This window comes from Lontra canadensis, unplaced genomic scaffold (assembly GCF_010015895.1).
Source record: "Lontra canadensis isolate GAN:19392208 unplaced genomic scaffold, GSC_riverotter_1.0 scaffold105, whole genome shotgun sequence".
Lineage (NCBI taxonomy): Eukaryota > Metazoa > Chordata > Mammalia > Carnivora > Mustelidae > Lontra > Lontra canadensis.
Genome location: NW_022631099.1, coordinates 3,297,921 through 3,541,522, shown reverse-complemented (window position 1 = coordinate 3,541,522; position 243,602 = coordinate 3,297,921). Strand labels below are relative to the sequence as shown.

Genomic DNA, 243,602 nt, shown 5'->3' with positions numbered 1-243,602 from the left:
GCCAACAGGCAGGAGGGGCCGGTCCGAGCCTCTCTCCCTTGGTTCACTTGGGTGGTGGCAGAACTCTCTAGCAACTTGGCCTGGTCGGCTCCTCTATGAAACTGAGGAGAAACTGGCTTTGTGGTGTAAGGAGAAGGCAGCAAGGATGCATGGCTGTGCTGTGGGAGCTCCCCACTCCCGAGGAGCAGGACTGGGACAGCTCTGCCACGCGAATCTGCCGGCCACACTCCCAGTGCTTGCCGACGGGAGAGGCAGCCTGGACTACCAACGGGCCTTGAGGATAGGGGCCCCAGGCCTCCGAACTTGGAGACCTCAGCAACTTTCTGCACCAACGTCAAACTCTTCAGAAAGAAACCGTTAAGAAAGGGGGAAAGCAGTCGGCCCTCCGGCCCCATTCACTCACATCTTGTCCCTAGAGGAGATCCGCCCACGTTGACGGGGATGCAGGTGAAGGGAGGGCGTCAGCGCCAGCGCCCTGCTCTGGGCAGCAGACACGGCTCACACTTTGGCCCCCAACAGCTGCACCCAGCCCCCGGCCCAGCCCTGGTTTAGGTCAGTGAGGACCTTTCTGTTTAATTTCTGAAGCAGAGAGAACGAACCCAGAGTTTGAAAACGAAGCCTGTTTGCACTTTCATTCACATGCACTTTGGTGGGATTGTTTTTGTACTTTCCGTATGTGTGTGTGTGTGCTCGCGTGTGCGTGTGTGTGTGTGTGTGTTCTTTAAGAGCATCTTCTGATTTAATATAAAGTGACTCTTGGCTCTTGAGGGAGAAAAATTTACAAACTGTGGTGTGTTGTCAGTGTATTGAAACAACATAAATAAACTTTGAACATCTGGGTGATATACAGTCAGAGTCTGTTTCTACTTTCGTGGTAAAACATCCAGAAAACACAAAATGAATATCAATAGTGCCATTATTGAAGAGAATAAAGCATTCCCTTTATTGTTAGGGGGCCCTTATTCTATTTTAAAGATAAGAAACAAAGGATAAAGATAAACCCGTTTACTTGTCTACACAAAGAAATGTAAACAATGGGAACCCCCAGAAACAGTGGACAGGAGTGGAAAATTCAGCAAAGCCCTACAGTTTTTAAAATAACATCAAACTGGGACGCCTGGGTGGCTCAGTCATTAAGCGTCTGCCTTCGGCTCAGGTCAAGATCCCAGGGTCCTGGGACAGAGTCCCACTTAGCTTCAGGCTCCCTGCTGAGCGGGGGTCTGCTTCTCCCTCTGCTTGCCGCTCCTCTGGCTTGTGTGTGCGCGTGTTCTCTCTCTCCTTCTCTGATAGATAAATAAATAAATGAAATCTTTAAAAAAAAAAAGGTAACATCAAACTTTCAGGTGGAAAATGTCAAGCTAAACCGTCAAACTTCATTAAGTTTCCCAGAGACTGTGAGCAAACAAAAGTGACAGAAATGCCCTGTCCAATCCCATCAACCCCTTTGTTGTCAATATCCTTAATTTCTTGGCCCCGCTGCTCTTGCAGACTGCTCAGCGAGAACACCAACCACGGAGCTGTCCGCGCCCATCTTCTCCACACCTTTACTGGGAGCTAATCTGACTAAGCCCACTGGTGCCATGGTTGACTGATGGTCTCCAGCTTCAGTGTGGACCCTCAGGGCTGCCCAGGAAGCAGCTGGGTTTTTGAAGGGTTTGCCTTTGATTTCCCTTTTCACTGTCTTTAAACCTCCTGCCCTGTTAACGTCCCTGTTGTCTCAATATATGTGCTCATCGTCTATATCACAGAGAAAATGGAAGTCATCAGAGGGAATACCCCCACCTTCCTGCCACATCATCTGCCAGTCTCCTCCCACCCATATCCATCCTTCCTTCTTCCCTACTCATCACAGTAGAAGAACTGATCCTTCCACTTGTGGAAGTTATCCCTCTACCAGCCACGGCTGCTATCATAGAAAAAGAAACGTAGAGAGGCGAGAAAGGACTTTGGGAAATTTAAAACTGATTGCAGGGATGATTCAACACACGGGTTGAAAGATAAAGTTGATAGTGCCCAGAAAGTAGAAGAAAAAGACAAGGGGGCACCTGGGTGGCTCAGTTGGTTAAGCGACTGCCTTTGGCTCAGGTCATGATCCTGGAGTCCCAGGATCGAGTTCCACATCGGGCTGCCTACTCGGTGGGGAGTCTGCTTCTCCCTCTGGTCCTCCCCCTTCTCATGCTCTCTCTCTCTCAAATAAATAAAATCTTGAAAAAAAAAAAAAGACAAGGAAAGAAAAAGGGGAAAGAATTTTAAGAATTAGAGGACTAGCTGGAGGTCCAATATACAACTAACAGAAATGCCAATAAGAGGAACAGAGAGGTGGGACGCCTGGGTGGCTCAGTGGGTTAAGCCGCTGCCTTCGGCTCGGGTCATGATCTCAGGATCCTGGGATCGAGTCCCGCGTCGGGCTCTCTGCTCAGTGGGGAGCCTGCTTCCCTCTCTCTCTCTCTCTCTCTCTGCCTGCCTCTGTCTACTGTGATCTCTCTCTGTCAAATAAATAAAAATAAAATCTTTAAAAAAAAAAAAAAAAAAAAGAGGAACAGAGAGGGGCACCTGAGTGGCTCAGTGGGTTGAGCTTCTGCCTTCGGCTCAGGTCGTGATCTCAGGGTCCTGAGATCAAGTCCCGTGTCGGGCTTTCTGCTCGGCAGGGAGCCTGTTTCCCCCTTTCTCTCTGCCCCCTTGTGATCTCTCTCTCTGTGTGTCATATGAATAAATAAAACCTTTAAAAAAAAAAAAAGAGGAACAGAGAAATTACATATTTTTTAAAACTTTTTTTTTTTTTAAGTAACTTTCACAGAGTTGAAAGATAGTAGTGGCCAAACTAAAAGGTTACACTGAATGCCCAACACAATGGATGTAAAAGGAATGACACTAAGCTACATTAGTGCAAAATATCAGAATAATGAGAACAAAGAGAAGATTTAAGAGCTTTTAGGGGCGCCTGGGTGGCTCAGTGGGTTAAAGCCTCTGCCTTCGGCTCAGGTCATGATCCCAGCGTTTTGGGATCGAGCCCCGCGTCGGGCTCTCTGCTCAGCAGGGAGCCTGCTTCTCCCCTTCTCTCTCTCTGCCTGCCTCTCTGCCTACTTGTGATCTCTGTCTGTCAAATAAATAAATAAAATCTTTAAAAAAAAAAAAAAGCTTTTGAGGGAATAAGACAGGTCTCATTCAAAGGAACATGAATCAATAACATCGAACCCAGTGGCAATGCTGGAAGCAAGGAAGTGGAGCAACGTCTGCACAATTCCAAAGGAAAGTTATTTCCTCCCTAAAGTTCTGTACCCAGCCAAGTTGTCAGTCAAATGTGAAGGCATACAAAGTTTCAAACTTTTATCTCCTGTAAACCTTTCCTCAGAAACCCCCTGGAGGAATGCTCCATCAAAGTGAGAATATAAGGGTCCTGGGATAGAGTTCTTCCTGGACTCCCTGCTTAAAGGGGAGTCTCCTTATCCCTCTCTCCTCTACGCCGTTCATGCTAGCTTGCCTGCTCTCTCGCAAAATAAATACAGTCTTTTTTAAAAAGACTTTTTATTTATTTGACAGATAGAGAACACAAGCAGGCAGAGCAGCAGGCAGAGGGAGAGGAAGAAGCAAGCTCTGCGATCAGCAGACAGCCTGATGCTGGGCTCGATCCCAGGACCGTAGGATCATGACCTGAGCCGAAGGTAGACGCTTAACTGACTGAGCCACCCAGGTATCCCAAATGAAATCTTTTTTTTTAAATGAGAGAGTAGGGCGCCTGGGTGGCTCAGTGGGTTGAGCCTCTGCCTTTGGCTCAGGTCATGATCTCAGGGTCCTGGGATCCAGTCCCGCATCAGGCTCTCTGCTCGGCGGGGAGCCTGCTTCTCCCCCTCTCTCTCTGTCTGCCTCTCTGCCTACTTGTGATCTCTCTCTCTGTCAAATAAATAAATAAAATCTTTAAAAAATAAAAATTTAAAAAATAAAAATGAAAGAATAAGTCAAAAAAGAGATAGATTCCAAAAATGCAAGGGTAGTTCAAGTCTCTGTAATCACCAGTCTATGTAAAACACCACATAACTAGAATGAAAGGGGAAAAAAACATGGTCATCTCAATTGATGCAGGAAAGGCACTAATGAAAACCCAACACCATTTCACAGTTAAAACAGAAAACTGGGGGATAGAAGGGAACTTTCTCAACATGATCAAAGGCATCTACAAAAAACACCACAGCTAATATCATACTCAATGGTAAAAGCTTTTTTTCCTAAGATTAGAACAAGACATGGAAACCCACTTTCACCACTGCTTTTCCGTATTGTACTAGAAATTCTCACCAGAGCAATTAGAGAAGAGAAATGAGGGGTGCCTGGTGGCCCAGTCAGTTAAAGCGTCTGCCTTCTGCTGAGGTCATGATCTCAGGGTCCTGGGATCGAGTCCTGCATCAGGCTCTCTGCTCAGCAGGGAGCCTGCTCCCCCTGCCCTCTGCCTGCCTCTCTGCCTACTTGTGATCTCTGTCTGTCAAATAAATAAAGAAAAATCTTTAAAAAAAAAAAAAAGAGGGAAATAAATAAAGGGCACCTAAATTGGAATGGAATAAGTAAAACTATTTCTATTCATGGATGACATGATCTTATATACCAAAAAATCAACAAGCAATCCGCTAAAGCTAAAAATTTAAGCAAAGTTCCAGGGTATAAGATTAACACACAAAAATCAAGTCACTCGTGTTTCTATAACAAACAATCCAAAAAGGAAAGGAAGAAAGAAATTCCCCTTGCAACAGCATCTAAAGGAATAAAATACCTAGGAATAAATTTAAAGGAGATGAAAGGCTTATATACTAAAAGCTACAAACCATTGCTGAAAGAAATTGAAGAAGACCTAATTAAATGGAAAGACATTTGCGCTCATATTTAGGAAGACTTAAGATTGTTAACATGTCACCTCTACCTGAAGTGACCAACAAGTTCAAACCCTATCAAAATGCCAATGGCCTTTATTGTAGGAATGGAAAAGCCAAACCTCATATCCATGTGGAATAGCAAGAGGACCCTACAGGCCAAAACAATCTTGAAAAAGAACAAAGTAGGAGGACTCTGATTTTCTGATTTCAAAACTTGCTGCAAATATAAAGTAATCAAGACAGTGTGATACTGGCATAAGGACAGACATAGAGACCAACTGGAGAGAACTGAGAGTACAAAAATAACCCCAAACATCTACAGCCAATTGATTTTTTTAAGAAAGATTATTTATTTATTTATTTGACAGAGAGAGATCACAAGTAGCAGAGAGGCAGGCAGAGGGAGAAGAAGGGAAGCAGGCTCCCCGCTGAGCAGGGAGCCCAATGTGTGGTTGGATCCCAAGACCCTGGGATCATGACCCGAGCCAAAGGCAGAGGTTTTAACCCACTGAGCCACCCAGGCGCCCCTATGGCCAACTGATTTTTGAAAAGAGTGTTCATTCATTCAATGGGGAAAGAAGAGTCTCTCCATCAGAGGGTGTTGGGACAACTGGATTTCCATACGTGAAAAACACACAGTTAGAGCCTACCTTATACCATATAAAAAATGGAACTCAAATGGGTCAACGACCTAAATATAGGAGCTAAGACCACAAAATCCTTAGAATAAAACCCAGAGGTAAATCTTTATGATTTCAGAATTTACATTAAGGTCTAGATGTGACACCAAAAGCACAAGCAACAAAAGAAGAAACAGTTGAAGTTCATCAAAATGAAAAATTTCTGTGCGTCAAAGGACTTTGTCAAGAAAGTGAAAAGACAACCTATAGAACAGGAGGAAATACTCACAAATTGTCCATCTGTCAAGGGTTCAATATCCAGAATATATAGAGAACCCCTTAAACTAAACAACAAAAAGACAAACGACCCAAATAAAAAATGAGCAGAGGTCTTGCCTAGACTTTTCTCCAAAGATGTGCAAATGCCAACAAACACATGAAGAGATGCTCAACCGCTTTGTCATTAGAGAAATGCCCATCAAAACCACCATGAGCTACCACTTCACACCCACCAGGATGGCTGTCATCACAAAACTGGAAAATAATAACTATTGGCAAGGGTGTGGGGAAACCATTTGTTGGAATGTACTAGGTTGGAAAACAGGTTGGCTGCTTGAGGACGGGGTTGCTTTCTCAAAAAGCTAAACCTAGAATTATCACATTACTCATAAATTCCACTCCTAAGTAGATACCTGAAAGATCTGAAAACAGATACTTGTTGCCAGTATTCACTGCAGCCTTACTCACAACAGCCTAGAGGTGGAAAGAACCTGGGTGTCTGTTCATAGATGAGTGGGTAGACAAAACGTAGTCTACCCATACAACAGAATATTATTCAACCGTAAAGAAGGATTAAACAACATGGAAGAACCTTGAAGACATGATGCTAAGTGGAATAAGCCAGGCACAAAAGGACAAATATTCCGTGAGTCCCTTATAAGAAATATCTAGAATAGGCAGGTCCATAGAGACAGAAAGTAGATTGGAGGTTACCAGTGGCTGGGAGGAGGGGAAAGAGAGGATTATTGCTTAATGGTTGCAGAGTCTCTCTTTGAAGCGATGAAGTCTTGTAAATAGGTGATGGTGGTTGTACAACGTTTTGAACGTACCTAATGCTGCTGAATTGTTCATGTAAAGATGGTTGAAATGGGGGCGCCTGGGTGGCTCAGTTGGTTAAGTATCTGCCTTTGGCTCGGGTCATGATCTCAGGGTTCTGAGATCGAGCCTCGTGGGTCTTCCTGCTCAGCTGGAAGCCTGCTTCTGCCCCTGCCTCTGCCCTTCTTCCCCCCTCCCCGCCCCACCACGCTCATGCTCCTGTGCTCTCTCACACTCTCTCGCTCTCTCAAATAAAATCTTTTTTAAAAAGATGGTTGAAATGGCAAACTTTGTTAAATAGATTTACCCACAATTTGAAATTAAGAAAAAAGAAAGAAGGAAGGAAGGAAGGGAAGGAAGAAAGAGACATAGGATCCAAGAAACAGGACCTCCAACGAGGAGAGAGACAAAGGGAACTTGCAGAGGGATGGGAAGGGAGGGGCCAGGTTGACAACTGAGCAACTGTCCAAGTGAGAAGAAAAGAATGTGGAAGGCTCCAGGAAGGATGAAAAACAAAACAAACAAATGAACCAAAACTATCATATCATTGTATGAAGAGAATATGTCCCGCTCTGACAGAGTTTAAGAGAGAATTGTCGTGTGTGTGTGTGTGTGTGTGTGTGTGTGTGTGTTCAATGTTTCAAACTATCAAAGGAGGAAGTATTAACTTTAGGAGAAGCGGAGAGTGTATTTGGATGGGTGAGATCTGGAGTCCAACAGTAGAAAGGAACCCACCTGATAACGCTCAAAACCAAAAGAGGAAGGAATAACAGGATGGTCATGTGATTTAGACAAATGGAAATAAATACCGAAGGAAGCAGCTTTTAAAAAATCGAGAAATGGGAAAAGAAAAACCACGATCTTTTTCATTATCTATCTCATAGTCCTATTTGATTTTTTTTTAATTTATAAGATTTCATTTATTTGTTTGACAGACAGAGATCACAAGTAGGCAGATAGGCAGGCAGAGGGCGTTGGGGGGTGGGGGAAGCAGGCTTGCCGCTGAGCAGAGAGCCTAATGTGGGACTCGATCCCAGGACCCTGGGATCACGACCCGAGCTGAAGGCAGAGGCTTTAACCCACTGAGCCACCCAGGTGCCCCCCTCTATTTGATTTTTTTAAATTCTTGTACATTCACACATTTGTAAAAAAAAAAAAAAAATTATTTTTTTTCTGAAAGAAACCTGAGGGCCCATCAATGGCCTATGTGTGGACTCCATTGGCTCAAAGGTCCTGCTTCCAGCTTGTGTGGGTGTAGGGTCCTTACAGATCCTATGCCCTTTATTCCCTCTGACTGTGGCTGAACCTGCTGATGTGAGAGGAGGAGGGTGTGTGCAGGTGGGGGAAGCCCTGGGAGTGTGGGCGGGACATCCGACAAAGCATGGAAAAGTGAGCTGAATGTCAAGGTGGAGGGAATATTCATGGAGATGGGTGCACGTTGGTCGAGGCTCTGGCTCCCCTTCTCTTCCCTGAGAACATATCTTTGGTCTTCGCACCCAGACCACAGAGTCCAGCCAGACAGCGGGGAGAGAAGGGGGAGGAAGGGACAGGAAGGGTGGCAGGGGAGTGGGGAGGCAGAGGAGGACGGGGAGGAGGTGCACCTCTGCCGGAGGGGCCTCACTGTTTTCTGGTCCTCACTGTTTTTTGCGGCTTCGTGGAGGGGAAGGGCCAGTTTAAGCACCGCTGATAGCCATGTCATTTGGTCTCACTGTCTACAGTAATTTGGTAGATAGGTCAGAATTAACCCAGCCCTCCCCCCATAGGAGTTTATCAGACAGAAACAGGAGTGGCAGGCCACAAGCTATATTAGGACCACGGGTTTCTCCAAAGCCTCGTTAGAATTCTTGGGAAATTGGTAGCAGCCTAAACGTCCAACAAAGAAACAGTGACAAGGGAACAGGGACAGGGAAATTAATCCCATATTATACAATGTGATGCAGAGGTTAAAAAAAAAAAAGTTGACTCTGTGTTGACAGGGAAAGAAAGAGTGTGAGAGAAAGTGAGTTCCTGAACCATACGTGTGGTGTGGCCCATTTTTTTCTGGAAAAATCATTTGAGGTACGGAGATTAGGTTGCAGACAAAGGTCTGGAAGGGTGGTCCCCGTTTAGTTCACAGCGGTTACTTCTGGAAATGAAATGAGAATGAAGATGCATTCGAGGAGAGGCTTTCACTTTTTATTCCACATTCTTCTGTACACTGGACTTTTTCAATACAGTTTATGCAACCCCATCGTGGCGGGGGTGTTTGAAAACTGGTTCTGGGAAGGCAGGGGAGGAGGAGCCCAGTGGAGCTTACGCGGGAAGGCTCTGGAAAGGGCCAGGACCCAGGGCTTGGCCCCAATCTGCTCCGTGCAGTTGGGCCAGCCGCGGCCCCTCTCCGGGCAGAGGCCAAGTATTTGCCCCTGTGTGTGTTGGTGGAGGTGGGGGGTAGGGCATGCCCGGCTTCTCCAGGGGCACACTAGAAAGATTAAGAAGTTGCTGAGATCCTGGGGAGCCTGGGTGGCTCACTGGGTTAAAGCCTCTGCCTTCGGCTCAGGTCATGATCTCGGAGTCCTGGGATCGAGCCCCGCATCAGGCTCTCTGCTCAACGGGGATCCTGCTTCCCTTCCTCTCTCTCTGTCTACTTGTGTGATCTCTGTCAAATAAATAAATAAAATCTTAAAAAAAAAAAAGTTGCTGAGATCCTAATGAAAAGGCAGTGAGGAGTCAGCATGATAGCCAGACCCTGTGCAGCAGGCCAGTCCCGGCCCCTGCCCTGAGTTGGAACCCTCAGTCTGGGCAGCTTCAGATGGACCAGGAGCTAGCCTTCCTTCAGTGCAAGCTAGGGAGTGCTGAGCCCTGGTTCCCGAGCCCCAGGTCACTGAAGGGCAGAGCAGAGCATGTGACTCAGCTCAGCCGTGGTTCTCTCCCCAGGATGGTTCCCCAAGCGGTGCCCCAGCAGGTGAGCTCTGGGCGGCAGCCTCGGGCTCGGCAGTGTCCGGCAACAAGGCTGGCTCAGGACAGAATGAGCTTTCCATTCCCAGAGGTGTCAGGGAAGGGGTCATGTCAGAGGCTGTGGTCCCGCTCAGGGGAGAGCCGTGTAAGACCAGCCCTTTCAACGGTCAGTCCTCCAGGCACTAAGGGAAAGGAGATGTGATTCAGCTGTTGGAATCAGGGAAGGCCATGCAAGGTCAGCATTTGGGCTGGACCTGGGAGGTGGGGCGGGAGGCATTTCAGAGAATGGAAACGTGACAGAGTTGAAAGGCACCTCAGAGACCTTTCCCGTGAGGGTCAGGACACACGCCCATCCTCGGCAGTCCTCACCAGGCTCGGGGAGCTGGCGTCGCCAGTCCAAGGTCACATAACTTGAATTGTGCAGTAGCTCTTTAAAGTTCAGAGGGTCCCCAGGGCCAGGCCTGTCTAGAAGCTGTCTTCGATTCAGCTCCAAGGTTAATTAGTAACCAGAAGGCCCTGCAGCCAGCTCCTAGCTGGCTCGGGAGCCAAGTGAGTGGTGACAGGTCGCTCCTGACCGAGAAGGTTGTCCAGCACGTCAGGGCTGGGTTTCAGGTCAGCGGGACCATGCAGAGAGACAGGAGGGCAGAGCTGTGCCCCGGGCTGCTCCCCAGGACCTGACCAAGACCCAGCATTTTCAGGTGAGAGGCTCAGGCGTAAGCAGGACCCCTGCCTGCCAGCCTGTCGGGCTGCCAAACTGACCAACGGGTCACCTGCTGTCTTCCTTTCTGGCTGCCAATGTCCTCCCTTTCCTTCCTAGCACCCTCTTTCCTAATTCCCTTCTTACCATTTTCCTTCCTAACTATTCCTGCCCTCCTCCCTTCCTTCCTAATCCCCCTCCTAACTCCTTTCCTTTCCCTCCTTCCTTCCTCATCCTCTTCCTAACTCCTTTCCCTCCCCTCCTTTCCGTCCTTCCCTCTCAACTATCTCTCTGCCTCCCAGTCACCTATTCTCCTCTCCTCCTAACGCAGCCACACCGTCCCTCCCGCCCTGCTCAATTCATTCCTTCCTTTTGTATATGCCTAACTTCTTCCTGCAATTCTAGGCCACGGGCTTCGGCTTCGAGTCAGACTGCCTGGGTTCAAATCCCAGTTAGAGCGTTAACTAGCTTGGTGTCTTGGTCAAGCTACTTCACCTCTCTGTGCCTCAGTTTCCTCCTCCTTCAAACAGGGATCCCGGTGGTTTCTAACCCCTGGTGCTGTGGGAACAAAATAAGACCAAGCTGGCCCTTGGTGGCACTGTCATTGGTATGTCATTGGTATGCACTGGCCAGGCAGGCAAGTAAATGAATAAATCACAGTAGTGTGAAGACAGGTGTTATAGCAGCAGTGGACACAGAGGAGGGGATAAGAGTTTAGGGGATCGGGGAACAGGAGATGGTCTGGCAAGTCTTCTGGGGATGGCAAATGAGGACAGAGGCAACGGGCTAGCTGAGCAGACCAGAATGATCAGGGCAGTGCTCCAAAGAGAGGGAACAGAGTGACCCCCACGCCCGCTGCAGCCAGCAGCCCTCGGGAGGTGTGAGCAGGTTGGTGCCACGATGGACCAGAGGCGTATGCGTCTAAGCTCCAGCAGTTAGAAGGGATCACACCCTGCAAGTTCACAGGCATCCTTGTAGGTCTGAATAGTCACGACAAGGTATTGATGCCCAGCCTTTGGCCAGAAAATCAGAAGACAGTGGTGCAGGTAAGAAAGAAGCTACAGGAGCTGTGAGCTGCTTAGGTGTGGGAGTTCCAGTCAAGGTGATGGGAGTGTGGTGGTGGGCAATGCACGTGTCAAAGTTCTCCCCAGGCCTTAGTACCGAAGTATTAAGTGAACAGCAACCCCTCGAGACATTTTACACCAAGGTACGAAGATAAAAATTAGCTTAACCTTGGGTTGTAAGCGTCCAGCCTTTCTTGGTGCCTATGCACAAATGTATACATGCATATGTGTCTCTGTTTTCTTATAAAGCTGGGCTCCCTGGCACACCTACCATTTTGAAATGTCCTTTTTCTGCTTGACGTTGTATCACGCATATATTCCCACTCTGATTTACAAATCTATCGTTTTTCAGTTGGGCAATTTTCCATTTTATATATGTACTCTCCTTGATCTTATCAACTCATTCCTGTTTCATTACTCAAATAAGTACTGAGCACCAATCATATACCAGATCCTTATCTAGGTGCTGGGGACTCAACAGTGAACAAGAAAAGTCTTTGCCCTCGTGGAGCCGATGTTCTAGTGCCAGACGGAAAGAGTTGATGATGAGATGTCAGAGTGGATCGTGCTAAGCAGAGAAAGTGGACAGGGAGCGGGCGGGAGCGTGCTGTACAGAGACCAACCATCCTGCTGTGCCGCAGGACTGCTCAAGCTTTAGCCCCGAGAGTCTCACATCCCTGGAAACCCTCGGTCTCAGACAAACGAAGAAAATCAGTCACGCATAACAAGAAGAGGCATCTCTCAGTGCTGACAGTTGAGCAGAGACCTCTGTGATATTCCTTATTCCTGGAAGCCAGCCATGCAGGAGTCTGGGGGAAGAGCATTCTACGCAGAGGGGAAAGGAAGGGCCAGGGCCAGGAGGCCAGAGGGCACTCAGTGTGTTTGAGTAACAGAAAGAAAGCCAGAGAAGCTGGAGGGTAGAGAGCATGGGAACCAAAGTGGGGACAGTGACAGGAGCCAGGTCACACGGAATCTCGCAGACCATGGCAGACTTTGGATTTTAATCCAAGGTGTGATGGGAAGCGACGAGTTTCTGAGCAGCCAGGTCACGTGGTGGTCTGACTTCCGGTTTAAAAGTGATGCTCAGGCTTTGGGTGGAGAAACATGCAGAGGGTCAAGCTAAAAATCAGGAGACATCAGGGAAGCGGTTGCGACGATCCATGCAAGCGATGACAGTGGCTCAGGCAGGGACGGGGCAGATGCTCTGGTGGGTAGCAGTGCTCCCTGGGTTCTATGTGAAGGTAGAGTCTCCTGGGATTTCATGGTGGACTGGAGTTGGGGGAAGGTTCTGTGTCTCTAGAACGAATTCCAAGTTGCTGGCTTGATTCTTTGAGCAGGTGGGGGATGGAAGACGGAGAGGAGTAGGCCAGAGCAGAGGGGAAGGAATGGGAGTCAGGACTCTTGGACGTGTTACAAGTGAGGTGCTTCCAGGCACCCAACTAGTGAACGGCCAAGATTGCAGTTAGATATATAAACCCAGACTTAGGGGGCACCTCGGTGGCTCAGTGGGTTAAAGCCTCTGCCTTCGGCTCAGGTCGTGATCTCAGGGTCCTGGGATCGAGCCCCGCATCGGGCTCTCTGCTCAGCAGGGAACCTGCTTCCCCCTCTCTCTCTGCCTGCCTCTCTGCCTACTTGTGATCTCTGTCTGTCAAATAAATAAATAAAGATCTTAAAAAACAAACAAACAAACCAGACTTAGTGCAGGAGAGAGTTTGGGAATAAGGGTAGCTAGAGGTCTGAGGATGGAACCCCGAGGACAGGCCACCGTTTAGTGGCAAAGGAGGAGGCAGATCCAGCAGAAGGGTTGGAGGAATGAGCAGGAGGTTGAGATGGAAAGAAAACCAGGAGCTCCGGAAGCCAAGTGGGAAGACTGGGTGTGCCCAGTCCTCCAGAGAAGCTGGGCGAGCTGGGGCCGAGGAGCCCATCACTGGCTCTGGAACGTGGGAGTCACCGGCCCAGGGTCTTGGTGGAGGGCTGGGGTTAAAGCCTCTTTGGAATGGGTTCAAGAGAGAAAAGGAGAAAGAGTGGAAACTGAGTCCAGACAACTCTTTCGAGGAGTTTAACTGAAAGGGAGGACACCAAAGTGGAACTGAACTTGAAGAGGGATGTCAGGTCAAGAGAGGGAGCGTCACAGCCAGCAGGGGCTCTGAGCAGGCCATTTCAGTTAGGATTACTTTCATGATTATTCTCCTGTTCTACACTGGGTTGCTGAATAAAGTCCCATCAGGGTCTTGTTATTCAAAAGAAATGTCCTTGTGGTGGGTATGTGTTTTGTCAACATGACATCCCGCCCATCAGTGTATTGGTTCAACATTTCTAGTTTGTTGAAAGATGGAAGGCTCTGATATTGTTCACTTGGGTTTGCTTTGCTGGGACAACCCCCCACTGGTCCCCTGCTTTTCAGAGCCCAGTGAGAACCCCCAAGGCTGCTGGGCTCAGGTCCCTCCCCGGCCAACCTTCTTAGCCCTGGCCCCGTGGATCCCTCCACTGTGGTGAATTGCAGAGGTCCAACTAAGTATGGCATATGGTAGCCACACAGAAAGTTCCAAAAAGGCAGGGGCTGTGTCAGGCCCCTTGAACTCTTTCATTCCCCAGAACACCCCTCATGAGTGCCTGGGGAGAGGAGGGGATCCCGTGAGTACCTAATTATTGCACCACATACCACTTAATACAGCTGGAGAGCTATAGGCCAACCTGTCCTTTCCTGGAGACAGTGGGCCAGGGCCCTGGAGCAGCCAGAAAGGAAGGGCCCAAAGGGCCAAGTGCTCAGCAGGCAAAGACCAAGGCTGGCTGGACTGGGCCAAACATCTGTGCCTGAAACACCTACAGATTCTTGGAAGGCAAAGTGCTCTCAGCTGCCACGGATGAGGTCTCTAGAACCTTATGGAGTCTGTCTGCCCAGCCTGGGTAGGCCCCAGGGAGCGCATCTTCTTACAGACAAGCCCCCTACACACATAGACACACACACAGACACACACACACAGCCTGAGCCATACACTCTCACGCATTCGAACAAGCCTCAGGCGTCAGCAGGGCGTTCCCGCAGCTGTTGCCCACCCCCTTCCACCCGCCCCCCAAGGGGAGGTGATGTCCCTGAGGGAACCGAGGTCCCTGGTCCCATCCTAAGCGCCGCTGGATCCCACGTGACATTAACAGCCCCCTTGCTGCTGCTGCTGCTGCTGCTGCGGGGAGTTCTGAGCTGGGTGCCGGGGCCGGGCCGGCGCCAGGCACAGACACTTCGGTCCTTGTTGGGAGAACAGAGAGAGGCTCTCTTGTCCACGGCCTGTCCTCCGGCTCCAACTGCTGGTTCTTCCAGTGGCCTCTCCTCAGGCTGCACAGGTACGTGGGGCTAGAGAGGCCTGGGCCCCGCAAAGGGGCCTATGGGGTCAACCCAAGAGTGGGTGTGGCAGCATTATGGGCCCTTGGGGAGCACGGACCCCAGGGCGCTGGCTGAAGCCAGGCTACACTCCCTATCAGGCAGATCTAAAGCTCGTTCTCTCAGGATCCCACCGGCCTGGGCCTTTTGGAGCAGCCTGGGCTAGGGGATTCCCTCCTTTCCCCTGGGGTGACTTTGTCAGCGCCCAAGGCCACAAGAGTGGTTGCTCTAGGATCCTCCCTTGTAAAGATGGGTGGTTTTTTACCCAGAGAGGCTAGGCTGTTGTCCAGGCCCCCCGGTGGGTCAAGGCTGTGGTCCTGGGATGTGCAGTACCTACATCCTCCATGAGCACCTGGGTTCTTAGGTGGGATCTCAGTTCCTACCCTTGGTCTTCCAAGCAGGCACGTGCCATGAGCATCCTGAGCCAGAGCCCGGACATACCAGCCTCCTTCAGACTGCAGCGTGGGAGCAGGAAAGACACTGTGCTCCTAGCTGCAGAGACCAGCTGGTCACACTCTTCAAACAAACACTAGCCAGGCTTGGGTCATCTCTTCGTGGCTCTAGCCCAGGCCCCCAGGCCACTTGCCATTCCAGGGGCATTAAGTAGAAGTCCATGTGGCAGGGAGATAATAGTCAACGCAACACAGATCCCAGCTCAGGGCTGTCCCCAGGAATTCAGGGTTGCAGTGTGCCTGTCTGGGAGCCTGGGGAGCCCAGCCTTCCAGCCCTGGCCATCCTAGCCTTCCGGGGCCGCCCTGGCTCACAGGGATCTTGCCACACTGGTTGTCCCCAATCCTTGAAAACATTAAGCCTGGAAGGGATACCCCTGGGCATTCTCCCTGGCTCCTTCTTGAGATGTTTGGTTAGAAAGGCTGGGTTCAGGGTATATCAGTTCTTGTCCCTTGCAGGGGTCATTGGCCTTGGGTTGGAGGTGTTCAGACTGGCAGGTGCATGGAGTTGGGGAGAGATGGAGAGTGCAGTAGTGCCTAAAGCCTTAGACAGGTGACACTCCTTCCCCAACCACAGCTCTCTCATGTCCCTCTTGTGTCCCCAGAGCCCACCTGATCGCTGCCATAGAATGGACTCTGGCCAGGCTGGGACGCCCAGTCCTCCGGTGAGTGAGTCTTGGTTCCCCTACACACCACCAGGGGGCTCACTTCCTCCTCCAGGGGAAATCCCGGGGAAGCTCAGGCCAGCCTGGTGGGCCCACCTAGAGTAGGACTGGGGGCCTGACAGGGGTCACTGTGAGCTCACGGAAGTGGGCCATTTGCAGGGTAAACAGGGCACAGAGTTGGGCAAGAGCTTCAAGAAAATGGGGTGTTAGGACAAACAGATGAGATGGTGGATGGTTGGGTGGGTTGGTAGACCGGTGGAAAGAAGGAAGGAAGAAGCAGGCAGGCTAGTAGAGAAGGGAGCAGGGCCTAGGCCAGGGGAAAGCAGGAGGCTGAGGATCCTAACACTCAGTCACTGCTGATCTTACTAACTTTTCTGTCAATGTCTACCAGCCCTCAAGGGCCAATGGGAACATCAACCTGGGACCTTCAGCCAACCCAAAGTGAGTTCTGGTCTTTCAAGCAACTTTCCCCTGGGCTCCCTTCAAACCCGGCTCCCCTCTCTTTGGGAATCAGATCCAAGTTCTCTGGTCTACCGTCAGGACCCTCTGCCACCAGGGACCCAGCATTATCTCCCACTAATTCCCCAGCCTTTCCCATGCTGAGTTGCATGCCTGAAACGCACCCCAAACTCTGCATTGTTAGCAATTCCCCACCCTTCAGGCCCTTCTCAGGTTTGGTGGGGGGAGCAGAGTTCTTGTCTTCTTTGCAGTTTTGTCAGTTTTCTCCCCAGCTTGTCTGTTGGTTGCTCGACTGTGGATCCCCAGGGGTAGGAGCCTGTCCTCCAAGCCCTCTTGGCTGGGAGAACATGGCATGCTTCAGTGGCCAGGAGGCTTGACTCTTGGAAAGCTCCCTCTGTTCCCCAGCTTCCAAGTCAAAGAGAAGCCTGGATTTCATATCAGGAGCCAGGTTTCCCAAGTTCATAAATGCGGACTTGTGTTCTTCTCCCTCCCCCGCAGCGCCCGGCCCACTGACTTTGACTTCCTGAAAGTCATTGGCAAAGGGAGCTATGGGAAGGTGAGTGACACAGGGAGGTTGGGAGACCTGGGTCTTCCCTTCCCCGGCTTTCTCCACCCTCTGCCTGTCGCTTGCACGCACAAAGCGGGAGCTCACAACTGTAGAATGAAGGACTACGGGCCAGAGCAAGCGGCTGATGGAGAAATCGGAAGCTCAGAGGAGTCTTCCCTTGTGGGGCCTTACGTTTGTGCTTCTGCTCAGGTCCTGCTGGCCAAGCACAAGTCTGATGGGATGTTCTACGCAGTGAAGGTGCTGCAGAAAAAGTCCATCTTAAAGAAGAAAGAGGTACCAGAGCTCGTGCTCAGGCGTTTCCCCTCCTGCTTCTCGACCCCAACCTAAGATGTTTTCCTGAGATGGGTCCCATGCTGAAGGACCCACGGGGCTGGGTGCAGCCGTGATCATAGCAGACAGAGGGCGGGGTGGTGCTGAGGGTGGTGATCCTTCTCAGAGGACCCAGCCAACCAGCTCACCCATAGGGCTTTCGGGAGGACCCTGTCCCAGCCCTCTGCCGTCCCCTGGGAAACTCAGGGCTCCATGGCCGTTGAGCCCTCTGCCTTGTCTAGCTGCCAGCCTCCCTGTATGTGCAGTGTTGGAGCCCCTCAAGCCACAGCCAACCCACAGTTCTAGCTTCTTCAGCTGTCTTGAGTCTCTTTAATTCCAACCCCTTGAGGAGTACAGAGCAGACCAGGAGAGAGGACCATCAGTCAGAGGGCTGAGGCGAGGAAATTAATGTTAACAAGGACATCCTGAGGGCAGATAGCCGAGGTCTTTAGGGAGGCCTCAAATGTGCAGTGTCCAGGCAGGAAAAAGAGCATGAACAAAAACATGAGTGGGACTCCTTTTATGCGGTAATCATGTGTGCTTTCCTTATCACCCCTGGAGAGAGGGTCAGAGGTTTCTGACCCAGGGGCTGGAGCTGCACACACGAGGCTGGGGATAAAGCTGACCATTCAGAATCCTGGCTGCTATGCAGGGAGCCTGGCTCTGAGGGCACTAAGGAGCCACAGTGGGTATTTGAGCAGGGGCATGAGAAGGTCCTGGGCAGGGCAACCTCATGAATGAGTGAGGCCACGTGGGCTGTGCCAGGGCACAGGGGGCTAGCTGTGTGGGTGGTGACATGCGCCCCTAACTATGACCCCACAGCAGAGCCACATCATGGCGGAGCGTAGTGTGCTGCTGAAGAATGTACGGCACCCCTTCCTTGTGGGCCTGCGCTACTCCTTCCAGACGCCTGAGAAGCTCTACTTCGTGCTGGACTATGTCAATGGGGGAGAGGTGGGTGGACCCCTAGGGAGGATTCCCTGGGCTGGGCTCTTAAATGCCTGGTACGTGTACCAGATTCTGGAATGATATCACCTCATTCTCACAACAGACCCATTTTGTAGCTGAAAAATTGAGGCTCAAGTGGTAACTCCCTTGCTCACGGCTGCCCAGCCTGTCCCTGACAGAGCCAGGATTTGAATGCAAGTCTGTTTGGCTCCCACACCCCCATTTCTTTTTTTTTAGCCCCCATTTCTTCACTGCCCCCACACAAGGCTGCCCAGACTCACTTCAGCACACCTGGGCAAGGTCAGTGTTAGTGGAGTTATGTGGTCAAGATTTCCAATGCCCTCTTTTTTATACCACAGGCCACTGCAGGGACGGGGTGGGGGGTGATGGGTCCCTGTGGTGAACAGAGACCCAAGGCCACCTGGTGACCCAGAAGCACAGCAGGGGGCGGCTAGGCCCCATCCTGGACTGTCTGTCTGGGCAGGTGATCCCAGACTGAACCTGTATGACCTCATGACTTTTGGCCTGATACCAAGAGGTGGGTTTTGCTCTGGATCCCTAAGTCCCCTGGTAGAGGTAAGGCCTTTCCCAGGCCAGCAAAACAGACCAAAGCAGTTGGCCCCCGGATAGACCTAGGCTGGGCTCAGTTTGACAGCTTACTGCCTGGGGCAAGGAAAGATGCATCATTGAATGACCCGGGGTCCCATCTTAGCTCTGCCAGTTATGCACTACCTGGCCTTGGGCAAGTCACCTGACCCCTTCGAGTTTTCTCTTAGGTGAAACTGGCATCATATTTGATACCCTAAAGGTAGTCAAGAGAATTAAATGAGCTAAGAGATGTGAAAGGGTCTGGCTTTGACCCTGGAATCTGGTAGCTGCTCAATCCATATGAATTAATCTCTCCTGCTGACACTCTGGACACCCATGACTGCTCTGTAGTGTGGGGGCCAGCATGCCCCCCACTTTTTTTTTTAAATATTTTATTTATTTATTTGACAGAGAGCGAGATCACAAGTAGACAGAGAGGCAGGCAGTGAGAGAGAGAGAGAAGGAAGCAAGCTCTCTGCCGAGCAGAGAGCCCGATGCGGGGCTCGATCCCAGGGCCCCGAGATCATGACCCGAGCCGAAGGCAGCGGCCCAACCCACTGAGCCACCCAGGCACCCCCATGCCCCCCACTTTTTAAGTAGGCTCCACGCCAGCATAAAGCCCAATGTGGGGCTTGAACTCACAACTCTGAGATCAAAGCCTGAGCTGAGATCAAGAGTCAGATGCTTAACCGACGGAGCCCCCCAGGCACCCCAAGCATGCCTCTGTCCATCTAAGCACATTGCAGCTCAGAGAGCGGGTGACTCGCCCAGTTGCCCCCCACCCTGCTCTCTCGGAGCCGGAGCCCCCACCCAGAGACCCTCTCTCACACACGTCCTCCCCTTCCAGCTCTTCTTCCACCTGCAGCGGGAACGCCGGTTCCTGGAGCCCCGGGCCCGGTTCTACGCCGCCGAGGTGGCCAGTGCCATTGGCTACCTGCACTCCCTCAACGTCATTTACAGGTGAGTCCCACCTGTGGCTCCGAGCCAGCTCTGGCCCTTCTGCCACAAATGCCAGGGTTGTTGTGTGGACCCCTAGGTCCTGGTGAACTTGGCCCTTTGTCCAAGGAGGACGGCTCAGCAGTGGGAGTCGAGTAGGAGCTTCCTTTCTGGCATCAAGTGCCCTTCTCCTTGGGCTCTCCCTCCACATCTCCGTGAGTCTCCAGGAACAGTCTGCCTGCCAGGACCCTGGGTCCCCTACTGTCCTCACTAAGGGAGACATCACAGTGCTCTTTTCTCTTGTTTTCTGCAGGGATCTGAAACCAGAGAACATTCTCTTGGACTGCCAGGTCGGTGTGTGTGTGTGTGCGTCTGTATGTGTGTGCTTATGAGCATGGGTGCAAGCATCGTGCCTCGTGCATATGGGTAGGGATGCATTCAATTACGTGTGCACATGTATGTGCGTGTGTGTGTGTGTGTGTGTGTGTGTGTGTGTGTGTGTGTGGTTTGCGGGGGGCAAGTGGAGGCTCTTGGACTTTGTAGTTTCTCTGTGTCTTAGACTGGGTCCCCTGGAAACAGATGGAGTGTTGAGTACAGATGGTTATTGGGGAATGCTCTTAAGAGATCCAGTTTTAAGGGGGTGAGGAGGCAGGACTGGGCAGAGGAGGAAGCCCACCTGCATTGTGGTTGCAAATGAGGTTGCCTTGGCTGATCTTACAGGGGTGGGGAGGGTCCGGGCTGGGGCGACTCTTTAGAACCGTTCCAAACTGAGGCAAGGAATCTGGGCTTTTGTGCCCTTGCACTGACCAGTCACTGGGTGTGGATTGCCCCTTGGGAGGGACGTAACTTTGGGTCAGAGGAATGTCCCAGAAGTGGGGTATGGGCGTGACAGCTCCTAAAGGGGAGATCTGAGCAGAGTATCCGCTCACTCCGTGACCTCCATCAGCCATCCAACTGCCACACGATATGGTTGTTTTCTGAAACACCAGCTCTCTGTCAAGGGAGCTGCCACCGCCAGTCCCCTCCAGCGACGATATTCATGGAGCTGCCATGCTGTAGGGCATGGGTCTAAGTCTGTGATAAGCTGGGGGGAAGGGGGCGGGCAGACAGTGGAATAATACCCCCCCACCTTGCCCCTTGTACTGCTCCTGGCATCCAGTCTAGGAGCTATGGATCTCTAAGTGGAGCCTATAGCCTGTGCCAGAGGCATGAGACTCCCCACTTGCTGCCCTGGGGTAAAGTATCTGGGCTTTGGGGTTAGGCCTGACCATCCCTTTAGCTTAGACCACCTTCCAGCCCCTGCTCACCTTCCTCTGCAGGGACATGTGGTGCTGACGGATTTTGGCCTCTGCAAGGAAGGAGTAGAGCCTGAGGAGACCACGTCCACATTCTGTGGCACCCCCGAGGTAAGCCAAACCTTGTAGGAGAGGTCAGAGGTCAGGCCATGAGCGGTTGAGCTTCAACTCTGCTTAGAGCCAACAGGTTCCACCGGGTTGGGGGAGGCCCAGTCCTGTCACCCAAGCCCTTGTCCTGAGCTGGCTTGTCCTCTGCCTTGATTTCCTCATCTGTCTAATGGGGGCACCAGCTCTGGGGGCTGCTGGGGAAGTTCTGCAGCAATCCCGTCTTCGAAGAAGAGAAATAGCCATGCAGACTCTATACTCAAGGTAAAGTTTTCCAGCAGCCACATTTAAAAAGTAAAAAGAAACGGGCGGAATTCATTTTTATAATATATTTTAATTAACCCAGTATATACAAAACATTGTCATTTCAGCATACAATCAATATAAAATTGTTGAGATAGGTTATTCTTGTAGCCACGTGCAACGAGTGGCTGCCATGTTGGACAGCCTGCCCTACAGGTGTGGCAGGAGGGCTTGGCCTGACAAGCTAAGATCAGGGCTGGCAAATATAGAACGTTGGTCTACTCCCCTCTTCCAGCTGCCAAGAGCCTGGGGGGCTAAAATCTGTGGGTCTCAGCAGTAATCCATACATGTCTGTGTGTCCTGCCAAGGCTTCCTGGGAGCCTTGCAGGTGAAAACCTTTCCCTGGACTCCCAACAGGGTGTTGACCCTTGGACCTTGGAACCAACGGGGCTCCCAGCTGACTGATATCTGGGTGGGGGCTGGGAGGCAGAGGCTGTAGGACTGGGAAGTGCCTCCTGATCTGGCATGGGACAGGACTTTTATCTGCTCTGTTGTTCTTAGTACGCTAGAAAATCTGGATCTCAGATCTCGGCTGGGCCTCCTTCATTTGGTTTTGGAGCAGCTGATGGACAGGTGATCTCTCGGAGCAGGAGCCATTGTCTCTGTTTGCATATATGGCAGGGTGTCCGCTGGACAGAGCTGGTGTCCCAAAGCTTGACAGCCCAGCCATCTCTTCCTTGGACATTGCCAGGGGTGAGGAGCAGGGCAAAGGACATCCCGGATTGTGGAGGAGACATGGGGCTCCAACACATTACCTCTTCCATAAGTCAGCTACTGCTGTGATGCCAGGAAGCACAGACAAGAGTACCCATGGTTGCTCCCATTGTTCAAGGCCTGCACACATATCCTGTTATGCCCAGATGAGCACATAGCCTTAAAACAGCCCCCAGGGAGGGATCCTGCAACCCCATTTTAGAGAGGAGGAAATCAAGGTTCTGGGAGGTTAAATGAGCCCTACTTAGGGCTCAGGTCTGGGTAACTTCCTGTCCCTCCCACATTCACACAGTCTCTCCAAATGGCTCTTGTCGTTGCTGAGACTCAATGGCAGAGATGCCAGACTAAGGGGTCACCACGCCCTTGGGTTTGAGAAAGCATAGATCTGCCTCAGGTAGTCTTCTTGTCGGAAGGCACAGCTCTGTGGCATGCATTCATCTGTCACTAGGAACTGAGGTGTCCCCTCCTCTTTCCTGATTCCTCTGCATCTCTCTGTTACTGAGGTTTCCAGTACAAGTATGTGCTGCATTTACTTACACTTCAGCATGAATCTCCCCAGTGTACTGTGAGTACTCGCAGGGTTTTCTGGTTCCCAGGACACTGATAGGATGCTTTTGTGCAAATTAGATAAAGGCACCCCCTTGGGCACATTAATTAGAAAGAGTTACTCTATTAAACATTAATCAAGTTGCCAGATATAACCCTATACTAGGGTTATGGCTTGGTGAGTTAATCACTGCCAGGCTTACAACTCCGTATATCCTTTTGGCTGGTACTTTTGTATCGTGCACAACTTATACAACCGTGTAAGTCTACCTTTGCACATTGGCAAAGGGTCACCACAGAGTAGGCCTTTGGCAGATGGATGATGATTGAACATACGTGCATATCACAGCAGGATCAAACCCTAGTGATCTTTTCTTCTAAGTGCCCTGTTTACAAATGGGGATACAGGCCGAGTGTCTTTCAGATAAATGTATTTTCTCCTCAACAGTACTTGGCTCCAGAAGTGCTTCGTAAAGAGCCTTATGATCGGGCAGTGGACTGGTGGTGCTTGGGGGCCGTTCTCTACGAGATGCTGCAAGGCCTGGTGAGTGGGGTGTGAGCATTGCAAGGGACATGTGGCTCCAGGAAGAGATGGGGGTGGGTCTCTCCCTTGTGTGGCCTCCTCCAGCTCAAGGAACTGAATGAGCATCTCTCTACCCCAAGCTCAAAAGGATGATGTCAGGATTATGGATGTTTCTTCAATAAGGTTAGTTAGCACTTTACAACACACCATCTCATCTATGACCCCTTCGGCAGCGAGAAACAGCCTTGGGAGGCTGCCACTGGAGGAAATGGAGTTGTTCTTATTTACTGAGAGGGAAACTGAGGCCCAGAAAGGTCACAGTGCCGGTAGTCTGTGGAACCGGCCCCGGGCTGCCTGCTCAGAGGGAGACTTGTTTAGAATTACCCTGGCAGACGCTGCTCTGGGCCGGCTTCTCCAGCAGAACGTGGTGGATATGAGAGATGGGCTCCGTGGAGTCAGGAAGAAGAAGCAGAAGCAGGAGGCGGGATGAAGAGTCTCAGGAAAGAGTGGGCTCTGGGCATGGAGCGGGGCCTGGCTCTCTTCCTGGCCACGTGGCTCAATCTCTTGAGCCTTGTCTCGTCCAACAAATCACTACCCGTCTTCAAAGACGGCTGTGAGGCTAGGCTGGAATGATGAGGGCGAAAGTGTTCACTTTGCAAAGCGCAGATTTGGTGCCCAAGCTGGATTAAGAGAGCTGGGATGGGGATGCTCCTGGGCGGTCCCCTCTCAGCCCTCCCAGAGGCCCTCTCCCCTATGCCAGAAGTGAGGTTTCTGTTTCTCTCCAGTCTGTGGTATGAACCATTGCACAAGACGCAGTCTGGCTGAATCCTTCCATTACCTGGCTTTGAGCCAAGTCTCCCTGAGACCTTTCCCCACTTTAGCATGGATGAGCCTCCAGCTTCTCTCTCTCTCTCTTCAGCCACCATTCTACAGCCAAGACATGTCCCAGATGTATGAGAACATTCTGCACCAGCCGCTGCAGATCCGTGGGGGCCAGACTGTGGCTGCCTGTGACCTCCTGCAAGGCCTTCTCCACAAGGACCAGAGGCAGCGGCTGGGCTCCAAATCAGACTTTGTAGGTGAACTGCCAGCAGAGCACTAGTCCCTGATGGGGGTGTTCAGCTTCCTGCAGAAGCAGCTCAGAAGCACAGTGATGGGCATCCAGCTCCCCTCCAAAACCAGGCATTGCAAACTCCTTCGTTTGGAAATTCACAGCTGCTACTACTGCTTCATTACTTCCTTTAGTCCAGTTCTTGAATTCATCCAATGTTTACTGAGCATCTACTATGTGCCGGGCATTGAGCTAGGTTGTAGCAATTCAGTGGGCTGGGTCTATGCCCTTGTTACGTGGATTGGGGGAGGCAGACAACAAACAAACATTATGATATATAATGATTACAGAGTGTGACAAGCACCAGGAAATAAATGAACAGTGAGCCAAGATAGACAATAATGGGAGGGAGTGAATTTACAGTGGCATGGTGAAGTAGGTCTACTCGGAGGAGGTGACACCTTTTTTGCACACAGCATGTACAAAAGTCCTGTGGCATGAACAAGAAGAGTGGTCCACTTTGGTGGATTTTGAACAGGGCTCTGGCAAGACCCAATTTCAGTTTTAAGATATTCCTCTGGTTTCTATGCAGAGAGAGGACAGGACTTGGTTTTTGCCAGTGCCAGGCTGGGCATTCAGGATACAGAGATGAGTAATTCACTCTTGATTTCTATAATGAATTCAGGATTTTTTTTTATTAAAATAGAACTTGAAAAATAATCTTATATTCTCTAGTCAACAAAAGATAATTTGAATTTATAAAAGAAAGACCATAGTGCTTTTCTCCCTGGAAGTTTGCTTTCTCTTCTAGCACAGTGGTTGTGATACATGGACAGACTACCTGGGTTCAGATCCCTCCTCCACCTTCCTTGTCCTTCCTAGTTGCAGAACCTTGGGCAAATTGCATAACTTCTCTCTGTAAGCTTCAGTTTCCCCATCTGCAGTGATGACACCTAAGTCACAGCTGCTATAAAGATCATGTGAATTAATATATACAAAGCCCTTAGGCCAGTGCTAAGTGTTGGTACCTGGAGCCCCACATGCCGGATACCATGAAGTGTAACAAACATTTAGGGCATTTTTCCACCCATCCCTGGCCCCCTTAAAGAAGGAGACTCTCATGCAGACTAGTCCCCTTCTTTCAAGTGGAAATTTACATCTTAAAATATGTATGATTTTTCAAATAAGGGATACATTCCCATAGATCAAAACTCAAAGGATATTAAGAAAAAGACCCTTTAGTTACCCAGTTCCTTAATTTACAGGCAACCAGTGTTAATCCATTTCTTGGGTCCTCAAGATCTTTTGGATCCAGCTCTTTAACAACTACAGGGGCATGGGGTGGGGAACATTTATGATATAGGGAGCTGGAGAATCATTCCTTGCCAAACACGGATAGAGAGGGTCCTGCTGGGATAGGAGGAACTTGATGCTGACATTGGCTTAGATTAGAAAAGAAGTAGTGAATGAGGCCCAGGGCTGAGTCCTAAATTCTGGCCTCCAGGAAATTGCAGTTTTTCTTGGGGCTTTACTTCCGTTACCTTCCTTACCGAGCAGATGTGGTCTATTTCTCTGGTTTGCATTCTAGAAGAATCAAGATGCACTGAGGCAGGTGGATGGGGTGGGAAGATCCCTGAGAACCCCAAAGGCAGGTTTTGCAGTCTTGTTCACTGACATACCACCACCGTGTCCCAGGGTGCTGGCATAGAGTAGGTGCTCAGTAAATAGTTGAGGAATGAATGAATGCTATAGGGGAGAAGGGTTTGGGTTCTAGATGATGGTGAAGGGAAGAGGCCTGGCTGCAGAACAGCTCTTTGTCCCATGAAACCAGCTGGAATTACAAGTTACTTTCCCAGTAAAGGTTTTAGAGCTTAACAGCCAGCTGCCAGTAGAGTTGGAGCTCCCAGACACGAGGAATCAGGGAGTGGGGTGGGGAGGAGTGCTGTGGGGAGGGCTACTTGTGATCAGCACCTTCTTTCTACAGCTTGAGATAAAGAATCATGTATTCTTCAGCCCCATAAACTGGGATGACTTGTACCACAAGAGGCTGACTCCACCCTTCAACCCAAATGTGGTAAGAGGTCACTGTGTTCCATATTCTGGTTTTCTGGGGCTGGTGGGAGAGATCTGGGCCACTCTCTTTCTATAGGTGGGATAACCAGGGGCCCAGGTCCACATGGTAAGTTAGAGGCGAAACGGGGTCTAGGCCCCAGAAGTCCTGACTGCCAGTCCGGCTCTGTGTGATGAGCCACACTGTCCCCCACCCTTTCATTCTCAGCACCAATAACCTTCATTACAGAGCCCTTTACACTGTTTAAAGCACTCTCTGGGGGCTCCTGGCTGGCTCAGTTAGTGGAACACATGACTCTTGATCTCTGAGTTGTAGGTTCGAGTCTCACGCTGGGTATAGAGATTACTTAAAAATAAAGTCTTAAAATAATAAGTAAATAGGGGCACCTGGGTGGCTCAGTTGGTTGGGCATCTGTCTTCAACTCAGGTCATGATCGCAGGGTCCTGGGATCAAGCCCCACATCGTGCTTCTTGCTCAGCAGGAAGCCTGCTTTTCCCTCTCCCTCTGCGGGCCGCTCCCCTTGCTTGTGCTTTCTCTCACTCTCTCTGTCAAATAAATAAATAAAATCCTTTTAAAAAATTTTAAAATAAGTAAATAAACCCCTTTTTGTCACATAGCACACCCAGATGGAACCAAGCCCTGTAAAATTATTTTTTTCCCCTGATAATGAAAGTGACATACATTCATTATAGAAAGTGTGTAGGGGCGCCTGGGTGACTCAGTCAATTAAACATCTACCTTCAGCTCAGGTCATGATCGCAGGGTCCTGGGATGGAGTCCCACATCAGTTTCCTTGCTCAGTGGGGAGCCTGCTTTTCCCTCTCTCTCTGCCTGCTACTTTGCCTACTTGTACTCTCTCTCTCTCTCTGTCAAATAAATAAAATCTTAAAAAAAAAAAAAGAAAGAAAGTGTGTAAAACAGAGTTTAAAACAGCAAGGCAGAAAAGCTTATTATCTCACTGCCCAGGAGAAATTGCTGCTGGTATACTCCCTCCTGTTTTTTCTATGTGTTTTTACATAGATTATACTTAATACATATAGATATCTTCTCCCCTTACCTTGCTTGTCTTGCTAGAAACCAATGTCATTATTTCCCCCAAATCATATAAAACTTTATAAGTATCATTTTAAAAATTTATTTATTTTTAAAAAAAGATTTTATTTATTTATTTGGCACACAGAGAGAGAAATCACAAGTAGGCAGAGAGGCAGGCAGAGAGAGAGGGGGAAGCAGGCTCCCCGCAGAGCGGAGAGCCTGATGTGGGGGTCGATCCCAGGACCCTGAGATCGTGACCCAAGCCCAAGGCAGAGGCTTAACCCACTGAGCCACCCAGGTGCCCAAGAAGTATCATTTTAAATGGCTACATAATATTTCTATCCTCTGTTGGTGATATAATGTATTCAACCATTCTCCTAATGGTGAACTTTAGATTATTATCATTCTTTCTTTATCATAAAAGTACTGATGAACACTTTTAAGTGTGTATCTTTGCCCAGGGTTCCAGTTATTTCCTTAAGATGGATTCCAGGTAGGGAATTACCAGATCAGAGAATGTGAACCTGTTTAAGTTCTTTCTTTCTTCTTCTTTTTTTTAATTTTAAGTAATCTCCCCATTTTAAGCAATCACCCAATGTGGGGCTTGAACTCAAGACCCTGAGGTCAAGAGTCGCTTGCTCTCCTGACTAAGCCAGCCAGACACCCACTAGGCTCTTTTTTTAAATTTATTTATTTCTTTTCAGCGTAAGAGTATTCATTGTTTTTGCACCACACCCAGTGCTCCATGGAATCCGTGCCCTCTCTAATACCCACCACCCGGTTCCCCCAACCTCCCACCCCCCGCCCTTTCAAAACCCTCAGATTGTTTTTCAGAGTCCATAGTCTCTCATGGTTCACCTCCCCTTCCAATTTCCCCCAACTCCCTTCTCCTCTCCATCTCCCCTTGTCCTCCATGCTATTTGTTATGCTCCACACATAAGTGAAACCATATGATAATTGACCCTCTCTGCTTGACTTATTTCACTCAGCATAATCTCTTCCAGTCCCGTCCATGTTGCTACAAAAGTTGGGTATTCATCCTTTCTGATGGAGGCATCATACTCCATAGTGTATATGGACCACATCTTCCTTATCCATTCGTCCGTTGAAAGGCATCTTGGTTCTTTCCACAGTTTGGCGACCGTGGCCATTGCTGCTATGATTCCCTAACTCTGCGACAGGGAGTAAAATCCACTTCCTGCCAGCAGGGTCTGCTGGAGATTTCTCATCTTCCTTTCTACAATGTGCGCAATTGTTACTGTTTTTAGCTTTGCAAATTTGTTAAGTAAAACATGGCATCTCATCCTGTTTTACTTTCTTTTATAGTGAAGGTGGTTAGTGTTTAATTAGCAGTGTTAATTAGCACTGATATTAATTAGCAGTAGCAGTGTGCATGAAAGGAGCCCCATTTGAAGGAGACATTGGAGGTTCTCTCAACCGCTTGCAAAGCGTCCCGCAGTGTCACGCTGCTTGCATCCTTGTAGTTCGCACACCTCAGCACTGCCAATGTTTGCTATCTACACCTCACCTTTTGTGAATTACCTGTGCATGAACGTCTCTTTGAGCATCAGAGTCTTGACAACAGTTGTCAGATAGGATACTCTCAGTCCAGGTACCTGGAAAGTTTCTTTATCTGGGAGTGTGGAAAAGACCCTGATGATAATATTGAGTGTACACCTTGGAGAGAGAATAATGTAAAAAATGCTAGACAGGGCAGTAATAGAATGCAGCAAGTGGACTGTAAAGTGAGACATACTGGGGGTGGATTCCTGGTTCTGTTGTCTACAGACAACAGAACAGCTGGGAGACCTTGAATATGTATTTTTTTTTTTTAAAGATTTTATTTATTTATTTGACAGAGAGATCACAAGCAGGCAGAGAGGCAGGCAGAGAGAGAGGAGGAAGCAGGTTCCCTGCTGAGCAGACAGCCCGATGCGGGGCTCGATGCGGGGCTCGATCCCAGGACTCCGAGATCATGACCTGAGCGGAAGGCAGCGGCTCAACCCACTGAGCCACCCAGGCGCCCCTGAATATGTATCTTTAACACCAGTATCATTTGTAAAAAACAGAGAAAACATCTGTCTTATCTAGGACCACACAGCTATCAAGAGCCAGGGCCAGGATCCACACTCTGGTCTTGGAACCCTGGTCCCTGAGCTGGGAACCCTCTGCCCTGTGGCCTTTTTGAGAAGCTGGAAACCATGGTCCGTTTGGTTCTACAGCCTCAGGCTTGCATACTCAAGCAGATCTGTGGACCCTTCCCCTTGCTCACCTGTTCATTTCAGAAAACCCAGGTGGCCTAGTGTTCTCCAGAGGCTGTGCCTTCTTCACAAAGAGGATGGTTCATTTAGCTCATGCTATCTAACAAGCCACCCCGCAAACTAGGTGTCTTCAAACAGTTTTGTATTTCATCCCAGTTCAGTGGGTTGGTTGGGTGACATTTGTTTGGCTGGTGCCAGGCCAGCCGGTCTCTGTCAGGCTCTGTCATTCCAGTGGTCTAAAACTGCCTCACCCAAATGCCGGGCAGTTGGCCAGCATCTGGGGCGACTGCATTCTCCTTCTGAGGCCTCTCCTACTCCAGCAGACTTGGACTTGTTCACGTCACTTGTTCAGACTTGGACCAGACTTGTTCACATGGTGGCCTAGGGTTCCAAGGGCAGCAGGAGAGAACAACTCCCAGTGTGTGTTTTTCAAGTCTTGGCTTGCCTCCCATCTGGTAACATCCCATTGTCGCAAACAAGTCCATACCTGTATTAAAGGTATGGAGAACTGGACTCCAGCTCTGAATGGCGAATGGAGGATGTGTGACCATTTTTACGATCTCACACCCAGGTCTTCTTCCCCGACGGCAAAAACAGCCAGTCACTCTCTACCATATTTATTTTATCTTCCTCACAAGGCCTGTCAGCACCCCAGATTGTCTATTTGTCTATTTATGTACATGTTCATTATCAGTCTTCCTACCCTCTGCATAATACAGGCTCCATGAAAGCAGGGGCCCATTCTGTTTTGTTCTCTCCTATTTCCAGTGCCATGAACAGTGCCTGGTAGGCATTCAGTAGGTGCGTGTTGACAAGACTTGTCTGAGGGTTGGTGTGGAGCAGGCAGGATGCCAGGAGGTTGGAGGCATTGATACATGGCTAGTGGCCATGAAATGAAATTACTAACAAACATGGGGCACCTGGGTGGCTCATGGGTTAGGCCGCTGCCTTCGGCTCGGGTCATGATCTCAGGGTCCTGGGATTGAGTCCCGAGTCAGGCTCTCTGCTCAGCGGGGAGTCTGCTTCCCTCTCTCTCTCTCTGCCTGCTTCTCTGCCTACTTGTGATCTCTCTCTGTCAAATAAATAAATAATCTTAAAAAAAAAAAAGAAATTACTAACAAACACATGTGTCAATGTCAGCTAAAGGTGAGTATCCACGAGGCCTCAGAAGGAGACCTAACACCCTCTCAGGTCTGTGGGTTCCTTGAGCAGCTTGGACCCCCGTGTTCCCATCTCACTGTTGGTTTCTATTCACAGGCAGGACCTGCTGACTTGAAACACTTTGACCCCGAGTTCACCCAGGAAGCTGTTTCAAAGTCCATTGGCTGCACTCCTGACACTGTGGCCAGTAGTTCTGGGGCCTCCAGTGCCTTCCTGGGATTTTCCTATGCACCAGAGGATGAGGCCATCCTGGACTACTAGAAGAGAAGCGTTCCTAGCACTGGTGTAACCACTGAAGACAGCTGGTATCCTTCAGGAATTATCTTCCTTACCTAATGCTGCTAGTAACAGAGACTCAGAGTAACAAGGACTTACATAAGGTTACATATATCTTTCCAGCACATAAAGGAAGAATGTTGTTAGGTGGTCCAAGGCTGGTTGGACAGGTCTTCAGATACTGAGGCTTTCTGTGTTTCTGCTGTGCCATCTTCGGCAATTGGCTTCCAATATTAGGATTGCTGCATTGCCACAAAGTGGTTCCTGGAGCTCTATAGTCACTGCTTCTGTGTCCTGGGCAAGGAGAATGGAGGCAAGGAGGGGAGAGCAAAATAGCACTTTTACGGAGCTTCTCCAGAAGCACCCATCAATGGCTTCTGCTCATTAGCCATCCACTCCTACCTGCAATGGAGGCTAGGATATGTGGTTTATTAGCTGGGCACATTACTACCCCTAAAAACAGAGGCTCTGATGCTAAGGGAGAAGGGGGAAATGTGGGGTAGGCAACCAGCATCTCTCTACCAAAGGACCTCTAGGTGTTTGGATTTTTATCTCCATGTGTAAAATGACAGAGATGTCATTTTATATGTCACCTCTAGGCTATCCCCCCGACATGCTCTCATTTTTCTCTGTTGATGATGTCTTTTTCTTTGTTGTGCGTGGTATTGGACATTTGTTTTTAGGTTTGCCTGCCTGACATCTGAACCCTTTCCTATGTCCAGAGAATCTCCTAGCTTGTGAGCCCTGATGAAGGGCAGTAATTACCTCTACTTACAGTGGCTGAAATGCTAGATAACTGACTTTCCCAGCCTCCCCTGCTGTGAGGGCCAGGCATGTGGCCCAGGGATGCACCTGTGCCAGATTTTGACTCAAGGAAGGGACTAGAAGCTTTCATGTGGTAACTGTGGTAACAGTACCCGCAAAACCGAGTAGGATGGATCATATTGCCTTATTTCCGTGGCAAAGTGCTTCTTTTTTCTTTTCTTTTCTTTTTTTTTTTTTTTTTGTCCCCCCAGACCTGTGGTTTATCAGCTACTTCAGGGTGGGCTCATTGGCGTTTTGGCTTGTGGACAAGGAGAGAACTTTAACATCAGTGTGTTGGTGATTTTACTGCCTTTTCTTCCTAACCCCACTCTTTCTCTTCTTCTTCTTTTTTTTTTTCCTCAGCTTCTTGCCCCAGAAATAACAGGGGATGGTGTTGGAAAACACACCAATGACACTAACACTGACCTACTGAAATTCCAAGCTGTATCAGGAAGAGTTACTGTTACCCTATGACATGTGCTGAGAACTTTGAAAGAAACGCTCTGATTTGGTTTCCATCATAATAGCCACTGTTAATTGACAAATGTGGAACATGATGGAGAGGCCCATTCCCCCAACTTCCCAAAGCAAAAAACAAGAGTGTAATCGTCAGTAACGTGATAGTACTGTCAAAAGTACACAACATGCCATTATGGGTTGTGAAACACATAATGCTTCCAGTGGTCTAAGATTGTAAAGTCACAAAATTTTCACCAGGATAGAAAATAAAAATGGAGAACTATGATATTGAATGGATCATGCTTCATCTATGTTTATTGAGCACTTTCTGATCTTTACATGTGTTATCTACAATCCTCACAATAAACCAGCATTTAGAAATTATTAACCGCACTTTACAGATAAGAAACATTCATTCTGATTGATGAAGCAACTTGCCCAAGGTCACCCAGCAGGTACAAGGCACAGCTGGGAAATGAACTTGGTGGCTGCTGATTTTTAAACCCGCTGTTCTCCTGCAGGCTTCAGCAGTGGGAGAAGTGCTCTGAGCACGTCCTCCTTTAGTTTTCTAGCAAACACTGACCGTACATCAAGCAGAACTCCAAACCTGTCCAAAGCCTCAAGTGGCACAGCCTACGCCCTCTCTAATGGGAATACATCACTTCTATCTTACTAATTTTGCACCAAAATGCAGCATCCCCATGAAGAGAATCCTCATCCTCTTCTCCACTTTTTAACTTTGCAGTGACAGTAGTTTAAGGCAAAGAGAGTTTTGTGATTCAAGCTCCTAAAAGCGCTACTACTCTGTACCTATTGAAGATCGCAACAAACATCAGTGTAAACCCAAACTGCTGGTCGTCTCTCTGCTCTTGGTTTGAACCAGCGAGGAAGTGGCATTGCAGGCCACACTCTCCCAAAGGCCGGCAAGGGGCGCTCCGTTGGAGCGAAGGGCGGCCTGTTTGTGGCTACGGGCGCCTGGCTTTTCATTTTGAAGGCGATGGCAGAGCAACCCCTATGTGCCCTTGGCTTTTTGGCAGAGCAGTTCCTTCTCCAGCCCTTGCCTTAACGAACATTACTCTACTTAATATCAATCATATCTCTGTTCATACGGGCCGCCTTTCCGACCATCCCCGGGCCCTCACAGCTCCCTTAATAATACAGTTTATATTATCACTGTTTTGTAGCATCTGGCCAAGGTCTTAACTCCCTGTCTGGGGAGGCCCAGAGGGCGGGCTCACGACCATACCCCGGGGCCTGGCGCAGGGGCGCTCAGAGATGCTGGGCTCATCAACGAAGAACTATCTCAGTGACCATTCGCACCCCTAAACATAACCACCCTCTCCCAGGAAGTCTTTCCTGGGCCCCCAAAACCCTGAGCCCCTTCCACGAAGTGCACGGAGCCCCTAATGCGGGTTCGAGGCACCTTCACCCCGACGCAAGGTCCGAGCCGCCCCTCGGCTCCGCACCGGCGCTCTTGGGGTCTAGGCTGGGGCATTCCCCCGTCCCCACCCCATCGGAAGCCTTCACTCTTCTCCCTCAGGGTGGAGCGAAGTTTGGGCCCTAGGGTCCTACCATTTTTATCAGTCTCTAAGAATACTTAAGGACGAAGCGAGGTGGGCTTTTCTTTGGCTTAAAGTTAATTCACGTTCCGTTTGGGTTTACCCCTCAGCCAACATAATGGTACAGTCCCCTATTAGCCCCGCCCCCTGTCCTCCTGCCCCGTGACGCTCAAGGAGGAACGGCGTCTTCCTGTTACTGTCGTCATTACGTTGCTCCGGCGCAGGTCCCCGCCCCAGTGCGCCTGCCCGGCGCGCCGCCTCGCACCGCCGTTGCTAAGAGGCCTTGGATACCTGACCGCGGAATGCTGGGCGGTGTCAGGTGAAGATGGTGGTCACTGGGCCTCAGGTAAGCAGGCCTCCGACTGGGCTGAGCTTGCCGGGCCGTTCGGGCTACCTGGGAGCTGGCGAGGGTCTCGCCGGCCTGTTCCTGAGGCCTTTGGGCCAGTCTAATGGAAAACCGAGATTGGTTGGGGTAAAGTAAACTGGGGCCGCGGATGTAGGCCTGGATTCCGAAACTCACACTGGGTTCAAATCCCCATCGCTTGTGACTGGGCGGATTTTTAGTCGTCTTAATGAGTATAAAAGAGCATTGGCCTAGGAATGGTAACATCTAGTCTCAAACCTTTTTCCTAGGAATGGTGCTCCTAGGAACTTGTCCTACAGCAAAAAGAATGGCAAAAGCAGAAGTATGTAAATTCCAGTGTGTTTGTGATGGCAAAATCATTGAAAAGATGCCCATAAAGGCAGTGATTGAGTTCATTATGGCATAACCACGCAAGTGTGCATACAACCTACTAGCCTAACTAGTAGACTTTTTTTTTTTTTTTTTTTTCTTCAGGAAACTGGGAAAAGCTGGATACAATATTGTGTCTACATATTGGGAAGAAAAGAGTATACACAGATGGTTGGAACATGAAAAGATAGTGATGCTGTAATCATAAGCCTTTTATTTTTTTTTAAATTTAAGATTTTATTTATTTGACAGAGACACAAGTAGGCAGAGAGGCAGGCAGAGAGAGAAAGGGCGGGTAGCAGGCTCTCTGCTGAGCAGAGAGCCCGATGCAGGACTTGATCCCATGACCCTGGGATCATGACCTGAGCCGAAGGCAGAGGCTTTAACCCACTGAGCCACCTGGGCGCCCCAAGCCATTTTTTAAGATGACAAAATTTAAAGTTCAACTAGAAGATAAAAAAAATATGTGACGCTGGGCAGGAAAAATTCTAAAAAGTAAGGGCAATAAGGAGCATAAACTCTGCAGCACCACCAGATAGTATAAAAGTTGTAAATTAATAAAGTTGTAATTAAAATAGTATGGAACTGAGCAGGAACTTAAATGCAGATAGAATGTAATGGAATTCAGAATAGATCCAAATACAGATACTTACAGAAATTTATTATGTAGTCAAGGTGGTATTTCTTTCTTTCTTTCTTCTTTTTTTAAAGATTTTATTTATTTGATGCATAGAGAGAGATCACAGCAGGCAGGCACAGAGAGAGGGGGAAGCAGGCTCCCTGGCGAGCAGAGAGCCCGATGCGGGGCTCGATCCCAGAACCCTGAGATCATGACCTGGTGTCACCCTGGTGTCCCTCAAGGTGTTATTTCAAATCAGCCTGAAAAGGTAGTTTTGGGGTACCTGGGTGGTTCAGTTGGTTAAGTGTCCGCTCCTGCTCAGGTCATGATCCTGGGATCCTAGGGCTGAGCCCCCAACCCCAGCCCCATCCTGGAGCAGGGTCCCTGCTCCATGGGGAGCCTGCTTCTCCCTCTCTCCTATGCCTGCTGCCCCCTGCATGTGCTCTCTCTCTCTCTATCTCTCTGTCAAATAAGTAAATAAAGTCTTAAAAAAAAACAAAAAGAAGAAAAAGTGGTTTGGCGTCAGGCAGCTTTCTAGTAATAATAATAATAAAAAAATAATGAACCTCATTTTGATGACTAAAATAAGTTCCAAATAGGCCAAAATTTAAATCTTAAAAACCGACACAACAGAATACTGGAAGAAAGCATTGTGTGTATTTGTAATCTTGGCACAGTAAAAACTCTTGTAAATATGTCATATAATGCAGAATCCAGAAAGGAAAAGATTACTACTTTTGACTCTAAAATTTAAAAACCTTCTGTAGGTCCTGCAAAATTCCACTAAACCAAAACAAAAAAGCTGCCAGAGGCTAAATCTAAAGACAAGTACATTTATGAAACTATTTAATGATCAGGTGGAAAAATATTAAACCCAAGAGAAAAATGAACAGAGTACATAAGCAAGATAATCAGAAGAAATACAAGTGGCCAGTATGCACGGTGAAAGATGGCCATCTTCCTAATTTCAAAGTGCAAATTAAAACAGTGAGGGCTTTTTTTTTTTTTTTTTTTGCTCACTTTACTACCAAAGATGAAAAAGATTGGAAGTAAGATTATATATAAACAAATATGTTAGTATTAATGGAAGTAAAAAAACAATTTTTGGAGGGCAGTTTGGAAATAATTTACTTAGCCATTCAACAAGTAGGAATTTAGTCAAAAATAATGGAAAGCGCAGGGCACCTGGGTGGCTCAGTGGGTTGGGCTTCTGCCTTCGGCTCAGGTCATGGTCTCAGGATCCTGGGATTGAGCCCTGCATCAGACTCTCTGCTCAGTGGGGAGCAGGCTTCCCTCCTCTTTCTCTGCTTGCCTCTCTGCCTACTTGTGATCTTTCTCTGTCAAATAAATAAATAATCTTTTTAAAAAATTTGGAAAGTGCAGAAGAACATCGTATTTAAGGATAATATTTTTTTTTAAAGATTTTATTTATTTATTTGACAGACAAATCACAAGTAGGCAGAGAGGCAGGCAGAGAGAGAGGAGGAAGCAGGCTCCCCGCTGAGCAGAGAGCCCGATGCGGGGCTCGATCCCAAGACCCTGGGATCATGACCTGAGCCGAAAGCAGAGGCTTTAACCCACTGAGCCACCCAGGCACCCCAAAAGATAATGTTTGTAGCATTATTTTACTAGGAAAAATTTTGAAAAAATATGTTCATCTATACGATTGGTTAAATTATAGTACATCCATAAAGGCAATATTGTGTAGCAGTTTTAAAAAAGGTGGTAGATCCATGTGTACTGACATGGAAAGATACAAGTTTAGGTGAAAAAAGTGTGTTGCAGGGTGCGCCTGGGTGGCTCAGTGGGTTAAAGCCTCTGCCTTCGGCTCAGGTCATGATCCCGGGGTCCTGGGATCGAGCCCCGCATCGGGCTCTCTGCTCAGCGGGGAGCCTGCTTCCTCCTCTCTCTCTGCCTGCCTCTCTGCCTACTTGTGATCTCTGTCTGTCAAATAAATAAATAAAAATCTTTTAAAAAAAAAAGTGTGTTGCAGAATAGTGCATATTATAGGATCCTGTATCATAAAAAAATTATAAGTTAACACATGTATAAAAAGAATCTAGAAGACTATGTCCCACACTTAACAGTAGTTAGCAAAGAGAAATCAAGTGGGAAACATGCTCTAAGGGCATAAAGATAGGGTGATGGTAGGGTGGGGTTGTGAGAATAGGCTGGTGGAAAGGCCAGGGCAAAAAATTGGAGGCAACCTAGATGTCCATCAACAGATGAATGGATAAAGAAGATGTGAGATATATATATATATATATGTATATATATATATATATAATGGAATACTATGCAGCCATCAAAAGAAATGAAATCTTGCCATTTGCAACGAGGTGGATGGAACTAGAGGGTATTATGCTGAATGAAATAAGTCAATCAGAGGAAGACTGATTCCCTGATAAGAGGAATTTGAGAGGAAGGGTGGAGGGTTTGGGGGGTAGGGAAGGAAAAAATGTTGCTGGGGGGTGGAGGGCTAGGGAGAAGGTGGTTGGGTTCTGGACATTGGGGAGGGTATGTGATATGGTGAGTGCTGTGAAATGTGTAAGCCTGACGATTCACAGACCTGTACCCCTGGGGCAAATAATACATTATATGTTAATAAAAATAATTAATTTAAAAAAAGAGTATCTATCAGATCTTAGTACAAAAAAAGAAAAAGAAACAGGAGGCAAAAGCCAGAGTTGGGCTTTACATTTTTGTGGCTGTGATTATGCATTTCACTCTCAACCTTTGATAATCGTAGGGATTTCATAGCTAGGTTCCAGCTGTATGCCCTTTCTGGATAAGCAGGAAGACTATTTATTCCATTTAGGGTCTTTTGGAATATTGTTTATTGTTTCCCTTTTTCTGATCCCTTCTTTTTTTCCATAAGGTAGCCATGGAGAAAGAACTTCGGAGCACCATTCTTTTCAATGCATACAAAAAAGAAATATTTACCACCAACAATGGCTATAAATCCATGCAGAAAAAACTGCGGAGTAATTGGAAGATTCAGAGGTGACTGTGTATATTGTTTTCCCTTCTAAGTGATAATAATAGCCTGCTCGTAATAATTGGAAAGTCTTTATTTTCTTATGTAAACAGTTGTTTAGGTAGGAGGAGTTCAATTTAAGGATCGTTCAGAAGTAACTAAATGATTTCCTTTGAAAATTGGCAATTAGCATATTAGGTTGTCTCCCAAATCACAAACCAAAAAGTTATTCTAATTATGCATATACAACTTTTTGAGAGGTTAGAGTCTTTCTCCATATTTTAACTTGGGTCAATACTTCAGTTTAGGGAGAGGAAAAATGAGAATACCTTTCTTGTCTTTGTGCGTGTATAAATGGTTTTTCTTTTTTTTTTTTTTAAGATTTTATTTGTTTATTTGACAGATCACAAGCAGGCAGAGAAGCAGGCAGAGATAGAGGGGGAGGCAGGTTCCCCGCTGAGCAGGGAGCCTGATGTGGGGCTCAATCCCAGGATCCTGGGATCATGACCTGAGCCGAAGGCAGAGGCTTAGCCCACTTAGCCACCCAGGCGCCCCTAAATGGTTTCTCTTAATAGGGTGAGGATATCATACCAGCTAATGGCAGAGCTGATTGAATTAGTAGTTGGAGGACTCATTATACTCTTGTGTGGGTTAATTTAGACATCTTGGCCTATAGGAAGTATTTGAGCAGAGACTGATCCGGGACAAGCCTATGGAAGGGATTCTTACTTTGGGAAAGAGGCTCTACCAGGTACCTCTAAGTCCCTTCATCTCTGGGCCTCTGTGGCCTCTGGTTCCATATAGTCTAGAGGCTAAGATAATTCTTAAATTGGCTTAAATTATGGATCTAACACTTTAAAAATCGTATTTCTAGCTTAAAAGATGAAATCACATCTGAGAAGCTAATTGGGGTGAAACTGTGGATTACAGCTGGGCCAAGGGAAAAATTTACTGCAGCTGAGGTAAGAAATATCCAGAAAGAAGAACTATAATAAGATGGTTAGGTGCATGCGCTCTAAATTCTGGATTTAAATCCCTCTTCACCATACACTGTGTTGCCTTAAGGTAAGCACTTTCTTCCTCATCATGGAGTTATTATGGTCATTAACTGAGCTAATGCATGTCAAGTGCCAGACACATAGTTGAGACTAATGAAAAAATAACCATACCTGTTTGCCATATTTTTGTTTTGAAAATAAGAAAATTCCATTTATTTATTTATTTATTTTTAAAGATTTTATTTATTTGACGGAGAGAGAAAGCAGAAGTGGGAGAGCAGCAGGCAGAGGGAGAAACAAGCTCCCCGCTGAGCAGGGAACCCGATGCAGGGGGAAATTCCTTTGATTTATTTTATTTATTTTTTAAATCTTTAGAAATTATTTATTTATTTTTAAAAATTTATTTATTTGAGAGAGAGAGAGAATGAGAGGGGATGGGTCAGAGTGAGAAACAGGCTCCCTGCTGAGCAGGACTGATGCGGGACTCGATCCTGGGACTCCAGGATCATGACCTGAGCTGAAGGCAGTTGTTTAATCAACTGAGCCACCCAGGTGCCCAGGGGAAAACTCCTTTTAAAATAAAGCTGTTTTTAATTCTATTTCATAGAATAGACAAAGAATGTTAAATTTAGAGCCCAGAACACAAGTATTGGCAAAGATGCAGAGAAATTGGAACCCGTGTGCACTGTTGGTGGAAAGGTAAAATAAGTGTGTACAGCCATTATATAAAACAGAATGGCAGTTCCTCAAAAAATTTAAAATAAAATTATCATATGATCCAGCAGTCCCACTTCTAGATACATATCCAAAAGAATTGAAAGTAGAATCTCAAAGAGTTATTTGTACATTCTTACAGCAGCAGCATTCACAATAGCCAAAAGGCAGAGGCTTTAACCCACTGAGCCACCCAGGAGCCCTCCCCGCACCTTGTGTTTTATTCTTACATCAAGCAGATTCAAATGGTTAGCAGAAGTCTTCCTCCTGGCATAGATCACTGCCTTCCTGGGTGTTGTTGCTAGTCTCCTAGGACCAGTAAAGGGGTCAGTTCACCCCTCATAGATTTTATGATCTGTCTTTGATGTTGTCCTCTAGAAACTTCTTTGACAGAACATCATATGTCTGATATTAGATGTGAGAATCAAGCTAGAACCATCTACCAGCAGATGAATGGATAAACAAAGTGTGGTATATACATATAATAAATTATTATTCAGCCTTAAAAAGGTAGGGAATTCTAGGGGCGCCTGGGTGGCTCAGTCGTTAAACATCTGCCTTTGGCTCAGATCATCATCCCAAGGTTCTGGGATCGAGCCCTTCTCCCTCTCCCTCTTCCCCTGCTTGTATTCCCTCTCTCGTTGTCTCTCTCTCTGTCAAATTAAAAAAAAAAAAAAATATATATATATATATATATATTTAAAAAGGTAGATAATTCTGATACATGCATATCAGAATTCTGATAACATGAGTGAATATTGAGGATGTTATGCTAAATGAAAGAAGCCAATTACAAAAAGACCAATGCTGTATGATTCCATTTATATGACGTACCTAGAGTAGTCAAATTCATATAAAGTTAGAGTCGTGGTTGCCAGGAGCTAGAGTGAGGAAGGAAATGAGAAGTTGTTTAATAGGTATTGAGCTTCGGTTTTGCAAGATGAAAAGAGTTCTGGAGATGCACAATAACGTGAATGTTTTTCACTACTGAACTGTAAGCCTAAAAATGCTTAAGATGGTAAATGTTACTTGTACTTTACCACAACTAAACAGAAACCCCAGAACACAGCAAGAGCTTTTCTCATAGAAACTTGCAGGTACTTTGGTGCTTAGGTAGGGTTGTGGGGAGTAGGGAGGCTGAGGCAGGGTGGGACCAGCGTGGTCCTTAGACTGGGGCAGTCCAGGTCTTCTGCTCTGAGTTTGGGTGGGACCACAGGGAGGAGGTCTACAGGGAAGCATTTCTATTGTTCTTTTTTTTGTTGATATGACTGCAATGCGGCCATTGAGAGAGACTTAAGTGTTTGATCAGGTTAATTGAGAGGAGCCGGAATTCCTATTAGGAACATGGACTTGGCCAGATGCCTCCACCCTATGAGATCCTGAAGGTCTCACTCTAATAGTTTCTCCCCTGCTACGGCTCTTCTCTACCTAGCAAAGACAAAGAGAGAGGTAATCCGGTCTTTGCTGAGGAACAGCCAGCCTCAGAAAAGCCAGGGCATCCAGAAAGAGGGTCAGAGACCTGTGCCTGTCTGATCATTTTTCCAACAGGAAACAGGCACTCAGTCAAACGTTCAGGCTCTTAAGGATGGACAGCAGTGGCTTCCAAAAGATAGACTCCATTGAGAGGCATAGTTAGCCTAATAAAATGTTCTCCCACCGGACCATCTCCTGCACCGTGCCTTCTCTTTAGGGGTGGAGTGACATGGGAAGGAAAGGCAGAAAAACTTTTAACTTCTTTCTAAGAACCAGCATTCCTTTGGGGCGCCTGAGTGGCTCAGTCGTTAAGCATCTGCCTTCATGATCCCAGGGCCCTAGGGTCGGGCCCCCGCATCGGGCTCCCTGCTCAGGGTGAGCTTACTTTTCCCTCTCCCTCTGCCTGCTGCTCCCCTTGCTGTTCTCTCTCTCTTTCTCTCTCTGTCAAATAAATAAAGTCTTCAAAAAAAAAAAAAAAAGGTACCAACATTCCCTTGTGTTTTATTCTTTTTTTTTTTTTTTAAGATTTTATTTATTCATTTGACAGAAATCACAAGTGGGCAGAGAGGCAGGTGGAGAGAGAGAGGATGGGGATCAGGCTCCCTGCTGAGCAGAGAGCCCGATGCGGGACTCGATCCCAGGACCCTGAGACCATGACCTGAGCTGAAGGCAGAGGCTTTAGCCACCCAGGAGCACTCCCTTGTGTTTTATTCTTACATCAAGCGGATTCAAATGGTTAGCAGAGGTCTTCCTCCTGGCATAGATCACTGCCTTCCTGGGCGTTGTTGCTAGCCTCCTGGGACCAGTAAAGAGGCCAGTTCACCCGTCATAGACTATGATCTGTCTTTGATGTTGTCCTCCAGAAACTTCTTTGACAGGACATCATATGTCTGATACTAGATGTGAGAATCAAGCTAGAACCTAGACTGAATTTAGTTTTTCTTTGTTACCACCTCAGCCACATTGGCTTACGCATTTGCCCGGTGGTGATATTCACTTACCACCAATTGACCCAGACCATGTATCCCCACCTTGTCAGATCAACATCTATCTATATTACTTTTTAATTTTTATTTATTTATTTTTTAAGATTTTATTTATTTATTTGACAGACAGAGGTACAAGTAGGCAGAGAGGCAGGCAGAGAGAGAGGAGAAAGCAGGCTCTCTGCAGAGCAGAGAGCCCAATGCGGGGCTCGATCCCAGGACCCTGGGATCATGACCTGAGCCGAAGGCAGAGGCTTTAACCCACTGAGCCACCCAGGTGCCCCTATATTACTTTTTTAAAAGATTTTATTTATTTATCTTATTTGAGAGAGAGAGAGTGAGTGCAAGTGGGGGGAGGGACAGAGGGAGAGAGAGAGAGAACCTCAAGCAGACTCCATGCTGAGCAGAGCCTGATGTGGGGCTCTATCCCATGATGCTGAGATCATGACCTGAGCCAAAACCAAGAGTCAGATGCCTAATCGACTGAGCCACCCAGGCATCACTGTCTGTATTATAAATGTACCTTTATTCTGAATCGAGAAGCCTAGATATTAGTACCCACCACCATTTAAAAAAGAAATAAGTGTCTTAACTGTAATGTAAAGAAGTTAAAGGAAGATGACTTATGAAAGAATATGTATACTTCAAAAAAAAAAAGAATATATATACTTCAAGTTGTCAGTGTTTGGGCATATGGGCACTAGAAGAATATGTATATTTCAGTTTGTTTACACTGGAGTGTCAGTAGTACACATACACTAGAGCACTTCTTTATAGCTGACATTTTGAAACAAATGCTAAAAATACTATGTAGGATCCCCATGCCTGGGGCAGTCTTGTGGAGAGGCCAGAATCTGTGGAGTTAGTCTCATTTGGGAGCAAGCCACCTTAGCGATGTTAATCGTTGAACTATGTTTTCTATATTTAGGGGGCTGGAGGAGAGAAGGAAATCTAGGGAGTGTGCAAGCGCAAGGGCTTTGTTGTTGGACACCGAGACGGTGGTGTCCAAAGTGGGTTGTATGTGCTGAATCACTGAGGTGCCAGAAGGAAATTGCATTTGTCTTATCTTTATTATCCTTCAAAATTCCCCTTCTTAAGAAGATGTTTTATAATTATATATAAACATACATACTTAATATACATATCAGAGTGCGCGTTCACATTGTCTTACGAGATGCTTGAGGAGAGTTGAGAGACTATTGGTCTAGACCACTCACCCCACCAGGTTTTCTCAGGCTGGGTCAGCAAGACCAGTCCTAGATTTTTCTTTCCTCTCCAGCTTTGGGAAAGCAAGAGAGAGATTCCCAGGAGATAAGCAGATAACATGCATTTCTCACCCTGGGTTGATCAATCAATGAATGATTGGAACAGAATTCCTCCCTGGGGGTGGTATACAATGCCTTCATCCTGACGTAGGTAGCCGGCAGGGAGGGGCGGGTATGGTCCAGAGCAATTGTTTTCAGCCAGGGCTGATTTTGTCTCCACTAGGTTGAGACCAGGGCTGCTGCTCAGTGACCTGTGAGCTTCCTTTAGCAAATGGTTTCCACTTTTGGTTTGCTTTCCAGATAGTCAAGGTGGAAAATGTGAATTCCGTTTGAGTATTTTGGAACTTTATGCTTAAAGACAAGCTTGGAAAGTCTATGTAGAGAGTAACTTTTATGTTATCTTATATACATTTATATTTAAGTGGCTTATATTTATTTTTCAGGTAGTTAAGGTCTTAAAGTCCTTTGGACAAAAGTCTTTCAGGTATATTCATAGATTTTTTTTTCTTTTGTGTAGTTTGAAGTCCTGAAGAAATACCTTGATGGTGGTGGTGATATCCTTGTGATGCTGGGAGAGGGTGGAGAATCCAGATTCGACACCAATATTAACTTTCTTCTAGAAGAATATGGAATCATGGTTAATAGTGGTAATTATGATTATTGTTATTTTAGTAGAAGCAGTTGTTTCCTATTAATTATTCATATTGTAGCCCTCTGGACCTAGTAGTACAGTGGAAAGAGCCCTGGGCTGAGGGTGCGTGGTCCAGCATTCTGATCTCAGTGGCAGTCTGAGCCTTCTGGGGCTAAGCTTCTTCCATGGTATTAAAATGGGAGGAATGGGAACAGAGTTCCAGGATTTCTTACAGGTCAAATTTTATATGTGTTTATAATATCAAACCTATTTCTTTCTTTTTTTTTTTTTTTTAAGATTTTTTTTTTATTGATTTGACACAGATCACAAGTAGGCAGAGAGGCAGGCAGAGAGACAGAGGAGGAGGAGGCAGGCTCCCTGCTGAGCAGTGAGCCCGATGCGGGACTTGATCCCAGGACCCTGGGATCATGACCTGAGCCCAAGACAGAGGCTTTAACCACTGAGCCACCCAGGCGCCCCTCAAACCTATTTCTAATCTAAGATGCAACTTCCTCTCTTTTCCCCTAAAGATGCTGTGGTTAGAAATGTATATTACAAGTATTTCCATCCAAAAGAAGCTCTGGTTTCGAACGGAGTCCTGAATAGGTAAGTGTGTTGAAAGAATTTTTTTCTTTTAAGATTTTTTTAATTTATATGGCAGAGAGAGATCACAAGTAGGCAGAGAGGCAGGTGAGAGAGAGGGGGAAGCAGGTTCCCTGCTGAGCAGAGAGCCCGATGCGGGTCTCGATCCCAGGACCCTGAGATCATGACCCAAGCGTAAGGCAGAGGCTCAGCCTACTGAGCCCCCCTGGCTCCTCAAAAGCAGAAATATTTTAACAAATGATTCCTATCTTCTCTCTTCTCATCTCACTCATTCTTTTCACTAGCCTTTCTTCCTTTGTTGCTCTTTTATTTTACTATATTATAATTTACTTTATTATATTACTTCTCATTCCTCAAATTATATTCCTCCCATCTTTTGAAACCATATTCCACATTCACTCTTTGTCAGAATGCATTCAGCTGCAAGTATAGAAGACCCTGTTCTCTCAATGAGATGAAACAATAAAGAGATTTTATCAACTCATGTAATTGAAAAGCCCAGAAATACGGCAGGCTTTGGGTGTGGATTAACTGAAAATTCATGATGTTGTTAGGGCTCCAGTCCCATTGCTCTGTAGTTCTTTTGGCTCTGCTCTCCTGTGTCTGTGGGCTGAACAGTTTTAGCAGTTCCCAAATTTATATCGGCATGCCACACCATCTAGGGCAAGAGAGCCTGCTTTGGTCCCAGCATTCTCATCAAGAGTAGTCCTGAGATTTGCTGTGTTTGAGCTGGCTTGGGCCATATGCCCATCCTGAACTGGTCACTGTGGCAGAGGGCATAGAATGTCCTGATGGTATAACTAGGTCATATTCCCTATCCCGGGAGACTGGGGTGAAGTCAAGTTTTTCTGTTTCACTGGATCTTAAGGGTAAATTAGGGCCTTTGGAGAAGTGGGAAATGAATGCGTGAGAGTAGCAACGTCAGGTGCCCTCTCTGTGCGCTTTTCCCTTTATTCAAAATTATTCATTCCACACTTGAGTTTGTTAGATGCCAGGTGCTCTCCTGGTTCTGGTGATACAGAGTCTAGAATATAGGACTAGCATGTGGGTCTCGTCTAGAACGTAGTTTAGTATATTGATCTTTCCCTCGGGACTCAAGAAAGAGGAGCTGATCCTCATATTTAAATGTTAACTTTTTCAAGCTACACAAAGAGGTATAGGTGTGTAGGTGTATCTTTAAGTTCTGAGAATTGTATTTTGAACAAGTCTGCAAAATCGTTGCAGTTAGTTCATACTTACTATTAATGAATGGAGTATGAAATTCCTAAATTTTTTTTGTTTACTAGGTTTAATTTTTTTTTCTTCAAGGGAAATTAGCCGAGCTGCAGGGAAGGCCGTGCCTGGAATCATTGATGAGGAAAGCAATGGAAACAATGCCCAGTGAGTGTGTTTTCTGAGGCTCTCTAAAGAGGATGCATTTGTCATTTTGAAGAGTTTTCTTTTTTGAAGTGAAGAGTTTTCATTTCTGATTACAAATGTCATTCTCACCAAAAAAACAAAAACAAAAACAAAAAAACCGCACAATTTGAACAGTTCAAAAGGAAGAAAATAGAAGTCCTACACTATAAATGTATACCCTTTTCCCCAAAGATAATGACTCGTAACAATATGGTATTTAGATTTTTAGATTTTTTTTTTTATATATAAACAGAGAGAGATGCACCATATCCTTTTAAATTATTAGATTAAACTGGAATTAGCCTAATTTATCTAACAGTTTCCTATTATTGAACATTGAGGTTATTTATATTTTGTTTTAGTAGTTAAACCTAACATTTATTGAGCACTTACTTTGACAGACATAGTGAATGTCTTTTTATGTGCAGTTTTTGTGCATTTATGCCAGCAAGGCTAGATTCTTAGCATTAGAATCTCTTAGTCAGAAGTTTTCCAATTGTTGCATTGCCAAATGTAGTACATCGCTAAATTGCCCCCCAGGTAATTCGTAGCACTTACTGTCCCTGTGAACATGCTCCTTTTTCCTCTCTTCCCAGCATGGAGTATTCTAGTGAAAATGATATCTCTTTATTTTAATTTGCATTTCTTTGATTACGGCTGAGTGGGATGGACTTTAAAGCCTATTGGCTGATTGTATTTCTTCTGTGAATTTCCTGTTGACTACTTTTTGCCCATTTTTCTATTGATGGTTTATCTTTTCTTATTCATTAATAAGACCTCCATGTATTATATTTTTTCTGCTTTACCTTTCACCTTTGAGATATTTCACCTCATAAGAGTTGAACATTTTTTTAAAAGATTTTATTTATTTATTTGACAGAAAGAGAGGTCACAAGTAGGCAGAGAGAGAGTCGGTGGGGGGGAATCAGGCTCCCCACCGAGCAGAGAGCCCGACATGGGGCTCCATCCCAGGACCCTGAAATCATGATCTGAGCTGAAGGCAGAGGCTTAACCAACTGAGCCACCCAGGCGCCCCAGGAGTTGAACATTTATGTAGTCAAAGAATATTATAAAACTCTAGTAGTAAAAATAATGTGATACTAATGCAGAAATAATGAGAAATAAATAAATTAGAATTGGACTATATGTGAAAGATGAGAATTATTAGTGACATTTCTAAATTATTGGGGAATAGATGGCATAATTGTGGCTAACTATTTGAAAAAACATTTGTGGCTAACCATTTGAAAAAACATTTTTGTAGCACACTCCTAAAATATATTTCAGATGGATTAAAATTTTAAATATTAAAAGAAATGAAATCATAAAATTTCTAAAAGTAGGTGAATTTTTATAATCCTTAAAATAGGGAAGACCTTTCTTAAGATGAAACCAAGGTAAAGTTGTAAAAGGGAAAAATGTATGGCAACATACATCATAGAATTAACATTTTTGACATTTGAGAATCATAATCTTATTTATTTCTTTATTTATTTTAAAGGATTTTATCTATGTATTTGAGATACAGAGATCACAAGCAGGCAGAGAGGCAGGCAGACAGAGAGAGGAGAAAGCAGGCTCCCCGAGGAGTGGAGAGCCCGACTCGGGGCTTGATCCCAGGACCCCGGGACCATGACCCGAGCTGAAGGCAGAGGCTTCAACCCACTGAGCCACCCAGGTGCCCCAGTTACTTATTTTTAAGTAGGCTCCGTGCCCAGTCTCTTTTTTCAAGTAAGTTTTTAATTTTAATTCCAGTATAATTAACATACAGTGTTACATTAGTTTCAGGTGTATACAATATAGTGATTCAACGTTTCCAAACATTCTTCACTGTTCTTGATAAGTGTCCTCTTTAGTCCCCAGCATCTGTTTCACCCATTCCCACTCCCCGTCCCCCCCCCCAACCTAATTCTTAAGCTTCGTGTCAGCTTATCCAGTTGGTGTAGGTGAAAGAACCATGGACTTGGCAGTAGAAGTTTCTATTTTCATGTCTTACTTGCAGGGTGACCCAGGCAAGTTACTCTTAGCTTCTGTTTCTACGTCTGTGTAATGGACACAAAATGAATCTCATGAAGTTGCTGGGAGACTTCACTGAGGCCTTATTTTTCGAGGTGCTTTGTAAGCCATGTGGTGTAGTACTTACCTGCTGTTGTGTTACTAAGTCCTCTGTGATTGTGGTGACGGGCAGCTGTTTCCTGGGTCATCCTGGGAGTAGCGGTTTCTGGGCAGGCTCTGAGATGTTGAAGACCTAGTCCTGTTTGTGTTTTGAAAACTCTTGACCATTGAAAACTCTTGACCAAAACTCTTGACCTATTGAAGTCTGAGGTTCTCATTTAACCTATTTTTCTATCATTTCCGTTTTCCTATCTCTCACTCAGCTATAGCCACACTGACTTTGTTTCCTTAAATATGCTGAGCTCATTCTCACCTTAGGGCCAGTACATATCTGTTCCCTTTCCCAGGAATACACTTTCCCAGCTATTCCCGCAGCCAATCTTGCTCGTTCACGTGTAGTTTAGAAAAATCCCGGTTTTGGCGCTTGGGTGGATGTATAGCCTTATGCTTAAAATCCTATCAAAATGTCAGTCTGATTGCTTTCTTAGTAATAATAAAGGAGAGGAGTAAATAAAGCTGACAGTTTTCAGTTGTATGACTCAAGTGTCCGTTCTCCCTTCTTCCTTGAGACTCTTCTCCTTGGCGTGTATTCGGCGGAAGTGTGAGGCAAGGATGTGCACTCACATCCATGTAACTATTTCTCCCACATCCCTTTTCTTCCTCCATGACAGCTGCTCCTTTCTTTCTGTTTCTGGCGTGCGACTCACAGCTACAGTCCCCTTTCCTGGGCTACTGCTGGGCCAGGGTGCAAGGGGGAGAATAGAGAATGTGGGGCAGGTGCCACTTCTCACCCACGATATGACACGGAAGGCAGAGGGGTAGGTGAGATTGACTGAGTGAGGGGGAAACTAACTCTGGAAGGAAATCATTTTAAACTTAAGCTATAAGGAATTTTCTCATGGTCTAAGAGAAAGGGAAATTCACATTATCTTCATAGGGAGCTCTTCATGGTTTCTAACTTTACACTTTGTTATAAGATTCCTGTTTTTCTTCATTCAGAGAGCACTTCCTTCAAACAAGTACCTTTGCAGAGCTCCATCTTGCTTTCAGTTAAGCCTTAACCCCTCCTGCAGGGGTTGGCCACACCCCTGGGTCTGCACCCTTTCCTTACCCCTTTTTAGGAGTAATTTGCCCCAGGTCAGACTGATGCACTCCAGATACTCTTAAGTGTTCGTTAGGAGGGTGGAGGAAGGAGGCCAAGGCAGGTGTGTGTAGAAGTGTCTGATGTCACGACTCTATTCTTAAAACCGCCGGACTGGAAAAACGGCCTTCTAATGACAGCCATTCATTCCTGGAGATGACACCAGTCATATCTGTAAGGAAGAGGGAACTGCTTGCTTGGAAGGCATTGTCATACAGAGTAGGCTCATTTGTATCTCCAGTTCAGCTGTAAGATGAGGGCCCCTCTTGCTCCTCCACCATAGGGATTTCTTTAGTTCTTCCAGTTAAAACCATTTACACATGTGATTATGTTGTGAATTTGCATTCAGATTTGTAAAATGCTTTATTAAACTAGTAGCTAGAGTTATACCAATTTTTGAGTCGAGAAACCAAAGCTTAGAGCAAATTTTGTGGGTTTTTTTTTTTAAGTTTTGTGTTTGTGATGAGATACCACCTCACACCTAGCCAAATGGCTAAAAATAACAACACAGGAAACAACAGATGTTGGTGATGATGCAGAGAAAGGGGAACCCTTTTACAGTATTGGTGGGAGTGCAAATTGGTGCAGCCATTCTGGAAAACAGTATGGAGGTTCCTCAGAAAGTTAAATAAAGAACTACCCTATGACCTAGCAATTGAACTACTAGGTATTTACCCAAAGGATACAGAAATGACTGATTCAAGGGGGCACATACACTGTGATGTTTACAGCAGCATTATCAACATAGCCCAACTGTGGAGAGAGCCCAATGATGAATGGATAAAGATGTGGTGTATGTATTGCTCAGCCATCAAAAAGAATGACATCTGGCCATTTGCAATCAACGTGAATGGAGCTAGAGTATATCATGCTAAGTGAAATAAGTCTGTCAGAGAGTGCCACATACTGTATGATTTCACTCATATGTGGAATTTAGGAAACAAGACAGATGAGCATATGGGAAGGGGAAAAGGGAAGCAAACCATAAGAGACTCTTAATGATATAGAACAAACTGAGGGTTGATGGAGAGAAGTAGGTGGGGGTGGGCATTAAGGAGGGCACTCGTTATGGTAGGCACGGGCTGTTGTCTTTAAGTGATGAGTCACTAAATTCTACTCCTGAAACCGATACTACACTATATGTTAACTAACCAGAATTTAAATAAAAAATTGAAAAAGAAAAGAAAAGGAAGAAGTAAAAGATATCCTTATCACCAGATGTAGGGAACTTAAAGTCGAGGAAGCTATAGAAATAAACCTTGCTGCCTTTTTACTGGTCTAATACCTCGGCCCAGTTTCCACTTAGAATTCCTAACTAAAGTCCTCAAATACCTGTTTTCTTTATCCTGTCAATCCCTCACACATTTATTGTCTCTGTATAAAAAGTGTTAAGAAACTGCCTGCCTTGGTCATTTCTTTGGGTCTCAGTTTTGTTATGGGCCTCTGTGTGTATGTAATAAAACTTCGGTTTTTTACTCCTGACCATCCATCCCCCCCCCAAAAAAAACCTTTGTGTTTGATCTTAAATTGCTCAAGAGGCACTGAAATTATCTTCAAAATTTTTTAATTCTTTTTTTTTTTTTTTTAAATGTGAGTGTTTCTTTAATTTCTTTCAGGGCTCTCACCTTTGTCTATCCTTTTGGTGCCACACTGAGTGTCATGAAACCCGCAGTGGCTGTTCTGTCCACAGGCTCTGTCTGTTTCCCGCTTAACAGACCCATTCTGGCGTTCTATCACTCGAAGGTACAGCCTTTCTTAGATGTGGGTGGATATGTTATTTTTATTATTGAAATAATAAAAACTTCTACTTCCAGAGGAGTTTCATATGTTTTCTCACTGATCTTTACACCAGCCCTGTGGGTAGTATTTGAGTTAACTCACTTCATTTATGGGGAAACAGCAGATGGTCCAGTAATCAATGGAGTCGAGACCTAAACCTTGTTCTTACCATTCTAAATCCAAAGCTATTCCATGGTAGCATGAGGCTACCTCTATGATAACTGTCTATGACTGCAGGCTCTCACCCTCAGCGGAGAGTCCGTCCAAGGAAAGGGTGAGTTAACGCACAATGCCAAAATCCACACAGTTGTGCTGTTATTTTAGTTTGTCCCAGGGCAACGTATCAGAAGACTAGTTGCTCAGTTCTCATCCTAGAAACCCCACAGAATGTGGCAGCAGATGGTTCCAGAGGACATAGTGCCTCTCAGCGTGACCCCACTTATCCACTGCCCAGTGCAGGACTTGAGCTCATGACCCTGAGATTAAGACCTAAATCAAGAGTCGGGCACTCAACTGAGTGAGCCACCCAGGGGCCCCATCCATTCACTGCCTTTTAATTCATGTTTTGCTGAATTCACCTTTATTCATCTACCGAGACTTAGAATTCACCAGCTGACCTCCCAGTTTTTCTCTAATTCCTCACATCTTATTTTTCTTTGTGACATTTAGGTATTACTTTTCTCTCCCATATTTAAAAGGTCTGACTTCATTTTATTAGGAAGTAAATAAATACCTATGCTGTTTTTGAAAGAAGAGATTTGGGCAAAATTCCATAGTTATTATGGTAGTTAGTTTCTCCCAAACAACTGGAAATACAGTTTTAAAATTAGAGTGAAGTATTAAATGATTCAAGATGTGGAAATAATCGGTTTATAGAAACTGTCAATTTATAGTCACCAAAGTAATGAGACAACCAGGGGCATCTGGTTGTATAATATTTCGATTATTTATCTATTTATTTAGAAAGGGAGAGGGAGAATCTCAGGCAGGCTCCTTGCCCAGCATGGAGCCTGATATGGCCTGGGCTCCATCTCACAACGCTGAGATCATGACCTGAACCAAAATCAAGAGTTGGAGACTTAACTGACTGAGCCACCCAGGCACCCCTATGATTTTTTATTTTTTATCTGTGCACAGAGACTTCACCTAGCTTCCTCAGTGGATTTTTATGAAACATCTATTAGGTACAGAGTTCTGTGCTGTGATGATTCTTCTAGAACTCATGAGATTATCATTTGCTCATTGCCTAGCTATTTAAAGCTATTTAAAGGGTTTGCTTCCCTTTTCCCCTTCCCATATGTTCTTTTCCTAAGAAGCTTTTATTTTAGTTTTTTTTTTTTTAAGATTTTATTTATTTATTTGACAGACAGTGCAAGTAGGCAGAGAGGCAGTCAGAGAGAGAGAGGAGGAAGCAGGCTCCCCGCTGAGCAGAGAGCCCAATGCGGGGCTCGATCCCAGGACCCTGGAATCATGACCTGAGCCGAAGGCAGAGGCTTTAACCCACTGAGCCACCCAGGTGCCCCTATTTTAGTTTTTTAAAAAAGATTTTATGTATTTATTTAGAGAGAGAACATGTGCAGGCTGGGGTAGGGGCACAGGGAGGAAAGAGACTCCCAAGTAGACTCTTTGTTGGGTGGGGAAACCTGCTACAGGCCCATTCCAGGACCCTGAGATAGTGATCTGCACTGAAATTGGAGAGTCAGATGGTCATCCATTGAACTGACTAAGCCACCCAGGCATCCCTCCTAACAAGCTTTTAGTCCTGCCGTAAAAACACAATCTTTAAGAGGTTTTTACCTCTCACTTTTAAGCTTGTGAGATAAACCAGTAATGCCTGAGAGGGGCCACTCCCATACTCCTAGAAACCCCAAGCAGGGCGAGGCTAACATGGGATTGGGGGGTGTGTGTTCTGCCTCCTCTCCCAGGGCCATTGCCTTCTTGAGCTTGTCAGGATCCTTTCTAGGTCTTTCATTTACAGGATAAACTCATTAAAATTGAAGGAACAAATCAGTCCTTAAGTAGGTAGACTCTTATTTAATTGGAACAAATTATAGACAAAAGATGGAAAAGGAAACTGAAGACAGCGGTAGAATCTCTGTCCAGAATAAAAGGATTGAAGGAAGATCTATAGTCTGAAATAAATGAGGCAGGGAAAAAAAAGAATAGTAAAGAAAAAATATAGACCTAACTGGGTAGTAGTGAGAAGGAAAGTCCTTCTCTCTTCCTGTATTTGCTTACATATGTGGGTTCAAATCGCAGCGGAGTTCATTCAGCACTCCTCCATTCTTTCTTTGGAATTCCACCAGATTCACTTCCTGTTCTCAGTAACTGGTGTGCTTTCAATGGTTATTTTATAGTAATAGTGTTATTTTTCCTATGAACCATTTGCTTTTAATGTGGCATAAGTCACAGTTTGTTTTGCAAATCTTGTTTTATTTATGGAATTTGTGTATTTGTATCTCTTGACATCTCTGGCTTGAGAGTAGTTCTTTCCTAGTACCATCACACCTGTGCCTGTTTCTGTATGTGTTGTTGCAGGAAAAACTGAATTCATTTTGTAGTTTTACATTGTACTATTTTCTTCATTATAAAAGTAATTTATGCTCATTGTAGAAAAATTGAAAAATACAGAGATGGAAGGGGAAAAAAAAGAATTTCTCACTACAGAACTGACATTGTGATCATTTTCTCCCACTTTTTTTTGCAGCTCATGTTTGTATATTTGCCGCATGGACTTTAAACTAGGGTAGCTATACAATTTATGGTATACTTTCTTTTTTAACCTTATGTTAAAAAAAAAAAAAAAAGCACCTCATGTTATGACAGAAGCCTTCTTCCGGGTTACTGAAAACCCTTTGTAACATACAGCTTCACCACTGCAGGAGGTTCCCTTATTCTTACCTACTGTTTCTGTGGCTGAACATTTGAATTTATTTCTGACTTTCTGTGATTATGACTGCAAAATTGTCCATAGAGTTTTGTATGCTTTCTTGCATACATTGACAGTTTCAGCAACGTGTAAAAGAACTTATTTCATTGAAATCTGACACTGTTTGTAGTCATCTTTTTCATATTTATTAATCTGATAGGCAAAAATACTTTGTTTTGATTCTTTTAACTACAAATTAAATTTTTTCTTATTGACCAGTTATTTCTTTTGTGAATTTTTTTTTTCTTTTTTGAGAGAGAAAGTGAGAGAGAGAGAAACGAGGGAGGGGTGGGAGGGAGAGAATCTTAAACAGGCTGCATGTCCACCATGGAGCATGACATAGGACTCAGTCTCACAACCCTGAGATCATGACCTGAGCTGATATCAAGAGTTGGACACTTGACAGAATGGAAGAAGATATTTGCAAATGACATATAAGAGTTGGGACACTTAACTAACTGAGCCATCCAGGTGCCCTCTTCTGTGAATTTTTCATGCTCGTGGATTCCTTGTTTGGATCTTAAATACTGTCTTTTTTTTTTTTTAAGATTTTACTTATTTATTTGACAAAGAGAGATTACAAGTAGGCAGAGAGGCAGACAGAGAGAGAGGAGGAAGCAGGATCCCCGCTGAGCAGAAAGCCCGAAGTGGGGCTCGATTTCAGGACCCTGAGATCATGACCTGAGTCGAAAGCAGAGGCTTAACCCACCGAGCCAGCCAGGCACCCATTAAATACTGTCTTTTCATACTCATAAAATATCTTTAAATCTCTACAGATTGCTTTTTGATTTTTTCCTTTAGGATTATAATCTTCATTTATAAGTTAACAGGGAAAATGTTATAAATCTAATTCATATTGCTTTTTGTTGAAGTCAAGTAGAAGGATATAGAAGTGTCTAAAACAAGAAGCAGTTGGGAATATAGTTGCTGTCATAGTTGATATTTCTAGGTCATTAAAATCCTGATGTCAGTTGGCAGTGAGTATAGACAGTTGCTCCCATGATTCTGATGATAAGTTTTTGGGTACTAGGATGCATGTGGTGCATTTTGGGGTCTGAGTATCTAACACTACCTTGTCATTGACAGAACCAAGGTGGGAAGCTGGCAGTGCTTGGCTCATGTCACATGTTCAATGACCAATATTTGGATAAAGAAGAAAACAGCAAAATCATGGTAGGTTCTTCTCTTTCATCACATTCAGGTATAATGTGTATGATTTTCATGTCATTAAAAAATATACTGCTAAGGTCATCATTTATTTAATACCAGATCTTCAGGGACACCTGGCTGGTTCAGTCAGAAGAGCACGTGACTCTCTGGGGCGCCTGGGTGGCTCAGAAGGTTAAAGCCTCTGCCTTCGGCTCAGGTCATGATCCCAGGGTCCTGGGATCGAGCCCCGCATCGAGCTCTCTGCTCAGCAGGGAGCCTGCTTCCCTTCCTCTCTCCCTTCCTCTCTCTCTGCCTGCCTCTCTGCCTACTTGTGATCTTTGTCTTTCAAATAAATAAATAAATAAAATCTTAAAAAAAAAAAAAAAGAAGAGCATGTAACTCTTGATCTTGGGTCATGAGTTCAAGCCTCACAATGGGTATAGAGATTACTTAAACAAAAAACTTTAAATAAGTAAAAAAATAAAACCTGCTCTTCAGAACCCATTATTTACCTCCCCTAAGAATACCAGGTTGAGTCAGGCACAGTCCGTGCTTTGAAAACATTCATAGTACGTTGCGAGAGAGCGTGAGAGACAGAGGTGTAAATTTAGAAGGATGTGGTGGATGTTTTTAAGCATGCCATGTTGGGGTGGGAGCCAATCCTGGAGGAGAGGTGAGGAGTAGGCTTAACTAGGGCCTCATGTAGACAGCCCAGGAACTTGATTGGAAGGCCTCCAGGAAGCTATGGAGAGCCCTTGCAGAGTGTCCAGCAGCCTTGGGCATAGTCAGATCTGTGTTTCAGAAAGACTCCTCTGTCAGGCATGTGGAAGGTGAGAGGGAGGAGGCAACCTGGAGCCAGGTAGGAGGTTGGCGGAATCAGCCAGCCAAGAGGGGCGGACGATGACCTGAGTGAAGGTGGCGGAGGTGGGAATGAGGAGAGGGGCTGGCCGGCAGGTGGTGCTGGGAGGGGTTATAATGGGACTGGTCACGGGCTGATGTGGGGGAGGAGGTGAAAGCACTGCATAGTGTGAAGGAAACATGTCCTGTGAAGGATGACACCTGGTGCATGCCGGAGCTGGACATGGGTGTGATTCGATGACTCACTTGCTGGTCCCACTGAACTTTTTCATGAATGAAACAAATTCCTTCATCCTTTTGCACTGTTACTGTATTGAGAGATTGATTAAGATCTTGTTTCTGGGGATGCCTGGGTGGCTCAGTTGGTTAAGCAGCTGCCTTCAGCTCAGGTCATGATCCCAGCGTCCTGGGATCGAGTCCCACATCGGGCTCCTTGCTTGGCAAGGAGCCTGCTTCTCCCTCTGCCTCTGCCTGCCACTCTATCTGCCTGTGCTCACTCTTGCTCCTCTCTCTCCAACAAATAAATAAATAAAATCGTAAAAAAAAAAAAAAAACAAAAACACACAAAAAACTAAAAAAAAAAAAAAAAAAAGATCTTGTTTCTGCAGAATGCACATGAAATTCTGGTGTCTCTAGACACATTCCAGGGCATCTAGATGTAGTCTGCTGTTTAAGTTCACACTGTCACCGGCACACGTAAACAGGGATTGTTTTGGGATCATGAACAAGTTTTAATACATTTTGTCCTGTTGTTAAAAGTAAACGTGCTCTAAGATAAATGCTCAGTTTTCAATAGGAAAAGTGACATTAGGGTTAGGGAAACTTCGATGTTTTCGTATGATCTCACCAAGAGAAGGGGAGCTACTCTTTTTTTGAAACACGGCTGTATAGTTTCTTTTTATCATTTTTTCTTGATTGATTTAATTCTCTAGCCCTGTCTTGATTTTCTCAAATAACCAAGGTGTCTAATTCTGTGTTTATTTTTTAAATCCAGGATGTTGTTTTCCAGTGGCTCACGACGGGAGATGTCCACCTAAACCAGATTGATGCTGAGGACCCAGAGGTAGGGGCTGGGAATCATTAAAAAACTTTGGAGGCAAAAAGATGGATCCAGCCTCTCAGCACCCCTCCAACAGTTTCAAAGGAAAATATATCTCTTACTTTATCTGTAAGACAGATAGAAGTGATGGCTTTGGGGGGTAATGAAGGCCATGTTATAAAAATAATAAATTAAGAAAATATAGAATTATTTGGGATGGGAATCTCTCTCTGTGTGTATGCTCCCTGGCCAGACTCTCAAAATCATTATCTGTAGAGAAACACTTCTGTCAGAAATTATGAAGGGTATAAAAATAATTCTTTGTGAATAAACAAAGATCATCAGAATTTAAGTTTTAAACTATAATTTTAACATCTTTAGGAACAACAAAGGCATTAGGTTCCTATTTATCAGATGATGGAGAGTGAGACCAGTGTTGGAATAGGGTCAGTAACCTGCCTTCCAGGTCCTGCTCCACTCTGGCCCTTGGACCTTAAATGGCCTGTTTCTAGCCCTTTTTCATCCTGGTTTCCTCATCTGTGAAGCAGGAATACCAGTACCTGTGCTCTCTCTCTGTCTCATAGGATGATTGTGAGGCCTCAGTTAATAGATGTTTACTGACTTACTAAATAAAAAGGTGTAGGAAGTGATACAGGTGTCAGACTCTTTACAATTCTTGGATTTATTATATGCAGGCACCATGTATCCTATATCTTCACACAAATCATCTTATGAAATCTTTACAACAGCCTTGGGAAGATCATGGTCTTATTCTCATTTTAGAGATGAAGAAATGGAAATTCTCCAAAATTGCAGTAAGGCCAAACAGCAAATGGCTGCAGAGTTGCAACCCAAACCCAGCTCTCCTGATTCAAAGTCTACTAGTTCTGTAATTGCTTATCTCTCCCTTTCCTTCCTCCCTCCCTCTCTCCTTTCTTCCTTCCTCCCTTTTTCTTTCTTTCCTCCCTTTCTCTTTCTTTCCTTTCCTTTCTTTTTCTTTCCTTCTTTCTTTCTTTCTCCTTCCGTCCCTCCTTCCTTCCTTCCCTCCCTCCCTCCCTCCTTTCGTTCCTTTTAAAGATTTATTCATTCATTTTAGAGAGAGAGAGTCTACAGGCAGGAGGGGGCAGAGGGGGACAGAGAGTCCCAAGCAGACTCCCTGCTGAGGGCAGAGCCCCATGAGAGTCTCAAGACCACAACCCGAGCCGAAATCGAGAGACACTCAACTGACTGAGCCACCCAGGCACTCTGCTTCTCTGTTTCTTAAACTCTGAAGTGTCAGGAAAATGATTTCCTGGCTGTGGGTGGGTAGCAGGGAGTGAGCGAGATGTTCGAAACTGGTGGCCTACTGCCTGCTTCCTCCCTCAGCAGAGGACGTGGTCTCCCATGGACTGACTTGGGTTAGGAAACAGGAGAGCCTCGTGTCTAAAATATTCTCTCATATTGGAAACTTGAAATATATGGATATTTTGCTTAAATTTCTCCTGAAAAGTGATGTAAGCCTCCCAAATAAAAGAACTGGAAGCCAGTCAGGAATTCACTTTTCAGATCTCACAGGACCCGACTCTTGAGGGGATGGCGACTTGGTCAGCTGCTGATTTTAGTCAGTGTGGGGGGCCGGGGAAGCAGCACTAAGAGATGCCACATCTGCTCCTGGTCTGTGCAGCTGCCTTGCTCTTTCTTACTCAGTGTCTGTCATTCCTGTTTACTAGCTGAGGAAGTGGAAGTAAGTTTGTTCTTCAGGGTCCCCGCCAAGATTGATAGCTGCCTTGCCACTACTAATGTCCATGTCAGGCTGATTCTGGAGCCCGTGCCTTTTCTACCGCTCTCTTGTTCACTGTGCACTGCCTGTGACACCGGACTGGTTCGGAGGGGAGTGTCAGTAGGGTGCCAAAGGAAGATGGTGTCGCCGAGGCCTTTCTCTAAAGTCATGTGGTTTCATGTATCTCCTGCACAGGAGACTTGGTGCAAATGTCCTTTGTGTTGTAAGGCTTTGGAAAGGAAAATGCTGGACCCAGTAGCACTGTGAAGTAAGAAATTCTGAAACTCCAAACTTCCTAGGATTTCAGATCAAATCTTACGTTGGAATGGGTTTCAAACCCAAACAACATTTCAGATTCAAATGATACTTAATAAAATGGTAGCTCAATAAAGAGCTGAGAGGATTTCCATGACAAGTTTTGACCTCCAAATCTGCCAGGAAATCATGAAGACCAGTGATCTTGGGAGTCCTCTTACGTTTCTGTCTGGACATCGAAGGCCTTGATGGTTTCCTGAGGCAGGATTGTGTAGCAGGTCTCTGTGCTGAGATTCGAACCAGCCTCAGGACCTTTGGGACTGCTGGGCCCTTACCCATCTTCCTGCTCTGTGTGGGTGCATGTCCTGACATGGTCAGCACCTCTGTTAATTGTTCTCACCTTCAATCCCCATCCTGTTAGCGGGGTGAAGCCTCTAACACAGACAAATAATGCAGGGAAAAGCAGTTATGTATTTATATTCCTCTCCTGTTTTTTATCTAAAAAAAAAGTTTGAAGATTAGGGGAGTTTTTTGACTCGGGATATAGAAAAAAGTGAGCCTGTTTGTCAGGTTTATTTCTGTAATGCTCAGGTATGTCTCCTCCCATGCTGGCCTTGGAGAACACATTGTTGCAGGGGCCCTCAGAGGGCAGTTACAAATAAACTTTTTATTGCCAGCATGAATTTTTTTTAAAAGATTTTATTTATTTATTTGACAGAGAGAGAGAGATCACAAGTAGGCAGAGAGGCAGGCAGAGAGAGAGAGAGGGAAGCAGGCTCCCCACTGAGCAGAGAGCCCGATGTGGGGCTCGATCCCAGAACCCTGGGATCATGACCTGAGCCGAAGGCAGAGGCTTTAACCCACTGAGCCACCCAGGCACCCCGCCAGCATGCATTTTTTTTAAAGTTAAATACACTTTTTGAGTAAGTATTGGATTCACAGTTTGGAGTTCAAAAGCATACACAATGAACAGTTTCCCTCCTGTCTTTGCCCAACCGCTTTGTTCCTCTCCCCAGTGACAGTAGTCTTAGCGGTTTCTAATATGTTCTTCCAGAGATATTTTATGCATATATAAGTAAATAAGTGTATGCATGTATCTCCTTCTTCCTTGTTTTACACAAATGGTACTATATACACTGTATTCCCCACCACCTAGTTTTTAAAATTAACAATATGTCTTAAGAGATGTTTCCTTATTTATACATAAAGAGCTTTCTTTTGATTTTTGTTTTGTTTTTTTAAGGACTGTATTTTCCCTTGTTTGTACTGTAGTATATTAACCAGCCTCCTATTGGTGGATGTTTAGGTTTCCCTGGTCTTAGACTGTTAACAGCACACACCATGTGTCACATAAGGGCTTTCAGCAGTGCTGGAAGCATGTCCTTGGCTAGATAAGAAGGACTGGATCCAGCGTCCGAGTGCAAGGGTCATCTGTGCTGGGGTCACAGGCGGTTCACACGTATAACAGCAGAAGGAAGGCGAGTGTATGTCCTAGATGCTGGTGGGAAGACAGCAGCTCTAGTGGGAGCTCGTGGACTGTCCTTTATGATTGCTTCTGTTTTCTCACTGAAATAGAAAATAAGATCAACAACCAAAATTAAGAAAGGGAAAATTGTTTGAGATAGCTGAAGTGACCAAAGGAAGGTATTGCTTAGGACAATGGGAAGTGAATGAACTAAAGAAATACAACTAATTGCCACTCAAGATCAATGATCACGAAATTAAAAGGAGGCCAGTCAGCATGCTTGTTTCTCCAGCTGTGTTCTGTAACACATGAGGAATTACAGAGTGGAATTTAGTCAGTATTGGGGTTTAGCCAAGTGACTTTTGTTCCTCTTTCCACATGAAGTGGCTTACTTAAGGTTTAGGTGTTAGGGACCAGGAACAGTGAAATCTTTTGATAAGAGAGTAGAAATACTGCAGATTTAGGCAGATAAAATCCTAACTCCCACCGTGCTGTGTGAACCCTCTTGTGGCTTTCAGATTTCCGACTACATGATGCTGCCCGACACAGCGACCCTGTCAGAGCGGCTTCGAGTGTGTCTCCAGGAGGGCGATGAGAACCCAAGAGACTTTACTACCCTCTTCGACCTGTCCATTTACCAGCTGGATACCACCTCCCTCCCCAAGGTCATCAAGTCAGTACCTGTAGCTCTCGGAGCTGCCCTGCGCTCCATTCTTAGTGTTTGGTTTGAAAACATGAGCCTAGGGACAGGAGTTAGGGTCATGGCCTATGTGGTATGCACAGCATGTTCTCAGATCTTTGATGAGGCCAACAGAGACAGCTGGGAAAATTGGGGTGGGGGCCGATGGAGAGGAAACTGCCAGCAGTCTTCATTCACCTGTTGTGTTCCAGGCTCTCTATCAGGCATTTAGCGTGACCAACGTGTTCTGGTTTGTCTGGGACTTTCTTGGTTTCAGCATGGAGAGTCCCATGCCCCTCAGTAAACTGGATTGGGTAGGCGAGGCACCCTGCAGGCACCCCACACTGGTACCTCACGTCATCCTTCATTTTCCTCTGAATCAGCTGGTTTTCCAGCTGAAGAAACCAGTTTAGAGAGAGGTATTCTCCCAAGGTGGGAGCCTGAATGCATTGCAGACTTGGGCTTTCCCCTGTTTGATCGCCTGCTCATCATTGTCCATTCCTGATAACAGGGACAGGGACATGGACTGGGGCCACCATTTTTCAACTTCTTTGGCCTGACATGGGGTCTACACCTGAATAAACCAAAGGCTGAGTGTCTGACTTCCTACTGCTGCTTTTATGCTCAAGTTCCACAAATACTGACTGAGCTCCTCCTGTGCCCGGCCCTGTGTCCAAAGTTAATGGTTTTACGGAGGAGACGGACAGAGGCTGTGAGGCGAGGTTATTGTATTAATGCCAAATGTGGAATATTAACCTAGAGGCCATGGGCATAAAGAAGAGAGAGATTTTGACTCTGACTGGGGTGAGCAGGGAAGGCTTTACGAATGAGGGGCCTTTTTAGCTAGGCATTGATTATTTCGACAGACATTTTTGGGGGGCTTTGTGTCTGCTTGTCATGATGCTGGGCGCTCCACTGTCGGGGTGAAGAGGCTTCAGGAGCTGGCGGGGATGTTTAGAGGCAGTTGGGCAATGATGTAGCTTTTTTGGGCAAAGCCCACATGTTCACACATGTGCGTGTGTCCAGGTAAGGAAGTTTTTTCCTGACTGCCCCTTGAACTGCAGGTACCCTTGACTTTGAACAAGGCCAGCTGAATAGTTGAAAACTTGGTCCTCTGAAGTCCGCTGCAACAGTCTGTTCTGTGTTCTCCAGCCAGAACTCGAGGAGCCTGGCCTGAGCATTACCGAAATAAGAAGCCAAGGCAAACAGCCTGGGCTCAGGGCAGAGGCCAGATTTGTGAATGGGATGCTAGTAAAGACCTTTAGAAGAGGGTCATGATTGAATCTGTGTTTCCTGAAACCAGACAAAACGATGCCTTGCAGCAGTTTGTACAACTGATCGGAAAACAGGAAAAGCAGAAGTGAAGAAACCGACTAGGGAGACTGTTAACAGCAGATGGGAGGTTTGAGAGGCGGGACTGGTGGGAGCAGTCACTGTGGTTTCAAGAGGTGTTTGGTAAGAAGGAATCAGGAGCCAGGGGCCATGCATGGAAGGCTGTGATGGCGAGATCAGGAACAGGGGTTTCTCCCTTGGGGGTCTGGGCGCCTGGCGGTGCTGCTGACTGGCGCTCAGGATGTGGGGAGAGGAGAGAGAAATGGGTTCTGCTCTGCCTCCATCTGACATGGCTGAGAGGTTGCCCTGGGAAGAGTGTAGGCTGAACCACCAGTGTAGATGATGAACCACCAGCGTAGATGATAAAGTGATTAGAGGAGTGGGGGGAGGGGCTGGGACCTTCAGGGACAGCACTGGAGTGGGGGATTGGGCTAGAGACAGGGCTTCGCAGCTGCCCTGGCATTTGAGGCCGAAGAGGAGGGCCTTTAACAAGCTGGGGAAAAGCAGCTGGAGGGGCAGGGGAGAGGCAGCAGAGTCCCTGGAAGCCAAGTGAGGCAAAAGGACAGGGAAGCGGGGTGGTCTGGAGATGGGCCTGCGGCTCCTTCTCTGCAGTTTGCACTTTTCTCAGAATAACAAAAGGCACCTCTGCTGCCCCACCAGCTAGTTATAGTCCACCTAGCTTCTGCCTTTAGTGTCTGCTTCTCTTCTGATGTGGCTTAGATCAGGCCTTTGTGACCGCTTCAGTGCTGAATGCAGGATGTATTGGAGCGTCTGTTAATTTAGTGTTAGCAGAGTCAAGTAGAGTAGATATTTTGGAGCTCATGGAATTGTATTTATCGTTCATACCGTAGCAAAGGACAGTAGTTACAGGCTGGTTTCTATATGGTGCTCCTAAGTATTCGTAGTTGCTAGTAATGTCTTTTGAACACAGTGTCTTCTTCTTCTTCTTCTTCTTTTTTAAGATTTTATTTATTTGTCAAAGAGAGACACAGTGAGAGTGGGAACACAAGCAGGGGGAGTGGGCAAGGGGCAAGCTTCCTACCAGGACCCAGGGATCTTGACCTGAGCCGAGGGCAGATGCTTAAGGACTGAGCCACACAGGCGCCCCAATGCAGTAAAATTTTCTGAGTAAAAATTCGATTAGTCTTTAAATATTTATATTGTCTGTAGAATGTTGCTCTGAAGTGACTTCATTTGTCCATCCGGTATTTATTGATGCCTGTGGGGGTGAGGTAGAGACAGAGTGTGTGGAGAGTCCCTGCCTTCTGAGTTCCTGGGATGATGGGTTGGGGACTAAGAGCAGAGTGATAAAAACACAGTGCCAGAGGTCAGGCCAGAATGTTCTGGAAATAGCTTTCTGAATTAGGTTTTCTTGGTTTTAAGATGAGTTTCCCATCAGGTATGTGCTCGCTGTTGGCTAATAGGCAAAGGAAGATTTGGGGAGGTGGTGAGCTGAGCAAGAAAAGGTCGAGGCAATGGGATTTGTTCTATTATTCACACAGGGCTTCCATATAGCTGGCTCCATCAGGGGATGGAAAGCGGAAAATCATGGCTGGGATGACAGAGGCCAGGGCTTGGCAGCGGGATTCTTTGTGTGCCAGTGCTGGGACCTTTAGCTTAAATGCTGCCATTAACGACATTCTGCCTTCAGTTTAGACTGAGTCCTGGGGCCTCTGGTTGGCAGGGATTGGCCAGCTGTGAGTTCTAATCCTGCCCTTGTCCCTTCTTAACCATGTGACTTTGGAAAGCTATTTCATCTTGATACATCTGCTTCCTCTTCTATAGAGGATTATACCCACTGTCCAGGGTTGTTTTGAGCAGTAAGTGAAATGAGTTAAAGTGCCTGGCACGGGATCTGGCACAATGTGTGGCGTGCAACAGGTACTCAGTGGAAGTTGTTTCTGTTCGCTCCAGAGGGATCTGCTGCATTGCCAGGAAAGCTTCTCCCCAGGCACCTGGGAATAGTGGGGGAGGTCATGGTAATAAGCTCAGCTCAGTGCCTTTCTGCAGTCACAGACCTCTTTCCTTACTGAAGTCACCCATCTGTAGAAGCAGGCATAAACTTTGTCCACACCCTTTGGCATTTGCTTGTTCAGTTTAATTTTAAAAGGTCACAAATGGGGGCACCTGAGTGGCTCAGTGTGTTAAGCCTCTGCGTTCAGCTCAGGTCATGATCCTAGGGTCCTGGGATCGAGCCCCACATTGGGCTCTCTGCTCAGCGGGAAGTCTGCTTCCCCCACCCTCTCTCTGCCCCCTTGTGATCTTTCTCTGTCAAATAAATAAATAAATTTTTTTTTAAAAAGGTCACAAATGTGTGTATAGTTTAAATTAGGTGAGTATATTTTAATTTGCCTCATTCCCAGAGGAGTTCAGCCAGCTTACAAAATTAGGTACAGTATAAAAAGATAAAGGAATGTTTGAGAGAATGGAGGCAGAGCGGAAGCCACAATCAAAAAGAAAGGCCTTACGCAGGGGTAAGGTCAGTACTTGACTCTGAACTCCTCACTAGCACTCTGCCCCTGCTGTGGCCGTGCTGGCTGCCCTGCCGTCCTGTGAAAACCCCTCACACCCTTATTCCTGCTCTCCTTGCTCTTGCCTCTGCCTGGGATACTTGTGAAAGTGAGTGTATGACTTCCTCCTTCCCTTCACTCAGGGCTTCTCTGACAGGCTGTACCCCATGCCTCCTCCCTGCCTCTAACCCTTTCTCCTGGTTTTTCTTCTCAATACCTATTAATACCTGGCACCTTGGGTTGTGTTTATTGTGTGCTTCTCCTCATGTAGCACGTAAGTTCACAAGGGCTGCCTTGGTCTCTTGTTCTCACCGTTGCTGTTCTCCTGGGTACAAAACTGTCTGGTGCGTGGTCCATGTCCAGTAAATACTTGCTGAGTGAATGAGCACTCAGGGGCGCCAGGAGCACTATAGGGGCGCCTGGCTGGCTCAGTCAGAAGAGCATCAGACTCTTGATCTCAGGGTTGTGAGTTTCAGCCCCATGCTGGGTGTCAAGATGACGAAAAATAAATAAATTGATTAAAAAGAAAGATGTGTATGCTGTACAGATCTGTTCAGTTGCCAGAAGCAGACTTTAGATTTGACTCTCGTCTCTTGGTTGTAAAAACAAGGAAACAGAGTGAATTACAAGACTGACACTGTCCACTGGGTAAAGATAAAAAACCCCGTTTAGGTGAAGCCTGATATGAAACTTGAAAGAACTTTCCCTTTCAGTTCTCGACATAGTTAATACCATACGATACAGTAGAGAAGATTCACGAAAGGATCCTTACATTACCTATAAACAATGCATTCTGTGTGTTTTTCTACAAAAGCATTGAGCCCCCTGATTTGATGGCGAAGGGCACAGTGTGGTCGGTTAGATGCGTTTTGCACGATGTCTCATGTTGATCCCTACTTTTGTCTTCTTATTCCCACAGGGCCCATGAACAGCTAAATGTGAAACATGAACCTCTCCAGCTCATCCAGCCTCAGTTTGAGACACCACTGCCAGCCCTTCAACCAGCGGTGAGTAGGTGTGCTTGGGGGATCCTGCCACAGAGCCCCGCTCTAGAGCCCCGCTGTTTGCCCTTACCTTGCCAACTGGGCGATCGTGTGGGTCCTTCTGCCAAGCGTATACATACATATACCGTATGTGTGTGGCAGTTCTCACGAAGTCCCTTGGCTGTAGCTCCCAACTGAGAAATCAAGGGTGTGGACTTCTGTGGCTGTTAAGTGTTTCCCATCTTGTGTCGTTGGAGGGCATATACGAGAGGAGGAATCCTGGGTGAAAAGGAGAAAATGCTTTGCGCTGCAGCTTTCCAGGCAGCAAGTACTCAGGCTCATGGCAGAGATTCACGCCCCCTGGGGAGGTGCGGCGCGTGTGCACAGGTTACTTTCAACATTCCTGTCCAGCAGAAACTCACCCCACCTTTAAAATCGTCCTGTCCCACCACATTCTGGAACGTCGTGAGCCACTCGGCTGCATTTTGGTAGCTTCAAATTGGCCATGGTGAGAGAATTCACATCATAGAAAATGACAAAGCACAGAGCAGGCCTACGTTCTGTTGTCTTGAAAGCTGATAATGAAACATTTCTCAGCATACCTCTGGCTCATACCTGCGAATTCTGGCTCCAGGTTTAGCACTTTCTACATGAATCTACATCTGCTTCCCCAATTTCTGTCCCTAATGACCTCATGGTTAAATGAGAAACATGTTGTACAGTCAAATGTTCAACAGAAATAGCCCCAAGCTTTCATCCTTGCACTAGTTAATGAGCACTAGTATGTCAGTTCGATTGGTTTAGCTGCGTTTGGTTTAGTGCTGGCTCTGCTTCGTTGTGTACATTGGGCTAATCGCCTCACTTGATGTGGTCTGATGGGTTAGGGCAGGAGGGGATGATGGGCATTGGGGTGGTTCATCCCAGAGAAGAGCTGAGTTGGCCTCTCATTTCCCTTCCATCTTATCACTGCCAGGTATGGCTTTGCATATGTTCTTTCATGAAAGACCTTATTCCTTTTAGGTTTTCCCTCCCAGTTTCAGGGAACTACCACCTCCTCCGCTGGAGCTATTTGACTTAGATGAGACGTTCTCTTCTGAGAAGGCCCGCCTTGCTCAGATTACAAATAAGTGTAAGTTTGGCCAAATTTTGTTTGTTTTCTTTTATAAGTTTTACTTAATTGAGAACTTCTGAGATTTGCCATGAGATAAAGCTAGATTTTGTTCAGGGAGAACAAAATACGGAAGGCAGCATAAAATGAGTTTCCATTTGTTTCACGTAACTGATTGTTTCTCTTGGGCCAGTTAGTTCAGTGAGTTAGAGCATGGTGCAAAGCAGAAGCCAAGGTCTCAGCTTTAATCCCTGTAGGTCCTTAGTTCTTAGGACCTGTTGAGTAACCAGAGGATGGATTCTGACCCTGGCTGTCACTTAGCAAATCTAGGTCACTGGTCATAGGAGCAGTTAAATAAGAAACCTCAGTCAGGGCCAAAAGAAGTACAGAGACTTCAAACTGGAAGGGATCCTGGAGGGAGTTGTGTGTGCTCGCCTTGACACGGGGATGAGGACGTGAGGCCCCAGGCCACACGGCTGCATGGTGCATGGTTCTTCTGACTCTGGGCCCACTTCTCCTCCTGAGATGCCCTGTTTCCAGCAGAGCAAATGGGCCTGCACTCACGTGCTCAGAGGTATAAAATTGACCATCCATTTTGAGGCAGTTACCCCACTTCTAGGAATCTAATAGAAGGTGATAAGTGAAGGTACAGAGAAGACTGCTGTTATTTATTTATGAGATTGGGAAAAAAATTATTTAAACAATTGAACTTGGTGTTCAATAGCAGGGGAATGGTAGTGAATTGTGTCACATTCATTTGATGGGACAACATGTCCTTATAAAAAAGGTTTCCAAAGTTCAGGGAGTGACACTGATAGATCTTAAGTGAGAACCCTAAGTGAAGAAAGACAAGATAGAAACTTTCCTGTTCAATAGGATCCTAACTGTGTCAACAACATCTATGTGTGCCCGAAGACCAGGAAGGAGTTTGCAAAAATGAAAATACTTCAATGTAAAGCACCTTCACTGCATCTCTCTTCCGTGTCAGGCATTGTGGTAGGTGCTGAGCAATCAGAAATTAGTAAGACATAGTGATTGGTCCAGAAGGAATGAGAGACCTGTGAAGGGTCTCAGAGTCTCATGCTTTGATTCAGCATTTCTGTTCCTAGCAGTTTATCCTATAGAAATCTTTGTAGAAATGTGAAACAAAAAATATAGCTATAGAGATACTAATTTAGCATTCAAAAAATTGGCAATAGTCTAATGGCCCATCAGTGGTCTAATGGCCCATCAGTAGGCCCACTGAAATACAGTGGAATATTCTACATACATCTGTTAAAAGATATAGAGCATAAGCTTTGACATGAGAGGTCTGTGATACCTTGTCAAATGATGAAAGTAACTTACAAATTATTATTGTTTGATCCCAATTGTTTACACATATGTAAATATGTAGGTTCACGTGGGAGTAATTACCTTAGGTGGTATTGGTGGGGATAGAGTTAGAGCAAGAGGATTTTGCAGCTGTATTTTAATATTTTATTTTTATTTTTTTTTTTTTAAGATTTTATTTATTTATTTGACAGACAGAGATCACAAGTAGGCAGAGAGGCAGGCAGGGAGAGAAGCAGGCTCCCTGCCGAGCAGAGAACTCGATGCGGGGCTCCATCCCAGAACCCTGGGTTTATGACCTGAGCCGAAGGCAGAGGCTTTAACCCACTGAGCCATCCAGGCGCCTCTAGTTTGAATATTTTAATAAAAACTTACATTTATGTCATAACTTAAAAAAAATGCATATCAGAAAGGGAAACAAAGAAAGGAATTACACTGCAGTGTAAGAAGGGCTGTAATGGCTATCCATTCTTAGTATCAGGCTGCTGGGGATAGCTGCGCAGAGAGGTATGTTATGGGTGGAATTACGAGTGATTTTTTTCTTTTTAATTTCCTTTTCTATAATATTGCTATAATAAATGCTATTTAAAATACCTATATGCCTTTCTCATAATGGTCCTTGCTGCATTCAGAGAATGGTAATTTGATTTCCTACTAGTTCTTCCTGTTCTTTGTAATGTAGGAATGCTGCTTTGGGAGTAGGAAAGCCAGAACCAGTCCAGCTTTATTCTAATTACAAGTATCACACTTTTGTCCTAATTTATAAAATCAGGACATCAGAGATCTCTTCAGTTTGTTATTGTTTAAGTCCTGTGGTCACATTACCTTAGGAAGAGGTGAGTGGTCTTGAGAGGTATAGGAACTTGACAGGGGGATGCCTAAACCACAGTAAGTCTGTATTGGGGAAGGACAGGACATGAGGGTTCATCTAACTGCCCCAACTATGCCTAGGTACTGAAGAAGACCTGGAATTCTATGTCAGGAAGTGTGGTGACATTCTTGGAGTAACCAGTAAACTACCAAAGGACCAACAAGATGCCAAACACATCCTTGAGCACATCTTCTTCCAAGTGGTGGAGTTCAAGAAATTGAACCAGGTAGAGCCTAGAAAGCCCACTGAAGTGGGAGCCTTTCGAGTGCGGGTACCTTCCCTAAACTGGACTTCTCGTGTTTTATGCCATTCATTCATTCTGCAAGGATTTATTAAGTATCTACTAGGTAAACAAAACAGACAACGATCCCTGCACTTAGGGAACTTCTGTTCTAGTTGGAGGAGCTAGACAGTAGACTAAACATAGTATGCTACAAGATGAGCAGGGATCAAGTGTGCTGATGTGGCAGTATTAAATAGGGAGGGTGTTTAGGGTAGATCTCACTACAAAGGTGACATTGGAGCAAAGACCTGAAGGTGTTGCGGGATTTCACCATGCAGGTAGCTGGGAGACAAGTGTCCCAGACAGAGGGAAGACCTATGCAAAGTCCCTGAGCCTGGGCTTTGCTTGGCATGTTGGAGGAATAGCAGTGATGCCTGTGTGGTTAGAGAGACCGGAACAAAGGCTAGAGAAGCCAGCCATGAGGTTAGCACCTTATGTCAGAAATCATCTTTCTCTGGACTGAGGACAAAGAACTTTAAAATTATGCCTGATCTTCATTTTGTCTATCCCTTGATGAGATTTCTAAAATTAAATGTTCAACCACTGCTGGTAAATGGGCATTTATATACTACTGATGGGAGAATAAATTTTTCCCACTTTTCTTGAGATCTGTTTTATAATATTTTTCAGAAGCCCCCAAATATACTTTTGACACAATAATTCTAATCCTCAGAATTTATATTTTTTATTTTATATTTATATTTTATATTGCCATAGTATTATATATGCCATATATATGCCATATATTGCCATAGTAATATAATCCTGAATGTGTACAGATTTACCAAACAGGATGCTCAATATAGCATTGTTTTAATAGAAGAAGAATCTTCATCAGTAGGGAACTGGTTAAGTACCTAGGATACATTCATAAGATTAAAAATGTTTAGAAGAAAAAAAGTTTAGAATGTTTAAGTACTTGGAAGACATTCAGGATATAGTAAATGGAGTTGCAGGGGGGGAAGGGCTATAAAACAGTGTAAAGAAGAAAAGTCCTATATATATGTGTGTGTGTGTGTGTGTATATGTATATATATATATATATGCCATTCATTCTACATACATATGTAAATGGTTAGGATTTTAGATGCTGATTGGAAAGATTAGATCCTCTGCTGGCAGGAGCTGGCTCTGCTGATACTCATGGTAGATGTTGGGGCTGTTGTAGTGAACAAGAAGAATGTGGCCTTTGCTCTCTTTCCGAGCCATGAGCTGTGGGGGAGACAGGAATACTATATGGGCAGTTAGAGTGCTCTGAGAATAATGCCATGAAGGGAACCCAGAAGGGATTTGATATAACTGCTGGAGCACTGAAATGTGGGTTGGGGCTGAGGTCGGTTCTCGAAAGTACTCATGTTGCTGACAGGGCAGAGACAGGCCCGCAAGGCCAGGGTAAGAAGTCTGGTGTGGTCTTTGCATTGGTGCCTTCAACTCTCTTTGCTCCCCACTTATTGTGGATGGTGGGCAGTAGTCAGAAGCCCTGTCTTGATAGTGAAAACCTGATCCTTCAGCTGGATTCAGCTTTCAAGTCAGAGATTACCGATGTGGCCCAATTAATGATTCAGAATCTTAAAGTGGGAAACACCAGAGTTCTCATTTCATACTGAAATACTAAAATTCTATGTCTTACTCCCTCATCCAGGAACATGATATTGATACAAGTGAACCAGCATTCCAGAACAATTTCTGAGGATCATGCCTCTTGAAGCATCTTCTGCCTCCTGATTTTCTTTGTAAACTATTTTTGAATTCTTCTTCAACTCTTTATCAAAATTGTCTATACACTCTTTACCCAGTGAGTTGTAGGTCTGTATCTCCTGTGGTGCCCGGATGGGTATAACATTTCTAACAGGATCGTTATGTAAGATACATTCCATTTTTAAAATTAAATCTGACTGAATCTTTACTTTTATAATTTTGAAACAGTCTTTCATTGAAGTCTTTTCTTTGGCCTCTAGTTCTGAAATTTGAGTCTCCTTTATCAGAGGCATAAATGTCAAGCTTATGAATATTGTTCAGCTTTTGGACTATCTCAGAAGGATAAAAACAAACTTAACCCACAAGGCCTGTTTGCCCCATGTGCCTAATGAAAAAGATAAAATAGTAGATCGATACCTTCTTTACATGGATCACTCACCCCTTCATCTCCCAGCCGTCCACAGGACACAACCATTTGGAGGCTGTCATCTCTACCCACACTTTGTCACCCTCCTCTGAACTCCTGAAGCACTGAATTCTGTAATCATTTGGGTTATAATATGATCATCTGTCCCAAGGACAATGGGAGAGTGTACCTGCTTGAATGGCACAGCTGATGTGGTAATGCAGTGTACTGGTTATACTGGGAACCAGCTTTAGGGGACCCTGAAAGCCGGACAGAAGACTGCAGAACTACTGCCAGTTTGTAAGGGATGTGATGCAATGGGAACAGCTTAGCTAGTGAGTTCTATAAAGATGGGAACTGTGGAAGGAAGGCCATTTATGGAGAGTGTGATGTAGGCCCAAGAGGAGGTAATGGGGATGTGGACTGTTGCTGTTGTAGGAAAGGTGCCATTAAAAAAAAAATTTTTTTTTTTTTGAAGATTTTATTTATTTATTTGACAGACAGAGATCACAAGTAGGCAGAGGCAGGCTGCGGAGCAGGCTCCCTGCTGAGCAGAGAGCCCAATGCGGGGCTCTATCCCAGGATCCTGGGATCATGACCCGAGCTGAAGGCAGAGGCTTTAACCCACTGAGCCACCCAGGTGCCCCCCCCCCCAATTTTTTTTAAATTAGGTGTCCCACATTCTGGATTTTTCTCATGGTTTCCTCATGGTGTCTAGTATTCCATTATCTCCTTTTCTGCAAATTGGAAGTTAGGTTTAAAGGCTTGACTAGCTTTGAATTACACATTTTTGGCAAGAATATCTCATAGCTGATGCTGTGTATTTCAGGCTGGTCCTCTATTAGTGAAATTAAGTTAAACTGGTTGGTTAAGGTAGTGAGCAGGGGTGTTTTTAAATTCAAACGTGAAAAGTTAACTGACTTGAACAAGTGTTTCAAGTTCACACACACACACACACACCCACACACACAGAGTGTGATGATATCAGTCCTAGCAGGTAACAGCATAAAAATAACTTGGAGATTTTATTTGTTGAACTCAAATGTCTCTAATCAAAGAAACCTGAGTGTCAAAAGGAAGAGGAGGTATAATGCGAATGGGGAGATGAAAGTGTTCGGAACAAAAGTCTCTCTCCCCAAGACCAAGAAGGAAAATCTGTGGTTCTTATGATTCACAGATCTACGGTGTGGCTTTTGCTAGATTACTTCTTGTTTATAAAGCCAAATATGAGGGGTTTTATTCTAACTCCATTTCCTAAAAGGTTCTAGAGCGCTACGTATGCCCTAATGAAATTTTTAAAATTAGGTAATACCTATGCGCGGAACTGACGGATATTTAAAAGAATTTCACACTCTTCAGCCATTCATTTCCCCTTTCTGCAACCAATGTTATCAATTTCTTCCGCTGACTTCAAGAGACAAGAAGAAATATTTACTTTGAAAATACTGTATCTTGCTTGTATCACATTTTACCGCTAAACCCACCACCGTTTTATCCTAACTCAGGTCACAATCTAATGAGGGAGAGAAATTACTTCGTAGAGTCGCAAACGGTTACAAGTAGCACGAAGGAAACTTGCAGCGTCAGGAGCCTGTCCAACGCTGCCGAAAATCTCGGGGAGTCAGGGCCGGGTGGAAGGAAAGCAAGTCAACACGCCTCTGGGCCGTGGCGATTGCTGGACGCCTCCTTCCATGGTGGCCATGATGTCGGAGGGCGACCGCCTATCTGTCCCGCTCCCTCTCAGCCCCTGATCCTTTCTTTCACCCGTTCTCCGCACGACCCGAAAAGGTAGGCGTCTGGCGAAGCCTTCCAGCAACTACAACTCCGAAAGCGCGGCGCTAGCTGGACCGCGCGCTAGAAATCCGCTCGGGGAGAGGATGAGCACCACAGCCCAGCAGCCAGCCAGTCTACAAGCGGACCCCGAGCGCAGGCGCCCCCTGGTGACGTCAGGCCGTGCGACTCCCGCGATGCTCCGCGCCGCGCCCGAAACAAAGCGCGCGCCCCGACAGTCAGAGGTCCCGGACATTGGTGCGACCCCGTTTACGAGGGGGGGGCTCCTGGAAACCGGTCGCGTCTCTCGCTCCGGATCACAGCGGCGGCGACAGACTGCCAGGTGGACTCCAAAGCCTGATTTTCCTTCCATTTTCACAGAAGAGGGTGGTGGCCGCCGCGTGGGTCTGTAGCCGCAGGGCCTAGCCAGGCTCTGGAGGTGGTTTCTACGTCCGCTGGATAAGGCTTCGGCGTCCCTAGGCGGTTCCATCCCTAACTTTGTGCGGGAACTCCCTAACCTGCGAGTCCTCCTTACCTGCTTGGTTCCAGGACAAGTGGCCACATTGCAAAAGAAAGCTAAGTTTCCTGATGCCCAGGAAGCCCAGAGTAGAGGTCAGGGGTGTGGGCAGGGCATGGTGTGTGTATAAAGCAGCTCAGGGCCCTGGCACTCGTCTCAGAGTCTCCTCCCCCTTACGGGAACTAAAGAAATTTGGATTAGGTGGTTTCTAAGAGAGACCAAATTCTCATCCTATGCAGTTGCAGGGACTGGCGTGATCAGGATAAACCCAGGCAGAGTTGATTCCCCTGTTTTGTGATCAGTGACCCCATATGTCTCCTAGTGATAGAAGAGGGACCCCTAGAGTCTTATAAATAGAACATATCAGTTACTCCCCCCAAATTCTTGTGTACCTTGATAATCCCTTCTCTGCAACCATTTTCACTTTTGATTGGTTCTATTATGCAATTTCTACAGTTGTATGTAAATGATATCATATAGTATTCACTCTGGCTTCTTTCAGCAAAATTATTTTGAGATTCGTATTGTATCAATAATTCTTTTTTATTGTTTGGTAATATCCCACAGTGTGGATATATTTATTTTATATCTATTATTTGTTTATCCAATCATCTTGATGGACATTTAGGTTGTTTCCAGTTTGGGGCTATTACAAATAAAGCTATGCAAAAATCTGTGTGGACATATGCACTCATTTTTTTCTTGGCTCCATATGACTGGGTGGTTTTAATTTGCATTTCCCTGATGACACGGTATTGAGCATCTTTTTATGTGCTTTTGCCCCTGGATATATTTTAAGGTAAAGTTTGGGGATCGAGCCAATATGATTTGCGGATGGATCAGGTAAGTGATGTGAGAGAAGAGTCAAAAATGACTGCAACTCTGGCCAACGCCTGAGGACCTACTCATATTTCTTCTCCCTGGTATGCACTGGCTATTCCCTCTGCCAGAAGTGCTATTACACATTGGCTATCTTGCAAATTCCTAAATCACCAAGGCCTGAAGAGCCTTCAGTGACACTTTTGGGTGGGTGCCCACAGCCCCTGAAGTTTATCTTCACCCTAATATATCTAATTGTCTGCTTACTCATTTACCCTATTAGCTGATGAGCTTTTGGAAAGTTTTTGTCCATGCAACTCATCTACCTATCAGGTAGTTGTTCACGTGGAAAAGGGTTGAGGGCTTCTTCCAGGGTGGTGTTTCATAACCTCAGGGATCAAGAAGGCAGTAGCCTCCACTGACCTAAGACAAGTCATGCTGGTGCTGGCCACCACTGCATCAAGCTCTTTGTTTAAATATCCCGCTGGGGGCGCCTGGGTGGCTCAGTTGGTTGAGCAACTGCCTTCGGCTCAGGTCATGATCCTGGAGTCCCGGAATCGAGTCCCACATCGGGCTCCCTGCTCGGCAGGGAGTCTGCTTCTCCTGCTGACCTCTCTACTCTCATGCTCTCTCTCTCTCAAATAAATAAATAAAATCTTAAAAAAAAAAAAAATCCTGCTGGCTGTTGAGCTGGCCCCTGGGCCTGGGTTAGGACACCCAAGGCCATTCCCTTCCTTTCTGTCACATACAAGCTCTATGTCTTCCCGGTAGGACAACTTAAAGCTGGGGCACTGGGTAAAGTCTAGAATAACAGGATGGGGTCTTTTTCCTTTTTAGGGTAGTCTCCTCTTAGGACAGGGACCCCTTGTCTCTGTGTGTCTTTCTCCCGACTCTCCTTTATCATCATCATCATCTTCATCATAACAACGACAACTAAAAGTAAAATAGTACTTACTAAGGGCCAGGTATTATTCTCAGTGGTTTACACATACTGATTTATTTAATCCTACAACTACCCTACAAAGTACGTACCAGTGTAGTGATTAAAAGCATAAACTCTAAGGATGCCTGGGTGACTCAGTTAAGTGTTTGCCTTTGGCTCAGGTCATGATCCCAGGGTCCTGGAATCAAGTCCTGCTTTGGGCTCCTTGCTCTGTGGGGAGCCTGCTTCTCTCTCTGCCTGCTACTTTCCCTGTCTGTGCTCTCTCCCTCTCTTTCTCAGACAAATAAATGAAGAATAAAATCTTAAAAGAAAAAAAAAAGTGTCTGCCTTTGGCTCAGGTCTTGATTCCAGATCCTGGGATGGAGCCCCATAATAGGCACCCCGCTCAGTGGAAAGTCTGCCTTTCTCTCTCTGCCACTCTACCCCGCTCATGCTCACACTTTCTCTCTCTCAAATAAATAAAATCTTAAAAAAAAAAAAAAAAAAGTATAGATTCTAGAACTAGATAGCCCAGGCCCAGGTTTGAATCCCTGTTTTGCCATTTAGTATGGATGAGGGGGAGGGAGGGAGCCGTGTCTTAGTTTCTCCATCTGCCAACAGAGGATCATACTAACACCACCTCCTCATGGTGTTATAATGAGGATTAAATGAATTGAAATGTTTTTTTTTAAAAGGTTTTATTTATTTTTCAGAGAGAGAAAGAGTGAGCAGTAGCAGGGTGGGCAGAGGGAGAAGCGGCTCTGAGCTGAGCAAGGAGCCCAACTCTGGACTCAGTCCCAGGACCCTGGGATCATGACCTGAACCAAAGGCAGACGCCCACCCAGGCATCCATAAAATAATTTATAAAGCCTACAGAATAATGGCTGCACATAATAAAAGCCAATTTTTGATAAATCTAATTTTTACATATGAGAAAACAGGCATAGAGGAGTTACGTAATTTACCTAAGATCACACAACTAGTAATGTAAATGATGAGGCTGGGAATCTTAACTCCAGAAGTCAGGCTTCAGAGTCTGCACTCTTAAATATCATGCTCTAGTAATGAAGAGGGAATGTCTGCATGAATTACTTTATGAAGGAAGTGGGTGGGGGAAGACCTGAATTAATTGATGTGGAAGCTTCTGGCACTTGAGACCTCAGTGTTCCTTCTGCTGTGGTAAATGAAGTTTGCAGCAGCTGGCTAGGCTGTCCCCAGGTGGTCAGGAAGGTGGCCCCTCCTTTCAGGAAGAGGAATCTGAAACACAAACAGGGCCTAAGAGCCTGGGGTTCAACCAGATTTCCCCAGGCACTTGTCTTGCAGTTCATTTACCTTCCTCTCAGCACTCCTCCCAGGGAGGCCTGGGTGACATCATTCTTGGGAGGTACTTGGTAAATGGCAACTTAAATGGAAAACTAAGCCTCTAGGAGCCTAAACACATGGATAATTCAGGGTTTGGGGATACTGCGGTGAATTGAGGCCCCTTGGACCTCAGCGTGCCTATAGTTCAGAGTAAAACGACTAATGAAAGAGCAGATCGTGGACAGAGAAGCACAGGATAGACTGGAATTTGGTGGGAGGGGAGGGAAGCGTTCCGGGCCAGGTAATGGCCCACGCAAAGACAAGGAAACTAGGTAGTTTCTTTTGGCTAGGAGCGGGGTGGTGGATCTGGTAGAATCCTATCGACCTGATTATTTTACCGGGAGGGAGAGGAGAGAGGTTTTATGTTCTGGAGAGGAAAGATCCGGTTTGCATTTTAGAAAGCTCACTCGGGCTGCCGGGAGGTGAGCCCAAGTGCGAGAGCCGACGAATTCGAAGCTGGAGAGGAAGCAGGGAGACAGTTCGAAGGCCCAGCCCGGGTCCATAGGGTGAGGGGCCAGCTTAGGGTGGGGGCTGTAGGGACAGAGGAGCGACTCGGAGTAGCGTGGGGGTTTTTGCACGGTCGGTTTCCCGGGCCTGACTCCCCAATCCCTGTGTCTCACTCCCTTTCCTCAGTCTTTGCTGGGTGGGCAACTCCTGACCCGCCCCGGACCCACACTTGGCCTGGGTCCTGCCTCAGTCAAAGGACGGTGGATTCAATTCCTCAAGTCCCCAAAAGCGGCCCGCTCACCCACGGCCCTGGGACTCCAGCGCTCTGGGCCGGAGAGGAGCCCGCCGGTCCGCAGGCCCCGCCCCCGAACCAGGCCCCACCCCCGCAGGCCCCGCCCCCGCGCAGCCCGCAGGCCCCGCCCCGCGCACGCCAGCCCGCCCGCGCACCAGGCCCGGGCGGCGCCGTCGCGCTTGGCGGGAGATAGAAAAGTGCTTCTGTGCGCGCCCGCGGCGGCCGCAGTTCCTGCGAGCAGCGGCGGGACCCGCGGATTAACCTGACGCCTCCCGGCGCGGCCCCGAGGCCCGGAGCGGCCCGAGCTGCCTCACCCTGACCCCGGCCCGGCTCCCGCTCCGGGCTCAGCCGGCGGGCGGGCGAGCGCGGCGCGGCCCGGGCCGGGGGGATGTCTCGGCGGACGCGCGGGTGAGCGGAGCCGGGCGGCCGAGGGCTTTCCTCCTTTCCTCCTCCACCCTGACCCCTGTCCCCCACCACACCCCTACCCTCGCCATGGCCCCTCCGGGCGGGGCGGGACTTCCGCGGGAATTGCTGTGTCCCGGGTCGCCCGAGGCAGGGGGCGCGCGCGAAGCCGGGGGCTCTTGGGGGCCCCTCGCTCCGCTCCCCAGGCCTGCTGGGCCTCGGAGCCCGGGCGGGCGGGTCTCCTGGGACCCGGGCCAAGCCCTGCATGATGTCATTTTGTCTCCCGCCTAATTGCGGGGTGGGGGTAGGACGGCAGTGTCAGCTGCTAGGGCCTTTACCGGGAAGGGAGGCGACCCCTGGAGAGGGAAAGTGATTCTTCCTCCAAGTCGCAGCGAGGGGGAAGCCAAAGCCTAGAGGACTTTTAGTTCAAACCTATTTGGTTTCCTATTTGGCGGTGGGCATTTCTTCTCAAATATTCCGGGAAGTACAGAACTCCCCAAACCCCTTCCGGCCTGAGAAGGGTGCTGGGGGTGGGGGGACTCTTTTGTGTGTCTCCCCATCTCCCCAACCTGGGTGTCGGGGCCCCAGCTTGGTTTAGTTTCAGAGACCTGTCTTCCTGTTCCACATGAGGAGTTGGAGGTAGTTAGGTTTGAAGGTGAGGGGAAGACACTATCAAGACTGCTCTGGGGCCAAGGCAGGAACTGCAGGCTCCATTTTAGTTACTCCTCCAGGGAGGGAGGGGCAGAGTGGAGCCTGGAACCTGGTCTCTGGGTTCCCAGTACCCTGTGTTAACACCCGTGTGCCTGGTGGCCTGACCTCTGGGTTTTACATCAGCCTGGGAGTCAGAGGATAAAGGGGGCCTGCCTGCCCTGTTCCCTCCCTGGATTCGTGCAGCCCAGATAACCTTAACCCCCTTCCCTTGGTGTCCCCCTTCTCAGGAAAAGGGTATAGACTTGAGAAGCACTCACTGCTGGGCTTTCCCCAGAGCTCCTCTCCGCAAGGAAGCCTCTGATCCCTGGGCCATGGGCAGGGCGCCTGGCCCAGGTTCTCTCTTCCTCAGGCCACCATTTCCCAGGGCAGCTCCAATTCCCAGGAGGGGTTTTCTGGTCAGGCACTTACTGGACCCTGTCCTCATTTTTGGTGCAGGAAACATTATTCCAGGGAATGATAAGCCCCAGAAAATGACAAAGCCCCACGTCATCTGCTGCTTTGCTCCTGGAGCTCTGTGGAGGAATCCCTTCCCATGGGAGGGATGGTTTCTGTGCACGGGCACACCATAGCCCTCCACTCAATTCTTGGCCACTCTCTGTAACTCTTCTCTGCACCAGTGCCCCACTTCCCGCTCAGCTTCTGACTCACCCAGCCTGGAGCAGAGCCCAGAAAGAACATCGAAGGGCATAGAAAGGGTGTGTTGGACCTACATGTGATTGCCACTACCGACTTGGGCTCTGCTTTTTCAGCTGGGATTACAGGGTGAGGGCTTGAAGGTGCAGGTCTGGAGCCTGACTTTGTCGACTTGGTAAGTGGCATAACCCTTGTCAGCCTCAGTGTCCACATCTATTAAACGTGGATAATGGGAATGCATGTGAGATAGATGGTTAGCTCCATGTCGATGATAGAAGTGTATTTTGTATCCTGTGTACCTCCCAGCTGAGTTGCTTGTCCCCTTTAAAGCACTGGAGCACCAGAGAGTGTTCACAGAGACACTGTTTTATCCTTGAAGGAACATTTACTGAGCTTCTATCCGAGCTGGGTGCTAGGGAACCAAAGATGGTTTCCGGAAGGAAGAAGTCTGGGGACAGTTTATTTTATTTTGTTTTATTTTTAAGATTTTATTTATTTATTTGACAGAGATCACAAGTAGGCAGAGAGGCAGGCAGAGAGAGAGGAGGAAGCAGGCTCCCTGCTGAGCAGAGCGCCCAATGTGGGGCTCGATCCCAGGACCCCGGGATCATGACCTGAGCTGGAGGCAGAGGCTTTAACCCACTGAGCCACCCAGACGCCCTGGACAGTTGATTTTAAAACCAGCTTCATTCTGTATCTTGTAGAGCTTTTGTTTCCTGCTTTGTGATGGTGGAGAACTCCATGAATGAGGACAGAGATGATAGGACAAGGCTGAATTCCGGCTCCTTCTGTGACCCATGTATTGCTGGGTTTAGACTCTGTCCACCCCTTCCTTTTCTACTTTTAAAAGATTTACTTTATTAGCATTTCTTATCAGCTAATAGACAGCAGCACTGCGTGTTTATTCATTAATTCAAGTATCCTGTCATTCCCTGAACAAACATTCAAGGCCTTTTGCTGGCAGCCCCCACATGACCTGGGGATGTGAAGGTGGAGCTGACCTCTGTCCCTGTCAAGGAGACAGGCAGTTGCAGCCTCAGGGCCTTCATTCTGAGACAGGAGGATTTCCGAGGTGTGGGAGCTCAGGAGTGACTCTAGGAAGATGCTGAGCCCTGGAGAGGGGGAAGGAAACATGAAAGGAAGTCCTTGTCCTTTTGGAACAGGCTTGTGCTTGCCTTGCTTGTTTGGAGGTGGCTTTTCCCACTTACAGATGCCTGACTTAGGAATGTGCCTGACTGGTGACCAGAGGCATTCCCACTATGCGGAGTTGGGAGGGGCCCCACCACCTGACATTGCTGGAGGTGGAGAGTGCGATTTCCATTTTTGTAATTTTTTTTTTTTTAGATTTTATTTTTATTTATTTAATAGACAGAGATCACAAGTAGGCAGAGAGGCAGGCAGAGAGAGAGAAAGGGGGAAGCAGGCTCCCTGCTGAGCAGAGAGCCCCGATGTGGGGCTCGATCCCAGGATCCTGGGATCATGACCTGAGCCGAAGGCAGAGGCATTAACCTACTGAGCCACCCAGGCGCCCCCCCATTTTTGAAATTATTAGACCTGATAGATACGAAGATTTTGGAGGAAGTTCAAAAAGCGCCTGTTAGAAAATAATACCCAGAAGTCAAGGCTGCTTGTACTTTGATTTTTCTCTCCATAAACCATGCCTGTATGTAGGGAAGAACTGGAAAATGGACGTAGTTACTGAGGTTATGTATTTAAAGTGTTATTCTCAAATAACCAGTATTTCTTGAAATATGTGCTTGGTGACTGCGTATATCATCAGATTTAATCCTTAAAATAACCATAAAATTTTAAAAGTTCTGCCTATAGAAAAGAAAATACTAAACAGGTGTCTGAATATTACAAGAATATAATATCATAATATTCTTGGTGAAATCTTTTTTCTTGCAGCTTTTGAAATCATTGGGTTGTTTGTGAAAATAAAAGGGTAAGGAAAATAACAATAATCCATTACCCCAATTCATTAAAGAATTAAAAAAAGAGGAGGGTGGACATATCAAAAGTAGAGAGTAAAAGGCTGCCTCCCTCAAGCCTTTGCCTTAAGCTCACGGGCCACTGCCCAAACGCTGTCCCTCCATCATGCGGCAGCCTGTGCAGACATGTGTCCTTGACCCTTAGCTTGCTCTCCCTGCAGTGAGGAGCTGGATGAGCTGCACTACCAGGACACAGACTCAGACGTGCCAGAGCAGAGGGACAGCAAGTGCAAGGTCAAATGGACCCACGAGGAGGTGAGTGACACTGAGAGATGTTTGGGGGGAAGGCGGCTGATGGCAGTGTGGGGGCTGGTCGGAGAACTGAGCCTGGGGTGTGTGTGTGCCTGATGCCGTGATGGGTGTGATGAGGAGAAGGAGCTGGTGAAAGAGGTGGATGGGTCCTCTGGTTCCCCCCAGTGCCTCTTCTCATAGCATTTTGGGGATGCTCCACACTGAGGACTCCTGGGAGAATGTGTCTCCCGGAAGCTGGTGTGTTTTGCGTCATGGGCACTAACTGCTTTTTGCCTTTTAACTGCTCGGGTGATTAGGCTAATGGGCAACCTCCTCTTTATTATTATTCTTACTATAATTTAGAGAGGGAGAGAACACGCACAGCCACAAGTTGGGGGGTGGAGGGGCAGAGAGAGAGAGAGAATCTCAGGCAGGCTCCATGCCCAATGCGGGGCCCAACACGCGGCTCCATCTTCCAACCGTGAGATCATGACCTAAGCTGAAATCAAGAGTCAGTTGCTTAACCAACTGAGCCACCCACGTGCCCCTCCTCTTTATTATAATTTTTAAAAAATTGTGTCTCCAGACATCAAGCTCTGAGTTTTCTTTTTGTTTACAATCGAATGCACCTTTTTAAAGTGAACAGTTGGAAGCACCACCTTGATTATCCCAGAAGCTTTCCTTTGTGGTCCCATCTTCCCCGGCTCCAGGCAATCGCTGATGTAATGCCTCTTAGTGTGGTTTGTTTTGTCTGTTCTTGAATGTCCTGTAAATGAAATCATACAGCTGTATTCTCTTCTATCTCGCTGCTTTTGCTTAACAAAATAGTTGCTTGATTCAGCAATTTGTTTGTTCTTATTACTGAAAAGCATTCCATTATATGGACCACAATATGTTTTGCTTGTTGATGGGCATTTGGGCGGGTTTCAGTTTTTGGCTTCTGTGGATAGGGCTGCTGGGATTCTTGTACAAATCTTTTTTGAGTATTCTGTTTTCATTTCTCTAGGGGAGATAACTTATGTGTAGTCAGGGGTAGGTGTAAGCTTAGTTTTATAGAAATTACCAGACCTTTTTCTAAGTTGTTTGTTCCATCCTAGACTCAAGGAGAGGCAGAGGGAGAAGGAGCCCAATGTAGGGCTCCATCTCAGGACCCCAGGATCATGACCTGAGCCAAAGGCAGATGCTTAACCACCTGAGCCACCCAGGTGGCCCAAAACTTTTTTTTTTTTTTTAAGATTTTATTTTTTTGAGAGAGTGGGAGCATGTGCGTAAGTGGGGTGAGGGGCAGAGGGAGAAGCAGACTCCCTGCTGAGCAGGCAGCCCCGGGGCTTGATGGGGTTCCATTGAGGGACTTCATTGAGGGGTTCCATTCTGGGACTCAGGATCAGGACCTGAGCTGGAGGCGGACTCAACTGGCTAAGCCTTCAGGCACCCCCTGAGTTGTACAGTTTTTGAAATCACGAGTGCTAAGCCCAGTTTTCTGTTCATCCCACTGTGGACCAGGAACTGTATTTAGCTCTTGTGGGCCTAGAAGAACAAACAGGCTGGGGTCCCCACCCCAGAGCCACTCTCTGCTTGGGGTGGAGCGAGAATGCTGCACGGGTCTACGGACATGCTGTAGTGATCCTCGGTGTCCACGTGTGCTCACCGTTGCATCCCTCGTCCTTGTGCTGGGGCTCCCATCACACAGGAGGCCCTGGGTCCTTGCTGAAATACCTTTAGGTGTTTCCTTTACTGTTACTGTTGCCTGAAGAGGTTAGGGAAAATTTCCTGGATAAGGATTTGGAAATCACATCAGGGAAGAATTGTGGGTATATTAGATTAGGAAACAGGTGAATAGAATAGAATAGAATAGAATAGAATAGAATAGTTGTATGTGGAGAAAAGCAAGTACAGGGACCCTGGTTTGGCTGAAGGGAAGGGTTCTTGAAGAGGGAGAGTGGTTGATGCAGACAAAAAGATTGACTGGGCCAAATCTTGGAAGGCCTAGAATGTCGGGCTCAGTAGTATAGGCTTGTTCAGTTGGCAAGGTAGATCCATTGAAAGTTTTTATTTTATTGTTTTTAAAATTTTATTTATTCATGAGAGACAGAGGGGCAGAGGCAGAGGGAGAAGCAGGCTCCCGACGGAGCAGAGGGCCCAACGTTGGGCTTAATCCCAGGACCCCCGGATCATGACCTGAGCTGAAAGCAGACGCTTAACTGACTGAGCCACCCAGGCTCCCCACTGAAGTTTTTTAAAGCAGAGGAGTGACCTGCACATAGAGGGGCTTCCGTGCAGCTAATCCGCTGTGTGTGGAATGGATAAGAGATTTGGTGGCAGCCTGGGACTGAGAGACTGGTGGTGCCCAGGGCATGGGGTGGGGGTGCCGTACCAGGCCGCTGTAGAAAGATTATTGGGGCAGGGATGGAACTGAGGTGGAGGCCCCTGGTGCCTGGGAGGAGATGGAGACAATACAGCACAGTATCCTTGCCGGTTGTCAGGGAGGAAGGCGGTGCTAGATATGGACGTGGGCACATGGGAGGAGGACTGGTGTTGGCCTGGCCAGGCTGGGTGGCAGAGGAGGGCAGGGTGTCCGGGGCTGGCTCAGCTACAGGATTTACTGGGACTTTGCCCCAGCCAGTGCTGGACTACACTTGAGGGCCTGAATTTCTGTAATGGCCTTTTTCTTTTGTCCAGGGGTGTGTATGTGTGTTAAAAAAACATACAACATTAAATGTATCATCATAGCCATTTTTAAGTGTGCAGTTCAAGTTCAGCGCAATAAGTGCATTCCCGTTGTGCAGTAGATCGTTAGAACTTTCTCGTCTGGCAAAACTGAATATACCCACCGGGCTCAAATTCTACATCCCCTTCCCCCAGCCCTTCCCTCTGTCTGCTTTCTAGTTGTTTTTATTTTTTAAACTTTAAAAAAAAAATTTTTTTTTACGATTTTATTTATTTATTTGACAGATAGAGATCACAAATAGGTAGAAAAGCAGGCAAAGAGAGGAGGAAGCAGGCTACCCGCTGAGCAGAGAGCCAGATGCAGGCTCCATCCCAGGACCCCGGGATCATGACCTGAGCCAAGGCAGAGGCTTTAACCCATTGAGCCACCCAGGTGCCCCTGCTTTGTAGTTTTATGACTTTAACTCCTTTAGATATTTCTTTCTTTCTTTTTTTTTTTAATTTTATAATTTATAAATTTTATTTATTTATTTGACAGACAGAGATCACAAGTAGGCAGAGAGGCAGGCAGAGAGAGAGGGGGAAGCAGGCTCCCCGCCGAGCAGAGAGCCTGATGCGGGCTCGATCCCAGGACTCTGGGATCATGACCCGAGCCGAAGGTAGAGGCTCTAACCCACTCAGCCCCCCAGGCGCCCTTAGATGTTTCATATGAGTGGAATCCTATATTATTTGTCCTTTTGTGACGGGCTTGTCTTACCTCTGTCCTTGAGGCTCATCCCTGCTGTAGCTTCGAACAGAATTTCCTTCTGTTTTAAAGCTGAATAAACATTCCATTATATGGATATACCACATTTTCTTTATATAGATGTATATAAAATATAAAAAAATCAGTTTGATCGAGAAGTTCTTTCTATCCAGTGAACTGCAACCATTCGCAGTGCAGCTCAGCACTTTTCATCGCACTGGGATATAAGGATCACCTTATAGAGCATTTCCATTAACTTCTGAACAGTCCTTGCACCCCTTTGCTGTCCCTCCCTCCCTCCTTCACCTCTGATCTCAGACAACCACCGACTACCTTTTTGTCCTTATAGCTTCACTGACGTTTTCTAGAATGTCCTATGCACGGAATCATGCAATGTGCACCCATTTATGCCCAGCTTCCTCATGATGTTGAGATCTCGTGTTGTTGTGGGAGTCTGTAGTTTGTTTTCAGGAGGAGACTGTTGTAACACCTACTGTTTGCATGCCACAGGTCCCCGTCCGTCGCTGTCCTCTCTGGCCTGTGGGTCTCTCATGGCCTCCCTTCCTCTTATAGCCCCTTTCCCTGAAGCTGTCAAGGTGAAGTGCATAATATGCACATTGGACCGTGACCACCCACTGCTCAAATGCCTCAGTGGCTTCGTGTGATGTAGAGGCCCGAGCAGTCTTGTGTGTGGTCTGGCACCTGCTGTGGCCTCCCAAGTCACCTTGAGTCCCCCTCTCACTTGCTTCCTGCATTCTAGCCACACCAGCCTTCCTTTGAGCCTGTCCCTTGGTCTCCCTGAAGAGGCAGTCATCATGTTCCTGTCCTCTGGCCCTCAGTTTGTGGGGGCCTTTGATTAGCCCCCCCTGGGCCATGATTCCTATGATGGGGCAGCTCTGTCGCTGCCCGTTGCTGTGTCTGTAGTTCTTGGCACGTAGTAGGTGCTCCCCTCATGACTGCCTGCACGGAGGCGGTGTTCCTTTTGCCCTTTCCTCTATCGTGATCGGCTGCTTTCCGCATGTGTGCGAGCTGAGCCCTCTCTTTCTGGCATTGGCAGGATGAGCAACTGAGGACTCTGGTAAGGCAGTTCGGACAGCAAGACTGGAAGTTCCTGGCCAGCCACTTTCCTGTGAGTGCGGCCCCTTGGTGGCCCCCTACCCCAGAGATGAAGGTTCTGGTGACCAGACTGTGCCTAGGACAGACTTTATGCCAAGGAGAAGACAGTGTTCCTTACCAAGCTGCCCCCTCCCCGCCAAAAAACCAGCCTTCCTAGGCCCTTCCTTCCCAAGCCAGAATTTGAGTTCCCCTGTCATAAAGGTCTTCACACAGCAGCCATGGCCGGCCTGGCAGGTCTTCGGGCTCTGTGCCATCTGGAGCATGTGACCAGTGGCACATTTGCATTTCTTTCTGCTAGAAATGCAAGCAGTCTCAAGAGCGAGACTGAAATAGAGGGGAAGTGATAACTTTGGGCAGGCTTCCTGCTGAGGTCCCCCAGAGCAGCTGAAACCTCCTGGGGATGCAGGTCCCCCATATCCCCACCCCCAGGACTGCAGGTGTCTGGTAGGGAGGGGATGTGTCACGAGTTGCTATCGGCCTTATTTCCCAAGTCACTTGCAGCTCAGGGACCAAGTCAGCAGACCCTTTCTACCTTACCTTCCCTTGCTTCTGTGAGATATGAAACCTTCAGGGAAATAATGCTTTCCCAGAAGCAAGGACAGATGCCTTACATACACCACAAACTTTTATAGGAATTTATGGCTCCCTCCTTGTATTGGGGGGCAGGAGGAAGCTTCCTACAGGGCAACCATGTGTCTTCCAGCATGTGGGAGTGTAGTGTATGGTGGGTGAAGGGAACAAGGCCTGGCCCCTTGAACCCAGGGCTCAACCCGGGTCCTAGGCCGTTGTAGGAATCCTCACGGGTTCCTGTTCTCTTCCCAGAACCGCACTGACCAGCAGTGCCAGTACCGGTGGCTGAGGGTCTTGAACCCAGACCTCGTCAAGGGGCCATGGACCAAAGAGGAGGATCAAAAGGTATCTGTCGGGACAGCGCCTTGCACACAGTGGGCCTTCACGCACTCCAGCAGATCCAGGGATGGTGAGGCTGTCCTGGGGGTGGGCAGGAGTGTCCAGCTGTTCCTTTCAGGGCCGCGGTGAGATGAGGCTTATGTGGAAGGAACTGCACTGTTAGGGGGCGAGGGAGGGGCGAATGCCCTTGGCCTCACAGAGACCTTTTCCAAGGTCATCGAGCTGGTCAAGAAGTACGGCACAAAGCAGTGGACGCTGATCGCCAAGCACCTGAAGGGCCGGCTGGGGAAGCAGTGCCGTGAGCGCTGGCACAACCACCTCAACCCCGAGGTAAAGAAGTCCTGCTGGACGGAGGAGGAGGACCGCATCATCTGTGAGGCCCACAAGGTGCTCGGCAACCGCTGGGCCGAGATCGCCAAGATGTTGCCAGGGAGGTGAGCTGCCAGCTGGGCCGGGGGCCGGGGGCTGGGGCAGGCCGGGATGTTCCCAGGGGGTAAGGGCATCCACTGCGCTCTTGGGGGATAGTCCAATAGTCAGTCCCATTTCTTTGCAGTTGTTCACTTTTCCCAGAGAGGAAGGAGTCCTTCAGATTCTTGCCTAGGGCTGCCCGGACCTGGCTTTATAGGCAGTGCTGGACCAGGGCAGGGAGAAAGAGCCTGGGCCCTCCTACTCTGTGTACAGATTTTCCTCTGGTCCCTGTTGGAGCTCTGTGCACCACGCCTGCCCTCTGCCACGGTTGCCTTGTCCTTTTTCTTAGAGAATAAACTTCTCTTGTTCCTGCCTGTGTGGTCAGGGCCAGGATCTAGACATCCAAACCACTGCTCTGTTTTCTGTTCCTTGCTGTACCTGTCCCTCTAAGAGCCTCTTGGGGGCTAGGGGGAGCATCGGGAAGACTTGACTCCATTCTTTTTTTTTTTTTTTTTTTTTTTTTGACTTGATTCCATTCTTGCCGAAATCTTCCTCCAGGGTCAACTCCCCTCTCCTAAGTTGCTTATTGTTCCCTTAAGTGCTTTCCTCTTCTGGAAACTTAAATAAATCTCTTTATTTGTGGCTGTTTTCTACCCTGTTCTCTTTGTCCTTAGGCATTTCCCCCTTATTCAGTTTTATTTTTACTCCTTTGTCATGACACTGTGGTCCTGGGGAGGGAGAGGAGATAAAATGCTGGATGGTGTCTTTCCTCTGAAGTCTGGAATGGTCTAGTTTCAAAACTCAAACCTGAGTGTGTTATCCTAACTGCTTCTCCTAGTGTTTGGGTTGAAGACCTGGGTCTCTCTCCCCGTGTGACCTGCCTGGCCTGGCTGATGCCACCAGCCTGGCCTTGAGGCACTGTCACCCTTGCTTACCCATTAGGCTTTAGCTGTCTGCCCTCCTCTAAGCCCCCAAAACATGGAAAGCTCCCTCTGAGAATCCCCTGGTGCTCTCCTCTGTTGGCCTAGGATGCACACTGCTTGTGCCCCTTGTGTAGCCAACACACTCATCCATCAGTCCTTGGTGGGGGTGTCTCTCTGTCTTCCAGACTGCGGTTGGTCCCCAGCGACCTCCCCATAGTGCCCACACCCCTGCCCGGTCAGGACAGCCCATGGTGGGAGTTTCAAGATGCCGACCCACTTCTTTGACTGGCGGCTCAGTCCAGCCATTCATCATGCCCATTCACAATTCAGGGGAAGAGCACTGTGCTTGGACTCCTGCAGTAGGGAGCGCCTACCATGTGCCTGCGTCTCTGTTTTGTAGTCTGATGGGCCGTGCTGCTGTTCTGCCTTGCGCGTCTGGGCTGCTCTCCTATCCTCTTCTCTACGGCTCTGCTGCTGCACGCTTCCGTGGTGCTGCACTGGTCTGTGCTCAGTCTATCTGCTCCCCGCGGTCCTGCAGTGGGTGCTGCTGTGGGCGCTGCTGTGGGCTTCTGTAGGCTCCTCCTGCCCTGTTCTACAATACTCGGCCGCACGTGCTGCTTACTGCGTTTGCTGTGTGCTACTCTGATACTTCCGAACTGCCACCTGCTTCTCTACACGTTACATTTCGGTGCCGCTGTACTGGGCTGTATTTGCATACCACCGTACAGTTTTCTCCTGCTCTGCTAGTCTATCTGTACCAGTCTGCTTTCTATTCTTGTACTTCTCTCCACTTCCACACTCTAGTACTCTGCTTCTGTAATACTGTGCTGCTCTCTGCTTATAATACGTGTGTCTCCCCAGTTACTCATCAGTAAGTGATGGAGTATGAAGTCGTTTCCTGATTCTCCAGATAAAGTAACAGAGGCTCAGAGTGACCCATATCAGACCCTTTGTGCCATCCAACTCTGCCCTCTGTGGCCATTTGCCGTCTGAAAGGAGGACCAGGGCTTGCATTCAATGTCACCATGAGCCTCAGGATGGAGCTTAGCAGGCAGGGCTTTGCTTCTAGTTTTACAGATGCAAAGTGAGTGGAAAAGGGAATGCGAGCTTCAAAAACATTTCAGCTGTGTGATTTTTACCATAGGCTGAATAAAACCTCTGCTTATTTTGCTGAGGTTAGTGGAAATATGTATAAACCACTGAGGGCTAGAGGCACGTGTGACTTCATTTTAGAGCTAAGAGACCGTAGAGTCAGGGTGCCTGGGTGGCTCAGTCAGCTGAGTATCTGACTCTTGATCTCAGTTCAGGTTTTGATCTCAGGGTCGTGAGTTCAGGCCCCACACTGGGCTCCATGCTGGGCATGGAACCTATTTAAAAAAAGAGACCGTGGAGTCATCGGGTTGACCTCATTTACGGAAGCGGGAACTCCACTCAGGGAGGTCTGTGCCATGGCTCGTGCCACTTCTGAGTTGAAAGGTCCCCTCTTGGCCCCCGCAGGACAGACAATGCTGTGAAGAATCACTGGAACTCCACCATCAAAAGGAAGGTGGACACAGGTGGCTTCCTGAGTGAGTCCAAAGACTGCAAGCCCCCTGTGTACTTGCTGTTGGAGCTTGAGGACAAGGACGGCTGCCAGAGTGCCCGCCCCGTGGAAGAGCAGGTGAGACGGCTGGCTGCGGCCGCTCAGCCCCAGAGCCCAGCTCTGGGTTCCGTATTTATCCCCGCCCATCTCATTTAACACCTGTTGTTTCCTTTTCATCTTCGCCACAGCTGTTCATGACTTCCTGCCACCGGGTGTCCTGTGGGCTGCATCTCCCTCACCAGGGCCCTTCCTTGTCCCATAACTCTGCACAGACCTGACACTTGTCTGCCCGCAGGTGCAGGACGACAGAACAAGCTGACATATAAAGTGGAGGGTTGGGTTGAAGAGGTCCGTCCTAAGCCTCTGTCCTTAGCAACAGCTTCCTTTCTACCTGTCACCCTTTCTAGGCTTTTCATACTTAAAGCAGGTTGGCAATTGAAGAAAAAATTATTTATTTATTGAGGTCTAATTCACTTACAGTAAAATCCATGTCATTTAGTGTACAGTTCTGAGTCATGACAAAAAACATACTGTCCGATAACTACGAAACCACATCGAGATACAGACCTTTCCATCACCCGCCACGTTCCCTTGTTTTCCTTTTCATCAGTGCTTTTCCCTCATCCCAGGCATCCCTCGTCTGTTTTCTGTCTATAATTTCATACAGTTTTCTAGAAAATCATACAATGAAGTTATATGGTATTACGTTTACAATTGTAAAAACGAAACCAGTATGCAGGTGTTAACATTTCCCACCCCATACTCTGGAGCAAACTTTTTTTTTTTTTTTTAAGATTTTATTTATTTATTTGACAGAGAGAGATCACAAGTAAGCAGAGAGGCAGGCAGAGGACGTGGGGAAGTAGGCTCCCTGCTGAGCCACCCAGGTGCCCGCAGAACAAACTTTTTATTGAAATTTTAAAACTATTTTTTCTAATGATTTATTCTTTTTTTTTTTAAAGATTTTATTTATTTATTTGATGGAGTATAAACGGGGTAGAGGCAGGGGGAGAGGGAGAAGCAGTCACCCTATTGAGCAGGGAGTCTGACGTGGGGCTCAATCCCAGGACCCTAAGATCATGACCAGAGCCAAAGGCAGATGCTTAACCCACTGAGCCACCCAGGTGCCCCAATGATTTATTTTTTACAAATAAAGATTTGGAGTACCTGGCTGGCTCAGAAGAGCTTGTGACTCTTGATGTAAGTGTTGTGAGTTCACCCCCACACTGGGTATAGGGATTACAAAAGTAAGTAAATAAACTTAAAAAGATTTGGGTGCGCCTGGGTGGCTCAGTGGGTTAAAGCCTCTGTCTTCGGCTCAGGTCATGATCCCAGGGTTCTGGGATCGAGCCCCACATCGGGCTCGGCTCTCTGCTCAGCGGGAAGCCTGCTTCCTTCTCTCTCTCCGTGCCTGCCTCCCTGACTTCTTGTAATCTCTGTCTATCAAATAAATAAATAAAATCTTTAAAAAAAATAAAAATAAAAAAGATTTGAAGGAAATGTGTCCAAGAATGAGGATTTGACAATGCTGAGTCATGGGAGGTAACGCACTCCCCCTGTGCTGTGTTCTAGTCTCTTCTGGGATTGTGAACTAGTGAGTGAGCTTTCTTCACGCTCCCCCTTCCCTATTCTTACTGGCTCACTAGAACCCGCGACCCCTCCAGGGCTGTGACTCTCCGCTGCGGCGTTGCATCACATTCTTGCTTCTGTTTCTCAATTTTTCAACTTGAGAGAGTATCTCCTGATTCCCTGGTATGAATGCTTCTGTAGAATAACAAACAGTAGAGAAAGATTTCGAACAGAAAGTAAATTGACTTCTTCCAGTCTGGGCTCCCCACACATCCCTTAAAAAGCGGAGTCTACTCCTCATACTTTGTTGAGTATCTAAATAACATGTTTTCAAGCCTTTTACTTCTGGTTGAAGAAGAAGCATACGTTCCACAAAGAGAAACCATGGGCATCATTAGCAGACACAGTCACTTTTTTAGGATGGAGGGGAAGTGGGCAGACCTTCTTCGGTCTCTGAAAATCCTGGGCTGGAAGTTAGTGTTTTGACCTCGCTTTTGCCTCTGGCACTTTTCTTCTGGAGCACAGGCCGTGCTGGGCCAGGATGAGCCCTGGGGGTCAGTGAGGGTGTTGTTTTCAGCCTCATTTCATCTCCAGCATCATTTTCATGGTTCTCTTGTGTTGTTTATGTAATTATGGTTATATCTAATTTTAAAAATTAGGAACAAAGCCAAGGGTGCCTGGGTGGCTCAGATGGTTAAGCATCTGCTTTCAACTCAGGTCATGATCCCAGGGTCCTGGGATTGAGCCCTGTATCGGGCTCCCTGCTAGGTAGGAAGCCTGCTTCTCCCTCTCCCCCTGCTGCTTGTGTTCCTTCTCTTGCTATCTCTTTCTCCATCAAATAAATAAAATCTTTTAAAAATAAATAAATAAAATTAGAAACAAAACTTCAACGACCATCCTTGTAACTCAAATCACTGTGCATGGGCTCGTTATTTCTTTAGAAATTCCTGGAGATGGATTGAGACACATTTCTTGAAAAACTTTTTTTTTTTTTTTTAAGGTTTTATTTATTTACTTGAGAGAGAGAGCTCGAGAGAGAGCATGAGAGACAAGGAGGTCAGAAGGGGAAGCAGACTCCTCATGGAGCTGGGAGCCCAGTGTGGGACTTGATGCCGGGACTCTGGGACCATGACCTGAGCCGAAGGCAGTTGCTTAACCAACTGAGCCCTCTTGAAAAATTTCTAAAACGTTTTGGTAGATTGTCTGCCAGAAAAGGTTTGCCTATTAATGTGTCTATGGGACCAACTCCTGTTCTCCCCACTCACCAATCAGGCTTGCAATTGTAATTCTTGTCCCCATACTTCAAAAGCAATGCAGGGTCCCTGTAAAGAGTTACAAACTTTACAGAACTGAGTATTACAGAAGACAGAGCCTGCTAATCTCAACTGCCAGAGAGAACCAATATATTGTTCAATGTGTTTGCTAACATTTCTAATTAAGGGCAATATGTTGAAAATGAGATTGTGATAACTTACTGCCATACAGTTTCTTTGGAAATCTTTCCATGTCATTTTGTGCATACAGAGCTTTACACCGTTCTGGAATCTGTTATGTCTTGTCGTGACCTGCTGATGAACATCTGTCACCATTTCTATTAAGACGCTGCAGTGAACATCATCATTCCTATTCTTTGTGCATGTACTTATTAATGTGGGTTAGTTCTTACAGATGTGGCGTGACTGGGTCAAAAGGTACGGACACGTGAAATTTTTACACGCATCATCAAATCGCCACTCGAGTGTTGGTACCCTTTTGTCCTGTTAGCAGCATATGGCACTGCCTGTTTCCCCACACTGTTGTTGTGACTGGCTGTGACTATATTGAAAATATCTTTGCAGGGGTGCCTGGGTGGCTCAGTTGGTAAAGCATCCAACTCTTGGTTTCTGCTCAGGTCATGCTCTCAGAGTCGTGAGATTGAGGCCTGAATTGGTTCAGGGCTCCACACTGGATGTGGAACCTGCTTAGGATTCTCTCTCCCTCTCATTAAAAACAAAACAAAAAAAACTTTGCCAATTTTATGAGCAACAACAGACTATCATTTGGGTTTGATTTCTTTTATTTGTGAGGTTTACCATTTTTCTTTGGCTTATTGATTTTCCTTTACCCAAATTAATCGGTTTTTTTTTTTTTTTTTTTGGTCATTCATAAACTTTTATTTATGTCTTAAGGATATTACCCCTGTATCATATGGTAACTCCTTTTTCCTAGCTTGGGAAACTCAGATCTTCCTCATCCCTTCACTTTATAAAGATGTAGTTTATAGACAGTAAATTCACCTTTTAGTAGATAGTTCTGTGCCTTTTGACAAATGTAACCCACGCCTCAGTCAAGCTGGAGGACATTTCCAACACCCCCTGAAGTTCCCAAGCACTCAGCCCCTGGCAGCTGCTTCTCTGTTTTCTATCTCGGTAGTTTTACCTTCAAAAGGATGTTGCGTCAAGGGAATCACACAGTCCGTACTCTGCTATGACTGTTCTCTTCCGCTTAGCTATTAACGCATTACGATTCATCCATGTGACTGCGACTGTCAGTGATTTGTTCCTCTGAACTGCTGAGTGACAGTCTGTTGGTCTGGGAGTACCATTCTTTATCTGTTTACCAGCTGAGGGACGTCATTTCTAGCTTGTTCCCAAATAAAGCTGCTATAGGCATCTGCGTTCAAGATTTTGTGTGAACATAAGTTTTCGTGTCTCTAGGGTAAACATCTACGTTTGGGATTGTTGGGTCGTATGGTAAGTGTATTCCGAATTTTAAATAAAATCACCAAGCCATTTTTCAACACAGCTGTTTCCGAAGTGGGATTCCCACATTCAAACCCTTCAATAGCGTTCATGGCATTCTTCCCCTTTCTCTCATCGTTGCAGTTACAAGTTTTCAATCAAGTCTGTTCTTATGTAATCCTTTTCTTCCTTTGCCTAGATCACAAACCATTTCCACCCTGTTCACTTGATAGTGATAGCAGTAATAGCCACGGTATATGCTGGGCGCTGCTGGCCTTGCTGCTGACCTCCTCAGGGTCCTCATTTTATAGGCAAGAGAGCTGACGCACACACAGGCCACACAGCTTGCTCAAGGTGGGCCAGCAAAAATGGCCCAGCTCTGGCTGAATCCAGAGCCTGCATAACTCTTCCAGATGCCGTTTGGCCCTCCTCAGGGATGTGGGATCATGTTCCTTGCCCTTGAGAAGCCTTGTTGATCACATGTGCTCTTCTCAAGGCTATACTGGGATATGTAAGGTTAACATGTCAACCTTAGTTTCAGGGTTCTGCCAGGAGAGCTCTTGCCTCAAATGATTTTCATCTTTTTTTTTTTTTTTTTTGGTCACAAAATTAGTATACACTCATTTTCCAAACATTTATTTTGAAATGATATTAAGCATACAGAAAAGTTATAAGAATAGTACAAAGAATTCCCATAATACTCTTTACTAGATTCATTAGTTTTTTTTTTTTTTTTTAAGGATTTAAAAAAAATGTTTTAAGTTATCTCTGCACCCAATGTGGGATTCAGACTCACAACCCTGAGATCAAGAGTTGCATGCTCTACTGACTGAGCCAGCCAGGTGTCTCTAGATTTGTTAGTTTTTAACATTTGCCGGACTTGCTTTATTTTTCTGTATACAGGTACTACTATTTTATCTGAGCCATTTGCTTCTCTATCCTGTAATATTGAGTCTGTGTTTCCTAAGAATAAGGACCTTGGCTTACATACTCATATGTATGTTTTTGTTCAGTTCAGGGATTTTAAGTCCTGATTCAGGGCTTTGAACAAATCTACAGTCCAGGTTCCATTTTCCTGCCCACGATACAGTCTAGAAGTAGACTTAGTTATTGTATCTCTTGTCTATTTTTATCTGAATAGTTCCTTAACCTTTCTTAGCCTTTCATGATGCTGTTATCTTTGAAGTGTAGGATAGTGCCAGTTATTTTGTGGTCTGTCTTTCTGTCTGTCTGTCTGTCTTTCTTTCTCTTTTTACTTGTTTATGTATAAGTAAGCTCCATTCCTAGTGTGGAGCCCAGTGTGGGGCCTGAACTCTGAACAACCCTGAAATCAAGACCTGAGCTGAGATCAAGAGTTGGACACTTTACTGACTGAGCCACCCGGCCTCCCGTCTGTCTCTCAATTTAGATTCATCCTAGTTTCCCTATTAGATCAGGTTGTACATTTTAATTTAATTTTATTTAAATTTTTAATGTTGAATAACCTCTGTGCCTGATGTGAGGCTCGAACTCAGGACTCCGAGATAAAGAGTCGCTCGCTCTAAGACTGAGGCAGCCAGCCGCTCCAGGTTGTATGTTTTTCGCTAGGAGTACTACACAGTGCCCATCTCATAACAAGAACCCCGTGCCCTCGTGTCTAGCAGGGAAGTCTCGTGACCAGCTGGCCCCCCGTGCTTCCTGCCGTGAAGGAAGAGGAAAGCAGTGAGGAGGAGGCCACGGCAGCCACCGCCTCGACAGAGCAGGGAGCTGTTCCTGCACACCTGGATGGAGTGCGGACGCCGGAGCCCTTGGAGGACTTCCCAAAGCGCGAAGACCAGGACGGCTCCTCGCCGGAAATTAGCCTGCCCTATAAGTGGGTGGTGGAGGCTGCAAACCTCATCATCCCTGCCGTGGGGTCCAGCCTCTCGGAAGCCCTGGACTTGATCGAGTCGGTAATGTTGGTCACGGCACTTCACAGTGGGCACAGAGCACCTGCCAACCAGGAGTGCTTCTCCGATGGGCGGGCATCCTTCTCTTCACTCCGTCATCCCACGACTGTCTCCTGGGCTGACGCAGAGTGCCCAGCTGGGATCCAGGGCCTGGGGACACAGATGGTGGCCATGTGGTCCCTGCCCTCATGTGCCACAGTGCAGGTGGGGTGGGAGGGTCCCCAGAGGAGGTGGCACTGCCCTGAGACCTCAAGGATGATGAGGGGAGGGTGTTTGAGGCCCAGAATACCGCAGGGAAGAGCCTAGTGCTTGCCCCATTGGATGTAGGGCGGGGTCTGGTGAGCTGAGTGGGTTCTGGTAACTCCAGTAACCCTGCTGGAGGCCGCCTTAGCTGTGGATTGAACCTTGCCAGGGACAGCTCAGTGGGGGCTGCATCTCCTGCTGTGTCAGCCAGGCCTGCCATGCGGAGCAGGTTTCATGAGGTGATGGGTGACAGGCCTGGCAACTAGGGACAGCGGAGTTCAGTGGGAGGCACCCCACGTTCACCTTCCCACTCGGGCTTCCCCATCCTTGCTAAGAATAACGACACTGTTTGTCGAGCATCTAAATGCCAGGCTCTGGGTTCCGTGTATAATCCCCACAGTATCCTATGAGGTAGGCTCTCTCTCTGTTTTCTAGAGGAGACTGAGGCTCAGGGGGGTTAAGTAGTGTCCCCGTGGTCACACTGAGTAGGCTTGGTGGTCTTGGCTATCTTGACCACCTCTTGCTCCAGAGTTCGGGACTGGTCCCGGCTACAGCATCTAGCTGTGGTGTCCCCTCCACTCCAGGAAATTTCAGAGTGGCCCAAGAAGCAGGTCTGATTGGTTTGTCAATACGTTCAATAAATAGCTCCTGGCTGCCAGGGGTAGTCCCTGGTTTGGGCCCTGAGGGGAGAGTTAGATGAATGCAGGACACGTTCTGTGCCTGGCCCTGTTGGCCTCTCATGCTGTTACCTGCCTTCATCCTCACACTGTTCTGGCTCTTCTGCTTGATGGGCCCAGAGAGGGGCAGGAGGAGCTCAGGTGCAGTATCCACGCTCTGTTACTGCGTTTGTGGAAACACTGCCGTCTGTCCGTCTGTTCCTCCAGACGGTGCTTGTAGGATCTGTTTCTGGTCCATTAGACGCCATCAGTCTGGGGCCTCCTCGAGGCCGGGGTTTGCTGCTTGGAGTGTGGGCCTAAAGTCAGTACTGCCCTGAGCTGGTCTCCACCCTTGGGGATGAACTGCCCACGCTCCTGTGAGTCCCAAGGACCAGCAGGCATCAGGGGGATCTGGGCCTACTCAGGGCCAAAGCTCCAGGGAGCAAGGCAGAAGCTTCTCTCCCCAGCAGTCCTGTGGCCAGGTTGTAATTTATTGGACAAAGGAAGGAAGACCTGGGTATGACTCAGAAATGCTCCCAGAAACTTAAGTGACTTTGGGTAGATTGCACCGTCTCTGGCCTGGGAAGGAGGAAGGTAACGCTTGTCTGGCAGGTTCTTGTGGGATTGGAGATGGTTTAGGCGAAGTGGCCCAGGAGGCCTCTGTGACTGACAGGTGCGTGGAGCACAGCGGAGCCCATTCTCCAGGCGTGTGGCCACGCAGATCAGGACCCGTAAACCCGGCCTCACAGCCTCGGGCCCAAGACTTCACTTCTAGGAGAAGATTTGTATCCAAGATGTTCACGAAGATGTTATTTTTAATTTTTAAAAACTAAGGGAATAAACAATGTCCCAGCAGAAGAGGGGGATGGTTAAGTAACTAATACATTCATATGACTGAATATTTCACAGTCATAAAATGTGTTACAAAAGTTGAAAAATTTTCATATGATAACTGACATTTATTAATAGTAAACATCCAATTCGTAGGTAATAGAATTAAGCACTATTATTAGTAGTATAACTTTAATTGGATAAAAAGCAGTATATAGAAATGATTTTTTTCTAAGGCTAAAAACGCAGACTCCGACCTGTCATTGAGGGATGCGTGTAAGTGGTAAACTGAGAGCAATGTGTGAGGACAGTAAATACTGAGTTCAGGCAGAGGATGGGAACAAGGAGAGCCAGACCTGGGGCTTCAGTGGTTAGGTTTTATTTCCCAGGCTCCTTGATGGGCGTCTTGAGTTTTCTTTGTGCTTTTTGTCTGTCTTAAGTATCGCTTTTTAAAAATAACAGCAAGCAGCCGAATGAGCAGTGTGACCTCAGCTATGTTTGCAGATAGAGATATGGATGTAGAAGAAGCCTCGAGGAGACGCAGGAACACGCTCGTGGTGATGACTCCTGGGCTGTGGGCTCCTGCCTGGCACTTGCATATTGTCTTTTAATGAGTGAGTCTTGTGTCTGCTGGGAAGCTGGGTGATTGCAGTTATTCCTGACCCCCTTTCTGGGCAGGACCCTGATGCTTGGTGTGACCTGAGTAAATTTGACCTGCCTGAGGAGCCGTCTGCAGAGGGTAGCAGCAGCAACAGCCCGGTGCAGCCATCCTCATCCCGGCAGCAGCAAGGGCTGCCGCCCCACCAGCCTGCTGCCCCGGTGCCCAGTGTGACCGAGTACCGCCTGGACGGCCATACCATCTCAGACCTGAGCCGGAGCAGTCGGGGTGAGCTGATCCCCATCTCCCCCAGCACTGAAGTGGGGGGCTTGGGCATCGGCACGCCGCCTTCGGTGCTCAAGCGGCAGAAGAAGAGGCGTGTCGCCCTGTCCCCTGTCACGGAGAACAGCGCCAGCTTGTCGTTCCTGGACTCCTGTAACAGCCTCACCCCCAAGAGCACACCCGTCAAGACCCTGCCCTTTTCGCCCTCCCAGGTGTGTGGACCCCACCCTGACCACTCGCTGGGTTCGGTGTACAGACCCCCCAGTGCCCGATACAGGGCCTGGATGCTGGCACATGTCATTCAGCAAGGCTTCCCTGAGCGTCTGCTGTGTGGGAGGCCCTGTGCTAGCAGGGAGGGGAGCAAAACTGGGCTTGTCTCTGCCTTCGAGAAGCTTATGCTCTGGTGGGAAAACCAGCTAATAAGAAAAGCTACAGATTAATATGACACCTGCTGTCTTAGTCTTACAGAGCTGTGAGGGCATTAGCGGGGGAAGGTGTCATCTGGAAGGCTTCCATGAGGAGGAGGGATTGCTTAGCTGGCAATAGTAGGTGGTAACTGGGCAAAGAGGAGAAGGGACTCAGTATTTGTTACAAGAGTCTCATTTTGCACACATGCTCATAGCAGATTCGCCAGCCTTGGGGTGCAACAGCGAGGGTGACGTATCCCTGCCCTTGATGAGGGTAGTGAGTGCTGGGGACAGGCTTGCAATTACTTGAGCAGAATGTAGTGTGGAAGGTGCTGTGGTTGTTGGGAGCTTGTTGTGTCCTGGGTACTGCCCTGTTTGTAATGAAAGTTCTATTAGGGGGAGCTGAGGTGGGACCCTGTCTTCCCTCCATGTCGGGGAGGCATTCAGAGCTTCCGAGAGATGTTTGAGCTGGATTTTGTCAGGTCGAGCACAGGCATGGAGATGAGGGAGCACTCAGTGTGAAGTCCAGAGCCAGGGGGAGGAGGCAGGGACTTCGGAGGGCTGTAGGGGTAAATAAGGGCTATGCACTGCCCTGGGGGCCAGCGGGGTGGTGGGCTCTGGGAGGGTGGAATGGAGGGGTGGTTGAGAGGCAGACTTTGGAGTTTCCACGTCCCCAGACCACAAGATGGTGGGTGGAGGCTTTGGGTCTCACTACGTCTGTCCCTTTCCCTGAGGATGTGGGAGAGAGAGAGGCCCAGAGGAGGCATGTTTTAGGAAGCTACTCCCATTGTCTGTGCAAGGATTGAGGCCAGGCCTGTGTCAGGGGTGATTAGTGGTATTTTTCTGCCAGAGGCCTTGTATTAGTTGCTAGAAGTGCCACAGTAAAGTACCACAGACCAGGATGCTTAAACTTCAGAAATTAATCTCATAGTTCTGGAAGCTGAGATTAAGTGTAGGCAAGTTCAGTTTTTTCGGAGCCTCTCATGGTTGTAGATGGCTGGCTGTCTTCTCTGTGTCTTCACATGGACTCCCTTTGTGTGTGCATCTGTATTCTGATCGCCTTTCTCCTAAAATTTCTTAACCTGCCTCTCGTAGATTCTTTTGAGGACACCAGCTATGTTCGGTGACGGCCCGTCCTTATGACCTCATTTTACCTTAATCATCTCTTTGAAGTCTCTTGCCTCCAAATACATTCATGTTCTGAGGTCCTGTGGGTCAGGGCTTCTACAGAGGAATTTGGGAGGACACCACACCATTCAGCCCATAGCAGGCCCAAATAAGCCCAGCTGATGAGAGAAGGAGGACGGTGAGCCCTGAGCTACCCAACAAACAGCCCGGGGTGATGAGGACCCTGCCCAGGGCTGTGGACCTGAGATCTGCTTGTGGCCCTGGGCTACTGGGGCACCTTCAGGGTAGAGGGGGAGGGTAGTGCCACAGACTTGGCTCAGGTGTGGATTTGTGTCCTGTCTCTAGCACTCAGCACAAGAACCTTTACCTCTTTAGTCTTAGCTTTCTTATCTGTAAAATGGGGTGTTGTAATGGCACCTACATCGCAGAAGATCTGTGAAAACTACATGGAATTCTTGGTGTGAATGCTTAGCCCTGGTGTGAGGAGCTGTTCTACACGTTCATGTCACCAGCACCATTGTCACTGTTCCTGTCCACAGGTTGGGTGAGAGCTAGTCTTCTGAAAAGAGCTGCTCTGAAGACTGCCAGCTTTCTTTGCCCTGACAGCACGGTTGGCAGTGCTGTGAGCGTGGGCATGGGGGATGCCCACCCTCCAGCCTCACAAAAGCCAGGGCTGGGGGCAGTGACAATCCCACAGGTCTATGTGAACCTAGCTGGTGGGTCCTGTCGATCTATCCTGGTCTTCATTTTCTAGTGCCTGGTCAGGGAGTGCTTCCAGGTCAGGAGGGAGACCCCTGTCACAGAACAGCCATGTTGGGGGGTGGTGGGGACAGGGGCTGTCCGGTGTCTCACCCCACCTCTGAGGTTGTCAATTTGTCTTGTTTCCTCTTCCCTTGCAGTTTCTGAACTTCTGGAACAAACAGGACACACTGGAGCTGGAGAGCCCCTCACTGACGTCCACCCCGGTGTGCAGCCAGAAGGTGGTGGTCACCACGCCCCTGCACCGGGATAAGACGCCTCTGCACCAGAAACATGCGGCGTGAGTGTGCTGTGCCCACCCACCCCTGCTGGCCTAGGAGCTTGGGCTTTGCCCCCTTCCCAAGCCAGGACTGGGATCCCCTTTGGAAAAACACCTGGGACTGTTTTAAGAAGGCAGCCTCCTTCCGGCCACCACAGCCCTTTGTTTTTGTCAGGATTGTCTGGAGCTTCATCTTTGCTATTCCTCATCTTCAGTTTTAATTAGATGGTTTTCTAATCTCAGAACTAGAGTCCAAGTAGCCATGAAAAAATCCCCCCATTTTGTGTTTCAAGTGCAAACCCACTGGGTTTGAGCAACCTTAGCATGCAGGACGGAAGTGACCTGGTTCTCCCTGTTTCTCTGTGGTGCTCAGTCAGGAGCAGCTCCGGCTGTGACCTTCCGAAGCTCTGTGTCTCACCTGTATAGGGCGCTTGCCTGTGTGCTTTTACGGAAGTGCTTTCACGAGAGTGCACGTCCTGCGTCATCCTGAGGTCGAGACAGTGGCTTAACTGCGCTTCTGCCTGTTGCCTTTGCTGGAGAGCGTTGCCTTGTTATTTCCTGAGTAACCTTTTTAATTCAGGAATCAGTTCCGAAGTGTTAGCTCTTGTAATGATACATGATCTCAGGAAAACTTTATGAATCCCCTGATCAGAAATTGGTCTCTCAACAGTTGACCTAGAGTTTAACAAATAACTTGGCATGAGGAACGGTCTCTCTTCCAGCCAGAGTTTTTCAGATCTCAGCTTTTAAGCAGATATGCTGTCACCACAAAAGGCATTGATGGTTCTTGCTCCTTTTCCTTCTCATCCCTGTTCCTGATCTGCTGCTGCTACTCTGGCCTTTCTGGGTTTTTTCACATGAAGAAGCATTTCCACTGGTCTCATTCTTGTATAGATCTGTGTTTTCAGCTGGTAATACGCTCCTTCTTAATGTCGTCTTTAACACTGTAGTTTGGGCTCTGCTGGTGAATCTGGAAGGTTTGTATCTGAAAAGTTGCCTTAGTGTTTAAAAGGTAGTTTTGCTGGGTATAGAATTCAGGGTTGACAAGTTCGTCCTTTTTTTCCTAAAGATTTTATTTTGAGAGGGAGAGAGGGAGAGAGCACAAACAAGCGGAGAAGGGCAGACAGAGTGGGAGAAGCAGACTCCCTGACGAGCAGGGAGCCCAATGTGGGGCTCCATCCTAGGGTCCTGGGATCATGACTCGAGCCAAAGGCAGACGCTTAACCAACTGAGCCGCCCAGTTGCCCTAACAGGTTTGTTCTTTGAGCTTTAGGGATGTTGCTTACCTGTCATCTGTCCTGTACTGTTTTATTACTGGGTTTGAACACGCTGATTATGGTGTGCCATGATCGATTGTTCTTTGTTTCTTATACTTGGTATTCTCTGAGCTTTTTGGATCTTCGGGTTTTCATTAAATTTGGAAACACTTCAGTCCCTATATCTTCAAATAGTCCTTCTGGGCCTTCCACCCCGCAGCCCTCTTTACGGACTCCACAATTACACACATATTCCGCCACGTGGAGCTGTCCCACAGCTTACTGATGTTACTACTCTTGTTTTCACTCTTCTTTCTCTCTGGTTAGTTTTGGATGGTTTCTAGTGCCCTGTCTTCAAGTGACTAATCTTTTCCTCTGCGGCATCCGGTCCCTGGTAATCCCATCTGGTGTGTGTTTTCATCTTAGGCGTTGTGGTTTCTGTCTCCAGATATTAACAGATCTTGTAAAATATCCTCCATCTCGACTTGGTTGTCGAACATATGAAGTACAATGATAATAAATGTCTTACTATCCTTGTCTGCTGATTTCAGCTTCTGTATCAGTTTCAGGTCAGTTTCAGTAGATGGGCTTTTCTTTTCATTGTGGGTTTTGCTTGGATGGTTAGCTCCTGCTTTGCTTCTCTGTGTATGTCTGGTGACATCGGTTGGATGCCAGACGTTGTGAATTCCACTTTTGCTGAGTGCTATATATTTTTGTATTCTCAGATTTTTTTTAGAGCCTTGTTCTGGGATACAGTTGAATTACTTAGAAATAATTTGATCCTTTGGGTCTTGTTTTTAAGATTTATCAGGCAGGACCACAACAGCGGTGAATTCAGGACCCTCCAGTGCTGTACCCACTATCTTGTGAGTGTTGAGGATTTCTAGTCTGGTCAGTGGGACTAAGCACTGTTTCCAGCCCTGTGTGAGCATGAAGTACTATTCCCTCTGGTGTTTCTGCATCATTCTCCCCTGATCTCAGGTGGTCTCCTCATGTGTTTGTACCAGTTAGCACCCCGTGGGTACTCTGGCCCATCTGCAGATGTCTGGGGTTCCCTCCTATGCAACTCTCTCTTCTCTGGTTATGCTGTACCGTGCAAACTCGAGCTGCTGTGGTCTTCCGGAACACTTGCCCTTGTCTCTTCCATTCCAGGTCATGCCGGGCTCCGCCTGCACTTCCCTCCCTGTGCCGTGCCCAGGAGCCATCCTCTTCTGTCTCTGTCTCTTGCGTCCCTTTCCTCAGCTGCCTGGTGCCCAGGGTCTTGAAGCCTGTCCTGTCCTCCACGGTGTGTTGTTGCTTCATTGTTGGAGGCAGGAGAGGAAGTCTGGCCCTGATGTCCCATTTGGGCCCAAAGTGGAATGGAGATCTTGCTGCTTCGTCTTTAAATCCAGATTCTTGTCACAAAAAAACTGTTTTGGTTTTCCTCCCTCCTCTTCCAGAAATTCTTTTGGACATACGCAGGTATTAGTAGGCAACAGTTATTTGGGCTTTATTCCAAATTTGACTTTCCCACTGATTTTATATCCCACCTTCCCCATTTTATCTCTCCCCCCATAGAAGTTATGGTTTGTTGAAAGGGAGGCTCATTAACAAGAAACAAAACACACTCGGTGTGTATTTCTGATGGTGCTAGGAACCGTGAGGGGAGTTATATAGGCCTTGGGGTGAACACAGAGTAACAGCAAGGAGCTTCTAACTTAGAACATCAGGGATGGCCCTTCAGAAAGGGAGAGCTCTGCAGAATCCTGAGAAAAAGGAACTCTAGGCAGATCGAACTGCAAATGCAAAGGACAGAAAGGTGCTTTTTTGTGTTGTAAAGAACTAAAAGAAGGCCACTAAGTTTGGAGCCAGCCGGGTGTAGAGCATGGTTGGGAGAAGTCAGGTCACCAGACCTGTGTGTCTGTGGGGATGGGCCACATCGAGCTGTTAAGATTTTACTGGTTCATAAAGCACAGACCTTCCTGGTTTTAAAATTTGATTCTTCTCTGGGTTAGATGGAGTGCTTTTTTGAATTTTCTTCCGAGAGGAGACTATGAATGAGGAGGGTGTGGGGTCTCTGCCATCCAATGCCTGGGCTATATGTCTACATTTTTTCACCAACAGGAGCTGAACGTAGAAGTTTCGAGGGAGAATAGCTGTGACTCCAAACCGTGGGTTCTGTTTCTTAGGCGTTTATGTTGTGGAGAAATCTGATACCTAACCCGCTGTTACTCCTTTGTAGCAAATTTTTTCTTTCTCTCTGAATCCTTATGGTTTTGTTTGTTGGTTTGTTTTTTAGTTAATTCCTGAAATATGCTAAACTAGATATAGATGTGCTGCTTCTTTATTAACTCCCACCACCCTGATTTTCAAACTTAGGATGCAAACTTTGAGCTAAGAAAATACGCTTTTTTTTCCTGTGGTGATCTGCCCCTTTACCTTCTACCTTTAGGTCCTCCCTACACAGTCTCGCCGGTTGCTCTGTCGCTGTCCATCTTCATCTTCCTGTTGCTTGTCCTAAGCCACTCGAACTCCACAAGAACGTTGTGGGACTGTCTTCTGATTCTCCAGTTTGCTCCTGCACTTTCCCACCTGCTAAGCCTTCCAGCGTACAGTGTTGCAGGACTTTTTGTTTTTGTTTTTGTTTTTTTTTTATTTTATTTATTTATTTGACAGAGAGACAGAGATCACAAGTAGACAGAGAGGCAGGCAGAGAGAGACAAGGAAGAAGACCCCCTGCTGAGCAGAGAGCCCCATGTGGGGTTTGATCCCAGGACCCTGGGGATCATGACCTGAGCCAAAGGCAGAGGCTTTTAACCCACTGAGCCACCCAGGCACCCCGAGTTGCAGTTTTTTCATCTCAAGCAGTCTTTTGTCTTTCCTTCTCAAGTTGGCCTCCCTTGGTGTTCTAACACGCATGTATTCTTAGTTCTTGCAGATACTGTGAATTAGAGAGGTTCTAGGGTTTTCTCATGTTTGTTGCAAAAGCTCCATGTCCCACAGAGATGTTTGGTCCTGAGACTCTGATTCCTATCCCTTTGAGCTACAGTTTGAACTGTGAGATGTTTACATTTGACCAGTACTTATCTGTCATTCTTCATCTTTACTGGGGGCGGGGGAGCCTCTCTGTGTCCTTTGTGGGAGATAACAAGAATTTGGGAAGAGATTGAGTGGATCCCTGTCTAATCTCAATCCCGAGAAAGGAAATGAAGAATGGTTTGCCCTTGTTCCAGCCTTTTATCTCCTGTGGAATGCTGGCAGGCCAGGGAGGAGGCCGGAGTGGGTTTCCAGCAGCTGTGTCCACCTTGGCCTCTGCTCCCAAGTTCCTGACTACCTGGGTGTTTCTTACATCCTCCGACAGCCCCAGTAAGGCCTGGGAGTCAGCTGTGATGATACTTCGAGATGATGGAGGTCATGCCGGCCTTGTGTAGGTGGAGAGCTGGTTTGCCCACAGCCAGCTTGCAGTGTGTGTGTGTGTGTGTGTGTGTGTGTGTGTGTGTGAAGGGCCCCTTCTGGGCCTTCCCCAGCAGGCTTCCACATCACAGTCAGACATAGATTGCTGTTGGGACTTGTGCAGATAGAAGCTTTTTAGTATCTCTGCTTGTGGACCAGACCCTTCCCAGGTTTCTGTCTGCTAAAGCTTTCCCTCCCCAATTTGTGTCCCCACTGCGGTCATTATGAGGGGACTCGGGTATGTTAAGCACATGTGTTGGCCTCACCATCTCGCATCACGTGTCTTCCCTTAATGCTGCTGCCACATGCTTGCCCTGTGGCACCTGCTGTCTGGAGAGAGCTTGGGGAAGGGACTTGATCTTCCTGGAGTCTCGCCTTGCTCCCCTACCCTTCTCTTGCTGGGCCTGCAGTGTGGCTGTGGGCCTGCCTTGTTTATGAAGACCCATCATCGATCAGCTAACGACTGAGCAACATTCTCAAACATTCTGCCACCTGGCTGGGGCTCCAGGGCCCTCTTAGTCTATGTCCTGTTCTTTCCCTTTTCTGAGGCTGGCCCCTCCTCTAAGCGCCCGATGGCGACCCTCAGGTGTATAAAGGTGGGTAGGGAAGTGCCATGGGAAGAGACCATATGCCTGGGTCTTCCTCCTTGCTGCAGAGGCCAGAGGTCAGGTGGAGGGACGGTGGGAGTCCTGGGCAGCCTATGGCAGAGTGACTGGTATCTGTCCCCTAGCCCATTGCTCTGGCTCCTCTGCCTGACAGGTTTGTAACCCCAGATCAGAAGTACTCCATGGACAACACGCCCCACACGCCAACCCCATTCAAGAATGCCCTGGAGAAGTACGGACCACTAAAGCCTCTGGTACGTGGTGCAGCCGGGCAGGTGTGCATGTGGGCTCCCTCAGATCCTCGGAGCCGTGCCGTGCACAGCTCACACAGCCCTTCCCCTCTGAGACCTCATGGGACTCTCCCGACAGCCCTGAGGAGTTGCAAACATGCCATTTTATAAGTGGGGGATCTGAGGCCGAGGCACCAATTCAACAGACCTTTCCTGAGCACCTGCGATGTGCTGGGTGGACACCGGCTGGTGCTGAGACGCAGTGGCATCCTGCTGAAGCTCCGTGTGGTGGGTTGGGGGGCGACATGACACGCTGGTGCCTGGAGAGCTCAGCGCTTCCGGTGCGCTGTCCGTGCCGGGGGGGCAGATGGGCAGGGGCTGTAATGGAGAAGGACTGGCTCGGAGGCAGTGGCTGAAGGCTCCGCACACTGAAGCCTTTGACCAGTGGCTGGTGCTTTCTCTCACACACGGGAAAGCCTCCTTGTGGGGGTGCCTGAGGGGCCAGTGAGGAGGCAGCTTCCTAGCAGTGGGCAGACTGCCCTTCTCCCCACTCCTCCCAGTGGGATGGTCATGCTCTCCCCGGTGGAAACAGCTGGCACCTTGGGCTTTCTGAAACAGGCAGGAGTTCTAGAAATGAATTGAAGGTGAGAGAAAGGTTGTCAAGAAGCATTTGGCCTGTAAACTGGGTCTGTGGTGTGTCTCTCCCCTGCCATCACTGCCACAGTGTGGGGTTCTCTTGGCTGTGGTCTCACTGGCCCTGGGACGGAGCTGATGAGCTGAGCCCAGTGAAACACTAGTTAGCGCTGCTCTCTCTAGTTCAGGTGGGGATATGAGTCCCAGACACTGAGACACTGCTGTGCTTTCCAGGCAGTTGTGAGAGGGTACATCTGGCCTTGGCAACTGAAATTATAGCCTGTAGGGGCTTTTCGGTGTCTTTGCGGGGTTGCCGTCCACTACCCCTGAGGCCAGAGAGGTCTCCTGGAACCCCACAGGCCCAAGAGCAGGAAATGGAACGAAGAGTCCCAATTAATGCGGATCCAAGAGGGTGGGGGTTAGTGCTCAAACATGTGCAGGTTCTGACTCCACAGCTCTGTGACCTTGGGCAAGGCGCTTGCTCTCTCTGAGCCTCCCATTTCTCTCCTGTGGAAGATGACAGCTGTTGCACAGGGTTGTGTGAGGGTTGCTGTGGTGATGTGGGGATACTTCTGGCTCATGACAGCCCTCAGTGAGTTGAGGTCAGTGTCTGCTTGTCTGTCTTGCAAGGCGGGACTGAGCGTGAGGTCTGCATCCAGGCCCCAGGCCTCCTTCCTGCACTGCTTAGGACAGCCGGGGTGTGGCAGGCTCCTAGAGCCTGGCTGTGGAGCCTCACCTGGGCTGCCCCACCCCACCCTCAGCCCCAGACCCCACACCTGGAGGAGGACTTGAAAGAGGTGCTGCGCTCAGAGGCCGGCATCGAGCTCATCATTGAGGACGAGGCGAGGCCTGAGAAGCAGAAGAGGAAGGCTGGGGTGAGTGGCCAGTGGGGCTGGAGATCCCCTTCCTGCCAGGCAGGGCAGACTGGGCCAGGGGAGGCGGAGCCATGGGGAGGGGGAGAGAGTGCAGAGGGGGTGGAGCTGTAGCCCAGGCCCTTTGTTCCACAGAGTGGGCGTTAGCAAAACCCACCGAAGTGGGCTCCTGGTGCTAAGTGGGGTCCTGGTGCTCCGGACCCTCCCTTTACCTCCTCTGAGCTAGGCCCTTAAGCAGCATTGTGTTTGGACCCTTCTAAAGTAGGCTCTGGGCTGGGTGCAGTGGATAAGATGGTGACACAGACCCAGACGTGGTCACTCCCTCCTGGAGTTTAGGGGGCAGAGGCAGATAATAGGCAAACACAGCAGTGACCCTCCGATGCACATGGCAGTAAGGGAGTAAGTAGAAAGGGGCACAAAGAGAGGATTTAAAGGGACATCCTCAAACAACTTCAGCCATGCATCTGGGCTGTATGAGCCAGGTGGGGGACATTTGCTTCAGGTGAGGTAGAGAGCTGGCGGGGACACAGGTCAGGGACACCTGGGTGCAGAGGGCAGGGCTGGGGTTGTCCCAAGCCAGCCCAGAAGCCACACCCCTACTACATCACGTATGTGGTTTCCTAAAAGTAGATGGATTCCGTGTCCCCCTTTTTTGCAGATGCTTTCTTCTGGGGAGAGGTGGGAAGATGGGAATGTGCCAGACAGGTGTGTGGGGAAGGTGGGCAGTCAGTCTGGGAGGGGCCCATGGATCAGGGGCCCCTGGGTATGTGGTTTCAGAGAACATGACCCAGGGTCCTCCCTGGCTTCTCCATGTCAGATGGTGGTTCTGAGCCTTGGTGGTACCAATATGGGCATACTGCTGGGTTGGGGGTTGAGTTAGTTAGTCCCAGAGCTGACCCCTGGCCTGCTGCTGAGAGGCTCAGGTGTGGGGCTGGGTGTTCCTGTAACAGGCCTATGTCCCTCGGTTTTATGTGTCTGTGTTTCTCATCTGCAGGTGAGTATTTGAGGTATAACTTGGATGACTCTCTCTTGGGCCTGTTTAGGGGTGTGTTTGGCACGGTAGAGGTCTGGGAGCTGTGCATGGTCCATTCGGGGATGACGGATGGGTCTCTGGGTGGAGGTGTTTGTGTCTTGGTTCCCGGTGGTTGCCTAGGGCAGGATGGTCTGCCCTGGGCACTGAGTCTGTGATGGTGCCAGGTTCTCCTGGTCTATCTGCACCCCCACCCCAATCCTTGGCAGCTGGGGACCTGGCTTGAAGGCTCCACTGCATCAGGGTGTGGCTCTGTGACCAGGGTGTTGGGGCAAGTGTCCCCAAATTGCTGCTGGTGACTCAGGGGAGTCCTAAACGTCTGCCCTGTCTCCCTCCTCCCTACCCCTAGCTGCGACGGAGCCCCATCAAGAAGGTCCGCAAGTCCCTGGCTCTTGACATCGTGGATGAAGACGTGAAGCTGGTGATGTCCACGCTGCCCAAGGTGCTGTCCTTGGTAAGGGGTCAGAGAGAAGCCGCCCCCTCGCCTGCTCCCCCTGCCCAGAACTGCAGAAGGCTCCTCTCCCACAGGGAGAAGGGAGTCTTCGTGGAGGCCCTCTGCCTTTAGAACCCTTTAGCTGTGAGGGGATCCTGGTGGTGGATTGGCCTGGAGCTTCTTGGCCGGGGCTCTGGGTGTCAGGCTCAGCCATAAGGGGCTGATGGAGAAAGTGGGGCTGAACACCCACGCCTGATTTCAGTCGGGGCAGCTCTGCACGTCTTTCACAGAAGGGTTTATTGCGTTGCTAGAATTGCATTGCTAGAACATGTTTGAAAACCATGAATCTGGGTCCCCAGCCCCTTCTCTCATACTCTACTTATTGGGGCGATGTGGAGAGGGTTGGTGACGTGCCTCAATGAAGCACAGGCAGGTGGTTGAGGCACATCAGCCCTGGGAAGGGTGCTGTCCAGTTCCAGGCTGAGCTCGGGAAGGGTGCTGTTGTCAACACAGAGCCTGTGCTCAGAAAGCATGGGCGCTGTGGATCTCGTGCAGCTGGCAGGGGGCTGCCTCAGCCAGTGGGCGGCAACAAGAGGAGTGGGGTGGAGCGGGGAGAGACAAAGGATTGCCTGATGAGATCATGCAGATCTGGGGACTTAGGACTGCTGCAGAGAAGCCCTGGGCAGGGAGCTCCACGAGGCTGGGGACTTACTACCGTGCAGCCAGACCTGCAACAGGCATTTTCTTGGGCACATAAAATATTTGCCAAACTGTAAAGCTGTGTGGTTAAGTAGTTTAGAACATGGGATTTGGGGTGGGGTGAGCCTGGTGGAGTTCCGACATTGGCCCATGCTCTCTGGGATCTCTTAGTTGTCCCAAGCCTCAGGTTCTTTCCTATCAGAGCACTGAGTCCCGCAGACCATTAGGAGAATAAAGGTCGAGCAGAACTGGGAGGCTGGCCGGGCTGTGTGTACTTTGTGCAGCTCTGTGTGTGGCGGTTGATGCTGGCATCTGTGGTTGCTCGTGGAGATTTCTGGTCCCAGGAGAAGCTGGACTACCCCCACCCCTGCCTGAGGCTGGGGGCGCCAAGCCAGTTCCATGGAAAAGGGACTGGCATTACTGGGCATCTGTTAGGTGCCAGGCTCTGAAACAGGCACTTGACAGAGAAGTCCCCGTCTGGAAGAGGACACTGAGGCTTAGAGAAGTCCACGTCTGCCCAAGATCTAGTATGCTGGAGGTGCAGCTGCTGGGCTGCGACTGGTTTCCTTCTTTCCCACCACGCCTGTGGCAGAAGGGTGAGTCTGCCTCCCGTTTTCATTTCAGCCGACAAATGTCCTATCAAGCTCTTCCAGCTTCATGGTGCCGGGCTTCAAAGAGGACACCAGCCTCCTCAACGAGGGCTTCCTGCAGGCGAAGCCCGAGAAGCCGGTGGCAGCCCCGAAGCCCCGAAGCCACTTTCCAACACCTGCCCCTGTGAGTGCCGGCCACCAGCGTGGTGTTACTGTGGGGCTTGGCACGGGCTGTTGCCTCTGCCTGAATGCCCTTCTCAGGCTCTGTTCGCCTGATTAGCAGACGCTTCAGATCTCTGTCTGGACGCCACTCCCTCGAGGAGGGAGCCCATGTGCTGGAAAGTACCCCCCCCCCACGAGCCCCTCTTGTATGGCGTGGTCTCACTGTAATTAATTACTATCTCTGTATTTAGTTGCTTAGCCTGTGTCTGTCTTCAGGGGCAGGGGCTGCTCTGGCTGCTTGCACCTCACTGTCTGTTGGTCTGAATTTCTTGCTGCTCCTTCCCACCAGCCTGCTTGGCTGTCACATTTCCCCATGAGGAGGCTGGTGCCACATGGGCACGGCCATGTCGCCCGGTCCAGCCTCCTTGTTCTACATCTGAGGAAGCCCAGAAACAGGAGCAACTTCTCCAGGGCCGCTGGGAAGGTGGAGGGAGCACAAGAAGGCTTGTGGCTTCAAAAGGGAGGAGGGTCATAGAAACATTCCCCTCTCCTCCTGGCCATGCTCACAGCGTTTGCTGGGGAAGTGCTGCCCTTGTCTGGATGGTAACTTTCTTGCCTCCTCCCAGATGACCAGCGCCTGGAAGACGGTGGCCTGCGGGGGGACCAGGGACCAGCTCTTCATGCAAGAGAAAGCCCGGCAGCTCCTGGGCCGCTTGAAGCCCAGCCACACGTCTCGGACCCTCATCTTGTCCTAAGGGCTTGGTGGTTACGAGCTCATTCTTATGTTTACAGGGGGCTGGGGGGACCGAGGTTGGTCTGTGAGTCTGAGCATCATACTCAGATAACCTCCTGCAGGGAGCCTTCTGCCACCAGCCCCTCCCCAGACTGCTCAGGTGGAGGCAGAGCGGGGCCTGCCGCTCGCTGTCCTGTCTCTGAGTCCAGTGATGGGTGCGGGTGGTTCCTGGTGCTAACAGAACAAAGTCCCACCCCTGGGCCTGCCTGGTCCTCTCCCCAGTGCCACAGGGAGTCCCATTAGCTCCTCTCAAGCCCTGGTCAAGTCTGGCCTCATCTCAGACCCCTGCTTAGAACAGGGGAGTGGCCAGCGTGCTCCTTCCCTCAACCTGTTAGTACATTTTCTTGAAAAAAATAAAATTCCCTTTTTCCATATGCTGTTGTAGACTCCACTTTTCTCCTGTCCCCTGCTTGTTGGGTTTGTTGGTCAGGGGTTGACTCCCTGGTGACTGTCCTTGGGGCCTTAGGGATATGGAGACCTGGGCCTTCCTCCTCAGAGCACAGCCTTGTCTGTACAGTCCAGGTCTCGGTCTCTGGATGCCTTCCCCCAGTAGCCCAGGGTGCTGCAGGCAGTTTCATCTGCACCCAGTGGCCGTCTCAAAGCTCCGAGGATTCTTGGCTGTTAGCAGGGAGGGAGACATGCATGAGGACCCTGTTTGGCCTTACCATGGATGGTGGACCTGGCCTGCCATGACCCCAGCCCCCAGGTGAGACCGGTAAACGAGGAGGGACCAGCAGCTGGGCAGAACTTCTGGCCATAGTGGCCTCAGCTTGCCAAGGCCATGGCAGCAGTCGGAGCCTGTGCTGTGGTCCACCTGGATCATGGTGCCGTGGGCTGGCTGGCACTTGGCTGGAAGCTGGGGACTGAAGCAGGACGGGTGCCAGGTTTGACAAGGTCTGGACTAGGGAGTGAGATGTTCAGCAGTAGAGTTCATGGGATTTGGCACGCAACCATTCGGGGGCTGAGGTCTCAGTTCATCACAGGATGGGTACCTGCCTGGGACCCATTTCTAGACTCTTGCTGCAGTGCCTCTGATTTCTAAGGGAGACTTAGGGACAGATCCTCTTGCTGGGGGCCCTCCTGGGGAGGTAGGACACCAGGGTTCAAATCTGACACACCCCTGCCCAGCTGAAGTTGCACATGGGGTCCTGTCAGTGTGGCACAGCCCTCCCCAAGTGGCCCTCGACCCAGTCACACACAGTTGTGCCCCATTTGAGCCTGGTTGAGTGCTGGTTCCTGCTCCAGAGCCAAGGCCTGGGAATGAGACCAGGGATAAGGACTCCACTCTGCTTCCTGGAGCTCCTGTGGCTGAGCCAGAGGCTCCCGTCAGTTCATGGCTAGGACACAACTGCCACATGGCCCTGTGCCTTTGCTGATTTCCTGGCCTAGACTTCTGTCCTCTGTCCCCCACCCCCAGCCCTCGGGGGACATGCAGGGCCCAGGCTCTATCTCTGTTCCCTGCAGGGCTGACAGCATTGATGGGTGACTCCAGTGAGGGTGGGGACCCGGGATCTTTATCCCAAGAGTTCACAGGCAACTCAGTCTGTGGAACACCTACATTAAAGTCAGATGCAGCAAGTCTCTGGGACAACCTGCCCTCCCGACCTTGCACCCTGGAGTTGATCAGAGGCTCCCAGGGGTGATTCCTAGGCAGGTGATAGGTGGTTGCACCTCAGTGAGCTCACCTACAACCCACCAGGGGCTTTCCGCCAGTGCCTGCTCCTGGGTGCCTCTCCCGCCACAGCCCATGGCTTGTCCTGAGGCTCTTTCCTGTGCACCTATTAACTGCAAACCTGTTAACTTGCCAGCTCCAGTGAACTCTGCTCTGGAGCTGTTCTCTGCTTCGTGCGTTAAATGAACAGACGTCAAGGGTGCCCCTGTACCTGGCATTGTTCTGGTGCTGAGGATTCAAGAATTAACCCCAAGATTCTCCCAAACAACCTTATTCTCACAGGGCTTAGATTCTAGAGAGGATGGGCAAGCTATAAGCCAGCACCCATGCACAACATGCCAGAAGTTAAGAGAGGCTTTTAAGAGAGAACGCAGAGGAATAATGAATGGCATGGGCGCCAGACTGCCTGCTAAGAGGAAGGGGAGGCTTGAGTGAGAAGGCTGGCTGCAGCGTCTGGCCACCATGGGGACCAGGAGGGAGAGTCCACATGGGCAGGGGTACTGGTTGCCAGAACCAGCGCTGACAGCCCCTCTGCAGTTTGACTGGGAGTATGGGGGCACAGAGTGCTCCAGTGGGTTCTGCAGCCGGTGGCTGGCCTCAGGAACTTGGGTCATCCGGGATGGTCCAGGGCTCAGTGTTTCCTAGGCCAGGGTGACAAGCAAGATGGAGGTAGGTGCTCAGATGCCTAGCACCTGAGTTCAGGGAGGGAGTACGGGAGGACGATAGTAGGAGGGAAGGGTGGAGTTCAGCTAGGATGGCAAAGCTGAGCGTTCTGAGAAGACCCAGGCGGTGGCTTGGCATCTGCTGGCCAACACGGCCTGGAAGCGAAGGAGAGAGGGTCAGAGTCTGGGGATGAGGGCTCCCGTAACCACCACCAAAGGACAGCTACTCCTGGAAGCCACGCCCACGTGGGGGTCACGTGACTTATTCTGGCCAATGGGAACCTCCTAATTGCCACGTGAGGGATTGTGGGAGAGCCTGCAGAGAGAGGCGGGAATGGCCAGCTGCTTAAATGAGTCTGGTCGCGTGAGCCCGGCCATCCTGAGCCCTCCAGCCTGCCCCGATCTGGCTCAGTCCAGAATAACTGCCCGGCTGAGCACGGACTCAGGAGCAATAGGAACTCGGTATTGTTTTAAGTCCCATTTCAGGGTGGGGGTGGTTTGTTGATGGAGATGCTGTCACAGGGAACCAGGGCGTGTGGATACTTGTATGGTCGGGACACTGGTGTGAGGCCCTCACGGAGCGGGAGGCCGCCGCCGAGGGCTGGAGCCTGGGCTGGACCCGCACGAGGCTGGAGGCGCAGGGCATGGCCCTGAGCAGCGCTCTCCCCGGTCGTGAAGAATTCCGAATGGGACAGAGGTGTTCTCAGCTCCAGGTTGTTGCTGGGGGTCGGAGGCAGGCCAGGGCCCCCCCGGGGAGGAGTGGGGCGGGTGGACGTCGTGGGAAGCGGTGGGGCCTAGGTTTAGGTACAGGGCGTCTGTGTGATGTTTGAGATACTTAGTACATTTATTTGCATCTTATATCTCCCCCTTAATAAAGGGAATCGTCTCCTAAGATGCTTTGAATACCTTTTTGTCTCTGTTTAAAATGTAAAAGCCTCGCCTGAAATTCAAGTGATGCAGAAGTGGACGGATTAAAATGCAGACCGTCTGTCCACTCCCATTTTCCTCGGAGGTGACCACACCACTCAGGGTCCGGTAAAGTACTTCCCAGATCTTCCTGAATCGCATTGGGATCCTGTTACGATGCAGACTTTGGTCCGGGAGGCTCGCAGGTGGCGCTCCACGTGCTGCCTTTCTAACAAGTTTCCAGGTGATGCAGAGTCAGGCAGCTGCACTTGGAGAAGCAGGGATTAACGGTACTAACCGTTCCATTGATCAAAATCAATGAGATGTCTGGGGCCATTGCTATCTTTTCTTCCTCAGGCTGCATAGCATCTCCGTTTCACTCGCCCCAAGAACTCAGTCCTGGCAGATGCAGGGCAGTCTGTGCCATGTGGTTTCTCTGGTGAGAGCCACCTGGGTCCCCTCCACCTGCCTGCGTTTCTCAGGCAGTGGGACATCCGCTTGGGAAGGGCCTGTCTGGTTGCAGTTACACCTGTGTTGTACTGGCTTATTGTATGACTCCCTTTTGCCTGTAACTTTCGAGAGAGCAGGGATGTTACCTGCCATGTGCATGGCTTTATCCCCAGTACTCATTGGCGCCTGGCACATAGTAGGTGCTCACCAAATATTTCTTGAATGAATATGAAAACTAAGACAGATCAGTGTTGCTCTGGCCATCGTTGAGCATTCATGAGGATCTCTTTTTGGACTATTCAAGGTGGAGGTGTCCTCTTTTATCTATCTATCTATCTATCTATTTATTTTGAGAGAGTGAGAGCAGGGGGGGAGGGGTAGAGGGAGAGGGAGAAGCAGACTCCCTGACAAACAGAGGGCCCCATGTGGGGCTCCATTCTAGGACCCTGAGATCATGATCTGAGCTGAAGGCAGATGCTTAACTCACTGAGCCACGCAGATGCCCTGATCAAGATGGAGTTGTCCTCTTGCCAAGACCAAAGGAAGACCTGAATTTTTGCTGTGTGACTGTAGGGACTGACCAAAAAACATCCATGATCCAAGAGTTGTATGTGCATCATGACAGACCACTGCTCCTTCCATCCCACCCACCCAGACACAGCCCCTTCAAGAGCCAGAGACCCTTCCCAGAGTCATGCCACTGCTTCCCAGATGCAGGCCTTCCTCCATCAATACTCATCTGTGCTGTGATGCCCAGAGATTAAAGTGATTCCAAAGGCCTGATTCCCAGTCTCAGCTTATAACTGATACCCATGTTGACAGCAGCATTCACAACAGACAAGAGGTGGAAGCAACCCTAGTGTCTGTTTACAGAAGACTGATAATCCCAGGTCCCTACATGCCAGACTCAGTTTTATTCTTTTTTTTTTTTTAGATTGTGTTTAAATACATAACAAAGTTTACCATCTTAACCTTTTTAAAAGTTTTTTGTTAACATATAATGTATTATTAGCCCCAGGGGTACAGGTCTGTGAATCACCAGGTTTACACACTCACCTTCCCCAATGTCCATAACCCAACCACCTTCTCCCTACCCCCTTCCCCCTGGCAACCTTCAGTTTGTTTTGTGAGATTAAGAGTCTCTTATGGTTTGTCTCCCTCCCGATCCCATCTTGGTTCATTTTTTCCTTCCCTACCCCCCAAATCCCCCATGTTGCCTCTCAAATTCCTCATATCAGGGCTGTCTTAACCTTTTCTAAGTGTACAATTCAGCCATGTTAACTCTATGCACATTGTCATGCAACAGATCTCTAGAATTTTTTCAGCTTCCAAAATTGAAATGTACTCATTAAACAACTCATTTCCGCCTCCCCCAGCCTCTGGCGACTGCCATTCTACCTTCTATGAATTGGACTACTCTAAATATCTCGTATAAAGTGGAATCATACAGTATTGTCATTTTGTGACAGCTGATTTAACTTAGCATAATATCCTCAAGGTTCATCCCTCTTAGAGGTTGGGTCGGAATTTCCTATCTTTTTAGGGCTAAATAATATTCCACTGCACAGAAAGACCACGTTTTAGTTACACATTCATCTTTCTGTGGACGGACCCTAGGGTTGCTTCCACCTCTTGTCTTGTGAATAATGCTGTTGTCAACATGGCTGTGCACGTAGCTTGAGATCCTGCTTTCAGTCCTTTTGGCTGTATACTCAGAAGTGGGATTGGTGGATCACATGGTAATGCTATATTTTTTTGGCTTTCATAATATCGTGTGTGTGTGTGTGTGTGTGTGTGTGTGTGTTATGTTAGTCACCATACAGTAGTACATCATTTGTTTTTGATGTAATGCTCTAAGATTCATTGTTAGTGTGTAGCATCTAGTGCTCCAGGCAATCCGTGCCCTCCTTAATCATCACAGGGCCAACCCATTGCCCCACCTCCCTCCCCTCTAAAACCCTGTTTGTTTTCCCGGAGTCCATAGTCTCTCATGGTTCATCTCCTCCTCTGACTTCCTCCCTTTCAATTTTCCCTGCCTTCTTCCAATGTCCTCCTTGCTACTTCTTATGTTCCACAAATAAGTGAAACCATATGACCAGGTGGGATTTATCCCTGCGATGCAGGGTAGTTCAGCATTCGCAATCAGTCAGTGTGATAGAATACATTAATAAGAGGAGAAAGAAGAACGATGTGGTCCTCTCAATTGATGCAGAAAAAACATTTGAGAAAATACAGCATCCTTTCCTGTTCAGACTCTCCAGAGTGCAGGGATAGAGGGCACATTCCTCAATTTCATAAAATCCATCTATGAACGCCCACAGTGAATATCGCTTTCAATGGGGAAAAGCTAAGAGCCTTTCCCTTAAGATCAGGAACATGACAAAGATGCCCACTCTTGCCGCTGTCATTCAACATAGTGCTAGAAGTCCGAGCAACAGCAGCCAGACAACAAAAAGAAATAAAAGGTATTCAAATTGGCAAAGAAGAGGTCAAACTCCCTCTCTTTGCAGATGACATGATACTTTATGTGGAAAACCCAAAAGACTCCACTCCCAAATTACTAGAACTCATATAGCAATTTTTTAATGTGGCAGGATACAAAATCAATGCACCGAAATCAGTTGCTTTCCTATACACTAACAAGGTAATACTATTTTTAAAAAAATTTTTTAAGAGATTTATTTATTTGTTTATGTATTTATTTGACAAAGAGATCACAAGCAGACAGAGGCAGGCAGAGAGAGGGAAGCAGGCTCCCTGCTGAGCAGAGAGCCTGATACAGGACTCGATCCCAGGACCCTGAGATCATGACCTGAGTTGAAGGCAGAGGCTTTACCCCACTCAGCCACCCAGATGCCCCGGTAATCCTATTTTTAATTTTAGTTGTTTTTATTTTTTTTCAGTCAGGTTTTTGGTATTTCATGAAGTTGTGCTCTGGGCTACTAAATCTTTTGCAGCGATGGTGTGACTCTGTCACCACCTGGTGGCCACTGGTATGTTTGCAGCAGCATGTAAAGGGAGCCACAGCAGTTTCTTGTGGGTCTTGGAAGAGTCCCTGAAGCATTTTTCAGTTTTCAGGCCTTCTCTTTGGCATCCTCACCAAGCAGTTGTCTGGCCCTTGCTTGAACACCTCCTCTGACTGCGAGAGGTGACTTTATTACTCAGCAGTCAGCTCCATTGTTGGACAGCAGTTGGGAAAAAAAGCTTCTTTATTTGGAGGAAAAAAATCCTCTGTCCTTTGTAATACCAAAGTAGGAATGACTAGGGTGCATGGGAAGCTGGTCTGTGGGGAAATCAGGGTCTCAGGACAGGTGGCTGATAGGCCAGTCTTACCTGGGGAGTCTTGACTGCCAGAATTAGCCACTATCTCAGCAGATCCTAGCATGAATCGAATCTGTCCTGTTCCCACAGGTCACCAAGTCTTGGATTTAGTGATGATAGTGATTCAACCCTCTCTAAATGGGTTTTATGTTTCCACCTTTGGCCGTGTGTGTTTTAAGGTAATTAAAGCTGAGTTTTGGTACAAATTAAGGATCAGACTTTTCACTGATGTAGACCAGTGGTCTCAGCTGGCCAGGATGAAGGTGTTTTACCTGTATGTTAACTAGGGCTGCCCGGTAGGTATCTAGGCTAAAGTACACATTGAATGGGACAGTCTGACAAGGACAGGTGTAAAGCCTTAGTCATAAATGCCCTTCAGAAAGGCACAGCTGAGAATATGTCACCCCTCTCTGGGAAAGAGTCCCTGTGCCCTGCCCAGAGCACAGCCCACCTTGGTATCCAGTGGGTGCTCAGCAAATGTCTCATTCTGCCTTGATGTGATGTGGTAGTGAGAAAAGCCTTGGGCAGCTGGGACCAGAGAGGTGGGGGAAGTGTTATCATTTTGTGTGTGTATGTGTGTGTGTGTTGATTTTTTATCTTAATTGTGTTCCCTGTGGTCAGGGAACATAGTCTGTGTTTTTTCAAGTCTTCAAAATTTGTCAAAACTTGCTTTATGGTCAAACATATGATCAATTTTATAATTCGTCATGCATCTGGAAGGATCTATAGTCTGCAGGCATTGGGGGCAGTATCTTATTTTTGTCATATGCTAATCCTGTGGACTAAATATTCAATGGCCTTTTTTAAAAAAGATTTTATTTTTTTATTTATTTATTTGTCAGAGAGAGAACGAGAGCGCGTGTGAACACAAGCAAGGAGAGTGGCAGGCAGAGGGAGAAGCAGATGGGCAGGAAGCTCGATGTGGGACTCGATCCCAGGACCCTAGGATCATGATCTGAGCCAGAGGCAGATGCTTAACTGACTGAGCTACCCAGGCATCCCTATCCTAGTTTTTTGTCAGCTTTTTGTAGACCTGGATTAGTCAACCTCCAAATGATGCATGGTAAGAATGTTAATGTTGTCCTAAGCCGCTGAACACTGGGGTGATTTGTTACTCAGCATTATTATGGTAATAACTAGCTGATACAGGGACACCTGGGTGGCTCAGTTGTTGGGTGTCTGCCTTCTGCTTGGGTCGCGATCCCGGGGTCCTGGGATCGAGCCCCACATCAGGCTCCCTCCTCGGCAGGAAATCTGCTTCTCCCTCTCCTGCTCCCCTTGCTTGTGTTCCCTCTCTCACTGTCTCTCTGTCAAATAAATAAAATCTTAAAAATAACTAGCTGATACACAAGGTAGACTTGTGTTCACTTGAAAGCCCTGGATAATGGATAGTGCACCCTGGGCTCAACTGGGTGGAGGAGGAACTTAGGAGACCTGGAGTTCCCAGAACGGGGCTGGAAATGAGTATGATGGGAGGGTTCTGGAATCCAGAGCCATGTGACTCTGCTTGTGTGTTAAGTGTTCCCCAGGACACCAGGCTAGCTTTTCCAGGCTCTTCTGACTTTGGATCAGACAGACCTGGATGTGAACCCCAGGTACTGGCTATGTCTCTTCCTTCCTCTGAGCCTTGGAGTGCTCATGATAAAATGGGGAGAATCCTTAACCTGTCAGAGGTGCTGAGGGGCTGGAGAGAACACTGGCACACCTTGGGATTCAGGAAATAAGGCTCTTAAGATGTTACGACAAAATGCTTTGTCATCCCTTTCTCATGCTCAAGAAACCGTGTATAGGAGGAGTTCACATGGAGTTCCATGCTTCAGCGGAGTGCTCCAAGGGGAAGGTCCCAGGTAGGGCTGGGGACAGGGCATTAGCCAGTCTTGACCTGCAGGTTTGCACTTCAGTCTGTCCTGTTCTGTGTCACCATCCGCTTCGTAGTTACCAGCTGGGGAAGTGGTGTGGTTCAGAACAGCATAGGCATTAGATATGGGTTCCGGTTTTTGTTTTTTTTTTTTTTTTAAGATTTTATTTATTTATTTATTTATTTATTTAAAGATTTTATTTATTTATTTGACAGACAGAGATCACAAGTAGGCAGAGAGGCAGGCAGACAGAGAGGAGGAAGCAGGCTCCCTGCTGAGCAGAGAGCCCGATGTGGGGCTTGATCCCAGGACCCTGGGATCATGACCTGAGCCGAAGGCAGAGGCTTTAACCCACTGAGCCACCCAGGCGCTGCCTTAAGATTTATTTTAGAGTGAGACAGCAAGTGTGTGTGCAAGTAAGAGGGAGGAAGGGCAGAGGGAGAAGGAGAGAAGCAGACGTCATCACCGAGTGGGGAGCATGGCATGGGGCTTGATCTCACAACCCTGAGACCATGACCTGAGTTGAAATCCAGGGTTGGACGGGTGCTTAAAGGACTGAGGCACCCAGGTTCCCTAGCATGGGTTCAGTTTTTAAAGATTTTTTGTAAAAGTTCAACATACAGAGAGCAAAATGCATAAATCCCAAGTGCAGAGCTGGTTGAATTTTCACAGAGTGAACAGTCATGTAACCAGCACCCACATCAAGAAGTAGTACACGACCAGCACCCCCAGAAACCCCCTCCTCACCTCAAACACGTAGATTTGGTTTACCTTTTTTTCATTTTAGTTTTTATTTATTTTTAAAAGATTACTTTTAAGTAATCTCTACACCCAGCATGGGTCTCAAACTTACAACCCCTAAATCAAGAGTTCCGTGCTCTACTGACCAAGTCGGCCAGGCACCTGTTTTGCCTTTTTTTTTTTTTTTAAACAAGAAACAAAAAAACATTGTGTAAATGGACTTTAATAGTATGTAAGATTTACCCATGTTGATTTGGGTAGTTACAGTTTTTTAACCTCACGAGTATATAGAATTCCATGATAGGATTTTTGCAGAATTTACCCATTCTCCTGAAGGACATAGGGCAAGTTTCTGGATTGGCTATTGTAAATAGAGCTGTTGTAAACAGCTTGTCCTAATCTTTTGGTGAGCTCATATACACATTTCTGGTTTATACATATTCAGTATGGAATTTCTGGGGATGGGTTCAAATTCATTACATCACTTGCTTTGTGAACCAAAGCATGTTATGTAGCTTCTCTGAGACTCACTTTTCTTGTTTGTATATTGGAAATAAAAATAGTTGCCACTTTCTGTTGTCACAGATCTTTTATTGTTCTTTTTTGGGTCACAGATCTTTAAAAAATTTTATTTATCTGAGAGAGAGCAGGAGCAGGGGGTGGGGGGACAGACAGGGAGGGAGAAAAGGGCTTCTTGGAGCCTGACACGGAGCTCGATCCCAGGGTCTTGGGATCATGACCTGAGCTGAAGGCAGACACTTAATGACTGAGCCACCCAGGCATCCCTGTTACAGATCTTAATAAAACAATATCTGCAAGGGACCTGGTCCCAGTGTAGCTCCCCTTTCTTTCCTCCTTCCTCTGCCATGCCAGAGCCCCCTGCCCTAGGACACAAGCTCTTCTACTAGACTCCTTCTTTGCCAGGAGTCCTCAATGTGAACCTGGAAAGCTTGCCTGGTGCCCAGGGCTGGTGGGCCCTTTTCCCTGGCCACGGGCTCTCCTTTGTGATTCAGCCACTGGTGCCCAGCCCAGCACTAGCTTACTGTGATCACCGTCACTGCTAACAAATGTTTCTATGACGCTCTCCGTAGCGTGTGGCTTGTAGCCGATGTTCTCTGGAGACTGGCCCAGGAGGGGCAAGGAATGAGGACTGAGGAGAGGGAACAGCTGTTGAGATCCAGCCCAGGAATTTATAACAGACATGGCTTTCTTGCCTGGTCTTTCTTCCCTGATGTTCAGACAGGAGTTTTTCTTAAGCTCTTTTATTCCTTATTTTTCCTGAAACACCTCAGGTCAGGCCATGTGGGTCAGTGGGCCAAGTGGAAAACTTACCTACAGAGGGCTCTGTCAAGATAGAGCTTACTTCTATCTCTGCATAATGGCATCCTGGAGCATTGTGTTGGGAAAGATTCAGAAGGTATTATCCAGGCTTAGGAAAGTGCTGTGATTGATTAGTTATGTCTGTTATAAGCATGGGAGGTGGTGGCAGTGGCACATATTTCATGTGTTTATCTTTGGCTTGAAGTTATTGGTTGATACTGCTCAGAATAGACATGAGTTTGGTTTAGAGAGGTAAATGAATGTTTTTTTTTTTTTTTTTTTTTTTTTTTAAAGATTTTATTTATTTATTTGACAGACAGAGATCACAAGTAGGCAGAGAGGCAGGCAGAGAGAGAGGAAGGGAAGCAGGCTCCCTGTTGAGCAGAGAGCCCGATGCGGGACTCGATCCCAGGACCCTGAGATCATGACCTGAGCCGAAGGCAGCGGCTTAACCCACTGAGCCACCCAGGCGCCCATGAATGTTTTTTAATAGGTGGGCTAAGTGTGCTTTCATTTATATGACTATTGACATATTTGGATTGATTTCTACCATTTTATTTTGTGTTTTCCCCCTTTTTTTCTTAATTGAATTTATAGTTATCTGTAATCTGGTCTGTTTTCTCCTTTTGCCTGGTTTGAATTACATAAAAAATATTTCTCTGATTCTAGAGGCTATTTAAAACTTTTCAGTATGCATACTTGTCACTGTTTCTGTTCTTCTGATGATGCCATTTCCTGGCCGATTTTCGTTGTTTTGTTTTATAAATTTAAATGAAAAATTGATGATTTTCTCAGATGATTAATTTTGTGTACATATTTTTATTTTTTTAAAAGATTTTATTTATTTGACAGAGATCACAAGTAGACAGAGGCAGGCAGAGAGGGGGAAGCAGGTTCCCTGCCGAGCAGAGAACCCAATGCGGGGCTCGATCCCAGGACCCTGAGACCATGAACTGAGCTGAAGGCAAGGGCTTAACCCACTGAGCCACCCAGGCGCCCCTGTGTACATATTTTAAATATTCACTTATCATTGTTCTCTCACCTCATTACATTTTCTTTTCATTAATACCACCTCCATTTCTGCTACTAGTAGGTAGCATTAGTTGACAGCTTCCTGTGTGATAGACAGTTGTCCTGATTTTATCATGTGTTAAATCCCTTAATCCTCCACATAGTCCTGGGAATTTGTCATCCCTACCTTGTGGATGAGGAAACAGAATCGCACAAAGGTTGGGTTGTGCTGGAGATCCAGCATTAGGAAGAGGTGGAGCTGGGCCTCAGTCCTGGCTATTTTGTTTAAATATTGTGTGTGTTTAATTTGTTCGTATAAAATTTGTTTAAATCTGTGTATGTTTAAATTTTTTGTTTTGAAATCATTTTAGGTTTACAGAAAACTTGCAAAGATAGGACAAAGAGTTCCCATATACTTTCCACCTGGCTTTCCCTAATGTTAACATCTTACAAAAACATTGTGCGTTCAACAGAAGAAGTTTATATTGGTAAAATACCAGTAACTAAACTATGGACTTTATTTGGATTCACCAGTTCTTCCACTCAGGTCTTTTTCTGTTCCAGGATCCAATCTGGGATCCCACATTGCATTTAATAAATATACATGTATTTTAAAAGACCTTTTATTTTTTATTTATTTATTTTTAAAGATTTTATTTATTTATTTGACAGACAGAGAGAGATCACAAGTAGGCAGAGAGTCAGGCAGAGAGAGAGAGAGGCAGGCCCCCGCTGAGCAGAGAACTTGATGCAGGGCTCGATCCCAAGACCCTGAGACCATGACCTAAGCCGAAGTCAGAGGCCTAATCCACTGAGCCACCCAGGCACCCCTAAAAGACCTTTTAGTATAGAAGATTTCAGAGTTATATAAAAATGGAAACAATAGTAAAATTTATCACTTAGCTTCAACAACAATTGACTCATGACCAATTTGTTTCATTCGTGCCCCAAACCAAGTTACTTTTTTCTTTTTCCTGGTCCTGGTGGTCTGTAGTTTACAGATGTGTGTCCTACAGATCACTTTATTTCACCTGCTTCCTATATGACAGTTTTCTAGTTCATGTATTTTATTAATCATGGTGTTTCTAAAGCCAACGCCTAGAACTTCTTCTTCTCTTTTTTTTTTGCAAGAAGAAATCTTTATTATGCACTTTGTAGAAAGAATTGAAGGGCCCAGAAGTGGCAAAGTTATGATTACTTAAAAATAACTTAGTTAAAATTTCATCCTGAAAAACTTTCAAAAGAGTTAGTCTCTTGCTGTTTAAGAAAGTGTATTTTAATTTTTTGGCCAGAATATATATTCACATGTAAAAGGCACTGAAGGACTGCAGGCCCCACTCTGTGGCAGATGATCAAAATTGTCTGACACAATATGAGCAAGAAGATCTAACCTATTCCAGTGTTTTCTCCTCTGAGAACCCAACTGTTACACAGACTGTTGGCTAAAGTGCGGTTGAGGTATGCCTTTGTTGAGGGTCATGAGGGAGGGAAGAGTCATGAGTGCCAACCATCACGAACTCGCCAGCCTTCTGAGGCATCACCATTTCATCTTAATCTTCCTCAACAGTTAATACCACTACCATTTTGGGACCTTCCATTTTTAGTCTTGAGTTTCTTACATATGAAATGATGACAGATGAATTTGGTCTGTGAATCCTCTTAGAATTCCAGATAGCATTGTGTTGGTGTGTGGTTTTCTGAGGGGAGGGTTCCAAAGCAAAAGCAGGCAGGGTTTTCAATGTTCATGAGACACAGTGAGGTGTAACATAAACCACAGAATTAAACATTTTTCTTTTTTTGTCTCCTGTGGATAAAATAAATACCAGATACTAAAGAGTCTATAGTAAATTCTCTCTCTCCTAGTTCTCATCCCTGGGGAGAGATGAGAAGTTGTTAGGGAAGAGACCAGCCAACTTTTTCTGTAAGGGATCAGATAGGAGACATTGTAGGCTTTGTGGGCAGACACCTGTTCTAGTGTGTCCCTGAGAGAAATTTTATAGAAATATAAACACATACGTATACACGTTCTCTCTCACAATTCTGCCAAAATTGTAGCATAATATACAGAGTATTCCAGACTTGGCTTTTCTCATTTAAACCAGGGGGTGGCAAACTTTGCTCCTCATAGGCCACTTCAGGCCTGTTACCAGTTTCTATACATAGTTCTATTGGAAGCTACGTTCATGTGTCTGCATACTGTCTATGGCTGCTTCCATGCCACCAAAGCAGAGATGGAGTTGTGACAGAGAACATTTGGCTTGTGAAGCCTAAAATGTTTACTCTCTGGCCTTTTAGAGAAGAAGTTTGCTGGTGTCTGAGTTAAACACTGTGTTTTAGCCCTCCCAAGCTAGTCCAGAAAGAGCCTCCTTACCCTTTCTCATGACAGCATACTACGTCTTTGTATGGCTGGACCATCATTCATTTAATCGGGCCCTCCCCTAAGGGATATTTAGACCATTTCTGACTCTGACCCTTACTGCTAAAACAACATGGCAGTGGGTAACCTTGTACTTACCTCATTTTCCGCAAGTGTGACCATATTCACAGGATGAATTCCTAGAAGTGGCATAGTTCATGGAAGCAGAGCGTACTGGTGATTTTTACAGCTAATGCCAAACTGCCCCCCACAGAGGTTTACCAGCTTACATTCTCGTGGTGTTACGAAAGTGCCTATTTGCCCCGTCTTTGCCAGCAGAATGTCCTGCCAGCCTTTAAACCTCTACCAATTGCTACATGGAAAAAAAAATAAAAAGGTAGCCCAGGTGGTTCAGTTTGCATGCTTTTATTTGGGTGAGTTGCATCTTCTCTTAGCCACGTAAGAGGCGAGCGGCTCCTTTCTGCTGCTGGTGGTTTACTCTCCTGGTCTGAGGGTCTTCTGGGGGGTGGTCAGGGACGGGGTGTGGGCTTCTCTCTCTGACTCTCTTGTATCGCTTTCACAGACAAGCTTTTGGGGAACAAAAGTCTTAAGGACAAACATGGGATGGCAGTTAGTGCCATCGACATTCCAGACATCAGAACTGGGGAGCCAGGGGGGCCCTGGAAGAGCATTTCCATTCTGCTCTGAACTTGGAAGGCTAGCTTTCAGGGGGTGCAAGCCGTCCTCCTCCTCCACTGTGCTTCTGTTGACGCAGGCCGCCTCGTGTTCCTCCAGCTTCTTGATGGGGACCACGTGGCAGGCATTGTATTTGCAGCTGGCCATCTTTTTGGCTTTCTTGGGGTTCTTCCTCCTGCACGATGCCAGGTGGTACTGAAATCTGCTGAGCGGGACTCGGTGGTGAGGGTTGTAAGGGCAGATTTCTAAGGCTTCGGGTTCCATGAGAAATTGTTCTTAAAGCAGTTGAGCTCACTTCCCAGAGTAAAAATGAAATGCCCTTTGTGGAAAAACACTTTGGTAAGGAGGATGGAGCTGTCCTCTGCCCAGAATTGGCCCTTAGAGCTCTGTCAGCCACGTTCTTAACAACTCATGCTTCCTGTGCTCTGGGACCACGAGTGGTAGGTTAGGAAAAGGACAGGAACTGTCGGGGGCAGCTTCACAGAGACCGGGTTACAAATGGCAGGTGAGACAGAAGAACCTTATAAAGCAAGAGCCAGAAAACCACAGCTGCCCCACAGGAAGGTAAAGAAGGTACAAGCCTGCTGCCCTTGAGTCTGAGAGCTATGCTGTGTGATGTCAAGGAGCAGTCATGAAAGGTCACAATGGGCAGCTTGAGTCATCAGCAAAAGGCTACTTGTCCGTTGCTTTCAAGGGGCAGGGTGGCTTTGGGAAAAGCTGCCATTCAAAATTGTGGCATGTCTGTTGTCATTTAACTGTTTCTAAACTTACATTTTTAATATAATTCCCTATGTATTTGGGGTTGAATCTACTATATTATTTTGTGCTTCCTAATCAATGCTTTGGTTTTATTTTTTCTCTTTTCCACCCTGATTTTAAATAGATTTAAAAAAAATCCCATTTCCCCCATGATTTTGTAACTTCTACATTCTCTAATCATTTTGTGATTACAAATTAAGACATTCATAAATAACTTACCAAGGTTTCAAGTTCATAATAGTTTCATCCTTTTTCCAAATAATACAGGATTTTTTCTACATTTACTTCCCTCTTAACTTATTATGTTATTATTTTAAGCCTAATTTTGTTTATTTTTATTTTTCTTAAAGATTTTACTTATTTACTTGAGAGAGAGCAAGTGAGAGAGAGCACAAGCTGGGGGGGGGGCAGAGGGAGAGGGAGAGCAGGCCCCCCACTAGGCAGGGAGCCCAATATGGGGCTTGATGTGGGGCTCTATCCCAGGACCCTGGGATCATGACTTGAACTGAAGGCAGACACTTAACCCACTGAACTGCTCAGATGCCCCTTAAGCCTAATTTTTAAGAAGATCCTAAGACAACACTACAGTTATCATTTGACATGGTCCAAGTTTGTGGACAACTGTCCTCATGTTGACTCCTCTCTGCTACATGTGTTTTAAGACCTGCCACATGGGATCACTATGTTTTCATTTAGAAATTTACTTTTTAGAACGTTTTCACGATGAACCCTTTCAGTTTTATCTGAAAATGTGTTTATCTCATCTTCATTCTTGAAGGATGACTTAATGGAGGATACTTGTGCTTTTTCCTTTCTTCCCACTGAAGCAGAGTTCAGTTTCTTCCAGCTCCCGCTGTGGTTGAGAATTCAGAATTCCATCATTACCTAACTTCTTTTGAAGGTAATCTGTTTCTTTTCATATGTCTGTTTTATTTTATTTTATTTTATTTTATTTTATTTTATTTTATTTTAAGATTTTGCTTATTTATTTGACAGAGATCACAAGCAGGAAGAGAGGCAGGCAGAGAGAGAGGAGAAGCAGGCTCCCTGCCGAGCAGAGAGCCTGATGTGGGGCTCGATCCCAGGACTCTGGGATCATGACCCGAGCAGAAGGTAGAGGCTCTAACTCACTGAGCCACTCAGGTGCCCCAATATGTCTGTTTTAAAGAGCTTTTCTTTATCTTTGGTTTTTCTGTAGTTTCACTATTATGTTGACATGCGGGTCTCTTTATTTATTCTTTCTTTGTTTTTACTTTTAGGCCTCTGGAATCTGTGGATTAGTGTCTTTCATTAGTTTTGGAAAATGTTCAGTCGTTGTCTTTTCAAATATTGCTTCTACCTTATTCTCATACTTCCACTGAAATGATACATGTCACTTCCACTGACATCTCATTGTCTAAAGCAAGTCTCAGGGCCACGCCTAAGGTGCAGGGTCAAAGAGGCACAGTCCTATTGCATAGTCACAAAGAGGAGAATAGGAACTTTGTCCAGAGTCCAAAAAGGGGTACCTGGCTGGCTCAGTTGGTGGAATGTGGGACTCTTGATCTCGGGGTTGTAGGTTTAAGTCCCACATTGGGTGTACAGATTACTCAAAATCTTAAAAAAAAAGAAGGTCCTAAGAATGTCCTTTCTCTCCTTGTCACCAGTGTTTGTTTTCTTTTTCTCCACACATACAGAACATACTCCCCCCTCCATCAAAGAAAGAAAACCCAAAGTCCTAGCTTAGACTGGGGAGATTAAACAACTTGGTCAGTGCTCACTGGGGGCTTCTTGACTTCTAGCAGGAGCCTACTACTCTAGGGTGGTGGGCCTTCTAATGTCTCCAACCAACCTGTTGCTGTGAGGAATGAGGGACTCATAGAGTCATGCTCCCTCTACCCCCTATTCCCCATCCCCCCAGGGATAAATCCTGATATACTTTGCTGGGAAAGTGTTCTTGGTAAATTGTAACTTCCATACAATTTATGGGATGGAGTGCCTATTTTCTCCAAGTCTGCATCCCAGTATTGGATGAGGTATGACATTGACCCTGCTAGGAGTTAACAGGTGATTTGGAATCTGCTTTTCCATAACCCCAAAGCCTGGCACAGTGTGTATGGGTGATGCGGACAGTGATTTTTCAGTTCCTAGTCCTATAGCCTTTTTCATGCTCATGACCAGGGCTGACCCAGGCACCGAGTAATTCAGGCATGTGTAAGTGTGCAAATGGAGATGATAAAAGCACTTCACCAGTCATTGAAATCCACATAATAAGGAACAGGGCTTTAGCTCTTACAGCTTCTTTGTGGCCAACCGCCCATTAGTGTGGCAGGCCAATATTTAGTCCATTATGGAGAGAGGGAAGGCCGGGCTTCTAATGCTTCTAATGGATGTCGTGAATGGTCCTCAAGCCTGCAGCCTTCTCCCAGCTTCTGCTCTTGAGCCTGGGACCTGACAGGTCGCTCACTATGGCAACTCAAGAGGAGTGAGGGATGCAGAAACACCTATCTAACTGGCACTTTCCAGGCCTGTCTGCACTTACCTGACCAGTAAAGCAAGTGAGGTCAGATTCTGCTCCTTCCCCTCCCACACTTAGCATCTTGAGACATGCAGCTGACAGATGGTAATGCAGGCATGGAGAAGGTCTCAGAGCGTGCGGCAACAATGTTTCTAAAAACGAACAATTGTATATCTTGGCCAGCTAACTTAGCAGTTGTCATTAAGGAGTGGGATAGAGCCACTAAAAGATTAGAGTCACAAACTTGTTAGAGAGATACCTGACCTCAAGACTGGCTTCTCTCAGGGCTGGCATCCCTTCTGGAACATACCTGGAGGGTGGTCATATGATGACAGGGAGCTCTCTACTCCCTACAGAGTTCGGCTGTAGATTTCTTACACTGAGCCAAGCTGACGACCTCCTCATACCCCTTAGCAGTCATTGTGACCTCTGTGTCCTCTGATCTGGCACCTCCTCCAAGACGGGGGATATCCCACATATGCCAAACTCATGTGTGTATGTGGCACTGGGGTGGGCAGGCCACTCTATTTCTGGCTCCCAGTGTCTCTCTTCACGTCCAGCAGACAGGTGTGGATAGCCTGGGAAAACCCCCAGAACACTTGAGCTCAGACCTGGGCTTCCCCCACGCCACCCTCTGTGGGCTGCTCCTTGATCAAGTCTGCCCGGGTCTCAGCCCACTGGGCTCCTGCTAGCTTCTTTGAGTTGAAGACTTAATTTTGAAAAAGTGAAGTTTTGGTTTTGTCTGTCGGTATTATGTGCCATGGCTGCGCTGGATTTGTAACATGAGTTGGGACGCATCTTTTTCTGCTTTCTGGGTAGTTAAACAGCGTAGGAACATTCTTGGAAAGTTTGAAAGAACTTGTCTGCTAAACTCTGACTCACCTTTTTGGGACATAGTTCTTTGTCCATGTTCAATTTGGTTCCATGGTTTTCTACTTATCTTGGCAATTGTCATTTATCTAGAAAATCATGCTGTTACGGCCAGAATTGTGTAACCCCCACCCCCTCTAAATTCATATGTGGAAGCCCTAACTTCAATGGAATGATATTTGGAGGGGCCTTTAGGGAAGTTAAATGAAATCACAAGGTGGGGCCCTCATCCAGTAGGACTGGTGTCCTTATAATAAGAGAATGAGGCCCCAGAGATATCTCTCCACAGGGACACGGAGGAGAGGCCATGTGAGGACACAGCGAGAAAAGGACAATCTGCAAGCCAGGAGGAGAGGTCCACCAGAAACCGGCCCTGCCAGCACTTCCAGCCTCTAGGATGGTGAGAAAATGAACTTTTGTAGTTTAATCCACCTAGTCTTTGGTATTTTGTTACATAGCCCGAGCAGACAAATACACATGCATTTCCCCATTGAACATTCTAGATAAACTAGCGTACTATGTGTAATTAGTATTCTCTTGTAATTTGAAAACTCCTCTCTGGTTAAGTTTCCTTTACTTTTCTAATTTTTATTTTTATTTTTATTTATTTATTTTTTTTTTTTTAGATTTTTTAAAATTTATTTTTTTGACAGAGAGAGAGAGATCACAAGTAAGCAAAGAGGCAGGTAAAGAGAGGGGTGAAGCAGGCTCCCCACTGAGCAGAGAACCCGATGCAGGGCTCGATCCCAGGACCCTGGGATCAGGACCTGAGCCGAAGGCAGAGGCTTAACCCACTGAGCCACCCAGGCGCCCTACTTTTCTAATTTTTATCTAATTTTTTTGTATTCTCTCTCTCGTGCAGTTCCTGCTCCCTCCCTTTGTTGGGCTCTTACAAGTCTAGCTACCTCCGATCTTTACAAGGAGCTGGATCTTGGATTGAGCAGTTCTACTGATTTTTATGTTGTCTAGTTCATTAACTTTTACTTTAACTTTTTTTTTTTTTAAGATTTTATTTATTTATTTGACAGGGAGATCACAAGTAGGCAGAGAGGCAGGCAGAGAGAGAGAGGGGAAGAACGGACTCCCTGCTGAGCAGAGAGCCCGATGCGGGATTCGATCCCAGGACCCTGAGATCATGACCTGAGCCGAAGGCAGAGGCTTAACCCACTGAGCCACCCAGGCGCCCTACCTTAACTTTTAATGCTCTCTCTGAGTTTATCTTGTTGCTTATTTTCTAGCTTCTTGAGTTGGATGCTTCATTTACTTTCAGTTTCCCTTGTTTTACAACAAAAACATGTAGAGCTGCAGGCAGTGTCTGGTTACATTCCGCAGTTTTGCCATGCGGAGATCCAGTTGTCGTTACATTTGAATGGCCTATCATTGCAGTTTTGTTCCCTACCTTGGCTTATTTAGGAATAAGTTTTCAAGTGATTTAATTTCTTTCATTAATCCTTTTTGTTTGATTTCTGCTTTTGTTGCTTTGTGGTCAGATAATGTGACCGAAGAGGATTGCTTATTAGGATCTCTGAAGTTTTCCTTGTGGCCTAGAATGTCATGGGTTTCAGTCATTTCCTTGCAGATGTTTGAATTAAACATCTTCTCTGTTTGTATTTATTAAATGAAGCTGGAACATGAGTCCTTCACATCACTCAGGGAACTGGCATATTGTGTTGCCGTTTTGGGGAGTCACAGTGTCTGTCAGCATGATCGAGGAAGTCCATGGGGAAACTGCCTGCGTACCTTCACTTACCTCAGTGTTACCAAGCCTCAGTTTCTCTTAGTACCTCTTACCATCTGGAGCAGCCAGTTTTCCATAGAACACATTTCAGAGAATTCTGTTTTTAAGATTTACTCTTATTCTTGAGGGACAATTATTTATGAAAGGTCATAGTACTCATTCCTTCCTCAGGCCCCTCCTTTCAGACCTCTGAGCTCATCATGAGTCCTGAGTTGCTTCTCTGTTCATTTTTAGAGAAGGAGACGTTGCGGCATGGGGGAATGTCTGTGTGCCTCTGTAGGATGCTGTACCAGTCTCAGCGCAGCCAGTCCTTTTGGACTGTTTGCTGTCCTTTTGCTTTGTTACCTTGGAGGCCCCATTGTCTGAAGAACAAAGTGGAGGAGTGAGGCTACATGGCAGTGGCTTCACTGTTGTGCTTAATGTTTCCCAGTTTGCCTTGGTGGCCTAAGTTAGCAGGGCCCCCCTTGTGCATCTACCCACAGGAACAACCCATATCTCATGCTAACGCCAGAGCTGGGGGTGTGAAGTGGGGCTGTAGCCTGCAGTGCCATGAGCTAGCCCTCCTGTGCTTCAGAGGTAACATCAGTACCAAGCGTTGGTCCCCTACAGCTTCCCTGTAACATTAGCTTCCATACTTCTTACTGCTTTGAACGTGTCCATTTCATGGAGTCTTGCTGGGGATGTGGCTCTGTCTTCACTTGGCTTCTCCCAGAAGCAGAGCCTGAGGCAAGGATTCAGATGCAAGTAGGTTCTTCAGGAAGTGCAGGTAAGCCTATAGAGAGCAGGGAAGTGAGATACACGTCTGTATGCAGGGACGAATATTTAAAAAGAATGAGACAAACCCTGTAATGGTATATCTTCTATGCTTTCTAAAGCTGTCAGTTATATATTTTTCCATAATAAGAAAAACCAAGAATTATATTTAGAAAAATATATATGGAAACCAGTAAAGATTTACAAAGGTTAAAGTGTATGTGGTTAATCTAGCTACCTCAGTGGGCCTCTGGAGGCCTGTGGGGAAATAATAGGGAAAAAGCTACACAACTCAGAATGGCCCCACCCAAGGCATCAAGGAACTGGAGCATGTTTATACCAACTTCCAAGTGACTCATCTTGGAGGACTATTTCAGGGCGTTTGTGAGTTCCTTGGTACTTCTAATCTGCTAACATGGGCAGTTACGGAGCCCTGGACAAATGTGGAGACTGGAGGTTAACCAGAACTCACTGGAAGTTCCCAAGGATATAGGTGGGGCATTGACTGCTTCTGCCCCAGGGTCCTATAAGCTTACTCACAGATCTATTTCTTCTTATTTGGTACTCATGGGAAGTCCAACAAATGTTTAACAGCCAGTTCTTAACAACAACAACAACAACAACAACAACAACAACAACAACAGAAACTCCCTGATTTGTAGCATCTGCCAATTTCCATGGTATAAACACTCCCACTATGGCCAATTTCAAGCTACCAATAGTTTCACAAGGAGCTGGCAAAATCCAGCTCTCCCCCAGCACACCCCCTATCAGTCCTTTGCCGCTTGGCCTGTCCTTGCATTATGTCTCACTTGAAGTTTTCTAGCATGTGGTCTGGGTTTCTCCGAGGTTTACACACTAATACAGATTTTTCTGTGTTTTTCTTTTGACCATTTCAGCTGGCATCTGGCAAAAAGCAGTTAAGTGTATACCACTGTCAGTCATCCGGAAATCCTTTCACTTTTAACCTTTATGTGGCATTTCATTGCATGTGGGCTTTTCGTAAACAGCATTTATGTGAGTACGGGGAGGGAAAGCTGCTGCCCTTTGCTTGCACTGACATCTACCCAGGAGGAGCTCCTGACTGTATCAGTCAGATTGCCGATTGAGAAATCCACTCAACTTGTCTTCCACATCCCCTATTGTGTGGCAGGCTGGGGGTTGTGTGCCATCTTCGCCTTCTTTGGCTCTCATTTTCTCATTTACCTGTTATGGTGCTGGGTTGTGAAATAAAATACAGGATGCCCAGTTAAACTTGAATTTCAGGTAAATGATGATACTTTATTTGTGCAAGTATAATTTAAATATTGCATGGGACATATTTATGCCAAAAAATTACTTGGTGTTTATCTGAAATTCACATTTAAATGGACAATCTTGCATTTTTTTTTTTTAAGATTTATTTGTTTAACAGACAGAGATCACAAGTAGACAGAGAGGCAGGCAGAGAGAGAGAGGGGGTCTGAGCAGGGAGCCCGACGTGGGGCTTGATCCCAGGACCATGAGATCATCACCCGAGCCGAAGGCAGAGGCCCAACCCACTGAGCCACCCAGGCGCCCTGACAATCTTGCATTTTTTTGCTGGCTGTATCTGGCAGCCTAGATACTGGTGATTTTGTTCTGGATTTGGGTTTTCATGGAGCCTCTGGTTAGGGTTCAAGCCCAATCACAGTAATGTGGAAACTTGTTTTCCATTTCCTTTAGTATTTGGAGCGTCTGTCCCTTGGGCACTTCCTAAGGAAGGAAGGGTGGTGGGGTGGGATTTGATGTTTCCGGGTCCTCTAGCACACTACCATGAAATACCAGGAAAATCTCATTTTTTGGTTAAAGATTTGGATTTTGGTTTTGGATTCATCCTGAGTCTTAAATTTAATCTGTGCGCATTTATTGTGACACCTGTTATGTTTGGTCTTCCTTTCTTTTTTTTTTTTTTTTTTTTTGTGAGAGAGTGTGTGAGAGGGATATGGGGGAGGGGTGGAAGGAGAAGGAGAGTTTCTTTTTTTTTTTTTTTAAGATTTTATTTATTTATTTGACAGAGATCACAAATAGGTAGAGAGGCAGGCAGAGAGAGAGGGGAGGAAGCAGGCTCCCTGCCGAGCAGAGAGCCTGATGCGGGGCGCGATCCCAGGATGCTGGGATCATGACCTGAGCTGAAGGCAGAGGCTCTACCCACTGAGCCACCCAGGCACCCCAGAAGGAGAGGTTCTTTTTTTTTTTTAATTTTATTTTTTATAAACATATAATATATTTTTATCCCCAGGGGTACAGGTCTGTGAATCGCCAGGTTTACACACTTCACAGCACAGAAGGAGAGTTTCTTAAGCAGGCTCCACAGCCAGCAGGCATGAAGGGCTTGATCCCTGAGCTACCCAGGCGCCCCCTTTTTTTCTTTAAATGTATGTATGTAAGATAAGTTAATTAAAAAGAGCAACTCCTGTGGCACCTGGGTGGCTCAGTTGGTTAAGCATCCCACTCTTGATTTTGGCTCAGGTCATGATCTCAGGACCATAGGATTAAGCTCTGCATGGGGCTCCGACTGGGTGGGGAACCTGCTTAAGATTCTCTCTCTCCCTCTTCCTCTGCCCCTCCCCACCTACAGCACCCCCTCCCCTTGCTCGCTCTCTCTCTCTCAAAAAAAATTATAAAGAAAAAAGTAAAAGTAATGAGGTGTTATATGAGATGTGCAAAATGCTGAAGAGATGTTACCCAAAGAACTGACGTTTGGGAAACACCACGTTCCATTTTTGAGAGAAAAATTAGTCCCCGAGAGGTCTTTGAGAGTCAAGGACTGGCCGCAGGTGCTGGACAGGCCTGGGAGGGAGACAACAGTGGCCCAAGGGCACACTGGTGGCCAGCTTCCTCTGGGAAGCCCAGCGGCTGCAGCGCCACCACAACCGCCAGAGGGCAGCACGGCTCCAGCTTCAGCGGCAGATTCTCCAGCAGTCTGGCGGCCTTGGGGGTGGAGGCCTTGACAGTGTTCCCTCCTCCGAAAGGCGGGATCTTCTGGATTCACCTTCGTCTAGGGACCCTCAAATGGAGGTCTGGGACACACTCCCTTCAAAATTACCTGGGGGTTTGCTATCAGATTTGGGAGCCCTTCTGGACCCATTGAATCAGTACCTCTGAAGCTCCAGGTGTGTGGGATGGGGGTGTCAGGGTTCAGACAGCAAGGTTAGGAGGCCTGGAGAGTTTTGCGAGCTTCTGTTCCAGGGAAGTGAGCTGAGTCTTCCAGGGTCAGAGTTTGGCAGTGATGTATGTGTGTGGCGGGTCACAGTGGGGAGCACAAGATTATCACACAGACTAAGTAGGATGGAGGGTAGAAGGGCTTGGGCATTTAGAAGGGATTGTATTTTAGCCTCATCTCTTACCTGGGTGGGTGACAAGGTTTTGGATTTTGCTTTGTTTTGTTTTAGGGTTTTGTTTAGCATTTCCCAACCATCTATTGTTCAACATCCATCCAATATAGTAACTAAACTCCTATTTTGTGTGCTTTCCAGGTGTGGGGATACAGAGGTAGGTAGACAAGACAGACACTATCCTCCCCATTCTGGAGTTCATGCTTTTGTGGGGGAGTCAGAAAATGGCAAATAATCCCACAAATATGAAATTACAAATTGTAATTGCTGCTTTGAGTGAAGAGGAGTTTAAGGTGTTATGTGAATGAAGAACTAACTGTAAGAATACACAGGAGGGCGCAAGGGATTCTTCCCTTAGGAAATTATGTTTGAATTGAAATCTGAGGGATGAGTAGGAGTAACAAAGTGAAGAGTCAGGGGGAAGGGTGTCTCAGGTGGGAGGAGACTGCATGTGCAAAGGGCCTGAGGTGAGAACCACTGCCTTTGAGGAATTTCAAGAACTTGTCATGGCTGGCGTGCAAGGAGAAGAAGGGAGGGTGGCTGGATGTGGCGTTTGGGCAGTAGACAGGGACCAGTACCCTCAGGTTCTCAGATTTCCCATCTTCAAAATGAGGCAGTAAAGTTTACCTTGCAAAGATGATTAAGGGTAATGATGAGTACAGAACATCTAGTCTAGTGCCCAGTACACAAATGGTGTGAAATGTGAATGAGAGTAGGGAGAGGGTAGCTGGGTGGGGGCCCAGCCTGCTTGAAGAGTAAGCCGTGGGGAAGTACCAGGCAGGTGCAGGGACCAGAGCTGTCTCAGTTAACTGCAGAGACCCAACTGAGAAGCATATTTTAACCATGGTGAAAATTACCGTTGGCATTACTCTCGTTAAAAACAAAGTGAAATTGGAGAACATACTGTTGTCTTTAACTAAGCCATGATGACTAATTATTAGACTCATTTTCTAAAGGTTACCATATACAGACATGAGGAGCTGGAGAGAGGAGAGTTTGGAAACTGGATTCATTCTGAAACCTTGTAGATGGGACTCGTGTGAGGTTTCTGTGTGTAATGACTGTGAACATTCAGTTTAACTCAGCTGTCACCACAGGTGTGATACAAAACAAAATGTTTTTCAGGAGCTCTAAAAGCTTCTTGGGGCAGCTCAGGGCAGTGCCTGGGGGGCTCTCTGCCAAATCATAAAGGGTAAGAAAGTGAGAGCTTGTATTGGGTCTGGAGGGACCCTGAGCCCTAGCTATGGTTTTGAAACTTGGTGACCATGTGGTCTTGGCTAACTTCCTTCTTTCTTTGGGGCTTAATGTCCCCATCTGGAAAAAGAAGGCCCAGGCCAGATGTTCATTAAGGGCCTTTCCAGTTTGCTGCTGTATAATATTTGTTGATGGTGTGATCATGGAACTTTGCCCTGAGACCTTGCTCTGCTTACTGATAGCTCCTTAAGGCCAAGACCAGTGGCTGGGCATCTATTATATTGGCTGAATTGAAGGATTTTTTTTTTTTTTAGATTTTATTCATTTATTGGACAGAGAGAGAGATCACAAGTAGGCAGAGAGGCAGGCAGAGAGAGAAGGGGAAGGAGGCTCCCCACTGAGCAGAGAGCCCGACATGGGGCTTGATCCCAGGACCCCGAGATCATGACCTGAGCTGAAGGCAGAGTTTTAACCCACTGAGCCACCTAGGTATACCAATGATTTTTTTTTTTAAGATTTTATTTCCTTATTTGACGGACAGAGATCACAAGTAGGCACAGAGGCAGGCATAGAGAGAGGAGGAAGCAGACTCCCCTCCTAGCAGAGAGCCCGATGGGGGGCTCGATCCCAGGACCCTGGGATCATGACCTGAGCCAAAGGCAGAGGCACCCAGGTGCGCCCCCCGCTTTTTTTTAAGATTTTAAGTAATTTCTACACCCAACATAGGGCTTGACCTTACAACCTTGAGATCAAGAGTCACATGCTCTACCAGCTGAGCCAGGCAGGCACCTCAAATGAAGGATTGGATGAAGGAGTGAACCGAGTTTTCATTTGATACACACTTTTGCCCATGACAGGAGCACTTGCTGACAGTTTCCTGAGTCACATATCATGGTTTCTGTGTTAAGTATGTTTTGAGGTTATTCACATGGTAGATTTGACCTAGAGTATAATTTGACATTCCTTTTCATTGTAGAGTCTGTATCACTTTCTCGGGTACCTTCGCTTCCTCTTCACTCTCATTACCACATAAGCAGTTGGATTTATTTTCAGGGCCATTTTTTCATCAAAAAGCAAAGTTTCATCACTTCTTGGGAGTGGTTGGGGACACAGAAGGACCAAGACAGAATAACAGAGCCCTTGAGATGCAGTGGGAGGTGGACTTGGCTCACTCATTGGCTACGAGTCATACCTTAGCTAATACCTTCTCCATCTTCAATATCTTCTGCACACAGTTCTGTAGTACGCATCATTTGAATTCATTCCTCAATGAGGTAACAAATGATCCCATGTTCTGGTGTTTGGGGATGGCTTACAAATCGTTACTGTTGACTTCATGAATGCCTAGGAGTCTGTTGGGTTTCTCAGTCTCTGCTTGAGACAACTTGGTGTCTTCCAGGCTTCTGTTTCTCATCTCATTCTAAGTTCTCTTTGTTTATGCAGAGATCTAGAATCCCAATGACCAGGTTTCTCTCAAAGCCTTAGTCTTTCACTGGGAAGAGAGACATGTCACTAGATGTCAGACAGTGAGATGGCTGTGTCTGGTCCCCTAGTATTCTTGCGAGCTAGGCTTTTAGCCATGTCACCTTTTGCCCTTGATATCTCTTCTTGTGTGTAGACAGTCGGAAACTATCACTTGCGGTCAGGACTGAAAACCGTTTTTTTATGTTTCACAGTCATGAGGGATTCCTCCCCCAGCTTCCTTCACCTGCGGTCTCCTCTATTCTGGCTGCCAGCCTTGAGGACCTACTGTGTGGACCATGGCCCTCCATGAGTCACAGGGATGAGCAAGACAGAGCTCTTGCCCCTCAAGAATGTGCAGTCCAGAAGGGAGGTGGGACAGATGTGGCCACATTTCCAGAGTAAAAGAGTGACATGCATGCCAGGAGAGAGAAGTGACGGAGCTGTGATTGTAGCTAGGGAGGGGTCAGGGAATGATGTACATTCTTCATAAAAATGCATTCACATTAAAATGGAAAAAATAAGGAAAGAGATATAATAAATAAAAGACCTCCCTCTCACGTGCTCAAGAACTACCATTCAGACTGTTTCTGTGTGGAGTTTCTAGATGGAGAGGCAGATAGAAATACTTTCGTAAAATGGGAGACTTTTGAAAATGAAATCTTTAAATGTAATTTCATTTGACATTAACAGAAGAAAAGGAAAGAAGTGAAACCAAAGGAATTTCTGAACCTCGAACGAGTATTTCATCACAAATGGAATTGTTTCCTAAAAGATCCCACCAAGTTTAACAAGAGATGAGGAAAAATATGATAGTTAGAATCCTATGGTTTTAAAAATACATATATTTTATCATAAGCACAATTAGCAATGGTATTCTTCCCAGATAAAATACTTCCAATTAATCCAATGGCAGAATTTTTGAGCAAGCAACATAAAATTATCCATTAAATCAAAAGACATGGTCATAGTCTGTGAAAAGTCTGTGACTAACGTTTCCATTCATTCCCTAATCCATTTTTCACAGAGCAGTGTACAGCCAGTCCTGTCCTGTGAGCTTTGACAAATGCACACTCACGTAATCAAGATGCAGAATGCCCCCCCCACCGCCGGCAAATTTCTGGGTCCCTTTGCGGTCAGCCCCTCCTTCCCCATCTGGACATTGGCAACCACTGATCTGTTTTCTGTACCTACAGGTTCACCTTTTCCAGAAAATCACAAAATTCATACAGAAGCTAGCCTTTTGACTTTTTTTTTTTTTTTTCCACCTGGAACAATGCATTTGAGATTAACCATGTTGGGTGCTGCAGTAATTCCCTCCTTTTTGCGAAGTCCGTTGTATAGATGTACCACAGTTTGTCTGCTCACCAGTTAAAGGATGTTTGGGTTGTTTCCAGTCTGGGGCAACTTGAGTGAAGCTGCAAAACAGTTACATACTGGGTTTTCTGTGGACATAAACTTTCCTTTGTCTTGGGAAAATACCACTGGGGATGAGATTGTCAGATTGTGAGGTAAGTGTCTGACTGGATAGGAGACTGTCAAACTATTTTCCTAGGAGGCTGTACCATTTTGCATTCCTACCAGCAATGTGCGAGAGGTCCAGGTGCTCTGTGTCCTTTCCAGCACTTGGCATTGCCAATTTACAAAATCTGATCATTTTGATCGGTAGCAGCATTTCATTGTGGTTTTAATTTGTATTTTCCTGAGAAGAACCACATGTTCTTAGAATCTTCTGATCTGTGGTCAGACGCCTTATCCATTGTGCCACTGGCCCCAAACTGAGAATCATGTGACCTGTTAGTATGGATAGATGAGTGGACTCCTTGTAATAAAGAATAGGTCACTAACCTCTGCTTCCTCCTACCTCATTCCTAGTCTCCATATTTTTATATTGCTAAGTTTTAAAACATTTGTTATTTCTCTGAAATCACAGTCTGAACATTGGTGTGCTAGGCCCTTTGCCACAATGCCTCCCTCTCCCTCCCTGAGTTTTCTACTTTTTATTTATTTTTTCATTTGCTGGATTTTATCAAGTAGTTTTTGCAAGAAAGATTAATAGGCAGGGTACACTCTGAGTTAGCTAATGTTTGTGAATATCTGTTGCCTTTGTATTTGAACAACATCTACGCAGGATAGAATGATCTTGGCTCATAGGATTGATTGATTTAAAATAAAAAAAAAAAGACTATTTGAGAGAGGGAGAGAGTGAAAGCTGGGGGAGCGGCAGAGGGAAAGGGACAAGCAGATTCTGGGCTGAGGGCAGAGCCAGTTGTGGGACTCAGTTCCATGACTCCAACCAAGATCATGACCCACGCTTAACCCACTGAGTCACCCAGGTGCCCCTTAGCTCTCATGTTTTAATAGAAAACACCATTTTCCCAAGATATGACTTTGACTAGCACTGAGGAGAAGCTGAATCCAGGCTGATGCTGCTTCTCCTTTGTAGATGATTAGCTTTTTCTGCTAGAATACCGAAAGATATATTACTCAAAGTTTATTTTCCTTTTTCTAAAAATAATTTCTATTTTACGAAAGAATAGATGCACATAGAATTAAAAAGTCAAATTGTACTTCCCAGGAAAATCAGCTCTCTCCTCTTGCCTTTCTTCATTCTCACCAACTACTTCCAACCCTTGAAACTATTTCTTTTAGCTTTAGGTTTGTATTTCTAAATAACGGTTACATTCTGTAGGCCCTGAGGCCCTGAGGCCTTTCCTTGGGGAAAGGTGCTTACTGGATGATGGGCTCTACTTTGGGGTGAAAGGGCAAGAGTCAAGGTGTGTCACTAGGAGACCTCAGATGTTGGTATCTCCAAGTCCTTTCTCTTGGGCTAGTTCTTCTGGGCTAGAGAAGTTGTTCGTTCTCCTGCCTCAGGGCACCAGCCCATTCTGGGTCTGAGTAGGGAAAGGGCTTCTGTCTCCCACTGTTCAGTGTGCAAACTTACACTTCACTCTGGTGTTGCCATTACAGCACCTCATACCCTCCATGAGCAGTGACTGATGTTTATTTTTGAGCCGCTGGCTTCAACCTTCCCAAGGGAGTAAACTCCCCACTTCTTTCTGCTGGGTGGAGGCACCATCTCTTGGCTTTGCAGGATCAGGGAAAGAAGCTGGTGTCTAAGATGCTCATCGTACAGACTCTTGGTCACTCCTGTTTCAGCATCTCTTATATGTCCGGCTTCAGTAGTGTTCTGCTTGATTCAGAGTTCTGGGGCTCAAGTTCCTTTTCTCTTTGCAGGTTCCCCATCCTGTAGACCCCACATATAGGTCTCAGTTTTTTCTTTTCCTAGGTCAGTTACTACTTACCTGTTCATGTTTTATCTTCCAAATATTGATGACATCTCCTCTGCTGTCATATCTTCTGTAATATTTGGTCTTGAGAATTTATGCCTTTAAAATATTTGTATTCTGGGGCGCCTGGGTGGCTCAGTGGGTTAAAGCCTCTGTCTTCGGCTCAGGTCATGATCCCAGGGTCCTGGGATCGAGCCCCGCATCGGGCTCTCTGCTCAGCGGGGAGCCTGCTTCCTCCTCTCTCTCTCTCTCTCTGCTTGCCTCTCTGCCTGCCTCTCTGCCTACTTGTGATCTCTGTCAAATAAATAAATAAAATCTTTAAAAAAAATAAATAAAATATTTGTATTCTTTTTTTAAAGCTTTTATTTATTTATTTGACAGAGAGAGAGACAGCGAGAGAGGGAACACAAGCAGGAGAAGTGGGAGAGGAAGAAGCAGGCTTCCTGCTGAGCAGGGAGACCGATGTGGGGCTTGATCCCAGGACCCCGGGATCATGACCTGAGCTCAAGGCAGACGCTTAATCACTGAGCCACCCAGGTGTCCCTAAAATATTTGTATTCTTTTTTTTTTTTTAATTTACTTAACAGAGAGAGCAAGAGAGCACAAGCAGCAGGGATGGTGGGGAGAGAGAGGGAGAAGCAAACTCCCCACCGAGCAGGGAGCCCGATGCAGGGCTCCATCCCAGGACCCTGGGATCATGACCTGAGCTGAAGGCAGGTGCCTAACCATCTGAGCCACCCAGGCACCCCAAATATTTGTATTCTTATTATATAGTTTTGTAGCAGAGAACACCTGAATGAAATTTTCTTCTGGATTTGGGATCATGTTTTCTTCTACACTGGATTCCTCGTCTTCAGGTGATTCTTTTTCTTGGCGTCTTGGTCGGTGTATGTTTGTATAGTTGCTATCTGTTTCTTACTTGTGCTCAGGCATTTCTATCTAGGTATTCCTTTTGCTGTTGTATAGTGTGACTTTCGGACTCATTTCTCAGCATTATCTGAGACAGGTTTGTGTACAGTCTTTGGAAAAAAAATACCTGGGGCTGTTCTCTCTCTTACTCAGAGGAGATTATGTTAGTACGTTATGCTAAGGTACACCTCCTTAGGGAGAAGGATTGCTTTTCTTTGGGAATGTGGGACAGTTAATACTCAACTTCCCTCTCCCCTGCCCCTGCAAAGCTGGGGGAGGGGCAGCAATAAAAGTCCAACCCACCATCCTGAAATGAATAAATGAAGGTGGTAGGGAGAACCCCATGGGGCAGCTGTGGCTGAGTCAGGCAGGTGTTATGAGGGGTTAGGATGAGGTCCCCAAAGCCCATCCCTGGTCCCCTTAGTGGCCATCATGAGAGTGAGTTGGTAGGACAGGAGTGGGGTGGCCCAGTCTGGAAGGGCTGGCATTGGATGAGTGGCCCTGTGGCGACTGCTTCAGTGCTTGCCAGGATCAGGATCATGCAGTGGGGAATCTGGCAGGCTCTGGCCTGTGGCTGACGAGTCCAACTCCAATCTGAGGTCAAGTCACCAGGGACCATTTATTGATGTTTCTAGGGAGAAATGAGAAGGAATACATCAATTGAATAAGATGATGTTCATTTGTTACATCCATGATGTCTTTCAAGGCTTTGAAAAACACCCTCTTTTGTCTAATTAGTCATTGTGACCATGTTGCCGTGGAAACCATTATGTTTGTACTCACAATAGACACGTGTGCATCCATTAAAGGGACACAGTTGCGAATGTGAGCTAGGGGCTCAGGGTGAAGTGGCTTTTTACAGCACAGCCATCAGGGCTTCTGCGGAAAGTGTCAGGAAACAAGAAAATGGCTGTTCTTTCCAGGAAGGGAGACACTCTGGTGTCAGAGCCTGGATTTAGGGGAGTGTGAAACCAGGAAAACTTGAGTTCATACTCAGGTGAAACCCCAAAGGAAGATTTCTCCTCCTCCTCTTCCTCCTCCTCCTCTTCCTCCTCCTCCTTCTGCTTCTTCTAACCCATGTCAAGGATTTTTTTTAACCTATTAATTTCTGAAGGAACCAGAAAGGTATTAAAAGCTGGGTTAGAAGAAAGTCCAGAGAGAAGTCGTGAATATAGATAGGAAGGTGAAAATGAGTTGGTTCATGGAGTTAAAATTGGCTTTTTCTAAAAGGGCTAAGGGTGGTGATAAAGTTTAGTTTCCTGTTAAAAAAGTATTGAGAGGGGCACCTGGGTGGCTCAGTGGGTTAAAGCCTCTGCCTTCGGCTCAGGTCATGGGATCAAGACTCTGGGATCAAGCCCCGCATCAGGCTCTCTGCTCAGGAGGGAGCCTGCTTCCTCCTCTCTCTCTGCCCACCTGTCTACTTGTGATCTCTGTCAAATAAATAAATAAAATCTTTAAAAAAAAAAAAAGTATTGAGAGTCAGCAAGTGCCCAGTGGAGGTAAGCGAGGGCCCTGGTGGGGGGTGGGGTAGACAGTCTGGGATGAGGAACTAGAGCAGGGCCAGGCTCCCCAGGCCTGGGCAGTCTGGAGGGCTGCACACAAGGAGCAGCAGGCTGCCGGGGGATGAGGCTGGGTGGTGCCATCCTGATTGTGTTAGTGTTTCCAGCATCCAGATATTCTTGTCTGTAAATTCATGCGCTGGTATGTCCTTGTTCATAACCACTATCTCTTGTTTTACACACAATTCTAGTAACCTTAATATTTCTGGCTTCCTGATCATGGTGAATTAGAAATAACAGAAGAGCCATTGGTATGACTGTTGTTGACATCAGTAAATGGGAAGAGCTGAGAGCTTCATGGGTCAGGGGCTGGAGAAGCTTAAAAGCAGTCACAAGAGGCTGGGACATAGCATGCTGGACCATTCATTGTGGGAGCAAAAAGCTCTCCACTTGCCCCTGGCTAGCTCATTATTGACTGTGCTATTCTTAGCAATAGCCTTGAGTCATCCAGGAAAGGGGTTCTTGATGACAGCAGGAGTTTGGGGCCATAAAGTTCCGGATTCAAATCTCCACTCACGATTTGTGGGGTTCCAGGCAAATCACTTATAATAAAGCCTTCATCTTAGAGTGATGAGAGGATCACCTGAGTTTACAGGGCACATGGTAAATGCCCATTACACACCCGCTGCTATTAGCAGAGAAGTAAATGGTGGTCACCTGCAGGCCACGGCATGGAATCGCAAAAACATTGTGATAAGGGAAGGAAGCCAGGCACCGAAGGGGACCACTGCATGGTCCCAGCTACAGAAATCACAAAAACAGGCAAAACTAATCTGTGATATCAGAGGTCACAATAGTGGCTATGACGTGTAGTGCCTTTTTTGTTGTAAAATAGAACAGATGCAGAAGTCCGCATAAAACAAACAGCTTAGTGGATTGTGATAAGTCCACCTGAGAGGTTGCTGTGAAAGTCTTCCTCCTGCCAAATGTTTTGCTTCTCAGTTTAGGTGTTGGTTCCTCAGGGGTGTTCAGTTTATGAAGTCAGGGAGATGTGTGCCCTTTTCTGCATGCATATTATGCTCTCATAGAAAGTGTAAGGTATTAGCTCTAATTGTGATTTTGATTATTACTTGTTATTTATTTATTTATTTGAGAGAGAGAAAACGAGTGGGAGGGGCAGAAGGAGAGAGAATCCCAAGCAGACTCCGTGCTCAGTCTTATGACCGTGAGATCATGACCCGAGCCAAAGCCAGGAGACATTGTTCAACTGACTATGCTATCCAGGTGCCTCTGGAATTATGATTATTAATGTTATTATTTTGTTAACTTTGTTGGACCTCAAGTTCTTCATCTGTACAGTGGGGATGATAATCCCTTCTTTGCAGAATTGTTATAAGGTATAGTATTTACAGCACATTCATTCATTGATCCATTCAGCAAATATTTACTGAATGCCTGTGTGCCCGGACACTGTTCTTGGGCCTAGTGATAAGCAGTAAGCCAAACAGACAATAATCATGGGGCTTCCATGCTAGTGAGGGGGGAGTCACATGCAAGGCATTCACTGGAAGGGACTCTCTACATTCTACAATGGGGACATTCTACAATGCTCTCTGGTTTAGAAAATAAAATCTTAGAACACATCTCCATCCCAAATGGTTAAGATTTTTGTTTGTTTGGTTTGGTTTTGATTTGGCTCCTTAAATAATTTGCTTCACTTGTTATGAAAGCTTGGCTTGAACCAAGTCAGACCAATGAAGGTGTATGTATGCTATACTAATTTCTGACTTTTCTAGAATTTCTGGGTGCAGTTAAATTGTGAATTAGACCAAACCATCCTTCATGAGCTACAGCGTTGGGGGCCGAGGGAGGCATAGCCCAGCAAAGAAATGCCTTCTCCCTCCTGCTTTGAGGAACTTAGATTTCTCAGCCCTGAACCCTGCAGGCAGGAAAGTGTTAAGAAAGAAATGTGCATTTCCACTGAACAAGAAAATCAACTTAGAAAAGAAATGTGTATTGGAAAATATCTATTTGCCTGCAAAATAATGTAAAAATAATGAGCTCCTATTCCCCTTTGATGTGCAGCGCACGCTTTTAAGGAAAGATTCTGCATTTCTGAGATACTGGGCCTGGCGTGTAATGAAGTGGTTGTTATGGCAACAACTTTCAAAAGCAAGTATTTTCTGAGAGATGTGCTCCACACAGCCAGCGTGAGAGAGGAAAACATGAAAACAGAGACAGGGAGATGAGCTCAACAGAAAGCATGAGATGCCGAGAGCGTCCGCCCTGTCCGAGGGAGGGGGGGAATGTGCCCTCATCACCACCCTGGCCTGGCTGTGCAAACTGCAAGGGAAGCCAGGCCCCTGCCCTGGAATGGGGCATGGGGGAAGGGAGTGGAGGGCCAAGGCAGTGTCTCTTACCTGGAGATGCAGCTTGGGGCTGGGGACTACATCACCAACCATACTCCATGATCCCCTTCAAGCTGGCCTCCCAGCTTCTGCCATCCTTCTCCATCAGCTCTCTCCTGGCCCTGTGCTCCCGAGCACCAGAGGCCCCCCCTCCCTAATTCATTCCAGAGCCCAGTCTTCCACTGACATTCAGTTGAAGGGACCTTCCGCTCCCTCCACTCTCTCGAGTCCCTGGGGGCCCTGCCAGGCCAGTGCCCAGTGTGTGTAGACATGGCCTCAAGAGCTGACATTTGTCGTCGTCTCTGTTTTCACATCAATCCCTGGTGCCTAGAACGGTGCCTAGAACAGTGCCTGGCACTGAGTGGCTGCTCAGTCTCTGTTGAGTGAATGGATAGCCCTTCTCTGGTGCTTCAATCATTGTCCCCATGCCACAGATGAGGAAGTTCAGAGATGTTAAGTGACTTGCCCAAGCCCGAAGACAGTGAGCAGTGGAGCTGGGCTGCCCACACCCCCTGTGTAGTGCTACTTCCCAGAATCCCTGGCTTCCCAGCCTCCCTGTCTTTGTTCATGCTGTGTGTCTGCTTGGTCCATCCCCTCTTGTGTCCTGAAAGGGCTGGCTCGAAGGCCACCTTGACCATGATGTTATGAGAAAGCCCCCTCTAAATTAGACCCTTGGATGGTTCAGGGCCCAGAGATGGGGCCTGCACTACTCACTGATGAGTCTGGGCTGTGGGTCTGTGTCTATCCGTTCACTACTCTCCCCACACAGTGCCTGGCACAGGGAGGGCACTTGGCAGCCTTAGTTGAATGAAGGAAACTTTAGAACCCAGATAGTCCTGGAAAATCCTGTTGGGTCAGTAGCTGGGTTTCTGAGATCCCTGGGGCTACCCTGGCCAAAGCTAAAACCAGCAGCTGTCCAACCCCAGCTCACCTTTGTGGATGGGTGTATATGCATGTTAGTGTGTAAATGCATGTGTATATGGCCTCTTTGCAGGGGTTTTGTGTTAAAAGGGTCTGGGACTATGTGTGTGTGTGCTTATGCACTGGGGTGAGGGAGACGGGTATGCACAAGGCTTTGAGAACATTTGCACATCTCAATGTGTGGCATACATGTGTATGTATGAGGGAACGGGAGAGAGAATGATGAAGGAGTGTGCTACAGGGATACCTGGTATACGTATATGCGTAAGGCATGTGCCTGGGAATGTGTGGGTGGATGTGTGTGGGGGAGGGGCATATACATTCAGGGGCTGCTGCATTTACCAGACAGAGAAGAAGGAGCCCACAGAATATGGGCTCTCTTTTCAGTTCAGGCTTCTGGCTAACCTGCAACCACAGAGAACAGACGGTGCCATCAGACTGTCTTCTGGATCATAAAATGTGAGAGAGTTGGAAGCAGCTTTGGAAGTCACCTCATTCTATCCCTGTGTTGTAGCTCGTGAAAATCAGAGAGGGGAAGCGACCTCCTGAGGTCACACAGCGAATTCAGGAAGAAGCTAGAACTTGGGCTTGTATCTGGGTCTGGGCTCCCTCATTTTCCCAAGTCCAATGCCAGGTCCCCGAGGAGGAGGGAGAGGGTTAACTGCAGAGTAATTAATATCAGGCACCAGAGTATTATACAATTTCATTCGCACTTTAATTAGGGGAACTTTTTTTTTTTTTTAATAGAAGTCTTTGTTGTGTCAATTAGTTGATTGACTATCACTGGTTTCTAGGTTAGGGAAACTTGATCTGCAGTGAATGAATTTGTTTATCAGGGAAAAGGAGCCAGGGGATGGAAAAAGAAATTCAATTAAATGTCAGGCTGCTGAGTGACAGGCTGCATTTGATAGGACTTTTAGCTTAATTGCTTGTATTTCATTAAGAGACTTATTTATCAAGAGAATTCTTCATTTTAAAATCTCAGGCACTGTCTTGAGTGGCTTCTGGCTATTTTTCTGCATTGATTGAGGACACAGAAATGTGGGCCTGAAGAATTACCTGGGACCTTGGAGATATTCTTGTATCTAAGACCCTTCCTTAACCTGGCAGCTGGGGCTGAGTCCCCTCATCCCTGCCATCCCAAAGTCACATCCAGAGTTTGGAAAGTGTCTGCATTTCTCTGAGAAGAAGAGTCCATATTTCTCTTTAGATTTTCAAAATGATATGAGTCCTAAAGAAAGTAATACCCTATAGGTTGATGACTTTTTGTTCTTTGTTGTTTTCTCCCACAAAACAGGTTTAACCTCGCCCACATTTGTGAAATGGTACATGTAGGTGGATCCAGAAATGAAATATTACTGAGTAGTAAACGACTTTCAAAATAAGTATCCTTTAGAATAAAGTCATCTCTCTAAGATTTAATGTACTTAGAGAAATGATAACTACCAGCTGTTTTAAGAATTCAGATAGGCTCCAAAATGGATGCATTTTAAATCAAATGGGTCTTGCATTCCCACCAAAAGTGTAAGAGGGTTCCCCTTTCTCCACATCCTCTCCAACATTTGTTGTTTCCCGTCTTGTTAATCTTCAACATTCTAACTGGTGTAAGGGGGTATCTCAATGTGGTTTTGATTTGAATTTCCCTGATGGCTAATGATGATGAACATTTTTTCAAGTGTTTGTATGTCTTCATTGGAGAAGTGTCTGTTCATGGCTTCTGCCCATTTTTTGACATGATTATGTTTTTTGGGTGTTGAGTTTGAGGAGTTCTTTATAGATCTTGGGTATCAGCCTTTGTCTGTGGTGTCATTTGTCATTTGTCTGTGGTGTCATTTGTGAATATCTTCTCTCTGAGACTGGAGGAAATTATGCTGAGTGAAATAAGTCAAGCAGAGAAAGTCAGTTATCATATGGTTTCACTTGTGGAGCATAAGGAATAACATGGAGGACATTAGGAGAAAGAAAGTGAAAGGGGAAGGAAAGTGAAAAGTGAATTGGGGTAAGTCGGAGGGGGAGATGAAGCATGAGAGACTGGACTCTGAGAAAAACTGGGGGTTTTGGAGGGGGAGGTGGAGCGGTGGGTGAGCCTGGTGGTGGGTACTAAGGAGAGCACAGAATGCATGGAGCACTGGGTGTGGTGCATGAACAAGGAATCTTGGAACACTGAAAAAATAAAAATTAAAAAAATCAAATGGGTCTTGTTGTCCTACAGGTAAATAAATCATATGTGATATGACTTATCTGAGTTGTTTTTCCAAAGGCCGCCTGATCCTGTTCATGAGAATCGCCCAATGTATAATCTATAATAGTCATAGAGAGTGATCACCTTGTATTATAAATGAGAAAATCAAAGCTCAGAGAAGACAAGGGGTATTTCTAAGGACACACAGCCAGCCAGGAGCAGAACCAGGATGAGCGCCTGTTTCTCGTGCTTCCTTTCCAAGGGTCTGGCTTTCTGTGGGGCTGCTCGAGTTGCTAGGCTTAAGGCCTGCAGGGAACAGTTCAGCTGGTGGCCCTTTCCTTTTTGCTCTGTCAAGGCAAGAGAGCAGGGTCAAGGTAGGTCCATTACCTGGACCTACCTCTTATTACGTGTCCTTGAACAAGTGCCTCTTTCACCTCTGGTAAACTGGTGATAAGAACATTATCTGTCTCACTAGTTGTTTGGGAGGATTCAATGGGCTGTTCTGTGCAACGTTCTTGGACTATTTTCATTACATAGTAAATGCTTAATCAAGATCAGTTCTAATTATTATTGTACCTTCCAGGTAAGATTTCATAGGGAAAGAAAAAGGGTTTCTTTTGGGGGGGTTGTTTTATGGTTTTATTAACACAAGTATGATGTGCAGATAAGCTGTCTATTAATTTTCTTCGCTGCACAGCCTGGCATTGGGATTGGTGACTCTGAGGGCCAGCTGGGATGCTCTTTCTGCAGTGGCTTTGCGGTACTTGGAGGAGACACTGCGTAGTCTCTGCACAGTGAGATCGTTGCACATCAGTAGCACTTCAAGCTCCTTGAGGTTGTGGACTAAAAACTTCCAGAAGCCACTGGACAGCATGTGCTTTGTTTTCTTGTTGCTCCGTAGCTAGGGCTGAGCATCAAGATATGGCCCTTGAATCTTCTGCATACTGTAGCTTCAGTGCCTCTGGGTTTCTGCCAGTTGTACTTAATTTTGACATATCGGTCTGATTGGTGCCACATGAACTTCTTGGTCCTCTTCTTAATGATCTTGGGCTCCACCCAAGGTCTGAGGGCAGCCATGATGCTGAGCAAGAGATGGCTGCCACCAGCACAGGCAGCACCAAGGAAGAGAGTGGCAAGAAAAAGTGTTTCTAATTTTTAAAATAATTGAGGACCATTGCTCTGCATTATGTGAACCCACCCCCATCCTTTTCTTTTCTTTTTTTCTTGAGTTGTTTTTTTTTTTTTTTAAGATTTTAGTTGTCGAATTGAGAGAGAGAGAGCAAGTATAAGCAGGGGGAGCAGTGGGCAGAGGATAGTGAGAAGCAGGGTCCCCTGCTGAGCAAGGATCCCCATGCAGGACTTGATCCCAGGACTCTGGGATCATGACCTGAGCCAAAGGCAGAGGCTTAACCAACTAAACTACCCAGGTGTCCCACCCTCCCTGAGGACCATTGTTCTGTGTTATGTGAACCCCCTCCCTCACCGTCCCCCACTCTCAACTGTCCTTAAGAAGAAATAATTTATTCCAGCAAATGGATGGATCCATTCCTAGTCCATGGTGACTGGTGGTGAATCCGGGTCTCCTGTTCCTCAGGCTTTTTTCTCTCTGGCATTCCCTGGTTCCTGAGTATTTTAATGTTTTTTTTCTAGGTAAACATTTATTCGTGGTTCTCCCTTCCCCTTCTTTTATTTCTCTCCACCTCTTTTCCTCCCTCCCTCCTTCCTTGCATCTGTCCCTCCACTGAGCCCAGGAGCTGCTTCTGTAGACACAGACGCACGAGTTTTACACGTCTTTCCAATTCTGTGTTCAGTGATGTCGTCTTGGTAGCTTGTAATCAGTCATGGTGGGAGAATTTACACTATGGCAATTGGAGGACAGCATAAGTGAGGGCTTTTTTTTTTTTTTTTTGGGTAGCTGTCTTCCATACACCATTGCATCCATCCATCCATCCACTTTCATCCATCCATCTTTTTGTATGTTCAGACATCCACCCATCAAGCCATTGCCCATCCAACCACCCATGAATCCAGTGTGTATTGAAGACTTCTTGTGGGCCAGGCCCTGTACTCCACTGGAAGGGCAGAATTGGTCAGAACCACTTCCTTGCCCTTGAGGAATCAACAGTTGAATGGAACAGACACCTTACATCTGTCTCACATTCCAGGACTGTCTTCGACATCATTTCATTTGATCACCACGGTCAGTATTGTGATCTCAGCGTAACAGTTGAGGAGATTAAGGCTCAGAGAGGTTAAGTGAATTGCCTGAGGTCACACAGTTGAGTGTACAATCATTTGTTTATTCGTATGAGAAGGCACACATTCCCCTTACCAAGCTGCTCAGATCCAGCCAGAATGTCAAGGTGAAAATGAATTTTCAAACCTGTCCTTCAGAAATAAACCTTCCTAAAAAAAAAATAGAAAGAAAAGAAAAGAATAGGGAAAGTTATTTTTCCATCTTGCTTAGATAGGGACAGTTTTGAATTTATTTTTTCAGATTGAACAATCGTTCCTCAAATGGATAGTGATAGGTGATCTAAAAAATAATCTTTAAAAACGTCGCCGAGTTGGGCATTTCCTCCGGGTGACATAACTCACTGTGACAGAATGCATTTAAATTCACAGAAAAGAAATTGAAAGGAGTGCAGCGTGGAAGGTGTTTGTGTGGACTGCCAGGTTCTTAACCCTCTCCTTTTACCACCCTCTCTCTATCCCTCTTTGCCGCAGGCTGGTGGGCACTACTCCCCCACCACCTGCCTCTTGCCTTCCACTGAGTCTCCACAGGCACCAAGCCCTGAAACCACTTCCTTTGCTGAAGGCAGGTCCTAGGACACAGCCAGTTAATAGGCTGGGAGAGAAGGTGTGGATTTCCTGATGAACCAAAGAAAGAGTTCTTCAGACCAGTCAAAAGATGATGCTCTCTCTTTCTCTCTGGCTCTTGTCTGTTCCCCCACATGGTTAATGTAGTAACAAGGAGTAGGCTTTGCCTTGGGAAGGCCAGGGTGAGGCCAGACAGGGCTCAGGGACAGGGTCCTGCTATTCACCTCAGGGCACTGGATCCATGGAATCTGTGCCTCAGGACCACCCCTCCAAGAGGCAGAGCTCCAGGGCCATGGTAGGGTTGCTGGCGAAAGTTTTGATGGACAGCACGGTGCTCAAGGCCCTAAAGTGTCTTTTGTGCAATATTTTCATTGCGCTTCCCAAGGCACATTCTGTTAATCTGTATGCTGACCTCTTTTCCTGCAACCAGTTTGCCATTACAGCTCTGACAAAAGGCGGCAGGTGCCATCTGCAAATTGGAGCAGCCACTTTGGAAAACAGTATGGAGATTCCTCAAAAAATTAAAAATAGAGCCACCCTATGACCCAGCAATTACATTACTGGGTACTTCCCCCAAAGATACAGATGTAATGAAAAGAAGGGCCATATGCAACCCAATGTTCATAGCAGCAATGTCCACAATAGCCACAATGTGGAAGGAGCCAAGATGACCTTCAACAGACGAATGGGTAAAGACGATGTGGTCCATATATACAATGGAATATTACACAGCCATCAGAAAAGATGAATACCCAACTTTTGCATCAACATGGATGGGACTGGGGGGGATTATGCTAAGTGAAATAAGTCAAACAGAGAGAGTCAGTTATCATATGGTTTCACTTATTTGTGGAACATAAAGAATAGCATGGAGGACATCAGGAGAAGGGAAAAACGAAGGAGGAGAAATCGGAGTAGGAGATGAGCCATGAGAGACTGTGGACTCCAGGAAACAAGTGGAGGGTTTTAGAAGGGAGGGGGATGGGGCGGAGGGGTCAGCCTGGTGATGGGTATTAAGGAGGGCATGTACTGCATAGAGCACTGGGTGTTATATGCAAACAATGAATCATGGAACACTACATCAAAAACTAATGATGTACTGTATGGTAACTAACAACACAATAAACAAAGCAAGGAAGAAAGGAAGGAAGGAAGAAAAAGAGGAAAGAAAGAGAAATAGAAAGAGGCAGATCTAGTGTAGTATGTTAGGTCAGGTGTTCTAGAATCAGAGCCTGAGATGGGGAGTCTGGTGAGAGTGATTTATGGCAAGGTGCTCTTGGGAGGGAAGGAGTGAGGGAGCGGGAAGAGACGGGAGGGCCTGAAACTAGAGGCCAGCCTCAACTCAACCCCCTGAGGAGCTCTGGAGCATGAATTATATCACTGAGTTGGTGATTACTTGAGACAGGGCAGTCGGCCTTTATACTCCATGCCAGTTAGTCAGTGTCCACTGGATGTTACTGGTTAGGGAGAAAGAAACCTAGTAGGTGAGGCAGCTCCTGCCAGAGGCAAGTCTCTGAGGAAGGGAACACTTAGTTTTAGCAGCCAGCACTCACCGATCTGGGGACCAGAGGCTCTGGTCTAGCAAGGGAGATACGGCTTGGGAACCAGTGGCATCTACCAGAGGGAAAATCCTGACAAGACAGGAAAAGGAAGGGAGGGACTGTTGTACTTCCCTGCCTGGTGGCTTGTGGGAGGGAGACAGAAAACAGAAGAAGCAAGCATGGCAGCTCATGTGTCTAGACTTGCCCTCCTTGGCCTAGAGATAGGCTGGAGAGGCTCTGAGCCCTCTAGGAGGACTCCATTCAGCTTCTTGTCTGGGACACCAGGAGGAGATGGCTGTGTAGAAAGGCAGCCTTGAAAGGGCTGCAAGGGGAGGGCAGCAAGGTGAGGTCAGGCCAAAGGTTCAAACCAAGACCCTGTCATAGGGCAGCTGTGATGAGAAGTTGGGGGTCTGTAGCAAAGACTTCTGCCAGGGGATGCATGGGGCTATATGGTGCAGCTGCAGTGTTGGTTCGAGGTGAGGAGGCGCTGGAGATATTCCAAGAAGACACTTGCCCTGATGTCGGATGGAGGACAGATCACAGACTTAGTAACTGCTAACAGGCTCTGAGACCAGCCAGGCTGTGTGGTAGTGACAGCTGGTGTTCCACCTCCCAGTCATTCGTGCTCACCCTCCCACAGTGTGGAATTACAGCTAGGAGGTGGCTGCCCAGATAAGGACTACATTTCCCAGTTGACCTTACATTTGCGTGTGGCTGTGTAACAAGTCCTCACCAACAGAATGTGAGTGCAAGTCATGTGTGTCACTCCTGGGGGGTAGCTTTTAAGAAGTGGGTCTCTGTTCTTCCAGTGGCTAGAAGGCGCTGTGGTCTGAGAGCCTGGCAGAGCCAAAGATGGGGAGAGCCTGGGTCCCTGAATCACTAATGGAGGAGAGTTCCCTATAGACTAGGAACTGCCTCATTGGATTATTCTCTGAGCAATATGGGGAAAGTCTCAGGGTGCCTGGGTGGCTCAGTGGGTTAAGCCTCTGCCTTCAGCTCAGGTCATGATCCCAGGGTCTTGGGATCGAGCCCCGCATTGGGCTCTCTGCTCGGCGGGGAGCCTACCTCCACCTCTTTCTCTGTCTGCCTCTCTGCCTACTTGTGATCTCTGTGTGTCAAATAAATAAAATCTTTTTTAAAAAAAAGGGGGGAAGTCTGTCGCGTGAAGGCACTGATATTTGGGGATTCATTTGTTATAGAAGCTAGTGTTGCCCTGGTTTTGACAGGCCTGACCAGGCATCTCCAGCAGACCACATAGTGCCCATGTCGGCAAGGGCACAGGACAGGCTCTTCACCCTTCCACTCGCCACCGCCATGCCCCAGAAGCAAAAGTTCACATCCAGGTGCTGTCTTGGAAAGGAGGAGGTGAGGGAAGAAATCAGAGAGACTCCACTCATTAAAGAGAAACCGAGGTGAGGGAGTATTTAAGTATCTGTGGCTCAAAGTGGGGGTCTCTGGACTAGTAGTGTCGACATCTCCTGGAACTTGTCAGCTTGGGCCTCCGGAATCAGAATCTGCATTTTAAAAAGACCCTCAGATGATTTGCATGCACTTTACAAGCGTGAGAAGCTCTCCTCAGAGAAAGGTGTTAGGTCAGAAAATGTGCCCCTTGGTTGGACAGACAACCGAGGAGCAGCTCGGCAGTTTCATTCATTCTTGTCTTCATTATTTCATTTGTTCTTTCAATCTGTTACTATTTATTGAACATCTGTTTTCAGGCAATGTACTGGAGAAGCAAGGTGGATACAGACTCTGCCCTCAGGGAGCTTCTCCCAACAGAGAAGTGAGGAGGGGGCCGACGGAAAACATCATATTATATAAGTAATTATGACTGACAAGTACTATCGAGAAAACGTGCAGGTAACAATGAAAGCGTAAAACGTGGTGCTGCCTGACTTGGTCTGAGGGCTCGGAGAAAGCTTTTGACAAAGCAGCATTTAAAGAGGTTTGAAGGAGAAGTCAGCCAGGTGAAGAATGGGGTCAGCCATGTTCCAGGCAGAAGAAACTGTGCGTACAAAGGCCCTGAGGCAGAAAGAACCTTGGAGATCTTGAATATTTAAAAACAACAACAGCAACAACCCAGGCCTTGCTTTGAACTTGAATTAGAGAGAGTGGGGTGAGATGTAAGGGTGAGACCCTATAGGTCCTCATAAGCCGTGAGGAGGATTTGGGACTTTGTACTAAGAGCACAAGGGAATTTAATCCTGGCTCAGCCACCTACTATCTGTGAGATGGTGGCCAAGTTACTGAACATTTCAACACTCCAAATTTCTCATATGTAAAAGGAGAACAATGCAGTGCCTGTTTCCTTATCATAGAGTAGTTTTTAGGATTAAATGGGTCAATATATGTGAAGGGCTTATACAGTGAATAGCACATAAGAATTTGCAATTACTGTTGAAGAGTTTTAATCAGGAAGTCATGTGATAAGGTTTGTGCTTCAAGAAATCCCTCACTCCAGTATGAAGGGTAACCAGCCTGCAGAGGGGAGAGGCTGGAAGCAGAAGGCCCCGGAGTAACACAATGGTTGGCTAATCCACAAGACAGAGGATACATGACGAGGGCTTGGTGACTTGTGGGATGTGTGCCGGGAGGGCTGCAGGGGATAGGACAGGAGTCAGGGATGGCTGCCAGGTTGCTAAGTGGGGCGTCTTGGTGGATGGGAGTGCTGGGCTTTCAGTGGAAGCTGATGAATTAAATTTTGGACGTTCCGAATCTGAGATCCCTGAGACATGAAGATGGAAGAACGGAACAGGGAGGGAGACGAGATGCGGGAGCTGTGTAACTATCCGGGAGCCGTTAGCGTGTGGATGGCCGTGCAAACCGCTGGGAAGAGACGGAAATACTCAGGGAATGTGATGTTGGGAGAGTTTGGGTTCGAATCCCCAAGGGCTGTGTGTTTTGGGGAGTTACTTCACATCTCTTGAGACCCAATGTCTGATCTGAAAAACAAGGCTACTGCCACCTGCTCCAGAGGGCTGTGTGCGATGTAACTGAGACAGCGTGTGTGAGACCCCTGGTACCCCTGGCACTCAGCTCTGTCAGTGTGAGTCCCTTTTCTTAGTCTAGCTCCCTTCCTCCCTCCTCACACACATTTTCCTCCTCCCTTGGTTTCCGAAGCAGCCTGCACCCGGGGCGCACGGCCAGCCTGCTTGCACCTGCTGCTCAGGGGCTCAGCCCAGAGTGCTCCATGTCCGGACATGAGCACTGTGCAGCCCGCAAGGCCGCTGGACCCGCAGAGAGTGAATCCTGCTGTGACATGAACACCGGCCTCCAAACCTGTGGGACTTGATTGAGCCTCCCGCTTGCCTGAGGCCTCAGGTAAGTCCCCACCCCTCCAGGACCATCGCCCGCCCCGTGTGTAGGGTGAGAACTTTGGTGACCCTGCTGCGGGGGGGTGGTCTGTGGAGGCTGCTGTAACCAAGCGCCACCGACTGGGGGGCTTAAAGCAGCAGCTGTTCATTCGCCCACGGTTCTGGAGGCCGGAAGTCTGAAAGCAAGGTGGCAGCAGGGCCGTGCTCCTGAGACTGTCGCAGCCTCTCTGGCATCTTCCTAGCTTCCGCTGGCGGCTGCCAGTCCCTGGTGTCCTGGCTGGCCGCTGCGGGACTCCGGTCTTTGCCTCTGGCCTTCCTCTGGGTGTGTCTCTGTGTCTCGTCTCTTCTTATAAGGATCCCAGCCACACTGGGCCAAGAACCAGTCCCCCTACTCCAGCACACCCCCTTAACTAACTACATCTGCGGGGACCCTCTCTCCGAACAAGATCACGGTTTCGATGACCGGGGTTAGGACTTCCAACAGATCTTTTTGAAGGAACATAGTTCAACCCATAACACATTCCCAGTCTTCTTTTCTCTGCATTGGTAGGAAGTTAAGGGGGGAAAAGTCTCCATAGAGGAGAGAGCTGGGGAACGTTAATTATATTTTTACTTATTGTTGGAAAGTAGTTTTCTGATGGCTAGAAGTACATATTCTCTCTGTTAATTATGGTCTCTTTGCAGTTATTATTGCAGGTGAAAAGGCCTTTTATTGACAGAATAAACTGAGAGGTAAGAGCTGGACCGTGCTGCCCTGGAGAGAAAATATTTGTGCTTAATTGGAAAATGCAAACTTTTCTGCCTTCTGTGGCCTCTGGCACACTCTCTAGGGTGGAGGCAAGACCAGATGGCAGGGAATTGCCTTTCTGCCCCCGTTAAACTGGACCAGTACACCTCATTGCCTTCTGTATAGACAGCAGTACACCGTTGCCCTCCTGCTCCAGGGGAAAGCCGACTCTGGTGATGAGAGGCTAAGTGTCCTCACTGGCCCATATAGCACCCTCCAGGTCCCCTCCACTGACAAGGTCATGCTGTTGATCCTGGACAGTCCTAAGGGGCCCGTGTCCTAGAGCTCTAGCTTGGCTTCAAAAATTCATAGGCCCATTGTGCTCTTATAATATTGTATCCAATTGAGTTGAAAAGTTATGTTCACACAAAAACTGCACACAAATGTTTTATAGCAGCTTTATTCATAACTGCCAAAACTCAGAAGCAACCAAGATGCTCTTCAGTAGCTGAGTGGATAAACAACCTGTGTATGTATATCCACTCAATGGAACATTATTCAGCAATTAATTCAGTGATAAAACAAAACAGAAAGAGCTATTGAGCCGTAAAAACATCCGAGAAAAACTTAAAGGCATGTTGGTAAGTGAAAGAAGCCAGTCTGGAAAGGCTACATGTTGTATGATTCCAACTATATGACATTCTAGAAAAGGCAAGAAAGACTATGGAGATCAGTGATTGCCAGGGATGGGGAAGAGGGGAGGGGAGAGGTGGAGCACGGGGCATTTTTGTGTGACACTGTGATGATGGGTACGTGACATGCGTTTGTCGGAACCCATAGAATCTATAACACAGAGAGTGAACCCTAATTAAACTGTGGAGTTTAGTTATTAATAATGTACCAGTATTGGCTCATCAGTTGTACTAAATATACTCCCCTGTGTGGGGTGTTAATGGTAGGACCACTTTGCGCAGGAGCGAAGGGGGTGTATGGAAACTGCCCTCCCTGCCCAGTTTTTCTGTAAACGTACGAGTGCTCTAAAAAACAATGCCTGTTAATCAACAAACAAACCAATCTCATGTCTGGTCGCTTTCAGGAAGCTGCTAGGGCTTCAGGGCTGGCAGCTGTCGGAGTTCCCCCATGAGTAGCTTTTCACATCTGGGTGGCCTGTGTCAGTCGGTGACCCCACTGTCACACCACCAGTTCTGAATGGCCCTGCAGGCAAGAGGAGTTTCCACAGCTGGTCCAGACTAGTGTGAGTGATGCTGCTGTTCGCAGTCGTTGTGAAGTCTTGAAACTCCCAGCGGCGCGAGACAGGGCCAAGGGTATAGCCAGTCGGGCACTTGCTTTGGGCACAAAATTTAAGGGGATGTCCCAAAAAGCTCAGTAATCAAGATGGATAATGTTTGTTTTGTTTTAAGATTTTTTTTGTTTATATATTTGAAAGAGAAAGACCGTGAGAGAGGGAACACAAGCGGGGGAGTGGGAGAGGGAGAAGCAGGCCCCCCACTGAGCAGGGAGCCCAGTGTGGGACTGTATGCCAGGAGCCTGGGATCATGACCCGAGCTGAAGGCAGACGCTTAATGACTGAGCCACCCACAGGCCCTAAGACGGATAATGTTTTAACTCAGTGTTTTAGAAAAAGAAAAATGGATGCAAAATGTCCATCATCAAAATATCAGAGCTTCAAGTAAAGCCAGGATTTGACCCTGTGCTTGCCTGACTCTGCCTCACTGGCCTCTCCCCTATCTTGGCCCTGTCAGATCTTATCTTTAGCTAATATTTTGATATTTGATTTGTCATAGAATGTTCTGTATTAATTTTTATTTTGATCATTTTGACAGAATATTTTTTGTCTTGCTTATTGAGGTTTTAGGCACCTTCCTTAAATTTTGTGCCCAGGGTAAGTCCAGGCTAAGCCCCTGATCAGATTAGTATATTCGTTCAAAAAGTATTTATTAAGTATCTACTATTTGCCTTTTACCAGGGGATGAGATGACTTGCCCCATGGCTATTGATCTTCCTCCATCCTGGACCATCCCTTTTGCTCAGGGAGCTCGTGGCTGAGTGGCCACAGCAGCCTGTGTGTACCCAAACCCAGCCTTCCTGGGCTGCCCACACTGTGTTCAGTGTTCCAGTAGCGGATGTCTGCCACAAGCCCTCTATGTGGTGTCATACCTCACTGAGGGGACCTGGTGACTGGATGGTTAATTGGCCCTCATTTGCGTGGAAGGAGAAGCAATTTGTTTTAGCAGAGTAGACGCTTGTTCTGGATTTCCATTTCCATCAGGCCCTGGCAGCATCCCTATTCTCAAACTTGTTAAATGCGACTTATAGCCACAATATTCCCTCTGGCCACAGCAAGAGCAGGGAGGCAATGAGCTGTGAGGTGCTCATGGGATTTGCTATTTTTACTCTGTAGACACAGAACCAGCCAGACTGGTGGAAGGAGAAGTGGCCTGTTGAAGACTCAGCTCTGCCAACTTTATAAAACTGGGCTGCTGTTCTGCGGGATATAGGATATGCTCTGAGGTAGCAACTGGTAACTAATGTTTTGTCTTCCATGGCCAGAATACACAAGTCCTTCCCCTTGACTCTGGATTCATTTTACTCAGAGACCTTGAATTGGAGCTGAGACTTGCCCAAGCCATTTCCCTACCCAGCAGTCAGGCTTGTGGCCCTGGGTTGGCATCTACTATTTTTCACGATCTTCTCCCTCTAGCATCTGGGGATAGGCCCCAGACTTTTGGGAGCAGTCTAGATTCTAGCTCTAAACTGGAGGACCCCAGAACCAGGACATTTTGCTAGCTTCATGGTACTCATGCTCTCCAACTAGAAACCTAACATCCACTTGTCTGCGGTCCCGCAGTTTTCCCCAAGCACAGAGTCACTATGTACAGGAGTATAGGTTGTGCACTGCACAAGACCAGAAGGCACTATTCATATGGAATAAGATGTAATTGATGGCCTTGGAATTGTGCAATGCAGCAGCCGTGCCTGAGAAGTTAGGCATGAGATGACCATACCCTTTAGGAATTTGTACCAACATATGGAGGGGAAAGGATATCACAGACTGACTGTGGTGCCTGAGGTCAAAGTGGTGATCATAACAACAAAAATCCTCATGACAACCCTGTTAGGTGATATTAATATTATCCCCATTGTACAGAGGGGGAAACTGAGGTACAGTGAGGTTGTGTAATTTGCCAAGGACGCAGAGCTGAAATGTGGTAGAGCCAGGATTTGAACCCAGGTAGTCCACCTCCCCATCTTTTGCTCTGAAACATGATCTGCCACTGTTGTTCCCCTGACCTCTTCATTTCAAGACTGAGAACTTGATCTGCCTCTGAAGAACCCAAGACTTTGCCAGGACCCTAAACATCCTAGAGGGGAAGGAGGTTTGAAACCAGACAATCTGGGTCAAAGCCACACTCCACCATGTACCAACGTGACTTTGGCCCAATCCCATAATCTCTCGGAGCCTCCATTATCTATTCAAATGGGACTTGGATGGTGAGCAGGTCTTGCCCACTTACTGGATACCATGCATAGCTAAGACTTCAATGACATGATCTCAGGCCTCACAACAGGTCTTCCTGGGGCCCTTGCTTCCTGGTACCCTGGCCTGGAGTGGTGGCCGGATAAGGTGGGTGTGGAAGGGCTTTTGAAGTGTCAGTGATTGTGCATGCACAGTCCCCGGCAAGAGTGATGATTCTGAATCTGTGGAACCCCCGCTTCACATGAGGCCCTGTGCTTGGTGCTTCGTGGGCAGCATCTCATTTACTCCCACAAGGCAAGCTCTGCTGTTCTGTCCACTTTCAGAGGAGGACATTGAGGCTCAAAGATGTGAAATAACTTTCTCTGGGTCACAAAGCTGGTAGGTGGTGGACCTTGTGTTTCAACCTATGAGCCTATGCTTTTGACTTCAAGTGATAGTGCCCAGTGGACTCGCCACATGGCCCTGCTTCCCCAGCCCCTGTGCGCCATCTGCCTTCAGTGGGAGCATGGAGGTAGGCTGGGGGGAGAAGTAGAGAAACCCAAGGGAAAGAAGCAGCTAATTACCATGACAGCTGCAGCCTAAAGCATCTGTGTGATTGGTTCACAGTTTCTCCAAAGCGTGGGTTTTGTTGTTCCTCATGCAGAAAATTGGGAACACAGTGGAGCCAGGGAGGCCAAATCTGCCATCTATTGAAAGAAGTTGGGCACAAGGGGAAGGCCCTTGGAAGGCTGAGTTTTCTCCTTTACTATTCCCAAGGGCTCCTTTTCGATTTCTTCTTCATTTGGGGCCATTGAGAGGGAAGAATGAAGTTATAAAAAGACTCGCTTCCAAGGCATGTCATTAAGGCATCTCTTTGTTTGCTGGCTTCTGCTGGGTCTTTACTGGCATCATTTGCAACTGGGGGACTTGCACCCGAGCCCTGAGAGAGGCCCAGGCACTCATATGGCCCTGCAATGCTCTGGGTGACCCTTTCACACACTTCAACAGTGGGAAACAGATCCAGAGATGTGTGACAGGATTTGGGGTAAAGAGAAGAGCGGGACTGTTTGGCCACCCAGGGCATGGGGACAGGTGCATCAGGGAGGGTTGTTGGTCATACCCTGGGACATGACTCTCAAACTGGAAAGATGTTTGAATGGTGGGGAGTCAAAAATCAACAAAGGTATATTACCCAGGGATGAGCTGTGACTTTCACTCCTGACTTGGCTTACAGGAGACATGAGGACTATGGGGGTGAGGAGTGCTGTGGGGTGAGTTCTGCTTTAAGTATCTGCTCCCTGGGCTGTGGTTGTGCTCTGCATCTACCACTCACTGTGTGACCTCAAGAGTTCTCTCAGTCTTTGCCTTGGTTTCCTCATCTCCTCTGGAGACAGTGAGACCAACTGTTGGAGCTTGTGGTGGTACTACTTTGGTTAGTGTGTGCTCGCCCTTTCTCCTCCCCAGCTCCCTTCTGGCTCATTTTCCTACTCTACATGGTGCTCATGAAGCTTCCGTCTCAGATTTGCTATGCCCAGCACAGGGCCTGGCTCAGAGCAGGTGCTGAGGTTGTAAACCAAATTAACAAATTCATGAAATAAGCGCTGATAAGTAGACTGACTGTGCCGAAATAAGAAGCTAAAAGAGACACGTTGGCTCCACACAAATGTACAAAAGCCTCTTGGGATATCTGTGATTGCATCTATCTTGGAATCTTCATCTTGATTTATTTCACATGATGAGTGATGCTTTGCTCTGAGAAAACTGTAGTCCTCAATAGAAATAACCATATGAATGTTATACATTTATATGAAAAAATAAAGAATTTTTGTTGTTTGGGTAATTGGAATTTATTCTGAACATTTATTCTAAGTAAATGTTTTGATTGGCTAGTGCAGAGCTATCAGAGATAACCTCTTGGCACTAAGACTCTAAGCTATATGCAGGAAGGGTTGGATCAAGGGGACATCTTGAGAGAGCTATATTGTTGACTCTGTATTGTTGACATCTCCAGGAATTCACTTGCTAAGCCTCAGTTTGTTCTTTTGTAAAACAGAACTACTCCTCTGGCACTGGCATTCTGCTATGTTGGACTTTATGATTATGTAGTATCACTTAGGGGTAGGTGAGAAAAGTAGCCAGATCCTATGCAGTCTTTGGGGTTCCAGGGCCTAATTTCAACCTGTGTTTGGGATGGGTGGTTCTCCTACTCCTCCAATAAACAATTGTTAGACACCAGTTGGATCTCCCAAGAATTCAACTAAATTCTGACACTGTCTAACTGGCTATACCATCAGATTCCACAGGTTAGGGGTTCAGTCTTAACAAGACTGTTCCACTCTCCCTTCAGATGTCAGGCACAAGCCCAGGCTGATAACTGTGCTTCTGACTGATCAACTATAGATATGAGATTTTCATGACCTCCTTGGACTTCAGATGCCAGTAGCAAGTGCATGTTGTTACCTGTAATTCTTCTTCTTCTTCTTTTTTTAAGATTTTATTTATTTATTTGACAGAGAGAAGGAGATCACAAGTAGGCAGAGAGACAGACAGAGGGAGAGGAGGAAGCTGGCCCGCTGCTGAGCAGAGATCCCGGTGCAGGGCTTGATCCCAGGACCCTGAGATCATGACCTGAGCCGAAGGCAGAGGCTTAACACACTGAGCCACCCAGGTGCCCCTCACCTGTACTTCTGATTGACTGGATATAAATTGGAGGTTCCCACAATCCCCTCTTCTTGTTTGATTACTTTGATACAGCACTCACAGAACTCATAAACACTGTACTTACTAGATTACCGGTTTTCTATAAAGAGAATTAACTTAGGAACAGCTAGAAGGCAAAGCATATGGGGAGAGAGCAGAGCTTCCATGCTCTCTTTGAGTGGACCTCTCTTCTCAAATCAGCACATGTTCACCAACCTGGAAGCTCTCCCAATCTTGTTTTCTTGGGTTTTTATGGAGGTTTCATTACATAAGCATGATAGCTTAAATCATTGACCACTGGGGATTGGTCCAAACTCTAGCTGCTCTCCCATCCCTGGAGGTCAAGGGGTAGTACCGAAAGTCAACCTCCTTGGCAACCAGCCCCAATCTTTACTTGCTTTCTAAAGTCACTCATTAACATTCTCAACAGTTCAGAAATTTTAAGGGTTTGGGGAGTCAGGAGCCGTGGATGAAGACCAAATATTTATAAGAAATATATTTTGCATTTTTGTGACTTTCTCAGTTTCTTTCTGAAGCATTTTATAGTTTTCAGAATACAGATCTTTACCTCTTTGGTTAGGTTAATTCCTAGGTATCTTATGGTTTTTGGTGCAATTGTAAATGGATCGATTCCTAGATTTCTCTTTCTTCTGCTTCGTTGTTAGCGTATAGAAATGGATTGGAAGAACAAATAGTGTTAAAATGTCTATGTTATGCAAAGTAGTCTATGGGTTCAATACCATCCCTATCAGAACACCATCAGCATTTTTTATAGACTGAAACTACCAATCCTAAAATTTGTATAGGGCCAGAAAAGACCCTGAATAGCCAAAGTAATATTGAAAAAGAAAATCAAAGCTGGAGGCATCACAGTTTTGGACTTTAAGCTATATTAAAAGCTACATTATGTGTGTGTGTGTGTGTGTGTGTGTGTGTGTGTACACACAAGCTATATTACAAAGTGATCATCAAGACAGCATGGTACTGGCGATCAATAGACTAGAATAGAGAACCCAGAAATGGACCCTCAATTCTATAGTCAACTAATCTTCAACAAAGCAGGAAAGAATATCCAGTAGAAAAAAGATAGTCTCTTCAGTAAATGGTATTGGCAAAATTGGACAGCCACATGCAGAAAATGAAACTGGACCACTTTCTTATACCATGCACAAAAATGAACTCAAAATGGATGGAAGACCTAAATGTAAGGCAGGAATCCATCAAATTCCCAGAGAACACAGGCAGAAGCCTTTTTGACCTCGGCTGCAGCCACTTCTTAACTAGACACGTTTCCAAAGGCAAGGGAAACAAAAGCAAAAATGAACTGTTGGGACTTCATCAGGATAAAAAGGTTTTCACAGTAAAGGAAACAGTCAACAAAACTAAAAGACAATCTATGGAATAGGAGAGGATATTTACAAACGATTTATCAGATAAAGGGTTAGTATCTAAAATGTAGAAAGAACTTATCAAACTTAACCCCCCCCAAAAACCAAAACAAAACAAAATCCAGTCAAGAAATGGGCAGAAGGGGCACCTGGGTGGCTCAGTGGGTTAAAGCCTCTGCCTTCGGCTCAGGTCACGATCCCAGCATCCTGGGATCTAGGCCGGCATTGGGCTCTCTGCTCAGCAGGGAGCCTGCTTTCCCCTCTCTCTCTGCCTGCCTCTCTGCCTACTTGTGATCTCTGTCTGTCAAATAAATAAATAAAATCTTAAAAAAAAAAAAAAAGAAATGGGCAGAAGACAGGAGTACACATTTCTCCAAAGAAGACATACAAATGGCTAACAGACGCATGAAAAAATGCTCAACATCACTCAGCATTGGGAGAATACAAATCAAAACCACAATGAAATACCACCTCGCACTGGTCAGAATGGCTAAAATTAACCACTCAGGAAACAACAGATGTTGGTGAGGATGCAGAAAAAGGGGAACTATCTTAACACTGTTGGTAGGAGTGCAAATTGGTGCAGCCACTCTGGAAAACTGTATGGAGGTTTCTCAAAAAGTTAAAAATAGAGCTACCCTATGACCCAGCAATTGAACTACTAGGTATTTATACAAAGGATGCAAACTTAGTGATTTGAAGGGACACATGCACTCCATATAGCCAAACTATGGACCCCTGGTGTCCATTGACAGATGAATGGATAAAGATGTCATTTATGTATGTATGTGTGTGTGTACACCATTCTTTTTGATGGGCAGAAGAAATGGGCAGAAGACATGAATAGACATTTCTCCAAAGAAGATAGACAAATGGCTAACAGACACATGAAAAAAAAAAATCATTCTTTTTGGTGGTTGAGTAATATTCCAAAATGCAACTGATGAATCACTGAATCCTACCCCTGAAACTAATAATACAGAACATATTAACTAAATTGAATCTAAATAAAAAATTAAAAAATGTGTTTTGGTTATCCAAATGACCCAAGATGTATTTTTTAAAACAAATCACAGTATCAGTCTTATAAACTCTTACATGGCTTTGCTTTTCTCTGAAAAGAGAACCAATGGAAGGCTTTGAGTAAGGAGTGCTTTGATTTGACTTAGGCTGCAAAAGGATCCTTCTGGCAGCCATATGAGGATAATGTGAAAGATGGCACATGTGGAGGCAGAGCGAGGAAAGAGGCTATTGGAACGGTCCAGGTAATGAATGATGGGGGCTCAGACCGGCGTGTTGGTGATGGAGGTGGTGATGAAGGGTTGGATTCTGCATCTACTTTGAAGCATAATGCCCCAGGATTTGATGTCAGTAAAAGAAAGATATCAGAGATGACATGAAGGTTTTAGGTCTGAGCAATAGGAAGGGTGGGTGTTACCTTTTCCAGAGATGGAGGTGACACTAGGAGGAATAGCTTTGAGGCACAGAAGGGCAATAGGAAATTGGGAGCTTGGCTTTGGACATGGTTTGTTTGAGGTACTAGTTGTATATCCTGGTGGCCGAGTTGGGTGGGAGGCAGCTGGATATGCAGCTGTGGGATTCTGGGTGAGTTCTGGGCTCGGGGTATAAATGGGAAACTCTCAGGTCTATGTGAACCCTTTTTAAGGCCTTTAAAAATAATTGTCAGATTCCTTTTCAGAAAGGTTCATAAACTAAATAGTTCATAAACTATCCTCTCTAGAGGATATGGAAATTCCCAAATGCTGGCTATTACTTTAAAAAAGTCCATGTTGATTTGATAGGTAAAAGATGATGTCTCAGTATTTTAATTTGCATAATGTGAATTTCCAGTGAGATTAACTTCTTAATTTTTTTTGGCTATTTCTCTCTTATCTCCTGTGAATTTCATGGTGTGTCCTTTTGTCCATTTAAAAAGTGAGAATGATACCTTGTCCTCTTCATATTGTATTTAGCAGAAGAAATCTTTAATATTATGTTGTTAGGTGACAGTTTTTCTGAATTTTAATTTTGTTTATAGTGCTTGCTGATGTATGAAAGGTCGGCATATTTGTGTAGTCAAGTATATCATCTTTTCCTTCTTGGGGGCTTCCTTTTGTTTGGAAAGCCTTCTCCTAATAACAGAAAAATATTAATCTATATTTTATTCTAGTTTTTTATAGTTTAATTAAAATAATAACTCTCTGATTCATGAAATTTATTTTGACGTATGGTGCCAGGCCTTGAATTTTTTCCTGCCCCAAATAGTTAATGAGTTATTCTTGCATAATTTATTGGCCATTCTGCAACATTTCTCATGAATTTAAACGTCACTTTAATTGATACTAAATTCTTGCCTAGACTAGGGCCTGCTTCCAGACTTTTAATTTTTTCATAGCTATGTCTATTTTTCTACACTGTTTTAATTATTATAATTTACAACCCACCTAATATCTGGTAGTTCAGATCCATTATTTATTTATATTTTTGAAAATTTTCTTTACTATTCAACCCCTCTTATTTTTCTATTGATACTTTAGACTTAAAGTATCTTTAGATACTTTAGACTTTTAAGTTCCAGAAAGTTTCCGGCCAAGTTTTGACTGCAGTTCCACTAAGCTTACACATTACTTTGACAGAATCAATAGACTTGTAATATTGTTTTCTCACTCTTGAGTATGGTGTGCTCCCTAACTGTGCAGGCCTTCCTTCATGTTCTCGATACTCTTCTCTTGCTTCTTCAAATACAAATGTACATTTCTCAACGACTTGATTCCTAAGTGAAAAAAATAAAACAAAAAAACCCAACTGTCCTCCACCCCTCTATCTAATCTGTCTTCTATCACAGTGGTTCTCAACAAGAGCGATTTTGTCCCCCGGGGACATTTGGCAATGTCTGGAAATATTTTTAGTTGTCACACAGGGGATCCAGTACTGGTGTCTAGTGGGAAGAGGCTAGGGATTCTGCTAAACACCCTGCAGTGCCTAGGACAGTCCCCACAACAAAGAATTATCTGGCCCCAAATTCAGGAGTGCTGAGGTTGAGAAACCCTCATCTGTTTATGGGGTGCCTGGAGTCTTTCCCTATGGATTGTCTTCCTGGTATAGTGGTATTTTGATTGGTGGCAGAGGTGAGTCTGTTAAGTGTCACAAGGGGTACCTGTCCTCTGGGTGTCTGCTTTGTGCCCTGAGACAAGAAGCCTCCTGTGAGAGGCTGTACTCCTGTCCTGCATGGCGGCCAAGAGCACTGAGATGTGCAGTCCTCAACTATCAGTCTGTCCTGTGTCTGTTCTAAAATCCTGGTGTCCTAAAGGAGGCCAGTTTTCCAGAAGGAGACCACAGAAGGCCTGAAAGGAAACCCATGTTTCCATTTATGTATTTATATATATATATTTATTTTAAAAAGATTTTTATTTATTTATTTTGAGAGAGAGACAGAAGGAGAGGGAGAAGCAGGCTCCCCACTGAGCAGGGAACCCGATGTGGGCCTCAGTCCCAGGACCCTAAGATCGTGACCTGAGCTGAAGGCAGACATTTAACCAACTGAGCCACCCAGGTGCCCCCCATGGTTCTATCTAAAGAAACCTCAAGAACTGGCAAAACTCACCTCAGGTGACAGAAATCTGAGAAGTGGTTGCCAGGGGGAGAGGATGGAGGATTGGTAGGGCCACAAGGGAGCTCTCTGGGAATTGTTGGTGTCATATTGGGTCTGGTCATCAGATGGATGGTTTTCTCCAGGGCTTTTTAGTCCTAAAAAAAAAAATGGGGAAGGGAGGAAGAAGAAAGAAAGGAAGGGAGGGAGGGAGGAAGGAATGAAGGAAGGAAGGGAGGAGCTACAACCAAAATGGAAGCCCCCTGTATGCCTCCCAGTCTCATTGCCCATCTTCTCTCGCCAGACGAGACCAATGTTCCAAAACTGGTATCTCTCACATCTATATTTTTGTATTTTTCCAAACAATATAACCTGTTTTTCAACATTACATTTAAAGTATCACACTGTGTATATAATCCTGAATTTTCTTTCCTACTTGCTATTTTTATATCGACTTAATTCATTTTAATTGCTATATAGCATTCTATCATGTGTCTATACATCCACTTCTCCAGGCTCCTATTATTGGACATTTAGGTGGTTTCCAGTTGTTCTTTATCACAATGCTTCAGTGAACATCCCTACTGTCCCTGTGTAGTTATTTTGTAACCAGTCAGAATATTGTTTTTCAGTTGTCCCTCTTGAGTTCTCTAGAAAGACAATATTATCATGGGCTAAAAATTATACTTTTGTTTCTTTCTCTCTTATAATTATGATTCATATCTATTTCTGGTCCTCTTACATTGCTTAGAAATTTCAGAACAATAGTAAATAGCAGTGAGAACAAAGGCCATCCTTGTTTTGTTCTTGACATTAACGAGGCGGCCTCTTGAGTTTCACTGTTAAGGATGATTTAGGCTTTCAGTTTGAGATTGATATTATTTATCATGCTGAGGTATAGTCTTTTTTTACCTGAGTTTATTAGGAATCAAGATCATGAATAAATGAATTTTATAGACTAATTTCAATATTATTATGATATGCTATTTCTTATTTGAATTAGTATAGTAATAGACTTAGAATATTGAAATAACCTTGAAGTTTTTTGATGTATTGTTCTTTTAATCTATTGCAAGATTACCTTTGCCAATATTTTGTTTAGTACTTTTGCATATACAACATATTAAGTGTGATTAGGCTGTTATTTATTTATTTAGGCTTTTAACTCATGGTCACAAGGTTTTTTTCTAAGAGTAAATGTACTCTTAAGGTATAATTTACACACTGAAAAACGCACAAATCTTAAGTGTACAACTTGATGATTTTTGACAAATAGACACACCCCAGTAGGCATCACCCACATCAAGATATGAAACATTTTCATGGCCCCATACAGTTCCCTTGTGACTCCTTCCAGCCAGTCCTCCATCCCCACCCCCAGCAACCACTTCTTTAATTTTTATCTCCACACATTAGTTTTGTCTGTCCTTGAGCTTTGTATAATTGGGATCATATAATTTATACTCAGTGTCTGGCTTCTTTCATTCAACATGATGTTTTTGAGATTCATCCAAAACCTTATGTCAATAGTTTTGCTAGCTTTGTAAAATGAACCAATAAGATTTACATCATTTTTCATGCCCTGAAGGGGTTTATGTTACACGGAAATTATTTGTTCTGTGGAAGGCTGAAGTAATGCACCCATGAAATCATCTGAGGCTGGAAGCCATTTTAGGAGGCAATACTTTGACAACTTTCTTTAGATTTTTTCCCTTTACTCTCAGTCTATTCAGGTAGTGTAATTTTTCTTGAGGCAATTTTGGTGTGTTATGCTTTCCCAGAAAATAATCCATTTCAGTGAGGTTTTGAAAGTATTAGCATATAATTATGCATAGAATCCTCTTACAATTTCAAACCTTATGGTTTCCCTTTTTGCATTTATAACATTTATTTATGTCTCCTCTGATGGTGGAAATAAGGCTATTTCATGAACCAGTTTTAAGGTTTATCTACCAGTTTTACTGTTTTTTTTTTTTTCTGACTATTAAGTTTACTAATCAATAACATTTGCTTTAACTATATTTTCTAGATTTCTTTCCATGGTTATTTTGATCTATTACAGAAACCAAATTATTTAAATGAAGGTTTATTTTACCTACTTTCATGTTTTCCTGACTAACCATAAAGGTATTTAAGGTTATCAGTTTGCCTGTGAATCAGCTTTTCCTCATCCCATAAGATATCCCATAAAATATCCTATATGGTTTTCTCTTTCTCATGTTTTTAAATCACCTATTTGCAGTTTTGATTCTTCCTCTTTAACCCAAATATTGTCTAAAGGACACTTAAAAATATCCCACGTGATTGGGTTTTTTGTGTGCTAGGGAGGTATATTATTTTTAATTTGCCACTGCCTTGTAAGGGGGATGGTTTCTGTGCCTTTAGGGTGTTTTGCCTAATACATAGCTAAGAAAGATAAGAGATCTTATCCAAATAGAAGAAAATTAGAGAAACAGACTGAGAAGTCCAGCATCCAAATAAGAGTTCAAGAATGAGAAAACACAATGAAAGGGAAGACATTACTAACAAAATAATTATAAAAAATAAGAAAATTTGCTAAATTTGAAGTTATGGATTGATAGGACTCCTCAAATGCTCAAGGAAATAGACCCACACTTCTGAAAAAATACATATTTTTAAAGGATGATGCATCTTAAATTTCTGGTTGACTTAGAAGATAACTGAGGCCACAGTTGGAGAATGCAGATTCACTTGTGATTTGCATGTGGCCAGTCTGTATAACAGAAGGAACTCTGGCTTCTGATAACATAATGGATTGGTATTATGTCAAGGGAATAGGTATTCCTATTATGAAAGATCATCATGTAGAAATACAACATTTAACTTTGAATATATTTTAGATTTAAGCAAGGAGGAAAACCAGTCACAAAACAAGGACGGAGGCAAATAAACTAGTACTTTTTTAGAGCTAAACAGTTTACAAAGCACTGTCCCCTGTGTGTGATAAAATATTTCAGTTAATCCTAACAGTCTCATGAGCGAGGCATTATGACTCCCATTTGATAGTAGACCAGAGTGAGGCTTAGAGCAGTTAAATGAACTGTCCCAAGTTCATAGAGTTTGCAGATGCTAGAGTTAGGATTTAAATAGAGGTCTCTGATTCTCTTGGCCTGTCCCTATGGTCACCTCAAGGTCACAAGATTGTTGAAGAAGGAAGAGGAAAGCATAAAAAATAAAGGATAAGAGAGGATATGTGCCAGTTGAGCACACCTACTCTGAACATTTCTCTGTAATTTATTCCCACATATCACTTGCCAGACGATGCTCTGTGGCCACCCTTCTTGGCAAAGGAAGCTGGGAAACGTAGCATTTTAATTGGGTACATTGCTTTTCTGAATGAAACCACAGACAGTTGTGCTAGGAAGAGAGAAGGAGAGTTGAGTAGGCAACCATGAGTCTCTGTGGAAGCCAGGAGCAGAAGCAGCCAGTGCGTCCCTACCTTTGGCTACCTAGAAGCTGTTTATATGGATGAATGAGGTTTTTGTTCTTTTTTTTTTTTTTTTCTACTTGGCTTTGGATGATGTGAATTATTTTCGTGGAATGGAATCAAGTTTTCACTATAGTGCATGTATTTAATATTTAAATACCATAAGTTGGCTGACTGGCTTTTCTCTCTTGGTAGCAGTATTATTATGATGGTCCTGAATCCTGTGGAGATTTAATATTAAGTTGTTCTAATAAAAATAAAATGATAACATTTAGTGTTTTAAATATACCAGTAGGGTACCTGGGGGGCTCAGATGGTTGGGTGCCCAACTCTTGGTTTCAGCTCAGGTCATGATCTCATAGGTTGTGAGATCAAGCCCAATTTGGGCTCCTTGCTCAGTAGTAAGTGAAGGGGGGTTCTGCTTGAGAGGTTCTCTCCCTCTGCCCCTCCCTTCACTCATGTGCACATTCTCTCTTGCTCTCTCTCTCAAATAAATGAATCTTTAAACATTTTTTTTAATACTGAAAGTGGTTGCTTTTTCTTTTTTTTTTCCCCTAGTTTTCCTTTTTCTGCTGTCTTTCCTAGGACTATTTCCTCTCTATTCTCTCCCTACTTTCCATTCTTCTTCTCCATCAATGCTGTCCCTTCTTATTGAATCTTCAGCTCATAGACTATCAGAGAGAACCTCTAGTTCAATCAACTCATGTTGTAGGTGGGGAAACTGAGGCCCAAAGAGTCAGGGAGATCTCTGAAAAGGACTAAGGCCCCCCTCTCTCTGCCTAGCCTTCCCCCCCCCCATTTTTAAAGATTTCTTTTGGGGAGGTAGAGGGAGAAAATCTCTAAGCAGACTCCCCACTGAGAATGAAGCTTGATACAGGGCTCAATCCCATGACTCATTAGATCATGACCTGAGATGAAACCAAGAATCAGGTGCTCAACTGACTGAGCCACCCAGGTGCCCCTCTGCCTAGCCTTCTTGAAGGAAGATCAGTGATCCTTATTCCCAGCATGGAATATGGAAAGCGAAGGCTCTGAGGTGGGAAAGAGCTTGGGAGCCTCTGAGAAACCAGAGAAGGATAGTGTTCCTCAGGCACAGGGAGGGAAGAAGTGAGTGTGTAGAGGGAGCATGGGAAGCCAAGCAGTGAAGGCCATGGTGCGGATAAAGGGTTTATAAGCTAGTGAAGGGTTGTCAGCAGGAGAGTGGTATGATTTAGCTTAAAACCTCAAAAGATCCTTATGACTGCTTTGTGGAAACAGATTGGGGAGAACAAGGAAGCCAAAAGAGAACAGTGAGGAATTACTATAATCCTCCAGGTGAGAGGTGATGAAGACAGTTGGGTCAGAGAGAAGCAGAGCAGACAGGAGGTAATATTGATTGATAGGGTTTCATGACAGGTTTCATGACATATTGGGTGTGAGAGAGGGAGGAGGCAAGGATGAATCCTAGGTTTCTGCCATGTGCAAATAGGTAGATGGAAGACCCACTATCAAGCTAGAGAGCACTGGAGGAGGAGTAGATTTGAATGAAAGGTGCAAAATTCACTTTTGCACAGAAGTTTCTGTGATATATTCTCATGAAGTCAGCAAAGTAACTGGAAATGTATTATGAACATATTTAAAAAATTCTGTTTCTAACTGGCTGTTGTTAGTATATAAGAGAACAATTGTTTCCTACAAATTTATTTGGTATTCAACCATTTTATTGACCTCTCTCATTAGTTTGAATAGATTTTCTGTGATTTTTCTTGTTGCTTTCTGATACATAATTATACTGTCTGTAAATAATGATAAATCTGCTTCTTTATTCCCAGCAGTTTTTTTTTTCTTTTTTTCTTGTCTTATCACTGTGGCTGTAGCATAGGTTCTTCTGTAGTTACTCTTAATGGTAAAAAATGATATTGGTATTTGAGCAGTCAAGGGGAAGATGATTTGGAGACAGAGGAAGCTGGAAGCAGAGTAGACAGTTAGGAAATTATGGCAGGAGTTGACACGTGGTGTGATAATGTCTTGACCAGAGTGATAACTGGAGACCTCTAGGGAGGTAGCGATACCAAGCCTCTTCCTCTGACACTCACACACAAAGAATTGTCTGGCCAGAAAAAGTGATCACAAAGCCTCAAAAGTAAAGCATGGTGGTCAGAAACCAAGAACATCTAAACAGCACATGTCAAAATTGGGTAGTGTATGTTTATCCAAAAAAGAGAACAGAAAGGAAACTTAAAAAATTTTTCAGTTTGTAAACAGTTCTAAAAAGGTAGGATCAAAAGAAATGAACAGGTGTATATTTTTGTGATTTATCTCCATGGTTAAAGCTTAATCCATCTTCTTCCAAAATGTCCTATAACAACTGCAATTTATATAATGCAAACGTGCATATAACATCATTTGGTTTTCCAGTATTCCTGTGATGTGCAGAGTACTTCATATTTATCCAGGACTTGACATTTTCTAACACGCTTTGATGACCTCATTTGATGCTTATAGCCCCAGGGCTCACTCCCTTCCAACACAAGGCTCTAATAAAAATCAATCTGTTTTCAGTTCTTTGAACACAAAATTCTGGGTTCCTTCTACTAAGCTTGTGGTTCACTTTATGCATACCTGTTTCTCTTTCAAAACCTAGTTCAGATCCAAGGAAAGGTCTTTGTTTTCTTGTAGGAAGGGAAAAGTAGGTGTAGACAGCAAGGTCCCTGAAAAAAAATCCCAACCGGAGGACACAGCACAGCCTCAGATATGCCACAGATACAGTACTACCTGCTGCCCTGGGCTTTGCTGAGCTTCCTTGCTTCAGGGAAGAAAAGAAAAGAATCCCTTTTCCTTTAGCCAAATGCATTTCCTTTTCACATTTTCCAGGAAGGCCTGAGGAGCGTGCACCTTAGACTGTTCACTGGCTTATCCTTACCAACCACCGTTCTGTTCGGGGCAGATGTCAGATCCTGTGTTTTGTGGTGCAAGAGACTCATGGGGGTGACGTTGGGGGCTGGGTACTGTCCCAACAGGGAATGCCCCAAGGCCCCAGAATCTGGACAGTCTGAGGCCTTCTTCGTGGGTGAGTAGACCTTGGGAAGATGAAATATGCTTTGCTGGACCTGAAACTTTGCAGTTAGATCTCGTTGGATGGAATGGGGTCTTGGATGGAATTCAAGACTTGGAGACCCAAGACCTATAAGGACCCATTTCTGGAACTTCTTCCATGTATGCTGCAAGCTGTCCCTCTGTCAGGCCGGCAGACTGACAGGGATATGGACTGAGTCTACTCCGTCTCTCTCAACTGTAGTACCCAGTCTGGGGCCTGGAACACAGAGGACCATAGAAGACTTGGGTGGAACGGAAGCCACAGTCAGGCTTTCCTCTCTTCTCTTTGCCTCCCACCCCAGCTTCTCCGCCATTGCTCCAAAACCTGTCACGTGGCTGCCTACAAAAGAAGATAAAGGCGAAGTCCCAGGTGACTTTGTGGATTGAAGGATTTCAAAGCTCTTGCCTTAGAAGCTCAGGCAGAAGTTTTACCCCGTGTTGACGGGATAAAGCATTCTGTCAGCAAGCCTGGGCTTGCCTACGACTGGGGGCAGGGGAGAAGGGAGAGCAATGTTGTCACTTTAATTGCATTGGCATAAATATTTGATATTCAATAAATTAGATCTGGAGCAGGGAAAACATTCTTGCAAATGGATTTTTTACCTGGAGCCCAGCCCCATTAGCAGAGGAGTGGAGGGCAGCCTGCCCCAGGGCCGGTAATTAACTCAAGTGGAGCAGAACTAAGCATTTTTGACAGCCTTCCTGGTCTGGAATTAACTGTCATCTCAGAGGGAAAAAGAAACTGCACTGTCACATTACGGTTTACAAGAAGCTCCCAATGCTGCCAGTGACTGAGTTTAGTTATGTCTCCCCCTCATGCCCTGCAATGTTTTTTCATCATTAAAGACAAGCTTAAAAGCAACTAATGATGTATTTTATATCCACGTACCTGAATCACAGATTTCGCCAAAAGAGAAGACATTAGCATGGTAATTCAATTTTTTTTTTTTCCTTTTGGCAGGTGTAACGCAACAAGATACAGTGAGTGCTGTTATAAGTCACAACAGTGTGATATTTGAAGATAGTACAAACTGGATTTCTTCTCCCTGTATCAGGACTTGGCTAGAATGAGCAATAGCTTAGCCCCTGTCTCTGGTGCCTCCCCTTGCCCCACCCAGTGTTTATGAAAGCAGCAGTGGATTCTCAGAAAAGGCAAAACCACTGGAGCCTAAAGCTCTTTGTAGAAGCCCCTGCTTGTCTTCTTGTTCTGTGGAAATGGATATAGCGGAAATCGGTATTGTGCCGGGCCTCCACTTGCCAGTGTTGTGTGCAAGCAAATTTTTGTAAGGTTGGGTATCTCTTAGCCAGACTTAGTGTGTGGGTGTGTGTTTGCAGTCCACTGTGACAGACAGCTGCCTTCAGTAAGGAGGGGCTGAGTGTGCTTGTGTGTGCTTGTGTGCATGTGTTTTTTTGTGCATGTGTGTTGGGAGGGGTGAGTTGTACTGCTAGTGTACACATATCACACCTACTTCTCGGATTTTCCACCAATTTCAACAGTAGCGGAGCCACAGCTCACCTTCCTTATCACTGACCCAGCTGTTTCCCTCCTGTCCTGCAGTCAATGGAAGCCTGAATCTCTTGACTTTTTCCCCTTTCTGCCATCCTGTTCATTCTTGGCTTCTGTCCAGCCTCACTTCCTGTATAGTGTTAGATCTGGAAATGGAATCATGTCCCTCCCTGGTTAAAAATCTTCCTGAATTTCTGCTTGATGTTCCATCAGGGGTTCCTGACCTTGGATGTCATTAGAATCTGAGAGCTCCAGATTGGTGGGACCAGAATCCAGAAGTTGGGTCCCAGGCAATTGGATGTTCTGTTGGGTGGGCAGTCCCTGCTTATAGGATCAAGCCCTAAAATCTTAGCCTAATATCTCAGCCTGGACTGCCACCTCCCCTTTTGGCCCCAGAATGCATAAGTCTTGGCCACACACCTAGATCTTTCCTCCCACTCTTCTGCTGGTTAACTTGCACTCATCCTTTAAGGCCCAATGAAATGCTTCCTTCTCCATGAAGCCTTCCTTAACTCTCCCAGGTCATTCACTCATTTTACTCTCTGACTCATTCATTCAACAAACACTCAGTGATTGCAGATGCCAGGCTTTGAGCTGGGTTTTGTAGATGACTTAGCAGTAAATAAAATAGAACCGAGTCCCTAGCTAATGGGGAAGTCAGGGGAGACATGGGCTGGGCAATGGGAGTCAGGACTTCCTGGAGGAAGTGACATTTCAGTATGGTCTGAAGGATGTATACAAGTTAGTTACAAGGAGTGAGGGGTGAGGGAAGGAAAAGTCCTATGTGGAGAAAGTGTTGGAGGATAGAAGGAGCGAGATCTAAGCTGTAAAGAGAGGCCAGATTCAGCCTGGTTCACTGTTCTGTGACGTGTCCCAGTGGAAGGGAGTTGGTAGGTATTTGCAGGTAAAACGAAAGGCTTTATCCTGGAGGGTTGGGCCTCCTAGTCTAAAGAGCCTAGTTGGGGGGTGGTCTGGTAGAAGATATTGGGGTGGAGATCCAAAGTTCGGAAACACAGGATGCAATCCCCGGTATTACAGAGATAGAGAGGTGGCGAGGTGGGGCCTTACTGTAAAGATGAACCTGTAAAAATTGTAGGGCCTGGAAGGAATCATCATTTCTGCTTTATAGATGTGGATTTGGAGGCACTGACTAGCTAATGTGCCCACGGGCATGCAGCTGCTAAGTGGTGGAGCTGGGACTCGAGCCCTCAGCTTGGCTCTGGAATCCATGCTTCCCGTCACTCCTGGGCAGTGCCCGCCTGACTTATCTTCCCCCTGGAGCTGGTGGCTCTTTCCCTCTCTGCGCAGCCAGCCCCATGCCAGGCTCCGGGCTGACTTCTGGGGGGTGACTGGAGGCTGAGAGACCTCAGCGGCCGCCTCTCTGGCTGACTACCGAGGTCTGGGTCACATCCCGGGACTGGAATTGTCAATGCTAACATTCGAGAAGCAAAGTGGATTTTTTTTTTAAGAGATTTTTATTTATTTATTTGACAGATCACAAGTAGGCAGAGAGGCAGGCAGAGAGAGAGAGGAGGAAGCAGGCTCCCCACTGAGCAGAGAGCCCGATGTGGGTCTCGATCCCAGGACCCTGGGATCATGACCTGAGCCGAAGGCAGAGGCTTTAACCCACTGAGCCACCCAGGTGCCCCAGCAAAGTGGATTTTTGAAGAGGAGTTCAGAGAATGCCCCGTGGCCCTGCCGTGGCTGTTGCACTGCTGCCCTGTGCTGGGGAAAGGCAGGAGGTGGAGGAGGAAAATTTAGCAGTTCTTTCGAGGGCGGGTTCTGTGTCACCGCAGGCTGCGGCTGGGCCATGTGCTGGCCTGGGTCAGGGACACTTTACCTGCTTCTCTCCTCTCCCCCCAGATAGTTTATGAAGAGCTGATTTACAAAATCACACAGTAAACTGGCAAATGTAAATATTCAGCTCAATGGCTTTTAAGAAAAGCAAATTTTTTATTTTAGAAGAATTTGATAGTCCAAAAAATACTGTAAAGATAGTGTAGATTTTCTGTATACTTTACACCGAGTTTCCCCTGATGTCAGCGTCTGTGCTGTCCTAATCCACTTGTCAAAAGGGAGAAACCAGTGTAGGCACACGAGGGTTAATACAGCCTCTGTGTGGATCTTACCTTCACTAATGTCCGCTTTCTGTTCCCGGGATCCCATGCAGGTACCACGTCTCTTCGGGTCTCTGTGGTCTGTGACAGTTTCCTTGTATTTCACAGCCTTGACAGTTCTGAGGAATACTGCACGGGCATTTTGTAGAGGGTTCCGCAGTTTGGGTTTCTGTGACATTTTGCTCATGTTTGCATGGGTGTTAGGGACTTAGGGGAAGTGCCCTTCTCATGACTTCATATCAGGGGGCATGTGTTCTCCGCAGGATATATCACTGGTGACCAATGACATTTTTATGGGTCTTAATATAGATCTGATATAGAACATTTCCAGTTTTCCAGAATGTTACATCCTGCCCCTTTCCAGTCAGTCGCTGCCTCCCACTCCAAGGTAACCACGTTGGGGATTTCTGTCACCACCAGTTAAATGAACTGAGGAATCATTGGTGTGTTCTCTAATTTGTCTGGCGTTTTTTGGCAAGACATACCATTTTGGAGATGCAGCTCACTTTGCTTTGTTCATTGTAGTCCATTGTAGGGATGCACATGATCTATTTGTTCATGCTGCCATTGATCAACATATGGGTTGTTTCCACTTTGGGGCTATTATGGATAAGCTACTATGAATATTGTTGTGTGGTTCCTTTTTTTTTTTTTTTTAAGATTTTATTTACCTATTTACTTGAGAGAGAAAGAGCGAGAAAGAGGACAAACAGGGGGAAGAGGGAGAAAGAGGCTCCCCGCTGAACAGGGAGCCCGACGCAGGGCTGGATCCCAGGACCCTGGGATCATGACCTGAGCCTAAGGCAGACACTTAACTGACTGAGCCAGCCAGACATCTTGGTTGTGTGGTTCTTTTTTGTGGACGTGCCATGCTTCAGTTTCAAGAGGCCAAGTTGGGGGCTGAGGGGGGTTTAACCTTATCTCTTCAGCTTTCACTTCTGAAGACTTTCTTAAAATGCCCTCATTTGCTCTCTCTACAAATAGATTAGAGAAGAATTAAGTCTCTAAAAGGAACAGAGAAAAAAACTCTTGCTGGGAGATGAACATTCAGTGTGTTAGCAAATCTCATCAGCTCCGGTTCCAAAATATTTCTTAAATATGCCTGCTTCCCTGTTTTCCCAGCTCCTACAAGGGACGAAACCACCTCTGGCTCTCCCCTTCTCACTGAACTGGTCTCCTCAATTCTGCTTCCCTACCCCCCAGTCCATTGTCCACAAGGCAGCTGGAGGGATCTTTTCACAACACCAACCAATCCTCAGCCCTCACACACTAGTAAGGCCCCAGAAGCTTCTGTCTTAGGAGACACTTCCAAATCTCCCTCCTATGCTCCAGTCCCTATAGCATGTATCTCTGCTTTGTCTCCCTCCCCACTCTTTCCTACTCATCTTTGCACTGGCTGTTCCCTCTGCCTAGAATGCACTTCCCAAGGAAATCTGCATGGCACGCTCCATCTCTTTAGTCAGGACCTGTTTCACTCTCGCCTCTGTAGAGAGGGGCCTTCCCTGACTACCCAGTCACCCAACCTGTGTCTTTTGATTGGGTAAGTTAGTCCACTTACTTTAAAAATAATTATTGATAGGCAAAGACATAGACTGTCTCCATGTAAAAAACTCTTCCTGTTTTGTGGTTCTTTTTTCCTCTGGTTGTCTTCCTTTGTGATTTGATGACTTTTGTAGAGTGTTATGTTTTGATTCTTTCCTCCTTATCTTTTGTGTCTCTACTGCAGGTTTCTTCTTTGTGATTACCATGAGGCTCTCATAAAACATCTTATAGTTATGACAGTTCATTTTAAGCTGATGACTTAATTTCCATCACATACAAAACCCCTACGCTTTTACTCCTGCCCCATTTTGTTATTGATGTCACTATTTACATCTTCTTATAATATGCTCCCATGAACAGATTATTTAGCTATAGTTATTTTAAGTACTTTGGTCTTTTAACACTGATGCCAGCATTAGAAGTGATTTATGCATCGCTGTTACAGAATTAGAGTGTTCTGAATTTTACCGTGTATTACCTTTACCAGGGAGTTTTATACATTCATATGTTTTTCTGTTCCACTCGGTGTCCTTTCATTTCAACGTGAAGAACTCCCTTTAGCATTTCTCAGAAGACAGGTCTAGTTGTGAGGAACTCCCTCAGCTTCTGTTTGTCTAGGAAAGTCTTTCTCTCCTTCATTTCTGAAGGACAGCTTTGTCGTGTAAAGTATTCTCTGTTGACAGTTTTGTTCTGTGTTTCTTTTCCCTTTCAGCACTTTGAACGCATCCTCTTTCTATCTCCTGACTTTCATGGATTTGCTGAGAAATCCTCTCCTAGTCTTATGGGGGGTTCCCTTGTATGTGGCGAGTAGCTTTTCTCTTGCTGCTTTCAAAATTCTGTCTTTGACTTTGGACAGTTCGATTTTAACATGTCTTGTTGAAGATCTCCTGATACTCAACCTGTTCTTGGTTCTAGGGATGTTATAGTCCTGGGCACCTGTTTCCCTCTGGAGATTTGGGAAGCCATCTGTCATGAAATTGGCGTTTCTGTGGGGGTCTGGAGCTTGGGCTCTCCTGGTCCACCATCTTGCTGCCAGCACCTCAGGAGTCTCTTCCGTCGCTGTTTTACACGTGGTTTCCTTTGGTTCTTTCAACATATTTAAAAGAGTTGATTTAAAGATTTTGTCCAGCAAGTCCAACACCTCTGCTTTCTCAGGGATAGTTTCCACAGATATTTTTGTGAGTGTGTGTGTATGGGCCATACTTCCTTGCTTATTTGCATTTCTTGTTTTTTGTTGTTTTTGTTGTTGGAAATTGGGCATTCTAAATAACATAATGTGACAACTCTGGAAATCACATTCTCTCTTCTTCCCAGGGTTTGTTGTTTTTGCTGTTTTTATTACTGTTGTTTATTTGTTTAGTGACTCTCCTGAACTAACTCTATAGTCTCTGTATTTTTTGCTATTTGTGGCCACTGAAGTCACTGAAGTGGATGCCCCTTGATTGGACAGAGGTTTCCTTCCATGTCCAGAACCAGAAAGTCTCCCAGGCCTGGACAAGGGCTTCTGTACACATGTTGGAGTGCGTTTTTGCTGTGCAGCCCAGCATCTACAGCCTGGCTTGGCCCTCACTTCCTGCTTGCAGGGAGCCTCAAAGTGAGCCAGCAGTGATCACTTAGGGCCTTCTGGTGTCTTTCCTGATCATGCACACGGCCCTCGGTGTGATCACAGCCTTCTTGTCCAGGCCTTCTGCAGAATTCTCTTTCTCCAGCTTTTCCTCTTAAGTATTTTGGTTAGCTTATTGTTTGTTCAAACTTATTTCTCCTTCAGGCAGCTAAAATGTTAAATAATTTCTACTTACTGTTTTTGACAAAAGCTGCTGGGGGAGAAAAAAAAGACTGTTCCCACTGGCCGAGCTCCAAACCAGGTCAAGTAAGGATGAGACTTATGAGTGGGGTTTTCTAGGACACTGTCAGACAGATCAGTAGTGATGATGCTGAGATTGGGGCTCTGAAAAGCTCCAACCCTGTTATGACTCTACCAGTGGTTGCTGGGCTGCTGGTTTTCCCAGTGATTTGTTAGTGATTTGGGGCCATTAGTTTTCAAGGTTATTATGGGCTGGAGAGCAGGGAACAGGGCTAGAGCAAGTTAAAATGCCACAAAGCTCACTGTTCTTAATCAAGAGACATTGTTTTTCTTGAAAAAATAAAACAAAACACTCCCTTCCCCCAATTGCGGCAAACTTTTGATTAATTTCTAACATTTTGAGGTAGTTGATTCTGACAATTTTTGCCACCATTCTCATTGCTTTTATGGCAGAGAGGGGTTTTTGGAGAGTCTTACTCTGCCATTTTTTTTTTTTATGATGACACTCCCATGTAGGCAGACTTAGGCCTTTTCTTCTTTGTGATATCTCCTACAGTGTTTATGCTACTATTAGTTTTGTCCAGCTAAATACCACTCTGGATATACTGTAGTTGAACAAAGTTGGGTTTAGTGACTTATCACTATGAGAGAGACCAAACGGTAGTGGAGAACTGTGAGGCCCTTAATCAGACGTGTTACAGAGTACTTACTGTAGGATTTGCCCCTGGGTCAGGTGGTTTTGAGGAGGTTTCAAGAAAGCAGGGCTTTTCTCTGAACTGGATGTTTTCTGGAAGTGAAGGCAAGTGTATGTTTGCATATTTTAATATATCTTATTTAGAAAGTGGTAGGAATAGAGTGAGATTTAGGCTGTAATTAATAAAGAAGTAGTAGTCACCCTCAGCAGTTAGGGTTGGGGACAGAGTAAGCTAAATAATGGCTGCCAAAGACTCAGAGCATAATCCCTGGAACATGCAAATGTTCCCTTAGATAGAAAACTGGTCTTTGTAGGTGTGCTTGAGCTAAGGGTCTTGAGATGGGGAGAGTATCCTGGATTATCCACGTGAGCCCTACATACAATCACAAACGTTTGTAGAAGAGAAAGGTAGAGGTTCACATATATCCCCTCCCTGTCTCCGTCTCTCTTTCTGTGTCTTCGTCGAGAGTAGATGATGTAAAGATGGAACCGAGAGAGATTTGGAGATGCTGGCACTGAAGACTGGAGAGATGTGGCCACGAGCCAAGGAATGCCAACAGCCACCCAAACCTAAAAGAGGCAAAGGATGGATTCCTTCCTAGAGCCTCTGGAGGGGGCACCGGACTGACCACACCTTGATTTTGGTCCACTGAGACTGATTTCAGACTTCTGTCCTCCAGAATGGTAAGATAATACATTTGTCTTAAGCCACCAAACTTGTAGTAATTGATGGTAGCAGCCCTGGAAAACAAATAGAGGGGATGTTTGGTCATGTTTATGGTTTAGACAGTGTCCTCATTTTTGCCCAAGTTCATGGGTTGTGGTTTGAATTTTGTGCCCTTCAAGTTCATATGTGAAAGTTCTAACCCCCAGTACCTTAGAATGTGGCCTTATTTGGAAATGGCATAGTTGCAGATGCAATTAGTTAAGATGAGGTTAGTACACTGGGCCCTTAAACCAACATGACTGGTGTCCTAATGAAAAGGGGAAACATGGACACGGAGATACACATATGGGGAGAGCACCAAGAAGAGGCTGGAGTTATGCTGCCACAAGCCCAGGAACCACCAGAAAGTAGGAGACAGGATGGAACAGGCCTTTCCTTGCACCTTCAGAGGAAGTGGGTCCCGCAGGCACTTTGCACAGGCTCACCCCCTCCAGAACTGGGAGACAAAGACTTTCTGTTATTCAGTCCCTGCAGTTTGTGCTACTTTGTTACATCTTTCCAGCAAATGAATACAGTTCAAAGATGATTACAGAGTGGTCTTGCTTTTGTCTTGCTCAGTCACAGTCACATATGACCCTGTCTGATGTTGATATTCTATGAGATTGTTTATGTTCAGTAGGAAAATGGCACCGCCTCATTGTGAGCACTGGGCCAGCTCTCCCACATGTCAGGGATACTTCTCTCTTTCTTACCACAGAGCCTCTACTCATGTGATAACTATCCACTTCTTGCTATCTTTAAGCATATTAACTAGTTCTTTTAAAAAAAAATTTAAATCTTCTATCCAGTTGGCATTTGTTCTGGAGTGGGGATAGGGCAGAACTGTATGGCCTCAAGAAGAGGCTGTGATGAAAGGGGCTTGGGGTCCAGACTTGCTGAGGTCCGTATGCACCTGAGTGTTCCACAAGGCCGTCTTAGACCAGCCCCCCTCAAGCTGGTTTGAACTTAGATGTAACCTCAGAACAATCCTTCAGAGCATTTAGGGAATAGTTTCTTTGTCTCTTCCTTGTCATTCTTGATTGAAGGAAAGGTGTCAGCCCCCCTTCAGTTAGAACAGGTCATGGCTGTGAGTGCCTTCTCCCTACAGCCATTAATTCGGAAGATCGGCTCATCAGCAGAAAACCCTCCCAGAGCCCCACGTGCCCCGGGCATCTCCTCCGTCTATTTGGATAAGTGCGGCTCAGGATCAATTATGGATGAGGCTCTATGGGGGATGAGTAAGTGGGCTGTTGTCTCCTTTGAAAAATTAATGGGATCTGATTAACACAAGAGCACACTCCCTCTTCCTCAAGCTGGAGAGGCTCACATCTCCATAGAAGGGGGGTGGGCGTGGGATTGGGGACAGCAGCCCTTTTGTCTGTGTGGAGTTAGATTTGATTCATGGAGTCCTGCTTTGGACTTATCTACCCCCTTGGCAGATGAGACTACTGAGGCTTATCAAGGTTAAACGATTTGCCCAAACAGTGAAGAATGAAAGACAAAGTCAATTACTATTCTTTTTCTTTCTTTTTTTTTTTAAGATTTTATTTATCCATTTGGGAGAGAGAGTGAGAGAGAGCATGAGAGGGAGAAGGTCAGAGAGAGAAGCAGACTCCCTATGGAGCTGGGAGCCCGATGCGGAACTCGATCCTGGGACTCTGGGATCATGACCCAAGCTGAAGGCAGTCGCCCAACCAACTTAGCCACCCAGGCGCCCCTACTGTTCTTTTTAAAATGAATTTTTAAAAATTAATTGAAAATTTAAAACCTATGCAAAACAGAGAGATATATGTAGACATTCTCAAACTTTTTGGTCTCATTTTACACTCTTCTAATGTTTTGAGGACCTCAAAGAGCTTTTGTTTCTGTGGCTTGCATCTATTTTTTTTTTTTTTAAGATTTTATTTATTTATTTGACAGAGAGAGAGACAGCAAGAGCAGGAACACAAGTAGGGGGAGTGGGAGAGGGAGAAGCAGGCTTCCCGCTGAGCAAGGAGCCCAATGCGGGGCTCCATCCCAGGACCCTGAGAGCATGACCTGAGCCGAAGGCAGAAGCTTCACGACTGAGCCACCCAGGCGCCCCTGTGGCTTACATCTGTTGATATTTACTCTATTAGACCATAAAACTCAGACATTTAAAAATATTAACTCATTTAAAAATAACAATAATAATCCCGTTACATGCCAACACAAATAACTTTTGTCCTTGATAATTAATTTCTACTCTAAGCTTTTAGATGGCAGTTGTACATCATCCATTAGATTTTACTTTATTTTATTTTGTTATTACTGTGGTAAAATGTATCCAAAATTTACAGTCTTAACCATTTTGAAGTGTCCAGGCCAGTGGCATTAATACATTCACATGGTTGTACAACCATCCCTGCTGTTCATTTCTAGACTATTTTCATCATCCCATGCTAAAACTCCCCATGAAACACTAACTCCCCATTCCCCTGTTCCCAGCCCCTGGGAACCACCATTCTTCTTTTTGGCTCTAGGAATTTGACTACTCTGGGTGCTCTGTGTGAGTGGAATCATATGTATCTGTCTTTTGTCTGGCTAATATCACCTCACGTAGTATCTTCAGTGCTCATCGATGCTGTAGCGTGTGTCAGGATTCCCTTCCGTTTTAAGGCTGAATTGTAGGGCATTATATGTATAGGCCACATACTGTTGAGCCACTCATCCAACGACGGACACTTGGGTTGTTTAACCACTGGGCTGTCGTGAACTGTCGTGCGGCTATGAACATGGGTGCACAGATCTCTTTTTGAGACCCTGCTTTCTGTTTGTGTGTGTATACACCCAGAAGTGAATTGCTGCATCACGTGGCAATTGCATGTTTAATTTTTTGAGACTTGACCCTGCCATTTTACATTCTCCCAGGCAAAGCACAAGGGTTTCAGTTTCTTCATATCCATGCCAACACTTGTGGTCTTCCCTGATAATTCTTTTTTCAATAAAAGCTGTCCCAATGACTGTTAAATAAACTTTTAATGGAAAATAAACTCTATTTTTCCAAACAAAATTAATAAGAGAAGCATTGTTTTACATTTTGCAAATCCTTCGAATGTCTGGCTAGCTAGCTTCTCAGATCTGTTTCTGCATTTAATAGTCGTCCAATCGCATACCATGTAACTTCTGGAAAATTCCACAATACCCCTCATGAGAGAGAGAGAGAAAGGTAAATGACTTTGTAGTATTATTAGGAAGATAGTTCTGTCTTTGCAGACCTCAGTTTTAATTACTAACTCAGGATCTATCCTGTTTCATCTCTTTTCCCTCCTATGCCTCTCCTCCATCAATTTTTTTAAAAAAGATTTTTTTTTAAAGTAATTCCTACACCCAACATGAGGTTTGAACCCACAAACCGGAACCCACAACCCCAACCCACAACCCCAACCCACAACCCAAGATCAAAAGTCACATGTTCTACCAGCCGAGCCAGGCAGGCACCCTTCCCCCTTCATCACTTTGAAGCAAATTGGTAACCATCAATGATTACCAGCATCGTAGTGGATGCTTTCTTGCATTGGCTTCTTAATCCTCGTTACAGATCTGGTTTATTAGCACATGTGAGTATCTGGTTGTTCACTTGTGGGAACGAGGCTCCAGGGATGTTAGGAAGTTTTCCCAAGTTTATGCCTCTGGAAGCTGACGGCATGCAGGATGGTGCCCAGGTCAGAGCTTTATTACACATTCTCTTAAATTTGACTTCAGACCATGGGAGTTGTTGGGGCTGCCACTGGCTTGCTTCTTAGGGTAGATCTTTAAGAAGCCCTTTGGGCCAGGCCTCAGATGGGCTGCAAGGCATGGAGCTGGGTTGGATGCTGTTGTGTGAAGTAATTCTGGTTATTTCTTTGTGCATGAGCTGAGAAAGCATTTGCCCTCCCCGTTTGGAGGCCTAGCCTGGGAGTGGAGGAAAAGCAGCAGAAGGACCCAAGCTGCTGGGGTTTGGTAAGGTCTGCTCCAGTTTGAACTAGGATACCTCCCCTCACTAAGGAATCACGGAGCTGAAAGTGGATAGGAGTCCCAGGTCATATAGTCCTGACTACCTCCCAGGACGAACAGTCTGTGGATGGTGCTGTCATGGTTAGAAAGTTCAGCTCATGCTGAGTAACCTTCCAGGAGCAACCCACATCTGTGGGTTGTGATGGGTAGAACCCAGACTAGAAATAGAGATTGCTAGGTATGAGTTTAAGGTAGCCATGGGTAAGCCCATCCCCCTCTGAGGGTTTTTCTTTGTTGTGAAGAGAGCTGGTCTCTGGTTCATTTTTACCACTAACATTTTGGTTTAACTTCTGATTTGGCCTCCTTTTCTCCAGAAATGATCTTCAAGAACTTGGAGAGAAGCTCTGGTCCCCTTCAAGTGGGGGCATCCCCATTCCTCTTGGGGCACATTCTCAGCTGCCCACCCAGGCACTACCTCTGGAAACACCCCTGTCTTCCCCTGGGTCTCTTCCAGAGTTTGATCCCAGCACAGACCTCCAGGGGTTCCAGAAGCAGTCCTGGATTCCACAGAGCCTGCTACAGCCCTGAACACCCACAGCTGCTTCATCCACCTTCTGTGACCAAGCACTCCCCCCACACCAACCTCTGACTTTATAAAGACTTAGTAGCTGCACAATCCATGAGACTTCCCACGCCTTTGGCATATATCTCCATTGATTTTCAAATAGTAAGATTTTCTGACAGGAAGAAGAAAGAAAAAGCGGAAGAACTCCCCAGTCAAGTAACTGAGAGAGAGAACTGGGGCTTAGACTGCCTTCTTGGTTTGGAAAGGGTGTGGATGTGGCTAATCCAGTCCTGGCCTGAGAGTCATTCCAGGCTGGCAGGCTGGACCGCCCATCTCCATGGCAACCGTTGCTATGGGTAACTGAATAAGCATCTCCAACAACAGGCTGGAGTGGCTGCTGCTGGTTTTCCCTTCTCGCTGAAAGTGAGAGGAGCCAGGCTTTCTGCTGACTGATCCTAAGTGTTGGGCTCTTTGCCCCCATTTTGATGATCTTCAAGAACTTGGAGATCTTCAGTTGGCACTGGACAAGCAGAAGCCACCCTTCTATTTCCTCTCCAACTTCTGCGATCTAAATGGTGGGACAAATTGACTCGGCTTGTAATTTCCAGCTTCCTTCTCGGGGCTGAGAAATCTGCTCAAAGACATGTAGCTAGTAAGAATCAGAAGTTGAAGCTTGACCATCTCATTCCGAGAGCATGCTTGTCATCACATGGCTGTTATGTCTCTGTCTTTTTCCTCTGAGATCCCCTGGAACACTTCTCAGCCCTCCTTGTGATACCATTGGTCTGTCTAATTATTTGTGAGGACAGGTTGCATCTCGTGGTGATTTATAGGCTACCATGCAGCCATCTCACTTGACTGTCCTGTTGTGGAGTCAGCAGGACCCCAAGATGGCATCACCCTGGAATTAATATGGAAGCAGAGGATTGACAAGGTGAAGCGACTTGCTCACCCAGGCCGCTGTCTCAGACTGCCTATTCTCCATCCTGATGGGATGTGTGCAGTGGGGCAGACTTGCTGCAGGAATGAAATTCAGGCCACTCTTGTAGAGGAAGCTTCGGGTGCAGTGTTATGTTTTCTTGCATCTCTCTGTAGGTATGCTCACTTTACAGAACATCTCAGGCATACTTTCACTGACTAATTTTCCTGGGTGGGCTTTAGAATTGCTTTTGTTGGGACTGAGATCTGATTCTGCTGAGATTTTGAGTAGAGTTGTACACAGCTCACAGTTCATGGTGGCCGTGCCACATGGAAGCGAGAAAGAACCCCGAGTTTGTTGTCTGGCCATCTGTGTTCACATCCTAGTACCCTTTCTCAAGAAGGACCCTTGTCTTTCTGATCTCTCAGGTGGCTTCTGACAGAACTGACCACTTCCTCCATCATGAACATTGCCCTGCCCTGGGCCCCTGTGACCCTACCTCTCCCTCCTGGTTTTTCTCTCGTCTCTCTGGCTCTCCTTCATGCGCTCTCTTTGGAGCTCTAAGACGTATATTTCTCATGGAAGACATTGCAGCTCTCCCTGGACATTCCTCAGCTACCACAAACTCAACTCATCCCAAACTCAGTATGACGCTTCCTTACCAAGACTTGTCTCTCCCAACCTCCCGACCCCACCCTGTTCCAGTGTTTCCCATCACAGGAAATGGTGCTACTCTGTCCTCAGTATTCTGGGCAGGAACTGGGGAATCATCCTTGACAAGTCCTCCCCCTCAAGTAATTTATCACTAGTCCTGTTGTCCCTCTATTCTGAAAAGTCTCTAGAATCTGTCCATTTCTCTCCATTCTACTGCCATTGCCTTTATTCATCCACTGTTATGGCTGGCTTCCTTACCATTCTCTCTGCTTCCAACTTCCTCCCCTCAACTATCTGTTTTGTACTCTAGTTAGAATGACCTTAAAATACAAATCAGATCGTATTTTTCCCCTGCTAAAATCCTTTTACAAGCTTCCCCTGTTCTTATGATGAAGATCTGGGGTGGTTTTAAAACATAGCTGAAGACTGCGTTCTCCCCCCAACCCCCGAATCTAGGTGGTGAGTGTTTTAGCTAATAGAGCATGGTGGAAATGATGTTGTGGGACTTCTGATGCTGAGTCGTGAAAGACCATGTAATTTTTGTCTTTTTGGTGGAACGTTAGTCCCTGGAGCCCTGGGACACCACATTGATACTGTTTAGGGGGGCATATTTGGAAGGTAGGAGAACTTCTACTGTTGGTTCCAAGTGACACGGTGTGTTCCTGAATGCTTCTCACTGTGACTGGGAGAAGATGGGAAGGAAAGGGCTTGGGCTATGTGGGGGTTTGGCTGTGGCAGCATCCAGGTGGGAGGAGAGTCTCGGGGCAGGCCAGGGGCTGGAGGTACAAGCAGGGCATACATTCCACACACCAGTCCTCGACTTCAGGCTTTGTACCTAATTACCAAAAATTGCCCATGGTGGGTGGAGGCAGAGCCCATTCCTGACTAGATGGAAAATTTGGATAGGGTTCCCTCACCCTCCCTGAGCCCCATTTTTATATGGATGTTAGACAAGAGCCCCACAAAAGTCTGCTCTTGCTCTATGGACCTGTACGTAAAGACAGCCAGGAGACCAGGCAGAGCAGCTCATAAGTAGCTCTCTGATCCCAGCAAAGGCAGCAGGGAGGGTTGCAATATGTAATTTTTTAAAAGAAATTAACCAATTATATCCTCAATGCATTCGACTCCTAATCCCCTTGAAAAGGATCTTTAGGCATCTAATTGACATATTTTAAGAGACATATTGGCTATTAGACATCAATTGACATCCTTATTAAATATCAGTTAACACGTTCCATAACTTGATATTTAATTAGCTTGCTGCAGCTATTCTTTTAAAAGTCAGTTAAATGCTTAGAATATTCTTACAAGTTGACTCTGCTGATAGCAATTATGTATGAATTCCCATCATAAGTGGTTTTTAGTTAATTGCAGGGCAAGCTGATTCTGAGTATACATATCCGGTCTTTCAATAAGAATTTTAGAACCAACCATTAGATACTTAATGAACCCTCTTCCCAGAGCTGATTATGAATAAAACTCATGTCTGGCTCTGGGACTGTGGGCTGTTGTATTTTCACCTGACTGTACAAACTCCAGGTCAAACCATCCATGCTCCAGTCTCTAGTTAGTGTCATGCTCCGTTGTTTTAAAACTGTGATCAAATACACACAGCATAAGATTTACTGTCTTAAACATGTTTTAAGTATGCAGCTCAAAAGTGCTGACTACAGTCACATTGTTGTAGAACCAATCTCTAAAACCCTTCCTATCGAGCAGAACTGAAGCTTAATACTCGTGAAACAACCCCGGGTCCCCTCTCGCCCCCAGCCCCTGGCAGTCACCCTTCTGCTCTCTGCCTTGGGGAATTGGACTGCTCTAGGCACCTCGTATAAGTGGAATCATAAAATAGGTGTCTTTTCACAACTGGCTTATTTCACTTAGCATAGTGTTCTCACGGTCCATCCGTGCCAAAGCCTACTTCAGAGTCTGCTTCTGTTTTTAAGAATGAATAATTTTCCGCTGTGCGTATAGACCACATTTCATTATGCATTCATCTCCCCATGGACTCTTGGGCAGTTTCCACCTCTTGGCCATGGTGAATAACACTGCTATGAACACGGGGGCACGAATATCTCTTCGAGACCCTGCTTTCGATTCTGTTGTTTATACACCCAGAAGTGGAATTGCTGGAACGCATGGTAATCCTCTTTCCTTTTTTGAGGACGTAACTTCATTTTTAAGTTTATTTAATTCAGTGCATTCTTTGGACCTCTTGGCTAGGTGGACATTTCTCCAATCCGGAGCTCATTCCAGGGGGGTTGCCAGCCCAGGAGTAATAGTAAAGCCCAGTGGGGCTACTGCTGTAGTAGTGAGGTCCTAGCCCAGGTGGTGTGAATGGGCGCGTTCTAGTAAATCATGTGGTGCGGGCGTGACACAGTCTGGGCACCAGGAAGGATAAGGTGTGTCTGGGTAGGGGAGGTGTGCTGAGAAGAAGTAACACAGCAGGCCCAGGTTTCTCTCACACCCTTGTCACTCTCTCAGTGCTGGAAGTTCCCTCACCTGACTCGATATTTGGCCTTCATGTCTGGTGGTAATAATCTCCCTGAAATTACTGAGTTCCTATTATCTGCCTGGAACTCTGCTGCATTTTCTTACATCACCTGTCTGAGAATGGGGAGTTGTGAGCATTTATTTCCTCTGCTTTGCACACAATGCTCGTGAGGCTCAGGAAAGCTCATTAAGCTGCCTGGGGTTCCACAGGGCTCAGAGCTGAACAGCCCATGCTTGACTAATGCCATACCTGTGTGGCTTCCCCCTACACTCTCACAGCTGAGGAGCTAGGGTGGTACCTCAGGCAAAGAGGGGGCTTGTCTGGGGGTGTCACTGCTGTTGGAGCTGTCCAGAGCTGTCTGGCCGACCAGCTTGGAGTAACTGGAGTGGCCTTAAGGTCAGTAGCTGGACCAGTTAGTGGACCTTGCAGGGTTCACATGGAAAAGAACTCTGACCTATCAAAGTCCTCAACAGTGGGGTGTACAGGTCCCAGAGGCAGTGAGGTCCCTGTCACCTAAAATGTGTTGGCAGAAACTAAAGGATCGTTTGGCCACTTGGGAGCCAGTTGCACTAGGGAGTGTTTCGGGGTCACGAACAAGCAGTTCATGCCCAGGCTTTGCATATACTGTTCTTTGTGTCTGAAGGGCCCTTCATGTGTGCCTTCTCATCTTTCAGATCCCAACTTTAATGTCCCCTCCTCAAGGAAGTCTCCCTTGATTACTCCCTCAGGGTAGGTTTCTTCTTCTCCCACCCTGCTAGTCTCTATTTCAGAGACCTCTCTGATTCCTACATAACATTGTTCACAGTTTGTAACTATTTAGTTTCTTTGCTTGTTTAATGCCCTTATCCCTGATACAGATCAAGTTTACCATCTACATCTCTGGTGCCCGACACACAGTAGGATCTCAACAAGCATTTTGTCGATGGATGGATGTATACGTGGGTGGGTGGATGGATGGAGAGACGGATGAACAAATGAATAGATAAATGGTTGGGAGGATGGATGGATGGATGGACTTCCCAGGGTTCCGGGTTCAAGCTTCTCTGTGTATTCAGGACAACCATATGTATGCATTCTCTGCTGTGTGTGGTTTCATCTTCAGTTCCCATGGTCAAGAGTTATGACTTTTCCGTAGGAAGTTACTGTAATGAACTGAATAGGAGATCATTACAAGAGAGAATTTTAATGGTTTTGACCCCAGAATTAACCACGTGAACTTTGATGATGAGGAGAATCAGAGACTGAGCAAATTCATTTGAACATAGTTTAACATGCTTTTTAACATGTAGGCCGCTAACAAGAATGGCTATCTTTCACAACCAAATCTCCTCTGAAGGGTTCTCCCTGGATGTCCCAGAGTCATGGCCAGCTCTCTTAGAGTGTGGCCTAAAGACCTCCAGAGATAGGTTCACTCTGAGATTTGTTAAAATACGGATTCTGGGGCCCACCTCAGACCTGCTGAATGAGAACCTTGGAAGTAGAGCCCATTCCTGAAGTACCCTGAGATGATCCTGGCTCGAGGGGCATCCTCTCTGATTCCAGGGAGTGTCAGAGTTTAGGCAGCTGGGAGACTATCCAGTACAGATCCTAACAGATGACGAAACTGAGGCCCAGAGAGAGGCAGTCACCTATGTGAGATCACAGAGCAAGTCCATGGTGGACATCAGACCAGAATCTTCTCTTTCTTCTAGACCAGCTTCTTCCTGATAATGGACAAGAGGGAATGGGATTTAGGGTTAAAATAATCATAGTGCTCCCAACCTTAAATTTATATTTAACAGTTAGCCCCAATTTTCTACGAATAATGTCCATTAAATAATTAATGTTCCTTAAAATAGTCTGTGCTCCCTCATGCCTTTTTATTCCTGGAACATCAAACCCTTCAGATCATCATTAATTAAAGAGCTTGATGGCCTCAAGAGGTAGCCAGACACCAACAGAAACTTGGTAATTCATTCTCAATACCGTGAGATACAGTCTGCATTCCAGAATGTTCCAATTCAAAGACTCCCAAGGAATGAAGAGGAGGTGGGACTAGAGAGAGACTGCCATAGGCCCTGAGGCTGCCACACAGTGGGCAGCCGGTGTTGTGCCCACGCGTTCTGTCATGTCAGCCTCACAACCTGGTGTGGGGGAATTATCACTTTACAAATTGAGGCTGTGGAGGCTCAGACCACAGGGCCATGGCTTCACCACAGCGGCATTTGAGGGAGTGGTAAATCTGTGTCCCATTCCCGGAGACTGTCGAGGCGGTGACTTGTCCTATGCTGTTTTAAAAACATGGTCTGCTTATTGGTTGATCAGTCCTTGACCAGCTTGGCTGAGTGGAATGAAGCAGAGATGAAGAAGGGTCTGCAGAGCTGGGGTCTGGGGTTGGACAGAGGCCATGCTGCGAGGACCTGCCTCAAGGTAACTGGTTATTTGTAAGTCTGTCCTGTGTTGTTTATGAGTAGCCTTCCCTTACACCCATCAAGAACTTCATAGGTACCACACACCATCCCCCTAGCTGTGTTTTCTTTCATTTATTCAACAATTATTTACTGAGCACCTGCTAAGTGCCAGGCCCTGTTTCAGATGCTGGGGAAACAGCCGCGAGCAGGAAGAAACTTTGTGAGTGACGCGGGCAGTAGATCAGCCAGCAAATTAACGAACGACTCACGGTGACCCACGCGATGAAGGTTGCAAATGCTGCTGTGGTTCAGGTGCTGAGGGGTTGTTCAGGTGGTCAGGTGTCCAGCCATCCTCCGGAAGAGGCTGGGGAAGGCCTCTCCAAGGGACAGAGATTTTAGGCTGAAGGACAAGGAGGAACTGGCTGTGTGCCGAGGCTCAGAGGTTAGGAGAAGCTTGATAGGTATGTGTGTGTGGAATGCAGAGGAGGCTCTGTTGCTACCTTGGGTGGTGGGAAGTTGGGGGTATGAGGAAGGTGGGCAAGTGGGTCTGGGCCAGGTCGACAGGATCAGTGAGGGCGGTTTGGCCCTGGGTGAGGAAGCGGGGGCCCCTGGAGTGGTTGGAGCAGAAGAGGGACACAAACTGACCTGTGTTCTGTGAGATCCCTGTGGCTCGGGGTAGACCGCAGGTGGGAGCAGGGAGCTTCAGGGAGCTGGTCTGGGGATGGAGTAGTAGAAGCATGAGCCAAGGTCACACCCGGATATACTTGGAGGAAAGTACACCCACCAAGGCTCACTTCTGGCTGTTTTGGAGGCTCCCTGTAGGCCAGGGTAGGGACTTCTCTCCGATCAGACTGGTGACAACACAGAGGTCCCCAGGTGTGAAGTTCTCTGAAGCACCTGTAGCTATAAGCAAGGCCTCTCTCTCCCTGTGTGGCCCTGCTGAATCCAGGGACCTGGTCCGTAGCAAGTGGGTGAATCCATCTTAGGGGAGATCCCTGCCCTGTAGGTGCTGAGGGCTGACACAGCCTCTGTTTACAGTGAGCCCCTCTCCTGGGCTCAGATGTGAGGTCCCGCTGGCTCTGGAAGTCATAGTCCAGTAGGGGAGGGAGATAAGAGGACCAGGCATGACACGGTTAAATAACTACACTCAGCAGGAGCTCTGATGGTGGGCAGCAGGAGGCCTTTCTGGAGGAGGCAGTGAGGGAACCATAGGACCAAAGATGTAGCCATCAGGGATGTGAGAGATGCCAGTGAGAGTGGAGGGTGGTGGTGGGTGGGTAGTGGGTGGGAGAGACCCTGCAACAGGAGCTCTTTTGGGAGTGAGGATTAGCCTCATCTGTCCAGGCAGGAAAGCAGAAGACCTGGCTTATGGCCTCCATTTTGCCCTGAGCGACCAGTTGCATGAGGTGGCCGGTCACAGTCCCTCCGTGGAGTTCCTCCCACCCACTGAGCCTCTACAGGGCACCACTCAGCATTCCCCACTTGTGGTAAAGATAATTTCTCTAACCCTCTCAGAAGATTTATAAATCTATTTCATTTCTTTCATATGACATATGTTAAAAAGTATTTAATTATTTAGATCAGCATACTGTTTAAGATTGTATTACAAAGTTTATGTTTAATACAATTGTTATACAGAAAGGGACATTTTTTATCTTGCTCCTTTAAAAAGAAATGCACACAATTAATTTACTTTGAATTAATTATGTAACAAACTGTATAGTTTGCTGACAAATACATCTTTAAATGATGTATCATGTTTGATTTGGGGAACAATCCATGCTAAAATGGAGATTGACATTTAATCGTGTTCAGCATCAAAACGGAAAAATTGCTTTCATGGCTCGATGTTAGGAATTTTTGCATTTCATGGCTAAAATAAAAGCTATTGGCCTTTTAGTTAATTTTGAGGTTCTGTTTCAAATTAAATAGGAGTGAAGGCTTCAGGCTGGTGTTTCTTAAGACCTAGTCAAGGAATACATTGTGAGCTCATTTTTCCCTCCCAATAAATGAAAAGCCAAATTGGTTGTACTCATGTTTGAATTTCCTCTCTTTATAATTGGTTTTGAAGGTGCTGGAAGCATATGGATGTGCTTTGTAAGAACTGAGATCAGATGGCTCCAGTGAATGTTACCATGAGGCACATACAGTGAATTATCATCATTCCGGCAGTGTTCATTAACTTGCATTTCAGATTCACTGTGGTCAGACTTCTGTCCTTAACCAAACTCTGTTGTGGATATAAATGAAACACGGTGTGAGTAAGAGTGTGAACTTGAACTGTCACATAGCCAAAATGGTGCAAGCAGATATGAAATTACAACAGCGATAATGCCCTACGTAAGATCCTTATTAAGGTGCCTGGAATACACTAAGTAACCAATAAAGCTTCACTGTGGTGATGCTGATAATTATTGCCATGAAGGAGAGAGACATGGTGCATAGTGTGTGTGATAGGGATTTAGCCCAGAAGTGAGGGCTGTGGAGCTAAACTTCTGTGTGACCATGAGCAAACTGATTAACCTTTCTGTGCTTCAGTTTTTTCATCTGTAACATGGAGATGATTAAGGTGCCATAGATTTGTTGTGAGGTTTAAATGAATTAATATATGCAAAATGCTTAGCATGTTCTGAGCACACGATAAGAACTACAAATGTTACTTTCAAAAATCATCTTTAAGAGCGCCTGGGTGGCTCAGTGGGTTAAGCTTCTGCCTTCAGCTCAGGTAATGATCCCAGGGTCCTGGGATCGAGCCCCACATCGGGCTCTCTGCTCGGCAGGGAGCCTGCTTCCTCCTCTCCCTCTGCCTGCCTCTCTGCCTACTTGTGATCTCTCTCCCTCTGTCAAATAAATAAATAAAATCTTTAAAAAAAATCATCTTTATCATTTTACCGTCATCATATTGTTATATCCAGGGAGGCTTTCCAGAGGAAATGACTTTGAGCCAAGCTATGAAAAATGAGTCAGTGGTAGCTAGGCAACAGTAGGAGGGACAAGCATCCCAGGCTGAAGGAATAGAACAGTATGTACAGAAGCCCTATGGGGGGAAGGATGGTGGTACATTTGGGGAGTGAACAAAGCTAGCGGGGCTGCAGCTACGTGACCAAGGAGGGTTGGGACGTAAGTTGGAGAGATAAGCTGGAGCCAGAACAGGTAGAGGCTGGGAGGCCTGACTAGGCTTTTGGTGTTTATCCTCAGAAAGTGTGTGCCACTCACTTTCTTTTTTAAGGGTTTTAAGCGGAGGAGAGTCCGAATTGGATTTGCCATTTGAAAAGCTCCCTCTAGTGGCATTGGGGAGAATGAGTGGGAAGTGCCCAAGAGGGCTTTGATGGGATGGGGCTAGTCAGGATGAGGAGAGCAGGGGGAGACCCTAGTAGGTGAACCCAGAAGAGCTGGTGATGAGTGGGGTCGAAGTGAAGGGTGAGCAAGAGGGTGGAGGCAAGGTCAGCTTCCCCTTTAGTTCATGTAGCCATTGGGTGGAAGATGGTGTCTGAGAATGATGGTGGTGGGATGAGTTGCTTTACCTCTCTGAGCCTCAGTTTCCTTATTTATACCCTCCATCCTGTTGTGAGGATTATTAAGTAAGAGAACACATGAAAGTCAACACAGCCCCTAAAATGTGTCTTCTTCCCGCAGACTCAGCACTTGAGACGTGCCTCTCAGCTATCGTGGGTGTGGGTAGAATGAAGGGTCATCCATGCTTAAGTCTCTGGGTCTTCATTTCTCATCTATAAAGTGGGGTTCAGAGCCCTTGACCCACAAATTTCTATGAGCCTCCGAAGGATGACAAGTGAAGATGCTTTCCGCCCTTGGAGGGCCATACTCTTTCAGGGGCTGGCAAGCCTGGGAATGCCTCTGAGACGTTTGCTCTTCCCACACCCTCCTTTCTGCAGCATGCCCTGACATATCCATTTATGTGTGCACAGTGTACGTGGACACACATGTGAGTTCACACATTCCTCCTGACATAGGCACGCACCCCACAAAAGATGTTAACTTCGGACTCCAGATCAGTGCTGTCCAAAAGAAACCTAATGCAAACTAAATTGAAAATTTAAAAATTCCTTGTAGCCACATTACAAAGTAAAAATAACTCATTACCGTTTTTATGTAACCCAGTGTAGCCAAAGTATTATATAATATGTAATCAAACTGAAAGTTTATTAATGAGATATTCTAAGTTATTTTTTCACACTCTTAGAAATCCATTGTATTTTATACTTAGAAGACACATGCGGCTAGTGGCTACCATACTGAACAGAACATCTCTGGATTATCTGCCCATTCAACAGATGGGGAGCCTGAGGGTCGGTGACTGGTTCTGGGGAATGCAGGCTCTTGGCTTTATTCCATGTCACCCTGCCATGTCAGGTCTCCAAGGTGCCCCACCACCTGCAGAGCAGCCTCACATAACTCCCACCTCCAGTCGCCCAGGAGATGTGGTGCCTGCCCAGCCCCTTATTTAACCTGCTGGCTTGTGATCTCCCTCTGAGGGAGCATCAACTGGAGGCAGTGTGTTCATGGGCAGGGCAGGAATGCTTGGGTCTGTCCCTTCTCTTACACCCCCACACCTGGAAGGACCACCCGGAAGGCAGGCCAGGCTGAGATGGGTGTAAACACGGTGGGCACAGTGGATCTGGTCCTGGTTCTCCAGTCCTGCCTCTAGCTGCTGAGCCCAGAGTTCACTGATGATGGGCGGCTCACCCAAATCCCAGCCCCTCCCAGCTGTGAAGGTAGCTGTGTCTCCAGGCTAGTTAGGAAGTAAGGAGTCCCCTAGAACAGTGAGTCAAAGCCCTTTAGCTTGGGCTCAAAAGCTGCGGAAAGCCTCTGCGTCCACTATCACACGGGTTCTGGGATGACACCTGCTGGAACTGGGCCCTTTGAGAGCGGGGTTGGAAGGCAAGACCATGGCAGGCCTGTGGGCCACAGGCGTTGGAGAGGAGCAGGATTCCTGGGGTGGATTCCTGGCCCTTGGAGAGGAGACAGGAATATCTACCACACACTCAGGGGCAAGTGCCATCATATTTAATCTTCTCAGTGACCATGGAGAAGTTGTACCATGACCATACCCATTTTATAGGTGAGGAAACTGAGGCTCAGGATAAAGAAACCTGCCCAAAGTTCCACCATCAGTAATGGGAGGAGCTGGATTTATTTCTGATCCTGTGTTAGGGGTGCTTTTGTCTGTCATTTAAGCCAAACAAATGCCATTGCTCCGCCAGAAGTCTCGCCAGCCTTCTGTCCAGAGAGCCAACTGCCCTGTAGGTTAGGGGTGCCTCAAATGCAACACACCCAACCTCAGCTCTGACTGGCCTCTGCTCTGTCCCCTCTCTAGAGATGGAAGGCTCTCAGAGCTTAGAATTAGACTCCCAGAAATCACCCTGGACTCCTGTCCCTTCCTCAACCCCCACCTAGGGATTCATTCTCTCATTCAACCAATAAACATTTATTGAGCATGTGCTATGACTAGGCACTGTTCTAAGCTCAAAAGAGAAGTCAGTATACAAAATAGACAAAATGTTCTACATTCTGTCTCAGAGACAGACTAAATAGTAAACATAAAAAATAAGCAATTGATGTGTGTCGGAGGATGGTAGTTGCTATGGAGAAAACAGAGCTGGGTAAGAGGAATTGGGAATCTTGGCAGGGGTGGGTTGCAATTTTTAATAGGTGGTCAGATCAGAGTATCCCTTTTAAAGAAGTGGACACTGAGCAAGGACTTTAGGGGATCAAGAGAACTAGTCATGGGTATATTGGAGGGAAGAACATTCCAGGAAGTGGAACAGCCAGTGCAAAGGCCCTGAAGAAGAGATGGGCCTTGCGTGTTCATGGGATAGCAGAGTGTGGGTACAGAGGAGTAGGAAGAGGAGAGAGAAGTTAGTAGATGAGGTAGGAGAAGAAACAGCAAGGAGAACATGCAGGGCTTCATAGGACATTGGCTTTTACTCTCAATGAGGTGGGAAGGAGAGTCAAGGACTCTGATCTGCCCTCTAAGAGGCTCAAGGGGGGGAGGCAAGGAGGCCAGTAAGGAGGTTTCTGCCAAATCCAGGTAAGACAAGATGGCAGCTGGGACTGGGGTGGGTGGAAGCAGATTAGGTTTGATTTGGATCGAGTTTGGAAGGGCTTGCTGATGGATTAAATGTGGAGTGTGAGAGGGAAGGAGGAGGCTGTGGTGCCTCCCCCCACCCCAGGTTTGGCCTGAGCACCCAAAATGTGGAGTCACCACCATGATGAGTATGACTGTGTGTGGAGCATGTTGGGGGAAGACCAGGAGTCCACTTTGGACGTGTGGAGGTTGAAAGTCCACCCAGGTGCACACATGGAGACGCTGAGAGGGAGTGGAGTTGAGGGGGCTTGCGTGGGGAGTGAGGTCTGGGCCACTGTCGCTGGCGTGCAGGTGGAGTGATGTTAATGGCCTGGAATTGTTGGCAAGAGCTGAGTCCCAGGGTCCTGGGTCAGAGGAGGGGCTGGGGAGGAGTGGCCAATGGGGTGGGAGAAGGACCAGGAGGACCAGGCTTTGGTGGGTCAAGTGAGAGGAAGACTGAGCTCTCACCAATGTGGAGCTCATCCGTGACTGCCCTTCTCCAGGTCTGGGCAGTCCGCATTTTGCCCCCCGTTGTAGGCTGAATAATGGCCCCCAAAGATGTCAGCTCCTAATCCCTGGAACCTAATATGGGGAAGTGGTCTTTGCAGATGTGACTGAGTGAAGGATTCTGAGATGGGGAGATATGTGGGTGGGCCCTAGGAATTAGGAGGGGGAGAGAAGAGATCTGACACAGGCTGAAGGACAGTGGGAGCATGAAGGTGAGCTTGAAGTCCAGGCAGAATGGGTCTCTGTATGCCGCAGCCCCTAGGAACGGGAAAGAAGCAAGGAACTGATTCAGTGCTGCCCTGCCGACACCTCGATTTCAGATTTCTGGCCTCCAAACCTGTGAGAATCAACTGTTGCTTTAAGCCCCCAAGGGTGTGGCAGTTGGTTACAGCCGCCCCAGGAAACAGCTGCACTCCCTCCAGCATCAGACACCCTCCTGCCCTCATCTTAGTTATCAGCATCTAGCCAGTGCACCAGCCTCAGCACCACACTCCTGCTCCTGCCTGCCCCGCCCCCCTTCACGCACAGTCTGACCCAGTCATTTCGCTCTGGAATTCCCGCAGCACACAGCCCGCATGCATTAGCCCCAAGTGCAGAACTTTTCCTGGCGCTGCCCCGCTACTTCTCCATTCCCGTTTGTCACTGCTGCCTTTGCCCTCCCAAGCCTCTGAGCCTTGGCCCCTGCTGTTCCCTCTGCCTGGAACTTCTCCCAGAAGATATCCCCAAGGATCTCCATGGCTTGTTTCCTCACCGACTTCAGGTCTTCTTTGCCCAAAGCCTTCCCCAATGACCAATTTCAAAGTACAATCCCCTCTTCCTCACCTTTCTTTCCTTTTTTTTTTTTTTAAGATTTTATTTATTTATTTGACAGAGAGAGATCACAAGTAGGCAGAGAGGTGGGCAGAGAGAGAGAGAGAAGCAGGCTCCCTGCTGAGCAGAGAGCCCAATGCGGGACTTGATCCCAGGACCCTGAGATCGTGACCTGAGCCGAAGGCAGCGGCTTAACCCGCTGAGCCACCCAGGTGCCCTACCTTTCTGATTCCTCCCCTCCCCCAACCTTATGGTTCTCCATGGTACTTATCACTACCTAAGAATTCTATTTGGTCATTATCTGTTGCGTGCACTAGAACTAGATTCCACAGGGGTAGGGAATTTAGACTGGGTGCCTTAGACAATGAACATTTATTTCTCACAGTTCTGGAGTCTGGGAAGTCGAAGATCAAGGGACTGGCAGGCAGACTCCAGGTCTGGTGAGAAGTTTGGACTCTGATCTCTTTAGAAGGGCACGAATCCCGTCCTGGGCGCTGCACCCCTATTGACCTCGCACAAGCTGATTCCCCTCTGAAAAGTCCCACCTGCGACACCGTCACACTGAGGGTTAGGCTTCAACATATGAATTTGAAGGGGAAACATTCAGTCTGTAGCAGGAGGATTTGAGGGTGATCTGTAAAGCCTTCTGGGACCCTCAATCCTTTGCAGTTCTCAAGGTCAAAGATTCCTAACCTTTCTGAGCCATGGATCTCTTCTTCTCTGAGCAAGCCTTCTAAATACATAAAATAAGATGGGTTAGATGACAAAGGATTCCAACTACATTAGAATGCAGTTACCAAAATATTAGGAAAACACATTTTTGATACAGTAATAAATGTGCATCTTTATTAACACAAAATACCAGGAGCTGGGGCAGGTCTAATTACTGTCATAATTTTGAAGCAATGACGAGTGTCAACAGTCTTTTAAGGTAGCAGCAGTGATAGTAATGTGACATGAAAATATCTGTGATTTCTCTTGGTGACAGTCATGGGCACTACAAATACCGTGGTTTGCTGTTAGCATTCACAGGGGAAGGAAATGATACATTTCAGTTCGAGGTGAGTGAAGAGAAAGATAACAATCTTTTTTCCGCTTCCAAATTTGCCAACCCTCCTCCCCTCCGTGAAGATTCCCTGTCGTTACTGGCGTTGGGGTGAGCCGGGAAGGGCTCTGACCCCAGGATCTGTCAGCACACAGAGGTGCTCCTGGGGAGTGTACCCTCCACAGCTAGAATAGGGGGGCAGTGAGAAGCCAGCCCCAGCTGCAGGCAAACCTGAGATCTTTACGGGCCCTGCGCTCCTCCCTCCTAGCCCTGGTGAGTCACAAAGCGTCCTTTCTCAGGAAGACCAAATATAAACAGTTCAGGGTTATCTCGAGAACAAGATGTTTGTTTACTTTTAAAAATTGCAGACATGGCAAAGCGCTCAGGCCTGCAACTGCAATTAATAATAATTTAGGTCAGTCTCTCCTGGGGTGAAGCTTCGTCTTGATTTTAGAGATGGAGACCAATCTTTTCCTTGTTTTGTGTTCAGGTAACATTATGTTGCTTATCTCTTCTTAGTCACAGATAATTGAATTGCTCCCACCCCCCACCCCACCCCCAGCCCAGATTATATAAGCAATACGTTCTCATTGTAAAAATTTCCAGATACTACAGAAAGTGAAATTTCCCCCATTTTAACTCATCCCCCAGAGAGAACCACTGATAATGGAGTAGACTGCATCATGTGTGCTTTCTGTCAGCACGCATGTACTTAACACACATTACCATACAGAGAATTTTTTTTCCAAACAGCATCCTATGAAAATTGTGCTACAGCTTATACTTTTCACCTAGGATATCACAATTATTATTTGTCTATCTGTCTGTCTCGTCAACTAAGAATTTGAGGTTCAGAGGGGGAAACCCTGTGCTTTATTAGTCTATGAATCTAATACCTTGCACAATGATTTGTACGTGGTAAGATTTAATAAATATTTGCTGAACAACCAAATTAATGAATAAACAATTTTTAAAAAAAATGATATCATAAACACCTTTCTGTTGCTGAGAATTAAGTTGTATGGGTGTGATGAGCTCTCAGTAATCACTAAGAGGTACTTAGGCTTGGGTTATTTCCAATTTTTCAAGCTTATATCTCTTCTGCACTAAATATCATTGTAACATATATTTCTTTGTATTCTTCCTTATGCCTTGTTTAGACTCACAGAAAGGCTTATTTTGGTAGATATTGCCCTTTTGATCAGTTGTGCCAAATTGCAGTGCTATCACTGGAGAAGCTACTTTTCTGTTCTCTCCCAAACACTGAATATTAAAAAATATACATATTTTTGAAATTTCAAGCTTACAGAAAAATTGCTTGAACAATGCAAAGGACTCCACATACCCCTCACCCAGATTCCCACATTGGTAACATTTTATCGCATTTGTGCTCTCTTTCCAATATTTTTTCTCTGAATCTTTGGAGGGCAAGCTGCAGACATAATATCCTATATCTCTAAACATTACAGTGTGTATTTCCCCAAACCATGTTCATTCTGTTACGTAACCTCCACATAACTCTCCAAATCAAGAAACCAACTGTGGGGCCAATTCCACCGTCCAGGGCACAGACCTCATTCAAGCCAACTGTCCCAAACATGTGCCTTTCCTCCTCTGGTCCAGGATCTCCTCAAAGAATGTGTATTGCATTTAGTTCTTACAGCCCTCCCATTTCCTCCAATCTGGAACAGTTCCTCCATTTCCCCCTGTGTTTTGAGGCCTCCACAGTTTCAGAGGGTATGGGCCTTACATTTTCCAAGATGACCCTCAACCCAGGTCTACCTGATGTGTTCTTAGTTGCATTCAGGTCATGCTTCTTGGGCAGAAAGACCATAGAAATGATGCTGTGAAATTTCAGTGCACTGTGTCCGGAGGCACATGGCGGTGACTCATCCCATCCCAGAGATGTTAATGTTGGCTCATGGTCATGTTGGTGCCTGCCAGGTTTCTCTACCCTAAACTTGTCCTTGCCCTTTTGTCACTGATGGGTATGTTGTCTGGGATCATGTTAGTACTCTGCTCCTCATCAAACCTCCTTCATAGATGGCTCCTACCTGTATCAGCCACCTCCATGATGGTTGCCAAATGGGGTTTTTCTATCCCCATCATTCCTTCTCCATTAATTAGTTGGCCTTGTGTTGTAAGAAAGGACTTTTCCCTTTCTCCCATTTTTTTTTTTTTTGGTGTCAGCAGGAGCTCGTGGATCCTTATTTTATAATCCATATCTATCATTTACTCAGTTTGATGCTCAGATTGTCCCGGATTTGCCCAGTGGGAGCCACTTCAAGGACACAGTGTCTCCTCATCCTGTTGACTTGAATCTATCATTCATTGATCATTTCCTTACCTTCTGGCACAATGAGATATTCTAGGCTCATCTCATCTTGCATTTTCCCTGACTCAGCCTTGGAATCAGTCATTTCTTTGAATCATCCTGGTTTATTTCAGTGAAGGATGATATTTAAAATCAAGATATGGGCACTCAGTACACTCATTGCTACTGGGACATCATTGCTTCGATCTACCTATGTATCTGCCTATATAATCAATGTAATCTATGTGTGTATTTATCTGTCTCCCTATCTGTGTATGCACATGTACACATATAGAGTCATTTATTCACCTTAAAGTTATTTCCATATCTACTTGTATAATTTATAGAACCATGAGTTCATATGGATTCCTCTTGTTCCAGTCCAACACCTCAAGGTTCTCTCTCTCCTTCCCTCTACATTTGTAAATCTCTTTTTCGGCAGTTAAAATCTTGGCTCTCCTTATTATCCTCAATATTTTTACTTATTTGCTCAATTGATTTACTTTTTTGCTTGATGTAACCCATCTCCCCACTTGTCTTCTGTCTTCTTTGCCTACCACACAACTCCTGCCTCACCATCTTGCAAGTTTGGCTGCTCTGTCTGTCAGACCACACCCTAAGCCTCCCTCACCACCCAGCCTCCTCGCCTATCGGGCACAGTGGCCCCAGACTTCCCTGTGATCCTTCCCGCTGCCAGCTCTGCATCCTTGGCCACTGACACGTGCCTCCATGCTCCTACTCTCCCTCAGTATTTTCAGTTACTAAATATTGCAAATCTTATAGTGTAAAAGAAATGTCAGTGTTGTAGTTTGAGTTCTTTAATCGTTAGTGAGGTCGAGTATCTTTTCATGTTATTTCTCATTTGAATTGCTTATTTATTTTGCCTGTTTTTCTACTAAGTTCAGCTATTTTCTTATTGGTATGAAAGAACTCTTTGTACAGTAGAGACCTTGGCTCTTGGTCATATGCTACAATTTGTCTTTTGATTTTGTTTATGGTGTTCATTACCATTTAACCTTTTTTACATGATAAAATCAGCCTGGTTTTTTTTTCAGGGTTTCATATTCCCCAATTTTTACTTAAATATTTTTTCCCCTAGCATTTTAGTCATTTAAAAAATAGGTAAACTATTGATGTCTGGAATGTATATATATACATTCATACACACACACACACATTAAGATTTTTATTTATTTATTTGAGAGAGAGCACAAGCAGGGGGCAGGAAGCAGAGGAAAGGGAGAATCAGGCTCCCCGCTGAGCAGGGAGCCCACTCAGGGCTCCATCCCAGGACTCCAAGATCATGAGCTGAGCTGAAGGCAGATGCTTAACTGACTGAGCCACCCAGGTGCTCCTGGAATATCTTTCAGTATTAAGATAAAGATTGGGAAATTTTCCCTTAAAGGGCTCGATGGTTATCCCAACATCTTTTATCGTATAATCTATAATTTCCTAACTTAAATTGTTGCCGTTATTACAAATGAAACTTCAATGTATATTTGAGTGTAATTAAATTCTCCAGTTTGTTTCACTGATTTGTCTCTCTCTTAAGGCAACATGCCACATCATTGATCACTCTAGTTTTATAATACGTTTTAATACCTGGTAGGGAAAATCCCCCTTCATTGTTCTTTTAAAAGGATTTTTACAGCTCTCTCTATTCATTTTTCTTAGCAAAGTTTAGAATTATTTTGCTAGGATCCCAAAAAATGTTTTTGAGGTTTTAATTTGGATTGCGTTAAATTTTAGAAGAATTTGGAAGAATTTATATTTTTATGATGCTAGATTACTCATAGAAGAAAGTGTCTATTACCATTCATGCAGGTCTTTACTTTTATGTCCCTACATAACATTTGCTATTTCTCTGCATTATGATTCTGCACATTTCTTGTTATGTTCTTTCCTAAGTATTTTCTTACTTATGCTGCTATTGGGAAATGAGTCTTCTATTCCATCATATTTTCTGACTAGCTATTACTTGTACATCTGAAAGTATACTGAGAGGAGGCAGTCCCTCATGGTCAGACAGATGGGCTTTGGAATGAGGCTACCTGGATTTCCATCCTGGCTCTATCATTCACAAGCGGTGTGACTGGGGGCTGGTGACGTTGCCTCTCTGAGCTTCAGTTTCCTCGTTTTTAACATAAAGATAAAAATAGTACTTATTTAATGGCAATGTGGCTGGTGAATAGTAAGTCCTTAATAACTATTAGCCATTATTATTTAAAATTTTTGTAATAAGCTATTTTCCTGTGCTATTATAATGTATACATTTTCCTGAATCATTGTCTTATAATTTTCATATTCTTGTATTGAATCATTACATTACTTCTAATAGTTTATCAGAGATTCTTTCAGATTTCTTAGGAAGAAAATTATATGCATACTTTGTTACCTCCTTTCCAAGAGCTGTACCTTGTTTTGTTTTATTTAGTTGTGATGTCCTGATCTTATTTCTGATTCATCAGAAATATTCTTTTTGCTTAACTTTTTAAAAAAAGATTTTATTTATTTATTTGACAGAGAGTTTGAGAGCACAAGTAGCCAGAGCAGCAGTGGGGAGAGGAAGAAGCAGACTTCCTGACAAGCAGGGAGCCTGATGTGGGACTCGATCCCAGGACCCTGGGATCATGACCTGATCCAAAGGCAGACGCTTAACCTACTGAGCCACCTAGGCACCCTGCTTAATTTTTGAGTAAGGTGTTTGTTACTGGAGACACATGTATGTCTTTATCTTAAAGATATCCAGAGATATCTATATAGATATACATTTAAATATATTCTAATACAATGTTATTTAAAATTCTTTTCCATTAGAAATGGAGATTTCATTTTATCCAGTACCTTCCCCCCACCCCCCGGCATCTAAGGAAATGATTTTGTTACTTTTCTATTTTAACCTGTTAATATGATGAATCCTATTTACAGATTTCCTAATATTATACCATCCCCGTAGTCTTGGAGCAAATCTCTGCTTGTATATTATGGTAGTTTTTTAATGTGCTGCTGTAATTTGCTTGTTAATATTTTATTTAATGTCTTACGATCAGTTTTCTTTTTTCTTGTTGTCTTCAACTTTTAGTATCTCATATATACCTCTTTCTTAAAAATTCAGAATATTGCTTCTTTCCAGATGCTCCAGATTGCTACCTTTTTTCCTTAATTGTATTTGAAAAGTTATCATATAGTAAATTTGACTTTTTTGGGAGGGATATGCAGTTTCCTGAATTTCAACATATATATATGTATGTATGTATATACATATATATATACATATTCAACATTTATGTGTATATTCAACATTTTATATTTATGTGTGTGTGTATGTGTATGTTTGTGTAATTGACACCATAATCAGGGTATAAAATTATTCCATTGCCACATATATCCCCCTTGTGTTGCTAACCAGAGAAAAAAGGGAAGGAGGGAGAGGGAGAGAAAGGGTGATGACAAGGAGGAACCTGTAAAACACACAAGCAAGGAGCAAGGGGCACCCAGAAATATTTTCATGGGGCACCAGGTACAATATTGGACTATGGTTAGTGGGATGGAGGTGCTGCCAGTCATAGTAACTTGCACCTTAAGGTTACTTTGTGGCCATAGACTGTTAAAGTCTAAGGACATGTTAGTTAACACTTGTTTGGAATGTAACTGTTGAAGAAAATGAGTTTTCTGAATCTAGTTTAAGCTTCTTTTTATTTCTTTTTAAGATTTTATTTATTTATTTGAGAGAGAGATTGAGAGACAGACAGAGAAGCAGACGCTGCATGAAGCCTGACGGGGGACTCGATCTCATGAGCCTGAGATCATGACCTAAGATGCAATCAAGAGTTGGTTGCTTAACCCACTGAGACACCCAGCTGCCTCTAGCTTGATTTCTCCTTTGAGTCAAGAATTGTTGGGGGCAGAAATAGTAAAAAAGAAAGAAAGAAAGAGAAGAAAATATCTCAATTTCAAGGTTTTTTTTTTTTGCCTTTAAAAAAATTTTTTTAATTTATTTTCAGCGTAACAGTATTCATTGTTTTTGCACCACACCCAGTGCTCCATGCAATCCCTGCCCTCTCCAATACCCACCACCTGGTTCCGCCAACCTCCCACCCCCTGCCCCTTCAAAACCCTCAGATTGTTTTTCAGAGTCCATAGTCTCTCATGGTTCACCTCCCCTTCCAATTTCCCTCAACTCCCTTCTCTCGAACTCCCCTTGTCCTCCATGCTATTTGTTATGCTCCACAAATAAGTGAAACCATATGATAACTGACTCTCTCTGCTTGACTTATTTCACTCAGCATAATCTCTTCCAGTCCCGTCCATGTTGCTACAAAAGTTGGGTATTCATCCTTTCTGATGGAGGCATGATACTCCATAGTGTATATGGACCACATCTTCCTTATCCATTCATCTGTTGAAGGGCATCTTGGTTCTTTCCACAGTTTGGCGACCGTGGCCATTGCTGCTATAAACATTGGGGTTCAGATGGCCCTTCTTTTCACTCCATCTGTATCTTTGGGGTAAATACCCAGTAGTGCAATTGCAGGGTCATAGGGAAGCTCTATTTTTAATTTCTTGAGGAATCTCCACACTGTTCTCCAAAGTGGCCGCACCAACTTGCATTCCCACCAACAGTGTAAGAGGGTTCTCCTTTCTCCACATCCCCTCAACACATGTTGTTTCCTGTCTTGCTAATTTTGGCCATTCTAACTGGTGTATGGTGGTATCTCAATGTGGTTTTAATTTGAATCTCCCCGATGGCTAGTGATGATGAACATTTTTTCACGTGTCTGATAGCCATTTGTATGTCTTCATTGGAGAAGTGTCTGCTCATATCTTCTGCCCATTTTTTTTTGCCCATTTTTTTTTATATGATCGTCTGTTTTGTGTGTGTTGAGTTTGAGGAGTTCTTTATAGATCCTGGATATCAACTTTTTGTCTGTACTTTCATTTGCAAATATCTTCTCCCATTCTGTGGGTTGCCTCTTTGTTTTGTTGACTGTTTCCTTTGCTGTGCAGAAGCTTTTGATCTTGATGAAGTCCCAAAAGTTCATTTTCACTTTTGTTTCCTTTGCCTTTGGAGACATATCTTGAAAGAAGTTGCTGTGGCTGATATCGAAGAGGTTATTGCCTATGTTCTCCTCTAGGATTCTGATGGATTCCTGACTCACGTTGAGGTCTTTTATCCATTTTGAGTTTATCTTTGTGTACGGTGTAAGAGAATGGTGGGGTTTCATTCTTCTACATATAGCTGTCCAGTTTTCCCAGCACCATTTATTGAAGAGACTCTTTTTTCCACTGGATATTTTTTCCTGTTTTGTCGAAGATTATTTGACCATAGAGTTGAGGGTCCATATCTGGGCTCTCTACTCTGTTCCACTGGTCTATGTGTCTGTTTTTATGCCAGTACCATGCTGTCTTGGTGATCACAGCTTTGTAGTAAAACTTGAAATCAGGTATCGTGATGCCCCCAGTTTTATTTTTGTTTTTCAACATTGCCTTAGCAATTCGGGGTCTCTTCTGATTCCATACAAATTTTTGGATTATTTGCTCCAGCACTTTGAAAATTACCAGTGGAATTTTGATCAGAATGGCGTTAAAAGTATAGATTGCTCTAGGCAGTAGAGACATTTTAACAATGTTTATTCTTCCGATCCAAGAGCATGGAATGGTCTTCATCTTTTTGTGCTATTAATTTACATTTTTATGACATCAAGGTCAGAGTTTGTGAGCTATAATATAGCTACTTTTAGAATTTTTAGGTTTCCTTTGTGGCCTAACACATAACAAATTTTGCCAACACCACATGACACCTGAAGAAAAAGAATATTCTCTGTTTCCTATGCACAGAGTTTAATATATCATGTACAGTCATATTTAATATATTTTATTAATTATATCATTTAGATTGTGTATATCTTTAATAGTTTAACAGTAAAAAGTCAAGAGAGGGGAGTTGAAGTTTCTTATTCTTGTATTTCTGTTATTCCAGTATATTGATCTGTAGTTTTTACTTCATATATTTTGGTGCTATGTTATCAGAAGTGTCATGACATTTGTTCTCATTGTGTTTCATACCTTTTATCAGTATGGGTACTGCTTTTTCTCATTCAATACGTTTGGGTTTCAGTTCAGCCTTTTCTGATATTCGGATCATGGATCCCGGTTTAGTTTGCATTTACCTGGATCATTCTTGAAAATCTTTTTACCTTTTAAAAAAGAAAAAAAAAATCTTTTCGCTTTTCACTTGTGTCCATTCCTTCTCCTTGCCTCCTTCCTCTGCCCTCCACTGTGCAGAATGGTTACTGATACAGTTTATCATACCTTTTTGCTTTCTTAAAAATGATATACTCAAGCCCTTTTTTCTTGATTTGTCAAGAAACAGAACAGTGTGTGATAGTATAAACCCACTTTTATCATGAAAGACCGCAAATCTGAGCCTTCATATTTCCTCCCCCTCCTAAGTTTGTTATGATCTGAGATTGCTATCGCAGTCAATTATAGATACTCTTATTATTTATTTTTATATAACATAGGTTTTCTTTAGGAATTATGGTTTTCATTTTGATTTAAAATTAATTTTTGTAGTTATTGAGGCTGAGTTTTATATTTAAAAAATCCAAGACTCAGTTCTTACCCTTCCTTTCAATAGCTTTCCTATTTTTGATTTCTTATTTTGAATTAACTTATGATCGTCTGAGTTTTATTTTCAAAACACTTTTGAAAAAAAAAACGCTGATGGATCCTGTATTTCCTGAGTAAATATGAATCAAATATTGATTGGGTATAAAGCTCTTAAGTTATACCTTTGTTTTGAAAACTTTGCAGGGTTTACTTTGGTTTTCTGATGTGGAGATGGAGGGTTCGCTGATATTCTTCCTCTTGTTGATAACTTGGTATTTCTGGCTGGGAGCTCAGATAATTTCTCCTGAAATCCTTTACCTTGAACATCTTGATCAGACTAGATGTAGATTTGACCTCTCCTCTAAAAATACTTTGGCATGGCACCTAGGCGGTGCAGTGCGTTGAGCGTCCAACTCTTGGTTTTGGCTCAGGTGGTGGTCTCAGGTTCCTGGGATCGAGCCCCATGTTGGGCTCCATGCTCAGTGGAGAGTCTGCTTGAGATTTTTCTCCCTCTCCCTCTGCTCCTCCCCCCACCTCTAAAAAATAAGTAAATCTTTAAGAAAAATATTTTTACAATGCCGTATCCTCCCTCAATCTCCATATTCACCTTTTCCCCCTCTGTTACATGTTGGATTGTTTTTATGATGTCTTCGCTTTGGTCTCTCCTTTAAGGCTACTCCTCCATGTGTTTACTTCCATTGTCTGCTGTCCACAGCAATCATCTTCTCGAAATTGTTCTGAAATCTTTGACATTTTCCTTTGTATTTTATGTGGTTTTTCTATAGGTTATCTTTAATACTCCCCACTTAACTTTTCTGCTATATCACTTCCGTCCTCTGGGTTTCTTACCTGTTCAATGGTAGCATAGTTGGATGATTCTGGTGCATAATTCCTTACCTTGGTTCCCCCAAACTACTAATCTTATCTGTTATCATCTTATCTTTAGTTTCTTTGGGCTGTGGTACATTTGTGGTCTCATTTTTTTTTTCCTGTTTCCTGTCTTTTTGGCCATATCTTTTTCCAAATGGAGTCTCTATCTATTTTTAGCCTGATCTGTTTCTTCCTTTTCTTTCCTGTTCTCTTTTGAAAATTTCCATAGTTTTGATGTTTGATGTTATTTAAGCCTACTTACTTTTGAACCAGAGTAGTTTCACCAGGCCTATTATTTGCCCAAATTTAGAACACCTGTATTCTCACTCACCTCCTTCCCTGTTTACCTAGGTCTTTTCTATATCCCTCAGATCTTGACTTTAATGGCTGCTCTTCTGGGGCCTGGAAGGGAGGAGAGGAGGGGCAGGGGCCCTGGCAGTGGTTAGAAGTGCAAGTTCCATGACTTTCTGTGTACAGCACATGGCTCGAAGCGCTGCAGGGGAGTCTCTCTGCTTGGCTGGGGGCACATCCAATTGTAGGCAGTGAGGGGAAGGGACACTTTCAGTTTCAGGTGGTCCCAGCTTCAGAAACGGTCCCCTTCTAAGGCCAAGTGTTTGCCATCAGATCAATCTGTTTCAGGCTATCAGTCCAGCCCAGCTCTTCTGCCTTCTCATGAGACCAAGTTCTAGGGATTCTGGCTCTTCTACCTATTCACAGGGAGGGAGAGAGGCCAAGAAGGTCATTCTTTACAATCCACATATTTCCCTGAGTTCCCTCGGCCCACAGGAGATGCCGTGGCCTCTCTCTGTTCTATGAAGTTTTGTGTATTATCAGCGTGTTTTGTCCTGGTGTTTATCCCCTTGAAAGAGTTCTGCTTCCTTATCGGCTGGAGGCACATACCACAGGCTTGTCCGAGCTTGGCCAACTTACTGTTTTCTGGAGTAAGGGAGAGTCTTCTAGTCCAATAGTTCTCATCTAGGGACAATATGGCTGACCCAGGGAACATTTGGCGAAGTCTAGAGACAACTTCGGTTGGCACAGTTTGGGAGGGGGGTGCATCTGACATCTCATGGGCGTAGGCAAGTGATATTATTAAACATCTCACACTGCACAAGGTAGCCCCCTGCAGCAAAGAACCCTCCAGTCCACGCAGCAGCTGTGAGAGGTTGAAAAACCTTGTTCCAGATTGGCATTCCATGGCCCATCTCTTAGACGTGCATCTCCCTGTCACCGCCCCAGCAAATGGGGTGACATCATGAGATTCTTCTGAATTTCATTCATCCCAGCATTGCAGGGAAGATCAACATATCAATTCTCAGGGTCTCCTTTCAATCCAATCCTTTTTTTTTTTTTCTAGGAAGATATGTACTTTTCAAAATTTGACTCAGGTGGTTGGGGCCCATTCCAAGCTTCAGAACTGCTGGCTTATTCTTGGTCATTTAAAATTTATTTTTGTTCATTCTCCTCAGGGTTTGGTCATGGCTAAGGAGATTGGTGGTTTAAAATACCTGGAGCGGGGCGCCTGGGTGGCTCAGTGGGTTAAGCCTCTGCCTTCAGCTCAGGTCATGATCCCAGGGTCCTGGAATCAAGCTCCGCATGGGACTCCCAACTCAGCAGAGAGTCTGCTTCTCCCTCTTTAAAAAAAACTTTTTTTTTTAGATTTTATTTTTATTTATTTGTCAGAGAGAGAGAGAGCGCACTCGCAGGGAGGCAGTGTGGCAGGCAGAGGCAGAGGGAGAAGCAGGCTCCCTGCTGAGCAAGGGGCCGGATTTGGGACTCGATCCCAGGACACTGGGATCATGACCCGAGTCGAAGGCAGCCGCTTAACTGACTGAGCCACCCAGGCGTCCCTGCTTCTCCCTATTGCTACCTCCTTTCTCCCACCTCCTTCCTCTGTCTACCCCCGCCACCCCTCGCCCCCTCGCTCATGCTCACCGTTCGTGCTCTCTCTCTCAAATAAATAAATAAAATCCTAAAATAAAATGCCTGGAGCATTGGGCTCTCACACTGTGAGGCCTCAAGACAGTGTTAAGTGAAAAATAAAAGTTTGATGAAGCTATTCAAGTGGTTCTCTGCCCCCCTTCCTCTCAAGAAGAGGAAGAGAAAATGCCTGTTGTTGTAAAAGGCTGGGCCCCTCTCCTGACCTGCCCCCCTAGAACTTTGTGATTTGTTCAAAACTGGTGGAGCCATCATACCCAAGGGCAGGTCTTTGTTAGGGATTCCTTTCTCCATAAAACCATTTTGAACACCCCCCCCCAGATTAATTTTTTTCATTCTGTTCTATTCACAGAGAAGGACCTTTAGTCAACCTGCATTTGTTATACCATTTTCCTTGAATGTTTCAGATAATTTTAAAGAAAACCTCACAAATAATTTACCATTTTTAAAAAGATTTTATTTATTTATTTGTCAGAAAGAGAGAGAGCATAAGCAGGCAGAGCGGCAGGCAGAGGCAGAGAGAGAAGCAGGCTCTCTGCCGGACAAGGAGCCCAATGCGGAACTCGATCCCAGGACCTTGGAATCATGACCTGAGCCGAAGGCAGCAGCTTAACCATCTGAGCCACCCAGGCGTCCCATAATTCAGCCATTTGATCCTATATTCCAGCAGCAGCTGTAATGACCATTCTGTGTACATCTTCAAACCACCCTTTCCTGTGTGTGATGTCATTCAATCCTCCAGCAGCCTGTTGAAGTCAATATTTTTATGCCCATTATACAGTGGCTCTCACTTGCTTGTGGCTCAGGAGTTGTTGTGGATCGGAGACACTCAACTCCAGGTTTTGTGTCTTTCCCACCACGCATACTGCTTCTCAAGAAATGAAGCAATGACCTCCTTGTGTGCCAGTGAGCGTGTTGGTCAAAGAGATGAGATTCTGCCAAGACATTGCTCAGCACATCTACTCTACCTAAGGGCATATTTAACTGAAGTTAATTGGAACAACTTCCCAGGGTTTTAAAGTTTTTATCATTACTTTTTCTATCTCATTGTTAAGCAACTGCAAAAATTCAGCATCATTAAAAGCAGCTGCTATTGTAAGGGCAGTTATATGTGAATGTGTTTTCCCCTCTACATACTGGAATTAAAAGAAATCTAACAGAGCCATTGGCTCACCCCGGATTGGAATTTTCCAGCTGGACCCCTTCCTCCATCTACTGTGGGGTGGGTCACTACATTCAGGTTACCCAGAAGAAAGAATACTGTGATCCCCGTTTCAGCTGTGTGACCAGGAGCCAGTTCGGTAACAGCTCCAGGCTTCATCTCTCTCCTGGTGGGAGTCAAAAGTGTAGGGCTGTCTGCTCATTCTGCCTTTAAGTTTTCAGATTTCGTGAAAGCCAAATCTGGGAATTGGCCCCCAACCACAGTTTCAGCCTGGGCTTTGCTCTATTTCTGGGTGGCCCCAGAGAAGTTTCCTTGGGGCTCATCTTACCCATCGGTAAAATTACCTTGTTACATAAGCCCTGTGGTTTTCAAACTGTGTTCTGAGGAGCCCTAGGAACTGTGGTTGGGGAAACAGACCACGCTAGTGCTTTGTATGCTTGAGCTCTGGCTAAGGTTCCATGTGTAACAGGTGTCCTGTTATTTACAGATTTAAAAATTGATGCTGCGTATTCCTTCCAGGACAATCTCTTCCCTGAAAGTTTCCCACAAGTAAACATTCTTAGAAACCAAACCTTGTTCCTTTAAGCATCATTTTGATTTGAAGCTGAATGGGAATGAATATCAAGTGGATTAAGATGTCTTGCCTTATTGAACGTGAGAGACTGAATATTAATGTTTTCTTGATGTTAAGGATCATTGTTATGAGTATCAGCATGACACAGTGACGCCTCAAGGACCTGGTTCCGGTGGGAACAACCATCACCCGTTCACTGACTGTGCCCATGTGAGTGTGCTTCCTTAGCTTGTATGTCTGTTTGCTGGGATTTCCTCTCTCCCCGGTGGCCACTGAGCTGTCTGATGTCCTCACACATGGCAGTGAGGGGTCATTCTAGACCCCAAGAAGCAAGTCTGACCACAGTGAAGCTCATTTTTAGAGGTATCCCCATCCTCCTAGCATTCTCCTCTCTCCACAAATCGGTGGTCTCAGGACTCCTTGCTTGGTTGTTCCAGAAACACTTCAACGCCCCATCTCTGCTTCCCACTAACAGCACCTTTTCCTGCAAAAGCTTCTCATCTCCGTGCCTGACCCCAGGACAGAAACTGGGACTCATCCTGGATTCTTCCATCATCCTTAGTCTCAAGGTCCCATTAGTTACCCTGCCCTGGACCTGCCCCCAGAACATCCCAGGAACTTTTCACACCTCTCCTGATTTCTCTGGAAGGAAGAAGGCAGAATGGCAAGATGAAGGGAAGGAAACAAGTACCGAGCCCCGTCTCTTTGCTGTAGGCACCATAGAAAGAACTTGGCATCGAACAGGTGGGGTCAAATCCTGCTTCTTCGCTTTGTGTCCTTGGCAAAGTAGCACTGCCCTTTCTGGGCTTGTTTCCTCATCTCCCAAACAGGGTTGATAAAGTGTGTCCGAGGATGAAATGACACCACGGACACGGCAGCTGTTAAGCGGTTGGTGTGCCGTAGCCAGCCTGCCCATCGTCCCTTCCTTTCTCCTCCTTTCCTCACCCCGTGGACAGCCTGGCTACGGAGCTGTACTTTTCCATCCAGGCAAATGCTCTCCCCCACACGCGTGTGTGTTGTTTGGAGTGTGGGCCGTGAGATGAGGCTGTGAGTTGCAAACACATCACCTCCTCCAGTTTCCGTTGCTGGCCTACAGATGTCACGTTCATCCAAGTAGCAATTTCAGGGCATACTTCTCTGGTTTGTTGGTGCTTCTGAAAAAATTAAATGGAGAGAACATTGAGGTGCCAAGAACATGATGAACTCACTGGAGAAGCAGACTCAGCTATTCCCCCAAGCCCCACAGCTCTAAAATTAGACTCCGGCAACCCTGTGAGGAGGGCTCTGTCCACTCTTGCCCCGAAAGCCAAGGTTTTCCCATTTGCCCTGAGGATCTGAAATTGGGAGGACAGACCCTCAAGGCTGACCCAGAGTTCATAGAATCCTCACCTCCCTCCACTTCCATGTTGAACCAGGTCCCACGGGAGAGGCCGAGCACCTGCCAATCATGTCCCATTTAAGTGCTTTCTCTTCTAAAAATGAGCTGTATTGAGATATCATCTACACGTGAGAAAATGCATCCATTCTAGGTGTCCGGTTCAGGGAGCGTGTGTTGACAGAAGCCCCCATTCATGTAACTACCAACACAGTCATTAGAACATTTCCATCACCCTGGTCATTTTTCTTTTAAATTCAGAAATGTTACAACCACCCAGGAAAGAACAGAGATTAATATTACAAAGTAACACTTAAAAACTTGCCACCAGGATTTAGTGAATGTTACTGTTTTGCCATATTTGCTTTGGTGTAGTCTCATTTCTTATTCTCTCTCCCTCTCCCTATCCACCCTCCCTTTTAAAGAAATGGAAAAAAAAATTCTTTTGAAGAAACAAAACATGATGGATACACTTGGAGTTTTCCTCATCTGAATCCCTGAAGGTAATCATGGTCATTGCCCATGTTTTAAAGGTGTCTATATTTTGAAATTCTTTTTGTATTGTGTACCACAGACAAGATACAGTTGTGCTCGGGAGGCTTCTGACATTTACATAAAATAATACCATAATGTACGTGTCCTTTTTGCATCTTACTTTCACTCAGCATGTGCTTTTGAGATCTACTCACCTTTTTATAGGTAGATGTGGTTCATTTGTCTTAATATAGTATTGTACTTTATGACTGTTTTAAAATTTCCTTGTCTAATCCCTTATTAGTAGGCACTTAGATTGTTTCCTTTCTTTCTTCTTAAAAATATCAGTACAGTGGGGCACCTGGGTCTCTCAGTTGGTTAAGCATCTGCCTTCAGTTTGGGCCATGATCCCGGGATCCTGGGTTTGAGTCCTGCATTGGGCTCCTTGCTCAGAGGGGAGCCTGCTTCTCCCTTTTTCTCTGCATGCCACTCCCCCTGCTTGTACACCCGCTCTCTCTCTCTCTCTCTCTGGCAAATAAATAAAATATTTAAAAAATAAAATCAGTATAGCAGGGAATACTCCTGTGCCCCTGTTACTCTAGGGTTACTCTAGGCTATTTACCTGAAAGTAGAATTGTTGGGTCATAGGATCATAGGCACACACATCTCCAGCTTTACTAGATATTGCTGAATTGCTCTCCAAGGTAAGAGTATCAACACCCAGACTGTACAAGACTTCCTATTTTCCCCACCTCCTCTGTACTGTTAGATAACTACCTCCCACCAGTCTAGTATTTATGAAAGTTCTGTCAGTTGTTTTAATTTGCGTCTCTGGTCACCAGTGAAGCTGAGCATGTTTTTCCACATATTTATTGGCCTTTAAAGTTTTTTCTGTGAATGTCTGTTGATATTTTTGTTTTCTGATTGCTTCTGCTTCTATAAAATAACAAGGTCAGCAGCTGTGAGTGAAGGGTGGTGGGAGTTGGAGGTTTGAAGGGAGGGGCTATGGGGAGGGTGGTTTATTTTACTTTGGTCTGCTCAAAAGCAGACCCTGAGACAAGGATGTAGTGCATGTAGTTTATATGGAAGGTGATCCCAGGACACATGGGTGGGAGAGGGGCAAGTGAGGCAGGGAAGGGGAGAAAGCCAGGAAGGGGTTCATGGTCAAGTCCACTACCATGGTGGGCCACTGTAAGTCAACCCCACTGGGGAATTCTGGGAGCCACGCTTGAGGGGAGGGAGCTGGAATGTTTATATATCAACTCAGGTTGGTTTTTACAAGAAGTCCACTCCTGTTTGGGGTTCCACGGGTCCCCAGCACTTACACAGCTGCAGTGGTGGAAGGAGACCTCTGGCCAGCAGAGAACACCCTTAGGCAAAGACATGCAGTTGGTGGCACTTGGGAGTTGGGTCAGCACTGAAATGGTCACTGCCCTGGGCTTATGGGTGCGAGAGTGAATGAACCAGCAACAGGCAGGGGGCTGGCTGGGCAGTACTATAATGGACGCTTCAGGACTAATGGTGGTAGTTTAAAGAGAGCCATGGGACACCTGGCTGGCTCAGTCCATAGAGCATACAACTCTTGATCTCCAGGTTGTGAGTTCGAGTCCCACATTGGGACCAGAGATCACTTAAAAAGAAAATCATAAATAAATAAATAAATAAATAAATAAATAAGAGAGCATGACAAGTGCCCAAAGGATCTTAGCCATCACCAACCCTCTAGCTTACAGACAAGGAACTAACGCCCTCCCCGCCTCCCCCCACCCCCCGCCAAAGAAAAGGGACTCTCTCAAAATCACAAAGGACTCAGAGCAGGAATGTTAAAATAGCTTTTGTTTTACAAAAGTAAAGCATGATTATTGGTGAAAATTCAGAAAATATAAACAGAAAGAGAAGTCAGAATCACAACTGTAACTGTCTACAACTTAGTTTGTATCTTTCTAGGTATATCTGTATCCATATAGGATTTTTGTATACAGTTTTTCTTCAACAAAACTTTTTAAAAAGATTTTATTTATTTATTTGTTATTTTTTAAAATTTATTTTATTTTTGAGAGAAAGAGAGAGAGAGGGAGGGGGAGAGAAACATGAGCTAGGGGAAGGGCAGGGGGAGAGGAAGAGAGAGGATCTCAAGCAGACTCCTAGCTGAGCTTGGAGCTCAATGTGGGGCTTCCTCTCACAACCCGAAGATCATGACCTGAGCTGAAATCAAGAGTTGGACACTTAACTAACTGAGCCACCAAGGAACCCCCCACCAAAAATTTCAATCACATTACACATGTAAACATACATGTTTTAAATCTGTCTATATCAGGATTTTTTTCATATTATGGTATATCATGTATGTCTTTCCATATCATTGAATATTCTACATAAATATTAAGTGCTTCACAATATTCCACTGTTAAACATTTAAATTGTTTGCATTTTTTTTTCATTATTATGAACATTGCAATTAATTTCCTGGAAGCTAACTGTGAGCATGACCATGATTATTTCCTAAGAATAAATTCCTAGAAATGGAATTGCTGGCTGAAAGTATAAGCCCTTTCTAAGGCTATTACTACATATTGCTAATCTGATAAACTTTGTTAACTTTGGGAACTGCACAATAATTTGCTCAGTTGCTCAGGCCAAAATTCTTGAGTCTTGCACTTTGTCATTTTTTACTTTGTATAAGGTTTCTGTAGGGTCCCTGGAAATGGGTTTGTTGAACAAAAAGGCATGCTTGTGGGCGCCTGGGTGGCTCAGTTGGTTAAGCGTCTGACTTTTAATTTTAGCTCAGGTCACGATCTCAGGGTCTTGGGAAAGAGCCCATGTAGGGCTCCCCGTTCAGCAGGGAGCCTGCTTGAGTATTCTCTCCCTCTGCCCCACCACCCTCGAATAAATAAATAAATAAATCTTAAAGGATTCTTGTTTGCCACTTTGATATACACTGCCAAATTATCTTTTAAAAGTATTTACACTGATAGAATGTTTCGAAACCATGCTGTTTTTCTTCCTTTTCTATTAAATATTTGGGGAGCATTAAGTAGTTGTTCCTTTTTTGGTACAGATTGTGTACATTTTTAAAAGTTTATTTTTAGATCGATCTTTTGCTTTTATTGCTGGAATGAAGGCAATTTTTATTTATTTTATTTTATTTTATTTATTTATTTATTTTTTAAAGATTTTATTTATTTATTTGACAAAGATCACAAGTAGGCAGAGAGGCAGGCAGAGAGAGAGAGAGGAGGAAGCAGGCTCCCTGCTAAGCAGAGAGCCCCATGTGGGGCTCGATCCCAGGACCCTGGGATCATGACCTGAGCTGAAGGCAGAGGCTTTAACCCACTGAGCCACCCAGGTGCCCCTGAAGGCAATTTTTAAAATCTGCTGTATTTTCTAATTGGTCATTGCTAGAGATATAAGAAAACTATTGATTTTAGTATATTTATTTTAAACCACCTACTTTACTGAATCTATTATTTCTATTAAGTTTTTAATTGATTTTCTTGTTTTTTTTCCCTCAGAAAATTACATAATGTGTGAATATTGGTCATTTTACTTTTCCCCCTCAAACATCTGTACCTCTTGTTTTATTCTCTTCACTTCAAGAATAGAGGGCAAAATGGGTGGTAATAAGTTGTCTCTTTGTCTTTCCTCCATGATTTAAGGGGAATGCCTCTGAGTATTTTCCCATTAAACATGATGCCGATAGTCACTTGATGTGCATGTGTAGTTTTTAAAAAGATTTTATTTGTTTATTTGAGAGAGAGGGAGAGTGACCACAAGAGAGTGAACACCAGCCAGAGGAGAGGCAGAAGAAGAGGGAGAAGCAGAGTCCCTGCTGAGCAGGGAGCTGGATGCAGTACTCAGTCCCAGGATCCTGAAATCATGACCTGAGCCAAAGGCAGTTAATGGACTGAGCCACTTGGGCACCCCATGTAATTATTGTTTTTAATAATGTTATGGAAATATCCTTCTTCCTCTCTCCTTCCTTCCTTCCTTTGAGAGGGAGTGCACAGAGTGGGAGGGAGAGAGAGAATCTTAGTCAGGCTCCATGCTTTATGGGGAGCCTGATGTGGGGCTCGATCTTGACCTTGAGATCATGACCTGAGCTCATGACCCAATCAAGAGTCAGATGCTTGGGGCACCTGGGTGTCTCAGTGGGTTAAGCCTCTGCCTTCAGCTCAGGTCGTGATCCCAGGGTCCTGGGATCGAGCCCCACATCGGGCTCTCTGCTTGGTGGGGAGCCCGCTTCCTCCTCTCTCTCTGCCTGCCTCTCTGCCTACCTGTGATCTCTCTCTCTGTCAAATAAATAAATAAAATCTTTGGAAAAAAAAGAGAGTTGGATGCTTAAACAACTGAGTCACACAGGCACCCCCTTTCTACTCTTATTTTATGAAACATTGCAGTCGGGATAGATGTTATTTTTTTAAACCAGCTTTTTTTGGTCATCTATTGAAGTTGTTTTTTCTCTTTTTACATTAATAGTCTATAAAATTTTGAACAGTTGTTGCTTAATCTCACATTTCTTCTTTTAACATACTACTTAGTTTATTTGCTAATATTTTAGTTACTATTTTGCAAGTGTATTCATAATTGGGTTTGTAGTGTTCTGTTTTGTGCTTTGTCTCTTCTTTTTATATTGTCCTGCATAATTTGTAAAAATAATTGAAAACTTTCTCTCATTATGCATTGGAATAATTTAAATAGCAGTAGACTTACTTCTATGATATTTGAATGTTTAAGAGAATTCTGCTTTGTCTGATGTTCACATTGTGGCTATGCTTTCTTCTTGTTTGCATTTCCTAGAACCGCTTTGCTTTTCTTCTTACTCTTAATCTTTCTGAATCATTTTGTTTTACTTAAGGGTTTTGTAGGCATTCCCGAGCTGTATTTTGTGTTTTAATTTAAGCAAGTTTTTAAAACTATCTGTTAAACCCTTTTATTTATTGTCATAACGATTTCTGTTGTTTAAAATTGTTCGATTGTTTTGTGTTTTTTTTTTGTTGTGATTCACTACAGTACTCTTTCTTTATATCCTTTGCTGTAACAGTCACTGTTTTTTTTTTAATATTTTATTTCTTTTCAGCATAACAGTATTCATTGTTTTTGCACCACACCCAGTGCTCCATGCAATCCCTGCCCTCCCTAATACCCACCACCTGGTTCCCCCAACCTCCCACCCCTCGCCCCTTCAAAACCCTCAGATTGTTTTTCAGAGTCCATAGTCTCTCATGGTTCACCTCCCCTTCCAATTTCCCTCAACTCCCTTCTCCTCTCCATCTCCCCTTGTCCTCCATGTTATTTGTTATGCTCCACAAATAAGTGAAACCATATGATAACTGACTCTCTCTGCTTGACTTATTTCACTCAGCATAATCTCTTCCAGTCCCGTCCATGTTGCTACAAAAGTTGGGTATTCATCCTTTCTGATGGAGGCATAATACTCCATAGTGTATATGGACCACATCTTCCTTATCCATTCGTCCGTTGAAGGGCATCTTGGTTCCTTCCACAGTTTGGCGACCGTGGCCATTGCTGCTATAAACATTGGGGTACAGATGGCCCTTCTTTTCACTCCATCTGTATCTTTGGGGTAAATACCCAGTAGTGCAATTACAGGGTCATAGGGAAGCTCTGTTTTTAATTTCTTGAGGAATCTCCACACTGTTCTCCAAAGTGGCCGCACCAACTTGCATTCCCACCAACAGTGTAAGAGGGTTCTCCTTTCTCCACATCCCCTCCAACACATGTTGTTTCCTGTCTTGCTAATTTTGGCCATTCTAACTGGTGTACGGTGGTATCTCAATGTGGTTTTAATTTGAATCTCCCCGATGGCTAGTGATGATGAACATTTTTTCACGTGTCTGATAGCCATTTGTATGTCTTCATTGGAGAAGTGTCTGTTCATATCTTCTGCCCATTTTTTTAAATATGATCGTCTGTTTTGTGTGTGTTGAGTTTGAGGAGTTCTTTATAGATCCTGGATATCAACCTTTTGTCTGTACTTTCATTTGCAAATATCTTCTCCCATTCCGTGGGTTGCCTCTTTGTTTTGTTGACTGTTTCCTTTGTTGTGCAGAAGCTTTTGATCTTGATGAAGTCCCAAAAGTTCATTTTCACTTTTGTTTCCTTTGACTTTGGAGACATATCTTGAAAGAAGTTGCTGTGGCTGATATCGAAGAGGTTATTGCCTATGTTCTCCTCTAGGATTCTGATGGATTCCTGTCTCACGTTGAGGTCTTTTATCCATTTTGAGTTTATCTTTGTGTACGGTGTAAGAGAATGGTCGGGTTTCATTCTTCTACATATAGCTGTCCAGTTTTCCCAGCACCATTTATTGAAGAGACTCTTTTTTCCACTGGATATTTTTTCCTGTTTTGTCGAAGATTATTTGACCATAGAGTTGAGGGTCCATATCTGGGCTCTCTACTCTGTTCCACTGGTCTATGTGTCTGTTTTTATGCCAGTACCATGCTGTCTTGGTGATCACAGCTTTGTAGTAAAGCTTGAAATCAGGTATCGTGATGCCCCCAGTTTTATTTTTGTTTTTCAACATTGCCTTAGCAATTCGGGGTCTCTTCTGATTCCATACATATTTTTGGATTATTTGCTCCAGCTCTTTGAAAAATACCGGTGGAATTTTGATCAGAATGGCGTTAAAAGTATAGATTGCTCTAGGCAGTAGAGACATTTTAGCAATGTTTATTCTTCTGATCCAAAAGCATGGAATGGTCTTCCATCTTTTTCTGTCTTCTTCGATTTCTTTCATGAGTGTTCTGTAGTTCCTCGAGTACAGATCCTTTACCTCTTTGGTTAGGTTTATTCCCAGGTATCTTATGGTTCTTGGTGCTATAGTAAATGGAATTGATTCTCTAATTTCCCTTTCTGTATTTTCATTGTTAGTGTATAAGAAAGCCACGGATTTCTGTACATTGACTTTGTATCCTGCCACGTTACTGAATTGCTGTATGAGTTTTAGTAGTTTGGGGGTGGAGTCTTTTGGGTTTTCCATATAAAGAATCATGTCATCTGCGAAGACAGAGAGCTTGACTTCTTCATTGCCAATTTGGATACCTTTTATTTCTCTACCAAGGAAGTAGAAACAATCATCAGAAGTTATTATCAACAGTTATATGCCAATAAGCTAAGCAACCTAGATGAAATGGATGCATTCCTGGAAAACTATAAACTCCCAAAATTGAACCAGGAAGAAATTGACAACCTGAATAGACCGATATCTAGTAATGAGATTGAAGCAGTGATCAAAAACCTCCAAAAAAACAAGAGCCCAGGACCTGATGGATTCCCTGGGGAATTCTACCAAACTTTCAAAGAAGAAATAACACCTATTCTCCTGAAGCTGTTTCAAAAAATTGAAGCAGAAGGAAAACTTCCAGACTCTTTCTATGAAGCCAGCATTACCCTGATCCCCAAACCAGGCAAAGACCCTACCAAAAAGGAGAATTTCAGACCAATATCACTGATGAATATGGATGCTAAGATTCTCAACAAGATCCTAGCAAACAGGATCCAACAGCACATTAAAAAGATTATCCACCATGACCAGGTGGGATTCATCCTTGGGTTCCAAGGATGGTTCAACATTTGCAAATCAATCAGTGTGATAGAACAAATTAATAAGAGAAGAGAGAAGAACCACATGGTCCTCTCAATTGGTGCAGAAAAAGCATTTGACAAAATCCAGCATCCGTTCCTGATTAAAACGCTTCAAAGTATAGGGATAGAGGGAACATTCCTGAACTTCATAAAATCTATCTGTGAAAGACCCACAGCAAATATCATCCTCAATGGGAAAAAGCTTGCAGCCTTCCCACTGAGATCAGGAACACGATAAGGATGCCCACTCTCACCACTCTTGTTCAACATAGTATTAGAAGTCCTAGCAACAGCAATCAGACAACAGTCACCATTTTTGAAGTGATTTAATAACTATAATTCTGTTTTTTAGATCTGCTAATAATTGAATGATTAATCCTAGATTCTCTAAACCATAAATTTTAGAAGCAAGACCTTGTCTTATGTCTCTCTTTTTGAAAGGGGAGGAAAATGATACATTTTTACTTCTTTTTATCCCCTCCTCTGTCAATCTCAACTACAAACCTGTCGTACCAGACCATTGATAATTTATTATGTGCCTTTCTCCATCAAGGAATTGAATATTTCCATTCTGTTTTATAACCATGTTTCTTGCAGTTATTAAGTCTTAATCCCATGCTTAGGGTGCATTTGGTTCTCTCCCATGACACAGATTCCATATTCAAAAGTATTTATGTATTCGTCTAGTTGTTGGGAAAAAGTGTTTGTGATCTCCTCCTCAGATTCTTCAGTGTTTCATAATGTCTTGTTTATTTCCTTACCTTGGCTGGACTTAAAGTTTGGGGCCATGTTCTTTTTATTCCTTCAAACCTTGTTTTGTCTCTGGCAGTGAATTTTGTGGCAGAAAAGTCAGGGTCCTTCTTCTTCTACATGGATATTTACATAAAGTTTTATTTATACATAAAATGAAATAATTTTTTCAGAATTTTCCTTGTTATTGTTTGACCAATTTATTTTGGCCTCTCCTTTAGGAATGCCAACAGTCCTCCATTGAATATCTGTTGTCTTTCCTATATGGGTTTTCCCATTCTTTTGTCCTTTGCCCCTACATCCTGCATTATTTTTCTCAAGTCTATTCCCTACCTCCCTGGTTTGGATTTCTTCATTGGTGTGTCTGCTTTTCATTGCTTTGTATGCCATTTTTTAAAAAAGTGTTGCTATAGCATTGTTTATTTCCTTAATGATTTTTCTTAGCATTACCCATTCTTTTGTTAATCTGATCTGTTGTTAGAAGGATCTCATTTTTCAGCATTTTTTCTATGGAGTCCTTGATGATTTTTTTCCATTCTACTGAGAGTGGAAAGTAGATTTGCCCCAAGTTTTTATATGTTTTATGGGTTTAGTTTTCAGAAACATATTCTTCATATCTTCATGCTGTTGTGTTTATTTCATTCTCTCTTGTTGGAAAATTTTGGCTTATGTCCCCTTTTGTCATCCTTGAATAGGATTCTTTTTAGGATTTTTATTTGTCTCAGACTAGCATGGTCAGATTTTCCTTGGTGATTCCCCAAACCTCACACTTCACCCTGAGGTATTTGAGTAGTTTTGGCATCATCTTACTAGAACCATTTAAGTGTCTGTATATTTTGGATGCATTTGGAGAAAGATTTGGAAGGATATAAAACTAACAGGAAATATTGGTTACTTAAAGGTAGGTTTAGAGGGAGAGAATATTAACTTCTTCTTTAAAAATCTCTTTTTAAAAAATGGACAAACATGAATATCAGATAAAATTTATAAGTGACTAAATTACCATGTAAAAAGATGCTGGACTTTGCTGATATCCAATGAAATGCAAATTAAAGCAACACTGAAACATCATCTCTTGCATATCAGATTGGGAAAAAAAATTAAAATTTTATAATATTTAATATGGTAAAGATATGGGGAAAGATGTACTATTTCAAAAAACTTTTTTTTGAAAAAGGAAACTTGATGACTCTATCAAATAACTTAAAATATTACTTCAGGCATTTAAAACACAGATTGTAATGGGACTATGGACAAGAGTGGGTTAATTTAGTCTTTGTATATTTTGACTAAAGAAATATTTCATATCCTTTTAAGAACACTACGAACAAATTCAAGATCAGACTTTATTTTGCGTTAAGATTGCTGTTATTTTTTCTGAACTGTTATGTTTTGCCTAAGATGGTGATTTCTCCACTGCGTTATCAAATACCAAATACATCAGCATTATAAAATAGATACATACAGAGCCTGAGAACTTCAAGTTCCTGTCAAAGTGACCTTGTAGCTCAGGTTGATGGCTCTTGCCCTCAAACTCTACCCCAGAGAAATGATAGAAATGGGAGAAAACATGGATTTGAGGAATTAATAAAGAACTGATGGAAATCCTTGGGGAGTCTGCAGGCTGCCTTGAGCTGGAGCGTGTGTGAGCATGTGTGCTACGTGATGGTGAGCTGATGCATATGGTGTGTGTCTGCAGGTGTGCTGTTGGATGGTATGTGTTTGCTTGTGGTGTGTGAATGTGTGCTGTGTGTTGGCGTGCATTTTCATATGGTATGTGTGTGCTGTGTGATGGTTTATGTGTGATGGTGTATGTTTGCATGTACTGTGTGTGCACGTGCGCTGTGTGTTTGCATGTGATGTGTGTGCATGTATGCTGTGTGTATGCATATGGTGTGTGTATGTGCATGTGTGATATGTGTTTGGTATGTGTGTGTGGTGTGTGTGTGTGCACGTGCGTGTGTGGTCTGTAGTGTGGGGGGGTATGTGTGCATGCTCACATTTGTTGAGGGGTAGGGAATAGGGCAAGCAAAGGCAATGGTGGGAAGATAGATTAGAGCAGTGGTTTTCAATCCTAGCTGCACATTAAAAATCATCTGAGAAAGCTCTTAAAAATATTGACACCAGATACAATGATAGGTAGGAGAAGATTTGTGTTGAAGTATTGGGGATGAGAAGTTATGATGTCCACAACTTACTTTCAGTGGTCCAACAAAACAAACACCCTCACCCCGACCAGAGAGAGAGGAAGCAAATGTAGCAACATTTGGTGAATCAATGTAAAGACCACACCAGTGTTCCCTGTACTATTTCTTTCAGCTATTTTAAAGGTGTGAATGTTTTTCTCCAAAATACAGTGTTCAGAAAAAATTTTCTCCAAAATACAGTGCTCATCTCTGGACCTCATCCCAGGTATTCTGATTTTATAGTGTGTGGTGAGGTGGCTTTTTTTTTTTTTTGAAGTTCCATATACAATTCTAATGCTAAACCAGGATTAAAACCTGGGTTGGGTTGGAGGAAAGATTTTAAAAGTTCTGCTTTTGCTGCTCCTCCTAAAATCCCCTGATAGTGTCTCTGACTGTCATTCTATAGACGTTGAAAGGAACCAACAGCCCAGACCTCCAGTGTCTGTGAAGTAACAGGACAGCTGGGTGCTCTGCTGACCATCGTGGAACCTTGAACTCGAGGCCAAAGTAACTAAACACTGGAGAAGTATATCTGTCATGAAAGAAAGACAAGAAACTGAATGCATCCCACCTGAAGCAGAATTACTGAGGCCAGTGGATCTAGAATTTAAAATAAATGTTGTAAATACCCTTGAGGAAATAAGGAAAGACATTAAGAATGTGAAAAAAAATTTAAAGTTGCTTCAAAGAACCAAGTAGAAATATTAAGCGTGAAATATATAGTAGTTAAGATAAATAGATACAAGATCGCATTGATAGCAGGATGGAAACAGCTGAAGAGCAAGTTAATGAAATGGAAGATCAGGTTGAAGAACTTGCCCAAGAAGCAGCAGTAGATGATAAAGAGGGAAAATATATACTAAGAAAAGTGCTTTGAAATATGAAGGAGAGAAATAGAACTGCCAACATTCAGAAAATAAGAACTCTAGGAGAAGAGGAAGAATGGAGAGGATAAAATATTTGGAGAAATAAAAAAAAATTCCTTTCTAAAATTAAAGAGAAGAGGTCCTAGCTTGAAAAGGTTTATAGAATACCATGCAGAAGAGATAGGGAAAAACCTATACCTGCTTCAGAGTGAAACATGAGAGCATCAAAGACACATTCTAACTGTTTCTGGAAGTGAAGCAGAGTGTCAACAAACAAGAATTAGACCGACATCAAGAGGACACTACAAGTAGTATGTAAAACAAGGAAGAGTAGCTATAAATATTGTTAAGTTTAGGAAATAAGGGAAATTAGACTTGAGTATAGGTCTTAAGGACTATGTAGGGGTTACTACCAACCACAACAAAACCAAGAGCAGAATATATAACTTTTGAACCAGCAAAAGGAAATTCTCCCTAAACAATGGAAACCAGGAAAGAAAGAAAGGAAAAAAGAATCCTTATCAGTTGTGAAATATGTTCTAATATAACAGTAATTGCAATAAATGCAAATGAATAAAACTTACTTACTAAAAGACACCTAAGATTAGACTTTTTAAAGAAAGAGCCAATATCATTTTTTTAAATAAGAAATACACTTAATATGAAAAGACAAAGAAAGTGGGAAAAGACTGAATTCCAGGCAAATACCAGAAGAGATCTAGGGTAGCAATTTCAACATGAGACAAAATAACATTTAATGTGAAAGTATAATAATGCAAGAGGTTGTAGACTAGTAAAAGGAACAGTATAAGAGAAAATAAAGCTAACAGGAAAATACACACTTAAAAGTATTCAAATATATCAAGCAACAATCCATAGAATCCCAGGGAGATGTGTGATAATCATTACCTGTCATTGGACATCTTATCATATTCCTTTCAGAAATGAACAGATTAGTTGGTGGTCTAAAAATAATCAGAAATTTAAGTTTTTTAAAAAAAATATTTTATTTATTTGTCAGAGAGAGCGAGAGAGGGAAAACAAGCAGGGGAAGTGGCAGGCAGAGCAGGCAGAGGGAGAAGCAGACTCCCTGCTGAGCAGGGACCCTGATGCAGGCTTCCATCCCAGGACCCTGGGATCATGACCCAAGCCAAAGGCAGATGCCAAACCAACTGAGCCACCCAGCCATCCTAATCAAAAATATTTTTGAAAAATCTTTTTGCTACTGGTGTTTTGAAATTTTACAATGGTATATTTTAGCACGAGTCCATTTTTTTGTCCATCTTGGTGGGTACTCATGGGCCTTTTCAGATGTCCTTCTCTGTGGGGGAATTTGTGGTTATTTTGTTGCTAACATACTGTGATACTGTGAATTATAATAAGAAGTATATATTTGGTCTTCAACCAATTCCTAGCACTGAGCTCCTAAAATCCTTGACATTACCAGTGACTGGAATGTCTTATTATGTTAATTAGTTGACCTTTAGAAAGCCCTTAGGTAACTTAAGGATAGGGGCTGGTTGTGAGGGGACCAACCATGTGATCAGAGGTTTGAAACTTTTAGCACCCCATTCCCCAGTCCTCAGGGAAGGAGACAAGGACTGGAGGTGGAATCTATTGCCAGTGGCCAATGATTTAACCACCTCGATGATCTCCTCCACACAAACCCAGAAGGAAGGGGTTTGGAGAGCTTCTGTGTTGATGAACATGTGGAGATATGGGGAAAGTGATGCTCCTGGAGGTGCCCTGGCCACTCTGTGCCCCTTTTCTAAATCTTTCCTTGAGCAGCTCTTCCATCTGGCTGTTCCTGAGTTGTATCCTTTTATAATAAACCAGTGATGTGGTTAAGTAAATTGCTTCTCTGACTCCTATGAGCCACTCTAGCATATTAATCCAACCCAAGGTGGGGTCATCAGGACTTTACAGCCAATGGGTCAGAAGTTTACAGGTTACAAACTTGGGCCTGTGACTAGTGTCTGAAGTGCAGTGGGGAGCAGTCTTGTAGGACTGAATCTTTAACCTGGGGAATCCGATGCTGTCTCCAGGTAGGTAGTGTCGGGCCTGAGTTGAACTGTAGGACAGCCAACTAGTGTCTAGGAGTTGCTTGTTGTTATTGGAACTGGGGCCTGGACTTATTTACATACTCTTTCTCTGGAACTCCTCTGATTTGGATGTGGCACCTTCTGGATAGTTTCTTATCTTTTCTTGCCTATTTTCTCTATCTTTATCATTTGATTTACATTCTGGGAAATGTCCTCATCTGTATCTTCCAACCCTGCCCTTGAATTTTTGAAATTTCTCCTATCTTACTCTTAACTTAAAGAGCACTGTTTTGTTGTCAGAATGTTGCTTTCCTATTTATTTATAAGATTTTATTTATTTGAGAGAGAGAGAGAGAGAGAGAGAGAACGTGTGCACAAGTGGGGGGAGGGGCAGAAGGAGAGGACGAAGCAGACTCCCCACTGAGTAGGGAACCCAACATGGGGCTCAACATGAGACTCGACCCCAGGACCCTGGGATTATGACCTGATCCAAAGGCAGATGCTTACCTGACTGAGCCACCCAGAATGTTGCTTTTCTTAAAAGAGAACCAATCCTGTGGCTGCAATACTTCATTTCTTTGAGATATGAATGCTTTAAAAAGAAAAAAAAAATTTTCCTCTTCCTGAAACATACCTCTATCTGGTTTTTGTTGCTGCTGTAACAAATTAGCACAACTAAAATGTATTGTCTTACCATTCTGTAGAATAGAAATTCAGTATGGATTTCACTGGGCTAAAGTCACCGTGTCTGCGAGACTATGTTTCCTTCTGGAGGCTCGAGGGCACAATCTGTTTTCTTGCCTTTTCCAGCTTTAGAGGCCACCTACTTTCCTTGACTCATGCCCCACCCCACCCCAGCTCATCACCCTCTCCCCATCTTGAAAACTAGTAACTCACATCTCTCACTCTTTGCTGGTTGTCACATCTCTCTCTGACCATGGCCGGGGAAAGTTCCGCATTTTTTTTTTTTAAGATTTTATTTATTTATTTAACAGACAGATCACAAGCAGGCAGAGAGGCAGGCAGAGAGAGAGGAGGAAGCAGGCTCCCTGCTGAGCGGAGAGCCCAACGCGGGGCTCGATCCTAGGACCCTGGGATCATGACCTGAGCCGAAGCCAGAGGCTTTAACCCACTGAGCCACCCAGGCGCCCCAAAGTTCCCCATTTTTAAGGATGCATGTGATTAGACTGGGCCCATCCAGGCCACCCAGGATAATCTCATCCCAAAGTCCATGGGTGAGCAGCCTTAATTGCATTTGCAGCCTTCAACATGCAAAAGTGCCAGGAAGCATAGCACCTTCATGGGTTCTAGAATTAGGACGTGCACATTTTGCAGAGGTCATTATCCTGCCTAACCCCCCGCCCCGCCTTTTTTTGTTTTGTTCTCTGATTTTCACAGTAGAGGATTTCCTCAGATGTCTGATAGCCTTCAGTTACCTGAACATGGTCTTCATCATTCATCCTATGACCATGGCCTTAGAATGCCATCTATGTTGGGAAATGGGTCTCTGATTTTCTCATGGTCCGTCCATTTCTTTCTCCTCGGGCCTCCAAACTGGAGATAGCACCGTAACTTTGCGTTTAGTTTTACAGCCATAGGAACATCCAACACCATGTATGCTTAAATAGAGAGCAACCCAGAACATAAAGCACCTGTACGGGCTCCTGGGTGGTACAGTAGGTTAAAAGTTGGGCTCTTGATTTCAGCTCAGGTGGTGATGATCTCAGGGTCGTGAGATTGAGCCCCCTGTTGGGTTCTGCGCTTGGCATGGAGTCTGCTTAAGACTCTCTTTCCGTTTCCCACTGTTCCTCTGTACCTCTCTCTCAAATAAAAATTAATCTTAAAAAATATAAACGGCCTCCACTCATTTTCCAATTTAGAATAGCCTCCAAATTCTTGACCAGCTTTCATATAAAAACCATTGGGGCATAACTGAAATATTTACTTCTAAATTTTATTAGGATAATTTCATTACCTATACACATTGACAGTGATATATTATAAAACAACTTAGTGTACTGCTTTTATCCACTTACATCCACTCCAGCATCTTGGACATTGATGTCTTCACCATCAGTAAAGCCATGTTTTGAAGCATCCTACAGTTTTCCACAGTCCATCGTCTTTACTTCCATTTGAGGCATTTAAGATGCATTAATGTTTGAATCTATATTTTTGCTATCACCGAAATTTGTATCCCAAGCCACGATAACCCATGTCAGGAGAGGGCTTGGGTCGTTTAATTTGTCCTAGTGGTGTATGTGCCTGACTTCCACAGACAAGCATTCCCTGTATTGATTTTAAAGTGAGCTTTAAAAGGCTTGTTTACAAAGACATCTGACACTTGCAATTGTGAGGTGCTACCTCCAGCAATAATTACTAAATCTGTGTCAAATTTCTTTGCCTTCCTTATTTACTGATTCTGTCAGGTGCCATCCCTAATTATCCCAAACCAACGTTGACTGAGGTCATTTCAGGTTGATGTTTCTTCCCCAAACAGGATTTTTGTTCAAAATAAAGAAATTAAGAATGTATTTCCATAATGTGAGAGATTTTGTAAAAACTCAAATTCAGGGCAATTCTTTTCTGAAAGTTAATGTTTAGAAATACATGCTATTTGGGGTGAATTCCATACGAAATCAGTTGTCTTGCTTATTCTCATTTCCCTTTCATCACGATCTTCTCATTTCTTGTCCTACACTTTTGAGCCAACAATCAGCGACCTTTAAGGATAGGGGTTTTAAATATCATTTACACACTCTGTTTTCTCTCTCAAGTCCTGACATCCCCTTCATGTTCAGGTATATATTCTTCTGGCAACCCAACACCTCCAACTGATGTGATTGATGTCTCCTAGGCATTTACAGCTTAAACTGTCCAAAGTAGAACACAGAAGTAGGGCTGGACTTCCTCGCCCCCTTCCAGGACTGTTCCTCCTTCTGTCTTCCCATTTCATTGAAGGACTCCCATCATTCATTCTGTTGCTTAGGTTCAAATACCTAAAAGGTGTTCTTGATTCTTCTCCTTCCCTCATCCACTCCCCACACTCCCAGTTCTATTAACCCCCTTCAAGATTCACCACCAGCCTGACCACTTCTGACCTCCTTCAACGCCCCCACCCTGGTCACAGATACTCATCTCTCTCTTTCTCTCTGGGACTATTGTGAAAAACATCAACGCTGGCTTCCCTGTTTTTGCTCTTGACCCCAGACAGCTTACATGCCACGTAACAGCCAGAGGGATCCTTTTCAAAACATAAATCCTTTGCTCAAATCCCTCCTGTGGATTCTATTCACTTGTAGAATAAAATCCAAAGCCTTCAAGTGGTTGGAAACAGTGCCTCTCCATCTTTAACAGGCATACAAATCATCAGGGGATTTGTTAAAATACAAATTCTAATGCCATAAGTCTGGAGCAGGGCCCGAGATTGAGATTTTGCATTCAGCTTCCAGGTGCTGCCCGCGCTGCTTGTCTACTGATGGCACTTGGAATGACGGTGGTCTTCAAAACCGTTCACAGCCTGGCCCCTGTCTTTCTGATTTCAACCTACCACTCTCTCTTTTCCTCAGTTTGTACCAGCCATCTTAGGCTTCTTCCTTCTGCACGAAAATGCCTTTTCCTGTGCTCTTTTCCTGGAATTCTCTTCCTCCAGATAGGCACAGGACTCTCATTTCGTTCAGGTCTCTGCTTAGATCTCGTCTTCCTAACTACAACCTGTCATGTTCGCATTCCTTCACACTGAACTTTTCTGTGACCTTTTATTTTAGACCTATCTCTTGTGAAAGAGCCTATAAAAAGAGTTTTATACTTTTTATATAGTCTAACTATATCTGTCTCTTGTTTTGGTCATTTAGCCCAAATGTATTTAATGTAATTATGGGTATACTTGAATTTATATCTACCGTTTTACTGTGTGATTTATCTTTTTCTCTGTCCTATATGTTTTTTTTCTGTTGGCTTTGTATGTGTGTGTGTGTGTGTGTGTGTGTGTGTGTGTGTGTGTTCTCCCCTTCTGTTATTTTAGTAATTATACATTCTTTCACTATTGTTTTAAAAGCTACTGTAGAGATTATAGTACATGACCTTGACTTATCAAAGTCCAATGTTAGTGGGTACTTTTATCTTCTTCCCAGTCAATGCAAGGACCTTAGAACATCTTTGCACTGTTTACCTCCTCCCAGCTTATATGCTGTTATTGTCACATATTTTTTTAAAGATTTATTTATTTGTTTGAGAGAGAAAGAGAATGAGAGCATGCATGAGAGAGTGGGGAGGGGCAGGAGAGGGAGAGACGGAACCTCAAACTGACTCAACATTGAGCACAGAGCCTGACACATCCCATAACCCCAAGATCATGACCTGGGAGGAAACCATAAGTTGGACGCTTAACCCACTGAGCCAACCAGGTGCCCCTTATTGTCACATATTTTATGTCAATATATATCCTGAGCCTCACAAGCCATTATTATTGTTATTATGATGGTGATTTTATGTAGACAATAATTTGTTACAATCTGTCCATATATTTATCCTTTCCATTGTTCTTCATCTTTCTTACATCACTGAGCTTTTATCTGGGATCATTTTCCTTCTGCCAGATTCTTGATAATCTCATTTGAGTGAGTCTACTAATGCCAAATTGTCTACATTTTGTGTTTGTTAAGACTTTTGAGACAGAATCCTAGATTGGAACTTTTTTTTTCCTTACAGCATATTGAAGATGCCATTCGATTTCCTTCAGCTCATATTGCTAGTTTTAAGAAGGCAGTTGTGGGGTGCCTGGGTGGCTCGTGGGTTAAAGCCTCTGCCTTTGGCTCGGGTCATGATCTCAAGGTCCTGGGATCAGCCCTGCATCAGATTCTCTGCTCAGCAGGGAGCCTGCTTCCTCCTCTCTCTCTGCCTCTCTCTCTGCCTACTTGTGATCTGTCTGTCAAATAAATAAATAATTTTTTTTTAAATTTTTAAATTTATTTTTTATTTTTATTTTTTATAAACATATGATATATTTTTATCCCCAGGGGTACAGGTCTGTGAATCACCAGGTTTACATACTTCACAGCACTCACCCCAGCACATACTCTCCCCAATGTCCATAACCCCACCCCCCCTCTCCCAACCCCCCTCCCTCCAGCAACCCTCAGTTTGTTTTGTGAGACTACAAGTCACTTATGGTTTGTCTCCCTCCCAATCCCATCTTGTTTCATAATAAATAAATAAAATCTTAAAAAAAGTATTTAAGAAGGCAGTTGTAAGTCTGTCTTGCTCTTTTGAAGGTAATCTGTCTTTTCCCCTTGCTGTTTACAAAAGATTTTCTTTGTCATTGGTTTTCAGTAGTTTTACTCTATTGTGCCTAGGTATGGATTCTTTTTATTTATACTGCTTTGTATTTGGAGTGCTTCTTCAAACTATACATTCAGATCTTTCATTGGTTTTGGAAGATTCTGAGCCATTATCTCCTCAAACATTAGTTAAGCCGCGTTCTGTCGGTCTTTGCCTTCTGATGTTACACTTACACATATGCTGGATCTTCTTGCTCCATTCTCTATGCTCACAATTCTCTTTTCTGTGTCTTTCCTCCATTTTTCTCTCCTAGAGTGAATATACTTCACTCTGTGTATTTTCTTTTGTTCTGTCTTCCAGTTTACTAATTCTGTGTTCAAGTAAATCTATTATGTTCTGTAACCCCATCCATAAGGTTCCTCCTTTTGATTACCATCTTTTTTAGGTTCTAGTACTAATATTTGGTTCTTTTACAAATATGCTATTTTATTTTTTTAATATTCAGTTCTGTAAAATTCTTCACATTTCCTTTTACTTTACATTTGTGTCTAATTACTCTAAATTCTGGAGCTGTTGTGGGGCCATTCCTTTGTCTATTTTTTCTGCTGGTTTTATGTATGTAGTATCATTGCCCAGGTCTTTTAGTGGTCTAGGTGAGCACCAAAATCCAACATTACACCATTGCTCAAAAACCTTCATTAGTTTTCCTTTGCATTCTCAACAAGAGCCTGAGTTTTGGTCAGCATCCATATCTCTCTTGCATATGGTCCCAACTCACCTGTTCAGTCTCTTGTGAAATTCTCTCCCAGCCTCTACCATCCTTCTTCGGTACAGCTGCCCAAACTGTACAGTGAACCAAGACTTCTCCTTTATGCATCTAACATGCCATTCCACACAGTGTAGCACAGAGCATGGATTTGGGATAGAGGGAGACCTGCCTCTGACTAGCCACATGACCTTGAGAAAGTCACTTGAGTTTTTCAAGTTGTCGTTTTGTCATCAGACCCCTGAGGTTGTGGGGCTGAAATGGAATAGGGTGAAGAGCTACAGAGGACAGATTTTGCTTAGTCCAGCATTCCTTCTGTGGGGGGAGAGGCTTCCCCTCCTACTTCTACTCTTTGGTTATGTCGGCTGTCAATCATTGCAGCTTACCTCCGTGGACAAATCAGAAGCCTTCCTGGGAGTTTTTAAATTTGAGTTGAGGGGAGAGAAGTAGCATCTTCCAGATGGGAGAGCTGGGAAATGTGAGGCAGGGAGTGGGTGGTGTCCGGTGGCCCAGAGAGCGCATGAAGGAGTAAAGCTTCGAGAGAGCTCTGGTGGCATTTAACTTTGGGGTTCTGGTTATTTCTGAGGCCAGCTGCAGCTCTTTCCATATTAAGCAGACTCATCAATTGGTGGTGGTTCTTCTTCTCCTTCTTCTTCTTCTTCTTCTTCTTCTTCTTCTTCTTCTTCTTCTTCTTCTTCTTTTTTAAAAGATTTTATTTATTTACATGAGAGAGAGAAAGAGCAAGAGGGTGGAGGGGGCAGAGGGAGAAGGAGAAGCAGGCTCCCCACTGAGCAGGGAGCCCAACGTGAGACTCGATCCCAGGACCCTGCGATCATGATATGAGCCGAAGGCAGACGCTTAACCAACTGAGCCACCCAGGTGCCCCACCCATCAGTTATTCTTTTTGCCCAAGCTGGATTACTATAAGTTTCTGACTCTTGCATGAAGTCACTTGACAAACTCAGGGGTCAACAGTCAGGGGACCCTCAGATGAGGTCATTTTCCTGCTCCAGTCTCAATCCCCTGCTCAGGGTCCTCACCACACCAGTTTTGTCTTCTTGTCCTCTCTGATTCTTATCTTCTCACCAGATCCAAGGCTGTTTGTGAGCAGAACAGAAGGATAGTCATTTGCTTTGGTGTTTCTAGTGAGCTAACTTGGGGCTCAGTCAGTGTCTGAGGAGGACTCGGCTAACTCACAGGCTCAGGCAACAGCAACAGGGCTTCAGAGCCTTGCCAAGGCTCCAATAGGGTTGCCCGGACCTCTCCCAGCTTCCAAGGAAGGCTGAATTTGGATGTCTATGAATCTCCCTGGCTAAACTACCCTCACTTCCTCACTTTACTCAGACCCACCAAACCCAAGTGTCTAGAAGTGGGGCTGAGAATCTGCGTGTTTGTCAAGCATCTGGGATATTTTAATGCAAGCAGAACTAGAGACTCCGAGCTGGGGGTGTTTTTCTGATGCCTTGAGTGAAGAGTTTTACTTCTTCAGACTCCTGGGCAGAGCAGTTTGGGGAGAGTTATGACCAAAGCAGGCCAGTGAGCATAGTTTCTTATATTAATGGTTATAGAGGCCTCATAATTACAGGAGGACACAAGTGTCTCATAATTAGCGTCTGCTGTTCTCTTCCTGGGGGTCAATTGTTCTGCAGCAATGGCCATGCTCAGCCCTGGACAGCCCGAAGCAGCTCGGCTCACTCCCCTCCACATTCCATTCCCGTGAGAGAAGAGTCCCTGGGTTCACGGGACTTTAACCCTCTCCTGCCGGGACCCCAGCACAGGGGTGAGAGAAGTTCCTGATCGGGTGCTGGGCATTCGGGGAAGCGGAGAATGGCTCTTCGCATGAGCTAGCTAGCACAGGGCATCTGAGTCTGTGTTCCTCACCCCCAACAAGTTCGCTTTTGGGATTGAGGCCCAGGGATGCTCCTGGGGATTCTGACTATGGCAGGATTCGAGACACACTGACCAATTCCCTCTCTCTTCCGTACCAAAGAGCTGGCTAAGAGGGCAGGGGAACTCACTCCTGACATCATCTGTCCCTCAGAGTGGAAGAGTAGCCTTGCCCCTTCTCAGCCGGGGTAGGAGTGACTAGCAGCAGCCTGGTGCGGGCCCCATGCGGCCTGTATCAATTCCTGGGTGCCAGCCATGAGCTTTGAGATTTCAGGAAAACACTTTAATCTCGGAGCTGCGGATTCCTCATCTGTAACATGAGCCTAAGAACACTCACCTCTATTTTTTGCATATTTACATTGTTTCCTCTTTTTTTTCTTCTATTACACTCTTCTTGGCATTACCGGTTTAGCATTCAAAGTTGTGGCCAATGGGTGATACTTGGGGTCCATGAAGATCACCTGGGGAGCTTTTACAAAATAAAGACCTATTGAGTTGAAATCCGTGAGGTCACAACTAACTCAGGAATGGGTACTTGGAGAAAGCTCTGAAGGTCCTCCTGACGGACACCCCCCGCCAAAACCCATCTGCGAAAAGCCTACAAGGACCGTGGCACGTAGGATGTGTGTGATTTTCCAGAGGCATGGGTTTAATTGTGCACACTGTTAGGTTGGCGCAAGTTAGCAGGGAGTGGGCCCAGCATTGGCCTGTCTCTTCATAAGACTCACAGTGGTTTAAACACTTTAGCTGATTCCCTTATTTAATCTTAAAATTCTACTGCCAGTCTGGGCCACTCCCCTGAGCTCCTGACCCCTGTATCCAACCCCCTGGCTGCTCTTTTCACTTGGAAGCAAACAGACATGTGCAATGGAGTTTGTCCCCCCAAAATTCCCAATCTCCCCCAAACCTGCTTCGCCCTCTGTCTCAGCGGCAGCTCACTTCATAGCGATTCTTAGAGTCTCTCAGGCTGAACATTCTAGTCCTCACCACTCTCACACTAAGGTATCTTTACCATCCTCGTGGCTCCCATTCCATCCAAAGCCACTGTCACCTTTCTCCTGAATAGGTGTCATGGCATCCGGACACTCTCCCTGTTTCTGCCCTTGACCTCCTCCAGTCAAATGTCGCCTTCCCAGGAGTCCTACAAATACACCACCTCACATGCAACGCCCGTCTCTCAGTCCATTCTCCTGCTTGATTTTTCTTTTCTGCACTTACTACTAGCTCTTATAATTCTGTTTATTTTGTGATTTTCTGAACTCTGTTATAAGTTCCACAAAGGCATGGATTTTTGTCTGTTCTATCGGTCCTGGGCCCCCGGTATTTAAAACCGTGCCAAGCAATAGATGCTCAGTATGTATTTGTTGAAAGAAGGAGTAAATGAATTGCCTGCAACATCTAGGCGTTATCGTCTGCATTTGATTGACCAGGAAATGGAGGTTCAGAAGATAAGTCATTTTTCCTAAGGCCACACCATGTGTTGAGAGAAAAGCCAAGTTTTGAAATTAGGATGGGCATACTGCAGAGATCATTTCTCCACATGTGGAGGAGGGGTAATTTTTGCAGTCTACCACAATTTCCTGCTAAATGTGGCTCCTGCTTTTGTATTTCAGATCAAGATTGCTATAGTCATAGATCAACATGAAAGCTTAACTTGAAGACAAAGGCTTTCTTGCCCCTGTCTCCTGGAGCTTCTGCACTGGGCCAAGCTAACGCTGGAGGCATCCAGACAGCTGTTGTCAGTACTGATATGCTAAGAAGTTGGACCCTCATGGCTCTTGTGCCCACTGTTCCCACTGGTGAGGAATCAT

The 243,602-nt window shown here is 45.7% G+C and overlaps 4 protein-coding genes, 1 non-coding gene and 1 pseudogene across 12 annotated transcripts; 4 read left to right on the top strand and 2 right to left on the bottom strand.

Moving 5' to 3' along the window:
* Positions 1 to 10,072: 10,072 nt before the first annotated feature.
* SGK2 (serum/glucocorticoid regulated kinase 2) lies at positions 10,073 to 32,090 on the top strand. 3 transcript variants are annotated; one of them, XM_032838576.1, is made up of 14 exons: positions 10,073 to 10,209; positions 15,703 to 15,762; positions 16,154 to 16,203; positions 16,720 to 16,777; positions 16,979 to 17,062; positions 17,921 to 18,052; positions 19,482 to 19,594; positions 19,884 to 19,920; positions 20,890 to 20,976; positions 22,982 to 23,077; positions 23,976 to 24,131; positions 26,092 to 26,181; positions 30,732 to 30,940; positions 32,079 to 32,090. In XM_032838576.1, the coding sequence occupies exons 2-13, from the start codon at positions 15,727 to 15,729 to the stop codon at positions 30,894 to 30,896; spliced, it is 1,104 nt and encodes a 367-aa protein (XP_032694467.1). In that variant the 5' UTR covers positions 10,073 to 10,209; positions 15,703 to 15,726; the 3' UTR covers positions 30,897 to 30,940; positions 32,079 to 32,090. The 3 variants fall into 3 exon arrangements, with proteins under 3 accessions (XP_032694467.1, XP_032694466.1, XP_032694465.1); XM_032838575.1 differs by lacking the exon at positions 10,073 to 10,209 and adding an exon at positions 14,469 to 14,611 and having other exon boundaries at positions 17,924 to 18,052; XM_032838574.1 differs by lacking the exon at positions 10,073 to 10,209 and adding an exon at positions 14,471 to 14,611.
* Positions 32,091 to 33,946: 1,856 nt separating this feature from the next.
* Positions 33,947 to 71,780, top strand: IFT52 (intraflagellar transport 52). Of its 3 annotated transcripts, XM_032838496.1 has the most exons (14): positions 33,947 to 34,083; positions 37,968 to 38,088; positions 38,937 to 39,024; positions 44,016 to 44,145; positions 44,660 to 44,735; positions 46,041 to 46,112; positions 51,003 to 51,129; positions 55,181 to 55,267; positions 57,096 to 57,164; positions 61,138 to 61,292; positions 66,060 to 66,147; positions 67,144 to 67,252; positions 69,515 to 69,660; positions 71,360 to 71,780. In XM_032838496.1, the coding sequence occupies exons 1-14, from the start codon at positions 34,059 to 34,061 to the stop codon at positions 71,405 to 71,407; spliced, it is 1,341 nt and encodes a 446-aa protein (XP_032694387.1). In that variant the 5' UTR covers positions 33,947 to 34,058; the 3' UTR covers positions 71,408 to 71,780. The 3 variants fall into 3 exon arrangements, with proteins under 3 accessions (XP_032694387.1, XP_032694388.1, XP_032694389.1); XM_032838497.1 differs by lacking the exons at positions 33,947 to 34,083; positions 38,937 to 39,024 and having other exon boundaries at positions 37,976 to 38,088; XM_032838498.1 differs by lacking the exons at positions 33,947 to 34,083; positions 37,968 to 38,088; positions 44,016 to 44,145; positions 44,660 to 44,735.
* Positions 71,781 to 78,167: 6,387 nt separating this feature from the next.
* MYBL2 (MYB proto-oncogene like 2) lies at positions 78,168 to 112,757 on the top strand. 4 transcript variants are annotated; one of them, XM_032838507.1, is made up of 14 exons: positions 78,168 to 78,358; positions 81,849 to 81,942; positions 86,388 to 86,459; positions 87,269 to 87,361; positions 87,569 to 87,789; positions 90,184 to 90,346; positions 96,201 to 96,488; positions 98,894 to 99,307; positions 101,530 to 101,669; positions 107,096 to 107,195; positions 108,566 to 108,679; positions 110,056 to 110,148; positions 111,463 to 111,612; positions 112,217 to 112,757. In XM_032838507.1, exons 1-14 carry the CDS (start codon positions 78,339 to 78,341, stop codon positions 112,343 to 112,345), a joined length of 2,091 nt encoding a protein of 696 aa, XP_032694398.1. In that variant the 5' UTR covers positions 78,168 to 78,338; the 3' UTR covers positions 112,346 to 112,757. The 4 variants fall into 4 exon arrangements, with proteins under 4 accessions (XP_032694398.1, XP_032694396.1, XP_032694397.1 ...); XM_032838505.1 differs by having other exon boundaries at positions 110,056 to 110,160; XM_032838506.1 differs by having other exon boundaries at positions 96,198 to 96,488.
* A 12,897-nt stretch (positions 112,758 to 125,654) lies between these two features.
* Positions 125,655 to 125,770, top strand: LOC116855731. The gene has a single exon (XR_004380423.1). It is a non-coding gene; the product is annotated as a small nucleolar RNA SNORA28 (small nucleolar RNA).
* Positions 125,771 to 127,147: 1,377 nt separating this feature from the next.
* GTSF1L (gametocyte specific factor 1 like) lies at positions 127,148 to 127,676 on the bottom strand. Its single transcript, XM_032838643.1, has one exon. The coding sequence runs from the start codon at positions 127,639 to 127,641 to the stop codon at positions 127,177 to 127,179; it is 465 nt and encodes a 154-aa protein (XP_032694534.1). The 5' UTR covers positions 127,642 to 127,676; the 3' UTR covers positions 127,148 to 127,176.
* Positions 127,677 to 151,890: 24,214 nt separating this feature from the next.
* On the bottom strand, positions 151,891 to 152,406 carry LOC116855708 (annotated as a pseudogene).
* Between the last annotated feature and the right edge of the window lie 91,196 nt (positions 152,407 to 243,602).

Coding starts and splice junctions, on each gene's coding strand:
- GTSF1L (XM_032838643.1), bottom strand. CDS start 127,641: ATGGAACCCGAAGCCTTAGAAATCTGCCCTTACAACCCTCACCACCGA.
- SGK2 (XM_032838576.1), top strand. CDS start 15,727: ATGGACTCTGGCCAGGCTGGGACGCCCAGTCCTCCG. Junction 15,763..16,153: donor CTGGGACGCCCAGTCCTCCG/GTGAGTGAGTCT, acceptor AATGTCTACCAG/CCCTCAAGGGCCAATGGGAA. Junction 16,778..16,978: donor GCAAAGGGAGCTATGGGAAG/GTGAGTGACACA, acceptor GCTTCTGCTCAG/GTCCTGCTGGCCAAGCACAA.
- MYBL2 (XM_032838504.1), top strand. CDS start 78,339: ATGTCTCGGCGGACGCGCGG. Junction 90,347..96,197: donor CCCGCCCCGTGGAAGAGCAG/GTGAGACGGCTG, acceptor CCTCGTGTCTAG/CAGGGAAGTCTCGTGACCAG. Junction 101,670..107,095: donor CTGCACCAGAAACATGCGGC/GTGAGTGTGCTG, acceptor TCTGCCTGACAG/GTTTGTAACCCCAGATCAGA.
- IFT52 (XM_032838496.1), top strand. CDS start 34,059: ATGGTGGTCACTGGGCCTCAGGTAA. Junction 39,025..44,015: donor AAAAATTTACTGCAGCTGAG/GTAAGAAATATC, acceptor TCTTTTGTGTAG/TTTGAAGTCCTGAAGAAATA. Junction 51,130..55,180: donor TGGCGTTCTATCACTCGAAG/GTACAGCCTTTC, acceptor TGTCATTGACAG/AACCAAGGTGGGAAGCTGGC.